At 42.5% G+C, this 288,358-nt stretch overlaps 2 protein-coding genes and 1 long non-coding RNA gene across 3 annotated transcripts; all 3 read right to left on the reverse strand.

The window, feature by feature from the left end:
• Positions 1-3,960: 3,960 nt before the first annotated feature.
• Positions 3,961-213,427, reverse strand: MAML2 (mastermind like transcriptional coactivator 2). The gene is made up of 5 exons (XM_066544729.1): positions 213,032-213,427; positions 67,446-68,897; positions 16,449-16,652; positions 14,350-14,461; positions 3,961-8,705 (listed from the first exon to the last, which is right to left on the reverse strand). Exons 1-5 carry the CDS (start codon positions 213,425-213,427, stop codon positions 7,723-7,725), a joined length of 3,147 nt encoding a protein of 1,048 aa, XP_066400826.1. The 3' UTR covers positions 3,961-7,722.
• Positions 213,428-213,863: 436 nt separating this feature from the next.
• LOC136553310 (uncharacterized) lies at positions 213,864-214,723 on the reverse strand. Its single transcript, XR_010783130.1, has 2 exons — positions 214,555-214,723; positions 213,864-214,368 (listed from the first exon to the last, which is right to left on the reverse strand). It is a non-coding gene; the product is annotated as an uncharacterized lncRNA (long non-coding RNA).
• A 4,598-nt stretch (positions 214,724-219,321) lies between these two features.
• On the reverse strand, positions 219,322-233,809 carry CCDC82 (coiled-coil domain containing 82). The gene is made up of 8 exons (XM_066570610.1): positions 233,641-233,809; positions 232,948-233,517; positions 232,234-232,468; positions 230,982-231,074; positions 228,863-228,987; positions 228,145-228,315; positions 223,032-223,217; positions 219,322-222,476 (listed from the first exon to the last, which is right to left on the reverse strand). The coding sequence occupies exons 2-8, from the start codon at positions 233,494-233,496 to the stop codon at positions 222,411-222,413; spliced, it is 1,425 nt and encodes a 474-aa protein (XP_066426707.1). The 5' UTR covers positions 233,497-233,517; positions 233,641-233,809; the 3' UTR covers positions 219,322-222,410.
• Positions 233,810-288,358: the final 54,549 nt, after the last annotated feature.

Here is a 288,358-nt window from a genome sequence, read left to right on the forward strand (position 1 = left end):
ATGCCATGTAACTATGGGCAAAATCTTTGGTTAGTGCATTTGCTACTTAAATGAAGGGAAAAGTTGCCTTTCAGGGCATGTTATGCATGAAATCCTGATTTTAGCTGTACTAATGCAGTTCACCTGTGGCTCACATGTGAGTGGGCACACCACAGGGCCCTGAAGCTTTAATCAGCCTTTTGGAAACACACATGGGGTTCCTGCCTCTGCTGTACACATCCTGTGAGCCTGGTTATCCTACAGGCCAAGGCTAACATCTTCACACTAAGGAAATCAGTGAGAGTACAACGGGTTTCTTTACACCGATTTTAATTTGCTGTAGAGTTAGGTTATTCATAGAGATACATGGATAACATTATGCTAGCTAGAAGTCTTGCTGAAGGACAAGTAACATGGAAAAAAAACACAATCCTTAAGAGAAGAACAAATCCTTAAGAGAAGAAGAAACTCAAAAACAGAATAAACATTCATTGACAAAGCTGTTGTGTAGATTCACAAAGGATTATATTGCCCAGCACATGCATTTTTAGACATTCAGTATGCTTACTGAATAGTAAAGACAATGCTAAATTTGAGGAATCAAATAATATGTCATGTGGGTTCTGACACATTTCTCTTTTTAAAAACTGCAATTTGGGAAAACTCATCAACTTCCTTCTCAAATAAATTTGAAGAGATGCAGCCAAATTACGGAGTCCCCCATACATTTTTCCTTGAAAAAGTTAGATGTCTTTCACTGATGGAAATTTCATTGGTGTACGAATTATATATTAACCTGACTGTTATTTGTGTCCACTTGTTCATGAAATCAGCTTATGGAACTAACCCCATAGGCCACATCTACAAGAGGAGCTTTCCATATCAGACCCTTAAACAATACTACAATAATTTATAATAAATATTTCTCAGCAGCTGGTATGCTAGGACCTCTTCAGAAACTAATTTAAAAAAAAATGTAGGCCTCTAGATTGGAACTTACCTGTTGTACTTAGAGGCCAGGTAAGCACAAAAGGTGATTTGAATACATTGCCTGGTTTAATTTCACCATGACACTCCAATATAATGGTATCAAGGATAAACCCTGCCCTTACATGATGTTCATAGAACTTCGCAACAACCAGGAACTTTACCTTTCATCTCAAATTGATATTGAGGGATAGGTTTTGCCATCAGAACTGTTAACTTCAACAGGAGTGCATGGATGCACCTATACTCAGCATTTCACCCAAACACTGACTAGCACCACAGGGTTTTCCCCATGTTCCCGGACAAGAAGGATAAAACAAAGCAACTGTGTCCTGTCAAACAAGGCAGACCAGTCAACCAGAGTGAAAACATGTCAGGCAGCCCTCCAAAATAAATGTAGATAGAGCATCTTTGTTGTCTGAAGCCATGTACAGGAATGCAGGAGAAGTCTGGGGAGAGCGAGCTGCTGCCCAGGCACGTGGCAGCGCAGCCAAGTGGGGCTCTATCCCTTCTGCCCTGGGAGCCTCAGGCTGCCTCTGCCACTGCTTGTCCTGAGGCTGCTGGAGCAGCTCATGCAGCCTTGGTACCCAGGCACACAGCCCACCAGCAACACACGTGTGTCCACCCACAAGGGCCATCGCTTGCTGGGTGCTCACTCCTCAGCACACAGGAGACTGGGTCACTACAGGGAAAACAATCATCTAAGCTTCGGCTCTTTTAAAGGAGCTTCTTGTAATGAAAATGCCAGTTTGCCAAATGCTGTTTCATGTTGAGTTTCTTTTGTTTGTTTTGGTTTTGACTTGGTTTTGTTTTGTTTTGCTTTCTTTTGTTTTGGTAGGTTTTTGTGTTTGTTGTGTTTGTTGTGTTTGTTTATTTGTTTTTTGTTCTATTTTGTTTGGCTTTGTTTTTGGTTTTTTAAAGATGAAATTTCTAAGTCTTAATCAACCTGCTTTTTTCAGCTTGCCTGACCTTTTCTGCACCCAGAATGCCTAATTTAAAAATTAGAATGAAGTAAGGTTTTACCATGGTTGAAACTTTTATTGTGGCAGGAGGAATCCTGTCCATGTCATCCCTGTCCCTGCAGCTGCCAGACCTCCCTGCTGCCGTGGGAGGGAGCAGCGCTCTTGGCTGTGCTGCCCGGGCGGGTAGTGGTTCCCACCAAGTGATTTGGATGCAGTGGGAAAGGTCAGCCCTTGCCTGGGCCTGGTGCAATTCCTGCTGTGCTGCATCTGGCCAGGCAGGGAAAATATTCACTGCCACTCATGTCTCACACCTCCTCCATGTGGCCTCACTGGCTACATCTCCCTGGGCACAGGAGACAGGCCTGGGGACATTTTCTGGCATGGAAACCATGTGGCACTGGGTGACTTGTATTTTATATTGTCTTATCCCTCTAGTCCTGCACCCACAGTGGGAATGGCTTTTGATTGTGAGACCTGCGTGGTCGTGGCCCCCAAGCACTGCCAGGGACTCAGAGCCTGGTGGCACAGACAACCATGCTCCAGAGACAGGCAGGGGTCCCAGGCTGTTTTTCAGCTCACTGGCAAAGATGAACCTTCTGCTGGTGGACGACAGCCCTGCCTGATGCTCCCACATCCTGCCTGCCTTGCCTTTTACCTTTACAGCTGAGATAGAAAATACACACTTTTAGGGAAAAGACACACTTTTAGGACATGTGTTTCTTGATTTGTTTCAGATTTACCTTTGGATGAGTGGGACTGTGCCTTATTTTCCCCCTTGAGTGCAAGGGAAGCACTTTCTATCACCCGTGCTGGAAATGCTGAAGTGAGGAGAGAGCCACACACCTCCTGGGCACCTCCTCACTTCAGCATGTCCACCCAGGATCAGGACTATGGGCACAGCCTTTACAGTGGGACACTGAGCATCTGCCAGCATCCTCCCCCATCCCTCCTGTGAAAGCACCAGGTTCCAGGGCAGGACAAAGGAGCCATTTGTGGGTAGGAGTCAGATACAATGCAGTCAGATACAATGGAGGGACCAAGCAACATAAGCAAAAAACCTGAGGGCAGCAGCCAGTAGAGCTGGTGTTGTGAGGGGCAGCCAAGGGAGGTGCCTTCCCACTTATCCTGTAGGGGAAGGTGAGCAGACAGGGACTAAAAGGGTGGATGTGCTGCATGGCAGTCCCTCATCGTCACCACCAGCAGTGAAGCAGTTAAAATGTGGGGAGCCTTTTTTTTTTCCCCTACATCTCAAAATAGCACAAGGCAGCCTTTGAGCACGGGCAGTGATGTGCTGACATTTGTCCCTTGGAAACATCCCCTCCACCACCCCTTCTGCTCAGTTCATGGGGCAGGAAGAGCCGCCCACTTGGAGATGGAGCCCGGAAAGCCTCTCGAGGAACAGGACACTTCCTCAGGGCTGACTTTCTAAAAATAGCCTGGTAGGGATGAATGCTTGTGTGAAACAGCCTGCAACCCAGTGTGATGTTGTACATGCTGGAATCTCTATAGGCTGGAATCTCTTTAGGCTAGAACGAGGTGTAATGTGAAGGAGGCAAGGAGGAAAGGAGAAGCCAGTTGTCTGATTTCAGCTTCTCATTAGGGGTCTCTGATAGTGAGGGGAGTGGGGCAAATATCTCCAGGGTATGATCCAGGGCAGGGCATGGGCTTGGGAACCTAGCTGGCCCTCTTGGGGTAACTGACTCTTGGGGGTACACAGTTCTCAGCTTCAATTTTTGCAGAATCCCAAGGCAAATTGCTCTGTTGCAAGATTCTATCAATCCATTCAACAGATAGCATTTTTATTAACCATTATTTGTTAACCTTTTCTGGTAGTGAAACCACATCTTTAGCCAGTAGGAAAATATCACAGCTCTCTGGCAAAGAGGCAGGCTGAGCTCCTGGAAGCTGCCAGATGTTCATTTTTCTCTCCCCCCTCCTAAAATATCAAAATTTTAATTTACTCAGATGAATGAGCAGTTGACTAAACAGACCTTCAATATAAAATTCATAGTAAGAAAAGAGACACTTGGGATAATTTTGATTGATTTACTTGGCAGAGTTTTGATAGCTACTGAAAAACATACTATTCATGTTTAGGTGAAAAATAAATGGAGTCAAATAAGTGTCACTGCATAGTACTAGGAGGTATATACAGCCACATGTAAAAATGCATAAACACAAACATTTCTGTACAGCAACTTTTCTTTTCAGTCTGTATAGAGAAACACTGGTTTATAATATGGGGAAAATATAAAGCAGACATACATGCAACAAGGACATGACAGTTACATAGGTCCCACCTGCCTCCCAACAGCTGAAATAACAATAATAACAATAATTATAATAATAAAAGCCTTTTTTGGGGAAAAAATTTGAAACCTGGAATGTTTTCATGTTGAGGTTTCCAGAGAGCTTCAGATGTGAAACATATCTGAAGGTGATTTAAAGGCTTGATTCAAAGCCCTGTGAAGGCAATGGAAAAACTCCATTGGTTTCAGTGAGCTTGGGGTCAGACCCAGCTATTTAACCATGATCCCATTCTGCCCTCCCCCAAAACCCAAAGTTGAAATCTGCAGATAAAAATAAACAATCATATCATACAAAACTTTGTATATAGAATACAAAAGGTAACAGTTGAGTTTTTGTATAAAATACAACTTTTTGATAGTATATTTATTTCACATATGTATAAATATAACCCAAATAATATGATTTTTATTATTCCTACCAAAATATTATTACTTTTTGTTGTTGTTTTTACAAAAGTTTACAAAACAAATAATTCTTTATATTTACAACCCAATACTGTGAAGAGTGCCCAGTCAATGATGAAAAATAGATTTTAAGGGTAGTGCACTTAGCCATTGCAAAGAAAGAAAAAAAAAAAGACACTAGCTCCATTCAGATGCAAGTGTTCTGAAGAAATGATACTAGATTCAAGTTTTGGTTGCTAGAGTCTTTCACAAGCTCTCATTTCAAATGCATCAGGCATATATATACAGGACTGGAAATGGCCTCTACCTTTTTTGAATTTACTTAAGACAGGATGTAATTTTGCTCCCAGGGATGGCACTCACAGCCCAGTGTCTTTTGCACTCCAGGCTGAGGCCAACAGGACAACACTCAGCACTGAGTCCACCACTGCATGATACCATAGAACCATGGAATCATAGAATATCCTGAGTTGGAAGGGACCCACGAGAATCATTGAGTCCAACTCCTGCCTCCTTGGGACCAGCTCCTCGGCTGAACAATTTTTTTTTTGCATTATTTGAGGACCTTGAAATCAGTCTGGCCCTAATACAGAAACCAGTGGTGGCTTTTTCAATGGCATGTGAGGGTAGTTGAAGTTACCAGACTGCAGTGCCCATTGCTGATGGTGATGCTAACTCAGCCTTGGCCTCAGTGGCATCCATGGCAGCTGTCTGTCCCTACCAGTGTGCTGGCAGTCACTGCTGACCTGCTCGTGGGCAGGCAGTGTGTGAGGCAGAGAAGTCAATCTTCCTTTCACTTCAAACTCATGCAGCTGCTGCTTCAGTCTAGTTTTGCACAATTTATACGGGACATGTTTGTTATATCGCATCTGTATCTCTCCAAGCTTAGGTGGGACCCCAGTGGCCTGAGCTGAAAAGCTCTTCAAAGGCTTGAAAAAACTTATACTGATATATCAGAGGGATCACATGCACCCTGACCAAACTTGGGGAGAAGAGGGAGCTTTCTGGGCAGCTGAGTCACCACGTTACACAATGCAGAGGTGTGCAATGATCACTGCTGGGCTGGCAGAAGGGACTCTTCAGCAGGCTTTCTTGTCCCTCTTATTTCTCTGGGAATGAACAGCCTCTACTGGCATATCTAACTAAATGCCCATGTTACACCTATTGTGGAGGTGCTGGTGCTCATTTGTGTGACGATGCTTCTTGAAACATCCTGAAAAAATGTGCCCATTTGAAATGACAGGGTGAAATAACTGGAAAAGCCTTATTAAAACCTCTCACAAGAAGTAGGTCACATAAGTGCAGAGGCTATTGTCAAATAGTCTACTCATCCCAGTGCCACTAACAAGGATGAATAAAGCACTTGCACGGGCTGAGCAATGCCTCTTGGTACCAAGGCATGGGAACGTAGGCATTGTATTCCTTTGCCACATCCAGTTTTAGCTAATTCAGAGGAGGCTGTGAAACACATTGCACCCCATCATTTGAAAGAACAGCACTTTCATTTGAATTGTGAGATCTGTTCCCATCCATGAATCCTGTCTGAATCACTGTGCAGCTGCTTTATAGTGACATAGCATATCCTTCTGATGCCATTACTGACCAAGCCTATAGCAAAGAATTTAATATAGTCAAGACTATTCCCTGGCAGGTGTGGGACAGCCTGCATCCTTACTGCTCTGCTCTGTTAGCCTTCAAGGCAAGGTGGCTGCAAACTGCTCATGGGAATGGTCCTTGCCCCAGTATATCTTCTTTCTATGCACAGAAACTGCTCAGGACAAAATTAGCTGGTCCATCCCCAAACCCAGAACAAATGATTGAGTCCAGTGCCCAGAATTAATCCCCAGAACTGTTTCGTGTACAAGCACAAATGTGGCTGATGGAGCCTCTTGCTGTGAGTTATAATTGAGGTGCATGCTAGTTTCAGGGGCAGAGCCTCTTGTACTCCAGAGAGAGGCTGTGGGGACCTGGGCCATCAGCAGGACTCTTTCAAGTCTCCCCATATGGCAAAGGAGAAAACAGGATGGAACCAAAATGCTGTGCAATCAAAATGGCAGCTTCCCCCCAGGCAGGTAGATGATGGCATTTCATCTGGGCTAAAACTGTTTGAGAGAAGAAGATCAGGCTGATTGATACCTGATTGATACTTGCCGTGATTTGAGATGAAAACAGGGACAGTGGCTTAGCTGAGCCACTTTAGGTATCTGCACTTCTCTAAGCTGGACTGGGAGAGTAGTCAGGGACAAATCATGAGCACCCTTCTCACTCAAGTTTCTATTAAGTCACTGGAGTCCTTGGGGAAGGGCAAGGTGGCAAAGTGAGGATCCTGAGCTTTGGAAGTAGTTCATCTTATGTTTCCCTCAATGCCCAGAATGACTGTGCTGCTGGCAGAACAGCAGCATCCTCTAATACTCACTGCAAACACTGGTGAAAGGGAGAACGCAAATGCTAGAGCACACCAAATAACACGCTGGATGATCTGTTTCCTTCCTCCCTTGGATGAGACCACTTACCCTGCTGTGTGCTACAAAAGGTTTATGACAAAGTCATTGGGAAGGCAAATGTAAGTTTGTACTGTGCAGAAGTAAACAGTTTTGTAATGCCATGAGATTTACACAGGGCTTGATGCTGTCAGGGCTGAGAAATCCCAAGGAAGTAAAGGGCTGTGAACAAGATGACTGAAGAGCTGTGGAGCACTTGGGGCCTTACTTGCACTCAGAGAACTGATGTTCCACAGCTCATACCACTGTCTGGTGCTTCCATGTGTGGGAAGCTGAACGCATTTTTTTCCCGGAGCTCCTCTGAGAAGAACCAATGAGTTTGCAATGGGCTGGGCACAGGTCTGGGGAACAGACCCTTCACATGTTTTCACTCCTTTGTGGCAGGCAGGAATATCACTTAGACTGTCACTTCAGTTTTGTTCCTAGAGCTACTCTTCAAACAGGGCAGTTGCTCTATGTTGTATTTTAAAGGACAGCCCAGTTACTGGAGTGTAAATTAATGAAGCAGGTTGTTGGCATCTAAAGAGAAAGCTAATGTCCTTGCTGCCTCTTCCTCTGGTTCCCTCTTGGTACTGTCACTTACGAGTGGTTCCCTAAAATTTCATCGAGGTTGATGTCTTTCATCCAGTCATCATTACCTGGTTCTGTTTTCAGTAAAGAATCTATAAAATCCGTGTCACTGTTGAGCGCAGGTCCTATACTGTCCCCTTGCTGGTTCAGAAAGTCAAATGCTAGGTCACTGCCATGCTCACTTCCTTGGTAAGCCCGGGAGGTTTGGTTGGTGGTTGTGAAACCAGTTGATGGCAGAGATGATGGCGGTGTCATACTTGTTCCTGGCTGATTCAAGGCAGGCACAGTTTGTCCTCTCAGCTGATTGGGTCTTATGCTGAGCCCTCGTAGCGAGCCAGCAGATTGTCCATTTAGAGTCTGGTGCATTTGGTTTAGAGGGGGCCTCATTTGGACTCCCGCCGGTAACTGGTTAGGAGGTGCCAATGCACGCTGAGGAAAATGCTGGTTGCCTACGCTGCGCTGCAAAGACTGGTTAGGATATGGAGTGCCCGTGGGGAAACGCACCCCTGCAGGTTTCAGTGCATCCTGCTGCTTCACTGCAGCCTCTTGCGGGGCCCAGTTCTGGGCATTGGCAGTGGCCGTGATCATCACATTGGTCGGCCGTTGAGCAGGGATAGCTGTCGCTCCATGGGTCAAGCCTGGCCTTATTTGCTGAGCGTTGACCACTGACCCCGTCCCAAAAGCTGCCCCGTTGTTCCCCTGGGTCATGGTTTGCTGTCGGGACACCATGGGGTTATTCTGACTGGGCAGAACTTGATTTTGGTTTCTGTGTGGCTGCATTTGGTTCATTCCTGAAGTCACATTGTATGTGCTTGGTTGGTTGCAAGGAAGGTTCCCGTAGCAGCCCAAACTCCGAGCAGCAGGAACAGAAGGCATTCGGGTTCCAGCAGGGGTGGACATGAGGCTGGAGCTCTGGGGCATGATGCTATGAGTTGAAATTGGGTTGGATAAGGACATGTTGTTGGAGCTCATGCTCACAGCTGGTGAACCACCTGGAAAGAAGAAAACAAAGTGTTACAACAAGCGTGGGTGCATCAATATGTGGTGTCATTCAAATACCAACAGCTCAAAAATCCAGTTTTCTATGAGCAGAGTTTCTTGAAGAAGACACTTGCTCTTAAGAGGACTTACATGAACTTGCTCAAGGCCTTGAAGATGCCTATCATCCAAAGGCTGGTTTGGTCTATACTAAGCCACCTGTGGTTTTTCCATACCTTCAGAGGAGAGCACATGAGCCAAAACTGATGCTCATTGTAAGAGAAATATTGGAGCAGGGAAGGACAGACAGAACCACTGGGCAGAAGAGAAGACTTTCCTGCCTTCCTTTACAGAAGCACTAGACATGTCAGGACAAAGCCTCTCTGATCAGAGATCAAGAACTTTTCCTTACAGGGCATAGCTCATCCTGGCTTCCTCTAGAGACAATGGGGAGTGAGAGGCACTTTAATCAGGCTTCTTTTCCACCTTTCTTAAACACTTACAGCAGCAGTATCCATCCTTTGTTTGGGAATGTCTGTCACAGATGACAGCAGGAGCCAAGAGTGCCTCTCACACATTTGCAGCCGTATGCTGGGGCAGGAGCTCAGTCCAGTCTGTGACGTACCTGTCCTCCCATGTGGTGGCTGAGCAGGCATGGGGACATGACCCAGTGCTGTGCCTGGTGAGCCCCACATCTGCCCTTTCTAAACTCTCTTCCCAGCTGGGCTTATGGCTATATAACTACAAGTTATGAGTTGGCAGGAATTGATCACTCCTGGCTGATTCGGCCCAATGGAGGATTTTCCTGTACTTAACAACTGCCAATGGATGACAAGAAGAGAGAATTTTCTTGCCTTCAGCTGCCAAACCTCAACACAAGCTCACTTCTTTGGCTACATTGCCATAGTTTGAGGCCACAGTAGGTCACTTATACCATGAAAGCTGAGTGCTTATGCAGTGCAGGACTGAATTAATCCCTGAGAGACTGGTTGAAAAAGTCCAACCACTTTTTAAACTCAGCCAGTGTAGATGGCACTGTGAAGAATCCTTTCTGCACACAACCAGCTGCTCCACATTGTAATTCCCTTTGCTACTGTTGCTTCCAGTACAAACCCTACAAGAAGCACAGCTCAAAAAGGTCAGGTTCAAGGCAAATGAAAGGAGATGTTTCTTCACACAATGTATGGGTCAGCCGAGGAAATCTGTGCCACATGGCACAGCACAAGCTAAATTCTCACACATCTTTGGGTGGCCCTCAAAGTGTGAGAAAAGCTGTCAAATGAGCTTGCTACCAAGGTACCACTGCATTTCAGGAATTCTCTGAGCCTTTCCCAGAGGAGGAACGAGGAGATTTGCTGTTTCATAGGGTGCAACTAATAGCAATTTTTGGGCATGAGACATTGCCTTGGTTAGATCCTTTGTACATATGGCAAAACCAGATGGAATTTGACTAACTTCAGCTTCATCACCAAATCTTATTATATATTGGTCTGTGTGACTAATTTTATTAGTTGGTCCATCATAAATTCCTTCCTACTACACAGTGCTTCGAGACTGTGTCATGCCTGCAGCATTCTCCAGATACTTCAGTCTCAGTGTGTGGCATGTTTTCCAGTCCCTTGATCCTTTGGAAGTCCCTTCAGAATGTGGCAGTTTTTGATGTTGATTTCAGAGCTGTACATCATAGCTGGTCACAGCAATAACTTTTGCACATCTCCATTGTGGATGTAAAGTAAGCTCTATTTTTCCAGTTCAGCATCATCTGGGACAATGTTTGCCTATCCAGTTTCAATCACAGAGCCTGCCCATGGTGATATCTGAAGACCTGTCAGCCATTTCCTTTTGAGCTAGGTTAATTCTGTGCCACTCAGGTTTCTTAACCAAAATAGGCAGTAAGAAGTCAGATGCTTTAAGGGACATAACCTGAACAACTATTGCCTTTAAGCTGTGGATTCATTGAAAGAGATACCATGCAAGTTTAAAAAGATTCTTCTAACATCAGCCCATGTTGCTTGAAATTAAATAAATCTTCCCCTTCCTTAATTCTTTATTATTTGGGCTGTACCTGCTCCCCAGTAGTTTTGCTGAACTCTGCATTAGGCTACTAGGGCTGCAATTACCTACTTAGTCTTTTAATTTTTATCATGGCATTAGCAGTCTCCCTTGGTGTTTCAAGACTACATAAAAGGTGACACTAAGAATTTGGAGAACCTGTCAGCCAGCTCTTTTAAAACTCTTTTAGACAAATCACGGGCATACATATTTAAAAAGTCTATGTTTAGGAACAGCTATTTAATATACTGTTCCTGTTGAAATTTCACCATAATGATGTTCAGCTCCCACAGTCTGGAACCAAAGAAAAAATTGTATATTTCTGCTTTTTCTGCATTATTTTTATACATATACTATTTCCATTTAGTAATGGATGTAAAGGATTCATTTCTTTCCTTAAGGACTTAAAAAATAACTCTTCCCAAATCATTATTAACACTGAGTGTGACTCCACAACCAGAGTGCTTGTTTCAAATCAATATAGACATAGATACCTAAATTAAGAAGCTGCCCCTAGTTTGGAAGGCAGCCTGTTCCACAAACAGGCTGCAAGTGGGACTATAGGGGATCTAATTATCCTAACAACTGTGTTGTCTTAACTTAAGCACCTAAATTCAGTCCCTGAGCTGGGCAGCCCCTGGGACAGGGTACGCTATGGGGAGTCCACCTGTTTTTAGCCCAACAGGGACGATCACATTCCCACAATCAGTGCTCAGCTGGCAACCACGTGATTAGCCCCATCTTTGGCTTTGCTGGTGGGTTGTGAATTTTTGGAACTACTGTAACATCTCCTATGAAGACAGGCTGAGACAGGTGGGGTTGTTAAGATGGGAGAAGAGAAGGTTCTGAGGTGATCTAGTAATTTCTAGTACCTAAAGGAGGCTATGAGAGAGAGAGAGAGAGATAGAGAGAGAGAGAGAGAGAGAGAGACGGGGACTTTTTACGAGGATATGCAGTGACAGGACAAGGGGGAATGACTTTAAATTGAGGTTTAGCTTAGACATAGGGAAGAAATTTACTCAGGGGTGGTGAAACACTGGACTAGTGAAAGGGTTGTTAATGTCCCATCCCTGAAAGTATGCAAGGCCAGGATGGATGGGGCTCTGACTACCCTGGTCTAGTGAAAGTTTGGAACTAGATGATCTTTAAAGTCTCTTCCAACCCAAAGCTTTCTGTGATTCTGTGATTATTTTTTTTTTTTAGGGATGATAGGGATGGGTCCCTGATTTTTTTTTTTTGCTCCTGTGAGCCCATATTAAAGAGAGAATTCAGTGGCATTTCAAGAGATGGTTCTCTCCCTCCAGCTGAACTGCAAGTTTGTAGAGTCACTTCATTGCCACTGGGATGAAGCCCCTCATGGGGTGACCCTGCCAGCTGTTGAGCAGACCTCAGGGCTACCATCACACTGCAAATGCTACACTTTTTGAAAAACACAAGTGTTTGGGAAGGGGTTGTACTTTTTGCCAAAAGACGAAGCTTCCTCTTTCTTTGTTTTGCTATTTTTATGCTTTTATTTTTAACGCAAGTATTTTCCATTCTTATTTCTTCCAGATGGGAAGAAATGCCTTCCCCAGAAGCACTCTGTACAGCAGCTGGGCACCCCAGGCTACAGCAATCTGGAGAAACAGCTTTTCTACCCAATTCACCTGCTCCTTTCTTGGGGGTCTCTTGCCATGGCATGGCACTGTGGGGAAAAGTATAGGGAAATAAAATACTCAACCAAGTTTCTCCAGCCTGTGCCATTTTATTTAGCTTTTTGTTTCTTCTTCCCTGATCTGAGCAAAGCTATTCCCAGAAAAAGGAAACAGTTTCCCTACTGTTACTCCCTTATGCAAGAGTTTCCTAATCACTCCCTCTGGTAGCTTTGCTGGAAGCTCCCAGCACAGCCCTTTCTCCCAGGCTTGCATGAAAGGCTGCTGTCCTCCCGGGGCTCACTCAGCAGGGACTTGAGATTTGAATGGACAAGTGCTGCCATCCCCACATGTTTCAAACCGAGGAGATGCGACTCCAAATATCACAAGACTGGCAGAAATTCCATCAGATTAACAGCAACAAGAGCTGCCACATAACAATGGTGATCTACTCACTTTGGAGCCTTTCACACATGTGGCTGCACTTGCTTCCATTTTCTGTCTCAGGCTAGAAATGGATTGTTTTTAAGTAAAAGCCAAGAGTCTCAGTTAATAATTTGATTCCAGGAACAAACCTTTAAACAACACACCAAATCACAAGATTCCTCAGCAAAATGCTGGGCTTGCCAAAGCATTTATTTTGGGAATACAGGAGATACCAAGCCAGCGAGCAGGGCCCTTACCATGGGATATTACACTGGGATGCTTGAGCCACTTTACTGGAGAAGATTAATCCCCAGGTCCATTAGAAAGCAGCAGTTTCCAGGCTGCAGCAAGGTTATCACTGCTAGAACTTGTAAGCAGAGGAAAGGAGTGCATGAATGCTACTTGAGTGGCCCAACCTGGCCCATCCCTACATAGTCAGCAGATTGGGCAGAGGGGTGGCATGTGAGTAAGCTGCACTTCAGAGCACATTAAAATTGTAATAGAAGCAGAAAATGTTGTGCTACGAAGGACAGGTAAGAAGGAAAGACTCAGATCACTGGCTGAATCTGCAGAGCCAATAATTATGGAAAAGCAACAAAAAAAAAAAAGTCTCCTTTTTCTTTAGCATGTTGCATACAAAAATATACTAGAAGGCAAAGAATTCTTTTTATACTTATATGCACAGACACTTTTGCAGTATAGAAAACATCCTTTGGTCCCATCTGCTGCATTTCCCCCACCTCCTCTCCCCTCAGCATTTTTTCCTTACTCTGCCTTTGCTCTCTGAGTCGCCCTCAGCCAATCAGCAAGGTGAAAGTATGAAAAGCCAAACAAACAATCCTGTGCTCCAACAACTAGACTCTCGACCTAGCAGGTCAGGGCACAAGAGTTGAAACAAAGGACTAGTCCTGAAGTGTTGGGCATTTCCTGCCCTGGGCAGCTCTGGCAGAAAGCAAGGGCTTTTACTCTACTGTTTGACTGATCTGTTGAAATGCTGCATGTAGAGCAGCTCTAAGGCCATGACCACAGCCTGTTAAACACACCAAAAGTACCACTCATGATGGTGCTGTGTGGGGTACTTAAAAACCTGTGTGAGGGTCCTCACACTGTACATGAACTGCTGTTTGAAGGGAGGGAGGGTTCTCATCTCAGTCTCTGAACCAAGTTGCACCACATATGTGAGAAAAGCATCTGAACACAGTGAGGTTGCATAGTCAAGAGGACCCCTCTGCATCAGGTATGTGGGTGCACATCTGCCCCAGATAGTGCTAATGGGAAGGGTACCAACTCCTCCTTCCCCATGTCTGAGAGAGACAGTATCAGCCTGGATGAAGCACCAGATCATACACCAGCACTTCTAGTGGTGCAGGACGATGAGGTAAATAGCACAGGAGGGCACAGCCACCACCCACTGCCTCTGCAGTGACTGAAGCAGATATCCTGAAAATCATGCCCCAGTCATCCCATGCATGCATGCCTCTTATGGGTGCTCTTCTAGCTGGAAGGAAGGAAGAAAGGAAGGAGTTGCTTTGAGGCCATGGGTACTTACCAGGATATTGGTTTGCTTGTTGCATGTTGACCACATTCCTTCTTTGGTCTTTATAATCTGGTGGTGGTCTTGTCAAGTGTCTGTTCAGCTGGTCTTGTGGAGTTATTTTCTCCTAGAGGATTAGAGTAGAAGTACATTAATTTGCTTTTCTTTTTGCTTTCCTGTCTCTGTGTTTTGCCAATCTCTTTCTTTTCTCAGTTATGCAAAAGGTGAAGTATTCCTTCCTTTCACCCTGTCTGGTCCACAGGACAGTCACATGTGAAACTGTGCCATCACCTACTGAAGTCTATATGGAAATATCTCTGCATTGTGTTTGAGTCTGGTTCAACTTTCCTCTCAGCCTCTGAGAACAATGTCCATGTCTGCACTGCAGTACAAAGTATATTTCTATTTCAGCTTGTCAAACCCATCCACAGCCATGCCCTCCCTCACTCTGTCATCCTACACTGTAGGGGTGACCACAAAACCCAGTAAAATCCTTGCTTTTTGCTCCCCCCAGCTCTCCTTACTAGGGATACCAGCAGTAGGGATATACACCTGGTTTAGGACAAGGACAAGGATGGTGCTGGGCTGGCTGTTTTCATGCCACTCAGCATTACCCTGTGCTTCCTTGTATGAGTTGCTGGTCTTTCCTCTTACATTGGGAGTACAAGAACTGGGGCAAGGACAGCAAGGAAAGATTGCAGGAAAAATATTAGCTAGGGAGATTTTTTTTTTTTGAGCTCGCAGGGACATGTCTCTGGTGAGATAGCCAAGTCCTTGAACTGAAATCTGACTAACTGGCCTGTGCTCATAAAGATCTCAAAAGAGCAGGCACCAGAGTCAATGCTAAATGTCTCATCAGCATCAGTGTGATCTGCTGCTCCTGCTCACCCATGAGACGTGGTTCCTTGGGATATGTGCCCCCATGGCAGGAAATTGTGAGTTTGGTGCACATGTGCCTTTACTGGACAGCTGCTGGGACAGCATCACACCTCTTGTGCAATGTGCACAGGTTTTGTCCTCAGCTGCCAGAATGGCAAATCAGCTTGTCAGTGTGAAAGAGTCAGGCCCTGGCTCATGATGTAAGTCCATCAGAGTAATTTGGGGATAATCTGCCTGAAAACAGCATGTATATGGACCTTCTAGTGAAAAATTTGTATTTTCTTCTCCCAGGAACACTTAAAACCACTGGGAGAAGAGCCAATCTTGTGTTATTTAGGGCATTTCCACAATTCATGATGGGAGGGAGGGGTCTGATTAAGATTTGTAAGGTTTGTTTTTATATCCTGCTCAACCTGAATCCTTGTGAAGAAGACAGACTCCCATGAAATCCCTGCAATTCATGTAAAAACTGTGGGCAAGCTTTATGTGCATTTCTATGTACACAATACAAAAGCAAATCCAAGCTGATTAAATTTCAATTTTATTTAAGATAAGTTATTAGAGCAGTTAAGTTTTTGCTCTGCTAAAAATTCTGACGAAAACTGCAGCACAGAGAGCTGACTTTGCACTTCTTTTTTCTTCTGCATGAATCAAAAAGTCAATAAATATTTCCTTTCTAGAATCTCCCATGTCTCCTAAAATGACCAGAAAATCCCAAGTAGTCTCTCAGATACCAAAGGACAGAGAACTGGCTACAGATACCTAGAAATGCAAAAATAAAACCACAGAAAATAGGACTCATACACAATCCCAGCCAAGCCCACAAACTTGTGTTGAACCCCAAAATCAAGGTACCTGATCCTTGTTCACACACAGGCATTTTACACTATGCTGCCTGGGTGACAGCTCCTGGAAGTAAACTTTCCCCTGAGGTGGAAGTAGCATAGCAGTGCACCTTGGTTTATTTTGCAAAGAAAACCACTGACAATATTCTTGTGTCTCAAAACCAAGCATATGCTTGGATTGTTCTTGTAATGAAACTGTAGGAGCTTGGAAACTTGTTCAGTATAGATTGAAGAAGGTTTCAAAAAGGCTTAGAAAAGTGCTGAAAAATACAAGGCGCACTCTTGAAGTTTTAGGCATTGCCAAAACAACCTTGAAGTTTTAGGGGGCTTTCTTTTCTATTGTTTTTATGACAATATTTTCCATGTAAAATAAGAAATTAGTAAACTTACAGCTTCTGCCAACATCTGCTGCTGTAGAAGGAGTTGTTTTTGCTCCATCATTTGCCGTTGCAGAGCCTGTTTCTTTTCCATCAGCTGCTGATTCAACAATGATTGCTGGGATGAGTTCATGTAACCACTTCCAGTGTTTGGATTTGAGCAAGAACTGGAGCTTGGAGTGGGGCCAGCTCCCTGGCCTACCACAGAGTGTTGTTCCTGAAACAGAAGAGAAGGTTCATGAAGGATGAAAATAATAACAAGCGTCAAGCAAAGGAAATAATCCTTTTTATGTAATTAGCTGAAGCTCAGGACACAGCCCACAGACTCTCAGGACAAGTGACCAATACAAAGGCTATGACAAAGTAAGAAGAGGATTGAGTAACTTCATCCCTCAGGAAAGACTGAAAATGTGCCAGGTGGCTCCAGTGGAAAGCCTCAATATTGTACCAGGAGCTTGGGAAATATTAACAGAAGTAACAGAGCTGTCCTGGGGATCTTTCAGGAAACGTGCATTGGGCTGTACAGCAGTTTGTTTGACCACAAGGGAACTAACTCAGTGTCTGCTGGTTCCTACCATCTGGTGAACAGCAGTGAGAAGCTGCAGACTTATTGGTAGAAGTGGCATCTATTCTTAGAAAATACAGAGGTGGGAAGTTAATACTTCACAGTGGGGTGAATGGTACTGCTTTCATTTGTCCCGTCATCTCCCTGACAAGAGCAGTCTCTGAGAGACTGCTAATTGAATCCCATTAGCACCACGATTAAATAGGCTTAGAGTGTATCAACTTCCTCAGTAAAATAAATGTGTTACTGGCAAGGACCTTGAAGACTCTCTCTGGTCTTTGTGAGGGACCTAGATCTGCTTCCTGCTCCCAGTGTGCAGCTCCATAATGAAGGGATGGCAAAAAGTCATCTTAGAGCGCAGTGGGGAAGGAACATGAGGACTCAAACCATGCTCATACAAGAAGAGAATGTACATGGGATGACAGTATGCTGCTCCTTTTCTCTTGGCCATTATTTCCCTTCGCACTAATGTGTTTTCTGCCTACTTGCTCCAGCAGTGTTTGGTATTTGGGCCTTTACCAAATGTAGCTTTCTCAGTACACACACAAAAATACTTAGCCTATGTTGGATCACTCAATACCCACGTATTTCTTAGCCACACAGCTACAAAGAAAATGGGATACACTGAAGAGGTCACAATAGTCAGGAGACACATCCATTCTCTGACCCCACTTGGCTGCAATTCACCATAAGAACCAACCACATAACTCTGTATAACCTAAGAGGCAGCAGCATTTTTGCCTTGCAACACAAGACCTCACAGCGGGAGTCTGATGCTCCCTGTTGTGCAGGGAGGCGTACACTCTCTCGAGTGGCCAGGATCTGGGCTGCTATCCTAGTAAAGCTCTGCTCCATGGCCATGTCCCCTGGGGCATTTGGGCAAGCATGGGCTGACATCGAAACAAAGATTGGTCATATGTAGCCTACCCATGCCCTGACGACCACAGAGCACTGATGTTTAGCACTTTGCAACCTCCAGGAAAGCTCATTCTTGTGCCTTAGCTTTTGCATCCCTCCCCTCCCCAGTAACACACTCCATACAGACTGATCCCACTTATCTTTCTACCATCTGGCATGGAAGAAGCACAATGATTGTATGGGTATTTCTATTTTAAAATAACTCCCTGGCTTCTAGATGGGGCTACATGAGTGTGTAGCTAGTTAGATAAAGTATTTGAAGACTGTTACTGAAATAAAAACCTTGACTTTCTTCTGGAGCCACCTGCAGCCCCCAAGGCAGTGTTACAAACCCACCCTTCAAATTTATTGGGCTCTTACACAATTATATCCTGCACACTTTCTTTCAGTTCCAGAAGGAATCTAGGATTGCTCGGCACTGCCACATTTTTCAGCCCTTATGCTAGCTGCAAGATAGAAAATACCTCCTCTCAACAGACCCGCTTGCCAAGTTGTTGCGCAAACTTTTTTGTCTTTCCTAAAATATTTTGAAAAGAAAAATATGTTACAATAAATTGGCTTTGACTTCTATATTCAAATGACAACTCTAGCTTGAACCCAGGCACATGTTCCATCCATTAATAGAATTCATCTGTTGTGTTTTTGCACAGATAGTGCAGGCTCCCCCGAATGTGCTTTCAGTCCTACGTAAAAAAACCAACAAAGCCTAAGTTTTTCTTTCCCTCATTCCCTACCAACCCATATAAGCAGTGGGGGGGATTTTGTCTTAAGATAAACTGTGTAGTGTTCATTCACAGTATCTATCAAAGAAAGCTCTTCTGTAATAGCCATTGGCACAAAGCACCAGCTGCTTGGCAAACAGACCCTGAGAAAACAGTGTAAATCATCAGCTTGGAGCCAGGTTGGGGGTTTTTTTGCATTTGGTCCTTTCTCTGCCGTTCATGAAATGTCAGTGCGAGCCTATGAATCTACGATGTGTTACTTCTCCTGCCTGCTGATCTTCCCCTTGCAATGGGAGAAGGAAGAACAGTTTCCTAATAAATCAGGAGACTAGCTGCACAGCAGTTTGACCCTTCATGGACCAGTGCTATCGGGCCCTGCTCTCACCCTGCGCTTCCATCCTGCAAATCAGACAGCAGAAGGGCTACACTGCTGTCATGGACATGGGGCTCTGCCCCTGAACAGGACAAAGTGTGCCTTCTGACATCCCTGAGAGGAAGGGCAGGTTTGGCTGGAGTTACCCTGCTTCTGTAAAACTGTTTCATCCTGCTCTAAGCCCAGCTTTACTGCAGCAGCTCTACTACAACTCCACACATCTAGAGCAGCTGGTTTTTAATGTCATTCCTGGGTTCCAATGCTGCAGTTCATGTGGTTTAACTTTAGAAAGCCCTGACCAGAGAAAATCTGGAGTGGGTCATACCTGTCCCCTTGCCCAGGGGCACCTCTACCGAGCAGGCTGCAGAGGCAGCCCAGCATCCCTCGAGCTGGGGAGCCCCGAGTGCTTGCCTGCATGGTGTCACCATCTGCATGAGGAAAGTAACCTGTCCCCTTTGCCCCCAAGGAGGTGACCTGATGGGGAGCACATCCCTGCAGCCAGCCAGCCAGGTGTCAGGGACAGGCTGGAAGCATCACACCCCAGCAGGTACAAATGTCCACCTGGGCTCACCCCCAGTTTCTGCCCTACTTGTTGGCGCTGCTCGTGCATGTTCCACATTCCTCCAGCCCTGCAAATGACCTACAGCCCTTTTAGGGCCATCCCTGGTGCCAGCTGGGGCTGGATTAGTGTTCACCAACCACCACAAAACTCCATCTGCCCTGCCAGAGCTGAAGCTTCAGCATAGTGATGCTCGACATACAAAGCAGATGTGTTGCACCACATTGTCTGATGTTACAGTGCCATATAAAACCTCTGAGATGCAGAAAGGCAGACAGTGAGAGTTCATCAGAGCTGGGAGCACAACTGCGGTTTTGTTCTTAAGCATCATAAAGAACATTACGTTCAAATGTTTAAATTAGCAGTAAAACAAAGCATTTAAGACCAAATTTGCCTTTCACTATCCCTGCTGCAGCTGATTTGTGTTCTTACAAATGAAGAGATGTCTTGGCTTCTAACACATATATATGAACTTTTAAAAATAGACTTTTCTTTTTCACCCTTTTTTCTCTTCCTCTCCTCTCCTCTCCTCTCCTCTCCTCTCCTCTCCTCTCCTCTCCTCTCCTCTCCTCTCCTCTCCTCTCCTCTCCTCTCCTCTCCTCTCCTCTCCTCTCCTCTCCTCTCCTCTCCTCTCCTCTCCTCTCCTCTCCTCTCCTCTCCTCTCCTTTCCCTACAGAGCTTGTCAGGAGCTCTGAAAGCCTTTTGCAAGCTTATGTCTCTACATTCTTAGTTCAGAAGTGGCCTAAGGACAGTTGGCTGGAAAAGGATGTGCAAACCTTTCCCCTCTTTCTCCTGGAAATGCTTTGAATTGATGAATAATTTTGATGGGACAGAAGGGAAACAATGGTCAATTTTGTATGAAACCACAATGCCCACAGAGACTGTTTGCTTCCCAGCCAGGAGCCCTGACATCTGTGCCACAAGATGAGCTTCTGCTTCTTGCAGATTTTTCCCTCAAAAGGAGATGGGGAATTTTTCCACCTTTCTGTTCCTCTGTGGGGCAACTCATTCTGTGCCCTGCATCAGATTGGGAGTGACAGCTCTGACTTTTGCTCTTCTCTTGCATCAATTATGGCTTAAAGAAACAAAGAATTAAAAGAAGAAAGGAAAAGTCTTCAGATCCATTTATGCAAGTCTGCTCAGTGACAGATGCCTGCCTTACAAAAAGCTGCTTCCAGGGGAAAGGATGTGCAAAGTCATGTTCATCTGGTGACTGAACCTATGCATGATGTCCTCACTCATAAGCAGTTTGTGTTAATTGGCATCATGGGCTTGTGCAGCTCTTCACTGCAGGCTTAGAGTGAGGATGGTGAAGGAAAAGGCTCTTCTGTGGAGTTCTTCAAGGGACCAGTGGCTGTCCCCACAGTGTGAGCTTCTCAGGGGCTTTCTGGTTTGACTGCAAACCATCTTGAACAACTGAGCGCTTGGAAAAGGAGGAGGAAGAGGGACAAGAGAAGGATGAGGAGGAGGAGGCGAAGGGGAATGGTTCAACCAAGTTTTGCAGTGTTTCAGAAAAGCCCTGTGAGCCCCTGATGTGAGCCTCCACAGCCCCAGCTGGCATGCTCCTTTCCACAGGCACAAACTGAGGCTCTCCTGCAGCTGCTGGGCCAAGCACTTTGGCTTATTGAGAAGAGCTGGCCTGACTCATGCAACTTTAGGAAGCCGAGCACAGGGTGCTTTGCTGAACAGCCAATCATAATACCTGTCAGCCCTCTTCTGAGCCCCCTCTTTTTTGCTGAAACAGATACACCCCTTTCTGCTAAATACTGGCCTTTTCATGGTTGTCTGAACTCCAAGCACTGCCTGCTTATGTCCTTGCCTCAGACAAGAAAACAAAACTTCAGCAGGACCACAGCAGAGCACTTGTCAAATAAGAACTCTTTCAGCTCTAGTGAAAAAGCTAGAGTTTTCATACTTTTAGGAATAACTCCCACTCTTGACTGGAGTGCAGAGGGCTGCTTTCTATGCCACTGTATACTGTGAGAGCACCAAGAATTTCCTGAGGTTAAACTCATCTGCAGCAGCTGAGGATATGATCTGTGTATAAGGAAATAAGACAGACTGGGGAGAAACACAGCCAAGCAGATTCTCCCTTGCCTTACTGCTTGTTCAGCTTGATGGGAGTGGAAAACAGTACCTTCCTGAGCAACTCAAACTCATTCAACCTTTTTTCATATCTGGAATACACAGCATAAAAGTGAGCCTCCTTGAAGTATAGGTCTCTAACAAAAACCTTAGAGCAGATTCTCTCCAAACTGCCTGCTGTAGCTCTCCCTTCACTATACAGGGAGATGGGGCTGTATAATTAGGCTTCAGATGTTTAATTTAGACAACTGACTTAGGAACCCAGATTAGATGATAAGGACATTCCCTTATACTCCTCATCTTGGATGCTTCTAGTCACACTGGAGTAAGATGCCTGGAAGAGTGAGTGTGAACACCCTATGATTTGTCAAGCAAAAGTGGATGAATTTCTAAGGGTGTTGCATAGAGTGATCTAAAAGCCTCCCAAATTAACCAGGTGAAAGATACTATCATAGGCTGAATTTCCCCTAATATCTGTCAGAGAATATTTTTATGCATTCCAGGAAGATTGCTTTTATATGTACAAACAGCATTTGAAAAACCTGAACATTGCAAGATCCTAAGAGCTGGTTTTTCTGTGTCTAATATCCAAAGATACAGCTGTGTGAAGGCTGCAAAATAGCTCCTTTCAGTAATTTTGTGGAGTGTTTATAAGAAGTTGGCTCAGCCTCATGGGACTATCTCCTATGTTTTTCTCCTGAGAACATCTGAGCTCTCAGGACAAAAATTTCAGGGCCAACCATGTTTCCAAGGCACATACACAAGGAAACATGGACACTAGCATTGCAATTTCACAAGCCCAGGCTGTCTGCCAGAAATACGTGTGCCTTCATCCAGCCAGGGAAAAGAAGCAAATGCTGTGTCACTCCTTCAACAGACTGAATTGTGGAGCCCAAACAGGAAATGTGGACTAATCCCTTCAGACACAAACTGGAACTGCTCCTGACTGTAGGGAGCACACACCTGATTTCTGCATCCTCATGGTGTAAGTCACCCATTGGAGTGGTATGTTTGGACATCAAGTGGTGCAGCAGGTATTCAGCATGCTGAGGGATAAGTATTTCAGCAAACCCAACTGCTGCAGCTCTCACTGGAAGATCCAGGGAGTTTGGGCTTTTCAAAAATACAGTTTTTTGCACACTGAAATTTCAGTGCACCCCAGAACCATTTCAGAAATAGGTAGAATTGAGCACAATCTCAAACATAAAAATGAGTGAACAAATCCCTGAAAGGAGCCAATCCTCACTTTGGCAGATAGTTAATTACTTGTACAATTCTTAATAGAAACCTGATATAGCACTTTGCCTGTTCAACACCAACAGGGAAGCTGCTTTTACCCAAGATCCTTGCGAACATATTTTCAGATTTATTTGCAGCCCTGCCATAATCCCTTGCCAGAGAGCTGCACAGCCCCATAGCCACTAGCAGGCACTCTTGGAACAATATTTCCAACCCCAACTCCTAAACTTGGGCAAAGTGGGAGCTTCATCTTGCAGGGTGTAAGGCTTAGATTCAGCCCTTGCACAATCACATAGCAACAGGCCCAAGAACAGCGCCTCATTACCAGCCTTATCTGACAATCAAGTCTTTAATGAGAACAAAGGTTGACAGTGATTAATCATTAAGACATTTCTTGTTCCTTGCTGCACGTGTTGAAGGCAGCCTCCTGCCGAGGCAGTCTGGCAGATTTCCTGTCTGCTCTATACCAGGGCCCATGGCCGGACACACAGGGATGTCTTTTCCCAAAGCCAAGGACACAGATGAATGTCTTGTCTCCATTTCTGAGCACGGCAAATTCGGAATGCGTGTGCATTCTGCAAAAATAATAAACCCTCAGCTGTAAATTTGATTGCTGTATATTCAGGCAAAATGACCTAAAGGAGATTTGTTCATGTCAGAATTTTTCCCAGAGACATCAAGGATGGATTATTAGTGTTTTACCATGTGCACCATGATGAACTTTTAATGTAATCTTCTGGCATACTGTATATATGAAGGTGTCCTTTTTAGAAATATTTTGTTTATTTGTAATGAAAATAACATGCATGTGTTGAAAGTTCAACAGAGGAGGTTATTGTGAAATGTCTGCATCAGAAGAGGAATGTTGGCTCCATCAAAGCCAATGGCAAAACTCCAGCTGACTTCAACGGGGCTAGAATTTCCTCCCAGATCTCCATCCAGCCACAGGGGCACAGTGGCACTCTTGGCTTGCAGTGACCTCATCTTACACTTTTTGGACAAAATACCTGGTTCAGAGAGACCACTAGAGAGCCTCCATTGCTGGACTTGTGCAAAGACTATCCCACGCTCTGTATGGAGCTCTGCTTTTTAATGCTTCTTGAGTTCTTATTCTGAAATAAGTTTGCCAATGAGCATGAATGATGAAGAGTCCTATCTGGTTTTGGACAAAATCAAACACATAATGATTTGTTCTACTTCAGCATTACAACTTGCAATGGCTGCAATATGCAATATCTACACTACAACAAGCCTAGCCCTTTAGTTTATCATCGCACAATTGCAGGAAACCAAATGAGGGAGGTTTAAGAAACTGCCCCTCCTCCAGCTGGAACAAGAGCTGCTGTGTGAAGGGACCTGTTTTGCCTAGTACTACAAGACAAGGTACGTGCATGCTTGCAGGCTCTGTGCTTCCACAAAAGAGTCGTAATTTCCAGCTGAGGCAGTGAAAACTTCCTGAACTGGTAGAATTAGACACTTGTGATTATCTGTCTGTATCTTTACTATATGTTATCTGTGTATATGTATACTTAATTCACCTAATAAATGTTCTTGTCTCACTGCCATATGTTTATTATCTTTCACAAAAATCATCTAGCCTGAGGTCGATACAGAAAATCTCAGCCCACTTAGAAAAGCCATAATCAATGGAAACGAGAGTCTTGCAAGGGGAAGTGCTGGGTAATTCATAACAGGTGACCCTCTCATAAATACAGGTTTATATTTCAACGTTTCGTTTACAAAGCAGCCCTAAGAAGGACACTGGTAGCAAGCTTAGGTATATGTATCTCTTCTGGCATCTCTGGCATCTTGCCTTATCCTCATGTGTCCTCCTGGCAGTGACTGTGACAGCCACAGTAAACCAAAGGGTATGTGGGCACCGTACAGGGAGGCGTGCTCCAGAGGTTGCTGTGGAGACCTGGACTGCTGGGATTCCATGGAGCCAAGTGAATAAGGTATACCATATATGATTCACCCTCCCTATTAATTGTCTGTAGTTTAAACAAATTTGTGTCACTTTTAATTAACAAGCACAAAAAAAAAATAAAAAGAGAAAAAAATGATGATCTATTATGGAAATTTTCCTCAAGCAATAAAAAAAGCAAAACAAATACCATAAATGCCAATTTTTCTGCAGGAGAAGGGAGCAGGCAACCTGAACAAAATATTTAATGAAGAAAGAAAAAATAATTAAACACACCGAATAATAATAACAACAGAAAAACCACATCACTGGAGCCAAACACTTAATTCAAATGAGCACAACATGGGTGACATGACTGTCAGACACATACTAAGATCAAAGCTCTCCTGCTGAGAAAACACAGCAAGAACATGAGCATCCTTAAACTGGAGCCTCCTGGGATCAGCCTTCTAACACCAACAGCTCTGAACTCTGATGGCAAACAATGGCCAACACTGAAAAGCAATGTGTGAAAAATGGCTCTGACCTGCATCTCCCTGCACTGAGTGCAGCTGCAGAAGGGAGGTGCCTCAGGTGGGACGGGATCTCTTTGTACCCCGTTACCTTTCCCAGGACAATGACTGGTGCTAACCAAAATCAGCATCTGGGGCTGGTAGCCAAGTGTCACTGGGCACAGAAGCAGGGAGTGGGACAAAACCAAATGGTTTCCAACTGGGACAGCCCATGGCACTGGTGCAAGTGCACAACGCACGGTTCAACAGAGCAGCTTTGCCTGCCCATCTATGCAGTTTTAAATGAGTCCTTATCACACAATGTCAACTGTGGTCTTCCCTCTCCTTCCTTTATAACAACCACTGTCTTTGTTATAAAACAACTTAATTTGATGGGAGTTAATTTGCAGGAATTGACATAAACCTAAGCTCCTGCCATCCCCTCACGCTGTCTTGATGAGTGTGATAAAATAGTGCCAGTGGCTGCAGCACCCTGAGGGTTTGACTAATCTACCTATCCCTCATCTCTCTGTGCCAACAGCAGTTTCATTAAAATCTGAAAATACTAGGTTTCCTAAAAAGCACTCCTGGGATTTGACTAATTTTTCATTATGATCTCAAGATGTAGGAAGCAGTGTCATTTTCCCAGGAATCCCAGCGGTTCCAAATACTTCTCTGGGTCAGGCAAAGAGTAAAGTTAGGACCCTGAATTTTAGGAAAGCAAAATTCCAGTCATTCAAAGGGTTGGTCAATAGGACCCCATGATAATCTGCCCTGAGGGACAAGGGAGCACAACAGAGCTGGCAGATCTTTAAGAAGGCTTTCCATAGAGTACAAGAGCTCTCAATCCTCAGATGTAAGAAATCAGGAAAGGGAGGCAGGAGACCAACATGGATGAATCAGGATCTGCTGGTCAAATTAAAGGGCAGGAAAGAATTGCACAGGTAGTGGAAGCAAGAACAGGGATCCCAGGAAAAGTACAGGAATGGTTCCCAGCTGTGCAGGGATGGGATGAGGAAGGCCAATGTGGCTGGAGCTGAACTTGGCAAGGGATGTAAAGAGTAACAAGAAGGGCTTGTGCAGCTATGTCAGCCAGAAAAGGAAAGATAAGGAAATCTTTACCCCCTCAATGAACATGACCAGCAAACTGCTAAGAATGGATTATGAAATACTCAACAACCTTTTGCCTCAGTCTTCACTGGCAATCTCCATTCCCACTTCTAGTTTTAAACTAAAAGAGTGCAGATTCAGTCTAGATATAATGAAGAGATTTTTTTATTAAATTGGTGAATCACTGGAACAGGTTCCCCCGGGAAGCTGTGAATGCCCCAGGCCTGGAAATGTTAACTGTCAGGTTGGGTGGGGCTCTGAGCAACGAGATCTAGTGGAAAGTGTCCCTGCCCATTGCAGGGGAGTTGCACTAGATGATCTTTAAAGGTACCTTCCAACTCAAACAATTTTATGGTACTAAGACTCTTTTTCTTGGAGGGGTAACAGAGACAGACAGAGCTCCTCCACTTCCGCTTTCAGTCCTGCAGAGTTTAGCCCTTTGCCTGGCCAGGATCTCCATCATGAGAATTGATCTGCTGCCTCTTTGCCCCTCTGGGAGAATTACCAGGCATGGTGGTTACCTGCTGCAGGAGTAAAAGGTTATTTCAAAGGTGACATAGGGCCACTAATGCTGTATAATGGCACAGGCCCTTCAAGGAGCACCTGGCATCTCACTGAGCTCACAGAAAAGTGCAACAGTGCTTGGATGTAGCAAGTTGTTTCTTCTGTTCTTTATCTCCAACCTTTAAAAAGCTGAAATGGAGCCAGCTAGAGAGGTCAAGGTAGCTCGATCCACCAGGGACCAGTCCTGCCTTGGACAGCATGCCTGGGAGGAATTATCTGAGGAAAGTCTTCCTTAAATCAGATGAAGTAGAAAGTGAATTATACTTCTGGCATTTATTTAAGCTATTTACTGCCCAAATCTTGCAGCGTGGGAAAGAATAACAGACTATCCAGAGCCTGCCGTATGCCAGCTATCAGATAACGCGCGACTCCGGAGAATGGGAAGGTTGGTGCCAACAAAAACTTTCTTGGACGACTTCTGCTCATTTTGTATTATTCTTGTGCAAGAGCAGTAAAAACCTGTTTTGCATCCCTGTTTTTAAATAGATTACTCTCTTATGAAAAAGAACAGGTGGACAGGGTATCACTGTCCTGTTTTCTTTCTCTGAGCAAGGGAAAGCACAAATGCAATTGCCTTTGCTAAATCACTCTCATATTTTGCTGTGGTATTTCCCACATTTGAGATATGGCAAAGGTAAATACCCCAGAGAGCAAGGGGTAGGGGGCTCTGGATAGCCTTTTATACTCACACTGTCTGCCCTGCCAGACAAGCCCTGGGCTTTGCTGAGGGGGGACACCGTGCTGTCTTCTGGCAATGCTTTGAAGAGACATTGGGGAGATGTAAGTTCTGCCCTCATCTTCACATGGTTAGTCACAGCCACACAGTTAAATAAACGCATAAACTAAGAAAAGACCCTGTGTATTGGTTTCAGGCTTTTTAGGGGCCAGGGTGTATCCTTCTCACTGTCTGGTGGCAGAGCTGAGGTGATAAAAAGTACAGTAAGGAGCTTTCACTGCCATCTGCAATGCCCATTGAGCTGTGTTGGACCAGACAGCTCAGACAAAACAGTGCAACAGAAGCACCCAGCTGACCACTTAATTGTGCTTACAAGGAGAGAAAGCAAAAGGAGAAACCAGCTGAACTAAATGAGCTACATAAGTTGTACTACATTCTGCAAATAGTTGGTTAGACACCACAGAGGTAAAAAAAAAAAAAAAAAAAAAAGGAATTGGCTTGGTTTGATTTGAATTCCCTGTAGAGGTCATCCCTTTGCAGTCCTGGCAGTTGGACAACAATAGAGGGCAAGGGAGAAGCGCTCATTTATTGTAAGCTTGGATTATTTTGGATTTTAGCTATTCTAAACCTGCATATTTGCTCTACAGCAAAACTATCTTAATCTGTGACATCCTTTTCCCATCCTAAAAAGCAAAAGTTGGATTCATTCTTGGACCATAGACAGCACATGTCTCCTTTAACTTAAAAATAAGGTTTAAATGGGATTTACTTGGCTCACTGGTTTGTACTATCTGGCACAGAAAAACATTTTGTCCAATGACTGCTTTGCAGGCTATTCCTGCAAGCGACCTTCCCTGTGGGCCACACAAAAGTTTCTGGTAAGTTTTTAGAACTCACAGGCAGGAGAAGCCTACCAGGACACTATGTGGATTCCAACAATAGAAGGAGACTCTGACACAGAAGACTTCACATACCTTTGTTAATTAGGGGAAGGTCAAAAATCTTTTGATGGGTCAAGCCATGGGTTCAGAATATTCAAAATATCATGACATAAGTTTCATACTGGATAGCAAGGAGTTGGGAGATGACGCTTGTGGGGCTTGACACCAAAACTCTTGATAAATTGTACGGAGGTTAGTAGGGGTCTTGATAAAACACCTCTAAAATACTGCGTTCCTCAAATCTAGAAGTGATGGAAAATAATGAGAATTTTAACCAATGACGTAAAGTACCTCAAATGAGTGTTGAAATATGTATGATTATGTAAATTAGATTGCTTGAGCTAGAAAGGGCAGGGTTGCACAGTAGTTGGTTGGTGGGTTAAAGAACTCTTTCCATGTACATCTTGTTCTCCAGACAAAAGAGGCGTCAAATTCAGGGAATAACCCCTTGCTAGCAAGGTCTTGCTCTATAAAAATGTTTCCTTGATTTTTAATAATGTTAGTTATGCCTCTTGATTTCTGCCCAGCTTCTCTGTAATATTTTTGTGTGACTAATCAGAGTTGAATCTTACAAAAATAAAGTGTTAATTAAGCTTTATCTAACTTCAATCTAATCTGACAGCAGCAACCCCCATCTGCTGCTCTGCTGTGTGCTCCTGTTTGGACCACCTACTATACATGGATAATTAGGTGTCGCAACTACTATGGCATCTGAATTCAGGAGAGTGCTGAGTGATTCCGACAGCCATCTTTACAGTGGGCCCACCAGTCCTTGCTTTCCCAGACATGCAGTGGACAGGACTTACTCTGTTATCCCATCTAGGAGCCAGAAAAAGGCTTGTTTCCGTCAGAAAGTTTGGTACCGAATCCAGTCAGCAGGGCTCTCCTGGCTGTTCTCGCAGTGAAGGCAAATTGTTATCTCCAGAGGGTTACTGGCCACGTCTGGCCTCTGAAATGAACGGGATGAGTCTGGAGGTGCCTCTCTTCTCCTGCTGACTGGAGGAGTGTGGGGGGCTAATTTTGGGCATACACTGAAATGAGACAATTCTCATCTGATGGTAAGAAATCTGACTAAGAAAGCACACGGGCACCAAGTCTGTAGTAACAGAGTTAGGAGCCAAATGCAAATGCATTGGAAAGATCCCACTGGGCTTTGGACCAGGCTCTGTCACACAGACATGTTAATAAGTGTGGGACATGGAGAGCAACGTGCAGAGAACTACAAATCCAAACACCCTCATGGTTAGACATATTTACTTCTGGCCTGCACCTCTCAAATCCTCTGGGGGAGTGACTGCAGCCAGTGCTCACCTTGTACACACAGTCCTTTTGCAAGGATAAGGGATGATTTAATGTATTCTCCCTTGCTCAAATCAGTTATCTAGTCTTTGTCCACACACACTGCATGACCTGATTTTCCTCTCTGAGATAAGTCTTCCTAAGCTGCTAAAAGCTTGTCTGAAAAGCCAGCTCAGAGGTCAAATGAGCAGGATTTCATCATTTCACTGGATATCTTAAAGGAAAAAAATGAAAACTTTGTGTTACACTGCTAGTCTGACAGCATTAGACATAATCTGGGTCCAAAGAAATCTTGCTCACCAGTGCTCACTCCACTGGTGGAAAACAGAACTTGAAATACCAGTGGTTCCCTAGCCAGGGCAGCTATCAGTTTAAATAAATGAAAACAAACAAAATGGAAAAGAAACATTAAATTAATCATAAGGGTCAGGCAGACACCTTGCAATCTAGTGTAAGTAAAGGTCCCAGATAGCCACCAAAAGGACTTTGCTTTTTCTTTGCTCCATGAACTTGGACAGAAATTCTCTGCTGAAATTAGGGGCAAAACTCCCAGCAGCTTAAGTGGGGCCATGGGCTCCCCAAGAGTTTGCACAGCTCTGCATACAGAGGGATATCTGGCTTCTGCAAGGAGCAGATGTTTAAAGGCACAGCACACTGAAAATCTGTGGCATAAATGGCACAATGGATACACAGATAAGCAGACAGCAGCTGATCTATTCCTTCCTAACAAAGAAGGACAGCCCTCTTTACAGCTGAGAGACCTATCAGCATCTTTGATATCATTGTTCTTGGGGGAACTGCTGAATAAAGGGTCTCTGTCTCTTTGAGCATAATTACAACTGATTTTTTTTTCCCTGATAAAGAATGTAGTCATTGAGCCATAATGGCATTATTTGATGACTTAAATTCATCCTCTAATCCCTCCAAAATGGTATAAATTATTGAACAAGTCACTCAACCCTATAAAAGCACTTTAAAAACATTTTGTTCAGCACGATAATGATCAGACAGAATGTAGCAAGAGTTACAGTAAATTAGAGTCATGCTCCAAGCTGGCTGCCACTCAATATACTCATAGCTAAATTCTCACCTACTGAGTAAGACACTCTGTCATGGATAAATTAAGACATAGTCAGTTCTAAAGTGTGTTGGCAAGGACCCTTAGTTCCTTCCCATTTTTTACAGAGAACATCCATGTGATTTCTCGAGGTACTATCAGAGAGCTACACAATGTTATGCCTTGGAGAGATGCTGTGGTACCTCTGAGCAGGCTCAGAAACAAGGAAAATTAGTTTGGGTAGAGATAATGTTCCCAGAACACAGTTTCCAGCATGTAGATTAGTTTCTCAGCTTCTGCCTGAGTTTCTTTGCTGCCAGCCTCAAGTGGTGCCACAAGTTAACCCTAAGGTGCCTGGAGGTGAACCTCCCTGCTAAGCAAACCACACCCACCAGAATCAGAGCCACTCTTGCAGTGTTACTGTGCTGTGAGTGAGCACATCTACCCCAAATCTGAGACCAACACCAATGAAAGCCTTGCTGTGCATACTGTGTCTCATCCTACCACTTGCCCTTACATGGCAACCATGATGCCCCAGTACAGTGAGGCCTCTCAATGTCATGGTACTGGGAAAAAACAGTGGGAGCCTCGCCTCCACTGATGTCCCTTCGGATCACCTATCATTGGTGATCACAGCAGCTGCGATTCAGACACCTGAAATACTCAGCTGAGGACATGGTTCAACAGTGCTTGTGATCATCCGAAATTTGTTAGCATTTATTAGTAATATTGGTGTGACAAAGCAGTTATTCATGATGCTCCTTAGCTCTGCCTGAGTGTTATCACTGACAGTGACAAATAAGGCGTACCAAAATGCTGTAAATTCTGCATTTCTCCGATTTACTGATAGGTAGCTGGCAATTTTACAAAACTGAATTGCCTTTACTAAGCATCAGAATGTGATTCCCTGTACTCCTGTCTAGGAGAGGTGCTACAATCCTTAGATGTGGCACAGTCGTGGACTAGCAGATACTTTAGAACCAGGTCCATTTTGAGGAATTTGACCCATCTTACGAAACACAGTCTAGGTTTGTTCCTTTGCTGGAATGGAGAGCCAGTATGCTTGAGAGCCAAGCCAAAGCACTGATTCTGCCCAGTTGCCAATGTATTCTGGGAAATTTCTGCCCACAAGCCAAACTTCATCTTGTTTCTCTTCATTGTAACTGGTGCCTCAGCAGAAACTGTGGTCTGACCTACTCTGCTGCCCTTAATTCTGTGCAAAAATCAGTGATCCATCCACAACACATCAAGATCTAGTACAAGTTTCCCCATATGAGTAATAGTGGGTTGCAACTGCTTTCTCCTATCCCAGATTCTATTCTATTCTATTCTATTCTATTCTATTCTATTCTATTCTATTCTATTCTATTCTATTCTATTCTATTCTATTCTATTCTATATAAATGAGCATAAGGGCTAGCAAACAGCTCCAAGTTACCTGAGTATCCTGTTTCCAACAGCAGCTGGTAATAAATAGCTGGAAACAGAGGGCAAATAGAGTGCTTCTCCCCCTCATATAACTTCTTCATGTCAATCATACCTGCATGCCTTCATCAGGCCCTCCCAGATTTCTCTTGATCGCCTTTGCTGCCTTTCTCTGAGCACTGCAGCAGTTAAAATGGGAGTGAATCGTGAATCACGGGTTGAAACATTGGGGTAATAATGTTTTGTAGTCTGCTTTCTAGTCCCTTGCCAATATTTTGTACCTGCTATTTGCCTTTCCACTAACTGTTGACCTGATATTTTCAGAGAATTACCCATAACAACCCAATATATCTCTGAGCGGTGGCAGTTAAGCCAGAGCTCAGGATTGTGTACATTGACACAGGATAGTTTCTTTTAACCATATCTGTTACTCTGTATTTCTAGACATTAGGCATTTTATAGTCATTTATTTGACAGGAACCATTTTTTTTTTTTACAGCTGGCTTTTAGTTTTACACTGAGTAATTTCTCCTATGAGCAAATTTTTCACTCTGTTACCACTTTTAATAGATGTATTTGTCTGTTACACATCAAAGATCTTGGCTTTAATCCAAATGATAAAACACTTTTATTAAGAACCTGACCATTTATTCACTCAGTTTTTTTCCTAACTTGATTTGACTGTCTCTTAGCCCATTGATAGTCTGAACTTTTTTAGATAAGAGTCTCCACATTTCCGTATTTACATAGCAGCCAAAAGGAAATGGAAGTTCTTTTTTAAGCAAGATGGGGAGAAGAAAACAGGTGTACGCTAAAACAGACCCAAAATCCACCTACACCGACTCTTCCAACTAACATTCCTGGCTGTACATTCTCTAACCAACCAGCAGACCACATCCAAAACACAGGGAAAAGACCCAAGGATCCCAACATCCTATGTTCTGTTACTTAGAAATGCCAAAACAATCCTACACCAGCAGGAATGGTCCTGCAGGGACCTACTGACTCTGTCCAAGCCCCTCCTTGAGTGACCCTTTCCCCGAACCAGCCCTGTGTGTACACATCACCATAAACCTGGTGATGCTGGCTTTCTGCCTACTTGGGGATGCCTGTGCTTGAAAATTCTCAGTTGCCCTTTGAGGACAAATGCCCATAGCTTTTGTATGATTGGAGCAAGACATTTAATACTCTCTCTCCTCATCTTCTACTTGGAAGCCAACATGTGAGGCACTGACACAATGGACACCACAATCCTAACGTTCATATCCTGGGGAAAAACAAAGCTATCACCCTTGAATTATTACCTTAAGGTTCCTTATTATCACAGGCACGTTTTGGGAAGAGAGGAAAAGAAAAGGATAATAGACAAATTCCTGTCATCATGACCTTTCCTGTAATCTTCTGGGGACCAAACCAAGCATACAGCTGGTATCTGTGCAGGGAAGACATGGACTGGAGACTGAAGCAGGGTCACTTTCATAATCTCTGAAAAGGTAAAGACTGACATAGGCTTTTTTCCCTCTGCGGATATATCAGGCTGGAGCACCATTACATCCAGAGGAAGAGGTGAAAAAAGAGATTACAGATTTATAGAAGAAATTGAAAGATTTGGAAAGCAAGCTTCTGCCTCTTGGAGAAATAATCTTTCAAAGAAACCATTCAGTGATAGTAATAGAAAGGAAAACTTGATTTGCTAAAACCTCCATGAGCTTTTCCTCAAAAGACAGAGTTCCGTATTTCAAGGCCATCACAAGACCCAGCATTGTTGTACCAGAGGGCAAGGTCAACCTAACAAACACCTGTGCCAGACATTCCCAGCATGGAAGAGTGCAGGACCTTTTTACTGGTTGCCAGACAGCTCATTTAGGAAGATTTACTAAATGGCCCTATCAAATTCTGTAATCAGGAATGCAAGGCACCAGAACTATACTTTTCTGTGGCTTTTCCTGGAGTTGTGCTGTCCATAGCTGATGTTTTGACCTGGCAAGGAAAAAGCTTTCTTTTCATCATTTCTCTGATATTTTGAGATTCCCATCAGTAATGCTGGGAGAGCAAAGTGTGAATCATATGAAGCAAGAATGGAAAACTGGCTGAGCATCCCCTGGAGAAGACAGAAGTCATCTGATCCACTGTGCTCACCCTTGCTTTCCATCACCCCCCTGCTATCCCCTCCCCAATTCTCTCTTGCTCGACCCTGTTGAGTTTTGAACATTCTCCACATTTAGATGGGAGAGGATTTGTTCAGTGGGATATTCCCTGAAAACTGGCCTTTGCTAAAGTCCTCTGTGTAACAGCAGCACTCCCCCTTTCTGTAATGACTCAAACGAGTAGGCCCAGTGACTCAGTGGCTTGGAGAGCTTAAATATCAAGGGACTATTGACAATAGCCTTCCCTAGCTTGAGTAAGGATTACAAATCTCAGTGCTTTGGGATTGAAAGATTCCCTCAGCACCCTTACGCTTCTTTAAGTTGTTTGTACCCTCTCTCCTTGTCTTGCAAAGCCATAATCAGGTAGTACACCAATAAAAACAGTGGAAGTAAAAACTTTCTAATTTCCTGTGGCTGCCTAGGTATCACTTTGGGATCTTCAGGGAACTAAATTAGCATGAAGACATTGATGTTATCCCACAGTTTCTGACCTCACAAAACTCAGAAGTGTTTTAGCATTTTCTAAAACTGCAACTCCTCAGTCTGTTCTCTCCAAGAAAAGAGAATATATGCTCCTAAAATTGTTGCCATACTTCTACTAAAATGCAAAGAACTGAAGTGCCAGAAAAGCCCTGGACTAACCAGCAATGGAAGTTTGAAAGCTGCAGACGAGAGCAGCATGCCCTTGTCTCCATGCCAGGTCCTCCCTCCTGCCCACCACAATGAATACACATGGCAGCATTAGGCTGCACTAACAGAGAGTAGGCAGCAGAAAAGCAGATATCCAGGAGGTGGAAAAGCACATAATGGGAGATGAGAGAATTAGCAAAAAGAGAGAGGTTGCTAAATGGACCAACACAAAAAAAATTGTAAAGAATTACTATTGATTTCCCTAATGTCCCTCTCCACATACACATGGGAAGCACCCAGAACTACAGTGACCAAAATAAAGATGCTATACAGATAAATACATGTGTACATGTTTGTTGTGATGTAGGTTAACAATAACAAGTAGAGGGGATCAAAACATTCTCAAATAATCACACTCTTAAAAGATTACATTAAGCTCTGATACACTGTTAATACATTCAGGCAGGAAGAAAAGATTATTTAAACTGAATGTGATTTTTACATATGTAAGTAATTTCATTTGTGCACATTTTTGTTCTGCTTTCTTGGGGAAGGAAAATGTGATGCACTTTGAGTGCCTAAAGACTTCAACTTGACATTTATCTCATTTGTTGAAAACAGATCCCTCTGAACTGATTTAATAAAAGGTTCTAGTGCCAAGTTTCCTGCTTGGAGCAATTGTTTTAAATAGTGAATGAAGGTATTTCAGTACCCTTCCCCCTTTTTTATTCCAGTCCCACAAAATCCCTTTTTTTTTTTACTTTCAGATGTTGACTCTTTGTTATTTTTAAAAACTATCAAGTTTGACAATGTGATTGTGACTACTTTGTTTTGTCCTAAATGCTGTCTATTCCATCTCCTGCAAAATTGACAAGCAATGAAATGAAGATGGGAAAGAATTAGCACCAAACTTTGTTGGAGCATTTTGGCAGTATATGTGCTCACAGTGAAAGTAAACAGAACATTATTTGTACATATTTGCAAAAAGCTATCAAGTTTTATGACAACAAGAAGGCAGCTGCTTAACTACTCCCCTGGCATTCCAGACAGGATTTCAGGGCTCTTGGACTGACTCACATGTCACTTAGCACATTTTGTAGAGGGTACCTTATTTTTCACTAGGAGGGTGATGAAGTGTTGCAGCACTGAAAACAGCAATATTGATCATGGACTCTGAGTACCCACAGAATTCTTCAAACAGTAGCATTTACAGCCTTACTTCTTCTTCTGGCTACTATTATTATTTGAGCTGTAATTAGTATTGTAATAGTTTAATTTAATTACATTAGCTGTATTATTACATTCTGACAAAGAAGTCCTTGGGTGTTTTTGTCTTCTATGGTGTTAAAGTGTGGGGACAAGCACAAAGAAAACGTTACAAATATGAAAACTAAATGCAGGAAGCTTGGAGAGCTTTGAATTTCAGTAGTAGTTAAATCTCAAGAGACACAAATTTGTCCTCCCTCTTCTTCCCAGAAATCCGCTTCCTTTCTCTGAAGTGGAACGATCCCTTAGTTTCCCAGAGTTCTGCTATCTGGAGCTCCTGTGAAATTTATGGTGGCAAGGACACTAAAAATGATCTTACTTTACCATCTTCATATTTTTGGAATAAATCATCCAAACAATGTTTCCTTGTTTTTGAGAGGAGCTGGCAATGATGCTTCTGATAGCAGAGATTTCCTCTGCAGGAGCAGGTGCACCCCCTCACCTCAAGCAGGGGAGTAGGTGTGCCCTTGCCCAAAGGTGAGGTGCTTCATGGAGTGACCCCTGATGGAGAGCAGCATAAAAGCCCCAGCAAGATGCAAATCCTTCAGTGGCCAGTTTCAGGACCCAGGTAAGAGGGAATAGATTTGAACTTTCAAGCAAATTAAACATAGGTCATCCAGAGGTCATATTCTTAAATCCCTGGTCAACTGGCTGCCTGGCTAGCCACATATGCACCCCTCTACCCAGCCACTCTGTGACTGCCTATTATTTTTCATCACCTTATCTCCCTTAGATCTTTGAGAAATGATCTTTGAAGAACTTGAACCATACAAGTCTCTAATGATTCTTGCAAGGGATTACTACGTCCCTGACTGACTTTCTTGTAGGTCCCCTTCAAATACTGGAAGGAATCCCCATCAATATGTGCATTCCTCCTTTCCTAGGACAAAATGATACAGATATCTTTGTTACTGTCAGCTCATCCAACACCACTTTACAGAGAACTTCTTTTTAATGACTGCAGCTCAATGACTCTTATTTAGATGGGCCCCCATGTGTGTTCTGCTTGTTTTCTTTTTCTTTTTTAATCATCTGGCATAGCCCCAGATACTTCCTGATAAATCATATCTAATGTCTGTCTTGTGGTTTTCTGATGTGAACAACAACAATAACAAAATAAAAAATCAAAGTGGTAAAAAGCAATATTAAAAACACATTTAGTGCAATCACGCACTGGGGAGAAATGAAAAACGCGCTAAACTCTACCTTCCTCTCTACAACCACCTTGAAAGTTTGAAAGTTACAGTGAAAACCCAGTAGGTTGTAGAGTGAAGCAGTAATGAGAATGAGAGGATTAAATCAAAAAACAATTAACAGTTTTATTCTTGACATGCTGTTTCCTGCTTTTGGTTTAAATTTATCTTTATCATTCAAGCATTTGCTTAACTGCTTAACTAAGGTGTTAGTAGCATCACTCAAGGAAGTTCAACATTTTGCTGGATTAGAGACATGCATTTTTCAGTCCCCAATGATGACAATTATTGTTGTTGTGGTTCCTGCTATTAAAAGCTTTCCCTTCCAGAGCTTCTTCAGACTTATTTATCTTTCCACTTACTTAAATTTCTAGATTTTTAACCTTCTCTTTTCCTTTACACCAACTCCTACTGATTGCCTTAAAACTTGCTGTTTGACCTCTTTCTCTCTTCCCCCCCACATGCTCCTTCCCAGCCTCATAGAGCCACGCACAGCAGTGGAGGCTGTGATTCAGCAGCTGCTTGGCCAACAAGGGCTGGACAGCCATCCCACTGGGAGGAAAGCAGCCGCCTCAGCACTCCAAGCTGCGGAGAAAGTGGGAGGTGGGATTCACCCCTAGCTAGTGGCTAGACACAGAGCATTAATTTAATCTTCCATATCATTTGCTCACAGCTGCTTCCAACGAGGCTTTTCCTTTTGACAATGTCCGCACTTCCCAGCAGATGGCATCTCCTCCCAACTTCTACCTGAGCTCACCATGTGCCCAAAGACACAGCCTGCACCCGCTTTCTTTTGGAACGATCAGTTTTACATTCTATCTGTGCAGGAAACATGACCAAGGAAAGTGCAAACAGAAATTAATCTGCATCATTACACATTTGTTTTGCAGCTCAAGCTACTTATGTTTCTCTCAATGTTCAGACAATTATGGATTTTTCACCACTGGAGAAGACCCAATGTTTATTTGTCGGCCAGCTCTGAAAAGCAACCAAAGAGTGCAAATAATTTGCATCTATTACAACAGGAACTCTAAAATGGAGTATGATCTTTTACTTGGCAAAGCCAAATGGAAGCTACAATTACAAGGCCAATGAGGCTGATTTACAAGACCTTCCCTTTTTAAGCAGATGCTGGAAAACTGGAATGGTTGCAACCCTCAACCCTCAGCCAGACACTGCATGAACACATGCAGTAGAAGAACACTTCCTTGTCCTTCCCTATACAGCAGCATAGTGAATTTCCATTTCACCTCTGAGGACAATGTGAGCATGACTGAGTGACACCAAGACCTTTGTCCTAATGGTTTGGTAAGTTTAGATAGGCAGGATTTGAATAAAGCTTTGACTGGTACAGCCATAGCAGCACGGTCACCTCTGCACATCTGCAGGTCCAGCTCCAAATGCTCCTCAGAGCCCAATTCCTTTGTAGGCTGTGAAATAAACAGGGAGGGACAGGTAACAGAAAGCTGAGGAGGAGAGGTTTGGATGAGGATGGTGGGAGAGGTTTCAGGAAAAATGTGAAGGATGTACTGATGGAATGCACTGCAAGAAGAATGTAGGGCAATACCTCTTCTTGGGACACCATGCTGGCTAAGTCCAGCTCTATTCTATCTCTTGGCATTGCTTTGCTGACCAGTGAAAACCTGAAATGGCTACCAAATGGACAAACAGAAATTATACTACTGGGCTCATGTGTCCACACATGAATTAACTCTCCCAACTTAGCTGTGAACTGCTAAGAATTCTACATTAATAGTCCAAAGTTCAAAAACATGCCTCCAGGTAAAATAAAGCAAGGCAATTATCTGTTATTGGGATTTGCATCTATGCCCTGCAAACAGAAAATGAGATAAGCATGTAGAGCAAATGAGCCACTTTCTCAGATCTAACTTTTGACAAGATGGTCCCCCTGAATGCAGTCTGCTGAGAATACCAGTGAGTCACATTCAGAAATGGATTTAAGAAGCAGATAAAACAACAAATACAGAAATGATAGTAAATGAGGAGCTGAATCAAAGACAATTTTTCCCCCTGCATTAAGGCTTAAGAAGCCTGCTCATATGAAATGTTATCGTATTTTTATATTTGTTATTGTTAGTAAACTACACCACTTGTGTTCACAATGCTGCAGAGATGGTGATCTTAGAGTGCTTTCAGCTGCAAGTTGACCTAAGGCTTTTATAATCAGAAGTCTCCTTCATGGAAAGACAGAGAGAGCCAAGACAGAAATTAAAGATGAAAACTGTATCATTTAGTTCAAAATCCTGCAAAAATAAAAGCTGGGTCTCTATAGCATGCTTGTTGGTTTTCTGTTCAGTCACTTAGGTAAAAAGTGAGACTTAGTAAAAGCTTGACGCAGCCAGAACCTGTTCCTGTTGCAATCACTGATCATTTTTTTAGTTGAAGGGGGGCAGATAAACTGAAGTTTGGTATTTTTGACACTACCACCTTGTCATTTAGCTGGAGTGGCAATTTCCTTTAACATTTTGGACATGAATTTCATTCTCAAAAAGAGAGCAGCCCAGCGGCAAGGGCTGCTAATGCAACACGTGCCAGTTTCAAAGCACCCTCATTTAAAGTACTCTAAAATCCCCTGCATTTCTGGGGAAACGGTCTCACTGGGGTATTTCAAAACATAACTTAAATTATTATTTTAGCTAAAACGTGGCTTTTTCTCTTTCTTAAATGCCCAGTTTGAATTCTAATTGGTCTCAAATTTCAAATTTCAAGCCAACAGTAAGTAGGCAGGACATTCATTTGCTGGGCAATTTTCCCCTCCATAGGCAGTTTTGTGCCTTAGGCAAAAGACAGAGGGGAAGATTAGAGCACCACAGGACCCTTTTTCATCCCCCAGCAGAACAGCAGGAGGTGGTGACCTGGTGCCTGGGTCTCTGAGAGAAAGGCAGGCTGCAGCAGGGACCTTTGGGAAGAGACATGTCTGGGAGGTTTAACACAGAAGGCTTCAGTCCCCTGGACGCTGGGAAACCACAGGTTTTCAACAGCCCTTGGTTTGGGCTTTTTTGAGACATTGAGAAGACTCCTGCCCTAGACTGGCACAAGGTGAGCGGTTCATGCAGGAGATGTGGTAACAGGAGACCCTAAATCCAAGGGATGCCAAGCTCAAGCCAGGGGCTCACATGAGAGCAGTTGCTGAGCAAGAGATGACAGCCCTGGCCACAGTGAAGTTCTATCTGCTATTTATGCAAATATGTGGGGCTCTCAGTTCCTAACTGAGGAAACAAATGAGAGCAGGGTAATCCAGAGCTGTGTGGGCTGTGCATGTGTGGGGGTGTGTGTGTGCTGCTACCAGCACAGGTTCAGCACCCAGCCCTCACCAAGACTGTTGGCAAGGTCTGGAGGGCTCAGGAAGGAAGAAAACCACCAGAATCTCAGTCTCTTTTCCCCCCAGGCATTGGCTAAAATCCAAAGACACAGGTTTGCCTTCATTCGCAGATGTGGTGGAGACCATGGGGGATTTCAGTCTTGGACAACTAAGATCCCCTTCTGCCTATTCACTAAGAGTACAGGCTGCTCTGAGAAATGCCTTTGTGCTGGGCTTTTAAGGGGCAGCCTTAATTATTCCCGTTCCTCTTAAATCGTCTCTTTGTGCTACAGGCTCAGTTGTGATGATTTTTCATTTGAGAGGATTGCATCACATCAGACTTGGGGCCATAAATCCCCCAGAACGGGCAAACTAGTGACAGCACTGGCCTGTTTACAGCAGGAAAGTGTAAAGTTTATTGTCATTTTTAGAAGTGAAATGATTTTAAAGTGACATAATCTTAAAGGGGAAAAAAGCCCCACACCACACTAAGATCAACACTGAAGAAACTTAATTTCTTCCCCAAACAAAGTGGCCAGGTTATGGGAAGGGGTGGGAGTGGATGGGTTGGTGGAAGTGGCCAGAGATTAATGAAAACAGGAAAGGAGAGTAAACTCTGATGTGGCTGTGATGGCCTGAACACCTTAACCCTTTGTTGTCCCTTTCTGACACTCCTGTGGCTTGGGCTGCCTTGCCTAACAAAATGGTCTGACCCATGAGTGCACCCCATCCATGAGAAGGATAGACACACTCAATCACCCCCCCCAGGAGCTACATCCTGGAGCAGATCCCTCCAAGGCTGTCCCTTTCTTGGGGACTGCCAGTCATGAACACAGGGGAGGCCCTGGGATCGTGCTTTATTTTGATGAAACATTTAGAAAGGACATAGCAAGATTTGGTGGGAGGGATAGCAAAGCACAGCCCAAAGATCTGACTTGGCACTGTGCCTGGGTGCAGTGTTTCAGATTTAGAGGGGAGGATTTTTCCCATGTGCTCTGTACTGGCTTTGCACTGCTCCTCTGGAGCCAACTGCCCCCACCCCACACTGAGAGCTTCAAAAGCCCCAACTTGGGCTTTTGGTTCTCTTGTTGCCCAGCCATGCTGGATGGGAGCACCTCCTCTGTCACATGGGATTTGCTGAGCTACTAAGGTGGAGAAAGAGGTGACCCCAGGAAAAGCAGGGCCATAGAGAGAGAGGAACCGGCCCCTGCTCTGCTTTCTGCAGTATCACCTAGGGAAGTAGTGTCCTTGGTTGAAAAAGAATTCAAAGGTTCACCTCTGCTGTGCCAAAAATTGTGTCTAACACCCAAAGGCCCTTTGTGATCATAACACCAGAGCGAAGCAGGACTGAAGACTTCCAAGGAACACGTTACCAATCCCAAAAACGCTGACAGCAGCCCTGGAGGACAGCACACCACTCAGTCTGAGTATGCAGAGCAAAGCTGTAGGGTCTTCAGGGAGTCTGTAGCTCTAAGCCTTCCAAGCAGTATTTGAAGCTAATGATGGTTATCAGAAAGGAATCTGTACTCTGTTTGTCCACAGAGATGGAACCCTGGCATAGAAATATTTCCAAAGCCTGCTCCTGGGGACAGCTGACCACATAACTCCACTGTGCTCCTGCAAATCCAGCTCCTTGCTCAGTGCCCGTTACCTCAGTTAGCAACATCCCAAGAGCCAGCTTTCCTCATACAGCCTGCCGCCGCTCCGGGAGAGTGGCATTGCATTGTCAATTGAAAAGGGCTCATGAACACAGGTCCCTTCTCCAAGCACACCACCCCAGTGTCTCCAGAGGCTCTGGCGTCTTGTGATCCTAACACAAGCGTGTCACTGTATATCCTCCCCAAAAGGCCCGACTTCCACGCTCAGAGCAAGGGTTTCAGTGAGTTACAAGGGACATTTCTGTTCAGACAAACGCGTTTCTGCAGCCAGCTGCAAATCCATCTCACAGTAATGTTTCTATTTCAGTAGGCAAGTCTATTATGTCAGAAACTGTCTAGCCACAATCGTTCAGAACACAAAAGCAATCGCATAATCCCCTTACTCTGTGCAAGATAAGCAAAGCTCCAATAAATGGAACACTTCTTCTCTTGTGGATTTAATCCCCATTTGAGGGTTTTTTTATTGTTATTATTATCCTTTCTAATCATCCAGGAGTAAGCAAGGATTTCAAATGAAAACTGCACCTAAGGATTTCTCTTTATATTCATGTACATATATGTAACAAATATGTACGAATAATGCGTACACATACACATATACTTTTGCCTGTATATATCACTACATTCACTGGTGAGATTCACAAGAACTTCTTTTATTCTGATTCCACAAGCAGGATTCCTTCCCAGCAGAAATATGAAGTGCTGCAGCTTCGTGCCAGTGGTTTCAAGTTGCAGGCTTTAAGCTTTCTCTGACCTTTGTACAGAATTTTAATTCTTTCTTTTCTTCCTTGCATTTCTAGCTCAAGGGTGATGAAGGAGATCTACTGACTCAATGGGGTCCCATCACCCCAAAAAGCAACTGAAAAAAAAAAGTTGTGAGCTTCATAAGAATTTTCTTACCCAGCCAGCAAACTAAGTAATAAAACAAACTTTATGGAAAATAATTCACCAGATTTCTCTTCTGTTTTGACAGTAAAAGGGGAGATCAGTTCTTCTTCTTAAGCAACAAGACATTTGCAGTCTGGGAAAGATTTCATCTCCTCAGTTCTTGTCATGGGCTTGAACACATCTGTCCCTGTTGGGACTCTGTGTCTGACACTCAGCAGTGAGTTTCTGGACTTGCTTGTCCTGGCTGCAGGCTGGGGAGAAGGAAAAGGCAGCTTCATACCATTTCCTTTGGCCTGGAAAGAACTGCTTTCAGGATAAGTAGCTGATTGCTACTTCAAATGAGGAGTGAGATAGAAGAATAAAAAGTCTGGAGATGAGAGGGTGAATCCAGTTTATAAGAAACCTCTTGATCATGAATGATTAAGTGAAAAGTTATTCCTTGCTGTACTAATGCCTTAGAATTAATGAAGCATTTAAAGGATACTTAAGACATGATATATATGAAACAGATCTTACTGGGAATGCTTTGTCTTTGGCTCAACCTTCAAAGCCCAAAATAGTTTTGCTTAGGCATACATGGCTGGCAGGTAGACCCTGCTCCCTCATCACAGCAAGAATATGAAAGAACAGAAGTAAAAAAAATGCAAAACACTGAGAACTGCAGAGTGCCTGGGACCACTTCTGCTACTAAAAGCAGGAGTGCAAAACAAGGGTAAGAAAAATCAAGTAGTTTAAGCTATTTCCCATAGCTTGGGAAACACACAGATACCAGAGAGGGCATTGCAATAGCAGAGCAGTGCCCAACAAGAGCATCTGGTCAGGCCACAGGCAGACAACAGATAGCAAGAGATCAACTTGCTGCTATTTAAGAAATTATTGTCCCCTCAACTTGATGTCACCTCAATGTTAGTTTTAATAAAGTGATTCTATTTGCCATTCCAAGCAGAGATCCTGGACTCCTGTGGTTACTAAATACAAGCCAAGAGGTCAGGCTGAAGATGTAAAAGTGCTGTTTCAAAATGGAAAAGCCTTGAAATCTGGTTGAAGAACAAATAAGTTAAAGTTGATGAAGAGCAATCTTTGGAACTGTTCTGACTTGTCTTGCAGATTTCTATAGATAAAAAGTAACATCAATTTTTTTTTGCCCCAAACAAGTGTTTTTGAGGCACTTTCCACTAAAGAAATATATGCATGAATAGTTCTAGTTATTACATACATATGAAATATCACAACAGCATGTCACAGTTTACAAATGAGAAAAGAACATGTACCATTTTTAGGCACAGACTGCCATTCACTTTGTCATTGAGTGCACTGAGGACAGCACATCTGCGATCTGGCTTGCCTTTATCTGTTTTTACAATGGAAGTGTGAAATAACTTGAAATAATTACTTCAAGTTATATGGTGAACCAAAAGATTCTGATAGTAGTTAGATTATTCTTAGGGGAAAGTTAGCTCTGTGTAAAAATACTAGCATGAAGATATTAATCACAAGCTTCCAGCCTATGTGCACTGATCCATGATTCAGTGATGTCAATGGGAGAGATAAGTGTCTTGCCAGATTTTGGGATGCTACAAAAATAAAAGCGTAGGAGTGAGGTTGCACATTTAGAGAGGGTCAAGCATATTGTTTTCAAATTATCAATGTTTTGTGGTGACACTGATATTTCAAAATGTTTTTTTTTTGTTGGGGGTTTTTCTTTAGTGGTTTTGGCAGGACTAGATTAAATGCTTGTTATTTAAATGCAGAAAAAAATGCAGAGGAAGACTTAAAATTCTAGTCCTGATAGAAAGGAATTTTTATTCCATTTCTATTGTTTATTCAAATTGCACCTACATTTGATAAGTATTAGAAGAGTTCAGACATCATGGATGCTTTATTTGGTTTGTTGATAGAATGAAGTCTTTCATTGAAATATAGCTTTTAGGAGTAGAGTGAGCATTAGATTTAAATTCAGAAATTATGAGATTTGTTTTTTCCTGTGCCAGAAATCTTTACTACAACTAAATAAATTAAATAAATATAATTAGAAAAGGTGTTTTATAGAACCAAAATAATTGAAGTCACTGTAAGGGTTCCAATTGACTCCAATGGGTCTGCAGGATTATAATGCAGATTTAAACACATTTATTTGAACGAATTAAAACCTTTTTGTTAAACTAAATTAAATAACTCACAAGTCAAATCCTATCTTGCAAGGGGACCTACCTAAAGAGTAGATTTGCCTGAGCTTCACTTCTAACTGATTCTTTAAGGAGCTACAGGAAGCCCCTTCCTTCAAACTGTTAATTCAATGGATGCACAGCATGAGCTCTCCCATCCCTCCCTGCTCCACTGCCAGAGGTCTGGCATTAGCTGAGGAGGAACCATGAGACAATAACAGTGACAGGAAATGATAAATGCTTTTTGTCTCCATCCCTGTTTTTGCCTCAAGGGCAAAACTTTTTATTGCAGCCTGGTGGTTTCACCTCTGCTATGTGCTGGCAGCACGCTCAGAGCAGCTCCACTGGGAGTGCTTCCTTGTGTGTGTGAGTAAGTGTACATAGCATGCATGTGAAAAGCTCTGCAGAAACTGGAGGGAAAAAAGACTGTTGGCACCAGTATCCATCTACATGTAATAAACTTACAGAAATCTGAAATTATAGAAGTAGGAAAATGAGTATAGGAGTATAAAAGGTTCATGCAAAATTGGCACCTACTATTCCAGCTTAATTCCCTGGTTAAATGAAATCTGTTTTGGTTAGCAACAAATACTAGAGATAGATACAATAGTGTGAAATGCATTGCCATAATCCCAGTTTAGCAAGCCTGTTGGGTTAAATCTTGTTTTCTGACACTGGAGACAGACTGGAGTATTTGGCCCTTAGGCTTTTAATGCAGAGTCATGGCACATGTAGGAGACTGAACAGGATTTCCTTGGCATGAACTTCCTCAACTGACAAATCAACCAACCAGTTATTTTATCATTAACAAAATCATTTACACAGCCCAAATTCAGCCAGGGAGATTTTCTTGGGAAGGGAGCATAGGGTACCCTCCCACAGCATGTCCCAGCTAGTGATGCCTGGTGTGGTGAATGAACACTTGGCCTTGGGGCAGTAAAACTCCCTGCTTTCTATATGGCCTCTTGGTGTGTCCCACTGCCTTCCCTTCCAGCTTTATTTCTGTCCCCCAAGACCACATCTCTGTTCTCAAAAAGGGCTTGGGCTGGTTTAGGGTTTACGAAGGGTCAGACTTGTTCCACAGTTTTCTTTTTCCAAATAGTCTGTTGATCTGTCCATGGGGTTTTTCAGAGCCATGCTTTTGTATAGCATTTGCTGTGAACATGGACACGCAGAGGGCTGGGCTCACATTTTCTTTCCATTGCAAGATCCCTCATTTGTTTCTTCCAGCTGCCAGGAATGTGAACACTACCTGCGGTCTGAAAGTGTTCTTCTAGTCTGTGCATCATTGCAGCAATAAAAACGTAGCTAAATCTGTTGTTAGTGACCTGAGAGCCAGAGTGTGAGCCATCCAGTCCTCCCTTAGCTTTCAGTGGTATGTGTTGCTAATAGGAAGGGGGAAAAAAAGAGTAAAAACTTGTTTCTGTCAGTGAAATAAGCAGCTATGACTCAATGCACACCAGGGACTGATCAGTTGAGTAAGAAGGTATCTTTTGCATTCCCTTCTTTTCTCTCCATAACCAGTGACACTTGGCCTCAAAATGAGTATCACAATAATGTTACATAGAGCCAAAGGCTTATCTTTGATGGTGTTCCCCAAAACCTTTAGAAGTTGGAAAAGAATGGAAATTCAGACAAAAGAGACATTCATTTTATTCTCCTGCTCCATTATTTTACCTACTTTTCTCCTCCTATGCTTCTGACAGATCTCAGTCTAACTAGAAGGGATAGAGTCACTCCTTCCAGAGGTGACTGTATCATGTTTTGATAGAGACCTGATGCCAAGGGCTGGGATTGATTTATGTTTCAACTTCAAGATTCCTGTCAGTTTGGATCACAGGACTTTTCTAGCTGAAGGAATCAGTCAATAGTCCAAACTTTTCTCTGAAGGGACTTCAGTGCAGTCCAAACTGGGTGCTTAGGCAGCAGCAAGCAGTCTGTAGCTAACGCCTCTGTGGCAGTTCTCAGTTACATGAACCAATCATTCATCCACCCCTTCAAACTGTAGCTACTGAACATCAAACCCAGGATGACAACCACCAGCAGCTCTGGAGCAGATTCTCAAAATCCCCCATTTTTGACATTTGGCACTGAAGTCTTTGGAAAAGGTGGAGATGGCAGGTGCATGCTGACTGCTAAAATCAATTTACATGCATCTGACAGACAGCTGTCAAGTGAAGAGCTCTAGAATACCTGACCTCCAGCTTGCCTAAGCAATTTCATGAAAAAAATGTACTGTCAGAGTTATCATTTTTGCAACCTTTTAACACACAACAGCTCTCATGTGGTGCCCCTTCCATCATTAGCAGCTCTGCTGAGCTGAATCATGCAGGACTCATCCAGTGTATTGGTCATGTGCCTGAGTCACATGGAGGGAGGAGGCTCAAAGCAGTGACCCAAGTCACAGAGATGGCTCCCAGCACCAACTCAGGCCATGACATGGCCTCTGCCCAGGCTGCTGGAGGAGGCAAGCACACAGGGTGGTGCATCCCTATTAGCACAGCTTCCCTGGGGCTTGTTTTCTGTCCCAGACCCTCTGGCCCACTGTGCAGACAGGCCCTGAAGGATTACAAATCCATCCAAGAAACTCTGCCAAGCATGGGTTCTTCTGAGATATGGCAGAGGCACCTCAGTCCCTGAAATGGAGGTCTGTGTCCAGGAAGGCATGACACAGAAGCTCATGAGACTGGTGAGGGCTACATCTGTGCATCTCTGTGACACTGATGAGATGCTGTAGGTGCTGGGACCCAGTGGCCTGCATTGTTCCAGTGAGGAGTCCTGTGGATCTGAGCAGGATTAGGTCCTAGACAGGCACTTGTCAGTTCCACTGCACAGCCTCAGAAGTTGCTAATCACTTCTGGAGATCTGGCTACCACCATGCATGCTGAGGGCTTGGGAAGACTACTTGCACTTTTGCTGACTTGGACACATGTTAAGATGCCTTTAAATCCCTCTGTTGTGTAAAGGAGAGGGTGATACAACCAGGGAATGCCCCAAAGCTCCTTCAGGATGGCAGAAGGACTCCCAGGTTTGCCCACAGCAGGATGTTTCTCTTGCAGCAGACACCCCAGCATTGTGTCCAGTGGAGACCCGCTGTATGCTGACAGGAGTCACTCTGATGGCAGCATTGCTGCTGCTGAATGACAGAAACTAAGCTGATAATAGTGCTTGTCTGACAGCAGAGATGTGTCCACCCCCGGGCTTTAGCCAGCTCTGTGACCAGCAAGAAGGAGAGGGAATGGCAGCAACCACCCACTCCTGCAGCTGGGACTGCTGTGCTGGCCCATGTGGAACTGTGGAGCAGGCCACTGTGTATCTGCATTTCATGGGTCTGGGTTCTTTATTGACCCTGTGGCACTCTCACATCATTTTGGGAGCATCACAAGCTTCAAAGGGAGGAGTGTCTGTGATTTCTACAACAAATTTAATGCCCTTGTACATGGTCACTGTAGCAGCATCAGTGAGGATACAGCTGGGTACATTTCTGAGTCATGGCTTTATGTCATGACACAACACATTTGGATCACCTATGTAAAGTTCTTGGGTTACAGCCACTAACAAGATGAACAAGAACAAATTCTCATCCTCCCTCTCTGGTTATAGTAAGGGAAATATGCCTTTTCCTCAGTAGAAAGTGAAATTTCCCACTAGGAGGAGAGGTTTTGTGTGTGAGTATTCCACACAGCTTTATTAGCTGTCAACTGTACAAGCTAATCAAACACACTTTCATAACAGAAATTATTTTTTAATTGCATGAAAATTATAAATTTGCATGATGAATGAGGAATCATGTTGCAAAAGAGACAGAACATTCAAAACATCATTTTAGATCTTATCCTGCTCTAGCATCTTTTTTCTTGCATCTTCCATGAACCTAAGCTCTTTGATTTCCCCCCAAACACATGGTCACTGGGCTGCAAATGGGACCTGGTGCAGCTCCAGCTGGCTTCCTGCCATCCACATCCATGGGACCAGAACCAGCCCTGTTCATGACTGTGTTTGAACACAAGAGATACACTATAGTATAATTAGGAAAGATTAACACATCACTCAATCCTACAGGGTCATATAATCATTTAGGACATGGGAATGGTGTCAGTTCCTGATTTAAGGGCCTCAGTTACAGATATGACAAGCTAGCTGTAAAGTAGCAGGAAAAAAGCCCACAGGGCAATCAATCTTTCTTTCTGAACCAAAGCTGCCAGTAGGTACCCAAAAAAATGTCCAACAGGACATGTAAAATTCATGTCTGCCAGATCACACTCAGGTCCAGTGCTTTGACTTGTGCAGTTTCATTTCAGTTCTGTGTAAGAACACAGCCCAAAGCCCACTCCAACGGCTGCTACAGCAGCACTAAACTAAAGGCAAAAAAGGATTTTTCCCATATCCTGTAAGCAAGGTAAGGACCCTTTTTTCCCTCTCCAAAGACAATGTGGTCAGAGAAATTGTTATAAGAGCTGTACTTTACTGGCAGATGTACCCTTTCTCCTTCAGATCTCCTAAATCCTGTTTTCCGCATAAGATCAGATGCCCAGGAGCCCACAGATTACTTCTGAGGGTCGAAAGGTAACTAAGGAAAACAAGGTTTCTATTTGCTGTACTGGGTCAGTGGATTTCCTTGAAATAATGTGGGCTCACCAGCTGGAAGACGTTGCAGAGCAGTGCGCTGAGCAGCCTGACAGAAAGCTATAAGAGAAAAGTATTTCAGTTTTTAAAATTTTATCCCCCCTGGGCAACATCTGCATCACCACTAAATGTTTGCAAATATACCTCTTCAGGATGTTCCTCTGCCATGAAATAGGAGAACAGAAATTTCCCTCATTCCTTACATCCAGTCCATAGAAACTGCTGGTGAATCATAAGCAAAGTGGGTGGTAAAGGAAAGAAGACGAGAGAAGAGAAGAGAAGAGAAGAGAAGAGAAGAGAAGAGAAGAGAAGAGAAGAGAAGAGAAGAGAAGAGAAGAGAAGAGAAGAGAAGAGAAGAGAAGAGAATGTAACAGTCCACACTGGATCTATTATCCATGAGTAATAAGGGCAGTTATGGAGAGAAAACTATTTATCCCTTGCAATTACTAAGTGTAGCTTTCATCTTCATCACAAAACTTTGGTAATGAGATTATGCCATTTGGCTGTGAAAAACATCATTTTAGCTCCACAGTATCCTTTCCCCAAGGATTTCTGCAAACATTGCCTCAAACATCAAACATGCATATTTTAATGAACTGTGTTAGTCTGCCTTCTATTAAACTACAGTTCAAAACACTAGTGTTAATGAGTTTTCCCCATTTCTGATAAAATAAAAATAGCTAGGGAAAAAAATTACTTTTTCCTGACAGGGGGGTTGAAATGAATTGTGTTTAACAAATCGAACAAAACTAGTTTTGTTTTTACATTCACTTTTACTGTGTAGCTTGGGGGATGAAGCTCAGTGCTGCCAACAGTGAAGCCTTCCTGGTTTTCCCCTGTAGGGACTGTCCAGTGTGCCATGCTGTGCTGGGCTGCCTTTGTGTGCAGGTTGAACTCTACTGTGTCACAGCAGCCTGCAAAGTGCAAGTGAGAGTGAGTTTCAGTGGGATTACTTTGGATCTGCACCCAGGTATAAGTGGGAGCAAAACCCGAGCTGTGGAAAGAGCAAGCAGTGGTTTGGGGAATATTTGCTGGCATGTGAGGGCAGGAATGCCAGGCAGATCTGTCAGCCTCACCTTGTGCCAGGCTTGCTGCATCTGCTGCCAAGGGTGGAGCTGCTCCTCCATCCTTACAAACAGGCTGCACAAACGCACACGATCATTCCTGCTATCTGCTCTGACCGCTCACAGCAGCTCCCTCCATTCCTTCCATACTAGGATGAAGTCCCATGGGGAGCTGAGGCATCTCATTTTTGGCAAAGAACCTCATTCCCATGAAAGTAAGCACAGTTTTTACACCGCCGTTTAATAACATGGCAACAATCTCATGCATTAGACTCATTTTCTTGCTGCCATGACTTGGGAAATATACACTGCTGCAAAGCAAGCTTCCAAAAAGTGGTTTGTCAAACTTGCCTTCTCCTCTGTGGCAATGGTTTCAAAAATACTCAAACATACATCTGCCTGCACTATTTAGTGCTATTGCAGACTTTGCACCTTTCTTCAATATACACTACACAATGTCAATCAGCTTAGCTGGAGGGGAAAAATTTCTGAGAAGCAGAAGTGTGTGTGTGCAAAGTTTTGTCCTGGCCAAAGCATACAGCCAGAAGTGGAAAGAACTCACACAGATAAAGACAAACTGCAGGAATCTAACTTGGGCTTAAAAGACTGTGCCCACTGACCCCAGGTTTGAAAGCAGTTTGAAAAGCAGCCTGTGAAATACCAGGCAGATGTGGTTGCACAGCCTATGCTGGCTGCCCAGGTCTAAATTTCTTCTCCACTTTAGCTAGGGACCAAACTCGCAATGCTCCTTTCTGGTTGCTCAGAGGCCAGGACTGTGCTCAGAGGCTGGCCCCATGGCTGAGCTCATGCCTCTCTGTTCACCTCCCTGATGGGCCATCCACCTCACCTTCCTCAGCTCTCCAGAGCAGGGTAAGCCTCTTGGCACCTCCTGGGGGACAGAGTCACTCATTCCCTGGAGATCCCTGTCTCTCCTATGACTGCTGAGGCAATGGGGATTATAAGCGTAAGTGAGAAGCATCATATTTAGGTAAGTATAGCTCAGTGAGGCTGCTGGGAACCTGAGTGATTAGTAGGTAAAATTCTTCCTCCAGGCCTTTTATATCATATTCCTGAAATGCAGGAAATACCAGAGACCTTCATTTGTGCAGATGAAAAAGCACTGCATAAAGGTTCTACAGCACCAAACCTTTCAGTCACCATCACAGTGTAGTGACAATTTTTAGTGATTTTTATATGTATGGAGTATAAAATTAACAAACATAATTTATTGCCCTCTCACACTGTAGCTGAATGTTTTACACAGAGGACCTATTCATCACTCTCTAACTAGTGCAAACAAACAGGCTTCCACAGTGTTGATTGATGGATATATTGGGTTTCTTTACTGCTGCTGCTGCTCATACTACTCTTGAATTAATAACTTGGAGTTTACTTTGCACATTGTTATGTTATTTTTAAAGAGCATTCGGAACACCTAAAGCCTGATTCTTATTAACACTAAGTCCTTGTTACACCAAAGTGGTCTGAAGATGTAATTAAAGCTTTCTTCTATTAAAAATTCTTTCCTATGGTCATAATGATATAAAGGGGATCTCCACCTGAATCAGAATCAGAGACAAAAGTTTTGCTTAAAAACTTGAGATGGCAGGGAGGAGTAAATAGCTTTGTTGTCACTATTTCTACAGACCACCCTAGTGACCAACAGAAATCTTTTGAACATAATGCAAAAAGCAGACATTAGTACTATGGTGGCTTTACATACTCTCCTTGAAGAGGATCCTGCAATAATTCATTTATAAATCTAATTTCCTTCATTTCTTGCAAGAAACATATGGAAGCAAGCAAGGCCTTGACACTATTGCTTTTGGCTTCTCCATGAAATGCCATTGCAGTTTGGATAAGGTATAAATGGCTGAAAATCACCATTTCCCTTCTGTTCCTTGTGCTCCTTAGGATATTTGTGTCATCCTGTGAAAACAGTCATTAAACCTGCCCTGAAGACAGCAGCAGAAAGAGCACATATGGCAGTGTGCACATACCTCTGGGACTGCTGAGCTCTTCTAGAGCTGCCATCTTTGGAAAAACTTTCCAAGACCTGCAGCTCCCGATCACATCGCTGTGCCTGCTCCACAGCTGAAAAGCAAACAGTACATCCACTTTCACAGGGTCTGGGGCTGCTGGGCCAAAATGGGCCAGGTCAATTTGAGACCAATCAAGTGAAAAAAAAATACTGCCACAGTGAGGGTCTATAGGTTAGGTGATTGTAAACTTCTTTGGGGGAGACATGGCTAAGAGGGATTTCCCCCAAACCAGGCAGCATTTCTGGTACACTTTTTGTCAGTAATCTTTTCTGCTGTGATCAAGCAGCCTTACTTCTGTGGCTCCAAACAGAACTCTGTGTTATAGTGATCACCCTCAGAGTCATCAAGAGATGTTCAAAGAGGGACTATAGGAACAGAGCCACTATATGCTGGGACTGTATCCAATATATCTTCCAGATTCTGCCATGTAGGCATTTTGAGTGTGGCTTTGCCTGTGCATCATACTGTCTGACTGCCCTCTACAAATATTTCTTCTGAATTTGCCCAACTCCAGGTTTCAATCCATGCTGACTTTTGGTATCCACAATGTTGTGTAGCAAAGATTCCTACAGGAAGTGCTCCCTGATATTAGGGATAAGATGCCTTCCTCCTGCTTGTTTTGCTGCCTGGTAATATCAATAGGTGCCTACAACTTTCCTGCTGGGAGACAGTGATTATTTCTTCCCATTTTGTTTTCCCCAAGTCACTCATGATCTTTGGCCACACGTCCTCTTTCATACTCATTGTCTGAAAAGTCTCAGATTAATTGCAGGAAGATGTTTCTTCCCTGCCAATGTTGCCTGAGATGGACCCACAGGTTGTTTGGGATGCAAACACCTAGAGGTGCAGGATGTCTACATATGTACATGTGTGTTTGTGTGCACACTTCCCACTTCTACCACACCGACTCCTGCCCTTTACAGCACTGTATTGAACAAAACTGGGGAGGGAATTTGAGGTGAGTACAGGCTTTGTTTCCTTCTCATTCACTGCAGGACATTTCTCACAGGAACTCAGTAACACCCTAAACCGATGGCAAAAAAAAAAAAGGCAGACCTGAGTCTGAACAAGGAATAAAAACCAGATTTCCTCCCAGTATTTGAGAGCATTGGCTAGGTAATCAAAATATTTAAACGTACCTTTTATTTTAAACTGTTGCTTATGGAATATAGCAATTATGAATAATATTTTTACTAATATTTCAATAAAGACAGAGTTGCCCTCTTCACCATCACACATGAAAATATATTTACTTTTGTGTAAACAGACATATATGAAGTAGTTGAGATGTAAATTCAGAAGCCTTGGTGTGAAATCAATTTTTGCTGTGCTCTACATTTGAAGTGTAGCTCTTACCTTGCATCTATTTGTCATTTGTGAAGTGCTAAGGTTCTACTGTAGTGTGCATGAGCTCATTTCTATCATAGACAAATATCAACAGATACAGCCTCCCTCAGCATAGAATGCAAACCTATGAATTTTTTAAATGGTTTAAGCCATACATATTTAAATATTAATGAAATTAAATTCTGACCACTTTGGCTGCTGAAACCTCTAAATCTTTAAAAGGAAGTTTCCTCAAAATATTTTGACATTTGTAGAAATCTTTGCCTGTCTGAAGTTTTAACAGGGGAGCACTTGGTCAAAACATTTTAATTTGAAAAATTTTTACAAAACCTGCAAAATTTATGCTAATTCTGAATCCAACCCTATTTTGAAGACTAAAATTAAAGCCATACTTATGCATTTAAATTGACGACCTGTTTTCACAAATACTGATCTACTTCATCTCTCCCCAACTCAGCCACCTTGTATGAAGACACCATTTTAGAAGCACCACACGTCTAGTAAATGCTTTCACTTCACCAGCTGTGTTAGAAAAGAAGTGTTGATCTCACCATCTCAATTTTTAACCTTTAAAGAACAGTTAATAGTTATTCACTTCACAGAAGCTTTATGGATGAATTAGTGTGTAGAAAACAATTAGTATATATTACATAATTTCATTACTTCTGCTATCACTATCTGTTCCTGTTCCTACTGTTCCTACTGATATTTGTGCATGAACTCAATTTGGTTTAGTTTTTGCTTGTAGCATTTGCATGGCTAAAATAACACAAAATCTGGGCATTCTGTCTTTTTTTTTTCTTTTTTTTTTTCTTTTTTTTTGGTTAAGTAATATTTATAGCATAATTCCAGCTTCTGCATTGTTTTGTTGCCACAAAAATACCAGAGATGTAAGAAAAATTTGGGAAAAGCACAATAATGACTATTCCAAATATTTACCCTGGGGGACAGAGAGAGCAAAAGGCACCTTGGAAACGTCATTCGAGAGGATATGGGGCAGCAGCCCTTTGTTTGCTTGTTGCCCTGAGAGTAATACACTATGTTGTCCAGATCCATAGGCTCAAATGCAAATATCAAGACAAAGTTATCTAATTAGCAGCCTCACAACCGCCTCTGGGTTTTATGTTGCTTTTGTCAGGGTTGGTTTTGTATAGTAGTCTCCTCTGTTTGAAAGAACATAATGAAGGTGATTAAAATGATTTATTAACATTGTGCCCATTTGAGCAAACAGTCCAAACATTTCTATATTCCCTGGTATCAAGCACAGTGATCTTCACACAAATATCCGAAGCTCTTTTAGCTTTTTAAATTTTTCCACAGCTTGACTTTAATTAATGTTTCATGTGCAAATTTATATACAGTTACTGTACCAACTGACTAGCTTTTGATTTTATTTGGATTCTTTTGGAAGAGGAGAGGGAAGATACCCTCACAACAGACCGTATATTTAAATGAATAAATAAATGCCTGTAAGTCTATATGGTGTCCCATGGGACATCTACTCCTCTTCACTTGGAGGTGGTCTCCACAGATCCCCACTTGGTTGCAACAAAGAAAGGGACATATGAGGTGCCAGTCAGAGGACTAGTCTGTATTTTGCTGTAAAAGCGGAGGAGTAGAAAAGAATCCCATTATTAAACTGAGTGCCTGGCTATGACATATCTAACATTTATTTTAAATTTTATCTTAAAAGCAGTAAGATTTTTGGCCACCAGCACTCTCCTCGGGAAAGCCAAACAATTGGGAATGTGCTGTTAATTTCCACCCTGAGTTTACTTATGGTCAATATCAAAAATGGTTACTAGGTGCACTGGTTGGAAAACTTGTCAGAAGAAAAACAGAGGTGGATATGTTAAAGCTATATGGTTTTTGGATGAACATTCTCTAGATCTGCATAAATAATTTGGCTATGGACACATAAGTCCTACTTTGCAGCTTTAAAAATATCAGGCTTTAATAGAGAGATGAATGTTTGTACCTCCAAAAACCCAATTTCCTTAGTATTTTCAGATGGTGAGTCCAGCACTCCAGGTAGCATTTCTGGAGGATTAAAAGCCTGGGGCCCTGGAGTTTGGCCCACCAAGAAGTGCTTCTGAAAAGGATGGGTGGCCTTGATAGAATTTCAAATACGAAACAAGATTTGGACAACACAGCTGTACTTAGCCCATGAACTAGCTTTCACGTTTACCAAGGAAGCCTGTAATTTGTGGACCAAGAGTTATTTACTTCTCTTAAAAATAAACTCAGCAGTCCAAGCCCTACATGAAGAAGAGAAGATGCCAAAATCAAGGACTGTGGCACACTTGGGTCTCCTGCATAGACCTGTAGGATAGTGCTGCTGCTTTCTCACTGTGTTCAGCAGCCCACATGGCTGTGAGATATTTCTCGATGCTGTTTCAGCTCCCAAGAGCTGGGTGCTGAAGAGGAAGAAGGGCTGAAAAGGGACAGTCAGTGGGCTGGAAAAACAGGATGAGAGCTGCAGGATTCACAGTAATGATAGGGCTGAGAGGAAGACAGCAAAAGAGGACTTTGCACGCTCCTTGTGCCATGAGGCTGGCATGGCACAACAGGCCAAAATGGAAGAGTACCTTTGGCTTTTTTTTTAGGAAGCCCTTGCCAAAGATAAAAAAAGCCAGTTTGCACGCCTTTGCTAGGAATATGTTAGTGAAACAAGTGAGCTGGTCATGCAAACAACTTGTTTGACAGAAAGCAAACCAAGTGTCAAAAGCCAGGCAGAGTTCAACAGCTAAGCCTGGAAATGAGACACCCAGATTGTTCTGGATTTGCTCTGGTTCAGTTGATGCAGCAGATAAACAGTTAATGCCATTAGTGAACAAATGGCAGCGATCAAAAACCAACAGGAAAAGGCCACCACTTGCCATAATGCGAGCGAAATGACTGCACTCAACGCCCTCCCTGCTGGGAGGTGGCAACACTAGATAAAAGCAAATGGAAAAAGAAATATTTTGGAAAAAGCCTCTCCCTGCCCCAAATAAATTTCTTCCTGCTGGAAATTTTTGAAGTCCAGTTATTACTGTTAAGCTGAGTTTGTTCACAGGAAAAACAGAGAATGATGGAGCTGAAGAAAGTCTCAATTCTCAGCCTGTGAAATACTCATAAGATCCACTTTAGTGTTCATGGATCCCATGCATAATGAGGCCCATGGAGTCTGTTGTAGGGAGAAAACAATGAAGAGAGACAGGTAGCATGCTTAGCATGCTGCAGAAAGGGTTAAAAGTGGTCAGTTCATCACTCTCCTGTGTGGTGCCTTGGAAGTTTTCACAACACCAGATGTGTGAAAAAAAAAAGAAGAAAGCAAGCCCAGTGAGCACCAGTAGACATCCTGGTGCCCTGGAAGCAGTTAAATTAACACCCAGCAGGGACAAATTTGCAGCTTTGGGAACAAGCTTAAAGTTAGTCTGTTTTCATTCCTGGAGTGAATTTGCAAGTGTATGACAGTGAAGTACAGCCTGGGAAGGAGCAGGCGGCTTTGGATTAAGGATGGATAGCCAGAATCTGCTCCCACCCTCCCTCCTCCCACTCTGTTTTGCACTTAGGCTGTGAAGCTCCCAATACTTCTTCTAATCCCTCTGTCTTTCCATGTCTTTTACCAGTTCCAGTAGGAAAGAAAAAAGTAATTCTTTTTTTTTCCCCCATTCTAGCTGAAACCAGACAAGACTGGAGTCACCCCAGCAAAACCTGCTTTAGCTGGGATTGCAGTTAACAGTCCTTCGGAGAAATCTAGTTCTGCAATGGATAAAGTTGGATGCTTTTCTAACTAGAACCAAAGCACTAAATCCTTTAGTAATTCATCACTCAGTTGGAGCCGGGCTGTGGCCCGGCTTGCAACCACTGCAAATTATAGAAAAGACTGGAAAAAGAAAAGTCTGTGAGAGTACATCTAAACCATCTTCACAGAATTACAGAAAGCCCTCACAGTCCCTCTCCCTCATACAAGTTACATAACAAATTGGATCCACAAAAATACCATCTTTCCTCATTTTCACACCTTAGTTATTGCAAATATTTTGGCATCAGTCAATCACAGGGAACTTTTCAACCAAGGTGGATTACACCGCTTCTTATGAAGGCCTGAGAAGGCCAATCTCCCTCATTCCTCCTCGTGTATATCTTTGGCAAGGTAGGAAGAAACTTCAAACCCTGAAACAGCCTTCTCAGAGAGGTGGTTGATGGCCCAAGCCTGTCAGTGTTTAAGAGGTATTTAAACCTTATAAAGATGTTGGTCAGCCCTGGTTTGCTGAGGCAATTGGACTACATGATCATTGTAGCTCCCTTCCAACTGAACTGTTCTATATATTCTATTCTGTTCTGTTCCATAAGTTGGTTATGCAATGGCTACACTTGCAGCTGAACATGGTGGAGGAGCTGTAGGGTCCCCTGAAGGAAGAAAATCAGAGAAAGAGTTGCATTAGTTGCTTCCCAGTGGGGCAAATACACTGCTTATTCTGTCTCCCTGACTGACAGGACGAACAGCACAGCCTGAAATGTGTACTGTGTGCTTTCAATTTGGCAATTTGAAAGGCTCAGGGCTGGATTTCCTGCCCTGTTCTGAAGACTCCCTGCAAACACTTTGGGAACTACTGGACACGAAGGCCTTACGCTCCTTCACTTATTGCTGACATAGGATACAGAAACAGTTCTTAAGTGTTACCAATCTTCCACTTCCCCATTGCAAAGACTGTAGGTTCTTGTCCCATGTGTATCAGTAGCTCCTAATCTGCTCCATTTTCTCCCACACTATTTCCCTTGGATGTCCTGTCTTCCTCCACCTGCACCCAGACTCATTCTCAGCCTTCTCCTCCTGAGCTCCCAATCCTTCTCACTCATTCCCTCTCACCCAAGCCCAATTTGCACTCTGTATTACTGCCTTCCAGGCTTCTTCCTACCCTCAGACCCTCACTCTTTCTGGGCTTCACTCCTTTACCACCTGCTCTTACAGCTCTGTCCATCCCATCCAATTGCCCTACTCTGGATTCAGTCCATCTGGCTGTTTCTTTCCCTTGCACTGAACTTTCTGCTCTGTGACTCTCTCTGTCCTGTCCCTCCACACCCAGTCTCCCTCTTGCAGTCAGCTGTTCACCTTCCACTCCTTCTCCAGACACCTCCTTAGGTGAGGTTCCCCATCACCAGCCACCTGAGGTGAGTTTAGCAGCTCACTGCTCCTGGCAGAAGCAATCCCATCTCTGCTTCTGGCCTCCACCTGGGTACTCCTGCCTCTTCCCTTGTGCAGGTGTTGGCTTTGCCTGACCCCCACAAGCTGAAGAAAACCTACATGGAGAGAAAAAGGATAGCTCTCTGCTGGCCTTGTGAGAGCTTGGACAAGTGCCAGAGGAAGAAGTACTCACAAGGCTAGGGTGGGGAAGGATTTCTTGCCCCTTTCTGAAGCTTCTAGTCTTTAGATCAGCTCTTCCACCCTGTGAAACCTCACATAAGAGAGTCCAAAGCCTCTGTGCTCCCCTTCTTTTGACATATTGACACATAACTCAATGTCAGAAAGCAAGTTTCAGTCTGCACATGTCTTTCAGGCAGAGCAGCAGAGCTGGGATCACGGGTGTTGAGAGTTTTCTGCAGAGAGGTTATTCCCCACCACGTGCCTCGCCTGGGTACTCTGAGAGCACCCTCCTCACTGGTTACATAGGAGGCTTAGGGGATTCGCATGAAATACAGATATCTGGTATGAAAGAGAGGGATAAATATCCCTCCTTTTACTCAATTCCTATGCTTTCTATTGATTCACTGGGTCTGGTTCAACTCCAGTGGATTGATTGTAACGGCTTTGAATGACATCTTCCTTCTTTATTTCTTTCCCCAAATACACAAGAATATATAAAATATACAGTAAGATTTCCTTCATCTCGAGGTTTGGCTGGCTTGCTTATTTAGATTATAAATTCTTCAGGGCAAAACCTGTCTCTTACACTGTGTGTGTACATTACCAGAAACAGGCATGCAGCAAATGAAGCAGGCAGATGGTTCTGGAATAGTTCTGTTGGAGCATCTGGCTGATTTTCTGGAACAGCATCACATTCAAATGGTAAACTCACCCGTGAAAACTCACATTAAAGGAACATTACTAGGTCTGTTGCTGTCTTAACAACAGTCATCTGTGGCCTGGGGCAGGTCTCCACCATAAAAACACCAGCAGTAAAAGTGGCTGAGTGGAGGAATAAATATTTGCCATTAAAATATTCCTTCATTTTGAACCCCGGGAGAGAGAAATTACTGGGACTAAGCACTCTTGAGCACTTCGGGGAATTAAAATAATAGGAAGACTCTAGGGAGAACTGGGGCTTGTTAATTTTTTTTTTGTTCCTTGACTTCTTGAGGTATTCCTAAATTGTCTGCAAACAAGTAAAAACTTACAGGAAAGGGTTTTTCACCATGCCAGCTCCAAATGGTTGTGGAATTATATTGTTTTTCCAGGCTGCCTTTCCAAAATCCCTGCAGGAAGTTGACTCAGGGCTTGACTCTGGCCTCAGATGCATGCACAGCAACAGCAGGAATCCTCACTTCAACCAGGTAAGAAGCCCTGGTGGACACCATAACTTTATGGACAAGTTCACAGATCAAGATAGGCTAACTAGGTTCCTAGCAGAGAATCAGACCTGAAGCATCCTTGGCCCCTTTTCTTCTGGTCAGCATGCCATCTTCACAGTTCCTTATCTCAGACTTGTCCTGTTACACTTCCTTTCCAGTTAATCTAATAAGCACAAACTCACGTCCTGTTTTTGATGATGATTCCTCACTTTACGCTACCACCCCAGGCCTGTAAACTATAATCTCAGCCACCAGCACTTGTCAATCTTCTCAGTTGCCATTTGTTCCTTGCAGCCATCCTCATCTTCTGAGTACACACTCAGTACCTTGGCCCATGCCTCCCAGGTGGTGGTGGAGTACAATCAGAGGGCTGAAGTGCTAACAACCTTATTGTACCCTCTGTCTCTAACAGCAGGTTTTTCCCTCCTTCATCCAAGACAACTGACTGAGTTATGAAGGGTCTCTTGGATCACTGCAGTTCTCAAACCAACATCTTAAGACCCGCAGGTATGGAAAAGTTCATACCTATCAAGTTCTTTCCATAATACCCATCTTATCTTTGATCTTATAGAAGTCAGGTCAATGTTATCCCTTTGAAACAGGTGACATTTTTAGTTTGAGTTTATACAGTTCTTCACAGAATTTCATTTTGCCCTTTCAGTGGACCTCCCAGGCACTTTCACAATGTTAATAGATAATGAATGAGACTTCAAGTGTGCTGACATTAGCAAAGAACTCATCCAGAGAAGCTCAATGATGTTTTTCATTGCTACCTTCATGGAAGTACCTTCAAAAAGCAGCTCAACAGAGATGTCAGGAACTGTCTCATCTACCTCCCAAATCCCCCAACCAAGAAGCCTTTGACCATGGATAATAACTACTATTCTTCCAGTGTAAATGCTTTATGCAAAGAGTTCAAGAAACCTTATGGAACTTGGGGTGTCTCTGAGACTTTGAATTACCATATCCTCAGGGACTGACTGTCCACAGTGGGACTGTGTATGTATTTTGTTCAGCAAACTGAGCATGAATGATATAAGGCACCACCAAGAAAACTGTCCATAATGACAATACAGGAACGTACAACATTTCTCTCTGGTTTCATGCTCATAAATCAGTTATGACCCTGCAATTGATGGTGGTTATTGGGACATACTCAAGTTTTTGTCCAGAATATTTAATTCAGAAGTCCTTGTATGAGGGAATGTGACCAAAATGGAGATATCAAGAAAAGCTGTCATCCAAATATTATTTTTATAGAGAGCTTTGAGAGAAAGGTCACATTGTTATTTTCTTACACTATGGAACAGTTTCTATTATTACAGATTCCAAAAGCCTGGAATCGTTGTCATTTATGATCTAAGTAAAATTCAAGTCCTGGTTTGTACCCATTACCAAAAGCTACTCTAGGTTTTCTCTCTTCATTTCACAAACATTTGTAAAATACTTCCTTCACACTTGAAAAGAGAGAAGTTGCCTCACCAAAACGTGTTCTTGTTTTCTTCCATAGCGGTAAATAGAGAGGTTTAGCAAAATACTCTTTTAATAAAGAAGACAAATTTTCTTTGAGAAATTTCAGGGACTAAATTAGATATGTGAGTTACTACTCAGCAGTGAATGGTAATAAGAGTTTTTTATAACTAATGTCAAAAAAGACATTAGTTATAAAATGTCTTTTTGGTCCCGGTGCTTCTTCCTCACATAGTACTCTATCTGAAAGTTTAACACATACTTTTTATTGAATCCAAATGGTGTCCATGCTTTAAAAAAAAAAAAAAAAGGTAGAAGGTCATATCCTGCTTCTAACTATGCTGCTGTGAGTTCAGTTATACTCTCCTGAAAATACATGAAATTTCTCTGGGCTTACACTGGAGAAAATGAGAGGAGAAACTGTTTCAGGATCTCTGCATGCAGAGCTGCCAGATTAGTTGAAATACCACCTCTGTCCCTTGGAGATATTTCAGATGATGAATGCATATTAAGCTCTGGGCATTGGAAGGGCTGGTGTAATGGAATGGTTTGCAAGGGGGCAGTCACATCAGCACCTGGAGCTCCTCTGTGGTGGCACATCCCTTAGTGCAGTGCTGATCAGTAATCCTACAGGGAAAACATGCTAGGAGCTGGTACTGGAGAAGGGACTGTTCAGTATTCAGTAGGGAGGAAGACTGGTTGGATGTAAAAGGAGCCTGTTAAGTTCCAGTAAAAAAATGATCTAAGGTGTGCTCCAATTCGGACAAGTAAGGGCAAATACCACCACCACCCCTTAAACTGTGACTAATCACAATTCTTGGGTTATTGAAAAAGAGTGTAGAGACAGGAAAAAGGAGAAGGTGATCCCATCCTCAAAGCAATTCTTAAAGAACAAGGACTAACAAGGCCCTGAGTTTTCCACAAGCAAACACTGTTGTGGGTTGTATCTACACTGATGTACCCAGAGCCTTAAAAATATGGACTACTGGTTGTTCATGTAAAGTGGAGGGTGAAGCTCTCACGATCCCTTGTGTTATCCTTGCCTCCAAAGCCAAGACTAAATAGGACACATGCCCACATGCAGCAGATGAAGTGGCCTTGCTCTCTTAGGGCTCCTGTTCTCATGAGCTCAGCCTTCTATTCTCCCCTCCCTTGAGCAAATGAAGTTGAATGAAAACAATTGGAGAAAAATTCAACTTGAAATCCTTGAGTTTAATTTGGCTTTAGGTCAAAACCAGAAGGGGATGAATAATATTTTATTTAGTAGATACAAGCTTTTTTTGTTGTTGTTGTGGGGTTTTTTTTTGTTGGGTTTTTTTGTTTTGTTTTTATTTTTTTACTTCTTCACGGAAAAGTAATAGATCTTATTCAACAAATAAAATGGCTGATCAAAAACTTGGAAAATGTGTGAGGAATTTCTTGGACTAGTTAAAAACACCAAGTCTTCAGTTCAAAAATCTTAAGTCTTACTTCAGAAGCATCTCTCATTGACTGGACTACATTCCTTCAAAAGGGTAAAGTTAGACTTTTACCCAGGCCCAGTTACAGATTTTCAGCTGAGGCTCTGTAGAAGTATCACGGACCTGATTAAACTTGTATAGAATTTGGAGCTTCTAAGACTTCCTAAGCAAAGAGAGTGTTGAATTTCTATGAGTTTTTTCATTAGTATGTGTATGTTGCATTCAGATAGACAATAGAAAGGAATCTTTCCCAGAACAATGGAGAATAAAAGAGAGAGGCAAACAAACCCTTCATTCAGATCAACCTTCCAGGAAACCAAGATGATTTCCATCATTTTTATGACTTTTCCCTAGAGGCAAAAGACATCTAATTAGCAAATCCCTCTGTAAGTTTGTTTCAATTGACACAAAGGGAATGTGACAAGCAGAGAAATTATAAGCCTTACATTTCCAGTTAACCAGTTTGAACTGATAAAACCAAGCTCAGATGGGTTTTGGGGATCTTAAAGCTTGGGGAGCAAATAATCCAGAGGGTGAGTTAGTTCTGCTAAAAATGTGAACTTACGGTGTTGCAGTCAGTGATTTCTGACAGCAGTGTCACAGCAGTCCTTTGTGAATGTGCCCTCACATCACCAGCTACAAAGCATTGCAGTGAGTTGTGACATGGTCCTATAATGATCTGGGGAGGAGCTGAATGATACCAAGCAGAATCAAATCTTGATTCCTCAAGCAGAAATAGAGCATGAGTAAAATAAATATTAATCATGAAGTTAATTAGTAAATGCTGGTAATTAATCATGCATTACTTTTAATGATGGGTAGAAATACTCAGAGGTGGGAGACGATCCTTCAGGAAGGCAGGCTGTGCAGCCTAAATGAGGTAATGTCCCTATTGCTAAAATCAGCAGCAGTCGATCCACAAGGTCGTTTTGACCTTTGTTGTCTTTACTGGAAGATAATACTAGCAGCATCTCCTCCCCCTCGATTTAATATCTAAATTTATGTGGCAAGCAGGCCCTGTCCAAGGGGTTGGTGGGCTCTTGCAGCAGTGCAGGCAGGTGCTAAAGGGTCCACAGGACTCATAAATACTGCCAGGTAAATGGTTACATTCAAACCTTTTAAAAACTCTGTAATTCATGGACCAATTATATTTTTAAGTATTGTTCCAGCAACTACAAAATACTCTAATTGAGAGAGACATAATTGATATCCTGAACTTCATCAGCACTTTGGAACAACTGCTAGGGATCTTTAAAAAAAAGCCAGTTATCTCTCTAGAGCATGGAAAAACAGCATCTTTATTGCAAAAGCCCTATAATCTGTGTCTAAAAAGCTTCCAAGCTTCTCAGCTGTGCTGTGGGTCAGGTAGCCACATCTTGCAGAAACAGCTGTGGGAAGCGGTCAGATGACAAGAAATATTGGAAAATTAGTTGGCAGAAAGAAATCTGTGATGATAGGCAAAACCCCTTCCTTGGTGTAATATCTCAAGTTACACTATCACTTAGGACAAGTTTCCTAAAGCAAAGATCTTGAGGCCACACAGGTGAGAAATCCTTCTACACTCATGGTAAATCTTGTAAGTACTACTGGGGCTGAGGTGCCCAGTTCCATCTTGTTGGCTGACCCCCCTAAGCAGCAGCCCAAGAGGGCACAGAGCAAGTAGTTAACATTACTTCAAGCAGAGCTGCTCTCGTGTTTTTATGCCTCATCAGAATGTGACCTTGCAAATTTTTTCAGAAAAACAGTAGTGTTTGCAGAAGTCTTGCCTGTTTCCCCTGTGATGACAGATTGCTGGAAGGTTCATGATGGCTGAATGAAGGAACAGTTAAAATTCATCTGTCTGCCAGTCTATTAAGAGAATGGGGAAATGCACCTTAGAAGAGAGCACACAGTGGCTCAAGAAGAAGAACAGCTTGCAGACACCTCCCATAAAACAGCAAAACTGTGCTTGCATCCTGCAAATGCTCATTCTACAGCATCTTTCCACAAAGCAGTTTCTCACACCTACCCATAGGTTTCACCTGGTACCTCTTGCTAAGGGACTTATTGGAGTAAGTCATGGTTAGTTGTTCAGGAAATTTAAAAGGAGAAAGGTGTGCAGGCATACAACTGTATTTACTCTTTTTAAAGCATCAGCCTATTCATCCAGTTTGGTGAAGAAACTCCAGCTTAGAAGGATTTGTTCACAGTGCTGCCTTATGGGAGTCCATGGAAAACAGGCTTTCATTTTTAAGCAGCTTCTTATAGCTTTTTTCCCATCTCCACACCTATACTGCAATTCCATATCTTCAAATATGCTGAGATGAAATCCCACCTAAACTACTCAGAGTTGCCTAAACATTCCAAGGTCAAATATGTTTTACTTGTTTTGCACCTGGTTTCCAGACTCTGGGGTACAGCAAGTTTGCACATTCTCACTTTGATTGGCAGGTCTGAAACTTGGGATCTGAGATCTGGGTGCACAGGGACTTGGCATAGCACAACTAAGCTAAAACAGCAGATATTGTCAGGGTACTGTCTCATGATAACACAGTGGGAGCTGGCTACATGGAATATAGTTGTAGACATATCTGTGGCAACCTTCTCCTTCATCTCTCAGCATGTATTTTATCCACAGAATATTCCCAGAAGTGTGATGGGTGTTTAGAAAGCTCACAGATAAACCTTGGTTTTTCTTTGCCAAAGCAATAGCAAATGTGCAAACAGTATTTTTTGTCATATCAGTCAAAAGATATCTAAAAACAGAATTTCCTAACCCTGCCTCCCTGAGAAAAATGATGGCATAAAAATTAACATTGTAAAACACATTATCTAAGATAACATAGAAATTCATTAAAATTCTGACTTTCAAAAGAGCCTAAAATTTTGTAAGCTAGAAAACTTAGATGGGAGTCCAAAATACACTTGCATCTGCCCTACTATCTCACCTTTCTGACAAGTATCTACATAATATATAGCAGATATATAATATATAGCATTCATTCCATTGAATGAAGAGAAAAGTGTTATGAGCATGTGCTTCTTGAAATTCTTCTAAATGTGCATCCATAATACACCTGAATAGGTTCTAAATGTGCCATCACCAGCTCTGCAGAAGGGCATGCTGAGAGGATCATTAAGTGCCACTAGGACACATCTCCTGCAGGAATGAGGCCAGGCTTGGAAAAGCCTTTTTATTACTTGGACCAGAACAATTCTGTAGCAAATAAGGAGGAATTTGTCTTACCTGTCTGTGCTGCTGAGAGACTGGATACTGCAAACCTGAGATTTGCTGGCTTTGCTGCATTTTCTGAAGCATCATTTTTTGCTGCATTGCTAGGGTTACATTAGGTGGCCTCTGGAGAGACTGGTTTGGGAGAGGCTGAGCAGTTTGTGGCTGTGGCTGTTGTTGCTGCTGTTGCTGTGGCTGCTGCTGCACGGGAGCTGAACCCTGTGCCTGCTGGGTGTAGTGCAGAAGAGCAGGCTTGTTTTGGGAACCCAAAACCGAAGGCATCTGCTGGTTTGTTTGCTCTGAGTTAAAGTGAAACAAAGGCTTTGTGTTGCCATGATGCTGCTCTAGAGGTGGCTGAGCACTGTTGATAAAGTTTCTGTTGAGGTCCTGAGGCTTCTGTTGCATGATTATGTCCATGGGATTGCTCTGGGGAGTGGTTGGTTTATAAACATAGTTGTTCATCCCTTTTGTCTGGTTTCCATTCACTGGCACCCCGAGCATTGCTGAGCTTTGTGGGCTGAACTGCTGCTGGCGAAAAGAGGGACTGGGGATTTTCTCTTGCACAAAGGGTCCAGGGGAAGGTCCTGATGGAGACAGAGTGGACCAGTTGGCTGTCTGGTTCTGCTGCTGCTGTTGCTGCTGAATCAAGGCATGCTGCTGCCGGTTGGCTGCGATCTGTTTGAGCTGCTGTGCATGAGACAACTCCTGCCAGTTAGGCAATGGCCGAGTGGACGCAGAAGAAACCTGTGACACCTGTGTTTGAGGCACCGAGGGGATGGGTGAAGAGGCAGACATGGCAGTGGAAGCCATCGTGAAGGCCGGACCTGTAGAAGAAGGCCTCATCTGTGGGGAGCCCACAGGAGCCTGATTCATGCCTGCTGCATACTCACTTTTTATCACCATCTTATCCATCTGCAGAGATCTCACAGGGCCCCTCTGGCTCTGCTGCCCAAGGTCAATGTTGAATGGCTCATCTTGTTTTATCGTGGCATTTATCATATTCTCTAGCTCAACATCACTCATTGGTGGCACCGATATGTTAGTCAGTTCATTAAACAGTTCCTGAAGCTCAAGATCCATCATTTGGTCCCATGAGTCTTCCCCATATCTGTTAGGGAACACGTTCTCATGGGATGTCTGGCCATCTAAGTGTTTGCTGCAGGACATTGTTTCTCCTGGTTCTTTCTTTACCTCTTTCAAAGTCATATTAAACATGTCATTCCCACTAGCATGGGTATTGTTTGCTAGGCTGCTGGCCTTTCTTTGTGATCCTTGCCCCACAGTCATAGTTCCTGACATTGACTGGCTTTGGCAATTGTTAACATGTTGTCCACCTTGTCCCACTGGGATATTGTCACCCACTCTTATCCTCTTAATGTCAAGGAAAGAGTTCTCTGAAACACCATTGGGCCTTTTGTTGACAGGTGACAGATTTACCACCAACTTTCTCTTCAAGGAGCCTTGAAGCTGAAAGAAACAGAGACAAAAAAAACCAATCATTAGATGATACCAAAGAAATAATTTAATTGCTTGAAAGGCAAGGCAACAGGCAAGTAAGCATTGCTTAGTTCAGAAAGCTCCTCTGGGCTTTTTTTGGTCAATGAAGCTGTGCAGAACTGTAGGCAAATAGGCTTTAAGTGGTGACTCTCCCTGCCACCATCACCCTTGCCATCAGCATTTTTTGAGCACTGCTGCCTCCTGTTTGTCACAGACCCCCTTCCCCCTCACAGGTGTGATGAGGGAGGGAGGTAGCCAGAGCTGTAGTTGGTAAAGCCCCTTTGCTCCAGATCTACTCCAATCCAGCTATGCCAGACAGATCTAAAGTATTTTAGACAGCAGAGACAAATGCAGTCATGAAATCTGCCCTTGTGCCTACCCGGTGGTGCAGTTTTCATATTCCCAATTTTGGTATATGATCCAAAAAAACATTTTTGACACTTGTAGAGTCCAAAAGTCCTTGAAAACATTATAATGGCACACACAAGATCAAGGCATACTTAGCTTATGTAGGTTTATACTGGCCAGAGATGTGTATGATTAAAAATGTTAGATATTAACCTGTTGCAAACTGAGAATGAGTTCACTGGAGCCATGTCCAGTTATGTCAGCCAAGGGTCTGGCCCATGATGTACTTAATGCCAGATTATTTCCCAAAGATGTACATTAATACATTAAGCCCTTGTTGTTTAGGTCCTGAAACATCTCTTGTAAAACATACAGTCCACTCAACACTGCTCTGAGAATTGTAACTCTGTTTTCTTTCCCTTGACTATTTACAGTGATACTTCCATTTGCTTGCCAGCCCTGTAGGTCTACTGAAGGAAAAGAGGTTCATGGCTCTGTCTGCCTGATACACTCATCTGCTGTGGCTGTGCACACAAATTCCCACCCCATGCACAGAAAACAGAGATGTCAGTCCCATGAGCTGAAAAGCCTGGACTTGGTACATATGCCCTCAAGTAAGATGCAGATGCCCTCAAGAAGAGTTGCTTTGAACACAGTTCATAAAATAACAGATCACTGTAAAACAAGGGCAGCTGTCCTATATTTAGCCCTGTACATTTCATCTTAGAGGTCCAAAGGGGCACCCAGTGAGAAGCGTGCACATGCAGCCCTTGCAGAGCCAGCACACATGGTCCCTGTTTCAGCCAGGAAAATAAGCAGTGAAACACAGCTCACCTTCTGCCTTTCTGCATTTGGGCAGAAGTACAATGGCCCCAGAGGCATCAAGACAACACCATCTGAGAAATACCTGTGAGTGCCAGTGAGAAAATAATAAATAATGCCTGTACACACTGTGATACCTTAGGAAGCTGCGAAGGGCAGAGAGAACTGGGAACTCTAATTCTCCAGTTAAGTGAGGAAGAATGATTTATGAGATCTTCCAGTCACGTTATTTGCATCATGCTGTTTCATGTACAGAAGCCCATGGGTACGTAATACTCTATTGTGGCCTCTATGCCCTTCAGTTTCAGGCTTACCTATAGGTAAAAGCTCTTCCCAGTTAACTCTAGATGTGAAAAATTTTATTCTGAATATAATTTAATTGCTTGAAAAGAGTTTAACTGAGAAATACATATTTCCTCCAAACCCACATATGCTTCCATTGCATCATCAGGTCACTGAGTTTAGCTCTTAAAAATAAAGTTTGTAATTTCTCTCTCTGACCAATTTCATATTTCAAGTTAACTTTCCAGCATAGCTTTTAAATCACAGATTCATGTTTTCATAAGGACGAACATGTTGATCCCTCTTGTATAAGTCTACAGACTGCGTGCATGCAAGAGTAATTAATTGTCACTAGGTGTCCCTCACTGGGGAGAGGTTTTGGTGGTCACTGCAAAAAGCACAGACTGTCTTGGATTAGTATGTTCCTTCTGACACATGAGTCACTGTACTTTCCTTTGGAACAAAAAAAGGTAAGTTGCACTTCCTTTTACCATCATCTTTGCTGTCAGTGTGTTTATTAGAAACCATGCTCGTACACTCAAATTCATCTTCCTGGGAAATGGGGAAGTCCACAGGTCATTAGAATACATGACTTGGCAGCACATTTTGCTTTCAGATATGTTGCTGACAGAAAGGCTGAACAGAGTACATCCCCTGCATATGTATATGTTTTATGTGGTTAATATGACTTTCTGAGTTAATTTGGGTTTGCTTGACATTTTGAAGCAGAGGGAGCTGTTTAAAAAACTCCACATTTTCAGGGCACCTGCACCAAGCTTTCTGACACGTAAAAATGCAGGTGTTACATTGTGCTCTGTGTAGTATCTGCTTTTCACCTGCATTTGAAGTAGCTTCTAGCAGATAGCAGGGTGAGGTGGGTGAGCTGGGAAGTGGTTTGTCACACACAAGTCAGCAGCAGAGCCAGGCAGAGCACCTTGATCTCCAGACACATCACTTAATCAAGCACCCCTCCCTTAGCATGGCCTGGAGGACTCCTGGTTTCATGACATCCTCCCACCAAAAAGGGGACTGTACATTTCTAAAGAATAACAAGTAGTAACTTATTACACCTCCCCAAAACCTTGCACACATAACCCTTGGAATGCTGACAACACCATCAGTCAATAGATGTCCACACCTTAAAGCAGGAATGAGAGCAAGTGAGGCTGCAAAGGTGCAGGGAAATCAGGGGACTTCACTAAGGCTGCTACAAATGTCCTGATTTCACATCCCCCATGAGTTCAGGATATGGAGGGAGAGGGCACGGGAGTGAGCAGCCCACAGGGATGAAGCCCCCTCTACCTCCCTGCACTGAGCTGTTACCAGTTATATGTCGGGGGGAGCTTCAGGGGACTGGTCTGTGTTTGTTCAGGAAGATGAGCAGCGTCCATCACAAGCCTCTCTGAACGCTGCCTTTTGTAGGGCACTGCTGCCCCAGCATTATCCCTGTTTTGTTTTCAAAAGGGAAAGGACCAGGGTTCCATCACTGAAATCTTTGCATTTTTCTAGCAATCACATTTTTCGATTACTGACTAAAAGTCAGTACTCAAGCCCTTTTTACCCAAGCAAAACACAGACTCTTCAGAAGGAAATAAAAAACAACCAACTTGCCAGATTTCAGGCTCCATCTCTTTCAATTTGCAAGCTAGGATTGATTTGGGTCAGTAAACATAAAGCAAAAGTTCCTATAACATACACAGGCACATTCCTCAGATCAAAGAGGCTTGTGGTTACACATCTCAAACTGCTTGAACTGTGTAATATTGAAAGGCCCTGTGATGGGAAACGAGTGACATGACAGTAAGTGGGAGAGGAGGAAGCCCTCCATGCCCAGCTCCATCCCACAGGCAGGTGGGCAGCACTGGATGAACCATCACGGAGCACAGGCATTTCCTGGCAGCATGTGTTACTGTGAGACCTTTTGCTGAGCAGGCTCTGGTGAGTCAGTGTGAGGTCATGCACTTACAGCAAGGCAGTGCTGGATGATTGATCTTCTGAAGTCAGAACTGAGCCTCTGGAGATCATTTCTATGAGACAGCCCAGTGCTGTTCCTGGACAAAATGCTTGGGGACAGCAGAGGGCAAACTCTAGAGATGACTTGATCTAAACGACCCGGTGTGATACCATGTCCTGTGCAGAGGGACATATATAATATTTATAAGTTTTATATTTAAAACTTATTCAGAGTCCTAAAGGAATTTAAGAGAGGCAGTTTTTTCTCTAATGCTCTCTGACACCAGGCCAAATCAGCAGGAAATCCACTGAACTAATAATGAGGGCTCATCAAGTCCTGGTACCAAATAACTTCTCTTTTGCAAAAACAGAAAGGTTTTTGCTTCACCTTTTCTTTTGATTGAATTTTTTTACTAAATATAAAACTAGAGGTTTTTGCTGATTTTTTTTTCTGGCTCATTTTATTTTTCCAGAAAATGGAAACAAAAAAATGTTTTGGTGCAAAGGCACAGCTTGTCAATGAGAAATTTTAGAGATTGTTTTCTCCAAAATATCCATATCAAACAATATTTTTATCACATTATTGATGCATTTCTGATATTACTCATGTGTATTCACCTTGTATTTCTTTCCACAGGGTCTATCCGATATAGTCAAGAAAAGAATTGTCTGTGTCAGCGGGAAATAATAGTCTATCAGGTTTCTCTTTCAATAAAAATCTTATTTTTTGTGCATTTCATACAGCTTCAGCAGTTGGACTTCCTTTAGAAATTGCTCTTTATGTCATTTAACACTTTGTAAGAAGGAGCACAGTGCTCGACAGAGCTCCTAGACTAACCATCCAGCACCTTGAGTTTCACAGCTCTCAGGACAAGTAAAACACAAGCTGTCCCTCCAACTTGCCTGAGTAACTCCATAGTGCCTGCAGATCAAGCCTTTGTACAGAGATTTTAGTACTGTATCAGACTCATTTTGAAATGTTTATAGCTGGACACTTAAGACTGGGCCAAAACACCAAAAATACCCCAAGAAAACTACAGAGAAAATACCACAGTTTGATAGTCTTAAGTCCTCACTAAGCCTTTTAGTGGAAGACATAAAAGGAAGAATCCTCCCACCTTTGTTCTCCCAACTCCCACAATTTCCTACAAAGGTTTGCAGTGTTCTTTCATTGTGTGGTGGAACAACAGGGATGGAACTCCCAAGGTGCTACTGATGAAAGCCCACACTGTGAAGCAGGCAGTGTGGCAGTGTCAGCAGTTCCTGTGGAACGGGATCTCTGATGATAGAAAAAGCACAAACAGATCCACTTTAAAAGGTCCATTTTGGATTACCTAGATTTTCTCACAATATGCGTTGACTACACTGGAAACAATGGCTACACTGTAAACAAAATACTCCATGTAGCCGGGGAAGCAAAAGGGTAAAGAATTACAGGGAAAATATGAAAAATATTCAAACAGTGAAAATTGGAAAAAAAATCCTTTCAAAGGAGGAAAAGATGCTGAATGATACTTATTTATGCTGTGAAAGCACCTTTACATTGCCAGGCTGGACCTAGCAAGCCACCCTTGAGGTTTAGAGCCTGATTCTGAATGACAGCAACTCTCAATTTAAAAATAGTGGTTGGCAGTGTTTGCTGCCAGCAGTATCACCTCCTGTGGTGTTCAGAGCTGTGCCAAGCTGGGGAGCACCTTTCCAGGCAGGGACCAGGGCATACCAGTGCAGAGCCTCCCTGTTGCAGGAATCTCCCAGCATGCAGGGGGACCAGATGACTCTCTCCTTTCCTTCTTACCCCTTCAGCCAGGCAGGGTGGTGGTGGTGACTCACACTATGGCCAGCTCCGAAGCCACAGAGGCACCCTGGGGCTGACACAGGGATAACGAGGGGCCATTCTGGGGCCACCACAGCAACTAATGCCACAATCACACAGGCACCCTCAAGGCCCATTTCTGACTACAGACAGTTTTGAAGGTTCCCATCACCACTATTTCTACACATCTGAAATCCTTTGGCACTGATTGTTCCCCTTCCTTCCCACACCCAGGAGAATCAGGTTCACCCTGATGTCTCTCCTGAAAATCTCAGTAGTGTGATCCTCTTCTGAGGACCTCCCCCCAGCCCTTCTGCTCCTCACTTTCTCTGCACTGCTCAAGTACATTTATTTTTAATCTTTTGTCTTCACTGCAGTATCTACCTGACATGGCTGAGGATGCACGCATGACAGTAGTCTTCAGAGAGATTTTAGCACTCTGAGTTGACAAAGTCCAATCTGCTGATGATGCTGATCTGGTAAGCACCATTAATTTTTCATGCAGCACTGAGTGACAGAGTGGAGGCCTGGACACTGTGCACAATGGAGAGCAGACCTAGGAGCTGGCATGTCCTCAGAGCACCCTGGCTAGGACAAGGTGGCTCCTCCATGGGTGCAAAGAGCTGTGCAGGGGTAGCAGAAGCTCTTTCTTGCTCCAGTCAGGTTGCAGATGCTCAGCTCCAGGTGTCCTCTGCCACCCACCCTGTGTTCATAAGGAGGGGATCAACTGCTCTCTCTGAGCCTGAGGAGGAGGAGGCACAGGTGCCTTCAGCCTCACACTGTTGGTGAGCACAGCAGTGTGAGACAGCACTCCTGCACTCTGCCTCACTCCCCTCCTATTTAGCTAACCAGCTCCAGGGACCACTTGGATGAGCAGGGTTTACTGCTGTGACAAGTTTGCTCTACCCATCCCAGAGCTCCCCACTGCCCATGCCTGTCCTCCTGATCCAGGTGTCCATACAGACCTCTTGCAGTGGTCTCCTGACTCTGCCTGGTCCTTCGATGTAAGCACCACGGGCAATAATAAAGCTGACTGAGAGGCAACACAATTTTCCTCCCTGATTACTGTAATGTTTAGTGCCACTAAAACCGAATTTATAGTAACAAATAAGGATGTTTCTTGGCTGACAAGTATCCACTTAATTTTCATTAGCTGAGACAAGGCTGGAATAGCAATCAGTATGTTAGAAATCCCACAATTTACCTTTGCTTATGGAAAAATTATGTCTCTTGCCAACTGAACATACCAACCTAAAAATGCATCTATATTATTCACAGTGTACTGCCTAGAAACATAATGTCAGGGCTTTGGTCCAGGTTGCTGAAGCACAATAATTATATTTTTTATGCAGATTTTACATCTGATGGATTATAAAATATCATGTCTAGTCACAGTCTTTTAAAAAAATAGGAACACAGAAAAACAATAGCATTTTAACTAGGTCAAGATTGCTAATCAGAGTGTAGCAGTCATTACTGTGTGCAAAACAAATAGGCATACAAGATCTGTATTTTTTTATCTTGCAAGCTGTGTATCTGTCTTCTGGAGGAGTCTTTTCTGCTTGCTCTTTCTTTCTTTCTTTCTTTCTTTCTTTTCCTTTTCAACCATGAATAAATTAACAATCACTTTGTGTGAAATCTACAGAAATTTATGTCAACATTTATTACCATGAAATGTGGAACAAAGCATAATGCAACCTGAGCTTTGGGAAATAGGACTGCTTAACTGATCCTATCCTGATGAGAAGGAAATATCAAATGCATTATAAATGCTGACAGGATGATCAGGCATGTAAAAGAGGTCATCCAATACCACCTCCACACTGTTTACCAGTTTCATAAGTCAGCTTAAGGTATTAAAAACACATACTGTCTTGCACAGGAAGCTCCTAATCCTTAAAAATGTGGCTCCTGTTATTTGATTTGCCTCTTAGAGATCAATAGCACAGCAGATTTCACCTAAAGAAAGAAGCTGAGAGCTATTTGGTCCTGGTATTCTGCTCAGCGCTGCTTCCAAATTGTCACTCTGTGGGCTCATTAAAGCACATATCCATGCCCACACATGGGCTTTTATTACCTGTCTAAGCACCCATCCCCTCTGCAACACTGTTATCAAAAGTTCAGTCCTTGGAGGAAGACAGTAGCCCTCCATCCAGACTTGGAAGATAAGGAAATATCTCGACTGTTTCTCTCTTCCCGCAAATCAATGTGTCACACAGGACACTCAAGTCAACTGTTTGGCCTTGAGGTCTTCTTCAGGGTACGTTACAGTTCACAGGAGATACAGTCACCACTTGTCAATTGGAAAAGAAAGATCCCTTCAGCTTATTACCCAGTCATGCTTCCGGCATCAGACTCCATCAGCCATGACAAGGAGGGCCCATGTCAATGAGAGCTGCCTTCCATCATGCATCAACTAATACACTTAACGAGCAACTGGCAAAATGGCTTCTTGTTAGAAGGAAGGAGTCCTGACCCTTTGCCAAAACTTTATTGGAGAAGTGATGTTTAGGATCAAATCCAGGCCTGCAGTAAGAGGTCTCCTACAAGATTGCTGCATTTACTTGATGGTTGGGTTTGACCTGTATTAGCCTCTTCCCCCTGGCTCTCACCCGTCATGCACAGTCACCCCATCAAGAACATGAAGTAAGATCAGTACTTAAGAGCCTTTTTCAAAATCTTCAGCTTAAACGTGCAGTGTCAGGACAGGCCAAGTGCACCCCACTGAGATTTGGACCTATTTGAGCAAAACAGGCAAAAATTTTGAGGGCTTTGGAGGGTTTTGAAACAACAATTAAAGAGCTTTTGAGATACTCCTATGAAGAGAACGGATAATGGAAAGGACAAATAAAAGAGAAATTGAAAGTTTATATATTAAGACTCTAACTGATTAACTGCAGATCAAGAGATTATTTAGCAAATTTGAGCAGCAATAAATTCAATCCCAGTGAAATGATACACTTTCTCATCCAAAGTGGATAGAGTCTGAGGAACTGCACGAGATAGCTCATCAAGGTCTAAAGAGGGACTGATAATTATTTAGGAAATGGGAAGATGCTAAATTATAAAAGGTGATGATGACATATTTAGAAGGGGATGAAAAATATTAAACATCAAGGCTAAAACTAGTCTGTGGTCGCTGAGGATTGGTGGTGCAGGGGAAAAAGTAATGGGGTGGAGTGGTGATTTTTGTAGGCATGTCAAGGTGATTGTGTGTCTTCCCCCAATATATTTGTCATTGATATGGATGAGATGCCTCCAGGTTTAGTAAGAATACAAGTTCACAGCTCTTTTATTTCTAATACTTTAGGAGTCTGGAGGAAAACTAAAATCAGTAGTTTTTAAATGACCTAAACAATCAAAAGGTTGACTGAGCAAAGTGATGCTCCATCAGATGAATCTGAGTTGCTAAATAATGCTTTTGCTCAAGCCTGATCCAAATTTCATTTAGATATACAGGTCTTTAAATGGACTTTGCTGGACTTTGTTTTTCTGTTCTTGATTATAAGATTCCATGACAAGGACTTTATATATTTTTTTGAAATATATTAAAAAAAAAAGAGAGAGATTAATTTGACCAGTATCTACGTCATTCTGGAATATAAAGATCAATATGGAATTGTGATCATTGTGGAAGGTCATTAGCAGGTTACAGGATGCCCAAATAATTTGTTGTCTTGGACTGGCATGTGTTCATGTGAGTTTTTGTTATTTGGTCTTTCTTTAAGTATCATCTTGATGAGAAGGTTGAAATGGTCCAAACCCACGAAAATGGCCAGAGAGACTGAATGGAAAGGTTTGGAACCAAGGAATCACTCAGGAAGGAATGCTTCAGGAGCTGGAAAAGGTCAGTGTGAATAGAGGGGACCAGAGCAGTCCAGGGTAAGAAAAAGACACCTATAAGGTAAAAGGAAACCCCAGCAATTCAGGTACTGAAAAGCTTACAAGATCATGCTTAAAAGGAATGTGAGAAATGACAAGCAGAGCGGAGAGGGTGAATTTGCACAGGAGGATGAGAGGATGGTTGCACAAGTAGACAAGTCAAATACATGGAGACATCTCTGAAGAAAGTGAAAATAAGTTTTCTAGTTTTCTCTCTGGTTAACAATGAGAATATTTTGTAGTACAGATCATCTAGCAAAAGTCTGTCTTTTGCAAAAAGATTTGCTTTGGCAAAAGGGATTCAAGGAGATTGCATCTAGGCACAACTTTTAAACCTTCTCAGGGATGGGGAAATGCTGTTTGCACACTGAAGCCCTCAGGTCCTTTGTCCTGCCCCCTGAGGCAAAGCCCAGCTGCTGAGAATCCACTATGGTTTGTGCTTGGAGCAGCAATGCCAGTGACCATCGGTGCTTGGGATAGCTGCAGTCAGCAGCCCATCCCCACCAGCTGTGGCAGTAAGTGACAAAGGGTCACCACACATTCGGGTATTTTTGGCTGCTATGGTAGTTTTTTGTGAAAGAGGCATAAGTGGATTCATTATAACTGATGCTTTCTATATGGCTTATTTTCCTACGTGCACTGATCACTCTTTGAGTGAACTCATGCAAACAGAAACAGCATTGAAAAGTTAGTAGTTCAAGGCCTCTCAAATAAAACAGCCTATCTCAAAGTCATATTTTCCTCCACAGCAGCCTTGAATCTTTTTCTAGCGTCAATTGTAATTGTTGACTTTGAAAATTCAAAATGAGAATAATTCCTTGTTTGGAAATGACTGAGTGGAATAGCATCTCCTTCCTGACACAACACACTGTGACAAGGGCACACATGCCTACAAGAATGGACACAGGTACCACAATCATCCCAAGAAACAGCATTCCTTTGGCTATGCAGTAAAAATCTCTCAGCTAAGGACTCTTGGGGATCTCTAAAGTACAACCAAGATTTGTTGCATCAGAGTCGCATCACTTTTGAAGCCTACACATCAGGTGTGCACTGCTCTGCTGGCTTGGATAAGGGACTCCTGGCACCTGGAGTAAGTCCCCGAGAGTCAGGCAGTAGAAACCCTCTGCAGCTGTACAGCTCCAATGCTGTGTCCCTTAAACTTCATTTCTGCAGGCTGCTAACACAGGAAAGAGTTCACTAGCTACTGTTTCATTTACCATGTTACTCACAGAAAGAAAACAGAAGTATTGTGGCAGAGGCCTTAGTGGAGAGTTTCCTAGAAGACCTTTGGGATCCTTATGGTGGACCTTTGGGATCCACCATAAAATGATGGAGCTGCGAAGGGACCTGAACCAGAGAATCATAGAATGGCTTGGGTTGTAAGGGACCTTAGAGATCATCTAATTTCAACTCCCCTGCCATGGCCAAGGACACCTTTCACTAGATCATGTTGTTCAGAGCTCTACCCAACCTGCCCTTAAAAACTTTCAGGAATGGGGCACCCACAGCTTCTCTCAGCAACCTGTTCCAGTGCCTCACCGCCCTCGCAGTCAGGAATTTTTTCCTAATTTCTAATGTGAATCCACTCTTTTTCAACTTGAAGCCATTCCCCCTTGTCCTGTCACTGCATGCTCTGCTTTCAGCAGAGCTACCAACAAAGTTACATCAGGTTGCTCGGGACATTGTCCAGGCAAGTGTTGACTGCTTCCAAGGATGAAGACTGCACAACCTACCTGGGCCCCCTTCCAGCTCCCCTGTTTTTCTTTACCTCTAGTCAGCAATTTGTGTTCCTTCCTTCTCATCCTTTTGTCATTCACTTCTAGGATAGATCTGGTATGTAACTGGAAAATTTTGAATGTAGAGCAAATGGAGGGAATGTATAAATTTGACTTGTCTCCAAGTTAATGACATATATGATGAGGGAGGAGGAGGAGGAGATGAAAGCAATAAATGACAATGTACATGAGAAATGTCAGTCTCTGTTTCTGCAGAGATTCCTTCAGGGAAGGCATCAGATCAGTAGTTTTTAAATGACATAAACAATCAAAGGGTTGACTGAGCAAAGTGATGCTCCATCAGATGAATCTGAGTTGCTAAATAATGCTTTTGCTTAAGCCTGATCCAAAGTTCATTGAGATATACAGGTCTTTAAATGGACTTTGCTGGACTTTGTTTCTCTGTTCATGATTATAAGATTCCATGACAAGGACTTTATATATTTTTTTTGAAAAATACTCTTCATGCATTTAGACACTGTCAAACACATTAATAACGAGCCCTATTTTCCAGCTAAATTTCAAAAGACACCGATGCACATTCAGCACCTCTGAAAAGCAGACATCTCTTTAGGTGTCAAAATATGGATCCCAGCATACTTTTGAAAATACTAGCCAGGATAAATAAAATTTTCTATTTTATAACTAATGTGAAAGCTTTCACCTTTATGGTACCATTTAATGGGGACTACAAATCATTACAGATGAAAGGCTGTACAGCAAGCTACTATATTTGAAACTCTAGAGGTAGCAGACTGGTTCCTAGTGGACAAATGGCCTATCAATCTTGAAGCTAATTAATTTCTTTTGCTCTTTGTATGCTTTTCTTTCCTGCATAATCCTTAGCTAGGAAGCTCTGGGTCAAATGTGGTCAGAGGGCACTCACCAACTTTCCACTGTCAGAAAGAGCAATGAAAAGCTCAGGGCTGTCAAAGCACTTCAGTGAAACTTTTCTTGCATATTACTTAGACTAGGCTGGCTTTGGTAGATGCATGTTTATTCTCATTTATGGTGTGGAAATAAGCATTTTATAGCCTATTAAAATATCTTAAAAAAAATCAAAGTTATTTCTGTCTAGGAATAAAGTCTTTGTTCTCATAGACTCTTCTTTCTATGGTGGTCAGTACTTGGGAGAAGCCTTTGGGAAGGCTTTCTTGGGATATGGACAAAATCGGAGCAGCCTCCAGGGCAGCTCTTGCTGTGGCAGGCACAGATGAATTCAGTCTTTAAGTCATCCATCAGGTACATTTCACACACACTGTAAAATAGAGAGGTACATTCCCCAAGCAAAATTCACATTCGAGGGACCCCCTCAATGCTGATATTTGTCTGCATATATGGCCTTGTTTGTGAATCTGTGCTGAAGCCCAATACAACAGTGAGTCAAATCTTCTGTTGCTGCAAACAGATGCAGCTACACTGACCTGTACCAGTGTTCTATTAAAAGCCAGCCCTGAAGCCTGAAATCTGGATTACGAACCAGCATTTACTGGAAGCACGGATTGCAGCAGGAACTTTTGTTGGATGCCTATTGCAACAGATTCCTCACTCCTTTTTAAAGTGCCTCTAGTGTTGCAGGCTTTTACTGAGGCAATACAATGGAGCTGGCAGGAAAGCCATAGTTCTTCAGTATCTCAGAAAAGGGAAAAAAAAAAGGGGAAAAAAAAAGGGAAAAAAAAGGGAAAAAAAAAGTGCAGCAGTCCTTAAGGATAAAGCACTGCTAGGTAACTGGGACAATGAATTAACAAGGACTGACTTTTCCCTCCCTCTGTTTTCAAGGATAGTAAGTAACAAAATCTGGCAGGCTGAAAAGCCCCTGCTCAGAGGAGAGAGACAAAGAGGCTGGGCTGAAATTCATCGTGTCAGTTTAAAAAGGCAGAGTTTTGCATTTACACAATATGCCCATTCTTGTTCTCTTTGACTCATGGAAAAATATTGAACATTGGACAAGAATGTAGGAATGTGTCTGGTGTCTGATCTCCACAAAAATCTAAATGCCGTTTGCATTCACGTAAGAAATTAAGGCTGGCTGTCCAGGCTTCATTGATGTGTAAAGAAAATAACAGTAGTGATAGCAATATCATTATAATAACAGCAGTAACACAATTTTTAAAACTGGCTGTGTAACTAGTACAAATAGAGTATGAACCCAGGAGCTCCTGGCCCTCAGTCCCAAACACAGCTCAGGAGAGATTTCTAGACCATTTGCCTGTCACAAGCATCACAAAGGCTCCTCTCCACCCACAGCATCTGAAACCACTGCTAGTTTTCCTGGTTAGCAGAGGTTAAAGTTTTTTATTGCTTTTTTTGCCTTTAGATGCTGCAATAGTTGCAGTGTCTATATTACCATCTATGGCAGACAGGCTGCATGTCTGCCAGCTGTCAGGCAGCCTATTCATCTCCAGTTGCCTTTTGCCTACTTTCTGCAGCAGAAGAATTTCTCTTCACTGGATTTCATGCGCTGGAGTCCTGTTCCTGCCGACGTTCCTGCTGCTTGTTTTTAAACCCAGGCTGGCTACAAGCCTGGGGAGCATGGGAGCCCGCAGCCCTGAAGAACCTGGGGCTCCTGTGTCACGTGCAGCTTGCCAGCCAGCCAGCTATGGCTCTGGGCCAGGGCAACATCATAAAACTGGCCTTGTGTGAGTGGGGCTTGCTGGCTAATCCCAGTCATTTGCCTCTCTCATTGGCTCAAGGGAGAAGCAACCAATGGGGTCACCATGGCCTCCTCTAGGATACACCAAAACACCCTCCTTCTCCTTGTCCCATGGCAGAGATGTGGAATCTGGCTACTTATCCTCTGCCTATAACCCCTTCTTCTTTCCTCTTCTCATCTATCCAAATTATGAGGTCTGTGTGGAAGGAATATTGTACATGTAATGTCTGGCTGCTCCTGACCCAGGTGTTCCTGGAAATTCCCTCAGGTACCTGCCAGCATCATTAGGCACCAGTATATCTCTGCTACTGTGGTATTTTACAATTACACCAGGACCTGATTTTTAAGTAGAGCTGTGCAGGAAGACAGGATGGCCAGACCCTATAATCACAGCCCTATGCTATATCATCTTTTGCCTAAACAAATCATGTTCCTATTAAAGAGAGGCCCTGAAATCATGAGAGGCAATGCTTGTATCTAGTGGTTGCCTCTTTTTTCTCCCAGAAGGTTAGTGATCTGAAAATCTGCAGACCTGCATATTTCCTGACCCACAGTATGAGCTTAGTGACTCACTCATAGGAGGTGGAGAGAGGATTACCAGCTCTGCCAGACCTTGAGACAGGGGTAAAATAGATCATTCAGTTGCATGATGTTTGTGAAATTGGTGTGCTTATTTTAAATTTTCCTAGGTGTGACCCAAATCATCACCTCCTTACCCAAGCTTGTGAGAAACCACTTGAAATTTTGCTTAAAACTCTAAGGCACAGTCTCATAGCTCACAATTATCAAACCCTGAGTAAACGCGTTGCTCTTCCTGCCTTTACTGCTATATGAAATTGCCTACAGAAGAGAAATGACACCTTAAAACCCCTCCCTCACACAGGCCAGCCAGGAAGCCCACAGCCAGAGGCATTTGCCCACCTCCTCGCTCCCCAAGGAGCCAAGGTTTTGAGCTTCTGAATTTAACAGAAAGACTGCTGTAGACATCAGTGTGTCTTGGATCAGGCTCCAGCTACCCATGAGAAAAGATGGGCTTTGCAGCCCATCCAGATGGTTAACAGCTTTACATACAACCACTGCCTTATTAAATCGACAGTAAATTAAATGAACACTTAAGACACTCAACTGAAAGTGCTATTGACTGCAGTAATTAAATTGAAATACCTAATTAACCACACCAGAATAGGAAATGATTATATCATGAGGCACCACTCTGTAGTGACTGAGCCAATCAGGTGCTGTCTATACCTTAATTTGTGCTGAAATAATTTTTAAAGGGCGTTTATGATTACTTAAAGATGTGTTTATATAGCACATGCATATATATGTCTATATATATGTGTGTGTGTGTGTATATACATACACACATACAGACACATATTATATTATTATATTTAAGTCTTCTGTCTGAGCTTTTAGCCTTACATTGGCAGAGACATTAATTCCAGGTCAGCCACCATCCTCCAAGATAAACTCGCACATTATTAAAATATCTAAATCAGAAGGATTACAAATGTCCTGCAGCAGACTTTTTTTTCTTTATTAAGAACATTTACATGAAGGTGTCTGCAGTTTCAAAGCCATTTCAGACTGAGGCCAAAGTGAATGTTTGGGAAAAAAAGAAAAAATAAGAAAAAAAGAAAGAGTCTTTTTTTCTCTCTATTTAGCCTGTGCTGTCAGGTCTCTCTGCCTGCTGCTCTAACCACAGCCGCCCTAAAGGAAAAGCTTACTTTTAATTAAGACATCTAAGTGTTGGGATTCTTAGGCTCTGAGCGTCTCTCCCTTTCCTCCCTTTTTTCAGTCAGGAGTGGAAACTTTATCTCACCTACAAAGGCACACTTTGTGCAAATTTTGATAGAATGCAGTGATAAACCTTCACTCCAGAGGAGTATGGAAGGTTCTCAGCCATACCCTGTGACAGGCCCTCCCCAGAAATGTGGTGATTTTGGGGCTGCCTCAGCTCAGAGAGAACTTAGGCATGGCCAATCCACTCTGCTCTCCCAGAGATGTGCACAACACCCTGGCTCTGGTTTTGCCTTTGTTTGGACGGGAATTTGCTCCCCACAAATCATGAAACTGCAGCCTCACAATAGCAGTACTTGGAATGACAAAAGGTCAAACTGGGTTACAGTCACTCAACCCTACTTATTGCATATTGAGTTATTTGGGTAGTGGCAAGAGGAGTTATTTTTAATGACTTCACGTCTTGGTCTCATAGACAATAACCAGAGCGTGTCTATGAGCCTGCAAGTCTTAATCTTCAGCTCAGGAACCAACAAATCCCGGGAAAACAGCAATATGACAGGGCAGAAGGCATCTTCCAAATTTGGAGGTTTCAGCAGGGAACACATTTCCTTTCATTTCCTCAGTCATCCCACTCATCCTGGCATTGTCCATGGCATTTCCCCTGCCTTGTCCGGGGGTGGTGACGAGGTCCTGGTTCCTGCCTGTTGCTGCTAATGGCTTCATTATCTTGGCACCCAATGGACAAAGCTGAGGCACATGCCTCTCCTCGATGACACTGGACCCTGCATCCTTGTGGGACCACATTCAAAGGGTCTGAACTGCTGTCCTCCCACCAGGCTATGCAGCTGGGGAATACAGAGGTGACCCTACCATGGTTCTGCAGTATTTTGGAGAGGTCATAGAGGTACCATTTTTGTAGATCCTCTCTTTGCTTTTGTCATGCCTCCATTTTGTCCACTTCCATATGTTTTCTGGACCAAACTGATCTCTTATTGTTCCTCTCCTCATAAGTGGAATTGCAGCCCCTGTGGCCCTCTGCCACTGTTTATGCTGGCAGAGACTAGTAGAATTGGCAGGCAAACTTGGATGGGATTCACACAGTGAGAGGGCAGGGAGAGAGGAAAGGGCACACTATGGCCCTCAGTGCCTTTGCTTTCCTTGCAGAGAGCATGCCCATGGACAGAGGGAAGGGAGGTCACCAGGTGGGGTGAGAGCTCTCCTAGCTGCTCAGGAGACTGGACAGGTTTTAAAATGCTTAGATCTGAAAGGTACCTTAGATCCTGTCATGTATCTGTAAGGCCTGTAAAACCCTCTCTGTGGAAGTCACTCAGCTGGCCCCAGAAGCTTTCGTCTATTTATCTGACAACACTTCTGAATACATCGTGCTGCCCAACCCATCTCGTGAAGAAGAGGTCATACAGCCAAGTACAAAATGTGTGCTGGAACAGAGACACCTCAGGCTTCAAAATACATGGACATGCCTGAGCAGCAGGGCAAAGCTGGGCTGCTTTGGCCATTCCTCCTTCCCTCTGCTGCAGGGAGAAGCAGGAGAAGCGAGCCTGCTGCTCACCAAGGTGTCCCACCTTTACGCCCCTGAGATGCCCAACTGACCCAGCCCTGACTGAAGCCAACAGAAAACTTGTAACAGGCCCTAAGGCCTGTCCTTGCTGCATCAGAGCCTAAAAGAAGAACCTGGCCTGGACTGCCTGGCTACTATTCAAAACGGCTCTTAGTTATAAAGAACAAATTGTAAGTTCTCATGTAATGTGCCTGGCAAAATCCAAACTTGTAAAAGAAAAGCCTGTAAACATCATTCCCACTCAGGAACTGTGCAGTGTTATTTTTTGACCCTGATGCACATTGATATATCGCAGAAGTACACAGGTTGAATCTCCCCCTGATGGTCTTGAATGAAAAAATTTCAAAAGACTCCTCTCCTTTTCTTTCCCTCACTGCCTAATACAAAAAACCATCTCATTTTTCCCATGTAGATCTAAAATGATGACATATAGCTTAGAAATTACTTCAAGTACAGCAGGGAGATTACGAGCAAAAGCAGTTCACAAGCTCTAATTCTGCATTTACCTGCTGTGAGAAGCAGGTCCCAAAGCCTGTACCTCTCCAACGAACCCTGGGAGTGCATGAGGAATTTGTTTATATGCCCAGGGAACAAAGTCATGTCATGAAAATTCTGAAAAAGGCTTTGCTGAATTTTACTTTTCTATTTTCCAGCCTAGCTGAAAGGAAGCACAGCTTCTCTGAACCTGAATCCTCCTCCACTGGCAGATTATTTATTAAACAGCAATGGTAGGTTGGAGCTGTTTTCACTTAAGGACAATTCTTTCAAAGCCTAACAGAGAAGCAGAGTTGCCATAGTTACCTGAGCAAGCCCTCAGCACAGCACAGTTCCTTCCTACAACCCAAGACTTTAGGTCAACTTGCAAGTTTGTCAGACAAAGCTTAATGGTTTGCTATTTCATGCAAGTGAATTGCATTTATCAAGCAAGAAGGTAACGTGCAAACCACGGATAGGATTGCCCCCCCACCCTTTCTTTCTGTGCTGATCCAGAAGCCCATGGGGTTCACACCGGCTGGAAATTCTGCAGGGTATCTGGACAGCTGGGGAGGAGTTTGGAGTAAAAACACATTTAGATCTTGGCACTGGTTTCAGCCATCCAATCCAGCCCATCATTAACAGCTTCTGTACAGCACTACTCTCCTCTAGGGGCTGTAAAAATGAACAAAACCTTTGTTCAACCTAAACTTCCTTTCCTTGTCTGCTGTTCCTGCAGACTTTCCATTCTAGTGGTCCTATTGTTTCATTTGGAAATGTCAGAGAGCTGCACAGTGTGCCCATTTTATAGGGAATATGTTCCATTTTAGGATGCCAAAATCATACATTGTGTTGTTCCACAATTAATTTACTTGAAATTTGCATGAGTTCCCTGTGGCTTGTCTGAAATTGTCTTCTTTCTTTCTTTCTTTCTTTCTCTTTCTTTCTTTCTTTCTTTCTTTCTTTCTTTCTTTCTTTCTTTCTTTCTTTCTTTCTTTCTTTCTTTCTTTCTTTCTTTCTTTCTTTCTTTCTTTCTTTCTTTCTTTCTTTCTTTCTTTCTTTCTTTCTTTCTTTCTTTCTTTCTTTCTTTCTTTCTTTCTTTCTTTCTTTCTTTCTTTCTTTCTTTCTTTCTTTCTTTCTTTCTTTTTCTCTCTTTCCTTTCTTTCTTTCTTTCTTTTCTTCATTTTTTTTCTTTTATTTCCTTTTTTTTTTTAAGGCCCCCGTATCTGTATATAGATTGGTAGCTACTGCAGATACTTGTTTTGCACCTGAACAAATAGGATTGCTGAGGACAAGATTAGCTCCTTTGTGCAAGCCAATTTGGACACTGGGCATCCCAATGAATGGGCATTTTGCTTTTGAACATCCCTTACTGGAAGCAGCAAAAAAGAGCAAATAGCCTGATTGTATCTGTTAAGTGGGTCATTCCTACAAAGGGAACTGGAAAATCTGCCTGCCTACTCACAGTTTCCTTCAGTTCTCCTTGTTGTAGTGCTGGAGAAAGCAAAAGGGAGAAGAATGTGCATAGAGACAGAATTGTCCTGAGAACCTGGATGAAAATCAGGCAATCCACAAACTGGCAGTCTTACATCCCCACAGTGCCCAGGTTTCCATATTTCTCTGACCTTTTCCCCTCTCAGCTTCTTCCCCCAGGAGTTTTTTCATGGTTTCAGGCACAAGTACATCCCCACCAATCAGCACAACTGCAATTTAATTAGGAAGCAGGCGAGATGGTGTAAGCACAGCAAAAAGTGGTCACATATATTGGCCACTTCTGTCACTTACAGCAAAAGTTTTGTGAGGGTCTTGCTAAGGTGCTGCAATGAGGGGATGGATAATGTTGCTGACCTGGGACCAGAGGCTCAGAGGGATTTAGACCCCTTAATCCTACTCAAAATTAATGGGGATTAAGTGTCAAAGCTGAGCAGCTGTTTAAACTCCACTGGAAAACTTGAGCCTGAGTTAATATGGTGCCCACTCAAGCAGTCCTGCTGGCCTCAACTCCCCTTTCTGACCAAAATGGATGAAATGCATCTTAGAAGGCATGAGGAGTTCATGTAGGCATAGTGCAATTCAAGTAGAAGATAGCAAAGAGGATCAGAGGACAGAGAATAAAAGAGTAAATTATGAGGCAGGGAGATAAGGATGAGAAGGAAATGTGACAGGGGTAGAAGAGCAGAGAGAAAAGAGGAGATGATGGCCAAGTTGGACATGGAAGGAAAAGAGGGAATGACCCATCTCAGAAAATGAGGAGGGAAGATCGACAGTCTATGGATTTAGTCTGAAGAATAATGGAGGACTTAAGCTGTCATTCATCAGCAAGATGCTGGTGAACTAAAGAATAAAGAGAAAATGAAGCAAAGGAGTAAGGATATTTTTTCTCTCTATTGTGGAGCTTTAAGGGGCAGCTTATATGTGAAGTAGCTTGTCATTAGTGAACTCTTGCAGGATGCACCCATATTACAATCTACTTTTAAATAGAAGGTTATATTCAAATACCATGTTCTTGGCTGGGTGATTGACACAGGGGACATTTGATTTCCAGAGACAATAAACATAAAAGAGCACCATGCCATTGGAATTTTGGTCACTGAAGGTCTTTGCATTTTCCTCCTCTCCCTGCCAACACTGAGTGCATTCCAGCCAGATTTGACAGACTGGCAGGAGTCTCAGCAAAGCAAAACTCTTACAGTTTTCATGAAAATTAGTGGCTGGGAAGAGAACATCCAGTAGATAAGGGAGGTGCTGGTTGAACCCACACATTTTTTTTCACCAGAGGCTGGCACAGGTACAAAGTGACCCAGCTGGCATCTAATGTCTTTTGCCTGGTGGGGGTGTTTTAGAACACAGGAGAAGGCTCTGGGTGTGTTGTGTTTGGTAAAAAGAAGGAATGCAAAGGGACAATAATTCAAATCCGTAAAATCTTTTTTTTTTTCTGTTTCTTTACCATCTCAATTTTCAGAGGTAAATTACCCTGGATGATTTAGGCCATAAAAGCTTTTGAGTCATCTTCAGTATTTAGCTGTGAAAGATGAGACAGTTCAGTTCAAATCACTCATCTGAAGACATGTTAAATAATTAACAGTATATAGTTTGCAATGCCATTTACCATCCCATGGGGTTGCTAGTCCTCTGACCTTGTAACGGCCTTATTTCATAAGCAACGCTGCGCGGGACTGCACATTGACAAAACTTCTTAAAATAAGGAACTGTAATTCAATATCAGCCTGATCAATATGTGTGGTGGAGCAGGTAGTTTGTGCCGGTTCTTTTGGGCCCCAAGTAAATAGAGTGAGCTGAACAATAGGGAAAACTGCAAAAGAAAGAAAGAAAGGGAATGTGGTATACACCAGTGCCAAAGCTCGAACACACATTCATACTATGTAGTAAACTAAGGTCACTGCCTTTGTTAAGAAAATCTTGGCAAATTGCATCTGCTGTAGAGGTCAGGCAATTATGTTCACAAGGAAACACAAACTTGCACGTTATTTAATGTTTCCAGCCTCTGTAGCACAGTCCTACGTCAGTTTAAATATACAACATCCCTGATGAGTAACAGATACTGCTGAACAAGCTGCTTTCCTCCAAGCTCAGTTCTAACAGGGGTAGAAACATTTACAGCAAAGTTGGTTTTTCACTGAGAACAGCAACCACTTTGAAATGGAAAAATATTGAGAACAACTCAAAATAAAATTGACTATTTTGCCTCTTTCAAGTTTTCTATTGTATGTGAGTTTTATTTCGCTTTGTTTCCAGATTACTGTTAGTTTTTTGTCTTTGTCATTTCATTTTTGGTTTCCCAGTGCTTGCAGCACAGGTCAGCTACTCTCCTCTGTGACTGGCCGAGTGTCCTTTATCACAATATTTGTCAAATAGGGAAAAGATAAACTAGCAGATAATCACTAAATGTTACAGGTTGACATTAGCAGCAAACTAAAATGCCAGGTCATTCAGAAACTTGCAAAACTAAACCCTTTTCCAAGAAACTAAAAATAAATTTTAAAAAATCACTATTTTTTCTGCTTCCATCTTTCTTTAGCTAAACTGCTAACTTTAACGTGCAGCTGTTGGCTGAAAATGATCTTGGCATCAGAACACTGGAAAGTGGCAAATATGGCATCATTTTAAAAAAGATTCAAGGGAAAATGCTTATACCAGGCAAAACGTATATATAAAAATTATTTTAAAGAATAGCTTTAGGTGACACTGGGATAAGTAGGATATACTGGAGAGGTCCAGCTCAGCTTTTGCAAAGGAAAATTGTACTTCACAACTCTAGTAAGAATTTTGAAGTAGATAACAAGCATGTGAACAAGAGGTATCCATTTGACATAGCTTAACTGGAAAGCTTGTGCCCAAAGGCACTCAACAAGATCACTTGCTAGAGATGCTTAAAGAAATTAGGCTGTTGTGGGTAAGAGGGAAGCTCTTCACATTGCTTAAAAGGCAGAACAGAAGGGTAAGAGCAAATTATGAGTGAAAACTCGCAAGAAAAGAAGATTGCCAGCATCTAGGTGATAGAAGAGCAGATGAAACTCAGTATAGACTAATATAAAATCCAGCATATACAAAACAGTCCTTACACTATCTACAGTGATGAGACCTAAACTCAGTCCTTGGGAATGAGATCCCAAGGTCAGAAAAGACTGCACTATAACAGCATCTCAGTGCTCAGAAATGCAAGTGCTCAGACAGCAAGCTGAATGCCAGCAAAGGAACAGAGAGCAAAGCAAAGACACGTCATGCTGGCAGTGTCTAAAACCACCCCCATCACAGAAAAAAAAATAATACTAGAAAGAAAAATATACAGAGAAGGGCAAAAAAGAACTCTCAAAGGAAAAAAAACCAAAACCCACCATCCATAGAGGAACAAGTTAAATAGACTAAGATTTTTGCTCGCCAGGAAAGGAAAATTTGAGAGAGAAATATGAACAGAAATCGATGAATCTTCCAGTTCAGGAGTTGGAGGACATCATGTGAAATTGGCACATAGCAAGGTAAAAGCAGACAAAGGAGGTCCTGATGTGAGACACAGCTACAGAACTATTTTTAGCAGGATGTCATTCATGCTGTAAGTTTAAATGGGTTCAGAAAGCAACTGGATGAAATAATTGACAAAAAATTCACTCAAGTTATTGAATGCAAATACTCCATTTACTGATGCTTAGCCCCAGATGGTTGGAGGCTGGGACAGCATTGTGGAGAAGGCTAGTGTTTGCTTATTTGCTCATAATAATGACCACTAGGAGTGATCACATACAGAATCAGACAAACTTTTGATCTCAGCCAGTCCAGACTTGAAATCTGTGTTGTTTATGTAATTAAATGAAAAATTGTGCTTTTTTTTCACTCCCTCTGTTCATCTCAAGCTGCTCTTTGTTTGGGGGTGAGCACTTAAGAAATACATTGGGCAGGAATACAAAAAGTTTTTTAAGATCTCATGTCTTCTGGTCTGCAAATGTCATTTGTTATAGTTATGTTCATATAACAGCCACGAAAATGGAGCTTTCATGTGGTAGGTATCATCGGCTGCTGGTGTAATAAAACAAACACTAATGAATGCTGATGGGATCTGTTTTTGGGTATTTCTGTCCCATACTGTTTCAAATGAAGCTTCCAAACTCCTCTCTCATCATTATCCCAAATTAATCCACACAGGAAACAAACCACTAGAAAATGTAAGCACTCATCTGTCAGAAGCATTCCCCTACACAGTTCTGAGGCTGAGTCTACAGTGTTGCAGTCTTCACCTTCTAGAGATCAACTCAGCCAAGACTTTTAGAATAAGCTGGAATGTTATTTCCCTTGGGTGAAATCTGTTGAAACTGATGGATATGTTCTTATGGAAATCCAGTGGGGCTGAGATTTTACTTCCAGTGCTAAAGTCTTGAGAACACCAAATTACTTAGTTGTAGTTGTGCAATTCTGAACTGGAGGCAGGGAATGGATGAACTAAGAACGGGATTGTCATCTCCAGGCACTAACTACTGTCAGGTTAAAACTTTCCTTTAAGCACAAAGCATGGAGAAAAAAGTATTATTGTTCTGCACTAAAAATGAGCAGGTAGATTGAGCTGGGGGGAGAGGGTGGTCCAGACTAACACAGTCCTTGGTCTCTCCTCTTGCCTCATGTTTTCATCCTTCATGCTCCCTGTTTCTCCAGATAAAGCTAACAATGCCAAACACTTGTTTTGCTCTCTGCCACTGCTGAGGGCTCTATTTTTAATCACAATTAACATGGAGACCAAAACAAAGCAGAACTTATCTCTCAACCCCCCCATTGTTTGTAAAGGGGCTGTTTAGTCTGAGGTCACAGGGCCTGCCTCTGGCCAGGCACCTTCCCAGCCTCCCCCAAAGTCAAGCCATGCTCAGGCCCTGCATGACTCTGCCAACCAAAACTGCCTTACAGCTTTACTTTATACACTACAATTATTTTTTTATTTTGTCACTTGAAGTCTTCCAGATACTCCCTGCAGCTGTCTGTGCAGGTGTGTGGCAGGGCATGGGTGGATGCTGGGGAGACAGCACTGCTTCTTGGGCTGTCTGTCCCTACCATGACCACCTCGGACCTTTTGGGCAAGAGTCCATTTTTAAGTAAAGATGCCTTACATAGGCATTGGCAACTCCTCCCCTGACCATGAGTTACTTTGGCAGGAATCAGGTCACCTTGACCACCATGGGCTTAATGTACCTGACAAAGAGGGATGCAGATGGGTTAACTCAAGTGACATCTGACTCGTGATGATGCCTAAGAGCTGAAGCTTCTGAGAATGCATTTTCTTGTGTACCAAAGGCTCAATGAATATGCCCCAAGAATCCTAGTGCACACACAAAAGCAGAGATCTCAGCACCATTGTGATTTCAGAGAGAGTTCAGCTTTCTGTAATTCACTACAGAGTTCTCTTCAGTTCATGTGTCCCAGCCTACCTCACCTACCTGGTCAGTTCTGAATGCAATAGAAGACATAGCAAACAGCCTTCAGAGTTCACCATGCAGGCAGGCCGCTTTGGTACTGCACCACCCTGCAGGGAGTCCTACAGCAATCTCAGAGGAATAATATTGTTTTCTTTGAATCTTTTTTAATGATTAATTCCTAAACTGCTTATTTATCTAATTTACAAGAACTGGTTGTATTCCAATTTTGTACACAAAGAAATAATAAAACCATCTTAATTTCAAAAGACCTTGCTTATCAAATGCATTTTTCATAGATTTGTTGAGCATTAGTGTATCAGACAGTTTTCTGTGCCTGTGCCAACAACCACTTCTCCCTCAAGAACTGAATGTATTTGAAATGTTTTGAACCCCCACTTTCTGCTTCATTTGCTAAATAATTTCACATTTTTTCCAAAAGCTGATATTCTTTCATCAGATAGCAATCCATATTATTGCAACTTCCTGGAACAGTGGAATGCTACTGACAGAATGAATATTTGGGTACAGAAGTAATTTTATTTTTTGCTTCTTTCACTGCAGTAAAAGGCTAAATTTGCACATTTCTAACTAGCATATGTGTAGATATGTACTTCTTGCTTAAGCTGCCCAAACCAGGTTATGTCCTAACTACTCCTCAGGGTTCTTTTCTTCTACTTGCTTTTAGCATACCAACAGACAAAAATACAACTGAAGGTCAGCTTTAACAGACTTCCATGCATTTGACTTTCCTTATATTCAGGCAACCCTATGTGCAGATTCTAAAGGCATGCAAAACTGCACAAGGGAAGTTTTATTAAAAGATGCCTATACTATTAACTGCTTGCAGCTGCCCTATTAAGAAACAACATTATCAGCTTCAGAAATTCTGAAGCCAGTTACTAAAACAGTTACAGACTAAGCTCTCTACTTAGTTGGAGTACATATTTTATTTGAGCAAATGAAGTGAATAAGCTTGTGTGCAAATGATCAGACATGCTGATTTGTGTGTGATTACTCAAGTCAAATGTTTAATTTGCATAACTGAATGCAAATTAGGTACAGAACTGCAGGCTAATGTGAAGCATGCCATTTGGCGCCTGAGAGTTCTAAAAATCAGACTCAAAACCTCCATGCTTAGTGTAACTAAATCAAAACAGTGGAATTCAGCACAGCAGATACCTATCATTTGATTCTGCTTATAATTATTTACCATTAAGGGAGGTGACACATAAACAAGCACCAGAACCAGAAGTCTGCTTCATTTTCTATATCTCTCCAAGAGAAACCACTGTTCTGAGCTTCTAGCCTATTCTTTCTTATCTTATATTTTAAACAAAAATATCTGACAAAGGAAAACCTACGACTATACAAAGATTTGAAAGGGCTTCCTCAGAGTAGCCTTTTGGTAGTTTTTTTTGAAAGTGGAAGTTTTCCACTGTACATGGTCCTGAAATTATTTTTAGCTTTGTTTGTTTACAATCTGAAATGACATATTCAATGTGATTTGATGTTTCCTAGTATTCTTGATCCAATTTTTTCCAAGGGAAGCAGTGGAAAGTCTACAGTGTAGTAAACTGAATGCAAGATCTATGAGGAAAATATTTGTAGTGAACAATCTGACAGGGATTGGGAGCTGAACTGGATGATCTAATGGGCATTACATTGCTGCAGCCTAATGATTCATAGTAGTAGAATGGCAAAATGGCAATTCTAATGCTATTTCAGACCACAGTGAATAGGATTTTCTGGTGTATTTGAAATTCTGGCTTACTGTAATATACAAGGGACCACATAAACTCTCCTCAGGATGTCTTTCTATAATGTTTATAGGTTTCTTATAAACACAAACATTTCAAAGGCCAGACTTGGGAGCTGAAATATAGTCAAGAGATCAAACAGTGGCTGAGGAAACCTCATAGTCCAGCCTACCGCAGTTTGTTGCCTTATATTTGAAGATGCAGTTTGGCTGAGACTGCTGCTGGACATGGAACTGCTACCTGCTTAAACTGGGAACTACAAAGGAAGGTTTTAAAAGAAGACACTCTAAGCTCCTGCAACCTAGGAGGCAAAAGACACAGAGTTAAAAAACACAAGAGCCCTAAAAGCCCCAAATGGCATGATTTTGCATGCCCAATTAACGATTTATGAGTGATGGAAGTTGGCAACACTAGGGAACTGACTCATGAATGCTCTGCTTTCTCCATCAAGGAAAAAAGAGGCAGAGGGAAATGTCAGAGCTGCCCTTTGGCTGTCTTCCCCACAGTGGGAAGAGCCCCCTGCCACCCTGCTGTGTGGTGTATAGGGGAGCAGGAGTGAGCAGCCCTGGGAGGTCGCCGGTGCCATAGCGCACACGTGGCCTTAAAGAACGGGCAATTCACTGCCTGGGTGGAAACTGAAGTTTGTGCACGTGCCTCGACCAGATGACAACTCCAGCTGTACAACCACTGGAGAAGCAAACTAGGAGGAACTCTGGAGAAAGGAATTCTCACTTATCTGCTGGACAATCTCAAGTCTCATGCACAAGTCTTCTGAGATAAAACCCAAACCATGAAAACAGAAACAAGCTCCAGTTATTCAAACATGCTAAAAATATCTCTTACTACCACTCTGCATAATGCGAAAACCTAGAGGAGAGGCATGTATTGATCATGTGAGATTCAGTGGTAGAAGTTTTTTGAGAGAGCTGTGTGAGCCTTAAACACACATATTCACTGTGCACATGCATTTCTGGGAACACACTGTATACTAGCCAGGAAATCCCATGGCTTCAGACTAGGTGAAATAGAGCTAACATAAAGGACAAGGATTGTTTTTTAATGCCAATAGAGTAAGCAAGTCTGTTCCTGAAGGACCAAGACATTAACAACTGTGAGAGAAATGCAGATATGCCAGGGAGTAGCTGAAATTAATGGAATCACACTTCACTATAAATCAACTAAGAATTTGACCCTCTGTCAATACAAGTTCAACGGTAGATTCATAAAGATCAATATATACGTACATATACATCACACTCAGCCTGGAGATGGATCTGTCTCAATACAGCTTCCATCCTTTACAGACCATTCTAATTCTGCCTCTGTGGCTGCAGAGCTTTCTACCCATCTGTGGTACCTCATGCAGCAACACACAGGACTAACGAAGCCAGTGCTCACCCATCTCTGTTATAATAGAGACAGAATGAGACACCAAAATTCAATTCAGGAACAGTTCAGTTTTCTCAGACCCAGCATGGATATACTGGTTCTCCTCCAGTAGAACATATCCATAGGAGTTCATATAACAGCTCTTGCAGCATGACAGGTTGGCATGTGTTGCCTCAGTCACGGCCACTCCGCACGTGTGTGTTTGCATGTGTGCACGTGTTCACAGTCCCTCACAAACGGGGTATAACTCAAGTCACCATACACTAACTTATACTTCAGTGGCAGTGGGTTATGCTAAGTCACATTTCCATGTATCTGTCAGGAGCTGGGAGTGTGTGCACATGGACTGTTACCACTGGCAACCAGAAGAGCACAATTACTGAAGTTGTGCTGCTTGAGAGCCTAAATTCTCAATAGGTACAGGCCACAGAAAAAGTGTTTGATGATATAAGTCAAATTTCCCTGTCTTGATAACTACTTTATTCTTTTTTTGATGATACTACACAGGTCTTCAGCAGTTGCCAAATTTCAAGCACTGATCGTATCCTCACTTACAGAAAAAAAAAACCTACCAGAATTCTTTTGGCCAGGAACTGCTAACTGAAATAGCTCAATGATTTCAGTGTACTTTGTTAGGATTTATAATCCCCAGAGTAAAACACAATCAGCATTTGCAATGCAATGTAAGTATACAAAAAATCAAGTAGAAATAGGAATATTCCCACAGCCAAGAATTATTCTAGACTGGATCTGCTGATGTGCCAGCAGCTGCAGAGGCTTGCAGGCAAGGGGCCTGCAGAAGAGCATGTAGGATGTCTGAACTCCTGGAGCAGGAAGAGACAGACAGCCTGGGAGACTTAATAGAGTCAGGGTACCCATTCTGGCATTTTCAAATCTTGGGTTGTGGTTCTGTAGGGAAACTATTCTGATTTAAACAATAACCACCACCGAAAATGGTCCCTCCTCCTCTCCTCCCACTTTTCCTTGCGCACTGGCATTTTTCTGGCCTCAGATGATCTGGGTTGGAGATCTGAGCCAGCTGACAGCTCTTGGCTCCTTTCTGTAGGGCTACTTTTCTGCTGATCGAGCTTTCTGAACATGCTTGCTGCTGGGGGCAGAACACTCAGTGCCAGCAGAAGGGGAGTGGTGGGGGGACAGGCAGGGGAAGGGAGAGAAGCAGAGCCCTCCTTGGCTGCAGCAGTTGAGCACTAAGTCCATTTACTGGCATCTAAGTATGACACCATTAGCATTCCTGTCCCATAAAGGAAGAACAATCAATTCAACTGCACTTCTTAGGGCTTCAAATCTGATTTTTCTAGCAAATAGTTTGCTTGATTGTAAGCTACTTCCCATTTCTTACTGCAAGTAGAGCTGGCAAATGATGCTGCAATAGGACAGCATTTTAAACCTTTCTTTTCCCCAAATCCTCACAAATGTAAACTGTTCCTCATTGTATTTGTGCAAGCTCTCTGGGAACAGTGTTATAGGGAAGAGACCAGCCATGGATGCACATGTGGATCCATGTGGGTGCCTTGGTCCTGGGCAGGTGGGCCCAGGCTTTGTTGACCCTCTGAGATAATCAGCAGAGCCCACACCACTACAGAGAAGGACAAGGAAGGGAGGAAGGACACAGGGAAGGGGAAGCATGAGGTCACAGGGCTGAGATGGGAACTCAGGCATCCTGACTGCAGGCAACATGGCCTGGCCAAGGTGTCCAATGGCTTCAGCACACACTGTGCATTTCCTTGACTGCAGAGGATCTGTGCTGTGGACCTGTCATCTCATGGCCACAGTGAGCTGTTTGTATGGGGCCTGCCCCCCTCGGTTCAAATACTGCTTTACACAGGTCCAAACAGCAGAGAAAGTGGGCCAAAATTAACCAAACCCAACCATGCCGTAACCATCATTCACCCCTTCCTCAATCTAACACAATGGAAAGGCTTTCTAATTGAATTTCCATATGTCTAATACAAAATAAATACAAACTCCAGCTTCAGAAACACAGAGGCTGTAAGTGATGTAAGGCATCTGGAGCTGAGGTTTAATGCTGCTCTCTTCCCCACTCTACCACGCTGCCCTGGTCTCACCCAACGTGCACACAGTCACTTTGGGGGTGCCAAGACTATTCCATTAGTGCTGCCTGGTGCATGTAGAGTGGTTTCAACAGGGCAAACTAAGACAACATAAATCATCCCTAACACAGCAGCTAATTAGGCCAGAGAGAGCCAAACAACCTCAGTGAAGAACCACATAAACAACTTTGTCTTATTGTGACACTCCAAGCTTGTGAGGTCTCCTCAGCTTCTGTTGAGCTTTCTTAGCTCAACAGACTTTACATGGAGCAAGCAGCACATCAGTGTCTACATAGCCAACAAATATAAAACCAGAGAATTAAAAGGTCCCAAGTCTCCACTCTGCACCTTTATTCTCCTTCTCTCCGACTGTAATACTATTTTTTGTTATCAACTGGTAATTTGCTGACCTCTCAATTCTTCCCAACAGCTGCAGCTTACAGACTTCTTCTAATGTTATTCCAATGAAAGTTTAATAAGATCTTTGCTTTAAATAACCTAATGAAATAAGGGCACCAATTAATCCCTTTGGGCTAAAGTCAGTTCCCCTTTATTTTTGTTCTCTAAAAGAGGCTGTAAAAGTCCCTCCTGCAGACGGTGGTCCTCTGGAACTTCATGGAGATTAACCCATGAGTTTCAACTCCAGTGTGGTGGGGAGTTTGAAATTTTTCAGTCAGAAAGGATTTACCATTGTAGAAATGGTTTGTTAAAAGCAATATATTTTGTGGAAAGTAAAAGAAAAAATAATTAGAGAATTTCAGAACTATAAGAAACCAAAAAAATCTTCCAAAGTAAAATGAAACCAAATGACAAAATATAAAAATTTACCATGACATGGAAATTCCAATTTTCAGCTGGTGTGGCAGAAATTTTCAACAATGCAAATAGCATGACCTCCAGCTGTTGAGTACCTTCTCAACAGGTGCTCAACATCCATTCTATGCAACCATGCAGAATTCCCAAAACCAGAAAGGGCTCTTCACGTAAAATCTGTCTACATCTTATGTCCAAAGCAAGACACAACATGCCACTCACTAATTTCAGCATTCCTTGATAAGATGTTGCAATATTTGCTACCCTTGCTCCTGACAAGGCCAGGTTGGACAGAGGTCTGAGCAACCTGGACTAGGGGACAGTGTCCCCACCCATGACAGGGAGATTGGAACTAGATGATCTTTGAGGTGCTTTTCACCCCAAACCTTTCTGTGATTCTGTGACATAGGCTGCACCTCCAGTACAGATCACGGGCCAAGGTCTGGGGTACTTGGTGAGGCTAAATGCTCACTGGATAGCTGGGAATGGCTGGGCTGCAGTAGCACAGACCTCTGAGCAGGCCCTTTTATTCCCTTGAGCAATATCAATCTGGGATCTCCCTGCCACTGCTGTTGGATGGCTTTTGCTCTCTGAATTAGCTCACTTAATGTTATGTATCTCAACACTGCACTGTAATCTGCAGTGTAGACAGAGCATTATTTCTCATCTAAATTTATCCAGCTTCAATTTTCAGCCACTGGCTCCTGTTATGCCTCTGTCTATCCATTCTAAAAACCTTCTATTAATAGAAATATGCTACAGAGTTGAACAGATCACATCCATCATTGCTTTGTGATCCTCCCACTGTTTTCCTCACTTTTAAACCACAGTCTCCTGTCTCTGCATAGGGGTGTTCTTTTTTCAGCCTCTGTTTTACAGTGGGGAAGTAAGTGCAAGGCTGTGAGCATGGCACAGGCTGTGGATGCAGCTCATACTGGAAGAGGACGATCAGAGGGTAGAAAATACTGGTAAGTGCATCTGCTGTGTTGCTGTGTCCAGCATCACTGCGGGCACATTTGCATTATGTCAGTGTTTCACATGGTTGGTGGTGCCTGAAAGATTATTCTGGCTCTGGCTTGATCTCTCACCTGATAGGTACTTAGCTTCTGTCCTGCCCTGCTTTGTTCTCCCTGTTTATTGTTATACACCAATAAAACACCTTCTCTTCTCCTCTAAACTGCCCTCCAAACCTTTAAGTAAACCAGCTACAGAAAACAGGCTCTGTCATTCACGTGGCTGTCAAATCATGGCTGGTTTTGGAAAGAGCTCAGATATGGATCTCATCATGCGAGATCACACAGGGATGAGGAGAATCCTTTGTCTGCAAAAAGCAGCTTGCAAAGTTCAGTGCAAGTTTCCTGCTTAGTCCTGACGTTTGTGTGCTGCCCACACAGCCGAAGTGAACAATGAACTGTGGGAAACATTCCTCTGCTGCTCTCGCCGAGATGCCAGAGCGGGATGCAGAGCTAGGATTTATAGAGTTAAGAATTACACAAGGTTATACTGCTATATAAAATGCAATTAAGATGCAAAGAATATTTTATAGCCTGACTGCATCAGTGTCATAGAATTTCATAGCTGACTGTGTGTTTTTCCATTTCCTAGAGCACTCTTTAAAAGCTGAAGGAAATGTATTAAAAGCCAACAAGATTAAATTATACATAGTTCCTATTACTTTGCTCTTATAAAAGGACCTCACATGGACACCTCAACCTAAAACACAGGAATGATGAGGTTATTTTTGCCATAAGCCAAACATATGTCCTTTAGATTATGTAAGAAATATTTGTGGTCCCTGCTGGTGTTGTCAGAATGTACATCATATATTAGATTCCCAAATACACAGAAATACCCTGCTATTAAAGCTAAACAAAAGGGATTTAACTGGTTGGACTAATGAATTTCAGGAACTGATTATCCATGGCAGTATGATACTGGCTGACGTGTTAAAAACAGTGAAATAATGTAGGACCTTGCCTAAATAAGATTTATACACAGTGCCAGCTAGCTGGTAAAAAATAGCAATAACCTTTTAAAACATTAATTTAGGCTTTTATTAGAATACAAAGAACCTCCAGTTTTTGAAAGCAGGCATTGTCTCCCCTTTTAATTTCAACAGCACCATGGCTTGAATACAACACAGCAGGGTGTGTGTTTTCTAAAGTTGGGTTATTATCAGAGCGCTCAACGCAGTTTGCCAATAAGCCTTTATTTGGCAAAGCTTAAAACTGCTGACAAATGAGATTCTTCCTCCAGCAGTAAAACAAGGCACAGTTAAATATGCCTAATTACAAAAACACACCGAGAACCACTGTGAAGTATGCACATTGCTAAAAAATCAAATGATCTCTACATCACAACTGAGGGGCTGGCATCCCAATGCCATCTAATCTCATGGAATAAAAATATATCAACACTAAAGACCTAGAGCCAAGATCCCACCTGGTTTATTCCTTATGCCATCCCACCACACCCAAAAGACCCCATCAAGCCCTTCCTGAGAGTGCAGAGATCCACTGCCATAAGACAGCCTGCTCCTGCTCCTGCAGTCACACTGGCCCCTAGAAGCCATCTAACCATGCCAAGATGAGCATCCTGTAAGATCAGAAGCAAGTTTAAGCACACAGAGGAAGAAATCGGAAAATAAATTTCTCATCTTGAACCACAAATTCAGTTAACTGATTGTTTGCCTACAAAAGTATGACAGTGCTTTTTCTTCAGTATCTCTGCTACTTTCTCTTCATTGGTGTGAATTGATGGAGAGCTGAGGGTGCAATAAAAACCTTGAAACTAAATGAAAAGATAAATCTGTTTAAAGTGAAGTAGCTGTTTTTTTCTTTCTCCAGTGTAAGACTGGATCACTAACAGACTTGTTTCTTTTCTCTAAGAGTGTAGGATAGTATGCACTTCGAGTTCAGATGTGAATCTCATTCCATGACAACTATAAGCAGACATCGGTAGCACTGATGAACTCTGTAATGGAATTAGTACTGTTCGGTGGGAGATTAATTTGCCCACTTGGGCTAAAGGTTGTTTCTAATGCACCTTTCATCTATCAGCATTTCAGTAGCTATTTGTGAGCAACATTGTCTGACAAGAGAATATAAGCAATGAAGAACCACAGTGAGCAAGACAGAGAAGCAGAAAATTATTTAAAAATTGCATTTGGATTGAGGGATATAGTCCATTTAGTTGACATACTATAAAACTTTTGAGCAGAAAAATTCTCTTGACCTCAATTTCAGGACATTAATAATATTTCCAGGCAAAACTCAGACAAACAGGAGTAAATTGGTGCAACCATAAGCAATATTGCTGTTTCGTGTCTATGGTGCATTTTCTTGCATATTTTTAATATTTTTAAATATGTGCCTATTTTAAATGTTTCATATTTACCAGAAATAGTTATAAAACATTAAGAAACACAAAGAGAAGTAGCCCATTACAGCGAAGGCAAGTACAGAGTAAAAATGCCAGAGCCTCAAATAAAATGTTCTCTAATATAATGGAGTGTCTTATTTGTTGCTGTGTCTTGTCACTTCCTTCAGCTGCACTGAGTGTCCCTGAATGGGGATTTACAGCAGCCACTACAGTGTGTCTAGTTGCTTAGTCTGTGACTACATTTATTCTCACTACTTTCAGGATTGAATTGTCTTAGTTTCCAGTGTAAGTTTTCTGGCCATTAGAGCCCTAAACTCGAATTTTAGTTTGAAAATTAAACTTGGTACTTCCCAGCTTTTCTGTGCTAGCTGAGGTCTGATACACTTGCACCTAAATAACATTAGGAATCTTGTCAGAAATGCCTGAAATGCCAAAGGAACTCTAAATTCCCTTTTCAAAAGCATTTAAATTATAAGAGAGGACCAGTTTAATAGAGAACTAATTCACTTAGGCTTCTGAGTGCACCAAGTCACTTTTGAAAATAAGCCCCAGCCTCTAAGGTCATGTAAGCCCTTTTGAAAACTTTACACGGCAGCTCAAATTCACCTTAATTGTATTGATAATAGAGCTCAGGCTCAGGCTGAAACAGGATTCCTGGGAATCATGTATAACCAAAGAAAGATCCTAGTTTCATTGTGAGATCCCAGGTTAGGCTTGCAGAGCAGGCAGGGCAAAGAGAAGAGCCTTTCATTGATCATATGTGATCTGTAGATAACTGAGACACAACAACAGAGCTTTAGATGTGTATCTTTCTGAAAAGGACAGTTGTTAAAAGGATAAGAGGAAACCTTAGGAGAACAATACACAATACATTGGTCTAGAAATTAACAACTGACCATAGCAGAACTGGTATGAGGCCTACGGAAAGTGCACTGTTCAGGTTGTGAACATACCTAATGTTGTGAACAAAGGTGTGCTCATACCTAAAACTAAACTGCTGCTCTTGATGTGCTCAGAAAGGGCTGTGATGTGAGCATGTGAAACAATGTGCTGTGCTCCCCAGAGCCAGAGGAGCAGGGAAACTGCAGGGAATTCAGAAGACAGCTGCAAATGAGATGAGGAAGACACAAGGACCAAGGTATGAGAAAAGATTAAGAGTTAACTGCACATAGCCTGCCTGAGCACTGAAGTAAAGTGCTCAGCTAATATAAATGCCTTGGGAACAGAGTTATTATTTACAGGGGTGTTTTATTCATAATATCACAGAAAATGATGAGTTACAAAGGACCAAAAAGGATCATCAAATCTTGCAAAAGGCCTGAAGGAAACCATCCCCAAGAATCACACCATGTGCCTGAGAGCATTGTCCAAATGCTCCTTAAACTCTGTCAGGCTGGTGCTGTGGCCACTTCCCTGGGGAGCCTGTTCCAGTGCCTGACCATCCTCTGAGTGAAAAAACTTTTCCTGCTATCCAACCTAAACCTCCCCTGACTCAACTTCATGCTGTTTCCTCAAGATCTGTCACTGGTCACCACAGAGCAGAGATCAGTGTCTGTCCCTCCTCTTACCCTCATAAGGAAGCTGTAACTACAGTGAGGTCTCCCCTCAGTCTCTTCCAGGCTGAAAAGAGCAAGTGACCTCAGCCACTCCTCATAAGGCTTCCCCTTAAGGCCCTTCACATCCTTGTTGCCCTCCTTTGGACCCTCTCCCATAGTTTAATATTGTGGCACCCAGAACTGCCCCCAGCACTGGAGGTGAGGCTGCCCCAGAGCAGAGCAGAGCAGGACAATCCCCTCCCTTGCCCAGCTGGCCCTGCTGTGCCTGCTGCCCCCAGCTCAGGATTGGCCCTCCTGGCTGCCAGGGCACTGCTGGCTCATGTTCAACTTGTCATTAGCCAGGACCCCCAAGTCTCTTTCTGTGGCACTGGTTTGCAGGATTTCATTCCCCAGTCTGTGCACCCAACTAGGATTGCCCCGTCCCGGGTGCAGACTCCAGCACCTGCCCTTGTTAAACTTAATATGGTTAGTGATTGCCCAGGCCTCTGATATTTTGAGGTCCTCTCAGCAGGGTCTCTCTGCCCTCAAGAGAGTCAACAGTTCCTCCCAATTTATTATTGCCAGCAAACTTAAGTGTTCCCTTGAGTTCTACATCAAGTCCTTAATGAAGATGTTGAAGAGAACTGGGCCAACCAGTTAAACCAGGGAACATCAGGAATGGATTTAAAAACTTGGACACATGTAAGGCATACATCAACTTGACAAGTTACTGTGTGTAAGCAGAGTCATGGTAACTCTTTACCTGCACACTTTTAGCCCAAAAGCTCATTTTCACTAAACTGCCCTGAAATAGGTTAGAGCAGGCTGAAATTTTTGAGTGATGCAAGGGAGAACAAAGCAACCACCAGAGCTGATCTCAGCTGGGATAACTCATTCATGAGGCCAAGTGCTAAGGAAAAAAGAAAAAATAAATATTCTGGATATCAGGAAAAAAAATCCTTAACTCTGACTTAATCTACTGACTTTATTGTTGTGTCTTCAGGAAGAAGGGGAAGACTTATTACTTGGGTTGCCTAAAAGTAGACTGACAAAATAAAAGTCAGTGTACTACAAGTGTACAATAACTGAACCAGCAAGAAGAATAGTTAGATGTCCCAAAGTCTGGGCAGCTTTCTTCACCTTTTATTTCTGCAACTGTCAGATTTCTTTCTGTGGAGTATTGAGGGAAAGAGTCTAAATAGAATCAAAGCCCCTCAACTTCCCTTTTGTTCCAGGATTCAGTTTACCAGACCATTTTTTCAACCTCTCTGATGTTAGAATAAATGTTTTCCCACTTGCTATCTGAAATTGAGAGTGACAAAATACCCCAAGAAAAAATGTTCTCATAGCATTTCCAGCTGGGACAAGACACAAAGGTTTCTAAAAATCTCATGAGAAAGTTTATTATCAAGATATTTCCAACCTCATCTTTCAATGTTCTGCTCAATGCTACACTGCTGCCAAAACTGACTCTAAGGCTTGCTTCTCCTGAAAGCTGTCAGTAACCACTGCAATTTTAGATATAGCTACCAAGAACACAGGTATATTGCAATTAGGTGTAACTGCAAGAATTGAGGCTGATGGGCAGTGTCAGTGTGGATATGAGATGCAGGAGCTCTTCCCTGGAAGGCAGTGGGGAGCTCAGTGCAGGGAACAGGTGGGTTGGAAGCCCCCTCAGTCCTGGTCTGCCTTCCCAGCATGGAAGGCCATGGTTTAACCCATACAATTGCACAAGATTTCACAGCATCACAGGACCGGTCAGGTTAGAGGGGATCCCTGAGGGTCCTCTGGTCCAACCTCCCTGCTCAAGCAGGGTCATACCAGAGTGCATGGCACAGGATTGAGCAGTTGCAAGAATAGCAAGGTCCAAAGCAAAACCACACATAACACATACAGGTGAAGGCTGGGGTCCTTTGCACCCACAGAAGCCTCTGTCCCACCACATCTCTTGCTAATCCTTGCTAAGAACATGATCACTTGCATTTCTACTCGTGCAAGCATCTTGCTAATGCCACTCCTCTCTGCCTTACTTCATGGACTTCACTGAGTGTGGTGCCCACCAGACAGAGTCTTAAAGATCACCTCCCTGGAAAGTGCCTTGAGTTCTTCAAACAAAAGACATCTTGCAAAATATTACAGAAAGGCTTCAATCGGTACTAAAGTGCCTCAGTGCTTGGGCCTTGTCTCATGATCTTTCTTTATATATATATATATAATTTCAAAAGGAAACTGTGATCTCCCAAATATTCTTATGTTCAGTAAAATAACAAAGCTCTTTTTTTGTTCAACATGAAATAGAAAGGCTTTTGGTCTTCACAGTATTTTTTCTCACATCCTTTTCATTGAGATGACATGAGGAAAAAAAAGAACAAAGCGGGGGGGAAGGGGGAAAAATAAAAGACGAAGAAATTTCATTTATCAGCTTCAGATTTTTCACTTTTTTCTTTTCATCCCAATCTGAAAATGTAAACATAACTTTCTGATAAGATTCTTACATTTGCAAGAGACCCTCTTCCCTAAAAAATTAGCATATACATTAAAAAAAAATCAGCTATGAACAACATTCAGCCAAAGCCTTGGCTTTGGGGCTTGTACAGGTTTTAGTTTACAAGCATGAGAAGTTTAAATACAAGACTGTAAGTGTTTGATACTGGACTGATTGGAAAAATTCCAAAAGCCTTGAAGTGAAGAGAAAGGGTGTATATTTAGGAAAAGAGCAATTAAATAAAGTAAACAATAATTAAAATATTGCAATATAAAGACTAGGATGTTGAAAACTTGCATTGACTAAAGAATATATGACAAGAGTGCTTTATTTGGCTCAAACCACAATGCCCAAGATATCATTAAACTTTAAACAACGGGGAAGAAAATTGCTTTACATCCATGTTACTAATTGCATGACAGTGTTGTAATTTAGTTACAAGTGATTCCAGTGTAATTACTGGTTTAAAGCTAGGGGAATGGGAAATAAGGTTTTATTTTAGGTTTTACTTCCTGACTTTTTAGAAATATGATGGGACTGATCTGTTCCTTGTCTCTATGGGTTTATCCTGATGCAGACCACCTGCAAATCCTGCCCAATAAACATTGCCTCATTTGAATTTTATTAGCGGATGAAAAAGTCAGGATCTGACTGAGTCAGTCTTGAGACTAAGATGAACGGAAAAGTTATCAATAGAAAAATCTGAGAAAAACCAAAACCCCTCAGTTCTAATTGAACTTGTAAGTTTGACAACAAAAAGTAGACACTCTCAGCTCGAGGCCATGCAGCCTTTGATTGCCAGCTCTGGGAATGTGCAGGTGTTGGATCACCCACGGCAGTGCTGCCCTATGGCTCCCCTCAGGCAAAACCCCTGCTCTTTGATCCCTCCCCAGATCTCAATGGGAGTTCCCCCCTCCCTGGTCCAGGTGGACTGGGGAAACTGGGAAAGCTCTCTCCGAAAATGAAGTCCACTTTGCAGATCCTGTACCTCAGCCCCTCCTCTCCACATGAGTGAACTGGAGAGTGGAGAACAAGAGTTCCACCCATTTTTCCAGAGGTGAAACAGGGCATCTGTCCAAACGCCTGAAGAGTGATGCACCATGGACAGGCAGTGGGAAGGACAGGTCTAGATTACCTGTGCAGCACAGACCAGGACAGACAGTGACAAATCGGCGTGTTCCCACTGTGGAAGAGCAGATACACCTTTCATCACTGCTCTTCCCTGAGACAATACCCACATGTCAAAGGTTTGGGCATAAACTCCTGATGGATTCTCCTGATGTGTTCATATACAAACAGCAGTATTTGCCAGGAAAGCATCTGGCAATGTTGTATGACAACTTTACCTCAGTCTTTGAAAGAGCCCAGATCCATTCTCCCAGGTCAGACTTGTGCAAATCACTACAGGGGTCAGGCTCACACTCTCTTTGTAGATGCAGCACCCATCTACGCTGCACTGCCAGTCAGATTCAGATGACCTTTATGCTATCTGAAAAAATTTAGAGGACTGACTACATTTGGTGCAGCAACAAGTTGTCAGAGATGTCATGTGGGCACACACAGGGGGAGCCAGGAATGAGAAAGAAATAGAAAGAAAGAGGAAGGAAGGAAGGAAGGAAGGAAGGAAGGAAGGAAGGAAGGAAGGAAGGAAGGAAGGAAGGAAGGAAGGAAGGAAGGAAGGAAGGAAGGAAGGAAGGAAGGAAGGAAGGAAGGAAGGAAGGAAGGAAGGAAGGAAGGAAGGAAGGAAGGAAGGAAGGAAGGAAGGAAGGAAGGAAGGAAGGAAGGAAGGAAGGAAGGAAGGAAGGAAGGAAGGAAGGAACATTTCAAGCTTTTAGAGACAAGCAAGTCAACACCACAGTCTCACACAGTCTCAACAGGTGCCCATGGCAAAGGTAAGGCCTGTCTAAGCCAGATCAGGTGCAGGACATGATGTGAGACAGACCATGTCTATAGGCTTGGCTCTCTGGAATGGCTCTGGAGTCCAAGGCTTTGTCATATTACTCTTTCACACAATAAGGGTGCAACACAAGCTGTGAAACCATACCTCCAAAAATGCAGAACAGCTGGAATAACTAATTGCTCAAGGAGGAAAAGAGGCACCTCTGCCACGGGCTAATGCCATGGCTTATGGTGCTCAGAGTACCACAAAGACAGTAGAGCATAAAAACCTGAGATGGAGAAAGGAAAGACTGAAGGAGAGAGGTAAGAAATGCCAAAACTTGGCTATTTTTATATACTTTGGAGATTTTAAAATTATACCCATTTTTGTGCTGATAATCTTGAAACGAATGCAGGCATGCAATTGCAGCCCACAAGAGGGAAAAGAAATCAGTAATATCAGCATCAGTTTTCATTTGTGGTCTTCAATCAAGTCTGATGCCTGTCACAAGAACAAGAACACCAAATGCTGACCTGAATCCCCTCTCCACCAGCTTTTATTTTTTATCTTTTAATTCTTCCTCCTCTGAATTCTAAAGAAGAAGAGAATCAGAGTCTTGTATCTCTGAATGTGGCATCTTCTATAGCTACTGATTCAGTGATTTAATTCTGCTGTGGCACTACAATGTGAATAAATGTGGGTATGTGTTTAAGCATTCAACACAAGGATGTTTCGCAGGCTCACTCATAACTGTCTGCCCTGAAGGTTATTCAGTTTGTTTGTTTGCACCTTTTCCTGTAATACCTCCAATAGTCACTGTCATGGAGAGGATGTTTTGGTAAATGTGTGTTCCCCTGAATTAGCAAGTTAATTTCTAGGCAGTAGGAAATGTTCTGATGAGCATTCAGTCATCACCACACTAACAAATGACAGTAGCAAAAAAAGCCAGGTCAACTGCATGGCCAAAGACCCTGGAGTATTTTAGAAGAGAGTTGAAAGTCTACAGGGCCAGATCCTCCTCTCTCCTTTACATTTACACAGCAAACCACATCCTGTCATTGAGAACCTGCTGAAAGCGAAAGTTTGCTGAGCAGAAGAGCCCCAGTGCACCCATTAACAGCTCTGAGCAGGAATCTGACCCAGCTCCTGCCTGAGAGGCAGCAGGAAAAAATACAGTCCTCTCAGGAGCATGAGGCAGGTTACAAGTTGCTACCTTGACAGCAAATCTGCCCTCAACTTCCCTTGAATGTGGGAGAAGACAAGAAATGCTTCATACTTAGCACAACAGAAATGCTTTTCTGATGCTTGGAACCTATCCCCAGGAGGGAATAATGCAAAACCAGCACTATAAACCACAGGCAAAGGGATTGATCTTCAAGTGGTATAAATTGATAGGGTTGAGAGAACCCAGCTGTCTGATGCTTTGAGGCTACCTGGGGCTTATACTTCCTTTTACTGAAAAATTCATAAGTAATTTTCACATAGCTTAGTGAGAATATTTTTCTGCATACCTCTTCCAAGAAACCTGAACTGGATGACACACAAAGGGTTTGCATACACTGGAAACAAAGCCAAATTACAGACATGGATTTCAAGTAGATCAGTTAAAGGACATTAAATACTAATATGGAAGGTTTAATTCTGAAATAAAGTAACTGTAACTTGTTTTAACACTGAATTAAGCAAACTGAAAGCTCCTTTATGTATGAACAAAAGCATGTACCCATGGAATTAATAGGTTTTACTTCAAACACTTTAAATTCACCTATTAGTTATTTCACTCTATCTTCCATGCAGATAAGCCAAAGAAGTACCACTTTAACTGAGGTCTCAGGTGCCAGCTTACCCTCTGTAGCCAGTCTTAAACCAAAAAGTGGGTATCTCTACAGGGGTTTACACTAGTTTTCCTAAACTAGTTTACAAAATAAACCTAATTCAGATAAAATCTAAACAGCTGAAAGAATGGGATTTATCTATAAATGAGGAGGGATGGCATAAAAGCTTCATTGAATTCTGGCTGTGCTTCTGTTCTAAATCCCATTCTCTCCTAGTCTGCTGCCTCTGTTGAAGACTGTAGGATCTTTCTTTTTTGATTTAAAACTTCAGCTGAGTTTCAACTTACTTCACTAGACTGACAATGAAGACTTAATCCCTCTTGGAATCTGCAAGATGTAAAAGGCTGTGAGTTAGCCAGGCTTGGTAGGACTTTGACTGGGAAATTGCCAGTGCTTTTTGCTGTTACAGGTTGTTCCCATTCATCAGAGCCATCCCCATCTTCAGCCAGGACTCTGCAGAGCTGAGAAGCCACTAAAAATGGGGTGGTAGTGCATGGGGCAAAAGAATCCCCCTATTTTGCATATGAATACAATCTAATTTCATCTTCTGGTTAGATGCAGACTTCTATATGGCAACAATATCATTCCATGGTCAAAAAATACCAAAATTGCAACTGCAAAATGTGCAAAATACTCCAGATTGACACCACAGGTTTGATGGGACTAGTGGAAGGTGTTGCTGCCCATAGCAGTGGGATTGATCTAGATGATCTTTAAGGACCTTTCTAACCCAAACTATTATATGATTAAAAGATAATCAATAAAATAAAAACACATAGAAAAACTAATCTCATCCCATCCAGACACTTTGGTCATGCTTGGTAGAGATGGAGTCCTCATTATGCAGGACCCAACAGCTGGTAAAGCATTTAGAAAATGCTAATGACTAACGACAGTGACAAACATCTTTTAGGAGGATATAATTTGCAATCAACTAAGGCAAATATTTATACATGCCATTATCACTTCCTGGTGGGATTACTGTAATCCATTATTTGAAGGTCTTCATGCTACCGTACTTCCTTTGGGGATTTGAATTTTTGCAGAACTGTGGCTCCAAAATGCTCATCCCAGCCAAGATTCATTACTCACGTTACAAGCAAAGGCTCCACCGACTTCCTCTGCAGCACAGAACTGACTTAAAAGACTTTTTGCTTATATGCAGAACCAAATGGTGATTAATCCATCATGCCTGTAGTGCAAAACTGGTTTGGGTCTTAATTCCAAAGGTTTTCCATAAATTGCTGTCATTTTGCATAGCATCTAAGGGTTTACTCACAATCTAAACATGTTAAAGACCAAAATAAATGTTGTTAACACAAAAATCACTTAACTAGCTTTGCCTGTAAAAAGCATCCAGAGCCTTTTCAAGGGCCATGATTAGCTGAGAAGTAATTGCATTCTGAAACTGGTGAGTAATTTCACATTTGTGGCGCTCGGAGACTGGCCTCTGTTCCCTTTTGCTTTAGTGCAGATAAATGCTAACCCCACAAGTTTCCACCGATGTCAGGGGTTGCTGCTCAGCACTCTGAGAGATCATGCTGCTTCCCAAGGTGCAGTTAAGAGCAATTCTAGAGCCAACAGTCTTTGAGTCACAGCCACTGAGCACACAGTGGCAGGAGTATCAAGATTTTGCCACTAGCTTTTCTTATTCCTCAGCAATAAACCCCTGTCTCTGCCCCAAAGCTGCAGACAGGACCACAGGAGGAGTGTTCAGCCTAAAGGACAGAACAAAGATGGTCTTAAGCAGCTGCTGAACAGTGCATGGCAGAAGCTGAGCCAGAGGCTCCAGAGCTGGCTCCTGTCAGTGCTGAGCCAAGGCTGGTTGGTAATCCTGAGACAGGAGTCAGCAGAGAGCTGCAAGAGGGAGATGCTTTCATTTTTGCAGTGAATTTTGTCAGGACTTTTTCTGTCAGCACCTTGATTTTTGCAAATGTCAGCCCACAGAAAAAGCTGATGTTGGGCAAGACAGCCCTGATGTTTCATCCTCCCCAGCAGAGGCCCACCAAGCACCACTCCATCACCTGACCACCTCCCCAGGAGGCTCTGACAAGGCCCACGACAAGCTAAACAGGGAGGGGTTAATTTCCAGGCAACCTCCAGCGACTAATACAAGGCTGTCATCAGCTCAGTGCTAAGCAGATGACTCTGAACTCCTTAAAAAGAAGACACTATTTCTGCAACAGTGGCAGGGGGATAATAGCTTAAAGAGATCACCTTTAAACTGTAAAACATAGATGACAAACAACAATTTTTGGAACATCCTCCCTAGTATTATCTGAAGCAGGATAAAAACAACATCACTTATTATAAATTTTGACTGACAGTCCCAAACCCCATCACTCCTGAAGAACACATAATTTTGAGGCTGAGTAATCAATAAGAGCACAACAATGTGATAAACAAAGATCTTCAGTGCAGTTGCTGCTGCCAGCTCTGCACTGCAGAGCAGTTTTACACAGAGTGTGTGTCTTAGGGTGAAACTGAGTCCTTCTGATTACTTTATTTGTCTGCAAGACGTGGCTCCTTAGACATGAAAGCAGGAGACAGCATGTACTCCAGGTCCAGTCCATAGGGTGGTACAAACCTCCCCAACAATCACTGAATATCAAAGACCTCACCACTGTCTGCTCCCCAGGCAGAATGCCACTCTTCAACCCTATCTTGAAAGGATGTTTAAGGTACGTGTTGGCATGTTCATTTAACAAACATGTAATTAAACTCCCTTCTAAGCTCTCTATAACTGGTGTTTCTCTCCTGGAAGAGGCTGACAGAACAAACAGCATGTGTCCAAGGAGCGATCCCTGTTGCACAACACATACTCAAAGGTGGTTAGATGTAACAGCAGTGAGCAGGCAACTGGTAAGAAGTGAGCAGAGGCAAAGATGAAGCTTAACTAATTTGTGAGCAGTAGTGATGTTCCGAAGTTTTTCCAAGTCTAGCTCAGGTCTGAGTCTTTCTTCAAAAGAAAAAGGGAGACAGACCAAAACACCCAAGGGCTCATGGTGCTTGGAAAGAAAGATGGACCTGTAATCAAGCTGACTTTAGCAGCATGGAGAGCTGCATCACTGCCTCTGTTTTCTGCACAGACAGAAAAGGTCAGATTTCTAGCTACTAATCAGTAGCTAGAAAGCAGCCTCAGGATTTTGTCTTGGCATCATTTCTGGAAAAGGTTAAGAAGTCAAAGTTTATTATTGTGACATTCTCAAATAATTAACTTATGGATGAGACATGATTTTTTTAATCAAGTGTAAACTGAAAAAGCATCTTCTTGTACACTCAGCAATCCACAGTCATAGAAAAGTGTGGGAAATGGTTTCCACTGCTTTGGTGTGTCAATCCAAGACCATGAGAAAATGAGGAAACAGAAAAAGGCAAGATCTCTCCTGGTACCTGAAGAAATAACAGAGCACTGATAGCTGCAAAAGAGAAATCTATCTCCAGAAGATGGAGATAGCTTGCAGATGCCCTTTTCCTTGAAAAAGGAAATGTAACAGGCTCTGGGAAGAAATTATTCCACTTTAAAGGCCAAAACTGATGAAGAACACTTCAAACCTCTCACTCTAAGGAAGTGCAACTTTGGTTCATAATTAGGTGAGCTCAAGAAGTCTGCAATGAAGCAAGGACATCCGACATGGTGGTAGGTCTTAGCTCAGACAGCAGCAAAAAAAGCAGTGGATGTTAGAGAGATTTGATATGAGATAGGGTGCATTGCTTATATGTTGCTGCTTTGAGGCCTTTTTGGAACCCTAAAAGCTCCCTCTGCATTTCTAGGAGCAGTTTGGAAGCAAAACCCCAACCATGCTGATATCTAGCATTTCACCAGAGCTAGTATTTCCTCCTTGTTTTAATAGCGTAGCATGAGATTCAGGCTATGTTAGCAACTTCTGTGTGCAGTCCTGCTGCATACTGCATGCATCTTATCTAAGGCAGAATTCAGCTGCTAGGCTTGGGGTAAATAAGGTTTGAATGTGTCTTCATAAGCCCCTTTCACCCACAACTATCTGGCACAATGATGACAAGGAGGTCTTTAATCATTACTTCTGGTTGCTGTCATTGCTGTAGTCAGTGACTCAAATTTTCTCCTAGGTGAAACCTGACAGCAAAGCAAGTTGGAGAATGATTTTGTGTAGAAAACAGTAGGGGGGCATAGAGTAAGGTTGTGTATCACATAACATTAAATCATCTCCTGGTGGCAGACAGTGACTCTGTCTCATGTAATAACAGTCTGTTTGGTCTTAAATCTCAATGAAGCAGTCAGCTGTGCTGACAGAAAAAACAAAAAACCAAGAGGGCAGGTGGGGCAAAGCATGAGTTCTTCTGACAGCCTGTGTTTCATGAAGGCTACATGAACAGTTAACACACAAGCATCGTTTCCTTGTCCCTGTTGCTCTTGACCTGGTAGCCAAAAAACACAGAGCACATGTGGCAAATTTGATCTGTAGATAACTGCACTCAGTAGAATTTTAACAGTGCATTAACATGAAAAATAACATACTGCACAGCTGCATGAAAGTGGATCTGGTGCTTGTCACATATATTTTAATAGAAGATGCCTAGAAGGTGATCTCAGAACAAACATGCCACAAAGCAAAAGACAGAAAGGAGAAAAAACACCCTCAAATCTCCGCATGTTCTTAAAGGGGTATTGATATACAAAGTGTAGGTTTACAAGGGTTGAAATGAAATTGTTTTAAGGTAGAAATCTCTAATCCTTTTTATACAGTAAACCTCAGGCACCAAGGGCTTTGGCAGATGGGCTCTGGAGAATCTTGCTGGGGTGGTGCAAGAGAAGCATCTTGCCGGCACCCCATCCTTTCCCTCTAGCAGCTGATGGAGGGGAGTGTGGGTCAGTGCCTTGGCCAGCTACCTCACTGTCTGCAGTTGTGGGCTGAGCTCACCTTCATCAGGCTGTTGAGGGCAGGAGTGGGAGAAGACCCTCTTTTCTGCAAACTCATCTCCCAGGAAGGGCAATCTCCCTAGGGCAGTGGGGTAGAGGGCTGAGGCAGCCCAACAAGGTTCACTGAAGATCAGTACCCTCAGAGAAACAAACACACTGGACTGTCTCGGTTTGGACCAGATTTTGGCTGTAACCTTAAATGTGCAGCATTTTCTGTAAGTCCCTAATCAGAACCATCTATGCATGAGCTTTTTATTTCAAATTCTTGCAAAATGATTCCTCCCTTGTAAAAGACAGAATGATGATAGTTACATGTAAACAATAAATATTGCTATGGCTTCTTATCTTTGGAAGGTTCCAAAGCTAACCTCCTCCAGTGTCTTTCCAGCAAATATTTTAGAGCTGTATCTTCCCAACAAAACCTTGCATTCCTCAACTGTTTATTGTCGGTGAGCTGATAACCTTGACAGTCCATTTTTACAAGGTCTCAGCTAAAACTTTGAGGGAGGTTGGCAATCTGTGTGAGCTTTCCAAAACTGTTGTTTTCCACACTCATGCATTTTCCAGCATAACAAATCACTGACTCTTTAAAAATCCCTTGTCATTAGCATTTTGGCATGTTTCACTTCAAGAAGACAAGCCAAGAAAACTCAGTGATGATGTTATTAAGCTAGACAGGGAGCACCTGAGGATTTCAGCTCCTCTGCAGTATTAGGAGAGATTTTATTTTATTGAATGCCATGAGTGTATTAGGATGAATACCACTGTTTGCATCGTAGAAAGCTCCCTTAACTACCAGACAAAGGCTTCATCTGGCAACTTTAACTCAAGCCCCAATAAATATTTTTCATGGATAGAAAACTAAGCGTAAATGACAGATTTAGCTCAGGGGAGCTATGGTCAGGCCTGAACTGCACTGACAGAGCTCTGCTGGGAAGCCTGCATGCTGCCTGCATATAGCCAATATAATAAGCCCTGTGACCTTCTCAGCTCTGAGCATTTGACAAGGGGATGAAAGTACTGCATGAAAAGCAAATCTCTAAAAGCAAAATCCAGTACTTTCTTCCCGGGGTGCACATGACCAGGTACTTCTGTTTGGTGGGATAGCAGGCACCCCAGATGGTTTCTCTCAAGGATGCACAGACACTGGGGTGATGGGTGATCTCCTTAAAAGAAAAAAAGGGGGGGGGGGGCAATAGCCATGAAACTGAGGTCATTTAGGCCACTTTACTGCTCCTGAAAGATAATGAATGTCTCCCCTTGCTCAGGGAGACGGTGGGGAGAGGAACTTCCAAGATTCAGGGCTCCCTTGCAGAGGACAGGAAGGGCACATGCTTCCAACCCCAAACTTTTCTTATTTCCAACAGGGAGAGACTGCAGCCACCGTAATTTTCATAAGGAGAGGAAAAAGACCTCTGGAGCAGTGTTTGCAAAGGTAGCTGAGGAATCAGCAAGAGAAGAGGTTGGGGAAGGGAGGAGCCAGCATCCCCTGGTTGTACCTAGAGCTGCCCCCCTCAGGGGAGGTCTGGGCCCCTGTCAGGCTCTCAGTGTGATTCCAGCTGTCACATGGGCTGTGTGAGAGCTGCAGGCACCGAGCGAGCAGCGGGGAGGTCCTGCCAAACCTCGGCCTCCCCAGGGCACAAAGCCCCTGAAAGCTGGGCTGAGCCCAGAGCCCACATGAAGGGGGGAAAGGCCCCATCCTGCACAGCATGGAGAGGAGCTGGGCAGCCTCAGGCAGGATTTTGCTCTTTGGACTTTCATAAGGGATTTAGAAGGAAAGTCTACACTTTTCAAAATGCTCCAGGAGGTAAAGCTGGGCTGTGGGTCCAGCTGGGATTCATGGCCTCAGATAGCCCAGGAGAGCTGGTTCTGTCAGTCCTGCTGGTGAAGTAGGGGAATGAAACAGGAAAAGGCAGTGAGTCCACCAAATTCCAGCAGAACCATGTCGAAATCAAAGCTTCTCCTTTAGGCTGCTCAGCTTTGCTGAGTCAGCAAATTCCAACAGAAAAGCACCATTTCCTGTGTTTTCTTCTGACCCGGCCTGGTGCTGAGCTCCCTCACCCAAGATGAATGTCCCACATGGATCTTAGAGCCAGGAATGTAGTACAGCAAACCCAACCAGTAGTGAATGTGAAAAGAAGAGGGCATGGGCATTGTGCAAAGAGTTGTCATGGGAGTAAAGCTAAAGAGAACAGATGAGTGATACTGCTGAAAAATCAGATTACTGTAGCATTGCTCCTGCTTCATTTCTTCAACCTTTCCCTGCACATGGAACACAACTGATGCCAATGACCACCACAAGTTGCCCAAGTGAGCAAAACTCATAATTAAACAAACAGCAAAGTGTTATTCCATGCACAGCCATGAGTGTGGCCATGCAGAGAGACCCCACATTGTGCTGAACAGGCATGGGAACCTCTGTGGAAGCAGAAGGACCAATTCCCCCAGCCTCTGAGGAAACTCAGAGCCATACAACACCAGAGCACATATCTGTGGGGCAGATACTCACAACTTGGGCCTTAACTGCAATCACAGTTTTCAGAAATGATCCTCAACTACTGCAAAGAAATAGTTTTGTAAGTTAAAGCCTTTGTGTCATTGCCTTGTCTCCCCTTCATTTAAGTGCATTTATTTTCCGAAGGCAGTAGGGAATCCTTGCTGGATGTGTGTGTGATGGTCAGCATGCTGGGACTGAGCTCATTTGGAAGTCAGGGCTCATTTCAAAATCAGGCTTCACAATATGCAATAGCATTGATGAAGGACAAGGTGTGGGAGAAGGGGTCAGATCTGTGTTTGCTGAACATGCCAAATAAAGCTATGTTTAAGGAAGAGATCCAGGGCTCAAAGCCTGAACTCAGCTTTGCTAAAGTTCATTCCTGCTTCAGTAAGTAGAGGAAGGGGTTGAGAGCCCAGCAAAAGCAGATCTAGCTGCCTACACCAAGTGGGACAAGTCCCTCTCTTGTACATGCACTTTTGGGAATGTGCCATCCCACCAAAAAAACACCTGAAGCCCAGCCCTGCAGACTTTACTCAGACACAGAATTTCTCACAGCTCAGCAGCCAGCAAATTCATGGGCAAAACATTGCAGAAGCACCTCATGCAGTATTAAGTGGCATCTACATTTACACAGCTATCATGTAGCTGAGTAACAAATCATTTAATTTCAGAATGGATGCAAAAACTATTTGCTCCTGGAGAACCCAGACTCATATGCAGGTGCAGGATATCACACTGTCTTCAAGAGGAGAAGGATCATGCCTTTTTGACCATTTATCCCCTATCACAAACTGTGTGAGCAGGCAGGCCCAGCCCCAAGGACATGCTGTTTTTTCTGGTTTTTTCTCCCATCAGGGACAACTGCCCCATCTCTACATGTAGGGGTTGCCTGCCCAGTTGCATCAGCCCTCCCTGCTGTGGTCTAAATGTTACTGCATCCAATGCAGAGCTCACCAAAGTCATCACACAAAATCTCATTAAGCTCAGCTCAGTTTATTTCACAAACAAAGAAATGGCTGTGGAGATGTTCAGATCCCTCAGATAGCATAAATTAGCCCCTGACTCAAGCTGGAGGTCTGGCTCCCAGATTTTTATAAGGCTAAATATAAAAGGCAGTGGAGCCAGGACAGGAATTGGGTGAAGGATGCCCTGGTACCATTGCCTCTCCAATGCTGGGACTGGCAAGCTGCTGCTGACCACCAGGCTGCTCACCAGTGTGACCATGCAGGTGGACATGTCTGCTGGGACCAACAGCAGGTCTGCTCAGCCCAAGGAATCAGCATGGACGTTGTTCTTCAGTGGCTTCATCACCCCACAGGCTATCAGAGGGCTTCCCCAGCCACCTGCATGGTCCCTGCTCATCTGTTGCCCAGATATCACTTTCCTGCCACAGCAGAAACAGTTTTCATTTAACTGATATGGGATTGCAAAAACTTCTGAGACAAAATAGAGAAAAAGCACAAGACACTCAACTCCACAGTTAAGTGTCATTCCAGCTGCTTCTCACTCATGGTTGTTTAAATTAGGGCTGCATTTTAAAGCTATTCTGTAATTAGTTATAAATTTGAAAGTGACCTGGAAAAATGAAGAAATTAATCTCTTCTCTTAGAATGTGGGAAAGGGGTATCAAGTTCTGGGATTTTCACATATTCTTTTTTTTCTTGTCACCTTATTTCATTCAAAAGTGATAGCTTTAAAACACCATGATGAAAAAGTTACACTGTTCTGGTGTCTTCTAAAATAAATTTCACATGAAATACAGTATGTGTTAAAGGCATTTGGATTCCCAGGGAATGTGGGTATACATTTCACTTGTCCTGTTACAACTTCCTATGAATTTACTCATCTGGCTTCAATAAAAAAAAAAAAAAAAGGAAAAAGAAAGGAAAAATCTGTGGGAATCTTTCTGTGTGTACATTACGAAGCTACTAGGTCTTTACACTGATAATTTAAAACCAGCTAAGCACATGTGCACAGATGGGAAAATCTGAGTAATTTGGTTTCATGTGCTTTCCAGCTTGCTGTAGATTTGGATGCTGAGCCCTGGCTGAGTGCTGAACTCCCAAGTACCTCTTCAGAGACTTAGCATGGCTCTTGCAGAAGATAAAGCCAGGCTATGGGATAGTCTTGTGGCAGAACCTTTCTAGGTAAGGAACCCATAAGTTGAATGCTGCTGCTAACATTTATTTCCTTGAAAGGGTCCAGCTAATGCCCAGTAGAGGTGCACAATTGAGCCATTTCTCCAGCAGTGCCTGCCAGCAGCATTTTGCTCTTGCTTTCAGATGAGTTTTCCAGTGAGGGAGCTGTCGGTGCTTGCTGTGATGGGAGCATCCCTGATCACTCTGCTCCAGGAGGAAGCCAGCTCATGTGCAAGGGGAGCAAGGCCCCTTTTGTGAGACCCAGCCAAGCAGCCTGAGTTTGACATTACAAAAGCTACTGAGTGCTGTAGGAGCTGGGGTTCTGTTTGCAAGAGGACCTTTCAGCTTTGACTGATAACTCTGATAATTTGTGCAGGGGTAAGAGATTCAATAGATTCATGTGTGTGCAGAGCCCCAGAGTCAAGGACTGTGGCACTGGAGCAGCACTGGTGTGCCTGCCCTACAACCAGACCCTGCTCCCTGCTCAGCACAGGGTGTTCAGCTACCTGGACTTCATTTGGCACTTAATGTAAGGGCAGGGAGCTGGTGGTGCTGGTGCACAGTCCAGGCTGGGTTTAACCTGAATGGCTCAACAGGTGACCATGCCCAGCTTTGCTGCTCTCCAACCATTTCTGGTAGGTCAGTGCCATGAATGATATCCCTCAGGTACATAGGGTCAGTCTTCCAAAAGTTCTGGGAATCTGCAATGTAAATAGGCAACTGCAGCCTAAGAGGTGCTTTACACTTCTAGTCTGGAGTGCACTAGCTCCTTCAGACTGGGTCTTGACAAAAGCTCTGTGCCAGCTGGCACCTAGAACCCCTTGGCATCAACAACATTTGACTAAAGACCTCTTAAATCCTAGCAGCTCTCTACACCTTTAGGAAATTAAAGCTCATTGCAGATGCAGACTGGAGGAGGTTAAATCTTGTGGAAGGGGGCTCCAATTGGCTGTGGAGCTGATGTGGCCAGGACACACCAAATTCCCTGGCTGGTGGCAGGCGGGATGCTGTGGTTAGCATCACGTTGACTGGCAGCTGGCTCTTTGCTCCTAATAAGGAAGTGCAGCTGGGCTAATTGGAGGCAGCTTTCAGCACCGAACAATGCTGGAACGCGCTCCACGGTAGCGGCTGTGGGACAGCACCACTGCTCTGCCCCACATCATGCGCTGGGTGGGAGAGAGGCACATGAACATTAATGTTAGGAAAAGTGGTCAGCCTGTTACCTGACTGGGTGACAGGCGTTTCTGTGGCAGCTGCCACCTTGCCAGCGCACTGAGGAGCACAGACCTCCGTGGATGAACTTGGGAGGTAGTTATGCTGTAAGACAGCAGACTGAGTGTCTTGTCTTGGCAGCAGCCTCTCATGGAAACCTACAACACACAGGATACTGGCAGTATGCTGGCAACATTCTTCAATGACCTCTAGTAGTGTGTTTGCAAAGGGTGAAAGCACATCTGTAAAATGCACTGCCTTTGGTTCTGTGCTGTAGTCCAAAACAAGCTATTGAGCAGCTGGAGCTCTTGAAGGAGCACATATCCAGGTATAAATTCTCATTTAATAATTCTTAGGCCTTAAAAAACTATTTATAGATCTCCCATTTACCAAATGTATGATTTCATTAAATGGCATGGCTTCCATTTGGTTGCATTACCATTCTCAGCCAGACATATACAGCTGTTTTATAGTTCTAAACCCTCATGGAGAAACTCATCTAAGCTTGAACAGTGGGGAAGGTCATTCCACTTCATCTGATATTTTTGCAACATTCATGAATTCTGTATTCTTTTCAGCATTGCCCTCCTTTTTGGGAACGTAGGAATCTGAGATCCTCTCCGCTGTGCTTTTGGAGGTGGCACCATTGCCCCTTGTAAAAACTAAAAATTAACTTGTGAGCCTCAATTACATTTTCTAACATCTTACTGAATTATGTGCAAAGCTTATGCTGGATTTTTAAATTAAGCAACACGTACACTAGGAAGACAACTTCATATACCACAAAACCAATTATTTCCAAATCCTTAGATCTGCTAATTTCCACAAGGACGCTTCTTCTCCTTTTGTAAACATTGGAACTACTCAACACCATAGCAAAAGCTTTCTCTCAAAGAAACATATAATAATTTATAATTAGTGTAAAATTTCTTTATAATGTAAAGAAATCCCAAAGAATATTTAATGTCCATAAAACATCTTTCCGGAAAAAAGAAAAAATGCATTTTTCAGCCCTGTTTAACATTTTATGGAAATAATAGGAATTGGTCTTTCATTTGTTTCTGTCTTTCTGAGGTCTTTACAGTGTTTTAGCTGTTATTTGCTGAATTGAAAACATTGCTTTGACCAGAGGCTGGCTGGTGTCACTTGTCTAGCTGCAGATGTCACAGCAGGAGCCGTATTTTCACTACATTACCACAAACAACACAGTTCAAACTGCATTTAATTAGTGGGTACCAAATACTGCTGCCCGCCTTCTCTTAAAGCCCAGGAAACAGCCACGGGTAAACGTTTCACAAAACAGCACAGGATAAATTTAGGTTTTCATAAGCTACCTCATCTGGCCCCTCTCAACCCCCTGCACCAACAGACGTGGATATATACAAAGGGCAATGAAGTGGATAGAAAGGAAGAAGACTGGTGTTCTTCAGCTTGGGAAGAGAGGACTGGGGGATCTGTCTACCAACAATGATAGCAAATGGAGCTGGGGAAGGCAGGACAGGTCATCATTTCTAGACAGATGATAGAAATCATCTGTCTAGAAAAAAACCATCATCTATCTGGGATTGGATATCATAGACAGTGCTACAGCATAAAGGCTGTACATCTTTAAGATATATATTCATTTAAGTAAAATCTAAAAGCAGCAGAAAGCATTCTTTCTGGAGTTTGACAACTGCTGAAGCCTCATCCAATCTCACTACAAGCTGAAATTTCTGGAGTTATTTCTGAATGCCCAAGTGAGCACCTCCTTCTGCAGGAGCTTCCCTGGCACCTTTCTCTTTGGGAAGTGCAGCCTTCCTAATTTCCTCCTCCAGCCACCTCTACTGGTTCTCACAAACAAATGACAAGTTGTTCCCTAAAGACAAGCTGTCCCCTCAAGCTGTCCCTTCTTCCCAATGCCAGACTTCCGCTTTGGATCATTAAAATCTTCCCCCATGATAAGTAGGAGGCCTTAAGATAACTATCACAGAACTCACATAAACCAAAACCAATTTTCATGGGATCCTATTGAAGAACAGCCACAACTGAGGATGTGTCCTCAATTTCCTGAGCACATTGCTGGTGGTTTCCGGAAAAGCAGACTGCAATCCCAAGTTTACTGCCATAGCAGAGCTGGGGGTGAGTCTGAGAACTATAACATAAAGAACTGTAGAAGCTGGCAGAGGATGCTGCAGGGGTTTTGGGTAAATCTGAAATCTCATTGTAACCACAAGAACACTGAGCACCTCTGTACACCTTCTTATCAAAAGATATTTCAAATACATCCATGAAGCAAAATTAAGTAACTTTATAGATTCCTACTCAGTACCTGCTTTCATGATAGTGCTAAACAAAAAAGGTGTGAGGTTTCCAGATGACAACACCACCATGGTAACTTGGCTGCATGTACAGCCCTACACTAATGTACGTACCATGACAGTGAACAGCTACCTGCCCGTGGTATAATATCGACATGTGTTTCATAAAAATCAATGATTTGAGAATCAGCCTTCCAGACAGTTGCAAGCCTTAATATAACCCTTGAAAAGCCTCAGAGGACAGAGACTTCAGTGCTTTTAAGCTATTTGGCATAAAAGTGGTGGAAAAGCCCAAAAACCACCAATTGTGCAAATCAACCAAATAATAGTCAGGTCACCACCTAAGATTTTCATTTGGAGGTGAAACTGTTTGGATTTTTATCTGTCATGCATGTGCAAGACAAATAACACTATGCATGCATGCTGCCCCTTCAGGGAATTATTAAATCTCAAAACACCTTACAGTGTTTATGGAGAGTCCTGCAGAAATGGTATTACAAACTGTCAGGCAAAGGGATGTGTCAGCCACCTTCGTGAAAAACAATAGTAAGTAACAATGCACAATGTGGATTTGGTTATTCAGTTAATCTGGCTGCAATTCACCAATTTTCTGCCCCTGAATGAGAAACATATAACTACTTTTAGGTCAAGCATTAACACTTGGGGCTACCTTATATTAGGGAAGACAACAGATCCATTTTTAAACAGAGAAAATAAGAAACTCATGTCTCAGTCACTTTGTGACTCAAAGCCAAGAGAAGCCAAAAAATTCAAAGATATTGGCTAACACCCACAGAACTGCTTGCAAAGCCAACTTTTAGCCCCAAGTGAATTTCTTCAGCGAGTTATAAGTCCCTAAACTTGGCTTTTAAATGTTACTTGCTGACACAACCTTCATCACCATGCTGCAAAGGACATATGTACCTCATAACAAGAACAACAACAATAATAATAATGATGATGGTGATGATGATGTTTCTAGTGTTCAGAACTTTTCAGAACTCCCACAGACACCAGTATCTGAAATACAATATTTAGGGAAGAGCAATTTAACTGTGGTAACTAAAGGTAGTATATGCAGCAATGGTTCTGCGTATCTGCTTGAATTAAAAAAATACACGTTTAAATTAAAAAAAAAAAAAAAACACAAAAAACCCCCAAAACCAAACCAAACCAAACAAACAAAAAAACCCACAAAAACCCCAAAGGTCAAAATACACAGACTAAGGAGTCAATTCTGATGAGATGAGAATAAATATTTGTCCATTTGCAATGCTGTCAGTTAAATGTTAGTGCTCACAGCAAGGACCGCGTACCATAACTCTTGGGGTCTTTGTCTCACGTAAGTCTGTTCTTAGTGCTGGAAATTATTATAGCATTCTTTTAAACACCTCCTTGAAGGGTCCTAGGTGCAAAGCATTTACTGAGGTAGACTGATATTTTAAAAAAGCTTAAGAGATTTTTCCCAAACAAGGAAATCATCAGGCCAAGATTTTCTCCTTATCTGAATATAACTAAAAAACTCACTACCTCAGTACTCTTGTACTCTGGGATTTGCATGGTCATACAACCAGGGAGAGACTTTGCACCCCAGAGCTGACAAATTACTGAGTGATCTCAGAACCCTGGGACTTCAATGGAGTCTTGCTTCCCAAGTACTTCTGAAAACGAAACTTCTTTTTAATTGTCCTACAGCATTTCTCATGCCAAAAACATCTGCGAAAGGCAAGAGCTGACAAAAATGCACCAACATTTTTTTTGCTTTTTTTTCACTCTTGCACATTGTTTGAAAGAGGTTTAAAGCTAAAATAAACTTCTCTGAAGCAACATGCAGTTCACAGACAATGGCAGCAGCTGCAGATAGCAGAAGTTCATTCCTGTTTATTATATTCATTAAAACTGAAGGGAGAACTGTGGCAGCACCAACTTAATGGTCATCTGAGCATAATTATTGAGAAAGCATTGTTCTTTGGAAAGATGCAAAGTGTCAGACGGAACTTCACACCCTTGTCATAAAACCCCCACTTATTTCCTACCATTAATTGGATAAAATGGGCATTGTAGGATCAGAGGTGGAGGGAAATGGGTTAATGAGCATGTGTAGGAGGCAAATGACACTGGAAACTCAGTGTCTACAGAGAGTGGGCAGAAGAAACAAAATCAGATGTGAGCAAATTTCTGGAAGGGAATCGGGTTGACAAAACTCATGAGACAGCACTTTGTGTTCCTATCATGCTTGAACAGTATGAAAAGCAAAACTCTGGCCAGTTTGCACATGTGTTTCAAACAACAAGTCAAGAGAGAAACAAAACCAAATTGTGAATCAAGGGACTGCATTGACAGCTGCAAAGAAAACTCCTTTTGGACTCCAGACACATCCTTTCATCCTACAGCATGCACCATGCAGGGGTTCCCATGGTGCCTTTTGGTACCATGAAATTCCCTCCATCTCTCTAGAAGCTGGGGCAATTCCTCTCCATAAGTCCTGTGAGCCTCCTCAGTGTTCACTGTGAGTCTCTCTTTAGTTTCCTTCCTTCTTTCCAAATCAATGTTCACAGCCTTTTATTGGTTGTCTGATGCTAAAGGGGGAGGGAGTTCTCATTGCTCCCTAGAAGCAGGCTTGATGCCAGGAGCAGCACGTGGGTTGGACTCCATTCCCTCCTCAAGCAGGCAGTGGGTGAATTTGCTCTTCAGGCTCTTTTGGGTCAGTTTGCAAACACCTGTGCCTGAAATCTGTGTGTCCCTCCATTGGCAGGCATGGATGGTAAATAATTTTTGAGTCTATAGGCCACCTCTCAGCTCTTCCATCAGCCAGTGCTCTTCAGTGGTCAGATCTATGGGGCAGCAGTGTAGGAACACGTGTCCAGACCAAGTGCAACAGCATTAGTCTGTACAGCCCACCACATCCCATGGTTCAGGATCTGTATGTGAGCCATGAAGTCCATCCATGGCCTTGCCTGCCCAGCTGCAGATCTGCAGCATGTTACACGCCAGTGTTGCATGGGGCTGCAACCTCAACCATGAATTCCACTCCCTTCTCAGCCAGGACCCCCACTGATTCCTGTGAATGTTTTATGCTTCAGAGAAGGAACTGATGAGCTGTTCCTGGACTATAAAACTTATTTTCCTTAGCTGCTAAAAAAATGTGGCCTTCAGACTTTAGCTGGCCAACACCAACTCTCATTCCATAGCTATTCCCGATGTTCACTGCTATATAACAGCAAAAGCAATTTTTGGACCCTTTGGAAAAATACGTTCTACCTTTCAACAGAAAGAACAGTTATTATTTTAACAAAATGTACTCCCTTTTTCTGAGGCTGATCTTTATGCTATGTATTTTCCTGTGAGTACCTGGGACTTTTTGGTACAAGGATAATTAGTCTCACTTTTCACTCTTATATTAGCTGGTAATTGTTTGTTTGTTTGTTTAAATTTACTCCTGCTAGTCCTCATGCATATGTAGTTGGTGCATCTAAGTCAAGGACATCCAAAACCCACTTTTTGAGCTGGTCTTCCAGTGCAATGCAATGATGTTTATATGATTGTGTGCTCACCTGCCTGACAAATTGCCTTCTCATCCCTTCCAGGAGTTTTAGAACACTTGGAAAATTTCTTTAGTGGGAGGCTGGAGTCTCAGAGGTCACAGCTGAGGCTCCAGGAAGGCTTCCAAGCCGTAAATGACCATCATGGCCCCTCCTGACCCTGCACAAAGATAAAGCCCAGGCACACACTACTTCCCACTCTACTGCCAATTCCCTGATTTCATTGCAAGGGCCATAGGCTGTCCCCAGAGAGGTTCCCCATCAGATGGCTGGAGAGCCAGGACTGCAGGTTGCCTCCTCAGGTGCTTTAGAAAATGTGATCAAATATAACTTTTGCACCTCCAGTGGCTTTGGTTTTATCTTGTCCATCAGTTCAGACAAAATTCTGCTTGCTCCAGCAATCCTAGGGAGACGAATGCATTCCTCCACTCAAACGGATTTACAGGGAGCCTAGCCGTCGTCACTGCTCTTGGCCTTCTCACTAGATCTCAGGAAGTCATTACATGTTATACAAGTAATTAACTGTGCTACAAACACTGGGTGATTCCTAATTCCTTGCTGCCTTTGCTCACTGGGTTGGGTGTTGACAGTACTTGGAGCAAGAGACCCACACTTTGAGTGTAAAACTAAACCAAAGCTCTGGTTAAGGTTCAGATTTTAGGAAATTACAGACTGCCGTCCAAAACTTTGTGCTTTTAGCTGCTCTATAGTCTGTGTGTTTCACAGCACTGGGAAATAAGAGTTGGTTCACCATAATTCTTTCATAGATGACAAAGTGGGAAATTCAACCTTCAGTCCTTCTGAAAGCGCACTCTGTGCTCCACATGCCAATTAGTGCTTCTGAAGGCTGTTATAATGCTGGAAAATTGCCAGCCAGACTCAGAGAAGGGCATCACCTATGCAACAATCTCAAAGTGACCAAAGCTTACTGAAGTCATTACATACTTGTCTTCCCAGTCAAATGCCCTTCTCAGATTGTGTATTATGATTTCCATCAAAATTAATGCAAGATATTCAGTGGCATCCAAAAATCTCTCAGTGACATTGTGAAAAGCAGAAATGTATAGTGTTTCTTTTATGCCATTTAAACCATCTTGCTCACAGGCTGGATGGGAACTTACCACCAAAAGAAGTGAGTTCAAAAAGCAAACAGACAGGTTCACACAGGACTGACCTGGTGGTGTCCACAGACGGTCTCGATACCTTGGTGACTACTGCAAACTGGCAGTGTTTATCAAGGGAATGATCATCTGATTTCCTGCACTCTGCTCTAAATATTCACTCCTGCTCATTACTCGACATGAGGACCAGGTTAGATACACTTTGCCTGTACCTCCCATGGTAACAAGCAGGATGTTGTTGTAGTCAGATGAGTTCACGACTTCTTACAAGGAAAAAAGACTCAAAGAAAAATCTGAAATTAGGGCTTACTTTCAGCACATGTAGCGAGGGGAATGTTTTTAAAACTATCATCTGAATTCCCTCAATATATTTCCTCAAAATAAGAGTATTTTGAATTTTTATTTTTTTTTATCTATAAATCATAGTCAAGAGGCCTCTGAGTACTTCAAAAACTTACTTAAAATTATAATACTGTATTAATAAACTAAGTAAAGGAGACACAAAATTATTCAGTAATTCACACATTCCTTTCATTGACTTAAGCTACATTTTAAAAAATACTTTCAAGAAAAATGTTATTTCATTCTCTTCTTTAAAAGAACTGTGTGAGTTATTGGGAATTTTGGTACCTTATCACTCACTTTATTCAGATAGCATTGCTTTTTTTAATCCAATTTAAATACAGTGTGCATTTCATTAAGAATAAACAAGTTTATGTTAAATTTAAAAGCTTGAAATCTTGAAATCTTTTATGTGAGACCGAACCAACCTATTTCTATAATTTAATTTAAACACAAATATCTTTCAGGCAGTGCATGCTGTTACTGAAGTTTTAAGAAAGTACAACAATAGGCTTCAGGGAAGTCACTTGCTTAGCACCTGGAACAAGAGTTTGCTGAAGTGATAAACTAGCACTTGACAGCTGCAACTTGTTCTGCAGGTGCAGAAAGCACTTCTTCCTCTCAGTTCCTTTAGCTTAGTTCAGTTCAGTAACTACTTCACTCAATGCTAAGACACTACTTGAGAAATACAAAAAACCAGCAAACCAAATTTCTCTCTCTAGTCTAGGAATAAAAACTATATACAAGATATTTTCACCCATGAGTTCCAAACTGAAGGATAGGACAGCCTGGAATAATGTGTCCAATCCCATCCCTAAAGAAATGTTTTCTATTATTTAATACATTAAGCAGTTTTTAAAAAATAGATTAATTTTGACATACTTATTTTTTAATTACCTATCATATTCCCTTAATAACAGGTAACTTATTATGGCTTTCTAAATGTATTTTTGTATTCCAACTCTGTGCATGTGCCATTTGATACAAATCACCAGAAATATATCAATAATAAAAATGGTTTTACTTCATAGTGTTAAGTAGTAGTATTGAAATCTGAATATATATGTGGTAAACTATTCTATGGCTTCAATTTGTATGCATTATACATCCTCCAAATTGTTAAAACCCTTTCAGTTTTAATGCAAAACCCATTTTTAGCTTTAATGTATTTTAGCTGTTGTGAAACAAAAACTTCAATTTTTCATTTGGAAAATCTAAATTAGACAAAGCAAAACAAGACTTAAAAAAAAATTAAAAAAAAAAAATTAAAAGTTTTTACTTGTTGATTTCAATAACAATTGTGACCAGTACTTTAACTCATTCTGCCTTAAATATATACATTAATATTGGCAAACCTTTAGCTTATAAAAGAGGCAAAATTTCTAGGGCAGCCAGCAGATACATAAGACAGAATTTATAAAAAACCCCAATAACATGAGCTCAAAATTGATGTGTCTTTCTTTCTACCACTGGCTGTGAAGGAAATTCTTGAAGGAATGAATTTATGTTAATACTGGAGCATATATGAAGAATAAAAATGTTATAGTTAATTCTATATTAAAGATTAAAAAATGAAAATGGTGAAGAGGGGAAAATAATGTTTCCACATGCATTTGGGAAAGGCAGAGATGATGAGGTAAGGAGAAAAAAGGGTTTACATGACCTTTGCTTCTTTTGCATGGTATAGAGAGCCAGCTCACAAAGGAAGAATAAAAGGTAGGGATTTTAAAAACTATTTCCTCCACCAAAAAGCTTTATCATCTAGAAATGTATGCCTGAGAATTTCAAGCTGCTACATCTTTTCCTTTCACTGTTCCATAAATCACTCTGCTCTGATCTCACAAATACTTCATGCTTCCTTACAACAAGAAGCACTTTTTTTTACACTGCAGCTGCAAAATCTATAACTCCAAAATCATTGAGGTGCTGCCCTTTAAGGGGTGAGGGGGAAAAGGGAGGGGGAAGCCATTTGCTTTGAAGCCTTGTGCTCCAGAGGCAGTCATCCTGGTTCCTTGCTGGCCTATCTCTTAAGCCTGTTAATGGGCACTAAAAGAACTGTCAAAACTTCCAGTGCAGTGCAGCAGCACATTCTCCAAATCCCATGAACGTAGCTGGCTTGGTGTGATGAAACAAGCTGGAAACAGAAATGCTCTTAGTTAAATTGAGCTGAGGTTGATGATGCTTCACATTGTCCCCTTCCCACTACCACACCACCCTTTCCTGCAAGCACGAGTGATTATAAAGATGACTCTTGAATCACCTAATTGGATCTTCTGGTTTATCATTGCCCAAATCCTCCTACACTGACCCCAAAGATTCAGTTTATGGATGTCCTCAGGGGAGACCAGTGGGTGCCCCAGGTGGAGGACAGAAGAATGCTGCTGGTGGTGACTCATGAAATGACACCTTGCCTCATGACTGCATGATTCAAAAAGCCACTTACACTTCCTCAAGTGTGAGCATCAAGTCTTACTTTCATTCATCTCCTTATCTCTGCTATAATGTCACATACACTTTATGGTCACCAGTTTGCAAGGTGGTTCCTATAGCACTCAGGAACACGCCCACCAAGAAGACAGGTAAACACAGGGTTAGAAATAAAACACATAATCAAGAACAAGCAGTGCCTAGAAGGAAAATGAGAGAATCCATCATAAGGGAAGATATCCACTGCACAGGTTAAAAGTGGGAAAATATTCTCTCTTCCAAACACAGTAGTCAGAACTGCCCAGCAAGGATGTCATAGAGGAAATGAAGGGGTAATGCAAGTATTCACAAGGCAAAGAATTAAGTCCCCAAAGTTAGAATGATACAGAGAAAACCAAAGACCAAAGATAGCTGCAGTACAACCAATTTGGGATTTTTTTTACTGGCCCCCTGGGATATATTTGCACAGAGAACAACTTTGCATCATATTTGGCCTCCTTTTTTTCTGCTCAAAACATAAAACTACAATGACAGGCATAAATCAAATGCTTCATGGCACACTTTTAAATACAAGATTTGACTCTGGTTTACAGAGTCAGGATTTAGTGGGTTTCCTTCTCTCCTCACACCTACCAAATTAGATAACAGCAGACTATGCCTGATTTTACAGGTAGGGTGAAAATGCAGCACTGCCCATGTTATAGCAACCAGCACAGCATGATAACAAGTTCAGTGCACTTTGGGAATTCAAAGCCTCAATTTCTCATGGAATCAGCATGGGTACTGGAGCAAAATGCTGTGGGCTTTTGGAATAAATACTAACTGCTGACAACATCAGCATCCAGCCTCATTCAGGAGTGTTCAGCAGAGAAGTATGCAGATCCTCTGAAAGCAAAGGATCATCACTGCTCTCCTCTAGCAGCACTTAGGCTGCTTTCAGCATCCATTAAAAAAGTAAATGCTATCATAGGCTCTCCATAGTATAGTGCCATGTTGTTCTTCCTCCTCTTAAACAACATTTTAAGCAATAAACCTGAGGTGCTTACTGAGCTAAAGCCAGCCAGCACACTTCCACCTAGATGAGCAGGCAGCAAGGCATGCTTGGAGATGTAGCAGGCCAGACCTCAGCACAATGGGCTCGGGTCATAAAGAGAAATCAAACTAGCTAATTAAGGAGGTTCTTTGTTTCGTTTCATGGAAGTTTAGGAGGCACCTCATCTTTCTCCAAAGCTGGAAATACATTCATAAAAGCGACAGTGCCAATATCCCTAGATTAGATTGTGTCCTGGCCACAAAACAAAGAAATCCATGCATCCTCCACCCTTTTATAGGGGAAGCAGAAGTCTCTCAAAAGTGTAGTTAGAGTCCTTGTGGGGAGGGAAGAAAGGTGGTTTTACCACTGATGTCACAGCCAGCATAAGCCTTTTATGGTCATGACTTAGTAGTTGTCTCTGTGCTTCAAAATCAACAAAGAGCAGAGAAAAAAGGCTTGCTTCCTCCTTGGGAAATGGTGTACATTCAGGGAGGAAGCTGCCTTCCTGTTTTCTCCATAATTGCAGCTTTGCATGGTTTTAGCAAGTTCCACAATTTTAAGCCTCTTCCATATGGAACATGTTCCTCTAAACATCTGGCTTCTTTTTTATTGTAGTGATAAAACAGATTTATTTTCTACAAACCATGTAAAATATTACTTTCTCAGTGTACGATCTACTGTTCTTTTAAAAGTAAAAAATATGCAAAGAGATCAATAGTCTTGCTTTTTTTTTCCTTTTACTAGTACCAAATCCTTTTCTAAAGCAGACTTAAGGATTAATTCTGAATCTGTAAAGAAAGAAAGAAAGCCTGAACACCTACATTTATTATATCCAAGTTTCTTCATGCAGACCAATGATACAAACTCAAATTAAAAAAAAGAACTATAAATCCAGACAAGGCAAATTTCTTAGGTCCAGGTCAGATTAGAATGTGTATCCCTTACACTGGTCCTTAGCCTATATACATCATCTTGTAACTATCACTGGAAGATAATTAAATGCTTTGATTAGTTTAGAAGTCATCTGTCTAATTTGCCTGAATGATATTAGAAAATAATGTCTCTTGAAAAGAGAATTCAGAGGCCTGTATAGCAAGAAAGAGAAGACTATTTATTCTTTGATTTTCTAATGGCAGTTGGGCTGCAATGTCAAATTTCAGTGGGCAAGGCACTCAAGCAATAAACCAAGGAAAAACCCCATTATAAATCAACAGATTGTCTTGGCTTCCATTAGCTGTTATTTTTAGCTGTACCACATGCACGGCTGAGCAACAATGCAGCAGAGTGCTTCTCCAGAAGTTTTAATCCTTTCCTCTCTTCTCTACTTCACCTGCTGCTGTCTGAAATAACACAAGGATTCACTGCATGAAACAAGCCTAAAAATGAGCTGTAAACAATATTGTGAAAGATCTGGCCAATACTTGATACAGGGATGTAGTCCAACAGTGGCTTCTGTAGAGAGCTGGAAAAAAATGAGTCATTTTCTAGATGCTTTGACACATACTAAAGTGAGCAAAGTCTGGCTTCATGCATCAAAAAATGGTGATGCTTTATTCCTCAGCTGGCAGCTTGGTACCATTTCCAGATTTATGCTGCCTGCAAAGCTCATCTGCCCCTGTGGGATGCAACCAAGAAGGGGAAAAATGACGAGGGCTGGGTGATTTACGTGGGAGAAGAACAAGGATGAGAAACAGTGATAAAGAGGAGGGTCAAGAAACAGGAAAAGGCTTCATAAGGCATGCAAGCTGTGTGAGCAATGCTGTCTGGAGGTCCCTGTGGTGCATTCCTGTGCTCACCACAGACTAAATGAAGTCAATAAACCCAGCCAGCTGTGCTTGCTACACCTCACATGCCAGACCTGCTCCTCTGGTCAGAAGGACCAGGACTGGGGTGGTCCTCACCAGCAAGACAACACCCATGTGGGACAGTATCCTGGTACCACCCTGTCAGTGTCCTTTCCAAGTCCTTCTGCACTGGCATCCATCACCTCACAACAGAAAGTTTGCTCCAAAATGTTAAGGAAAGAGAGCTCAGCTCTTCATTTCAATAAACACTGCATTCTTGAACGTGCAAGGGTTAAATTTCCCTCTTTTGAGTCTACAATCAAAGCTAAATCCTAGCCATCCAGGCTAGAGAGTGATTTGAAGCTGAAGTGAAATCAATTGCTTGGTATCCTTGCTCAGCCTGAGAGAGGGGGAATGTAACCCTAAACCATTTCAGGACGGGCTAAATCCCATAAAAAGGCACTGGTCCCATCACCTGTGATGGCACCAAGGGTCTGCCACCTCATCTTCACAGATGAGAATTTGTGCATTTTTAGATGGCACAGCCATAGGTCATCCATGCTCCTCAGGCTCGCTGTCCTACTGAAAGGAGGAGACAGGACAGAGACTTGGCTTTGGTTCTCCACCATCACATGCCAGAGACGATCCCTGGTGACAGACACAGATCTGAAGATGCAGATCTGCCTGGAGGGGTCACAGGCTTCCTCCTGTTATTTCCAATCAATAATTAACTCACAATCTAACTCAGTGTGAAGATGTTTTCTTGCAAATACTTGCTATTTTTTGGGTGCCTAAGAGTAACTGTGTAATGCAGCAGAATAACATGAAAAGTATTTCACTTGAAGTAAGTAACACCCCTTTCTCCTTAAATGGCATTTGCTATCTTCTCCACATAACTGCTTCATATCAAAATTAATATATATATATATATTACATGAAAGACTTATTAAAAGCCACTAATTACTTACTAAATGCACCCATTTTTTAAATTACTTCATATTTACTTAAGTCCACAGTACTGACAAGGAAGCTGCTGGTAGAAAATTACCAGACATGGAGAGACCTCATCACAAAGTTTACACCTATATTTATCATAATCACTTTGGATATCAATGCAAATTTTTCTAATGTTCTGACAAAGGTAAATGCATACACCCAGAAAAAAAACACCCTTATGCCTTAGCAGTTTGTTTTAGTGAGCCTTGTTTTCGTGTGAATGCACCCATTTTGTGAAGTATGTGAATGAGTAAAACCACACGTAAACCTACTCTCTGTAATGTAATAGCCTATAATTTCTTTTAATCTGGTCCCAAGGCACCAGAGGAAACTGAAACACAGTCAAGTACCACAGGACAGGTTGCCTTCAGAAGATTAGGAATCTTGTTGGAGGTTTGCAGGAGCAGGCTATACAAGTATCTGATACAGAAGTTGATGATCTTGCCTTGAGATAAGACAGGGCTTTCCCTTGCAGGAGAGGCAATGAAAAGAGAGGTTTATATCTATTGTATGGGCTTTCTCTCAGTCTGAGTTGGAAACCCTTGCTGCGACCAGAAGGAAATCACCTGCGCTCATGAGTGGTTTTGTTTAGACTGTACAGTTTTAACCATCAGTTGCACTAGAGAGGTAACATCCATGTTCCTGACCCTCTCACAAAGCCAAATGTGCACACTCCATTTAATTAACAAAAAGTACAGATTTAACTCCTGAACCTCTCTCACTTTCTTAAACTGGGGCATTTCCTGAAGTCATACAAATGGTTTCCTAACTGACACAAAGCTTACATCCCAAGGGAAAGCCCAAGTCCTCTCTCTCCTTTCTTTTAATTTCAAAACCCAGCACTCCCTTGAGTCCCAGGTTGGTTTACACATTTCAGGAGCGAAACTACTTGTCTCATCCTGAGAAGAAACCTAAGAAGAAATGACTCAGCTTGGTGTTCCAGGGTGCCAACTCCTTCCTAGCTACAACTGCAAAAGACCTAGTAGCTGAAAAGCGATTTTTCTAAACACTAGCAGCACTCCCATAAAAACAAACAAACAAACAAAATGAACTACATCCCCAAAAAGCAAACAACAAAACAAATGCAAAGGAACAAAAAACCCCAAGAGCTATACTTTTGTGTGTAGCTGTGTTACTTTAGGTGAGGCAGTTCCTAACAACCAGGGACAAGGTAGGTGGCATTTCCAGTTCAACCCCAGTTTGCACAGGGTGAATGTGGGTAGATTGTATTTCTTGGATAAAATGACTGGGGAAGTGGGAACATGCCATTATTGTGTTTAGGTAATGAAGTAAAGAGTCCTCAGCTGGTGTCAATGGCAGAGATTAGCAGCTATATGTAGAGCAATTTTTATATAAACTGGCTCTCAGAAGCCTGTAGAGTCAGAAGCCATGGATCACTTCATTCTATTAGAGATGTGTATTTTAATTCATGTAGAATGAAATGCAGTTAGGAAATGCAATTTAAAAGGCTGGATCCTCAGTCTTTGCTGCAAGTGCAAAAGGAAAACCAAGTGCCTGTAAAACGCAGCCCTGCACTTTGCTAGTGTTTCATGTTTCCTTAGTATCAGCAACAGTGAGTGAGCTGGGTTCTAAAGCCCAGTGAAGCACTGCCCAAGACTCACATTTCTTAACACACAGGAGATTTTGGATGGATCATATGAGCAGAAACCTGGCTGGTGAGACAACATCAAGTTGACCAAGTCACTGAAATGTTTCTGTGTGCAAGAGGTCCCTGAGACCTGTCACAGTCTCTCCCTGCCTGAGGACCAGTGCTGCCCAAGCTCTTTTTGCAAAGCAGATTATGGAGGAATCCATTACTTCAATCAAGCCAGACATATTCTATGCTGTTGCAGGCAAAGATTGATTACATTTTTACCCATTTCCTTCCTTAGAAGACCAAGGATTTTTATTCAAAGTGCTAAACCCTTCCTCAAATTAACTGTTTTGGTGAGAAAAATACCCCTTTTTTTAGATACTCCAAGATTTTATGAATGGAGGCAAATTAAAGTACCTTAAAAATAAAGGCTACTGAGTCTAAGGGAAGTCTGGAGGGCAATCAAAAGTGCAACATGCTGAAAAGTTGTTTGTTGTGTTGGTTTTTCTCTTTCTCCTCAATCATTTTACTGGTTAATCTTCCTGGGAACAGACTGATATTTACTCATCCCATGAGAGAGTGGAGTTGTCAAACAGCCAACTGATACTAAGGGATAAGGTTTAAGGAACTCTATTCATAGTCATCAAACATGAGGGAGCAACACAGTTCTTTGGCGATGTACATACTACATATTAGCTGAATTTCTCCAGGTTTTTAGGGAAATGATCTATATTGTCTGTGAGTAACAAATGAACTCAGAGAATGATCCTCCAGAGAGTTCTAGGGGAAAAGTCTGTAGCCATCAAGGCTGCATGACAGCAAAAAAATTATAATGTTCAATTAGAAAATAATGTATGGAAAGATTCAACCACCACATTTTCCATACTAGCTTCCCCTGACACTCTCATGGCTCCCAGATGGCTCCCAGCATTGTTCCATGCTGTGCTGTGCAGACTCACCAGCAGAGATCACCACCAGCCTGGGCACCACCACTGCAATCTTCTCCAAGAGGAGAAAGTGCTGTAGCTTTTTGCATCTCCTTACAAGCCATGCTTTGCTTTCTTCTCATCTGGTTGCCAGGTATGTTAAACCGCTGTTAAATCAAGGGTTTAGAAGGCACAAGATCCGAGTTCATTTTTTTGCTCTGCGCTTATTCACGTGCAACTTTATGGAGAACCAATATACTTGTGTTCCTGCTAGGAAATTGAATACCACCAGGGTCATCCTCCATTGTTCACCACCACCAACACACCACAAACCACATTCAAATCCTTACACTCTTCTAACTTCCAAAGTAGGATTTGAATATGTGTTCAAATTGTCTGTTGGGGATGGTGATCTGTGTGAGTGAAACATTTGAGAATTTGATTTGAGAAAGAAATCAACCACAGGCTATTTAAACAGGTGATCCCATTTGTACAGGCAATCATGTCCCACTAGCTTGCCTCACTTTTTGTGGTGCTTGGTCTATGGCTCTCTGCACTCTATCTATCAATGAACAATCACATCAGTTCTGTCCCTATGACATGGAGTTAAGTTGCAATAATACATCATCTCACAGTAACAGAAATGATCACAGGTAGGAAGGATCAATGTGAGTATAATCTTATAAAAAGATGTTTTTTCCAATATGCCTCTGATTTATTTTATCCAGTGAGTCAACAAAGGCTGCTTTCAGTTTTGTCCCCAATGATGCAAAGCACTGATAATGCAGCCCTTAGGAAACAGATCCAAGATGAATGCACCTTATAAGAGTATTTCACATCTCACTATTTCAGTGCATTTCATACCCTAACCCAGGATCTATAGAGCCTTTTTCCAAAATGGTCCCAATGGCAGTTAAGTGATATGAACTGACATCTCAGAGATTGGACAGGCTCTAACATGCACAACGTGCTAACATGGATGAACACAGGCCTATTCATACTTAGGAAAAGGCAATGTCACATCAGGTGAAATGCTCCTGACTACTAATTGCATTACCTAGGTCTCCATCGAATAAAAAAGGGGTTTAGACACTGCAACAATGTGTTTACAATCTGGAGCTGGATCCTACACCATGGGTCAGTTGAGCCATGGTAATTCACCTTGCACTTACTGGAAGATGGAAGCAAAGTAATTTGTCATATTTTAGCCTGTAATTAGATGGGGTTGAGATTAGTCTTTTACTCTGGCCCCAGGCTAAGAGCTTGTATGCACATGGAAAACTCCACAGCTCAGCTAAGGTGTTGTGGCTTCAAACACGCTAATTTGGGCCTACATCTGACCATAGCATCTTTTGAACTAGATCCAAGCAGAAACTGCAAGGAGTAAAGTTTTTGCCTAAGTGCTGTGAAATATAAAATGGACCTTGCAATCATATGCTTCTTAACTCACCAAGATTTATCGTACTTATTACCACTTCATTGCCTTCCACAGAATTATTTCTAATTCACCACAGCATATGTCAGAGAAAAATCAGGAGCACTATTCCCCCTGATAGTTCTCAGCTACTAATTCATTGGTATTAGACTCAGAAAGGCAAGAGACAGAGAAAATAACCCCTCTGTGAAAAATAATCCACTTGACGATACCTGTATTTCATAATCATATTGTTTTTGTAAATGAACCTCCAGTAAATCAAGGTAAAGGATCCATGTAAGTGGTGAATGTAGTTCCTCCTGAGAGACAGAGGTCTGTACAAAGCCTGTGACAACTCTGACAACTCAGTCAGTCTTATTGCTACTCTTATTGCATGTATATATTTTTGCTCTTCTTCCATATGTCTTTGCTGAAGTCGAAGAATATTTTTGGACATGTGTATATGGCTGTGTGAAGAGAGGCCAGTCCAACCCAGTGGATGGGAGCCAGCTCTAGTCCAGAATTATGCTTCAGTTAATGTGTCCTGCTGATCTGCTGACAGCAAAAAGGAAATAAACAAGAGGTGACAAAGAGAAGACCCACAGAGCAAGAAGGCCTTGGAGAAGGACTTCAACCTCTGAGACTGGTTACACACAAATGGAGAACTGAGCCTCTCCTCAAGCCACAAAAATATCTGGACAGAGCTTGTCTGTTCCTACACATTCAGGTTTGTCCAGTGCTGTCAGATTGGCTGATAACAGATGAGGGTAAAGTAGCCACACGTCAAGTGTTTGTGCAGAAAAAGCAGCACACTGCTTTTCCACAGCACAGCCATGGAGATCCAGCTATCTGAGGCATGGAGCTCGCCACCAGCCCTCCAGGCTGCTACCACCCGAAGGCAACCAGGATGTGCAATGTCTCCTCAAATGTTTGACTGCTTTTTAAAAAGCCCTGTGCTCACCATCACTTCCAAGAATCACTTCAGCAGCTCCCAAGAGGGCTGACCTGGGGACAGAAGCTGCACTGCTTCAGCTAGGAGGGAGCACAGATAACCATTCCGAATGGGCATTGCAGCAAGGGCTATACCATGGCAAGTCGCCTAAGCCAGGATGTATGTGCAAGCTAACATCGATGACGAACAAGAAGCTGAACACTGGAGAAAGCCCCCTCAGAGCCAAAGCAGTTTAATGGACCCTGGGAAATGTCTCACTGTCACTGCAACCAGGATAAGCTCTGCACACAAAATCAGGACAAGCTTCCCTTGGGAGACAGAGGGGACAGCACACTGACAAACACAAAGTCCACAATGCAATCAACAGCTGCCACATCAATACTAAGATCCTTCGGCAGGAGGGTGGACAGAAAGCCCACACCAAATTCTGCAGTACTGTGGGGAATCCAACATAGGGGCACAGTGGGGTTGTAACCATGTTAATTTCAAACAGGAAAGTAAAATAACTAAGTGTGGCTGCCAAAACTGTATAATTGCAGATTTGGCTCATGAAACCACACCATGGTTTCACCATCTTTCCCTTAACACCCTTGACATCACTGCAGGTTGGGTGGATTAAATCCATTCTCTCCACTCCACAGATCTATTCAGCGAATAACCTCACACCAACATGGCATGGTAGACAGCAAAGGGTTACTAAGCACAGTGTGGTGAAGCTTGGCATTGTCTTTCCCAACTCCTTATCTTCATTTCATCTACTTAAGGCAACCAGCTCTACCTCATGGTGATGACAGCATCACACTGATAGCAAGGAGTTGTCATTGCAGCCTTCTGTCATGGTCACTGCTTGTCCCATCACACACAACGTGGAGCCTGCATGAACATCAACAAGTGCTTGGAACAGGTTTTCCCTGCACAGCTTGGCTTTCACACAGCTGTGGAGAATGAATTTCTGTGGTCCCTTGTAAGGAAGCAGTGTTCTTCCAAAACAAACAAAAACCTCAAACCAGATGAAACCAAAAAGATGGTTTTTCCCCCTAAATAAACCCTGAACTGGAAACTTGCATTGTCATAAGAGAAGTGCTGACTGGTTCCCAAGAAGGTAACAAAAATGTTTACCCTCTGGTAAAGCAAATCGTTTTGATCATAGAGAAATACAGCACAGCATGAACTTGTTCTCAAGGTCAGAGCCTTCCCTCCAGCATATTTCTGCTGAGGGCAGGAACAGCATTGCCTTAGACTCCTCAAGACTTTCCTGATGGGCCCCTAATATTTCAGTTATCTGAATGTAATGCAAAGGCAAACACTTCCCCACACTGGTGTCTGGCATGATAAACAAAGCAGCCACTGAGCTGAGGGGCACAGTCCTGCAGAACACAGCCCCACCTCCAGAGAAGGGATATCCCCTGGCAGCTTCCCACACTGGCCACATGGGAAGATTGGACTCAGCTTTCCAGCTTGCAGATGGCACCCCTTGGAGCAGGCTGCTGGGGACTTGTGGGGACTCTCAGTGCCATGTTCCAATCACCCCAAATACGGCCCTGACGCTGGTCTGCATCGGCACGGGTGCCACTGCAGCCGGTCACTGCGAGCAGTTGGAGGCAGCATGCATTGTAAGGGCTGTCAGCGCTGCAACCAGTTCCAGGGACACTCTTTTTGATTTACATTTTCTACATCCTTTCTGAGAAACCTCAATTGTCTATTTAATCCCTTAGCACTGGGGCAAAAGCATTCAGCTGTGCAACCCAGTACAGCAGGCGCAAATTTGATACCCATTGAAACTGAGAATTTACCAGGCATAAAAACCCATATGGGGACAATATAATCTCTGGTGTAATTCCATTTCATTTTCATGTACCAGTGATGAATCTGACTCAGCAATCAGTATTTCCATCTCACACCAGCTTCCCATATCCCTCTAGTGTGTTCAGTAGAAGTGATTCCATCTTGCATTTACATGTGTGTGAGCAGAATTAGGTTTACTTTGCTGATGTTCACTGATGTTAGTCTGCATGCTCTGGTCACAAGCAGGGACCACAGCTTTGCTGTCTCTGTACACAGTTTTCCATACCAAATAGATCTCTTTTCAACCACACAATTTTCAACTCTGCTTACTTTCAGAATGTGATGAGAGCAAGGTTGGGAGTAGGCATAAAGACAATGACATGAAATACTATGCTGCAGCAAGATTCAATTAGGGCAACCTCGGTGCCTGAGTCGAGCAGTGCTCTCTTCAAAGGGCAGAGATGTGCTTCAAAAGACTGTCACACAGAAAGTCCAAAGGTGACAACATGGGCCTGATGGTTTGTAATATACTTACCAGTGGGTGAAGCTGAACATGTGTGTCTCTTGTGAAGTTTTATTGTCCAGATAACAAATTACACATCAGGATATATGAAAGTCACAAGCATTATACCCTGACTTTATAGGTCTGGCACTAATGTATGCATTTGTATTTAAAGCACTTTCTTGCAAGTTAAAACCCAGCTCTACTAAGAATTGGTGTAATTCAATACTTCCTTTGAAAAACCTCCCATAGGAAGATTAGAACAATCTTAGTGATTACAGTCTATCTGGGATCCACAGATGCCACTAATCTATGGAAATTGTGAACTCAAAGGATTTATGTCTAAATGTGATTTAAAAACCACTACCAAATCTCCATCATGGTGGGTTTTTTTTAATGATTTCTTTCTTTCTGCTCTCTCTCCCTTCTTTCCCCCTGCCCTCAGACTGGATTTCTGTAGTGGCTGCAATGTCTGTCTGGAGGACAAACAGGCAGAAGCTGAACAAGCGCCTGCCTCCTCTGTGGCCCATGGTGTGTGTGCACCATCCTCTGCAGCAGTAGCAGCAATTGCCCCAGACGAAGGCTGGACCCTGGAGCCTGTCTGCAGCCCTTGCCCTGATGAGAGGCAGCTGTGGGCAGATTTTGGTTTATCCTGTGTAAGGAACTATCATGGACTCCCACGTGAATGGGAATGTAAAGAGAAGTCACAAATCAAACCTGAACTGTGCAGGCCACTTAGGCAAACTCTATTTGGGCCATATGTTTTGCAGGTTCATTTCATCGGAACAGTAAATTGGTCTGAAATTGGAGCCAGATTTCAGAAGGCAGCACCGAAGATGTGTCCCTTCAGCATGCATGCATGTGAACTCAAATAAAGGGACAGATCACTCCAAACCTGCAAAGAGCCTGGGTAAATGGACACACACATGTAGGTCAGAGGGATGGGCATATCCCGTGGGCTTTGGGTTTGGTGTGCTCATTTACAGCCCTTCCAGGTGACTCCTCAGGGTCTGTCTCCAGAACTCTGACTTTGGCACCATCTCTTCTCTGTATGGACACAGCTTTTACTTCCCAACATTGGATATTCCACACATGGACCCTTACATATTTCAGTGGGCATACATCCACAAATCATTAGTACAAACTTTTAAATTACAGGGCTTTCAAACTACAGCAATGACCTTGTCTTCCCAGCCTGTGCAAATAAACTATTGCAGATTATGGTCCTGAGTTTTTGTCAATTCTAAACAAACACGTGGAGCACCAGAACTCTGCAGTATTGCATTACCATGGCAGCCAGCTCCCGGCAGCTCTCTGAGGCAGAGCAACACACTCATGGGATTCCTTGCCCTCTGGACCAGCTTAGAAGAAGCAGATCCAGCAGGTCCTTAATCCAAACCAGGGTTTTTGTTTTACAGCTCTGTAATAAGGAGGTTTTGCTTACCCCAAACCTGGCTTCAATTTTATCTCATTTCCATAAATAGCACTAGGAAACTTTGGCAATGTTTTGCCACATTTTTCCAGTGGAGGACAGGCAAACTCAAGGCCAGTGCTATATAAGGGTATCTGAACAGTGTTTCTTCTGCCTCTTTGCACCTAAGAGCCTTTCAAGCCTCCTGCCCAAATGCTTTATCCTCTTCTGCTTTTCAGTCCATATTTTCGAACTGTCATTCCATTGTGTTTCACCTCATGTCCTCTGAGTTTCCACCTCTGTTTTGTCACTTAATCATGTGGGCCTCTATAACCTCTCATTTGCTTATGGTAAATCTGGCATCTTTAGTAAATCCAGACTGTTTCACTCAGGGGGCACATTCGCAGGTAAATCTCCTTACAGGCAGCCACCTCTGACTCAATAGTACATTTAATCCTGCAGCTGTCAAACAGAAGGTGATAAATCATCCACCTCTGATCAAATAAATCCTGACTCTTTTCATTCACCCATTACACTTCTCCCACATTACTGAGGATGGAGTGTTGGATTGGGTTCTGATAGCTATGGACTGAACTTTTCAACTTAAAAATCGTCTCTCTCATCAGCAGCATCTAAACACTGTTTGCTTAATCTGTGCTGAATAAGGGCCTGAAGAAAGTGAGATTTGCTTTGCTTGGTTTCTCTGCGGTTTTTGGAGGGTGTTTTGTGAGGGTTTTTGAGTGGTTTTGAAGTTCTTGGTTGGGTTTCTTGTTCTAGTTTTTGTTGTTTTCATACGCTTCGAAGAAGGAAAAGAATCCTAAAATACATTCTTGGATTAAAATCCTGCCACAGAGCTAGGAAAGGGTTAAAAGCAGCCTGTTTACATCTCAGAGAGGGAAAAAGGAGGCTGCTCTGCCGGGCAGCCCCTACCTCTACACAAAGCCCCATTGAGCCGGGGCAGGATGGGGCAGGAGGGGTGTGCAGAGCAGTTGTAACTCCACAAGCTCCTTCTTTTCACTGCAAAGACCCAGCAAGCCCCATTGGCAGCTCCCGCCGAGTTTGCAGGCTCTGCCAGCCAACTGCTCCCTGTTTGTTCCTTTTTCTTAAAACAACAAGGCACACAGGGAAAATAAATACAAAAAGCCCCCAGTATGTGTGTACATTAAGCTTCAAGAGCTGCTGCTCCAGTCCAAGGATTTTAAAAACCTATGGTTTCTTCTACCATGCTAATTTGGCTGTGTTGCACCTGCAAAGTATTTTTTACTCCACCATCTTTCTTAAACACAGATGTGCATGCTGAGCCAGGAGCCTTCAGAACTGCTCTGTGTTGATTTAACTCTTTCCCTCTGGCCTCCAGCGATTTCAATAAGACCACTCATGCCAAGGCTGAATGCTTTGAAAACCCCCGCTCTCAGGTGCAGGGTCCATGTGCACCAATTTGTGTGCCTAAACTTCAGCTATCTATATCTACTTCTTGACTTCCAAATATAGGCTGAACTATATAGCCCATAAGTTCTGATTTCAGTAAGGCTGTTCAGTACCTATTAAAGAATCAGGCCACTTGTTTTGAAGTGCTCAGACATAGATTTAGGCCCCAGATGCTCAAAAACTGCAGCTTAAATTTAGACATCTGCATCTGTACCACTGGCAAAGTGTTTTTATTTTTGGAAGCACTGAGCCCCGGCAGCTCCCATTAATTTCAGTAAGAGCTGCTGGGAGCAGAGAGTCTTGGAAAACTCTTCTAGGGAAGCTGTGCTAACATTAGACTCTTGTTTTCAAAAGCGTTGGCTTGAAAAGAAATGACACACAATCAGGAGGAAGGAAAGTGTTTGTTTAGCCTTCCTATTTAATAAAGCCATTCCATGAGCATTGGTTCTGGTAAACTCCAGTTTCTTGGGGAATGATGCCCAGTGTCCTCAAAACCCCACCACCAAAAAGCAGTCTGCACAATTCCCTCTAATAGTGCCAGCCCGTTTAGTGGGACAAACTCCCGTGGCCAGATCCTGATGGCTGGCTGTGCAGTTGGCTGCTGCCACTGACAACTGAGTGACAGCTGCCTCTCCTCCAGTGCCAGCTTAATTTCTTCCTCCTTCTTCTAAGCAGGCTAATTTTCATGGAAACTGCAGGAACTTATGTGTTGCAGACCTTTAACCTTCTATCAAATTTGGTTGAAAAATTACCCAGAACTTATTACAGACAAGAAACATGACTGGATGAGGTTTGTTTCCTTAGGAATGTAGACTAAAAGGAAAAATTAATCAGATACTTGTGGATATCTGAAAAATTCAGGCTGGAAAAATGAGTTATAGAAAAAGAAAACAAAATCTACAAAAGACAGAGCCAAAAATTTTTATAAGGCTGTGAGACCTAATGGCAATTAGAAGTCTAAATGCAAGCATAAACCTGAAGAAAAGGCATAGAATAGACAATATGTAGCATTTTATTTCATTTTAACCTGTCCCTGTGTGAGATAAGTGAGAGTGGTGGTCTTTGTGGTTCCTCTAGGTGGAAACCATGTGGCTCACATGAAGTGTACAATTGAAGAAAGCATCACCTGCAGGTAAATCTCTGAGCAACATGCAGAAATAGCTACAAAAGCAGCTTGAGGATCCCTGCCTTGGGTGCCACAGCAGTTGTGAAGTGCGGGGTGCCTGGGGAAGAAACAGCCTAACAGGAGTCTTTGTAGATGGCATTTGCTATGCTTTTAAAAACAGTTATAAATACAGCCCCAAAAGCCATAACTTCCATCTGTGTTCACAGCTGAAGGAGACACCAGTAACTCCCCTTCAATGAGATAGGAGATGTCACAGAAGAACACTGTGATTTTCTAGAAAGCAATGAAACGAGGAAGAGAAATACATGGCAGGAGTGTATTTCAAGTATTTAAAAAAAAATGATGCTTGGGAAATGAAGCTTGTCAGGGTAGTGGAACTTCATTGAAAAATATAGGAAATGCCCCATCTCAGGAAGGGAGGAAGACCTGCAAGGCTAAATCCATGGCCTTGTGTTGCTCTTTAAACTGTGACAACTCTGGATGTCGTCTCCAGGACCAGCAAGTTGCAATATGGGAGAAATTTCACTCTCCTTCCCCTTTTATCTTTCACATAAGAAGAAATTGGTTGTAAAATTTTGCTACTACATCAAGACACAAACAGAAGTTGCATACACCAGACATAAGGGCTCAGCTGCCCTTGCTGGCAGCAAACATCATTAACCCCTTTGACTGCAGATAGTGATGCAGTAGGCAGGTTCACACAGCTAGGGGGATGGCAGTGCTGAGAGGTTCAGGAGAGGAACACAAGGCAAGTCCTAGGATGGGCTAGAATAACACGCAGGGATTTAATCAACTTCCAGTCACTTTTCTACAAGAATTGTGAAGGAAATTCACCAAAGAACACATTTTCATAAATCTTGCAGCATTTCCTTTTGACAGCTGTCAAATGCAATGCCTCCAAAGCACACGGTGTGGCTGCTGGGGATGGGTGTCCCGGGTGCCCTGGCTGAGAGGTGTCATGCATGCTGTTACAGGGAGGCTGCTGGAGCTTCCCTCATTTCTGCCCACCTGCTCACTGCATCGGAGAGAGAAGCTGGGAAAGCTTGTGGACAGCTTCCCAAGCTTTAACGTTCCCTGAAATCTTTCATTCTGCCCAACAGACTGGAAGGATGCAGCAAAAGGCAGCCTTGTGGCTCCCAGTGGCCAAGGCTCTGTAGTCAGGCAAGAGGCATCCCCATCTGCAGGAAGCCAGCAAATCCGTCACCAGTGAAGCACTGACACCTTTGCTGCTATTCTCCCATGAGAATTTCTTCTGATCAAGAAATCTAGTGCTAAATCTGTCAATAAGCCCAGAGGAGACCTCTAGTCTCCAGTTTCAGTAGCTGGACACATTTTAATTCCTCTCTAGGTTTTAGGTTAGAAAATTTCACATGAAAGCTGTCATGAACATATTTTTTCCCCATCTTCTCTCAGAGCAGTGAGGTGATAGGGAACATGACTCTGAGGGAGTCCTGCCTCACAAAGTTTTCCTACCTGCCTGCATTTGTTCAGTTTCATGGCAACATAAAAGAAGCTTTGGCCAGTCTCAGATCACTCTAACTAGATTGCTGAGAGCTGTTCAAAGAAGGCAACTGAATGAACAGACAACATGAAAATTTTCTAACTATGGCAACAGACTAAGATTCTGAAATGGGTGCTGAAATACCATAACATGAATAAAGGGCTACACAGCAATAAAATATGACAGTAAATTCAGAGTGTGAACCCAAGATTTTGTCTCATTCAGGTTTTGTACACTGTCCTCAGAAATGCATAGCACAGAGTTAACAAAAAGCACCAAAATACAGACCAATCCTTTCTCTTACTGAGGCCTGCACCCTGCCATCCTGATTTATTTCTTATTCATAGGGTGAAAAATACCCATTGGTTTCAGAAGATGTTTCAGATCAAAGACTGAAGCATTTGTGCCTAGATTTTCAGTCCACGTATTTTACACACTTCTGAATGCTAACAACAATGCTGTGACTCTGTCGGGATACACGCATTTAAACCAGCATCAAAACTCCTTTATGAGCAGGATTTAAAATGTTGAATGCATTAGAGAAGAGAAACGTTTGCACTGTGTTTCTTATTGTTGGTTGCTTTTCTGTAAGTGCTTTCAACACCACCAAATTAGTCCAGAAGTGGTTAAAAGCAGCTAAAGGCAGCTTTGGAGGACTCAGTGTCAGCTGGCATTCTAATGAGAATTAGACAATTGGAAATAGACAGCTCTGAGGCCAAACAATTAGCCAGACAATTAAAAGGCTCTACTGTACAGGGTTTTATGTGGGATAGGATAATGCAGCTGCAATATTTGTGCTAATAAGCTAGACGGATAAGAATGAAGTTAATTTCCCTTCTCAGCAGCTAAATGAACAGATTGCTCCATTTTAGCCTAGCCCAAAAGGACACGATTTTTCCCTGATTGGAGAAAAAGGATAAGAGAAAGAAATAAAAATGTTCTATCCAGTCTCTGTCTGGATAGCCAACTGGTGCGGAGTTTGCAGTGGTCCAGCAGCAAAGCCACCCTGCTCTTCGCTGTCTTCTGTTGTCTGCAAATGCCACTTTCACCTGGGTCACACCTGGCTCTACCCTAGAGCTGGATTTTTCTGGAAATTCTGAATTTTTTCCATATGTACAGGATAAGATTAACCACATCCATTTTGACATTTTTGATAATATTTTGCTCAATACAGATGAGAGGTATGACAATTTAATGTGAGAAATGAAAACAGGAAAGATTATAAACACAAGCTGTCACTGCCCCAAAATATGCATGTAAGTTTTTTATATTTGGAGAAATTGCAGTGTGTTAGCACCCCATGGGGTGCAGAGAATGAGCCTCCCTATGGAAAAACTCCCTTCATGGTGGTATGCCTCTGTGAAGGCTGTACACTGAACTATGGAAATGTCACATGTGGGAGGTCAGAGTGATGCAGAAATATGCCTGACTCCATAAGGCTTATCTTTCCCTATATTCTGAAATCCTATACCTCTCTAAACCCATAGCATACCAATGACATGCCAAGAGTGCCAAAGATCCAAATCATTACCTGTCCAGTTTTGCATGGTGCTAGCTCAGCTACTGCAGCAGCATCTCACACTGGTATCTCCCTCAAGGCAAAACCCTCTGAACTTTAACTTCTACCCGGGCTATGCAGAACTGTACCCAAACACCAAGGCCCAAAGCAGACGATACCAGCTTGGTGCGCAATGGGACATGGTCCATTCCCCTGGACATTATCCTGGGCAGCTGGCTCCAGATGGCTCTGCTTGAGCAGGAGGGTTGGACCAGGTGACCTCCAGAGATCCCTGCTGACCTCAGCTACTCTGATTATATGGCTCTGTGGTGTGCCATGAACCAATGGTGTAAAACACCACTGAGACTTCCATCACTTTCTCCTGCACTGAAAGGGTCACATGTGGGAAGGAGTGCTGGGAGTTTGTGGAGATGTGTCTAGGATCCCTTCTAAAAGCACAGACACAGACAGGACCATTGGAGGTTTCTGGTTCCCTGTCCTTCAGGCAGAGCAGGCTGCTGCCAGAGCCTGTTGTCCCACTTTGCATTAGATTACTGGCTTCTGTGGTGGAGCAGCAGTCATGTGTTGCTATTTAGCAGAAAGCATCAAGCATCCCCAAAACAGTGAAAATAAGCTATTTTGGTTTGGTGGCTCCTTGCAGTTACAGAAAGCCAGAAGCGTCATGCACGGGATAATTGATTCCCCAGGAAAACAAGCCACTTGGATCACAAGCCACAGGTCCATTTTACAGTGGTCACACTGCTGTTTTTCTGCTGTGATGGCAGTGGTTTTGTATCCTTGAGGTTTACCGCACTTGCACAAGATACATCAGACGTGGTCAGCTTTCCACACTGCCCCTCTCTTCTCCCTCTTCTCTCAAAAAGCCATCTATGTGAAAGGACACATGACAGTATGACACACTCAGAGGCAAATGCATTTACAATGCATTGGCATGGCTCAGTTCAGTCTGTAATTACTACATTATGGCTTCAGCCAAGCCGTTTCTCCAATAACACCCAGATGCACCAATTACTGCTCCTCTATAATGAAAATAGATGGGAAACGGGTGTCAAGCCCTGTTTGTAGCAGAGGGAGGGAAAGAAAGTTTTTGCTAATGAAAAAATGGCTCTGGTAAGAATCCTGTATCAGAAGAGCATGGTGAAGCTGCCCTGAAGTCTTTGCCCTCTGCAGATCTGACATGGAAGATCACAGAGCTAACTATCACTTTAATACAAGCATCTTCATTCTTAACCAAAATCTCTTTTTGGCCACTGGAAACTGGAAGCATGTGTTTGAGGCTGTGCTCCCATCTTGCCAGACCTGGAACCATGAACTCTGGCCAAGTTCTACTCTACCAAGCGCCTCACTTTCCAGACCGACCCTGAGCACGAGGACCCTTTGGAGGGTCAGGTGTGCATTGGAGTCCTTAGCCCTTCCCTACCCAGTTTTTAATAAGACCTTTTTTTATGACTGCTCCCTGGTTCTTGCTCTTTTTCTGAGCAGGCACACATGGAGTTGAGGATCTTACAAAGATCACCGACCAGTAAAAGCTGCAGGCCTCAGTTGCCTCTTCCCTGGGCAACCTGACACCAGAGACCAGGGCAGGGATGCAAGATACGAACAGCATCCCTCTGGATGACTGGAAATGGCATTTTTTACCAAAAAGTCTTTCTCAATAACCACTGCATCACAACATTCTAGGTAAGTAATCTTGTCCAAAAATTCCAGAACATATCAAAGCTCCTGGGAAACAGGCAGTGGCTTCCTCCACTTGGGATCATTCTACATTTGCAAGCAGCAATAGGGGAAGTTTTGCCAGGCTGGTGTCACAGACAACTTTTATGGAAAATCCTTTCCTTAGGATTTTTCCTCCTGAGAAGCTGAGAGGCCTCAGGAGCTAAATGTAAACAATGGTTATCTGCTGCTGTGGAATGCAACAGGTGCATCTGTGATTGGCTCATGTTGGTTGTTTGTAATTAATGGCCAATCAGTCAGCTGGCTCGGACTCTGTCCAAGACAGAAGCTTTTGTTATCATTCTTTCCTATTCTATTCTTAGCTGGCCTTCTGATGAAATCCTTTCTTCTATTCTTTTAGTATAGTTTTAATGTAATATATATCATAAAATAATAAATCAAGCCTTCTGAAACATGGAGTCAGATCCTAGTCTCTTCCCTCAACCAAAAACCCCTGTGAACACTGTCACAGGCTGGTGTGTAGAACATTTGTATTGATACTAGCACTCCTGCCTACAAACCACAGCACTGGAAAAACAGTAGTTGCACACAGCTTCATCAAAGGCTTCAAGGATGCATTTGCTCTCTCTGGGATATACAACTGAAAGCTACTTAATTCTAATTTTGTGTTTCACGTACATAACACCCTCCCTAATCACAGTGAGGTACAGTGATGTAGCACTGGTGGAGGGGCTAACAGACTTACACTAGTCTGTAAAAGAACAAATTCTTTAGAACTAAACAACAGCCATTGCCTCCCAGCAAAGAGTGAGGGCTTTTTCTGCTATGACTTCATTAAGATTACAAATGATGCTGTTGCACTTTTACTAGTATGTGGGGAAGTGTCAATCACATATGACTAATAGACAGTTGTTAATCATTTACATGATTAACGTGTTAGTGCTTCCCCCCACACTGATTCAGTCACATTTGTCAACTTGCTTTTGTTTATTTTATTTTAAGCAGCTCTAGCAACAAGATGTGCAAAGCAGCACAGTTATCTGAAGGACTGAATCACAAGTCCTCTGTGAGCATCGCTGAAGGATTTCACTGGAGATGTGGGAGCAGAGCTCAGGCAATCAGCAGTGGTTTCTAGATGAGTTTTGACATACTGCCCATAACCAGCTGAGACCCAAGTCCTCCTGAAATCATTGGAAGGTCCTGCACAGCTACAATTTCACCCAGTAGGATCCAGGAATGTCTGTTACTCCAGGGTATTTACTACAAGGAGGGCCAAGCTGCCCAGCTTTTGTTTTCTATTGAATTTAGCTATGATTTTCTAGGTTTCCCCATTGTGTGGCTTTGGCTTCTGAGCCCATCTGCTACACTTCAGGGTATGTTTTCATTGTGGTGCGTGGGCTCTTGGCTCATTAACATGGTGTTAATGGAGTATGGCAGCTAAAGCCTTCCTCCACTCACTGATAAGATGCTCCTTCCGGAAGGAGGTTTGCTCACAGCACATTCAGCAGCTGAAGCATTTATCTGCCATGGAGTGTTAATAACTGTCGGGTTATAATTACCAAATCTCAATATTTACAGAAAACCAGCCTCTCCATTGTGCAGTTAATAGCACAATCCTGAATGTACAAAATGCCAATTTGCTATGAATGAGGAGCTGCTTGCTAAAATTCAAAAGCAATTAAACTGTAAGCAGTAGCTGACATTTAACGATTGTACTGCTTGCCAAGGAGTCACCACTTACTGGGTGTAATTTTGGCAGTGAAGATGTTTTATGGGACAGAAGGACCTGGGGACCCTCCTCCCCAACTACACCACAGAGAGGATTAGTGCATGCTGTGCCTCTGCTGGGAGACTGGAAAACTCAAACCATTCTCAAACCTCTAGCTATAAAGAATAATTTTTTTATGATGAGAGTAGTGAAACATTGGCGCAGGCTCCCCAGAGTTCTGCATGCCCCATCCCTGGAAATCTTCAAGACCATGTTGGACAGGGCTCTGAGCAACCTGGTCAAGTGAAAGATGTCCTCACTTTTTGCCATTGATTTGGAGCTATATGACCTTCAAAGGTCCCTTCCAAGCAAAATAATTCTACGCTTCTATGATTTGAGTGGCTTCAAACTGGCTGGCAGCAGATCCCACCACATCTTCGTTAGCTCTTCTGATGTGGGATCAGGTTGTGCCCTGAGAGATAACGCAGCTCCTCTGTTTTCTGCTACTGGAAGAGGGGAAAGTTAATTTAGTTTCCCTGTCTTTATTCTTTAGCTCAACTGGTTTAGTGTGTAAATCCAGAAATGTGTGTTGTGTCTTCTCTGCATGAGTAAGGGAGCTGGTCTTCCCCATCTGATCTGCTTTCTCCTATCTGTAATTATGCTGCACATTGAATTAGACAGAAATAGGGAAATATTTTTAAAATTATTATTATTATTGGTAGTAGTAGTAGTAGTAGTAGTAGTAGTAGTAGTATTGTTGTTGTTGTTGTTATATAATTATTACTTTCCACTACTTGGGCAGTGGAAAAATCCACTTTTGTTAATATTCAAAGAAATTAAAAGATCTATTCAGCTTGGATTGAACAGAAAAATATACATTCAACTTAAACTAAAATTTTGAAGTTGAATTTAATTTCTCTGGAATGATTTTTGTCTCTTACTGTACTCTATTATTACAAAACTGAGACAAACTGCAAAACAAAACTTTGTTTCCCAGAAAAAAAAAAAAAAACCAACAAAAACCAGTTATTTCAAAAATGTCAAGATATGCTGTTCTGCCGTCACTAAAACCACTTGCTAAATTTCACAAGTATTTTTAAGAAGTTTTGGTTCATCAAAGCACTTTTTTTTTCCAGCAAAGAAAATCTGTGCTGTGTAATTTCTTCCCAAGGTCCAGAAAGCAGCCTTTATCCACATTGTCCAAGAGCAGCCTGGAAGTCATGACTGCAGGGCTTCCCCCAATACATTGGTATAATGAGAGAGTCATCTGCAGTAACTTTACAGAGGATTAAATGGGGCAGAGAAAGCCTGCCTGGTAATCACAGCAGATCTATGGATATTGTGCTTATCAGCCAAAGACTAAGGCCAGCACAGGACACGCACGGTGCAGGAAGAGGCCCTGAGCCACCCAGCAGCCAAGCGGTGCTGACTGCAGCCCCGCAGGGGAGGGAGCCTGGCAGAGGCTGCTCTGTGTCCTCACCCCTCCTCCGAGAGCCTGGCCAAGGGGGATGGAGGGCAGCTGGTATCTGTGCATGGGGCACATCTCGGTTATCATTTCTTAGCTTCAGCCGGGTCCTGTGTTTGCCCTGAGAAATGTACATCTATTTTGTGACCCTAAGCCTTACACAGCTTTTGCAACCCCTCTTTTCCATTTTCCTTGCTCTCCTACAGCCCAGTGCTGTGTCCCAGAAGTACATCCCAGCATCTGACCCTTTCTGACAAGCAGTGGTGTAAGGATAAGCAGTTCCTGTGCCTACTCTAATTTTTTGGATAGGAAAAAAATCCACTTTTGCTAATATTCATTATGGCTAGGGATAAAGTTCTCTATCTCTCAGCACATTTGGTAACTATTTACTTAACTAAATGGTGAAAAAGAAAGGCCTCAATTCTCCAGAGTTGCCTCCCTCAGCTTGTTTATCACTGTGTTGCAATGGTTCTGTGGTTGTGAAATCTTGAGCTGAAAACTCAAAAGGAAATTTCTAGTGACAAGCTTTCCTTGAGGCTGTAAACAAATAGAATTCATTAGGAGGATGGGAGAGAAGCAGGAAACATCAAAATTAACACTTGCAGCGTGCATATACACACACACACACTCACCAGCTTGATCTAATGCTCCTGCAATTGGTAGGAAACTGAGTTTTCTCTGACTGCAGTGCAAGTGGAATTGTGTTTTCAGGCAGCCTATTTCATCTGCCATGCCCTGAGAGTGCTTTACCCTTTCTACACCTGCTCGTGCATACTACAAAGCACGGCCCTCTAAGAGCTCTCAGGTGTTTGCTTGCTTAAAAGAAAAAGAATGAATAATGTTTTAAAAAGAAGCTTCTGAGCCAAACGTACTAATGGCTTTTTACCTGTAGCACCAAGAACTTGTATATCCTGGCTTCATGTTAAAAAGCGTGCTGATTAAACCATAATATTATGTTTTGATCTAGCCTACAGCTGAATGAATTACTGGCAGGAAACACAGCTCATGAATTCAATCAAAAATCCTTTCATTTGTCACAGCCGCTTCCTGTCCGTCTTTTAAACATCTGCTTCTCTTGTTCACGACAGAAGAAGTCTTTGTTAAAATAATAAGCATTTACCGATCCTTCTCTTGAATAAAGTGCACAGCTCCTCAATGAAACACGCTTTCCTCCCCGCTCCAAGTTTATTTTATATACCTTTAATAGCTTCCTCACACCAGTCTCTTTCTCTCTGCTTGGAAATTCTGGAAAATCTCAAGCTGACAAAAGACGGCACTTCCAAAGCATGAGCTCAAGCTGTCCCTGGCCTTTCTGCCAACGGGATCCAGAGTTTGGGATGCTTTTCTGCAATCGGTGCCAAGAACCTCTCCAGCTCCTCAAATGGAAGCTACTTCCTCCCTGAGAAGGACAAGCAGCCATCTAGTGTCCCAGGGAGAGGTGTGTCTCCAAGGCGCTTGCTGTCCTGTGCATGTGAAGCTGCAGCGGGGAGGAGCATACACTCGTGGAAAGTGTCACCAGTTCCTTCTCATCAGCACCTGAGTACCACAGCTCCTCCTGGCCAGAGGGTCAGGCAAGAAGAGAAACACAAAGCAACTCCTCCTTTAACTTTCCATTTCCAGTCATTGCAGTGACTGCTTGGACCATGGCTCTTTAGTGAGCTATTTGTGCAAGTGATAGTATCAGTTGTGCAGCCCCCTCCAGCTGTCCTTAAGTGTCTCAGAAATCCATAATCTACACACTGGGGTTTATGTGCATGTTTAGCACTATCAGCAGCTTCACATTTCCTTACAAGCATCTACAAGGAGGAACACTAGTCTTACAGATAAGTTTTAAGTCCCTACTTTGATGCAAACCTCTTTCTGTGCTAATTACTTCTTAATAATTACTTACCTACTTCCTGCAGTTCTTCTGAAAGCACTCTGGGTGTTCACTTCTAAACTTGATGATCTATTGACCAGCACCAAAATGAAGCTAAATGTGTGGTAAAGCCTAAGAGTTGTCTAACAAACCTTAATAGCAGCCAGGATACCTGTCAGTGCAGGCATCAGGCTAGAAAGTTTAGGGTTGGAGAAGAGGCAGCAGTTTTTTTCTCTATTAGAAAAAAAGAATCTACAAGGGTCAGCCTGCAAGATGGCTCACCCTATGTGCCAACCCTGTGCCTCTTCCTAAAGCTATCCAAGGAAGGAAGCCCTGAGTGACTGCAGCGGTGAGAGTAGGGACAGATGGCTGTCCATGGGAAGTGGAATTAAAGTGTTCTTCCCCATTCTCAGGACCTGGAAAAACCAAGCCAGTCGAATCAACATATTTTCATTGTTTTTTGCATCATGTGAACTTTCAAAATGTGAAAGATGACTGAAAGCTAAGATCATATGTGAAATAAATTGATGACAGACAGGAGCAGAAAATTATTAGGGAGACTTGCATTTGAGCTTTTCCAATGCTCAAATGACTGCTTTTTAAATTTCAATTTTCTCACTGGATTCTTCTTCCAAAAAAAATATTTTAATGTAATCCTTCTGAAACATAGGTTACTTTTCTTGCAAGAGAATCTCACTTTCACTCTGATTCTTTACGACTCATCTCATGATCTGAATAAAATTGGTGTAAATAAGTTATGACAAACTTAAGAACTTTAGTCATGAGTCAGCCCAAAGGTCTCAATGTCCTATCTCCATCTCGGACTGACAGAAGGTGCATGGGGAAGAGGATGGGAATGAAGTAAACACATAGGAATAAATCCTTTGTATTTTCCATCCATTGCCAGATGTTTCTAGTTTAGGGATCTCCTGAGACAGAGCTGGGGTGTTTACACATCATGGCTGTCAATTTTTTTCTTCTTCCTGAGATACGTTTAATTGCTTTTTACCTTGTAAATTGTTAGCAACACAGACTCATGTGGGAGTGAGTTCTACAGTTTAACTGCAACTGTTCCTTCTGTTCATCCAAAGCCCGGCACCACCATCGCTACACTGGATGTCCCATAGGTCTTGTGTGAAAAGAAACAGCCCAAATAATTTCCAGCAGACTCGCTGGAGGGCATTCATGGTTGTCAGCACCTCTACACTATTCTTTCACTCCCTTTTCTGACAAGGGAGCCCCAGATACTTAGAAATTGTCCTATACTTCAGGTTATCCTCACAAATTTTCTGCCTTTTTATTTCTAATACATCCTTTCTGAGATGGAAAGTTAGAACTAGCAAATTTGTATAGCTCTGTTTTTTCTCTTTTTCCTGATAACTCCTGATGTTTGATTTGTTTTGCGCTTCTGTCGAGGAAAAAGAGGCTGTTTTCACAGAGCTATTACAACTGAGGGATCTCATTCCTGAACAGACACAGCAAACTCAAAGTCTATCACAACTGGCATCTACAGTTAGGAGTTTTTCCCATGCACAACACTAAATTTATCTAAAAGTTTTAGCTTAAGTTTATCTAAATTATCTGCTTTTTTATTGCCTCGCTACAGTGAGTGCCTTCTCCAAGTCTTTGCAGTCAACTCTCATTTTTATTACCCGTAATAAGTTACTATCAATAGCAAACATTGCCACCTCACTATCCACCCTCTTTTCCCGATCGTGGGAGATAAGATCTTCAGTCCTGCCTGGAGCCATTTCTCCCCTCATCTCAGTTACAATGACAAACCCACAGTTGTACTTGTAGAACTTGTTTTGCTTGTGAAAAGAGGTTTTCCACTACCAGTACAGCTTTGCCAGATGTGTCCACACTAGGAGAACTTTGCCAGATTAAGCTGATGGTATTTTGGTACCAATGAAAAGAAAAAACAATTCCTCTCATATAGTTTACAAGCATCCTTCAGACACAGTAAATGAAACTTGTGGATGAAGTGCATCCCTCCCAAAGGAGGGGGGCAGTTTAAACAGGGTGATATCATGGTACAGCATAACTCATGATATTTAACCTTGGCTTGGGATTTAAATCAGGATGGCAGTTCCTACTAGTCAATGAGAAAAGAGCTTCTCCAGAGATATAAATTAAGAAAGAAAAAAATGAAGCCGACAGTGAGCTTTAGAGCATTAATTATTCTCTGTAAATAAATAAGCAGACAGTTGGTGTCAGAGCTTCTGGTGCACATCCCCACATGGCCACACTAAGATTTCTGTGATGGTCCTTAGATGACACCTGAAAATGGCTACTTCAGATCTGCATAATCTTTTTGTTCCAATTGACCCAAGCTGGGGCACTTGAGCATCCCATTTTCCTGCCCTGTGCATTATTTGGCAACCAAGGGGTGTGGGATAGCTAACTGAGTGCAAAACTTGCATATGAAGAAATCCTGGGCAATATCAACTTGACTTTGAGCTAGAAATGATAAAAGACATAATGGAGCAAGAGGGGAGCCCAGGTCACTGTCCATTCACCTGCTGAACTGCAGCAAGCAGGCCTGCACAAGGGCTTTGCCTGCTGGAAGCTGCTGGTGAGAAGATCACAGTTCACCAGACAGTGCCAGGGCAGGAGGCTGAGCCATGCAGTGACTGCATGAGGTAAAGCATGAGCCAGATGGGGCACCTGTCACCTGGAGAGTTTGGAGCCTCCCATCCCTCCTTTTTTTTCCAAAGGAGGGCATTAAATGCAATTAGCAGGCATCAGGTTTATCGAGCAAACCAAAGTAGGCAGGTTTCCATCCAATGCAAATTAAACTGTGGGACTCATTGCCATCAGCTGTTGCTGAGTCCAGAAATTAAAACAAACTTGTGGAGAGAAAGAAAGTCCATTGGAATTATTAAACAGAAAGATACTGTCTGTGACTGAGGAACTCCCAGACATACAACTGCATCAGGAAAAGGACTGTGCTATGTTTGCCTGTTTTCATACATTTTTCCTCCAGCATGCACTTCTGGCCAGAGCTAGGACAGGATCCTGGAGTTGACATACTCATTTCAGATCCAGTATAGTTATTCTTCAGCCACGTGCAAAAGTCCTCATTTTACAGCTGTGTGTGCTGCTCATTTTACAATTGTGTGTGCTCCAAAGAATGCCTCTTGCTTTTAATTTTGAAGGTTTGACTAACAAACACAGGCAAAGCAAGCCCTCCAAAATATGATTTGTCTAGTGCACAAGGTCCTAGATATATAAGTGATGCCAGTGTTTCTCCTCCCATATTGTTCCTGTGTTGTGTATCATGTGATTGAAAAAGGCAATGCTATCCACTGAAATGAGAGCTGTGCAGTGCCAAACATGGCAGATTCAGAGCAAGCAAGAGTCTGGCTTTTTGTACCAGATGTAAGTATGTCAGCCTGGAGTTCAGAGGTTACTATTCAGACTAAAGAATTACTCTCTCTCTCTATTAACCATCTATTTTGCCTCACTAATTGTTAAATGCCAGAAACTAATTTTGTTTTAAATTATCTTTAATACCATGCATTTTTAAAAAGGCTATAAAGCTCCTACGCTTCAGAATCGCAACTTGACACCCAATTCCCATCTGTCTCTTATTAACAAAAACAATCTAGATAATCTACAGTCTCATGTGGAAAAAGATATGAAAAACTGATGAAGGTGATACAGTGTAGACCACCAAGCAGTCAACAGCATCTTAACCGTACCCATCTGACCTGGTGGCTAATTTAAGGAATAATTGAATGAAGAAGAGATAAAATGAATAGATGAGGCCAACTATGTATACATCGACAAACTGAGACTTATTTCACAAGGTGTATAGGGTGATTTGTTTGAGTTTCAGACCATTCCAAAACTCTATGTCCAGGCATCAATTACATGGGCAATCTTGGCTTCAGATGCTCATCCTAAGTGCCTAACTGAAAAGAGACAAGACCATGCCAGGAATAGTTTGGATGGGACAGGACACACATGCACGATGAAATGCAGACTGGACCAGCAGCTGCACGGCTGCCTCCCATGCATGCACTTCAGCAGGGATTTCAGGTGAGCTTTATCAATGACCAGCTGCAGGGATTTCCTACAGAGTTTGTGTGGTCTGGGTAAAGCAGACGCAGGTAGACTGCTATGGAGTGGCTGGATGCTGCAGCAAAAATCCTTCAAGTTGGAAGCTTTGGGCTTGAACAACAGCCATGGATGTAGCAGAAGAATGTTGGAGTCAAGTGGCTCAATGACTTTCAGCTCAGCCCGTATTGCTCAAACGCCCCAGTGGCCTGGTGCTGGCCCACTTCAGGCCACCAGAGAAACCTTTTCCACTCCAAGAAAGGTTCCACCTCCATGTGGCCCCACAAGCTCTCACTTTCCTGGACACACTACACTATGCTGACTGCTGAGGGGTAGAAAAAACAGTTCAGTGGAGGAAGAAAAGGCTGATTTCTGATTTGCAGCTCCTAGAAGAGATGGGACAGGTACAAAAGTGGGAGACCATGAGCAAAATCTGCTGCTGAAGCACAGCACCTTGCAGTATTTCCCATCAGGACCTGAAGAGCTCACTTTGCTGTTGCTAGGGCCCAGGGTGCTGGTTGCTGCTGTTGCTTCTATAAATAAAGTTTCTATTCCAGGATAAACTAAGCAAGCAGTAGTTGATTTTTAGGAAAATATCCCCTTCATCCCCTGAATACACAAAGAAACAAAGGACCTCCACATCCCCCTGCGACTTGGGCAGCCCAAAAGCAGGGAGTAAGCTTACACAGTGGAAGGCAGCTGAGGAAGAGCTCTGTGGTGGCAGGCAGGGACAGTCCCTGGCTGCAACCTGGGACTGCCTGTCTGCGGAGCAAATGGGAGCTTTCTGCAGACACGCAGCCGGTTCCTCATGCCGGGCAGATCACACGCGATTGTTGTGTTTGGAGAATTCCACTGCATATAATTATTCCTTTGATCATGTTGAAAGAGCAGTCACCGTGCACTTGAATCGCGGCTTTGCTGGGAATTACCAATTTGAACAGGGAAAGGAGGCTGTGAGAACAACCAGTCCAAGGAGAGGCCTGTCTTACAAATTCCTCTTTTATTCTTTTTTTTTTTTTAATTTGTGCATATTTCAACCAAACTGTGCTGCTGTCAGGACAAGCAAATCATTCCAGGAACTGCTTTCATTATTGTTAGCAAAGTGGAACTCCTGTGCAGTGTTTGCTTTTGGCCCAGGCAACTGCCCAAAGACTGCACTTCAAAGGTCCCTCCTCAACTCACATCACAGCAGCATGACCTCCGTTTCCTAGCCACAGTCTCCTCTAGCTCAGGACCTGCTTCTCCTTGAAAATCTCCATATGGTTTGGGCTCACCAAACATCAGTGACCTCAGTCATGTGCAAGTATCTTGCAGCAGAAAATGAAGTGTCTAAGGCAGCTGACTTTCATTACCTCACCGGGTTGCTAATCCACGAGGACAGCCTGTAGCTAGCAAGTGTCAAGAACTGGACTTTATAGTAAAAAAAAAAAAAAAACTAATAGGATTTTCCTGGAGGATAAGGAAAGCTCCCTTCTGGGGAATTCTCCAATGTCCAAAGGACTCAGAGTCAACAGAAGGTCAAATGCTATCAAGTCCCTGGCAACAAAGCCAGGAGTCCCTAAGTCCCATCAGCACCGCACATTATGGTCTAGTCCAGGTAAACACTGAGACAGAAAAAACTGAGCCTGGCTTTGGAGCACAATGCTTCATTCCTCACTGAACCAGACTATCCAGCTATGAGAAAGAGAAATCAGTGGTTCTGGCTCTCAGGGCTTGCCCACTAACCTCCAAGGCTTGCCTCTGACACACTGGCACTTGCTGTGCACAGCCACTGGAGAACAGTAAACTAGACAGGCAAGCATTTCAGCTTGAGTTGCCCAAATCTGAGCCAGGCTGGGTTTGACAAAGTAGCACTGACTCCATTAAGCTCTTTAGGGGATTCAGAGGCTGCCTTCTGTGTTTTTGCTGCCTACCAACCCTCCTGCTTTCGGGCATGGCTCTGTTTTGTGCCTGTGTTTGAGCAGCTTTGCATTCCGAATGCTGGCGTGTCCCCCTGGGCTGACGGGCGCATGAGCTCTAAAGCCACTGTGGCCTCTGCTACAGTCAGATCACTGCAGACACTGCTCTGCTACTCTGCCAGCTCCTGGCTTATATTGACTCCAATAATTAATTGCTTTTTCTATTTTTAAATATGAAAGGGTCTCTGTTTGGCTGTCAAGTGTAGTTATCGCGGGCATGAAAGAGCCAGTTTTCAGCTGAAATTTATCCAGAGGTTGTTTGGTATTTGTAGAGTAGATCTAGGGGCTGCAGTTCTCTCCTGCAGTTCCTCCATGGCTTCATGAAGATCTGCCAAGTCTCACACAGTTTCACCCTCCCTTTCTCTGCAGCAATAGGGCTGGGATGGAGCACCACAGCCCCTGGTGCTGTCTTGGCTGAGCTTGCTGGAGCTCTTTCCTCCAGCGCTTGCCCACCTTGAAAGGTGGATCCTTCCTGATCATAAATCACATTTTCTGGAAAAGGCAACATAGGTGTATTTCATCTCTTTGTGCCAGACTACTCTTGAGGGCCATGGAAGCATCACCATCCTGATTTGGGAAATGTCCCAGTGGTGGAGAAACAGCACAGGCATCACCTGGTGTCACAGCAACACCTGCTTGTCTTTACTGAAGCAGGATCACAGTTGCCTCTAGGGACAGTGGTTTAAACTGTAGCTTTATATTTTTTTTCTAATGGGATCCAAACAAATGTAAGCTAGCAACTTTAAAGTAATAGGAAAAAACAAGACCAGTGTGACCTGGGTTGACTGGAGGCTGCAACAGGCATGAGTAGGACAGTGTAGGAACAAGATAAAGCCTTCACAGCACCTTCCCTCCTGTTGCTGTTTATTGAAAGTGTTACTTGGGCAAGTAGTTAAGGGTATTCCTGCTGTATAAATTAAAAAAAAAAACTGCTGAACTTGATTAATTTTTTTTTTTATTTATCTTGACTTGCAAAGTGAGTTGACCATAGACTAGCAGGCTGTTTACCCAGGCTACAATGACAATGCTGTTTCTCTGTTTGGAGGAACACTGACTTTGCTGCATGCAAGCACACTGGCTACAGCCACAGGGTACCACCTGCTCCCACTGAAGTGTGGGGCTGGCATAAGCCATGGTGCTTGCTGGGTTAGAAACCATCAGCTTGGAGATCTGTTTGGGTCACAGAAAAGCCAGACAGGATTTTTCACAGGGCTGTTATGGCATGTCCCACTGCAGTGAGAAAACCAGCTTCTCCTGGCAAGGTGTCATAGTGCCAGCCAGGTCTTGCCATGGACAGCCATATGACACAATCTTTCACCAGTGATAGCCTTACCCAGCCATTTACAGAAAATGCCTCTCCAGAAGCAGCTGCAAGTTGCTGTGTCTACCCTGAATAAAAGGCTGAGGTCAAATCAGGTTTGCTAGCTGATGTTAGCCAAACCCAATGGAAGACAGACTCACTTTTGGTAAACAGATGTGTTTGTTTAAGATTTTTACCACCCTGGGTGTTGGACTCTGTCAGAATCACTGCCCTTATCCAAACGGGTGGATAAAACAAGCAAACATGCCTCGGGCATCTCAGTCCACTCCCTGGTGTGAAGCAGCCTCCATGTGTCTGTCTCGGCCTTGGGACACTGGGATGCCTGTGGCTCAGGTATGTGCTGCTTTCTGGAAGGCTGGGGAGAAATAACCTAGCAGAAAAGTGGGGATTTATGGCACCAGAGCACAAGTTCCTAGAGCTAGACTTTCAGAGTGAGGGTGGTACTCAAGGAGCAACTCAAACCACTCAGACCTGACATTTCTCCCTCCATTCAGCCTAGTGTTAGGGGAGAAGACAAGGAATAGAGCCATAGCTGAGCTATCAGGAAGTCACAGGGACATCCATGGTCTGCACAGGTTCTCCCCCTTTTGTACACATGGCATTATGACTCCCCAGCACATGCCCAATGGTTCACACCAATCAAAGCAGGCTCCAAGATTATTGCAAGGCTTTGACAATATAACAGGGGAAAATTCTTCCTTCCACTCTGGAAAACTTGGCAGCAGGCATAGGAAGCCAGACATGCCACAAAAGCAGCAATCAAATAGCTTTCTTAATCAGGGCTCACTTTGTAAGAGCTCCAGCAGGTTCCTGCATTTTACTGACTGTTTTGGAGAGCTGGTATTGGTATGTCTCAGGAATCTGGAGAAAACATCCAGCAAGTAACAGGGGTATGGGTATTTCTTGATTTATGTGCAGCACAAAGGATGTCCACAATGGCAGTGTGTGGTACCTCTCTCCAGCCCCATCTGCACAACCCAGGAGCAATTCCCACACCAGGCAGTGGAGACTCACAGCCTCTCATTTTCTCTTTCCTTCACCCTGGCTATCAAGATGAAGTAGGCACTGAGGTAGCAGTCCTTATGTTTTTCCACTGAACACTTCCTTTCTGAGACACTTATGCACCAAGTCCCACAGAAGCCAAAGCCAACAGTGTAATAACACGTGTGCAGCACTGCTGAGCAAAAGGTTAAAATCAGGTTCACTGTATCACTCATGCTCCCTGTCTGAGGAACTGAAGGTAGTCTTAAAGATTATGTTAGGGCTTTTGCAGATTTATGATATAATTCTAGGCTGTCTATGGGCTTTCTCCCTACCTTGTCTGCTTGCCTACAAATTATAATAAATTGGAAAGACTGAATGCCTGAATATCCAATATCCAGGGTCCCTGACACACTGATGACTGATGTTTAGAGTTTTACTTCTCAAAGTGAATAATGTCAACGTGTGTGACCACGGTGAATTTATCACTGTGACAAGGACCCAGCTGTAGTGACTGGGGACAAGAATGTAACAAACCCCAAAGATGTAATCCTGGATGCATAGCTCAACTCTTATTTCATGATGTTACACTATTGTAAAATGGGAGAGCTGACTCTACAGGCTGGAGACTGTGATTCCATTATTGACCTGCTCCTCCTTGTCTCCTCACTGGAATTTTTACTGGCAACAAAACAAGACCTTTATGGATTTTGTAAGCTATGCATTTTCTGAATCAATTTAGGCATCATGCTCTTCTCTCATCTGCACCATGGTAATTCTGGAGTGATTGCATTTCTTATTCATTAACAGGGCAGAGAAATCACTGCAATATCACTGACTCTCCAATATCATTCTACCTTTAGGGTTACAGCATGGTGGTTTTCACAAGTAAATATAAGGTTGCAGGAAAACACAAATGTTGATCCTGGTGGGAGAATTTTAACTACTAAACAAGTCCTCAGCAATTGACCATATCTGTAAAGTACCAGAGGGAAAAATATTTTGCTTCCACACAAACAAGAGTGATATTTTCAAACATGTATCTAAAGTAAAAAAAAAAAAAAAAAGAAACCAACAACCTCAGGAGCCGCACAAAACATCCTTTGTTGCCGGACGTGAGAAAAACACTACAGTTCTAAAAAAAGCCAAAGGAAGGAAGTGGAAGAACCTCAGAGGCGAGTGGGAGTGCGAAAGGAATGTGACTGCATTTTTCCCCCTCCCTGCATGTAAGCTTGCTGTTTGCAGGCAAAGGGAGAGCTGTTGGGAGAGTTTTACTATTTGGGAACTTTGCTGTTCAGAAGTGCAGCGCATATTAAAGCAACTGACTCTTCTGTGTTCTCTTTCTGAACTTTGTAGTTAGAAAACCCAACATCCCAAATGACTACCAGGTTTAGCATCCAAGTTCTGCTCTTGGTTCTTACTTCTGTAAGCTCAAAAGGATCTAATTTCTTCTGATTACTATATTCTCGCATTTTAATTTTACCACTCTGATGCCCCCATTCTTTACAGTTTCCTTGCTACATCCAAACCCAATAAAATACAGAGTGGGGAGCAAGCACTGACAACTTTGTCTGTGAAACATTTGGAGACACTCTGAATTATATTTTGTGTAGCTCCCAAGCCACTGAGATTGCCAAAAACCAAGCAGAAGAAAACAGAAGAGTCATTTGAAAACAATGTCATGAAAAGGAAATCAATTTCGTATGCATTTCTGAGAGTAATGACCAGCATAAAAGAAAAAGAACTCATGGACCACAATCTTAGGAGGACTTTATGTCATACTATGGCAGATACCTTTGGGCAGAGTTACAGGTACTGCATCTTTAAAGCATCTATCTGGACCACTGTGCCAGAAAGTAGCGTGATGGCCCTGGATAATGAATGACCTGCTAAGCCACAGTCCCTGCTGGCAGGATGTCTCCAAGAGACATGCATTTGCTGAGCAGTGCTATCTGGGCCTTATTTGCTTTACCAGAGAAAAGGGCTTGTCATTTCAGCATGAATTTGAATTCTCTGGAGAGCCAGCAGTAAGAAAGAAAATTTGAGATGTTGAACTGAAATAGAAAAAAAAACCCAAAAAACAAAAGAATCTGAGATAGCAAAAATCTTGATATAAAATTATTTTTTTGTTTATTTTTAAGTGATGTTTGTCATCCCACTGCCTGGCTAAATGTTGCAGTAACTGTGAAATAGCCTGAAGTTTGTTTTATGGAGAGTGATGTAAACTCTGAAAGCCTTCACCTTTCACATTCCCTCTTTGCAGCATGTTCTCTCTCTTTCCAACAAGAAATATCTTGTTTTTTGTACCATTTCTCTTCACTAGCTCTCCATTATTAATGAGGTTTGCATGAGAACACACTTTCTGTTTTGTTCTAGAGTTTGTTTTCTCCTCCTCTGCCCACAGCCACTCCGTGTATGTCTGTACGCTGCTGCAGAGAGCAAAAGCAGCCAAAGGGCACAGGGAGGACAAGAAGTAGTAGCAACAACACTCCTGACAAGTCAAGCTAACCATCTGTCTCCTCTTTCCCAGGAAGGTGAAAGGAAAAGCAATTTTGCTTCTCCACAAAAAATGTGACAGAGCCCTCACATACCCCATGGCTATGGTGGCTGCCATGCTTCACATTCCTACTTGCTAAAGATTTGCTGTTATCCCAGCATTAACTTGGATGAGCTTATCTCTGTGGCCGGCATTTCCTGTGGAAAAGCATGAACCCAACTGCTGCCTTGCATTCAGCAGGACTTTTTATGCTGGTGCAAAACAGGTGGGAAACCACATCCCACTAAAAGACTTCTCAGCCATGTCTGTGCAGCAGTAGGGAACAGGAACCTCATGTCTCTTTTTTACTGTGGGTCCTCCCAAGTACTGAGACCAAGAAGAGCTCCCAAAGATGGTTTGCTTTAAGCTGAACTTTTTAAAGTTACTTGGGTAAGTGACTATGAGAGCCCCTTGCAGCTTTCTGGTGAGACAGAGTAAGGCAACACCTTCCATCTTACACAGGCAGCCAAAGAGAGCTGAAGGTTGTGATTAAAGCACATGTGGGAAGTCTGTGGCAGAGCAGAAGGAGTCATGACTTCCAAACCAGCAGGATAAGTCCTTTCTGACACAGGCCCTTCTTTCTACCCTTCTTAACAAAAGCCTGACTCAGGCCCATGGCTCTGGGGCCTCTGCAGCAACCCACTCTTCACCCAGACCCTTCTCCAGGGGTGGTCAGAGCTCCTGGGTTTTGGTGTGAACTTCTCAGTGCCGGTAGTTGAGAGCAGCTCAGGGTACACCAGATGCCAGGGTGATGAGTTCCTTCTAAACCTACTGACAGTTCCTGTGGTTCTGCTTTTTTGTTAATGTGTGCAAAACCAGCCTTGATTATTCTTCGGCTACTTCTGCACTGAGGGACATATGGAACCCTGATGGCCAGGGAGAGCTATGGAAGGACAGTTCTGGTGGAATGTGTGGTAACAACACCGAGCAGTGATTGAGGAGCTCAGTGACCATTTCTGGGTTGTCCTGAATAAACCTCAAAGGACTTAATCCACAGCTCCTCTGTTTTCTGGTTTTGCCTTCAAAGTCTACCAGGTTCGAATTCAGGTTTTTCTCTGGCTGTGGGCCCCTGTCATCATGACCATTACATCCTTTCACCAAGCCCAAGAAGAGATCCAAGCTGTCTGCAGATAGACCACTGGTCCCTGCACCACTAATGAAGACGGACAGGTTTGACATCTCACGAGCCTTGCTAGAAGGCAACATGAATGCTGCCTTCCGTTCTCAGCTCGCTTGCTCAGTGGGGCAGCTTCCTTCCATCTTAGTTCTGCAGCTCTTCAAGGTAGCACCTCTCCCCTCCAGCCTGTGGTACAGCAGGGACTCCCTGTGGCCTGGGGCCCACCATTCCTGCTGTAATGCTGAGACTCATAACAGGACGCTGCCCGTGGTGGGAGGCAACACCCACACACGCAGGGACCGACGCTGGGAAAATTCCTCAGTGCTCCTCCCGTGGCCCATGTGTCCCAGCTCTGCCGGCAGATATCTGCGGGGGGCCCTGGCCTGCCTGTGCATGCAGCCCCTGTGCTCCCACCCCTCCCTCCACCAGACAGCAAGACCAGTGCAGTGTGCTGGTGAGGATGCACGTGTGGTGGTGCAGGGCTGCCCCGCATCGCTGGCTCCTGTAGGATCAGCAGCAGCCACTCAGAATATGGCTGTTCCCAGAAATCACCCTGCTCTCATGTTAATGAGACCACTTTTTAGGAAACAGCATGAAAAGTTAGATCAGATGTGTTTTTCACCGTGGGAAATGCACTGCTATTTGTCATTCACAGGATGACAGTGCAAAGAGCTACGTGCACTCTTCCCCTTCACTTTCCATCCCCATTTGGGTGAATGGGGTGTCTTCCCTGTGCCTTCCACCATAACCAGAGTTTATTTTTAACTCATTGGCTGTCACTGTGCCTGTTTGGTGACTTGAAGTGCTAACAACAGCTCGAAATTGGCTGTTACAAAGCTGATACTCGAGTTATTACCAACCAATTCAGTTTTTGATTCCTGCTCAGCAGTGCTGAGCGAGGTGAAAGTGCTGTAACCCATTACCCAACCCCTCAGTTAGCCCAGGCAATTTTTTTTGTTTGTTTTCTTTACAGCAATCTCTTGAGTGGTTGCAGAAATGCAAACAGAAAGCGCTCCTGACAGATTGAAAACAATTAGGAACGTCTCAGAGTCACTGGAGCAGAGATTTTGTTATGATAATAAAGAATGTTCTTAGCTGGTGTATTATTTTAAAAGGAGAAAATTAAAAAGAAATATATCATGAAGGAGCTGACAGTGCTCAAAACCCACATCCTGTTGTTATCCATGGGCCTGGTACTATATACTGCTGGCAGCTGTGAGATGAACTTTCCCATTAGGCCCCTTCCAAGCCCTTAACCCTGACCCAAAGGGACCTTCTTTCCCTCTTTTAAAGGGAAAGAGAGAAATCAATCTCCCTGCTGATTCAGCTCTGGGCCTCTTATGTCCAAAGAATATCAGCACTGCAAAAAGAAGAAGGGAAAAAAAAGTGCAGATTGAAGGTTTTTTAATGATGTGGATCAGTGATATTTATGGACTAAGGTTCCTATCCCTGGGATCCATTTGATGCAATCAAATTACTTTCCTAAAGCATCAAAGACTCAGATTCTAAACTCAAACCCCTTGTTTGGTCTTAATTCCTTCCAGCATGCTTAGAACTAGTAATTTCCAAGACCAGATTAAAGTCACGGATACTACTACTCCTAGATCTTGTAAACTTCCTCCTGCAGGACTGCCTTGCTTGAGAATCACAGACACTTTTCTCAGGCTTTTTAACAGCTACACACATGTCTTTTTAATTTCCTAAGACAAGGCTAGTTCCTTTCAAGATATTCCACTGGCTCACTGCTATTACTGTCAAAGCTTGCTTGCTCTCCCTCTTTTGCCTATTTTTTCTCTATTTACAGGCTTCTAGGAATATATCAAGCTGCATTTTTTTAACAGCAGTGTTTCCCTCTTCTTACCTGCTTTGTTTTGCACAAAAGAAAAAAAAAGAGAGAGAAAGGAGGAAAATTTAAAATACTCAGAAATAAAGAGAGAGAAGGAGGGAAAGATGGAAGGAGAGAGAAGAAAGAAAGAAAGAAAGAAAGAAAGAAAAGAAAGAAAGAAAGAAAGAAAGAAAGAAAGAAAGAAAGAAAGAAAGAAAGAAAGAAAGAAAGAAAGAAAGAAAGAAAGAAAGAAAGAAAGAAAGAAAGAAAGAAAGAAAGAAAGAAAGAGAAAAAAAGAAAAAGAAAAAGAAAAAGAAAAAGAAAAAGAAAAAGAAAAAGAAAAAGAAAAAGAAAAAGAAAAAGAAAAAGAAAAAGTTGCACCACACTTTACCTAAGGCTCAAATCTTCGATCTTTGTAAAAGCTAACAGTGCCTCATTTAGAGGCAGAAGTAAAAAGTTCACCAGAAATGCCCCCATCTGGAAACATTTACTGGCTTAAGGTATCTCTGTCTTTTGCCATGTTTCTGTGAAGTCACATTTACAAGCTAAGCCAGCCTTTCTGCTCAGACAGTCAGGATACAGAGGCAAAATAAACTTTAGCCCAGAGCCTTGAGGACACTCACAGTGCCTTGCAATATTCCACTGTCACAAAAGTCCCCTTAAAGCAGCACTGCCTGCAAGACACACTCTTGAAGAAGAGAAGCCAGATATCTCAGCAGGTCTTGTACTCTGCCAAAGGTCTCTGCCTGGTCCTGTGTACCCCAGAGTGACAACTCAGAAGCTACTGAGCACAGATTTCGATGGAGGTACCTTAGCTTGTGCCAGGACAAGCTGGGGCAGGTCCAGGCAAGGAAGCTGGAGGTAGATAAAAGGAGGTAGCTCTCTGGAGAACTCCAGCCCAGGTGAGCAGCCCCACTGAGACAGTTCAGTGAAGATCAGTTGGTTGGCAGACCCCAGCCTTGCCACACAGGCAGCTCAAGGAGTGCTCCAGGTCCCTGAAGTCTCACTCAAGGCTCAGGCCCAGAACGGTTCCAAGGTAACTCACTTTGGCTGGTTTCCCATAGATTTCCCCTGACTTAACCGAGTCCAAAGCCATTGTTTTGTTGTGCAAATTCATGGCAATCTTCTTGTCCTCTGTGTGCAGATGGTGACTGGACAGGGCTGGCTTCTTCAATGCAAGAGCTCTGAGAAGCACGAGGAGTGAGAACCTGATGGGAGGCATCTCTGGAGCTGAAGGTGCTAAAGGCTCCAATACTCTAACGCTTTTACCATGAACCTGGACACAGAAAACCAGATGGAGGGAAGATGAGAGGGAAGAAGGGAGGATGCTACTACTTTGTAGAGTGAGAAATCCTCTCTTCAGCAAAAAATAGCAAATGTGCCTCCTCTTCAGCCTTTCATAGATAATTCTGGTGGAGGCAGAGGAGGTACTTGGTGTTACCAGATCAGAAGTAGGCTACTGAATCCCACAGTCTGATTAAATCAAAAATAAATCCAGATACTTCTTTGTTACTGTGGCAGTAGAAGCATGGATAAATGCACTTTAAACCCACTACATTTTGAAGTTATTTCTAGCTTTGGTATCTAACATGAAGTATCCAGGTTGGAAAACTCTGACCTAAAGACTTGCTCCATTTCATCTGTGAATGAGCTCAGCAAAGGTTTTCCTGGCCTGACTAGGAAATTTAACTCATTCATATGTCAAAACCACTTTAAAATCCTTGGTGATGAAGCATTGTGGAAGAGCTGAGTGCTCAGAAATTGTGATTCAGCCTTTCCTCTCTCCTGTCCCACCCCAAAAAACTACAATCAGGAACTGGCTCAAATAGTGAAAGAGTGCCTTTTTTTTTTTTTTTTTTTTTATGAGTAGTAATGGAGAAGGGAAGTATTTTATTGGACTCCTAGGTTTAAAGTGATTGATCATCTTTCCCAGCTCTTCTCTGCTCCTGATTTTTTTTTCCTCTTAATGCAGATCTAGAAGTAAGGTATAGGATGTGACCTAGGAGGATCCACAGTACCTCCAGTGATGGGGAAGGGCTGGCAGTCTGTGTGTCTCCTAAAGCACTCCCTCTTACAGCAATGCAACTTCACAGTTTCTCTTCTTGCTTGTGAACCCTGAGAGTACCATGGAACAGTGGTGAGCTGGACTTGATGTTAGGATCTCAGAGAGGGAGGGAGGCCGCAGCACCCCAGTTGTGGGGGTGGAAAGGACCATGGTGGAGTAATCACAGCACTCAAAGACCTGGAGATTGAAATGAGACCGAACTCCAAGACAATACCACTGCTGCAGTCAGGTGAGCTGGCAAGTTGCCAAGGATAAGGTGTTGTCATCATTCTAATTAGCTGCTGAGTTATGATCCCTGATTTCATCATTTTGAGAAGTGCACAGAGAAGACTCTGGAGGAAGAGCCTTAGCACAAAGCACACTTTAAACACAAAAACTGGGCTGCCAGGACCACATCATCCTTTGGCTTGTGGACTTACACAGTGAAATGTGCTGAAGAAGGAAAGCCCTCTCTATGTCTGAGTACCCCTAAGGTTAGAGATGTGACTGAGGCTTTAAGGGGAATGAAAATAAAAAAATAAAAGAAAAAATTAGTATAACCACATATAATCAACTAATTTTGTGAACACTTTTCTGTTGCCATCAGATGGAAGTTGCAAAGTAGACACTACTGCACATCACAAACATGATAAAAATTGTTACAGAAAATAGGAAGAATGAGTTTCTGTAGGCTTCACATTTGGAGAGTGGAAACATAGAAACCAGAGAGAGGAGCTAGCAATAGAAAGGACAGTCTGGGAGCTGGAAGTTATAACTATGCGACGTTGTGACCTTTCAGCCTTAGACTTCAAGTGAACCCTGGCAAAACAAGACTTGTCCAGAGGGCCAGGCACAATGGCAACAGGGTCATGTCACATGAGATGTAAGAAAATTCTGTATTGGACAAATGAGAATCAGTGAGCTCTGCAGCTGGCCTCGTCAGCACAGCTTTCTACCCCAGGGCAAGCTCTGGCATCTGCCATCGCCTCCTTAGACCTGCACTCCTGTTAATTGGTACCCACAGCTCTGGCAAGCACTGAGAGACCTTTGCTCTCATTTTCAGTACATTCTTGCCTTTCCTAACTATGTATGAAGTGTATTAGAAAAGAAAAGGTGAATGTAATTAGTCTTCCCTAGAGCCTGTCTGAAAGAAAATTAGTTTTCCTCAAGTATGCAGATATGACATCCTATGGCATCTGTCATTCTGTAAATGGTGGAGCCTTTGAAGCCTTTGTGTTTGCCCTGCAAAAATCCCAGTGAACATGGGGCCGTGGTGGTTTCATGGAGACACAGGCACCTACACCAGAGTCCTCTGCAGCTCTGTCTCACAGTCAGCAGTGGCTGAAAGGGGGTCTCACAAGAAGCTGTTGCTATCACACATAGTCAGCTACTGTAACCACCAGGTTTCAACCAGGTGTTCAACAGCAAAGGTACAAGAAGCTCTAATAAAATGCTTACAATTGCCTTGGGAATAATAACCCTTCCTGCTATTATCAGTGGGGAAACTGAGGTACAGAGAAGCAAGGAATTGCTCATGGCCACACAGATAGTGAGTGGCCAGACTCCAATCTCTTCCACTGACACTCTCAGCTGCAATCACCCCTTTAGGCCATGCTGGCTGCCACCAGGAAAAAACAAGAAGCAGGGTGCAACTTGGCAGCTTACAAGACTATAAATATAGTTCAAGGTTGTGCTGATACAATAATAATCCACAGGAGTGAAATTTGAGCCATTTATGTGTGTGTGCATAACCAGAGCTGGAAGATATGTTTATAATGTTGCTCAGAGATTTCCTTTCCATTATACTCTGAGCAAATGCATACTCTGCTAAAGACAAAATATTCTCTTCACATGACTGTGCTTTTCTGGATCTTTCCCACCTTCCAGATGCAGTTTTCTGTTCCACCCTCCCTTTCGCTTGCTCTCCTTGCCATCAAAATCCTTCTTGCTCATCTGGATGGGATAACAGGAGCAGGGAGCCACCATATTTTCCCAGCTGGGAATAATGCACTCAGAGTCTTTCTTCCTTGCAGAATCAGTACCAGGATACAGAGGGATAGGAGGCAAGTGTAAGAGAAGGGAAAAAATAAAGATAGTAAAAGGATAATTTGGTCTTCTGAACACTGCCTGGGAAGTCTCTAGTTTGCACAGTTGGTGTATAGCTGTACACCAAACTGTAATTTAGAATATGGAGTAATAATGGCTATCCCTGCCTTCCCACGAGCACAGTTTGTGAGACAACTGAGATGAAAGGTCACTACCTCCTTTTGCTTGTACATCCCTCCAGAAACGTCCTTCTTGCAACTTTCTTTTCCTCTCTCCCCGGCTGCCTTGCTTTGTTCAATTTGTTCAAGTCACAAGGCACAAATAGACTCAGGGACAGGCAACTGGGCCAACATTTCTCCCCCTTTTTTGGTTGATTTTACTCACATCTTCATGTGTTTTCAACATACCCATCAACTCTGCTTTCTGTAAATAAGGCAAGGCTTCACTTCCACCCATTCACAGTTTTTGTTTTGTGAGATTCTCCTGTGAATTCACCCCATGTATTACAATGCTGGATCATGTTTAATTTATGCCATTCAGTCTTTCCTTCAGACCAACCTCACTGGCCATTAGCCCCAGACTTTTCATACCACTGTCCCAGTGGAAGTACTTGGAAACTGGACCCTTCCCTGTAGAGCTCTCTTGGCTTTTCCATTCTGGCTGGCTCAGCTCCTTTCCTTCCCAGCCTACCAGCTGTTCTGGGAGCAGCAGCTACTTCAGAGCACCACAGGCAATGGCCCAAACTGCTTTGTGCCCTTAAGATAATCAAAGTATGCTCTAGTTTAGGGTGCTTTCATGTATTAAATCCCTGTGGGGCCTGACTTCTCAGAGCGCTGGAAACTCATGTCAAAGTCAGTAGGTAACAAGAGATTCAGCATCCCTAGGCAGCACAGACAGGCATGTGGGAAACAGTAGCACCCCAAACAAGGGGACTGATTAGACCATAGGGCCTCATTCAATTCCCAGGGGAATGAGCTGAAATCTTTAGGTGAAGGTCATCACTAGTCCTAGTCATGTCAAATAAGTAACTCCCACAAGCACAGTTTGCACCAACTGGCTCAAATGCATCACATTCCAACTCTAATCACTGATTAAAGAGGAGGAAACTGCACATAAATTCTTTTATTGCAGAGGCTGGACTTAAACCCCTATCAGCTCATATCTTGTTGCAACTATAAATCTTTTTCAGTGATAGCCAGGTTTTATCAAGAAGACCCATATATTCCTAATTTCTGTAAGGCAGCCTAAGATCCATAGTTTATAAAACTTGTTTTAAAATAAGCCATAAAATTCATTACATATATTAGTGTAAATATGAGTTTAAAATGCAAGTTTTGGACCACAAAATCATAAGACTGGGTTAAAAACCCCAAACAATCCAAGAGATTTAAGAAAGAAAATAATGAAAAGAATTGAACATTCATTCACTATCACATTTCTGAAGCTAACAAATTGACTAAACGTTCACAATATTTTTTCCCCACAGATAATATGGGGTCAAATATTTTTTAACAAACTTGAGATTTCTACTTTCTCACTTTCTTTCAGGGCTGCTGGCTTAACAGATAAATAGTATTATTAGAACTTGCCATGATAAATGTATGAATTCACTGCAAAAAACAAATGAAGTTGGTTATTATGGAGTAAATCTTTTTCCTAATAATAACACTAACTATGATGGAACCCTGCCAGAAGTCTGATGCCATTTTGGTTAAGATTGGAACTTTATATTGTCCCAGAGATACTAGCAGACATTTGAATTAGCTGTCATAGTTGGCAGTAAACCCAGACCTGCCCAATCCAATACATTCTTTAGCTTACGAAATGGACCAAAATGATACAATGGGATCTTCATGGGCATTAGAAGGAGTTGGAAAGGGTGAGGCGATTTGGCAGGTGTAGAAATGAGATTGGGAAAAACAAGATAAATATTTTCCCTGTGAATAATTGTCCACAAAATCTGTAAGTGAGACAATAAAACCCAGATTTACTGGAATAACTTTGGTCTGTGAAAGAAAGGTCTTTGTGAAGAGGATTCAGAATGATAAAGGAGAGCTAAGGAGCATCCCATACAAATGCAGCTGTGAGGCAGAACTGTGTGAGGGCAGGGTGGCTTTGGGAACACCAGTGTCTGCTGGGGACTGTGCTGACCAAATCCTATTCACTTCTGGAAGTGGAATAGCACAGTTAGGAGCTTCCAGTGGTTCCTCTGGGAAAGGCAAGCAACTTCAGGTGTTTTTACATGGCATTCCCATTACAAAGGCTACTAATTTTTCATAAATATTTTGGACTATAGTCAGAATATCTAACTATAGTCCAAAATATTTATGAAAAAATAACTTACTAATTTTTCATAAATATTGAAAAAATTTTATTTTTCAATATTTATGAAAATACTCCCTCTAAGTATCTAACGTATCACTCTACCACTTTGATACCTAAGATCAAAAAAGGGGCTTATGTTGTTTACTACTTGCATTGCCTAGCTCTTGGCAAAATCAACACACAATCTGTTCCTATGGTACTTACCACTCTCCCTGCAGAGTGGTAAGGATTTGGCCAGGTAGTGTTTGGATTGCCCAAGGATATGAGTGGAGAAAGCTTAATGCTGCCCACAAGTCATTAGAACATTTAAATAAGGCACAAACCACAACTGGCCTTCTGCTATCCTACTCTTTCTGCAGACTGTAGAAGGAGCTGGAGAAAGTCAACCCTACCTTGTCACAACCCCAAAACAGGCATAATGTTTGCTATAAATTCTCATTGGGCTCAACAAAAACATCAGTCCACACGTCAGAGAGCTCTTATCCTCTACACACCTAAAAGATGCCTGTTGCAGAAAGACTTAAGATGACCATTTTATTATTGATTCTGATTATTTTAATGTCAAAATTGATCTTCAAGCCTCCACAGATTTCTGGTACAATTTGTATTCAAAGATGGATAAAGAGGGAAAAGATTTGTACTTGCTGAGAGAAACACTGACTGGAATACTTGCAGTTATGCCTGCATAAACTTCTGAGCAGCATTTGGCCCTAAATGTCTAGCTGGGACTCAAAATGTTTCTAGAACAATACAGCTAAATAACCTTTTTTTCTAGGCCATGAGATGATGTTTGTGTAGCTCCCTGAGGGTGGTGTAGCCCTGAAACAACAGGGCTTTGTAAGCCTTTCTGGAAAGGTTGAAGACCAAGCAGAAAGCAAGTCTGGCCCAGGTCTGTCTGGAGCAAATGTGCTCAGTCCAGAGCAAGCAGGAGGTCTGGTCTCAAAGAAGGGATGCTACCCTGCAAGGGCAGCTTGCAGAGGACTGTTCATCCTCCCCTTCCACTGTATAAGACGAGAACACAAAGTCATACAAACAAAAGGAAGGATTTTGCCCATACAGTAATCCTTGAGATCTGTATTAGAAATATTTCCTGTAGATGACTCATTTACAAACAAGCAGAAAGCACACAAAGGGAATATCAATAGATAGTCAGCTATGAAGGATCTGAGGCTCCCTTGATTTCATAAAGTACAGAAATTTTTATTTTATCCATTGCATGGTGTCAGGGGTTTTGGATACTTGGCCATACGTAAACTGTTTTACTTTTGACAGGGCAGAGGAAAACAAATGCTTCCAAATGGTTCTGGTAGACACCAATGGTCCCTCCTGAACACTCAAACAACATGAAAGTTACAACACAAACTGACAAAAGAAAGAAAATTTATAGATGTTGCTGCACTCTAAAGCCAACCCAAACATGTCCTCTGTGACACACAGCTGAAGGAGGTCACTTGCATATTTTGATTCCCAAAACAACAAAACAACCCAAACTCCCTGCCCTCAGACTCCCAGTGCCTGCTGATGAGTAAACCATGGAGTGCCTGCATGTACACAGACAGGGCAGGTTTTCCATCCAAGTGTGTGGTCCAGCTGTTCCTTGTGGTGGGAAGAATAGCCTGGCCATCTTCTACCATTCAGGACTTGGGAGCAGGATGGGTAAGTGCCGCATGGGCTCTCACTGCACAATGGAACCTGTGAGATTCTCCCAGGCTTGAGGCCAGGATTTTCACACAGAGCAGAGGTAGCAGGGTAAGCTGCTCTGAAAATCACCCCACCTGATGGCTAAAATTCTGTCTTAAGCTATATCCCTTTGGTAAGGGCTCCTGGATATGCAGGTTTTGAGTCAGATGGTTTATCAAAGTTTACCCCATTCCCTTCTCACAGGAAGGCTGTTAAGTAGAAATTGTAGGGATAGAAAGTGATAATGCAGCCACGTCTTTCCTCATTCTTCCTTACTCCCTTTTCTCAGCCCCTCTTCCAGAACTTTGTTTTGGTGGATGTACCTTGTTCTCAGAATTGCTTGCATTTCTTGTGGCTTTAAAAAAAAAAACCAAAACAAAACAAAAAACTCAAACTGAACCAAAAAACAAACAAACAAAAAAAACCCGGAAACAAACAAAAAACCCCAAAACTAAAAAAAAAAAATCAAGCCCAAGAAAAACCAAGAAAACTCTCTAGCACTTTCAGGAGTATGCAGAGAGAAAGAGCAAAGCCTGTTTTTAACAAAGAGCCCAGAGCTTTTGCTCATCTGTGACCTGTAGAGACATATTCTCTCTTCAGACCAACCTAAACACATAAGAAACTCCAATGCTTGTCACCAGCATAACTGGAACAACTGGACTATGTGACATTTAACAGGCACTCTCTCAGACATGCAGGTATAACCTGTATGTGGTATTTGTGCCAATGTACAATCCTCCTTGTCTCTGGGGATTTTGCTACATAAATTAAAACACATCAGCATTTCTGTTACCTAAACCTTTCCTCACTAGGGTCATGCATCTGTTGCAAACCTTCATTCTGAAATTAGCTGTGAGTTTATTCTTCTGTATGTGCTTTTAATAATTGAAAACCAGCTATGATCTCCTCAGCTGAGTGGCATTTTGCAGCACATTTGTCCATATTGAAAACTATGTCTGCTTCATATTTGCAAACCAAGATAAACAGAAACAAAAGAAAGGCAAAACAATTTGCAGCTTTCCCATGCACACACGTCCAGCGACATTTTTCTCTACCAGCAAATACATCACAAACGCATTAGGCCAAGAGTGGCAGATGTGAGGAGTGCCAGTTCTTTGAAACAGTTTATTTTACAACCAATTAGACCAATAATCCACAACCTAAAAATTCTCAAAGTTGGCAGTCACACCAGGAAAGTAGAGACCTCTGCTAAAATGGCCTCCAAAGATGTGGAGGTAAACATAATGGCTAAGTCTGTTTCTTTTACATAGAAAAGGATAATTTACACACAAAACTCTGCTACTTTCTCTTTTTTACCCCTTAAGTATGCTCATACAGACTTTTAGAGCCCATAGCCATCTGATTACTGTATTTGTATTTGAAAGGTTTGGGGAGGAAACTATGATCAATATAGTCTGTTTGGCCTCTGCAGTTTTTTACTTTCTTTCTCTGTAGCTCAGGGACATGGGAACGGAGCTGCTTGTCTCAAAGGCACTTCTAAGAAGTGGTCACTGGAGCTCCACTTTCTGCAGTGTTTTGATCAGACCCCAGAATTCACAGTTCTTACTGATCCTGCAAACATGGCCAACCCTCATAACTCTTGCCTTTCTTTATGTAATTTTTTTTTTTTATGTTACTGTACCATATGAGAAAGATGATGGCAAAGCAGCAGCCTCCCAAAAATTGTTCCTGTCTGTAAAAGGTGGACTGTCTACAATGGACAGCAGAGGAAACCACCAGATAAGGAGACCACCATGGCCGGAAAAATGAAAAGCTGTCTTGGCTCCTTCATGGTTGTTGAACTGTGTTTAAGGATCTCCCCATGACAGTTTTACAGAGAGCTTGAACATAAAGAGAGAAAATTTGCCTGATGTTTGGTTCATTTGAAAAATTCCTCCTCAAATGTGCAGACAGACTTTCTCAAAAATTCTACTAGTGGCCAAGGGGCCTCTACAAAAATCAATTAGTGGCAGCAGAACCAGAGCACATAGGGAGTGACCAGAGAGTCCACAAAGCAAAGGCAGGTAGCTTGTGTCTGGAGTAGGTGAGAAGGGGAAATCAGTCGTGAGGCAGAAAGACAGCGGTCTAGTCAAAGAAATCCTTAGGAAAATTCTCCTTTTGACACAATTTTGAATAAATTAATTTGTCTTTCTATTCTCACTGCCTTAACATTTGGAGGCTTTCTAGAAAAGAGTTTTCAGAGTGCACTCTCAGCATTCTCAAATTATAGTAATTATGAATTACTCCTTTTAGACAGAACTGAGGTTTTACACGAGATTTTTAACTCACACTTTTGCCAAGTGGTGTGTCACATTTTTAACTCACACCTTTGCCAAGTGGTATGTCCACATTTCAGGCATGGATATGAAGGCTGGGTCAGAAAAGTTGCTCCTATTTTGATTGCCTACACCAAAAAATTCTCATCAGCAGGACCAGGCTATATAATGAAGGTCAGAACTGTGAAGAAGCATTAAAAAATGCAAGTAATCCCCAAATGCTGAAGGTGATACTTACAAGGATTTTACCAGAAGTTCTGACTTGCACTCAAGACCAGAATCATTCCCAGGAGTACACATCCAGGGTACATTAGTCACTATTGGACTAAACAGCAAAACACGCTGTGTATTTAATGAGTTATCCTCAATTTAAGGCCTATAAAGAGCCTACTTTTCCAATAGACCTTTTTTAATTTAGCCCCATTTGCTGAAGATTGCCCATTTAATGCAACACATCATTATGTTTTTATTGTTAGCTTTTTATGAACTGTACCAGATTAGCTGCAGAGAATTTACACTAGATGCTCTAATTAGACCTTTATAGGTAGCCATAATTTTCTTTTCATGTGCCCATAAAGACTGATAAATTAATCTGCAGGAACATGAACTCCGTCATCTTTTCTCCCCTTCACCACTCACTCCTTGTTATGATAAAGCCCTAATGAACTCACTTGCACAATTCCCTCCTGTTTTGTTTTCCTTTAAAGGCTAATTTCAACTAGACAATTCAACCAGCTGCAATATTTTTCCATATATGATGCCAGAGAATAAGCAGCAAGCATGATCCTTTCTTATATGGTTTAATCATTTCCATTCTGAGTGGAAAATGATCCATCAACAATGGCAAACAAAGAGGTGTGATCCATAAAACTTTGGATCATTTGTTTAACAAAGGGGAAAATAAGGCAAAAAGATAAACAATAAACTCTAGGGCTGCTAATTGTCAGTTAATTAGCAAAAAATGTCAGAATAGGACAAAAAGCCAGTAGCAAGGGAAAGAGTTTTCTCATTTACAGTTTTGAATATGCTCCTCACACAAAAGACAGCAAAAGGATCCAGTCTCTGATTCAGCAAAAACCATTCTTAAGCAGCAAAATCTTTAAAAATTACTTAAATATATACAAAAAACTTTGTTAACTAGAAGGGATGTTCTGCTTTGGATGGGATGCCAATCTACTCTACCTATCCCTGATCCTATTGCAGGATCTCTATTCAATATTTTTTGTCTTTCTCAAGACAGAAATCAGTGAAGACAAATAACATGGTCTTTTCATTAGTGCTAGCACTCGCAAACTGAAGACCATAGTTTTTGCTGCATTAAATCCTTTACAGTAGCTTGTCTTCTTAAATATTGGCTCAGATTCAGAAATTGAAGAAGAGGCTTTGCATTGATACCTACAAAAAAGGCTAACTGCACTCCCAAACACATGTACAATTTCCTTCTTGGGTACTAAAATGAAAGAAATTATACTACCAATATCAGCCATCAGCAATAACATGGAAGCAGAAAGCTTGCTAAAGAACTATTCAAGCTGTATCAGGTAAAAATGTGACTTTGTGTTATTAAATGAATGAAAACTGTATTAGTGAGGGAATGTGGTGGAGGTCTTGGGCATATTTCAAAATGGACACTATACCAAAGTGCCTGCTGTACTCCTTTATACCAAATACTAAGGAAGAAAAATGTAATTTAAAAAAGCCTGGGTGGGGAGGATTCACCACAGGTAGTACCCACAGCAAGTGGTAAAGGAGCTGAGTCACTGCTGGTCCTCTGTGGGATTATGTTATGTGCAGGAAGTCAGGATGAAGTCAGGGTCTTCATGCACCCTGGAACCAGAAGGACCTACCACAAAGCTCTCCTTAACACAGGGCATTGTAGTTTTCCTTGGCCTTCTCTTTTACTAGGGTGGTTTTTTCTTGCTTGGTTTTCTAAGGAAAAGAAGTACATGTGGTCCTATGTGTACTCATATCAGAATTACAGAATCACAGAATTGTAGAATTGTTTAGGTTGGAAAAATCCTCCAAGATCATCAACCTACCATTAACCTACCCCGCCAAGTTCACCACTTAAATCATGTCATTAAGTGCCACATCTACATGTCTTTTAAATACCTCCAGGGACGATGACTCCACCACTTCCCTGGGCAGCCTATTCCAATGCCTGATGATCCTTTCAGGGAAGAAATGTTTTCTAATGTATGGTCTAAGCCTCCCCTGGTGCATTTTGAGGCAGTTTCTTCTTGTCCTTTACCCTTGTTCTTTGGGTGAAGAGACCAAAACTCACCTGGCTACACCCTCCTTTCAGGCAGTTGTAGAGAGTGATAAGGTTTCCCCAAAGCCTCTTTTTCTGAGGCTAAACAACTTCAGCTCTCCAAGATGCTAATCAGACTTGTGCTCCAGACCCTTCCCCAGCTCTGGTGCCCTTCTCTGGACACGCTGCAGCACCTCCAGCACTGTCTTGTAGTGAGGGGCCCAGAACTGAGCACAGGATTGGCGCTGTGGCCTCAGCAGTGCTGCATACAGGGGGACGGTCACTGCCCTGCTCCTGCTGGCCACACCTGGCTGATCCAGGCCAGGATGCCATCGGCCTTCTTGGCTACCTGGGTATACCCTGGCTCATGTTCAGCTGCTATAGACCAGCACTCCCAGGGCCTTTTCCACCAGGCAGTTTTAGTTTTCTAGCCCCTTCCCCCAGCCTGTAGCACTGCCTGGGGTTGTTGTGACCCAAGTGCAGGACCCAGCCAGCACCTGGCATCACTGAACCTCATACAAATGGCCTTTGCTCACTGATCCAGTCTGTCCAATCCCTCTGCAGAGCCTTTCTACCCTCCAGTAGATTGCCACTCCTGCCCAAATCAGTATTGTCTGCAAACTGATGGAGGCTGCACTCAATCCCCTCTTCCAGATTATGGATAAAGATATTAAAGAAAACTGCACTAAGCCCTGGGGAACACCATGTATGATTAGCCACGAGCTGGAGTTCACTCCAGCTCACCACTCTATTCAGTACCATTATCAGGGCCCAGCCATCCACCCTGTTTTTCATGCAGTGCACACTGCATGCATCCAAGTATGAGCAGCCAGTTTCTCCAGCAGAATATTGTGGGAAATGGTGTCAAAGGCTTTGCTAAGTCCAGGTAGATAACATCCACAGCATTTCCCTCATCAACTAAGTGGGTCTCCTTATCTTAAAAGGAGATCAGGTTAGTCAAAAATACTTGCATTTGCCTGGCGTTAACCACTAATTCTTATATTTGCTGGCCAATTCTACCAAACATTGAGATATTAAAGAACATATAAAAGAATTTGAAAACATTTTAGGTAACTACATGACTATTAACAATAGACAGAAAACAGAAGTATATTCATGACCTCACTGAGGTAAAGGTGAGAGATTACTTACTCCTTATGAGACATCAGTGAATCCACTCAAGGCAGCCAGGACTCACTTGTTCCCATTGCACAGAACAACTCGATGTGTTTCAAGGGGATGCTTCCCCTGCATCTATTGTTTCAGTGTTAATCTGGCCCTAATCTGCCTTCACAGTGACACCTGTTAGCCTACTACATCAATTGAGGGCAGGGGCTTCTTGCCTTGGCCCCTCTCACACCTCTCTTCTGATTTTCCTGTGGAGGAGGAAAAGGTACCTTGCACCATGCTGGAACCCTCATCCATCTCGTGCTGTCTTCAGGCACTCATTTCCTGCAGATCTCAGCATATCTGCTTCCGCTGTGTGCTAAGCAACCAGCACCTCTACTGTTAGCAACACAGCAAAATTTAAACATCCCAAATCTCACAATCTTGGATTATGCAATCTTGCTCCTAATTTGTGGCTTTTATTAATTTCTGATAATTTTGATCCAAAACAATGAAGTTAAAAAGGGGTAACAAAAAAGTACATGAAGAAGGGAGTGAGACTGCAAAACATAGTTCAAACTCCCCCTAGATATACTTGTTCCAACAGTGCAATGAATTTTATACCAAACACCAGTCTTGGCAGTTTCATTTAATTATGAGACCCTATACACACCCCCATCAAATAAGCAATCAGGGACATAGTTTGGTTCATGGACTCAGGCATGGGGGAAAGAACATTAGGCCTTTGGAACAGCTAAAGCCTGTGTGTGATTTTTCACCTTATTACTGGCAAGCATGCAGGATGTGTTTTTGCAAATGCATGGTTCATCAAAAAAATCTGAAAGGACTGTGGAGGCCTCAGCAAGAAAAATGCTCCTTAATCCCATTTTACAGGTAATTCTGAAGGGAGTTTGCTCAAGTAAAAATATGCTAACAATGAATAAAAAACAGAAGATATTTTAGTACTGCTTGCATGCATGGCAGCAATGCCAGACCGACCATGTGTTCTGGACAAACACTGGCATCACAGTGAATGGCATCATCTACCAGGTGCTGACACTGTGTGTTACAGGGCTCCCAGAGGGAGCAGGTTCATTAGCCATGTCTCCTATTGCTATCATCTGCCTTTGTTTAAACCCAGAAACTGAAAAATTATTCCCTAACAAAGAATAGTTACTACTGCCCTCAAAGGCACCAGCTTTTGCTTTCTAACACCCGACCCACCACAACATGCTCAGCCCTACCCAGGTCCTACACAAAGGGTGTGCTCACAGAGCCTCCTCTGGGCTGGCCACAGACGTTTAGAGGCAGGGGTCCAAGGGGAAAGGCTTGGCTCAGAGCCTTGGTTAGAACTAAGCTATGGACACGTGAGCCGGTGCATCCTATCAAGGCAATTCACACCAAAGCTGCTTCCCCAGGCAGCACTGCTGCCTAACCAAGACAGCAGTGAATTATGCTGCCCAAAAGGAGCATTTACACAGTCTTTATGAGGTGCTCTAACTCTGAAAGGGGCAGAAGGGGCTTTTTAGGAAGTAGAAAAGTCCCACAAGCTCAGTATCCCTAAAGGAACTGAATATACACAGGACTGGGCCTTTTGGTTAAGTCTATGTTGTGGTGAACTCAGATACTCTCTGTGCATACCAAAAGGCATTACAATTCATCTTTAGGGATTTGCGTGGGATCTGCTCAATGTTTCTGCTGCTCAGCAAAAACAAAACAAAAGCATGTTCCATATATTTTTAAAGCAGGATCTGTCCTATACATCTTACCAAATAAAAACATTTCTTTGCTTTAAGGAGCTAAAGCAGTTTGTGTAAGAAATCATTCAACAGATTTGGAAACACCAGTGGTATCCCCAATGTAATAGCACCACTCCCCAAGCATTTAGAAATCATGAGTCAGATGTCTCACTCCAAAAGAAAAATCATACAATTGACTTCAAACGATGCACATAAAAAGTGTAATCAATTCCAAACATGTTTTTGGATTTCTTAGTATATAATTGGGGTCATGTTTCAATCATTTTTCTGACAAAAAAAGCACTAGAAATTTTCTTTGCTTTTCAAACAGAGCTGACATATTCTCACATAATCCATTGTTTCTAGGAGCTGGGGTTTTAAGCAAAATAGAAAACACTGTCTCATGACAAAATCATAAAGCTGGCAGTGTTGCTCGTGTGATACTTTTCTCCTATCATTAAAAGCCTGGCAAGGAAGGAAAAAACACTGAGATGTTCAAAAGGCTCTAAACAAACTCTGCTTTCGCATATCAAAAAATATCTTTTTTTTTTCAATTTCTGCTCTGTGCATTAAATTCAGTAGGGATCAAATTCTTTTTATCAAGCCATCACTGCTGACTAGCATAGTCATCTACAGCAAGAGCTGCACTGGAGACCTCTATTTGCGACATCATCAGCGTCCTTATAGAAGTGTCAGTGGGATGTGAGGGCATTCAAGTCCCAAGACCAAGGCACTGGGATAAATCCCAAGTGCAAGACATGCCACATTGCCACAGGAAAAGGCAGATATGTATCCTTGCACCAGGCAAATCAGTCCCTACAGTGGTCTCCTCTCCCTGTGGCCAACAGCAGTTCAGACTGGTGGAAGCTCCAGGCTGTGCTTCCACGCAGTCCCAGATGTTGGCACCACCCTTTGTAGTGCCAAGAGCTCTGTGCTGTGCCCCACAACCACCTCCTGACCCTTCATCTGGCACACAGCTTTGTCTGGCCATGCATGGTGGCATGCTGAGCCATAGGGTAAGCGCAGGCAGGGGACAGCCCAGAAGCTTTGAAAGCTGGCCTTACATGTCAGCCCTCAAGGGCTGCCTCCAGGGCCAGTTTGACTTATATTATAGAAGTGCTCTGAAAGCCTTCCTCTATCTTAAATGGTCATGTTTACCTTTCTCCTCCTGTGGCAAACACTAACAGGCAGGCCATATTTCATCTATTTGTAGAGCTCTAAGAGTCATTCATTCTAACAATTTTGGTTTTATTCAATGGAAAAGAGTAAGCACTTTTTAAGGTATAATTTTTCTGAACTATTTTGATGTTCATAGATCAAATAAGTATTCTTATTTTACTCCACGGACACAACAGGATCCAGGAAGATCAGTTCTGCTATAGAAGTCTAAGATTTGTTTTGGAGGAGGGCACTGGAGAACTCAATAGGTGCATGTAAAACAGGATTTCCTTACTAAAGCCACAGCTCCTGCAAGGTTTTATGACAGGTCAGGCATCTGCCTTATTAAGAAACAAGAAGGGATGACCATTCCCCAGATCACCGTTCGAACCCTATGGTCCCCCCCAAACACAGGGAAAACCAAGCCTGTAACCACTAATAAAGCATGTTTTGCATCCAGCTCAGATATAGACTGTTTCTGTGCTCAAAAACCCAACACTATACCTAAAATGTCAATGGCATCATATGTTTCTTATTGGACTCTTTGGACAACACGAAAACCACTGTCACCAGTCAGCTTTTAGCCAGATTTGACTAAAGCCAGTGAGAATTTGGCCACAGCTGTGTGAATTATGGGTCCATAGTTTGTTTCCTACTGAAAAGACAAAAACCTGTTTGGTCATAGCCTCTGCTTTTTGTAGAGACTTTGTAAAGGTCTATAGGAGTTCCTTACAGAAATAAACAACATGTGTCTTACATGGGAGGACATTTCTCACTATACTTCCCAAAAGGAACTCCTGTCCAATTTGGTCACATGTAACAGCAATGAGCTCAGTTAAAGGTTGTTGATACTCACTAGGAATAGTGTTTTTGAAGATGCACTTGAAACTTAGTGAACACATTTCACCTCAGAATATAACCTTGCCTTCCTCTGCACCTCAGTCCCCTTCTAGTCTAGGAATAAACACAACAATTAACACTGACACAAAGAGTAAGTAATTATTCTCATGGGGCCAAAGTGGGAATCTGTATCACCAGGAAGATCAAAATACGGATACTCCTGTTTTCCTGAGAGAGGGAGCTAACACAATTCTCATGGAGAATGTTAAGCCAGGAGCATTAAGCCTTTGAATGAAAGGCAGTTGTTCTGAATCCCCTAACACTGGGCTCGACCGCAGAGCCGACTGCCCTGCTTGGTGGGAAGGAAGTGAAAGACCAAAGAAAAGCAAGCATAGTAGTGCTTTTTGATCCTGGAGTGATTGTAGTAATTGTAATCTTTTACATCAAGCCGCCCTTCACAGTAAAATAATGAAAACTATATCAAGATGTAATAATTTGCTAAACATCCAGAGGGAAAAGAAAACCCAAATAATAAGCAGCATAGATTTAAAATTAGTGTTTCCTTTTATTTTAAAACACACACTATTACCAATGGATAAAATCTTAAAAGAGAAATAATTCAGTATGCCAGAATAGGGCCACTGTGATGTGGTTTGAGAACTGACGGAAGGTTCATAACCAAAGGCTAATTCGCATGTAAATGTAATGAGTTCTGCCCTGTGAGGCAATGCATGAATCAGTGTATTAAAGTGGAATTTTTTTTAGTACTTACAAATCATCTGAAAGAAGAAATAAACAGTTCAGAAATGAAATCACCAACTGCTCACAGAACTGGAGAAAGATCAAGAAACAATGAAAACAGCAGAATATTGCAAATGGAAAGAAACCTGCAATTAAAAAGTGCAAGAAGCTGATGTTTAATTCAGGCACAAAAATGGCAACTTGTGGAAAACACTTGGCTTACACACATTCAGCAAGGTGGAGTCCAAGTCCAGATGAGAATACAGAGGAAGAGCAGATGAATGCCATAAACATGCATAACCAGAGCCTCACTGGTATCCACGCTCTCATTTCACACTTTCACAGGTACCTCTGTCCTCCCGAGAAATCAGTCCAACAGCACAGCATCACCAGCCAGAGGGTGGGAGTTTGCAGGCGTGTAAGCCCAACACATGGACCACAGGCTCCCACCTCCTGGCATTGCTGTGCTGGGAGGAGAAGGCACAAGGGGACTGAGCATGGACACACAGTAGTCATGGCCAAGTGGCTGAGTGCCCCTGATGTCAGGTGTCTCGGAGGGCATTCTCAGCTGACAGAGAGCCAATAGGGCTGCCCTGCCCAGAGCTGGTGTCACTGAGTTTGCTAGGGCTCTGCATGTGTGGCTGTAGCCCTTAGGGCTTTGGGTGGCCCATAAGGTGATGCTGTCTTGGACAGAAGACAGGGTGAGAGAGATGGGGGTGGTTTGTTCCCTGGCAAGAACGGGATGGACAGAAGCAATTGAGTCCAGGAGGCAAGACAGCATGATTTATGAGGAAAAGTCATGCACTGTATGGAGAATCTGGTAAGAAATAATCAGGAGAAGCAAACACAGATGACAACAAACTCAAAATGCTTAAAGGATGCAAAAATTTGAAAACTAAGAGTTTATGGTCCATTTTCCACAAAGGATTCAGACTTTTGCTATTTACATCTGTCCATGGCTAGTACTTGCACAGAAATGAGAGCTGAGGCTTTCTGAAAATCTATTACATAAACATAATAAGAAATTGAAATAGGAATTAAATCCATGCTGAATCTCAGAAAGACACCCTGATGCTGTGAAGCTGTGGAATGGTATCCCGAGGCATGCTTCCTCACTTGGGCCTTTCCAAACTGGACTGAAGAAAGATTTAGCACTAGTCCTGCAAAGAATCTGTGCTTCTGTGGGTAAAGATGCAAGCTACTTGCACCAGCAGGTGTTTTCCTCGTCAGTGTCAAACTTAATTACATAGCACAGGTTCACTTTTGAGCACGTTACAGGAAAAGAACATTTTGAGCCGAAACCCATAGTTTCCCAGCCTCCCAGAGCTCTCACCCATTTGCAAACAATTGCGAAGGTGGAAGAATTCAGGGAACAGATGTAGCCTGCCCCCCTAGTCCCATCTGTTCACATCAGAGAACCACCACGCAATCTGGCAGGGAGATCTCTCTCTGCTCAAGATAAACGCTGGCCTGGGCTGAGAGGGGAGAGGGAAGGGGGGTCAGGGAGGGGCGGTGGTCGCGGGTCAGATCCGAGAGGCACTGCCAGTGCTGCGTGGGAAGCTTGCACGGCATCTGCCAGTACCATGTCTGGCTCAAGTCAGAGCAAAATCCTTCAGCAGAGTCTGTCAAAACACAAAGAACTTGCCTGAAGCTTTTAGCATCCCCCTGAGCACACATCTTCCCACGAACACCACTGCGGCAAGGAAATGTCTCTCGCTCCCCAGTCAGCCAGAGGAGGCTTGTGAATTTGGGGATGTAGGCATGAGAGGATGTGCCAAATACACAGTGTGGAAGGGAAGACTGAAGTAAATGGGTGCTCAGAGGTGTAGACATGAAAGGCAGGGGAGTATGGCCTGCAAAGCATTTGTATATTTTCTTTCCTGCACTGCAAATCATTAACAGCAGCGCTGGACACCCTTGACTGGGATAAAATCCCTGTGATTTGGGAGCGTCAGGGATACAGGCTTAAATCCTGTGTATTTAGCAGTCCCTGATTCTTCTCTTGAAGCCTGACTTAAGGCATGGCCTGCTCACCCTTCCCTTCTTCATCACCAGCTCATCCTGCAGCTTTTCTGCTGATCTGGAGCTGCTCCAGATCTCTGGGGAGCACACAAGGCAGTGGCGAGGTGATGGAGCTGTGGTATGACAGCCACCAGTCTGTATTTTTTTTTTTTTTTAATAGATGCACTTGTGGTGGTGTTTGGGGGTGCTTAATATCCTCTGGGAAAGATAAACATCAGTGATTATTTTAGGCCTGTATGACCTTGCTGAGAAGTAACATGACTCCTTGCAGGGCTAAGAGCAGACTTGGCAGAGCCCGGTTGTAAGGAAGTCTTCTATTGTGCAGACTTGCTTCGCCTGTGAAGCAATATGTTTTTTTGTCTTGCAGAGCGGAGCTCAGAGAAAAGGCTCAGCACCAAATTCTAGCAGAAAATGACTGACTCATTTTCAGAAAATCAAACAGGATCACAGGAGGAAGTAATAAGTGGCCTTCAGAGCTGAACACTTTAAAATCCTGATCTTGATTCACTCACAATGGCAAAGGAAGAAGATAGGAAGTGACAGTGGAAAGCAACACACATTCTGTTCAGTTTCAATCAATCTTTTCTTTATGACAAATTTCACTAAATGTAAAAAAAAAATGCCCACCCTAACATGTCCAGCAATGTTTTCATTTAAACTAACAAAGCAGTGTTTCAAATTTCTGACCACGTCTTGGTTGGCCAACAGCAGAGCCTCTTTCCTGAACAAAATGATTTGTTGTAGCAGAGTGGAGTAAGCCACAACAGCTGTAAATCTGTGTTTGCTTCCCTGCACAGCTCTGCTGCACCTGCAGATGAACTTTCAGTTCTGAATTTGACACAAACAGCCCTCGCAATAAATGAATTTATTGGCTGTCACATGTCCAGACTTCTGCAGGGCACTTGAGTCACGAATGGAGTTATGAACAAGGGACACATTATAACCAAAGCAGCAGAATGCAATTATTTTTAATGCTGCTTCCACCTAGTCTCTCACTCCTTATAAGAACTCTACAGTTTTGCCAAGGAAGCCCGGGGTACAGTAGGGGTCTGATCTTTTCTCCTTCCCCTCTCTCCTCCCATTCATGTACAGCTGTGTGTGCCATGCACACTTGCACTATGTGGCATGTGTCTGCAGTCCTCCGCAGTACCTCTTGCCCCTTCCCCCTCAGCCAGCTGCTGCACCCAGCCCCTAACAAAAAGTAACCCATTTGGGGTTAATGAGTGTGGTTGTGAGCTATCCTAACTGAGCTGACCTTTCAGCACAGCTCAAAATCCTTTCTAGATTAAATTTAAGATTATGCTTTTGGGTTGATGTCCTATTTAAAAATGGCATAAAGAAATGCAGGACTGCTGTTGCTATCCCTGAATTCAGCAGTCTCTGCAATATCCTGAGTGATGAATTTGGCAGGATCCAAAGAGCTTTGGTTTACATATGAGTTAACCTCTAAGAAATAGCACTTCCATATAGCACAATGAAGTTCCCAGGCATCCACAGACTTTATAATATCCACTTGACAAGCTTATCTTTGCTATCTCCTCCCCATTAGAATGATTTAGGTATTATCAATAGGCTGAAAATTAGCCTTGGTCAGCTTGATGAGACACGTGGGAGAAGGAAGGTGCCCTCTTGCAGCTGTATTGATGTGTAGCATGAGCTATTCTGCCTCTACATAGCTTCCACCTGGCTGAGACAGAGGTAAAGAAACACCACAGGAATTCACAGCCACATGAAGAAGTGCGGCTCTGTTAGCGGGAGGCTGGGGAACCACAGGTACCTCCTCATCCTCTTTTTACCAGACTGTCCACACAATTGCCAGCAACCTTGATTAGTCCCTCTAATTAGTCTCTGCCTAACCATAGCCTTTCCTTGTCATTTGGGTAGCCTGAAATGCTGATAGCTGGTAAAAATTATGACTTTAGCAAGAAGACACCACTAAGCCAAGTGGAGGGTACTTCACTGTATACAGGGAAGCTTTGCACACCACTGCCTAATAAAAAAGAGGCATCGGGATGAGGATGCAGTCAAGTTTGAGGTGAGTTTACAGCTTCACTCCAACTTACTCTCTGCCCACTGCCCTGAAGCTCAGACAAGCCAAATGCAAACAGAGCAAAACCCCTGAGGGCCGCAGGAAGGAGTGTGCAGAGGTTTCCTTCCCTTTTCTTCCCACCTCACCCCAGTTCTGCCAGTTTAACTTCCCTGATATTTGTAGAAGAACATAAGCACGATTGACACCCGTATCTGGGGGCCTGAAAATATATACACTAACATAGCTGTAGGATAGACCTGCTGTAGGATACATCCTTAGCTGGGTCTCCCTCAATACTATTAAGACCATCTTTGCCTCAGGGGAGGAAAATAAAACAGGAATTCTGGAAGCTGACTTCCCAGATTTCTCTCACACCACAGTATGCATGACCCTAGAAACTTGCTGCTACAGTTTATATCAGCCAGCTCCTCTCTGGCTAGTGGAGAAAAAGCTGAGAAATATTAGGATCCTTAAGGAAGGAATCTTCAGTAGCTCCTCAGATGGAGCAGCATTCAAAAAAACATCCATTTTCAAGACATGGTTCAGTTTAAGGATGACTCCCTGAATGATAAACAACTTTGTGGATACTTTTGCTGTGCACTCAGCAGTAGCTTTTCCTTTGGAAAAACAGTGGTAGAACTGGGTTCAAGTGTCATTAAGAAGCCCAGCCTTCACGCACACCAACTATTAAAAACAATCCCTTCATTTCATAAGACCTTGCTGGCCTTGGATGCATCCACAGCTGTTGTCCTCTTGGTTTTGTTGCTGAAAAGACTTGGAACAAGTTATCTCCTGGAGTAAACTGGTGTGTTGTCAGCTGATGTCAGTAGTGCTGCACCAGTTTGCACCAGTGGCAAATCTGGCCCCAGCCACACGAGAATCAGGAAACTGAGGTTACAGAAAGGGTTTTTTGTACTACAGGAATGAATGACAGGGCAGTTTCAGTTTCCTGTGTGACTACATTTCTTGCATCCCTCACTTTTGGTCTTTCTCACACACTGCATCCCGAGCACAGCATGCTGCGAGGAAAGATTAAAGATGTTGCAGATCTCATTAATCTGGAGTGTCCCTGAACGTGTAGCTACTACAATTCTGTGGGTAGGACAGAAATTTCTGTACTGAACCAGTAATGTCACAGAAATAAGTAAGAAAAAGAATTTGCAGGATAAAAGCAACTCTTTTGAGCAGACATTTAGCTTTAAAGCAGCAACCTTTCATCTCCCTGGCTAAGTCCTCTGCTGGTGTAAGCTGTCACATCATCATCAAGCCACATTATTTACACTAGTTCATGGGTCCTGCTGTATTAGGAACACCAAGTTAATCTACTTTGTGTTGTAACTTCTTGAGATATCACAGTCACCAAGTAACTAGACAATCATCTCCAAAGACAAATCCTGTTAAATGCAATGAGATAGATAAAAGAGGCAATGGCTTCACTGACAAACTGTAGGTGGATCCTGTGGTAGTACCTAACCTTTAGACCTTACCTAGATCACAGTGAAACCAAAAGAAGTTTCTGTCACCTCTCATGTTGTCAAGATCTGTCCCCAGCTCCTCAGCTGGAGCTCCCAACTCAATCATAGAACACTGCAAGCCAGCATAACATCAGAGACTGTGATGGTACCCAGGCAGCTTTTTCCCTTTGGACGTAAACAGGTGGTGATGCTGTTGGCTGCAGTTCATGGAAGACTTACATGGTCAAAGGTTTTGCACGATTCACCTTCTGAGTATGATCACAAGGGGGCTGCAAGCCCCAGAAGTTTGTCATTGACTCATACAGAGTCAAGATTTCCCTGTGTGTTCCCTGGCCAACCCCTATAGGAAGTAATTTTGCTTTCTTCTGTTCTTTTAGAAATCAGAGCTTTGTTAGATGACAATTTATGATGAACATTTATAACACCTTTCCCTGAGAAGTGTATGTTAAAATAGGACACCTAGGTCCATCTATTCTACCACTGAACCGTCTGGTAGGAAATTCAAATTCAAAAAAGAAAATCAGAAAATTACCCCTGCAACAGTTCTTTCCTATAAAAATTGATTTTTTTGAAACATCCAGAAGTCCTGAAAGCAAGAAGAGTCCATAACAAAATCCTATTATTTCCCACCTTCTCAAATACATTTCAGGAAGAGACAGTTGCCTCTATTTCAGTTAAATAAAATACAAGAACATGACATGGCAGACAGGGTTGTAGAAAAATAGTCAGTTACAACAAATTATACTATGCAGTGGTGTTTTAATGCTTTAGAATAATCCTGACAGCTCACAGCTAGTTTCTGTACACCCAGAGGGAGCGTGGTGAGAAGGCAGGGGCTAGCCAGGGATTCAGGCAGGACCTGCTCTCCTGGATGAGTCCTGTGGCCCCAGTGATTCACTCTCTAATGTGGGAGTAATGGAACTGGCCGGTTTTGTAAATTGCTTTGAGATCTGCCCATAGAAAGTGATTTGTAGAAAGCATGCATTGCTTTTAATTCCACCTCCAGGGAATAATGATACTACTCAGAGTATGGGAAGCTCAGTATGAAGACAGCTTTTTGCTGGACCTAGGCCTTGAATAATTTTTTTCCCTGTTTACATTGTGTATTTACTTTTTGCACTTCATTCAGAATAGATAATGAAAACAGTATAGTCTGCTTCCACTTTTGTTTCTGGCATAGATCAAAGACTTTAATAGACTCAGACTCAGCAGAACTCCAAATGCTTCTTTCAGTACAGATACAGCCAATTAAATGGCTCTGTTCGCTTTCAGGAGGATTACTTGAGATTTTATTATTTGCACTGCTCTAAATTCAGTCCTTAGAAGAGAGTGGACATATTCTGCCAAAAAAAAAAAGAAGAAGAGGAAAAAAAAAGTGGAAAATAGCAAAGGATTTTTTTCTGCATCTCTGTATTTCATGCAATCAGCCTTAGAAAAGTGAACTGCACTCCTCCTTATTAAAGCAGTCCTGTCCTTTTCTTTTTCTCCCAGCCTTGGAATTGCTACAGAGGGATAAAGTTCTGCATGGCTCACTCACTCACACAGTTGTAATAAGTCAGAGCAGGCTGGCTCCCTGCCCAACAAAACACAAACTCCCCTGAAGTCTCCAGCTTTTCCATGGCAACACCACAGTCATCAACACAGCAAACAATCACTCCAACCCCTTTTACCTCTCCCCTTGTAGCACAGGGAAGGATAGCATTGCACCCAGCCCATGGACCTGTGCTAATTACTGGGCATGAAAGGAGATAGTGATGGAGATCATGTAACCCTCTACATGGAGCTTTATGTGAGATCAAAGGAAAGAAGAAGCACTGAAACACTTAACACTTCTCACTGTATTTGCTTAAATGAAAAGATTGCTGCTCCATGCTCAAGACATGAAACACCAAAAAGAGTAAACACACTGAGACTGAATGGGGGTGCAAACAGCACTACAAAGCAAGAGTCTAACCCTGAGTAAAGCCCCTTGTCACCTGTCACTCCAAGGTGTGTAATAGCCTGATCCTTGCCATGGTTATTGATGTGCCAGGCCAGTGCCTGGCTTTCAGGGAGTAACAGCAGAATGATGGATCTGCAAATAGAATTGTTCCCCAGCTCTGCTCTGAGTGGTGCTGCTCAAGATCTTCATGGAGGAGGGAGCAGTTACTGGTGCTCCAGAAGTTACAGTGCTGGGGCCCTGATCTGTCACTGCTTTGCAATGGCATCCTTCACACCTGTCCAAATAAAAGCTAACACCAGAGCTGAACACCACCCTCCTCATCTGGTACCATTTTACTCACAATTTGCATAGGTATATAAGACCTCACAAGCTGCAAGGCTATAGAAAATTAGGCCCAAAAGGCCCCAAAGTATCTTGTTTAAACTAAGAGCTAGTGGTTTTCAAGCTGTGGTCTGCAGACCCATGAGGGTCTGAGGACTACTTCTGAAGGGTCTGTGAAAGCTAAGTAAGAAAAGCAAGTCAATTGCCACGAGGCTTAAATAAGTTGTAAATGAACCTTCATATGTATTGGAAAACTTTTAGAGGATTTGTAGTTTATAAAAGATTGACAGGTATGTCCACAGACTTTATACTCCCCTGTAGACATGGTAAGAACCTGCTCTGTTCAAGAAAAGCTACCTTGTTTTTGGATAATTTGAGGGTACATGTGACAGCATGGATAAGCATATGGGCAGTTCTCTGCCACTAAACCTCAGCAGTATAAACTCAAGAATGGATATAGTTTTCCTGGCATATGCAATATTGGAATTTCTTTGGACTGAGATTTTTTTGTTGAGCTTTTAGGCCCTCGTTAAAGTAAAAAAAGATTTGTAGGCTGGAAATACCATAGGCCAACTAGTTCCTTGTGGACAAAGTAGTTTTTAAAGTAAATTGGCCCCCAAACAGCCATTTCCAATTCAAATCCTGATACAAAAGAATGTTCTTCAGGCTTTACAAAATTACTTAACTATTTTTGTAACATTTGAAAAAATTATTTATTTGGAAAAAATTCAAAATGGAAATAATACTCCCAGTATTCAAGCTTAAATGTAGGCTAAGATAGTCCCATGCTTTCAATGTACCTGGCCTTGGAGTAAGTCTGTGGAAAGGTGTGAACCTCTGCTCCAGGACAAATGACCTTGGGGTGTCAGTCCCCATTGCAAAATCCTGCCAGCACTAGTCATTCTTCATTGACACACGTGTGACTGAGGCAGTGTGGGGCCACAGTCCCTTGTACAGAGCCCTGCAGTTTGTCTTGGTCCAGTACAACCTGTGGGAGAATTCATCCTTCTTTTGGGGTGAATGGTACAAATAAGGATTCTGGAGGACTAACAGCACTTCAGTTACATGTATTTCAGTCGAAGTTAGTGCAGAACCACTCTGAACCATAATCCCAGCCAGAATATTTCGTTCAAACTTACATTAGAGACATTTTGGTGTGGATAGCTTAAGAAAGAGGGTGAGTTTTCTACATGATAGACATACACATAGCTCAGGCAGGATTTGTTGCAACTAACGCAAATCTTGACACCCTAACACTGAGCTGAACTCTCATTGGCAAGAGAAGCACTTAATTTGATACCCACAGTGTGATGAGCTCCTAATGATGGTATGTTCCATGTCATTTTAAGATTGCTTCACCCTGGCTGCTGGGTTACATCTGCAGTGCAGGCCAAAATGTAACCCACTGGTCAGTGTGTGTTATGCATCCATTTCTGTGGCTCATCCACAGAGGAAATGAGTCTCTCAGCTACTACCCTGAAAGAGGTTTGTCCACCCACACTATGATAGCTTGTAAGTTTAATTCTAGAGGTCCCTGACCTCTAGAATTTGGTAGTGGTGAAAACAGTGGTTAGCATGCAAGTTTCTGTGTGTTAACATGAACTAGGACACAAAAACAGAAGCAACCCTTTGATTATGTACTGATGACCTGAACAAAGCCAGTCAACCCAAACTGAATTCTTCTATGAAAATGATTTTTAATTTGATTTTTCCTTATCTTAAGAAAATAGCATTACACTTTAAGGCTGGGGCCGTCCTTTTTTCTTCAGTGGCAACGTGAACACTTGTCTTCTGTATGAACAGGCTCACTAGTAAAATCCCGGTGGCTCCTACTGAGACACAACAATAAAACTTCCTCCTGGGACTCTGTGATGCACTGCCACAGCAGTCTCAGAACCTACAGACCCAGAAAAGCAATCTAGAGCTTTGCACTATTCTGTCTCAGCTGTGATAAGATTCCTTTCAGTAGGCTGGGAAGCCTTAGGATGAACGTGACGTTCCCTCTGTCTCTCCCTCACATGCCACTGTTGATGGCTGCAGATGTGTGTTAGGATGTCAGCCCCATGGGGCAGCCTCAGCTTGAGGAGGTCAGATTGGTTTCCAGCAGGACCAGTAAAGCAAAGATCAAATGGCTTATTAACCAGAGGTGAAATTAGAGCCTTGTTGCTATCGGTACAGATTCTCTTCTTTCTCTCATTGGTGTTAATCAGAAGAAATTAATGAGATTGGGTATAAAACTGAACGGTCCTGCCCTAGCCAAGGGTCTACATGTTCATTTTCTGCTTTGTATCCAGTTGCAAAGCCACTGTCTGTCAGTAGCTCAGACCTTTTCATTCTGCCATGCCAGGTACTCCTTCCCATCATAGACAGATGGGTGGCAGTTCCCAACCATCTGCCTAGTGCTCCTTGCAAGCAGAGGAATCACACCAGGAAAGCAAATATGAAGCCCTTCATACCACCATCCTACATTATGGTTCATCCCTGCCCAGTCAGAAGTCCCTTGCCATTAGCCAGAGCAGCCCCAGGTACGAGTTGCTGTGGTTTGCATGCCTGCACCCCCCATCACATGGGTGGGCTATCTTTGCTGGCCGACAGCCTTCAGACACACCAGTGGGCATCATCATCAGTGCAAGCTGCAAGTGTTCCAATCAGAACCAAACACTCCAGCTTAACTTTGCTTTCTCTTTTTCAGGACTGTTTTCATAAATAAGCAGACTTTCTTCTGCCTGCTGTGAGTGGGAAAGGCACTCACTGTGTCTCCTGCTAAGCAGCCCATCCTGGCTAAAACTAAGGGCCTTAAGGGGCCCTCATAAGCACCGCTGGGTGCCTCCCTGTCATGCTTGGTTTGGGAATAACTTGTATGAAGGGTGAGTCTTTCTTATCAGTCAAGTTCCTCATTGGAACAGGTAGCCTGGAGAGGTTGTGGAGTCTGTCTCACTGGAGATATTCAAGAACCATCTGGATGCAATCCTGCGCCATAGGACACACAATCCTGCATCTAGAACAGTCCTGCTTGAACAGGGGGTTGGATCAGATGACCCACTGTAGCCCCTTTCAACCTTATCTATTTTGGGATGCTGAGTTTCTGCATAACTAGACAGCCCTTTGCCTCAGTAACTGTTATGTAAAGTGAATTGCTGGAAATGTTTCTGTGATGCAAGAGCAGACAAAAAAATTAAAGGGGGAGGCAGCGAGGAGGAGGATTGATTAACTGGACTATCCTAACCATGTGTTACCGAGCAGTGCCACCAATAAAACTAACTGAAAATAAACACTGACAGTAGCTGTAGCTCATTTCCATCAAGGAAACCAAATGAAATCTGATGGTGTAGAAACTACAGGACCTCTTCAGAAAAATGGTCTCATTAATAATGTTTCAGGGCAGTTATCAGAGGTATCCACGGCCTTGCATTTGAATTTCGCTGGAGAAACTCTCTAAGGCATAGGAAACCTTTGAACAATCCATTTCTGTGCTATAGCATCTCAGTTATCAACACCAAGTATCTGCCACCAGGTCCTCACCACCTCAAAGTCAGTGGGATGGGAGAAGGACAAGAAGGTCTGCTGTTTGCAATGTTCATTGCCTAACAGAAGAGCTTGTATAGCTCTTTTAACCTTTGCTCAACATTATGTCTCATGCCTCTCTGCCTCATGCTTTTACCAAGGCCCCAATCTCCTTCCTGCCATTCCTTGATAAAAGGATAATAAATGCAGTAAAGATACTAATGTGTTAGGTTAGATTACATTAGATAAGAGATAGTTACAAAAGACCAGCAGAGTTGTTCATGCAGGACTTAAATGTCTCTGGCTCTAAGCAGCTTTGTTTTGCTTTCAGATCCATTGTTCCTGTAATATTGTACCTTTAAATACCATTTCAGAAGAAGCCAGGTCCTAATATGTAGTTCATTACCCCTGTGAGAGGCAAGGACTCTGGCCTCCCCAGCAAAGCACTCACATTAAGTTGGTGCCCACACAACCTTCAAAGTGCACACACAGAGTGTGGTTTGTCAAGCAGAAAAAGGTGATGGCTAAAGAGGGATTAAATGCTGAGGGAGAAAACCTGTTCTGAGGATACAAAGCATACCAAGAGACAGAAAAGCACAAGTTTTAGGTGTGCAATTGTCTTATAATAGGCCTGATAAATCAGGAGGTCTGGCCACTGGCTCCTGTTGCACAGCTAGAGTGGAGTCAGTCAAATTGGATCAGTTTCTTCCTTGGAAAATGACAAAAAATAATTCTACTGCTTCTTGAAGGAATGGCTATCCTGCTCTACATCAATTTGCTTTCCTAGTCCCAGGGTAATTTTTTCAAGCTTCCTTTGCTTACTTGTCATAGGATTGTACGGAGCTAGACACTCGAGCACTGACAGCAAAATTTCGCTCTCTTCCTCTGCCCTTCAGCTCTTCTTCTGCCTTGGGCTCCTAGCACTGGCCTCTTAACACCACTCTGAGATCAATGGTTACCATGTGTGCTGGGAAGTTCAGGCATCCCACCACCCTGCAAGGACTGTGAGAAACAGGGAGTCTGAGAGACAGAGTTTTCAGCCTTAATATTGCATTTCCCAGCTGGGACCTGCCTGTGTGTGGTATGCCTAGAGTCCTTTACAGGTAAAGCCCTTTTCAAGAAATTATTGCCTTTAATTTTTTAAAATACATTTTCAGTAATATATCTATAGAATGAAAAGCCAAAACAGAGGGAAAGCAGAAACAGTGAAAGATCAGAAGGAAATTATAATAACTCAGCCTTCTCTAAAGGCCCAACACTCACAACACTGGCAAGAAAAGAGACTGGACTGTCTCCTACTAGCAAAATTCAGGATTTTTCCTAGACCACACTTACAAGCAAGGAAGGAAATGGGCCTTTTACATTTGTTCTCTAGTATTTCTAACTGTTCAAGAAACAAGAAAGCCTGTCTTTATACAAGGCATTTAAAATAGTGTTTTCACTGTACAGCAAACCAAAATGTCAAGTTAGTACTACTATTTCAGAAAGTAAATAGGTAACTACTTAGGTAAATACAAAGAATACTTTGTCCTCTGGCACTGATGGATGACTCATTGACTGATGCACTGATGTCACATGTCGGTTTGGGTTTTTTTTTCAGCCATGGCTCCAACCTGTATTCTTGACTCCAGCAAAATCTCCTAGGGATAAATGTTCCAAAAGTCTCCAGAGATTTTAGGCTAAGATTCAAAAATACAATTAGATGTCCAGTTCTCCTTGCTTTCAGTTCAGTACAGAGAAGATTTGATGCCTACATGTTTTAAGTCAAAAAGATTTGGACTCCTGAGTGTTACCAGACTGGTCATTGGGATGCAGGAGAGGAATCCAAGAGTCCAAGGGTCCAACTCCCTGTCAAACAGAGTCATGGAAATAATGCTAACTCTGTATGAAGAGTTACCTTTCTAAGATATAATTGCCCTTCATTTAATGGCAGTTGCTTTAAATATACTGCACCTAGGTATGCACCACAGTTACGTTATTGAACATTCAAACAGCAAATAGGTGGTAGCACTTCCAAAATGTGTTTACAGTTCAGAGACACTCAGATTCCAGAGTGAGTGAAAACGTAAAAGGTGACCAGGAGATCCTCCACATTTTCTGCCTTGCCTGCACCACACAGCCCTATTTAAGAGTCACTAAAATACAAGATAGTGGATGAACTACTATTCTTAAAACTTTGGTATACTCTTAAGCATTTTCTGAATCAGACCAATAAAGATGCCTCCTCCAGAATGGGGTCCACTTCCACAATGAAGCAGCACTCAAACAGAAAAGTATTTAATCATATGTTTATTGTCACACATACTTTTTTGGTATTTTTCTGAACTGGAGCATAAGCATTCACAACTGTATGCCCAGTCTGTGAGTGCTCATGGCCTGTGGTGAAGGGTCAAAGAACCTACAAGTGCCTTGTCAACTCACAGAAGTTTTTGCTCTAAGTTTCATATGACAGTGACACAGGAACTTTGAGCTCATCCTTTATAAAACTAGTAAGAGAAGAGAATACACTCAAGGTCATTAGATGTCCATTGTAGCAAAAAAGCTAAAGACAGCTAGAGAAGCAGTATGAGTGAAGATGAGGAGAACATGTGGAAAACATGTGTTCAGAATGTCCCTCCCAGCCTGGCCCTCTGGCCTTTCCAAACTAGAAAAACAACATTATGAAGCAGCAGTGTCAGAAGCATGAAAGGAGAGATGGGAGGGCAATAACCCAGGTGAGAGGGGGTGTATGTGGAGGAGGAGACATGGCTTATAGCTTAAGGAAGTGGAGGAGGGGGGCAGCAGAGAAGAACTTTACCAGGGGAAGGGGGTGAGTGTGACTTCAGTGACCAAAAGTGGCAATGCAAGGCTGGGGTGAGGAGTCCTTCTGACCCGTGTCAAAGAGCCTGTGCTTTGATGGCAGCCTGGGAGACCCAAGCACAGACAGTACGTCCTGGGAGAGGGCTGCAAGAACCACATAATAAAGTGTTGCAGTAAATAGCCCTTTTGGTACAGCTGTCATCCAAAGGCTGTTATCCTTCAGAGGCATGACAGAATGAACACACATTCAGTACACTGGCAAGGGGGTTGTCAAAGTCACTAGCCATCCTGGCTCTAGCAGGGTCCCTCAGATGTATTGTTGTGTGTGGTACAAATGTATGCCAAAGGCCTTACATATGGTTGGTTTATACAGAAAGTTTTAGGAGTACATACTGTTTACTCAAGGGACTGGATTAACTTCTGCAGAGCTATTCTGGTCCACCTGTAAACACATGGACTAAAGGGCCTTATGAAAAGTAGTTACTGTGTATTTCCAAGTGGCACCTTTTAAAACCTGGATATCTTGTGTTATGAATGCTGGGAGTTTGTTTTGGTTTCTAAGTACCAAAAATGACAGGATCATGCTATACAACTACTGAATACAGTTATTTTTTCCCCCAGTTCAAAGCTTTTTTTTTCCCACCAGTCCCCTAGGGCTGAAAAGGTTGTGTGTTAAACTTGCAGTATAGACTGCTGCTGGCAATTGCCCTCATCCCAATGCCCTTGCTTGGATGAATAGCAAGGTCTGTATGGGATTGACCAAGGGGACGAGAGGGGAGAGGGCTGTGGTGCTCCCAGGCCTGCTTACACAGGAGCCTCACAGACATCAGCCCAGGCACATCTATAGCTTCCTTAGCTGCTGAGAGTGGCACTGATGTCATTCTAGGAGCTCCTACATGAAGGATGTTTGTGCCTAGTTTGAGGATAGCCTTCACACTGCACCTGAGCTGTGCTCTCAGATTCACCATCCACACACAGACTGCAGATTATGCCTTCAGGTTGCCTCAGGGCACCCCTTGAAGGACAGTCTTGACTTACCCAAAGGGACAGAATTAACTGAGCCTGGAATTAGCTCTGTTTTCTAAACTATGACTTTGATGGAAAGCAAGAAGATTTTGTAGTAAAGGGGGGAAAAAAGCAGGAAGCTGGGGAGTGGGGGGAGGAGGGGGAATGGAGGCAGAGTGTGTTTGCAGCTGCTGGCCATCAAATTTCAATTCAATCAACATGACTGAGTTCCAGCTCCTGAAAAAGAGACCTTTTGACAACATATTGACGTAGCCTGAACTACAGTAGTCCAAGTGGCAGTGCTATAATTATAAGGATTATATTTAATATTGCACTTAGAAATGAAGGCCTGAAACACTGTGACACTCTCTCTCTCCCTAAAAGCTGGCCAAAATATGTCCTAGGAATATGGTAATACACAAAGTTGGTAGGAAAAAAGAAACACCAGAACTCAAATAGTTATAAAAGAGGATCATGTGGCTGGCAGCTCAGGTCCTTTGGGAGTTGAGCAGTGAGGAGGAAAAATGAGTGTGAAAGGAAGGGCAGTTGGATTTGCAGGAAAAATGGCAAGTAGTTTTTAAAAGTACAGAATTAACTGGTTTAAGAAAATAAGTCAATCGATAATTAATACACTACTTACTTGTGAATTTGGATTCTTTTTGTAGCATGTCGTGGACTTCAGCCAGGCTGAGGCCTGTTTGTTGAACAAAGACCAAACCCTGCAAATATTTCTTGACTTGCTTAATTCGACACATCTTGATTTCAGTGCGATTTCCCATGTGTGCACAATTAAGCACACGCATAAGTGTTTCCGGGAACCGGGCCATGGAGGTAAGCGGCTGCCTGTTGAACACCAAGTCTATCTAGCTTGGAAGGATGGCGAACCAAAAGCTTTCAGAGAAGCAGAGAGAATGCATTTCTTTGGAAAACAAAATAATTGTCTATAAACTAGCATAATGATCAGAAATAAAAGGCCTGATCCTACATTAGGCTGGTATTCCACAGTGCCACGTCCGCAGTATTTCTCATAGGCAGTTTCAGGAAGGGCAAATCAGATCATAATCAGGACTGAAAATGCAGATGTTGAGATGCCATAACAATGAGGAAAAGGGAAAAAAAGGAAAAAAGCGGGAAGGGAAGGGAAGGGAAGGGAAGGGAAGGGAAGGGAAGGGAAGGGAAGGGAAGGGAAGGGAAGGCAAGGCAAGGCAAGGCAAGGCAAGGCAAGGCAAGGCAAGGCAAGGCAAGGCAAGGCAAGGCAAGGCAAGGCAAGGCAAGGCACCTGAAGATGGTTTCTAAAGTAACAGAACCCTAAATAAATGGTCTGATTTTCCAAAGTGAAAAACATAAACTGAACAGCCCATGCAGCATTTTTGCCAACTGTCACTGAGGCGGTATTTCTAAAATCTGGTGGAATGACTCATTCCAGAACAACAACTGTTGCCAACAAGGTCTTTCCTTCAAGTCTAGATATTTGAATAAGGGAGATACAAAAACAAAATAAACAGAAAAATCAGGGATAGCTTCTTGTCTTGAGGTTCACCTCTGAAGCTGCCCATGAAGTCACCCACTCTCCAAAGTGCCTCCCCAATCTACTGAGTAGGAATCCAGGTGATCCTCTGAGCCAGGGAAGGGATTGAGTAAACCTCCTGTTTGTTAAACCAAATTCTTCCTTCTGCACCTAGTCGCCACCTCTCACACCATGGATAGGTGCAGGATGCATCCTCCTGATCCATTCTGCCCTCCACAGCAGCAAACATAACCAGGAGAAGCACAACCCTGCCAACAGGTAGCACAGTCCTCAAGTGGTTTGAGACAGACACCCTTAAACTCCGTGGGAGCAAGGCTGTACCAAAGACTCCACTGTTGTGCAGTAACTAAACACAGCCCTGTCAGCACCAATGAATGCCCTTCTTTGGCTAGTACAGAATGCAATGATTTCAGAGATGCTTTCTGAAGCAGTGTTATTTTGCTGAATAATTTATGTCTCTGAGTCTTCTGAAAATGAGCAGCATACACTTCAGTGCTGCAATAATACTATTCAGTGGAGACAGTGCACATTATGTTCAGTAAGCTCATTGCTTAAACACTGTTGCCATGACTATAAGAAAGTGATTATACTATTGTTTACAAGAGACTCTCAGTAAGTCATTACCACAGTAGCCAGAGTTTTGCCTCAAGTGAAAATTTTTCAGAAGGAAAAAAATAATCTCACAGGTATAATTAACTTTGTGATCAAGATAAACAATTGAAAGGCTTTGGAAACTGAATACATCCTACAGTGAGGAATGAAAATAAGTAAGGATCACCAGTGTCTCAGGACTGTTGACTTACTGGCTTTCTGACTGTTTCATGGGTAAGTTCCATTGAGAAGAAAAGCCCTGCTAATTAAATAACTGTTACAACTGATTTATAGGGCAAGCACCAATATAGGAGTTCAACTGTGATGGGTAATGCTATAAAAACAAACCACTTTGTACATAATGTAAGGGGAAAAAAAAAAGACTTTAAAATTTTGACTTAGAAGAAACATTTGGGATTATGAAATATAGCTTTTCAGTGTCCTGGATTGAAATCAATACCCAGAACACTCAGTTCTGAATCCTCTAGAGCATATACATGTACAAGAGTCCAGTACACGACCTCTTTATCTCAATAACATGGTGATGATCAATAGTTTCCAAAAGTAAGAAGCAATTCTGAAGCTGTTGGAAAGTCATCCTCACATTTCCTATGATCAGTAACAGGCCAGGAACACAAAGCAAAGAGATGATTAATAGAGCGCTGGACTAGGAGTCAGGAAATCTGGGCTCCGTTCCCAGCTCTGCCACTGACCTGCTGTTTGGCCTTGGGCAAGACACTTGACCTTTCTGTGCTTCTGTTCCTCCTTCCATTCTTTGTCTATCTTGTCTCTTGAGGCACTGAGCTAGGCAGGGAAGGGCACAGTTCTCACTGGGTGTTTGTATAACACCTACTCTAGGGAGGTGGCTGCAGAGATCTACAATAAAGCCAGGGTACCACCAGGATGACTCTTACACAATAGCATGCTTTGTTTCAAAACAGAATGGCCATGATGAATGCTCTTGGGGTTTCATCTGCTAGTCCAGGATCTTACCAAGTCTTTTAGCCAGCTTCAGGCTCAGGCAGCAGGTAAATGGGTTTGCAAGATCTACATCCTCACTTTTTAGAAGCACTTTCACATTGATTCCTAATTGGTACTAATTTCTCTCCACCTTGATTCAGCTGGGTTTGCAAGCACATCAGAATTATAACTGAGTGACATAGATAAAAATAGCTACAGGAGGCATTTCTGAATACAAGGAATTTCTTTAGGGAAATGCCAACACCTGTAGGTGAAACCACAGGCATGAGGGTGTTTTCAAATTAAAACTAAAATAAATTATAATTTTTATGTAAGTGCATTGGAATTTTGCATAAATTATTCAATTAAGCAGTATTTCTTAGTGTTTTTCTCACCCTGAGCCCTAAATGTGAACCATCCTCCATTACTACCAGATGGGAGACAACACATGCAGGGCAAGGTGGCTCTCACCTGCTTTCACTGGGGAGCAGCTGCAGCCTCAGAGAGACCTGATGACTTGCATATATACTCTCAGTTCCAGTCCCACTCTGCTCCCAGTTAGCTGAAGCATCAAGTACATGAAACTTGGACACGGAAGACTTAATTGGAGATTAATTTGAGCACATACTGATGCAGAATCAGGAACAAGTAAATCAAGAAAATATAAAGCATACATATTCATGATTATGAAAAAAAGGTAAAAAGATGCTTTTCTCTGCTAAAAACAAAGGTCACTGCCACATCTTGCGCTTTTATTGTGAATATTGGCAACATGGTGCCATGAAAACCTAGGTCTGGAGTCATGTGATTATGTAAAAGACCCATTCAGGTTTGTATTTCCAATACTCAGATCTGTGGGTCAAAGGCTGAAAAAGTGATTTGAAGCTTCTCCAAGGCTTTGTCAAAGCAAACATTCAAAATTCCTGTTTTAGGCTCCATCCATAATGAATTTGGCTTCTGAGCAATAAAACTCACCATCACATCTCAATTCACTTTACAGAAGTGATAAATAGTATCTTTCATAGAAGAAACTGCCGTTTATGGAAGTGAAATAACAGGAGTAATCTGTTGAATAGATCCTAGAGTCAAAGTGGAAACACTTAGATTTCAGTTTACAGCATGCTCACCTAAAAGCAGTTGCTAGAGAGTTGCAGGTATTTTGGTTTAGGTATTAGTGTTGGAACTACAGTACAAATATGGACTGATTACCTGCATCTAAAAATACTTTGGAAGAACCGGACAAGGTATAGCAAATTTACAAGTTGGCTTTATAGTGGCTATAGGAAGCTTTCTAATGGTAATCTAGGGCATAAATAGTTTATGTCTTTATTTAAAAGAAAAAAAAGCACAGAAAAAATCTGTATCTTAGTACTGCTAAGTTGAAACTTGGATCCAAATCTCACTCAGCACCAGCTCCTTCTTTTCTGCAGCCAAGACTACTGCCTCTTTCACTGCTCAAAGTTGTTCCAAACTGAAGCAGCATGACATAGGTAAGACTTTTTTCAGGTTTACAGACTGTGATTAAGATTTGTGGAAAATACAGACCTGTCAAGAATCCCATCAGCCTCATCTTACTCCTGCTGGGAGTACCACCACTGGGAATTCATATAGGGGAATACTGACATGCAGACACCAGAGAGAGGTCAAAGAGCAAAGACCTGATTCTTCTCTTCAGAGCAGCCAGGTGGCCAAAGCTCTTCTAGGCACCATGCAGCTGATTTCATGCCCTCTAAGGTGTTACATAAGTGGTTGCTTTAATCACCTGCTTGAATTCCAGGATATATTCATGTCAGGTCATTGAGAGTTGAGCCTTCAGCAAAACCCAAGGTCCCGTGTGCTGGTGAGGCCGCACCACCAGAAAAGCTAAAGCATAGAAGGGAAATAGTGGCACAACAGGAGACATTTGCAAGACCACAGAGACACTTTCTGGCAGACCTAGCACCTCTATGCCAGTGCTTTGTTAGCTGGAGCAGCTTGCCAGCTTCCAGCTCCTCCTACACCACACAGGGAGTGCAATATAAACACAGCAGTGGAGATACTGCCCTTTCCATAGTTGTCAAAAGGATCTGCATTCTTTTCCATTAATGAGACAGTGGTGAAGTTTCAGTTTTATAAGGCAGCAGACTTAATAAGAAAAGCAGACCACAAATGGCCTCTGAAGACAATATCTTGGTTGAAGGGACTGCTGACAGCAGTTAGGAGAAGGAAGAGAGGCACTGTGGCCTTTCTTAACCTGCTGACTAACCTAAACTGCTGGGGCTTTTTTTTGGTCACTGCAACCTAACTGAACCCCACATACTCCTTCTGCAGGAAGTGCTCTTTGCGAGGGGAGAAGTACCAATAGTGATGTGAGTCAAAGTTACAGCAAAACAGCTTCTCTGACTCAGACATACCTGTCTAACGTTCAGATTTCCCCACAGAACAGCTCACATTTTTGCTGGAGTCCCACTTTTCAAAGTAGAACAAACAGAAGCTGAATATCACTTTCCTTTGTTGTGGTGCTACAGAAAAGGGACTCAAATTGAGTACTGCAGGGGATGCAAGAACTCTGTCAGAGGACATGCCATAACAGCCACAGATGTGAATAAGCCCACAGGTTGGCCTTGGAGAGCACATCAAGTCCAGGCAGAGACATTGCTCCTCTGCTCACTGCCTACAGAAACTTTGGTGGTGGAAACAGTCTCTTAAACAGTTTCAGAATGGAGGAGACTTTCATTAAATGTATTCAAAGCTGAAAAAGCTTTAAAGGGTGCAAGTGATTTGATGGGAGAGGTAGGCCTGAAAAGGATCCTACAAATTAGCATAAATTTAACAAATTCATTTGTTGAAATCCTCATTAAAAACAGCTTCTATGCAGCTTGGTCTGGAAAATATTTTCACAGTTAAGGGGAAAAAAGATTTTAAAATGGCACCCATGTCCATCCAAAGCAAATGGCTCTCAGCAGGCCAGAGGGCCCATTACAGCAGATCAATGTTTTCCACCCACACAAGCAATGTGACTTACTCTTTTTACCTGACTCAGCTACATAAATTGTGATTGTCAGAACACAGCTTTGCTCCTGCAGAAGCCCAAGGAGCAGAGAACAGTCCTTTATCTCACAAACAGAACATTTCCATTGCTTTGGCACCAAACTTTGTGTCAGTGAAAAGACTGCACTCTAGCTTTGCAGAATGGTTTGTGCTTTAATCCACCTGTCTTCACCACACCATAATGTCACTTCACCCCACAGCTGGTCACCTTATCCTGCTTGCTTCAGAGCACTTCCAAATGTTATGTGCATTCACAAAAAATGCAGGTATTTCTGCAGGGTGTCCTGGCAGCCAAGCGGCAAACAAAACAAAGAACTTGGGAGATGGGGATAAGTGTCAGCTTGGGCGAAGATACCAGACCACAATCGTTCTTTTTACAATACTCAAGGATCTTTAACACTAGCACAGAGGAGGCCAAACCTCAGCAAACACAGTGTGGATCATTAAAAAAAAAAAAATCCTAAGGAAATTAATTCAGGATCTCCACATAAAATAAGTGCCTAAATTGAGGTTTTACAAGTCAGTCTTGGCTCTTGGTACCAGTCAGGCAACCCTGGTTTTCACTGAGGTCCTCTGGGAACTGGGACAAACCCACTGACTCTTCTAGATTTGTACAGCTGTTGATGAAAATTTAGGAAGCACAAGGAATTAACACATTCCCCTCTTCCTTGGATATATCACTTTTATGGGATGGTTTTCCCTTTTCTTTTTTCACCTGCTTCCAGACTATATCTGGGGAGCAGGCCACTTTTACAGTCACTTTTCAAGTACAGAAAATATTAATGTATTTAATTGCTATTTAAAATGAATTCTTCTAATGATAAATTTAGCACAACCATGAGATGGGTGAATGTAGAACAAGTCACCTGTGACTGATGACAAACATTGCTTAACACAGTCAGAGCCACCGGGGTGATGGCTGCAATGAAAGAACCTGGCCAGAATAATCCACTAATGCCTATGAGACAGAGTTCCCAGCTGTCACAGAGCAAAATGAGCAGTGCTCAGCCTGTGTCAGAAGGATGATGGAATGAATTGGCTGCCAGAGACTTGAAACTGCAATGCAAGAAGTTTAGTATTACCAGTTCAGTGCTTAAGGCACTGAGGAATGCCCTCCAGAGCTAACTGTTTACATATAACATAAACAGTATAAACAGCTAAGTGCTGAAGGGCATATACATACATATAGATGTATGTATAAAAGCAAGACAGAATATTTTTTTATCTGTTCCACTCTGCACCATGGAAAGTAACAACACCATATAAATAAACAAATGTCAGCTCTTGGGAAATGCACGAAGGCAGAAAGTACAAAAGCTTCCCTAGCTGCGTCCCGAAGAATAAATCTCTCATTCACACACGCCCACATTCATTGGTCCAGCTAAAAAAAAATCTGATCTCCACTCAGCAATTAGAAAATGCTGTTGCTAAAGATACTTTCTCAAAAATCAAAGTAACAATGTTAAATTGAGGCCAAACCAAACTCCTCTAAAAATTCTCTCTTCTGCCAGTTCTAAACTGCCCACTGGGAAAAGATAATTATCAAATAATAGTACCAACAATGTCAGATAATCACTTCAAGCTCTTTGATACATTCAAGGAAACATTGTTTCAAATGTTACCAAGTGTCAAATATTTACTTTTGAGTCCAACTGTGGAAATGACCCATCCAATGCCACTAAACACTGCAGGCACATGTGTAACAAGAGCAGTGGGACCTGCAAAGCAGAGGAAACAACCCAGCTGGGTTTTGCAGACAAAAGAGTGTCCTGGTAGCCAGAGCTCCCCAGTGAGAGTTATGACTGCCTTTGCACTTATCTGTGCGGAGCTGTGGGGTTTTTTTTTAAACTGGTGGACCTACAGCAAGGCATATGGAGCTTTACATTCCCCTTGGAGTTGGCTGTGTCCAGTCTCACATGCTCAGAGTGAGACTCGAAGCCGTGCTCCTGTCTTGTACTTCCCTGTGCTAGAGCTGTACCTGCCACAACTGAAACTCAGAGCTGCCCCTTGTTCCAGGACCCTGTGCACCCTGTCTGCTGCAAGGAATAAATCTGGAATTAGAGGAATAGCACATATAAGGCTTGCACTGGATTTCCTCTTGAGAATCACTCCAGAGAGGTTGAATTCTGCTTAGGGATTGTTCTCTTCCCATCCATTTATAATGCACAGGACAACAGGCTTAGTCTACCTCGTCCTTCCTCTTCTAGTACCCTTGGAATAACTGGCAGGGATAACTTCTCTTCCAGCTATGGCTGAAGGAAAAGCAAGACTCTGTTCTTTCCTGGTCCAGCCCTGCCCTCTGGATTTTCAAGAACAGGAACACAAAGCTGTACTACCTCAAAGCCCCATGACCCTCAGCCACTTGAATTCACCCCGCTCAGACACCGCGTGTTTAGCTATTCCTTGTTAATATTTGCAACACTGTTGTAAGGAGCTCTTGGTAAGGAGAAGGTGTACCTCCACAATGCAGAGGTGTGACTTTGAACCAATGCCTTTCTCTGTTTCCTAATCAGAGCAGCAAATGAGGAATGTCAGTGTCAAGCATAGAGTGGGAGGATGTGCAGTGACACCTTACAACAATGCTGTTCCATGAGCCAGCATTTACTCGGTGTCAAAACACAGTTCAGGGCCCCAAACGTCATGCTCACTGAAGTCACACACCTTGTCAGCATGATTACCGAAGGCTGGTGTGCAAAAATGATGGGAACTTTGTCAGACCTTTTGCTTCTCAAGGTCACGTGTGTGTGGAGTTTTCTGGGAGGTAATGCAACATGCAACATAGAGCGAGGGCTGTGCATAGAATCTCCAGCAAGCAGCACGCTAATAGCCATTAGTGATATCTCAGAAACAAGAACAACCTCTCCGCACTTAAAAGATGAAAATCTTTCAGTATTTTCTTGGGAGTTGTTTCATTTAGCATTTCCAAGCAGCTGTCTCCAGCTATTTCATAATAATAGTAACAACTAGCAAAAAAAAAAAATTCAAAACAAACAAACAAAACAAAACAAAAAACCAACCCCACATAGGCCTGTTGCCTGATTTCTGAAAGTGAATTTTTCTGGGACATACACTATTAGGTAAAAGCCCTTTTTTTTTTTTCCCATAAGGCAAGTGCAAAGCATTACATTAATACACACTGGAAAAATAAGATAATGGCTTTCTTAATTGTGACGAGGAATGTGGGGAGATTTAATCTGAACACTGAGTCAGGTGGAAGCGCCTAAACTCCCCTCGGACACAATGTTATCGCATTTAACGCTTACATCATCACCCTCACGAATGATGCTGAGTAACGCAGCCCCAAACGTCGATCCACGCACCGCACGGGTAAGAAGGGAGAAACGACCACAAAGGTCCCGTTTTAGCATACGTCAGGCACTAAGAAAGATAAGTTTGATGTCTGGAGCAGAGGGAGCGATCTATTTTCAGCTGTTCGAATAGCAGCCGCGGGCCTATCAGGATGCAGTCACTCCTCTCAGTGTTTCGCATGTGTGCCGAGAATTAAGAGTTGGGAGGCAGCACAGCGGAGCAAATGCCTTCAAAAGCGTGGTGCACTGACTGCTCGTAATAAAGTAACAGGAGACAAGGCTTCGCCTCCTTGACATGTTCAGAGCAATTTCCAGTTGAAAAAGGTCAGCGTATCATTTACAGAGCGGCAGTGCCTGGAAAACTCTCGTAACTCTGCTCCGCGAAACCCTCTGGGTGACAATAACAACCTGGGCATCGCTGCCGAGGCCGGCGCTCGGAGCTGCCCCTCGGGCGCTCCGCTCCGCTCCGGACAGTGCCCGCTGCCCCGGGCTTAGGCAGTGCCTCAGTTCCAGGGGCACGGCTGAGAAACGACCTAAAATAGGTGCCTGGAGCCCTGGCGAACGGGATGGAGCGGGGCACGGGGAGCAATCCTGAAGGCGGGTGATACTCGAGCGCTACTTTTGACCCTTGCTCGGGGACGCGCTGACAGCGTCGGCTGCCGGTGCCCTCCTCAGGGATGCCGATGTCACAGCCTCGGCAAGGCGCGACGGCAGAGGCGCGCGACGCGTTTGTAGGTGCACAGCACGATGTAAAAACACCCCAAAGCAACACCCCAAGCAGTCCCAAAATCCCTTCGAAGAGCACACACACACACACACACGCCCTCAGCCCCCCGAGCTCGGAGCCCGCCCACCGCCCCTCACACACTCGACGCCGTCGGGGGCCCGGCGCCTGGCAGGGCCCGCCCCGCGGCGCAGCGGGCCGAGCCCACGGACACCGCCGGGCCCGCGGGACGGCGCGGACAGGGCGGGCGCCCCGCGGGGCGAGCGGGGGCTCGGCGCGGCGCCTCCCCGCCGGCAGCGGGCGCTGTGACTCACCGCCAGGAGCGCCGAGGCGCGCTGCTCCCCCGCCGGCTGCTCCCCGTTGATGCCGCCGTTGCCGAGGAGGTGCTGGTGGTAGTCCGGGGGCGCCGCGCCGGCGGCAGCGGCGGCGGCGGGGGCGGCGGCCGCCTTGGGGTGCTTGCCGGCCTTGCGGGCGCCCTGCCCCTGCTGCACGAGGTGGAGGAGCTGCAAGGTGCTCTCCCGCTCGCGGTCGGAGCTCTCGGCGCGGCCCCGCTCGTAGCGCCCCTCGCAGCTGAGGTGGTGCTGGCGGCAGACGGCGATGCGGGCCCGCAGCCGCTCCACGATGGCGCTGTGCACCCGGGGCGCCGCCGGGCCCCCCCCCAGCAGCCCGGCCCCCAGCCCCGCGGCCTGGGGGGGAGCCGTGTCGCCCATCGTTGGCTGCCGGTCCTGGCCCTCCGGATGGGTCGGTCCTCACTGCCGCATGGAGGAGGGCGGGGGGGATGGGGGGGGAGGCGGGGGCAGCGGCGGGAGCCCGAGCCCGGGGGCTGGCGGCGGGGCGGAGGGCGGTCAGCCCCGCGCCCCCAGCCCACCCCCGCCCGGCCCCCGGGCGGTGACGGCCCCGCGGGGGGTTGACAGATCGGGGGGCGGGAGGGGGTCGCTAGGGCTGCGCCAGCATCGGCCAGCGGGAGGGGCGGGGGTCGGGGCCGGGCAGCCCCGGCCGAGGGGCGCCCGGTGAGGGGGGGACGGCGGGGCTCCGCCGGGGGAGGAGAACGGGGGGGGAAAAAAAAAAGCCAAATAAAGCGAGCCGCTGCCTTCAAAATGAATCCCTGGACGAAGGAGCTCTCCGTCGGGAATGAGTGAGACTTGGCAGGTTTATTGGGTTTATTTTATTTCGGGGGAGCGGGGGGTGTTATTCCTTGAAGTGAAAATTTAAGGCATTGCCGTGGTCGGCGGCGCGGAGAAACCCCCGGCGGACCGAAAATCTCGTAGGTTAGCTGGAGGGGGTTTGTTGGGGTGTCTCTCTCTCTCTCTCTCTTTTTTTTTTTTTTTTTTCCTTTTAAGTCTTTAGTAAATGTGCAAATAAAGAGCCGGGGAAGGAGGAGAAAGAGGAGGAGGGTCGGGTTAGTTCAGTCTTTGTGCTTTCTCGCTTCTCTCGCCCGCTCGTTGCTGGCCACTCTGCGGCGTGGTGACTGTGTCCGGCTGGCTGCCACTAAACTGTAGTTCCTCTAAAAATCAGAGAGACAGATCCCCCGGTCCGGAACAATGTCAGTCAGTGGACTTCCAAACCACGATTCGCCTTCACTTAATTCAGCCACTGGATAAATCCGTATTGCTTTCAGTGCTCATCTCCCCGCTTAGTATTAAGCAGCAAGCTACGGACACAGGCAAAGAACTCCTCTCGCGTACTTTCCCTTTTACTCCCAGATATCGAACAGTTTCAAGTACAGTTTCAAGAAAAGCACGGAGGAGGGGGGAGAAGGGGAAGAGGGGGGAAAAACCCCAAACAAGCAACCCAGCCCCTCTTCAGACAGTAATTACAAACGGAGAGTTGCACTTACAAACTTCCAGCATTTTGCCCCCAGAACAGTCCAGCAGCCACTTTTCCTTTGTGTTTTTGTATATTCCATGCCCGCGCCGGCGGGCGGGTGTTTGCCGGTGGGCTGTCGGCGCTGCCGGTGCCGGAGCTGCCCGCGGCCCCTCCGTGCGGCGCGGCGCGGAGCAGCGCGGAGCGGGGGCGGGAGGCGGGTGTCACCGACACAGAGCGCGGCCGGGGACGCGGCGCCCGGGAGGGGAGCGGAGCCTCCCAGCGGCCGCCGAGGGGAGTCGGGCTGCCGCTGCCGCTCCCCGGGAGGTATGTGCATGGGAAGAAGCCAAGGAAATCCCCGCTCCCCTCCTCGCCTTCTACCTGGGTGCCGGGCCGGGCGCGGAGCAGCTGCCCAGGAGCGCAGCCTCCCGCGCTCTCCTTCCTCCCCCGGCGGCGAGACCTTCAGGCGAGTACGAGGGAGTTCTCAAATAAATCACGGCGCTGCGCTCCTCTACCAGCTGGATTTCTCTGGAACAGACGGTATAAAAACAAGCAGTGCGTTCTAGGGCGCTCGCATGCACGGGACGAGTGCACGACACGAGGTCAGGCTCGGGATGTGGGAGCTCCGCGCGCTGACAGGAGCTTCTTGGGTGTCCGGGGCAAGTCACGTAGCGCCTACACTGTGGTTCCTCCCCGGGAAAGCCGCAGGCTTAGTGCTTCTCTCGCCCGGCTCCTCTATTTAGAGCAGGGCAATTTTAGACTGCGAGATGTGGCCTCTGGAACTGGCCTTGCTGCAACTGGCAGCCGTCAGGTTCTGCGTGTTGGTGTAGGTGAGCTGTAAAGGAGGATGCAGAAATAGCTGGGAGCTGGCCGGCTTTATTAAAGCAATATGCTGTTGTACTACTGTGGCTGCATTAGCCAAATTCCCAAATACCTCTGGGAATAAAAATGGCCCCCAAGCACGCAGAGACACATCCCTGATGGAAAACCTCCAAGGTCTGTTGGGACTGTACAGCCTTTAGTAGATGGGTGCATTATCTCTTTCAGTTCTGCAACGGGTCCAGTCAGAAAAATACACAAATTTCATCTCAGCATACTGAGACCATTAAGCTGAGGATGAAGAGGAGCTGACAATAACCCTCTCAGGTGTTTTTATCCCCTTCCAAGGTCATGCAAATAAATACTTTGAATGCCAGTGATAAAGTGACACATTCCTGGAAAATCCCCCAGAATATAAAAGATATGCAGCATTAGACATACAGGAAATATAAAACCCCCCACTTTCATAACCCCCATCTCCTTCATGCGGCAACAAACACGAGGGTTTATTGCATGATGTGAGTTTCCAGGTTCTGGCTTGGTGAGCACCAGCCAGAGCCTCCAGCCCCATGTTTGTCTCAGCAAATGCTTTGAGACTTTGCTGAGGGATAAGGTCTGTGAGACAGGGTTTGGGGCCACGCTGCCTTCAGAGGAAGGCATTATTGCTAACAGGAAAAGAGTTTTTTGTTGTTGTTTAACCTTGAACAACTGAGGAAGAGTGGGTTATTATTTGATATGTAACAGTAGCTTGAATCTGTTGAGAACAGTGGGTTGGCACAGCTGGAAAATTAAATGAAATGATAATGTTTCTAAGAGAGTAGACAATGTTACCTTTGCTTCAGGCCTTGCTTGGGCTTTTATTTGTTCTGTAGTGCTCAGATGTCATTACTGTGCTTAAGGGGGGTCAGTCACAGAACACACGTGCAACAGTAACACATGAATCTCATGGAGAGTAAGTGGGAGTGTTTTAAATGATGTCTTAGCCGTTTTTCAAAGTGGCTGTGGGAATATGAAATCCATGGTGCTGCTCCAGAAGCAACCAAGACAGCTGGAGGAATTCTCTCTCTCACTCTTACAAGACTTCGTAGAACTCAGAGAGTGATCTTTCCAAGCAAAGATTTTTTTTTTAAAATTTTAACTTGAGACTTTCAAGATGCGCTTTTTGCCAAGCAGCATCTCGAGAGTTCGGTTTGCGTGTGATCTCTCCCTTCCGAGGCGAGAGGCAGCGGCTGCGGGGCTGCGCTGCGAGCCCCGCTCGCTCAATCCGCAGCAAATGCTGCCCCTGGTGTTTCCGAGCAGGAAATACCCCACAGCCGTCCCTCGGCTTTCCAAGTTTTGTTCAGAAGACCCTGGCGAATGTCACCATCCCCTGGATACTGCCATCAGTTTTGGACTGGTCGGTTGTCAATTTTCTTAAAAGCAAACGGTTCTTAACACATTGCAACATCCATTGCGATTAGTGGCATTCTCATAAGCACACTCAGGATAAAACAACCTAAGAGGTCCTTGAACAATTAATTACTTTATTCCTTCTGTTGACAGTAATTTGTGACCTTTTTACCTGACATTGTAATCTCACCTGAACTGTCATGCTTGAGCATTTTTTTCTGTTTGAATTCCCTACTGCTGTTGAAGCTCTGAGTTTCCCAAAGCAGCAGCCCCCTCCAGATGAGAAAAGCACTTATTTCTGCTGAGTTCACAGCCAGGAATTCTCACCCTAGACATCCCATCGTGCTAATAACTTTCCAAAATGGAACAAAAAGATTTTGCTGAACCCGTGTCACCTAAAATCTTGAGTGCATGCTTCAGTCTCAGCACATGCCTTGTTCATCTGTGCTTAGAAATCACATATCAAATTGCTTCAAAGTTACATTAACTCCACTGGAACGGCATATACTTAAAATCAATCCTACATTGGACTTTCTGAACTTGGAGCTTTGAATTTTCAGCTGTTTCCATTATTTACTTTTCAGTGAGAGTTCTTTGCCCTTTGCCATTTTGATTTCCTGGGGTATTCTCTGCTAGGCTCATGTATGATGCTGCTCACCTGGCAAATTGTTTAACTTTGAAGCAGAGTCTGACTGCACCTGAGTCAGTTTTCTCGTCTTTAAATTTTGGGCACAAGCTGCTTGCAATTACTGCTTTATTTAAACTGTGAAGTAAGAAATCTTGAACAGAGCATTTATGTTTGTTTGTTGGGTTTTTGTTAGTTGTTTTTTGGTTTTTTTAAACTAATAATAATTAAGCCAAGGAAACTGTGTTTATGTCTTATTTAATAAAAAATAGGGGAAGAAACCACTTACTACCTAGACAATTACCAAAATTCACATCAACTATTCAGGAAAGTGGAGCCACTGATGGGGTTATTATCAGGTTCTTTTAATACAATTTCATATATTTCTCATATTACGCTTTGGCTGGTAGATCATACTTTTTTACATTCTTTTGTCTAATCTCTGAATTCAGATTAGAAATTGGTATTTTTCTTCTCAAAGCAGAATCAGAAAGGCAACTTTTTAAAGACTACTTTGTGTGTGCTGGATATTTCTCTTGGAATGGTATTGTATTTACAAGTGTTTGTGTAGCACACATGCACACTAGCACACTCTGTTTATCCAGACAGACTTAAAAAAGGATAAAACTAGAAGCCTTTATTTATCCAAATAAATGTAAACTAGAGGAGTTAAGCATGGGAATCGCCTGTAATTGCCTACTGAAGTGCTAAAAATAGCTGCTTTTTGGAAACAGGAGAAGCCTTCACTGTCGAAAAAGTGGCAGTAACAGCTATCAACTATTAGCAAACAACTTTCTTTCCAAAAACTGAAGGACAGAGAGGGAGAAAAATCGTTTCTTTTCATACTTCACTGCAAGAACTGGACAAAATATAGACCAAAAAGAACCTCCTGTCCCAGAAGTACATCATGTTAGTCAGCCTGATCCTGTGCATAAATACCTTGTGTGAACTTCATCGTTATCACCATCTCTAGTTACAGAACTTAAACTGGAGCAGATTATCAAAACATTACAGGATCTAAAGTAATTTCCAAGTATGATCATTAATCACCCGTGCAAAGTCTAATCGCATACTGAGCTCTCTTCATTGTTCCATTAAGACAGGTACTTTATCTTAATTAGAGCTACTGCTTCAAAAATTAACACTAAAAACAATTTAAAATGTCCTATTGGAACAAACATTTTATTCTCTCACCTCCTAACTCCATTCAGCTTCTCTAATGTGGAAAAAAAAAAGCATGAAAGACTGGTGAGATTTCTAACTTCTCCCACCATTAGGTATTTGCTAATACACACATTTTTTTTTCTGCTAGAAATATTCTTACTGATTGATTCTATATATAGAAAGTCTCAGGGGTAAGAGTCTTTGTGCTTCATGCTGTACTAGCATTTGCAGAGAGACCTGGAAAATTTGATCTAAATTTTTACATATTTACTCTACTAAAGAATTTTTTAACTTCCTGTGGTGAAGACAAATGTAAAAGTGATGTAATGACACTTCATATTTGCTGTCTTTTAGAAACACTTCAGATAGAACAACAGCCACAAAAGTATTATCACTTCCTCCCATCTCAGTGAGGCGAATATCAGAATTTAAGAGACACAAAACACACAAAAACATCAGCTCCTGCCAAATCAAATATCTGTTTCTTACTGAAACAGAAATGAATGCTTTCAATTTACAGCATTTTTTTAGTCCCACTGGTGATACCACAGCCAAGACTAGTAAACCTATGGAAGCACTTTCTACCTAGAAGTTCCATCAGAATACTTCTGTATACCTGCTAGCAACAGAAAAAAACAATGATCTGGAAAAAAAAATGCTGTAGATAGCACATGCTTTTTAGGGGAATAAAGAGGAGGTGAGAAACAAGTCTGGGATATCAAAAAACAAGCAGAATGGACCAATTCAATTTCCAATCAAACTGTATGTATTCTTGAAATATTACCTGTAATCAGCAAGCCAGAGTTTCACAAACTTATTCTTTATTTCAGTAGTGAATTGTTTAAATGTAGCAAAATGAGAGATCAACCATTCATTTAGACAACAAAATTTTAAAGCAAATTCATAGTCTTGAGAGTTTTCAGAAAATTCATACAGTAGCAAAAATTAGGACCAGTCAGGAAGGCTCTAAGAGGATATATTCCATTACATGGTACAGAACTCATTTCATAATGCTTTCCTTTGTAAGAATTAAGGTACACCAAATGTATGTAATGTTCTAGAGAAGTGAACCAGACTTTACAGAGATTTTATTAACAGAAAGAAGTGAGGTTTCAATAACTAAAACGGATATATTGAAGATGGATTCCCAAGTACTTTTAAGTTGATGGGTGTGTTCCCACCAATATTCCCAGAAGAATAGAGATGAGGGAGGAGAAGGAACAGAGAAGGAAACCTTCAGCTTTGGTAACCAGGGAGAGAGATATAAGACATACCAAACCTCAGAATTTAATGTGTCTAACTTACAGATAAGGTATGGAAATAATATCTTCAACATAAGTTTACTTGATGGCAAGTCTCAATCTGTTTACTGGGAAATTTCAGTACCACATACAGAAACAAGATATAAAAAACCAAAATCTTGGTTTTTTATATCTTGTTTCTGTATGTGGTACAAATGAGTACTGATGCTACCACCTTAGCCTAATAGCATTTAAAATATTGCTGAATTTCATGTCTTTAAAAAAGTAAAAGCAGTTAATTTCTCACAACGAATGCCAGAAAAAGAGTAGTGAATGATAAATCTAAGGTAGAATCTCTGTGTAAAAAGGCAGCAGATGTTCATTGTTAAGCAATACATCTGGCAGCAGTCGCCTACCCAATCTGGATATCTGTTCCCAGTAAAGTGGCAAAATAAATGTGGTGACTTCTTATGGACAAATCTATGAGAAATCAGGTTCCATTAGTTTGGCTGCTGAGAGAGTAACACATTAAAAAGATTCAGAGTATTAACAGTATCTTTCACTAAGTTGTTCAGCCACAAAAGACTAATAGAGTATGTGCATACAGCAAGATGTAGGTTTCAAAACACTGTGCCCTTAATTTTCTTAGGCAATATCTGATTCTTTTTATATGCAGCCCAAAATAGAGACAGAAACACTAAATAGTTTGGGTTGGAAGGGACCTTTAAGGATCATAATGGCCAGGAATATCTTCCAATATACCAGGTTTCTCAAAGCCCCATCCTGACCTAACCTTAACAGCCTTCCAGGGGTGGGGCATCCACACCTTCTCTGGGCAACCTGTGCCAGTGCCTCACAGTGATGGTGTTCACAGGGGTTCTTGGATGAGGGAAGAGACTAGGATCTGACTCCATGTTTCAGAAGGCTTGATTTATTATTTTATAATATATATTACATTAAAACTATACTAAAAGAACAGGATCTCATCAACAGGATCTCATCAGAAGGCCAGCTAAGAATAGAATCAGAAAGAATGATAATAAAGCTTCTGTCTCAGACAGAGAGTCCGAGCTAGCTGACTGTGATTGGCCATTAATTACAAACAACCAACATGAGCCAATCACAGATGCACCTGTTGCATTCCACAGCAGCAGATAACCATTGTTTACATTTTGTTCCTGAGGCCTCCCAGCTTCTCAGGAGGAAAAATTCTAAGGAAAGGATTTTTCATGAAAAGATGTCTGCGACATCTCACCAACTTCACAGTAAAAAATTTCTTCCCCTATGTATCTATACCTACCTTCTTTGAGTTCAAAACCTGTTGTCCTATCACTACAGGCCTTGGTAAATAGTCTTTCTTCATCTTCCTTGTAGGCCCCCTTTAAATACTTAAAGGTTGCAATATGGTCCCCCAGAGCCTTCCCTTCTCCAGACTGAACAACTCCAACTCTTTCAGCCAATCTACAGCCAGCCCTCTTATCAATTTAGTGACTCTCCTCTGGACTTGCTCCAGCAAGGAGGATGTCCTGTCTTTCCTGTGCCAGGACCCTAGAACTGGATGCAGCATTCCAGGTAGGGTTTCATAAGAGCAGAGAGGCAGAATCACCTCTCTCAGCCTGCTGGCCATGCTGTTTTGGATGCAACCCAGGACCCAGTGGGCTTTCTGGGCTGTGAGTACACATTTACAGCTCTTGTCCAATTTTTCAGAATGGGCAGTACCATACTTAAACCCTTCCAAAATCCTTGAAAATCTACTCTGATTTGGGTATCATGCAATTCTGGTAAGCCATGCATCCTGTTTCTGACTAACTCCTACTTTCTCTTAAGTTACACTGGAAGAATTCTTCCTTATCTTCCTTGGGCATATTAACCCATTCTCTTAGGACTGCAGTTACTCCAAGTGCTGCCATTATGTTTGCACAATGTAACCCGATGTTTAAAATCTCAGTAAATTGCCCCAGCTACTTATCAGAGACAGCAATGTGGGCCCATGTGCTCATTTAAATGGCTAAGCCAGACTCGGTCTGTATGACGCCCATACTGTGACTCATCACCTACTTTCTCAAGAGAGGAATGACTACTGTGCTGCAAATGCAGTCAGGACTGCAGAATATTTCCTCTGTTGCCTTGCAACTGTCTATACTGATTCGTCAGAGGAGAAATAGATCTTTGCATTTGGGTCCTGTTTGTTGTAACTATCATTCTAACTGACTGGACTTGTACATAATGAGCAATAAGGAAGGTAAGATGCAAGTCCTAAGTTCTGGTATAACAAAGCCTTACCTCTCCAAATATACCCACTTCAAAAGATCTCAGCATCTCCTGTGTTCTCTACAATGCAGCTCAATCTGACTAGGTGGAAGTTTTATTCCACAAGTAAATAGACATTCAACTGATATTTCTAACAGTAGGAAACTTAAAGTGATTAATGCAGTAAGACTGGAAGGACTGATGTGGTAAAACTTTGGATTTGTATTGACACAGCTGAGAAAAAAAGATACAGCACATTATCAAACAGTAATTTAAAGGCATATGAATTTACGTGTAACAGCCTACATAGAAATCTTGAAGTCCAGGCAGAGATAAAGTGCATGCAGATGAAGTAGGCCATTCACATTTTTAAAGATGTCTTTCAAAGAGCTGTGTGACCTCTTAATCAATTTTCTCTTCTTGGAAATTGTCTGCATCTTCCAGGTAATCTTCAAGATCATTGTATCTCTGTGAATGAAATAAAATTTGTACAATGTATCAATATTTAATAACTGTATTATGTAGACACTGCTTTTCTTGTTCAACACATGACCAAGCATGCCAATAACAATTTAGAGGCTATATCTAAAAGCATACTAAATGCACTTGTACTACAAATTGTCTTAAAATAGTTCATGAAGTGGTTCTGAACAGTTAAAAGTTCTTCAGTGTAAACAGAATTCTAAAATACTCTTGCTGTGCCTCATGTACATCTTTCCCATCTTTCCAAGTTACAGCTCAAGTTTGTTATGTTGCTGCTCTTAAGTGAAACAGGAGCCAGCCCACCACAGCCCAGAGATCACGCAGCTGTCAAAAAGCTTCAAGTCAAAAGCTGATACAAACTCTGTGTGAGCACAGCAGCAGACCACCGCTTTAAACACTGGTTCAGGAGAAATGGGGGAATGGTTGAACTGAGTTGTATTATTGATAAAAAGTAACTCAGAACTGATCCATTAAATCAGACATTTTATCTGAACTTACTTTCATCTGCTTGGAAAAGAATACAGGGAATAACAGTCATACCTTCTGAATCCACTCAGTCTCTTCCAAGTGGCTGAAAAGCCGCTCTACAGTGTCTTTGACTGGTTCATCCTCAACACCATCCAATTCAACAACGGAGCTGCAATCCATGTATAACTTGTACTTGAAGTGTTTCAAGTTGTGATAAACTCTTGTACGATTTGCACACACCGTACCAACCTTCAAAACCTAGGCCAGAGCAAACAAAACATTCCCTTGGATAGAACCATATTTATCTTTACAATATTCAGAATTGGTGGGCTAATCTAGTAAGATTTAACCAGTCAGCCCAGGAAATTGTTTGGAATAATGAAATAAACAGAATGACACTACATGCATAAAATTAGCACAAACCCATGTAGTTTTCACAGCCACAGCAGAAAGATTTTTGAGCAAGCAGACAGCCAGCAAATTCAAGCAATGGCAGCTTATCAGTGCTGTCTTCTTGCAAACACAATCATGTTTGTAATTGGTTGTATCTTTCCGATCTCCTGCTGGAACTTTGTTACAAAATCACCAACACTTTAGACAACCATCATATTGTGAAAGCAGAGGAAGAGGAATTATTTGCTTACTGAGGATTATTTGCTTACTTTTGCTTAATATGTAAGTACTTCCTAGGGAGAAGAAATACCAGTTTTAACATTTTGTAGACTGAATAATATTCAATATTTCTTCAAGAAATACATATAAACATATATAGGCATACACCTCACAGCACTTAATAAATGGAGAGGCTGAACTTCAAAAAAATGAAATCTGAACTTGAAGCTTTATACAATACAAACATTAATCTGCAACTGTCTGGCAGAAATAGCTAAGCTATGATGGTGCAGAAAATAAAACCTCTGCATCTCCCAGTTATTACCAGTTTTACCTCTACGATTTTCATGCAGAAAAGATGGAACTGACTTATTTCACAGTTTTTTCACAGCAGTATTTATAGGTAACCAAATGGTAAAATGTGCCTGCTTTGAGCCGATGTCTTGTGACACCTTTCCATAACAAGTATGTAAATGGTTAAAGTTCTCTGCATTAGTAATGCAAGCTACCTACAATTGCATTGTTGTTTTACATCACATGCAGATATATATAGATATATAAGAATCAACTAAATTTTAAGCAAGACTATTTCTTCTGAGCCACAAAAGTGATACCTTTTATTGCTAATAATCCAAATACTCTCAAATTACAAGCAGGTTAAGCTTTATTTAATACTTACAATTCACATTTTCAGGGAGCTTTTCTGAATGCATGACCAAATGTTTGCATCTGTGAGCAGTTCCCCAGACCACCTGACCTACCTGTGCAACCTAGCACTAGCTCTATCTGCCAACAATGAAAGTGACAGAAAAGTGCATTTTTAAAGATTGTGTAAATGGAATTTATATGTGTTTGTTATAGATTCTCCTAACTATATGATTATATCTTAATTTCTTAAACATATTAATGAGCAGCTCAGTGGATATCATCAGGCATAGTATCAGTTAAGTCAAAAGAGACACACTCGCTTGATCTGACCTACACTAAATTGTTATTAACTGAAATTTTAAACATTTTGAGATAAAAATGCCTATTACTATATTTTAAGTCTCTATGGATCATGTAAATGTTGTACCTATATAGAGCTCCATTTTCTAATATCCCCAAAACTGAAAAACTAAGGCTTGTATTTGGTGCTGCAGGTGCTTCTTAAGTGCAAGACCTACCAACTAATGCTGAGCCTTGATTAATTCAAATTTCCAGAAGCACCATTTCAAATACTGCAGCAATGAAGAACTGAGCTGCAGTGCTTCGTAGAGCATTACATGACTTTTCAAGTATCCCAAGCAATGAGGTGTGGCATTTGGAACATTATGTGATATAAAATAGGAGATACCATCTTACATCAAACTGGTGGCCCAGTTTTCTCCCTTGTGACAACAGCTAGCAGGAGATATGTAGGAAGTTTGTACAAGATCCAGCACAAACATTAGAATGATCGTAAGACTACTGTACATTTTCTAGCAGTCAAGAGTTAAGATTGTCTGTATCATCCCAAATACCATGTTCCATAGTGTGAAAGAACCTTCCCCAAGAACCTGTCTAAATTGTTTTGGGACCCAATAGTATTGTTCTCTTCCAAAATATCCTGTGGCAGTGAGTTTCACAGCTTATTTATGTGAGACTTGGAGAAATGCCAAAGGCAAATAGCTAAATATCGTATAAATATAACTATGTATTGTGTTTTTAAGCAAGAAAGATAGTCTAAAAATACAATGCTATTTCAGAATGCAGCTTTGGAAAGAATCTCAGTACTGTACTCTAATTTTTTCCCCTCACAGTTCTCAGTCCCTCTGTGTTAATGCTTAACTTATCTACTCAAGCTGGCCCTATCAGCCAAAGTTGTGTTAAATCACTTTGTATGGAATGTAGGAGCATGGCTGGACAATAGCACAACATGTAGTGACTGAATCCATGTCCTCTAAAGCCTGTTTATAAACAGAACACCAAGACTGAGAGTAGAAAACAGTTTATAATCCAGGTGACATAAGGAGCAAGGAAGTGTGGGGGACACTTATATCTCTAAACCTTGTGATTCTCCCTGATCAGGGGGAAATGAGAATTGGCACCTAAACAGTGAACAATCACTGCAAGCCTAAGCAAAATTGGAACAGCTGTTTCTCTTCTCTGTCTACTGGCAAAGCAGAATACTTCAGAGATGAGAGAAAAGGAAAGTTTTATGCAGAAGAAAGAGGTTGGAGGTCTGTTTTTGTTCTCTTCACATCCACTTTTCTCAGGTATTTTCAAACAAATCTATAGAAAATAGTCCAACTACGTGTTTCCGTTCAATCTGATCTGTCAGTGCTGAACTGCCTTCTCTATCAGTCAATTAGGCTTGTGAAATGGCAGTTTTATGCAGCTCCATGAGCCTCTTTTTCTTTCATATTTTTTTCTAAATTGGCAGGACAAGTTGCTCAATGCATTGCCAGCAGAGCTTTAAAGACAACTTGAGAAAAGTACTTTTAGCAGTCTAAACTGCAGGTCACCATAAGAACACAAATGTTGCATTACAAGACACTATCAAAAATGACTGGAAAGTGCTCAATTACTATCTCTCCTGAGCCTCCTTAACAGCCACTGAGCTATACTGAGCAGGCACATAGCAGACGTCCGCAGATGCTGGTGTACACAGGGTAAAAAGCTCTCATTTTGTACTGCTAAGCCGAAGAGGACAAAAATGAACTAGCAATTTAGTTCAGTATTCCATAGGATATTTCAAGTTTTTTCCAAAGTGAAAAATAGCCAACACTTTATGCAGGACAACATTTGGTCAGCAGTGAGGGAACTGCTACTGTTATTTCCACAGTTAAGCTGAAAGTTAGGTAAAGATTAAATTCTTGTGCTAGTTCACAAATTATTTCTGTTAGGTTAGGTAAGGCACATACTTCCCATGAAAATCTGAGTATTTTTAAATTAGTGATCTGTATGTAAGGAAGAATGCCTATGACAGACTGCAGTATCAGTGCTGAGATGATTGCAAAGGACTTACTGTTTTCCTCCAATAAACAGGATTAAAAAGGGGAAAAGCATTGCTGGAAAAGCCTAGCTTTCTTGACTATCATGCACATACACACTTTTCAAAACAGAATACCAGCAACTGCTGCTCAGAAGGGTCTGTAATATAAGAAAAACTCTGTCAAATATTTACAAGCTCCTGCATTACATGTACAGCCTGTATGATGACAAAATGATAATCATGGTGACAGCTCTCAATCTGTAAATTGAAGAATTTGCAAACACCCAAACAATACAGGTTTGAGCTTCAGTAAGTTATACTTCCTGTTTGGCAAGGGCTTCACTTTATTTTTACTTAAGAAATCCTATTATACCTCATTACCAAATATACTTAAAAAACCCCTGCTTCTGAAACTTTTTTATTTTCAACAAATACTGTGAGGAACTTCAGCTGTGTTCAAAAATTCTTTTACACTCGCAAATAAAATACCATCTGTGTCTCCTGAAAGGGAAGAAAGGCAGAACTTGGATATCAGCTTGGTAAAACAACTGTAGTGATATTTTATTCTTGACAAATCAAGTGCTTTGAATTTATCATAAGAGGTCGTGAATTGCATTACTGAAGGTCATATGCATACCTAAAAATCATAACAATTATGTGTAGCTGTAATTTTGAAGGGAAGATCTCTAAATATTAGAAATACCCAGGTTCTTGAGAGTCAAGGTTTTCAAAAGGCTCAACTGTGAAAAAAACTGTATTAGGCTATTATTAAATTATTTTAGGTGACTTATTAAATCACCTAAAATGACTGCCTAATGGAACATTATGTAACAACATGAAAGATACCTTTTAGTTAAAAAAATCTAATCCAATATGTTCTAGAAATGACAACTGAGGGAGAAATAGATGGAAGACTACCTAAATGGAAGTGTTCTCTAGTTTGGGCAAGTAATTCTGATAATGCAGTAATGGGGAAAAGGCTCTAATAAAATGTATTGATGTAGCTAGGAACAAGTTTTCTTGAAAGGAGATCAGCAAGTGTAAATGCATCTGAGATGCCAAGATAATTTGTCCTGACTGAATAGCTACATGGGAAATAGCAGATGTGGGAAAAACATCTGAAGAATGAAGCAATAAATTTTGACAAGGTCACACTTGGACTGCTAGAATGACCATTGCACTGTTTCACTCAGTGTTTGACCCTAGAGCAAACAAGAACTGCTGGCGTGCATGTGGACCCTCCAAGTGCTAGAGGCAGAGCAGGCACAGAATTAGTAAACCTAGCAACCCAATGCTGAACAAACCTTACCTGCACCAAAATAGAAAACACAATCAATCATACAATGGCAATGATTGTCTCTCATACAGAAAGCTACTTTTACAGCATTCTGACCACCAATCAATGCAAGATTCCTGCTGGGAAAGTCTTAGGGGCATTATAGGCACACACAAAAGTAAAGGAAGGGCTTTTTCATTAAGGGGTAGATGTGGGGAGGAAACAGCACAAGGGTCATTGTGATGCAGGCAAAACCAAAGGTCATAGAAAAACATCTGATTTATTTTGCTGATAAAAGAAAAACTTAAAAATAAAACTGAAAAATATAGTGCTGAAATTACCTGTTTATCACCTGACATGAAGTCATCCACTTCCAAAGTTTTACTATTATAAAGCCTTCCAGAGAGCAACACATTGAACTTACACCACCGCTTCAGCTCACAGGCCTGACAAGACATATTTTTTGCACTTTGCAAGCTTATGCGAACATCTGGGTAACAATCCACACGCTCCTGAAAAACAGATTCCAAATAACATTAAAGAACCTCTGTAAACTGAACGATGCCTCTAAGAGGCTGCTGAGTACTCTGTACTCACACAAAATCAGTCCAAGAGAAATGAAACAAAATTTCATTATTACAGTGATCATTAAATCATCACACCCATGACACTAATTCTCTTCTGATAATATACATACAACAACTAATTGCTCTATACTGACATATTTTTTGTAGTAGTAGAAAGTTCATGATGAACATACTGTTTACCTTTTTGTGGGAGGAGGAAAAAATCTTATTAGAACATCTAGCAAGTGACAAAAAAATCCTCAAATGACAGCTGCTGAAGTTAGCAGGAGACACATTCAGGTAGCTGAGAACAGATTCTGTTCTGCTACCTGAATGTTTGTCTGGTTATCAACGTGTAAAATATTTCTGATATTTACATAAGCACCAAAACAAATTATTTAAGTTAAAGAACAATAGTTGCTATTAAAAAGGAAATATAGTGATTGTTGCACCTTTACAGAGAATTTCAGCATTTAAAGTAGAATCTACATACCTTGTATCGATCCTTCCAGCGACTTCTACAGATTAAGTTCTCAAGACGAGGCTGAATGAAGCGGTCATCCAAATAATGAAGTGAGAGCAGCATCTCTTGTGCATACTTCTTTTGTCTTGTTCCATCTGTTCAGTGAGAATCATCACTAATATGTTGACCACCCTACGTTGTACAAGCTCTTTAGATAAAATTTTCAAGGACATTATGCTTCTGCATACTAAGAATTATGAATGATTTTACTAAACTGTTATTGAATACATTTGCTACCATTACCCATAAAAGTGATCCATGCAATCCATGCATCTTGCTAAAGGGATATATTTAATTATTTAAAAGGGGTAACAGAATAAACTCTACAATCAAGCCAAAAGCTCTCATCCCAAATGGAGATCCATTCACTCAGTCCTATTTAAAACAACAGAAAAGGAGGAAGCATGTGGGGGAATGTCATGCTTTTCAACCAACCTGTTTAAGTTGTTTGAAATGTATAATTAAAGTGGTTGGAATCCATGATAACAAACTGCTCTGAGCTACTCCAGAGCAGAAATTTTGACAACTGTCTTTGTCACTTATAAAGATCACAGAGAAACTGACCTTTACTTCACTAGCACAGTCAGATGCCTTGAGTTAGCCTAAGTACTTCCAAATACTCAAGCAAAATAAATAAAAAAGCATGAGGGTGAGTAAAACTACCACTATTACTGTTTCCCAAATACATGCTGGACTCCAGGAATTAAACAGGACTTCCCTAGATGGAGGCCAATGCACACTGCCCTGGAACCTCAGTGTGTACAGACATAAAACTTAGTTCAGCTACCCTCCCATACCTTCTAGCAAAACTGTTATCCAAAAAAAGGCAGACCTGAGAAGGACCACTGGCCATCCAGCTTTCTATATAAACATAGTTAATTATCATTATAGCCACCATAATTGGAATTAACTGCTTTTCCATATTCACTTTACACACATATTTGCAGTATGACCTTGAAGAGGCTGTGCTAGACAAAATCGCTCTCAATAAAAAGTGTGAACTCCAATACTATAGTACCTGTTCTTGAGAAAACTAATGAAGAGATTCACTTCCATTAACTCAGAACAATCCATTCTACATTACAAAAATATATTTTTGTAATGCTAGGCTATGTTCATACAGTGTTCATGTACAACCTCCAGCTCACCCACAGAGCTCATTTACTTCCAGCAACTTGGCAGTAAATTGTTACATTTTATTGAGCAGATATCATTTGAATTAGAAGGAAGCTATTACAACATTAATCTGGCAGTGTTTACTTATGACTTTTCAAAGGCTTGTTTTTACTCGTTGAAACAAAACAAACCAAACACCTGAAAGAACTAGCAGTGGTAGATGAAAGACATTTTTTAGCTCCAAGAGTATACAGCCTTTATTCTGAGGTCTGTGGTGTACTTCAGTTTCTGCATTCCCTCTAAATTCTTGATGACACCAAAACCTCCACTCTTGGCATTTCACTAATTCCTTCCATAATCTGACACTGAAGTCCTCTCCTTAATCCCATCTTTATAGGGCTTATGAAACTATGTATGAGGTTGTTATTCAGCCCCACTAGGCCAAATGCCAAGAAGCACTTCCTCAGAAAGAATAAGACAAGTACTGACTGCAGCTGAAGCTTATTTATCTGATGTGTTAAAAAAAAGGGGGAAAAATTATATAGAGTCATCTCCATAACTAAAAGCCTTTATTATCTATCAAATTCCTAAGAAAAAAAGCTGTGAAGTATAAGAGATGTTGACAAACCAGCTGTCCTTACAATGTTTTCATTGAGGTATCTGCTTTGAAATTAATTTGCTTTTCATGCTGGACAGGCTACTACTGATTAAGAACACAGAAACACATTCCTACATCTCAAGAAGGCATTTCAAGCCTTCTGTGCTCAACAATTAAGTCTACACATTTTTCCAAGATTACTGTATCATTTTCAGATAGAGATCCCTCTGCTCTCCCCTACCAAAGTTATATAGCAGGAAAATCACAGATTTCAGGACCCTCAGTTCTATAATCAGGAAAAACAACATTCCCTAGAACAAATGGCTTTGTATAACTTCGAATGCACTAATATATTATTTAAAGAAATTTACTTACCATATAATGACCTCAGAAAAGTGTCATCAATTGCATTTATGAGGAAAGCCTTCACTATTCTTTTGAAGTGTACATAATGATCACAGCGAGATACTGGGAAGAAAGCAATACAACCAAAATTTACCAAAAGAAGGAAAAAAAAAGTCATGTTAGAAGTCCTGTAAGAAGAATTCTTCTCCAGTATTGTAAGTTTATAGTTTTAAAATTATTTAACTATAGATTTAGAAATAATTTCAATGCACAACATACACACCCACAGGATTTTGCCTTAAAATTGTGTTTCTTATCCCAATGTTCCTACAGAATTCTAGCATTCTAGTCACATTTCTTCCAGCAAGAAGAGTCCACAGTAAGACCTACAAACACTAAGAGAAGTGAAGAATTTGTTCTACAAATAGCAGAAAATAATATAAGTCAGAGAAGACCAAGCTTATGTTGTGGTCATGGGTTTTTTGCTTGTGCTTTGCTTGTTGTGTTATTTTTTTCTTTCAAATATAATTCTGCTGAGGTCTTCTCTGGGGAAGAAATACCACAAATGCTTGTGACTACCTACAACTATCACTGACTGTCCAGTCACTACATACCTACTTCTGAACAACAAAATATGGAAGAAAATAACTTGCATAAGGTTTTGCTTCAAATCTCTCTGCTCCATCCAGAAACTGGTTTTCCTAAAAGAACAACTTGCAGAGTTTTCTTGCTCTGTATAATTCAGCAGAGATTGGCCAGTGAAGTCAGAAACCCCTCTAGAGCTCTGGTCCCAAGTCTTACCACCACAGAATAAAAATACATAAAAAACCCCAAAACAAAACAGAAAAACAATGAAACAAAAAAAAAAAAAATCCAAAGCCCCAAACCCATAGCAAGAACAGAATTTGGACAGATTAACATAGCTGCTGTTAGCATAAACCACAAGATTGTAGGATGAAGAATGATGCCTTCAGGTCTCCACAGGAATTAATGCATCATAGGCAGTCTACTTCATCCTAAATCAGACCAACTGAAAAAAAAATTGTGCAATAAGGTATCACTTTCTTCCTTCCAACTTATACCCTCTCTTTAATTAAATATTTAAAGACTGCAAAAGTTTACTGTGGAAATCAGAATCCTTTCATAATAAATTGAAAGCTTTCAGGTATCTGCTTTTAAATGTCATATCCTATTCCTTAGCATTTGTATTTAGCACATTAATTTTTATTACAGTACTATGAGCTAGTTATACATGAAAAATTATCACTAATTTTGATCTTACACTGTGGGATGTAGTGTGCCAGCAGCTTGCTGCTTGATGGATTTGGTTGCTTTTGATGTGGCTGATTTTCATTCTTCACATGCTCTGTGTTGTCAAAGTCATCACCATCATCGTTTTCCTCTTCCTCTATTATAAAATCTTTCATGCTGTCACTATCAGTTTCACTGCCTTCTGATGGTGTGAGGGGCAACTGACAGAATGGTTCCTCTTCTATTGCTGCTTCACCATTAGAATCCTAATTAAATTTTTAAAAGTACTTCAAACACAAGAATTTTCAGACAAAATGCTACATACACCAGCTAAGATTTTTGACCATCTAAAAACACCATTTGTTCAATTAACAAGAAAGCACACATTTCCAAAAAATACATAATTCTGTACTAGACAACAATTACGTTCAGCTTTAAATTAGCCATTTCCATGTATCTCCCTTCAGTCCACTTCTAGGAATTAAGCTAACAGATCTATAAGACTGACCCTAAGACTCTAATACTTCAGCAAGTATTCTGCTTCCTGATAAAAATAACGTGATAGATTATCAGCAGTTAATAGTTATTCAGTTAATGTGACTGTTAAAATATTACAGAACTACTAATTTGTCATGCATTCAAACACAAAAAATCCAACTGATTTGTACCTCTTTAACCTTTCCTGAGATTTTTTTTTGGGGGGGGGGGATTTCCTCCAATTAAATTTCAAAGGTAAAACCCTGACCTCACAATTTGCACTGCTGCAGGATCTCCGCGCTGTGCTTTTTCTTACAAGTTCCTTCAATTTTGTAAGCACTTTCTGTTTCCTGCTAGTAGAAACATTTTCTGTAGGGCATGTTTTATCAGGCTGCTGTTCTTCACAACTCTCATCGTCATCCATTATACAGCGGCGTTTGGCAGAAACCTTTCTAACAAGTATGTCACTGCCCTCGCTTTCATCGCTGTCGTACATGACAGAGGTGCTCAACCTCTTGCGCTTCCCAGGCACGACGCACTCATCGTCACCATCTTCTGCTACTTCCCCACAGCGGTCTTTCCCCTCCGGATCCGAAGGACTGCGCTGCACAGCGGCCGGACCGTTCTCATCTATTTCACTTTCGGATGTGGCAGACTCCTCCTCCTCCTCATCCTCAGAGGTGGCTGAGGATTCGTCATTGCTGTCCAGCAGTATGAGCGCCCTTCTAGTGCGTCTCCAATCGACTCGGGATCTGGGTGATGCCAGTTCTGTCTTATTTCTTGTTTCGTACCTTTTGACAGCTGTTTTTACCCCCATCAGAAAGCTGTAGCAACACACCTAAATATAAACCGGCAGAACAAAGCACTTGTTACACTGTGCTATTCAAAGGGGGGAAAATAAAAAAGGAAGTACATTTTGCTCCGCATGCTCATAACTTAGCAGCACCATTATGAGACTCACCGGGAAACCGGCACCGAACAGCACTCAGCGCGCACAGCAACTTCTCCAGAGGCTACACCTCGCTCAGGACGCGCAGAAGCGCCCGCGGCCGGCGTGGCTGCAGGGAGAAAGGATTTGGGTCTGGGGGGCCGCTCCCAGGGCCGGCTCCCGCTCCGGGACCGTTCGGGGCCGCTCCCAGGGCCGGCTCCCGCTCCGGGACCGTTCGGGGCCGCTCCCGCTCCCAGGGCCGGCTCCCGCTCCGGGACCGTTCGGGGCGCTCCCGAGCCTCGAGACACCCCAGCTCGCGCGCCGCCGTTTCCCGCCGCGCGCCGCCTCAGCCGCCCAGCGCGGGCTCCCGCCCCCTCCACTGCTTTACGCGCCGCGATTGGCCGCCGCGCCTGTCACTCATCCGGCCGCGATGTTTACGGAAGTGCGGTCACCCCGCGGAGGGGGTCGGGAGGAGGGTTTGTTTGCTTTCGCGCGCAGTGGCTGGTGATGTAGAGGTAGCGAGTTCGAGTCCTGCCTCGGCGCTCTCCCTGTGCCTTACCCGGAGGCCTGAGGCATTGCTGTCGTGTGGTGGTTTAATTGTTTGTGCCCGTCCTCGGTGCATCCCCGAGAAAAGTCTGCGTGGGCTTGTGGGGTACGGCAGCTCCGCAGCGGGGCTGGCAGGGGCCGGCCTGGTCTGAGGTGCTCCCCACCACAGGAGCTTCCCTCAGCAGCCGTGGGAGCAAACCCGGTGGGTTTGTGAGGGGTGCCTGAGGGAGCTGGGGGTGTTTGACCTGTCTTATGAATAAGAAGCTTGACTAGGCCAATATTCAAGCAGCAATCAATTTATTATTTAATATGGTAAAGTATGAGCAATAAAGTGCTGGGTACAGTGGGGGAAGTTTTCCCTCCAACTGCACACCGATAATTGATGGTTACAGGCATTTATAGGGGTACTCATCAGTTTTTTTCAACAGTTTCTATTTCCAATTTTTACTTATCAGCAATTTTTATTCCAAATTATTACATCACAATTCTATACACTATTATGATTTTAATTTCTCAAGATGTATTTTCAACGGAGTATCCCCAGATGGTGATGGTCCAGTTTCCGAAAGAGGAAAGACGAATCCCATCTGGTGGAGTCCAGCTCCCCAGATGTGGGTCCACCTTTTAATTGCAGAGACTATAAATCTCATAACAGTGATGTCTAGCTTCCCTTTGGTCGAAACCATAAATCCTTGAGGTGATGTTCATCTTCCTTTCTCAAACTGTTTTTCTCTGCTTCAATAAAGTGTGAGATAAGCATATTTCCTATATATATATTCCAAAGCTATAGTTTCAAGGATACAAGTAATATTCTAAAATTATACTTCAAAAGGTTATTATTGCAGAGCTTTTTTATGGATTAAATGCAAGCAAAAAGCAACATCCTTAACACCTTAATTCCAATGGTCTTAAATCAACCAGTGTTAATTGCAAACAAAAGATAGGTTCAAAGGCCTTTTTCCATGCTTTATTTTCAGCAGTTATTATTAGAATTTGCAACTATCCCATTGTCGATGTCCACACATTTCGCATTTGCAAGTACACACTTCGCCTGTTTGTACCTGACACGAAACACAGCTTTGCATCTCTCACCTGGAGAAAAGCGGGCTCGGGATGGTCTTATCGTTCTCTACCACTGCCTGAAAGGAGGGCGTAGCAAGGATGGGACAAGAAGAAATGGCCTCAAGTTGTGCCAGGGGAGGTTTAGGTTGTACATTGCGCAAAAATTCTTCTCTGAAAGGAGCAGGCTGCCCAGGGAAGTGGTGGAGTTGCTATCCCTGGAAACGTTCAAAAGGCGTGTAGATACAGCACTTGAGGACAGGTTTTCATGGTGAACATGGTGGTAGTGCTAGGCCAGTGGTCAGGCTTGATTATCCTAAAGGTCTTTTCCAGCCTTAACGATTCTACGGCTCTGTGAATAATGAGCTTCTGCTGGTTTTCTGCATAATGCATCTTTGAATAGGATGCTGGATGCTGTTCAGAACTAATAAGCTTAGAGATGCATTTTAATAACAAGATTCATGTCTTAAATTTTCTCTGCTTTGCTTGGTCTGTGGCAGAAAACTGCTGTTACCTTGGAACTCATTCTGCTGATATACTTTGGTACTCTTTTAACAAGGTTTTGTAATTGCTTCCACATATTTATTTAAAAATAGCTGCTAACAAAACCATAAGGAGAGAAAATCCTAGAAAGGAAAGACAGTTATTTCTCATCTTATTTACATAATGAATTTGATATGGTGAAAAGTGTGTACAGGTGTGTTGAATTCCCACCAAAATGTTTATATTGAAAGGATTATAATGGTTATAATTCAAGGATTATATTGCATTAGGGGATTTATAGCCTGGGCTGACATTTCTTTTAATTGCTTTACATGTAAAGCCAGTACGTGGATTTTCACATAAATATATGGATCAGAGTTTACCCATGATTTATTATTTTCTCCAAAGTGTGGTGAAAGTCAGCATTTTAGGGCGCTACTCTGTCCCTGGTCTCCATCATATTTCTTGCTTCCAACGTCGCCACCTTGTGACAAAAGGCATAAAGGAATCCTAGTGGTTTTATTCCTGTAGTACAGTGGACAGAAATAATGTAATTCCAATGAAAATATTGTATGTAACTAAAGAAAATATCTAGTAAATATGGGATTTTTTCCTACTTCAATGACATGAAGAGTTTCATTTATGAATACGGACGTCTGAAGGACAGCAAGAAGTTTTTACTATTCACAATACTTATATCCTGATGATTTTTCAGGTGAGCCCCAGTCCCAGGGGAGTTGACAGCATGGGGTCATGTGCGACCTTAGATTTTAGTAGCAGAATTCAGTCAAAAGACAGAAGTTTTCCATACAGACAAATTTTTATCAAAACTCCTCTCTAAGTATCTTAATATGTTCTGTACACATTAAGCAAACTCATTTGTCTCATAGAAAATAAATGCAGTTGATTTTCTTGTGTACCATAGTATTTTTCCTGACTTTGTGCAGTTACTATGCCATGTGATGGCAGCAGCATTTCCCCAGTACAGAGTTTTATATTTTACCAGGGTATTCCAGTCCCCTATAATTTTAGATAATAGCGAAATTATTATATTGAAACCTTTATTTTAAGTGGCAGCCCCCAGTAACCCCTTCTGTTGTTGGCTGCTTTAGCCACTGAGTATTTGCTTTGCTGCTTCTTAGCTGGTCTGTTAGTTGTCTGGCTGTTGCTGTGTTCACATTGCAGTTTCTGTGGAGCTTTAGCTCTTCTGGAGTTCAGTGATGTCCAGGGTTATATGAACATTCCTCCCACAAAACAGACCCTTCCTGCTTGGGGTATTTTCCTTTCCCTAAGGTAAGCAATGGGAAGCTCAGAGCCTGCAGTTCCCAGGGACTGTTTCCTGCAGCAGGGCAGCATTTGCAAACACCCCATGACTCCCAGGCATACTGAGCATTAGGCTGGCTCATGCCCAACTGGAAAAAAGAAAAAAACCAAAACAAATAAAACATCTTAAAAAGCTCTTTCTGACTTTTAAGCTTATGAAGAGGTTCAGTCTGGCTGGGACTGGCATAGGCAGTTCCTGGCAAAGTTGCTCTTGCTCTCTGACAGATTGCAATAGCTCAACAGTATGCTGAATCAGAAGTGGCAAACCACCTCTGAGTTTGACAAGAGGCTTAGGCAGTGGCACCCAGGACGCTGAGCTTTAATGTTTTTGAAATAAATTTTCAGCATTGCAGTTCCTTAGAAGGGATTTTTTACTGGTCACCAGCTTACATCACCAGGGACTCCCTGTCCCTTCACCAAATGCACTGTTCAGTCCATTTATGTAATGCATTAAATAGAGACATAAATTAACCACACAGTAACAGTTTCATCACCAGAAAGAGCTGCTAGCACTCATTGGGAGGTCCCCAAGTAAGACTATGCCTGAAGTGTAGAAATTGAATGTAAGGTTTTCTTCTTTTCATTTTTAAAATTCTTTTATTCTTTCTCTCTGTCTTCCTTGAACTCAACCTCATGCAGAGTACATGAAGAGCATATTACAGGGGACTCTCTATCTTGCGTTTCTCTGCCTCCTATTTCTTGTCAATGGAAGACCATCTCCCTAATTTTAGGGAGAATCCCTGCAAATGGTAGGCCTCCCCAAAAGCCCTTTTAGATGCTGGCTGACTTTGACCTGATTCTTGTCATTTTTTGTTATCACTCTGTAGTCAGTAGCAATAGATAAATTGACTTCAATTATTACAAATTTTTAAGTGAAAACGTTTTAAGATTCAATTTTCAAGAACATACTATTTGAAAGAACATACATCTCCATTTAGAAGAAGTATGTTTCCAAAAAAAGTTTTAAAAGTTTCCTGGAGCACAGTTTTCATAGTAATTCTAAAGCACCCCCGTCCCTCCCGCTTTTGTGAATAGTACAACTTTTCTCAGAGACTGGAATTAATTTCTGGACAGAAGCCTTTTTAAGGAATTAAATGGGGTTTATGAGATCCTTAATCCTGATTCTGGCTTTTTGTGTGGTGTTGAATTTCACAGAAAGTGAATTTCAGACAAAAGAGACCAACAGAGTTAACATTTAATCTCTTTTTGAAACACTGAGAGCTTTCTGGTCTTGTGAGATTTTGAAATGATGTTTCATACACAAAAGTTTTCTTTGTGAGTCTTGTAGGCTGGATCATGATTACTAGATGACTTGCATGATGTGGTCAGCAGTGCTTTTGGGAACTCTCATCCCTGCTATTTAAAAGACCTAATAGTTGATAACATGTGTAGTTTATCTTGCCCTTTGTATATGTAAGGTAAAATCTTTTATCTTCAGTGCCTGAAGTATATACAGTCTAATGGTAGGAGGGTACAAGGCTCCATGTAGTTAAGGTTTGTTATTACTATTTGAAGATCACCTCTCTTTTGATCAGTTTCACTCAAGTAAAACTCAGTTTATTCTATTTTCACTGCCTTAAGATTTCAGAAATACCTAGGTCTTTCAAAGACACATAGAGTATGAATTACATCCTTCTGTGTTGAAGTAAGAGACTGGGGAATAAATAGGATTTGATGTTTAACTGGTGCTGATATAAGGGTGAGGCATTCCTACAAAATCCTGGAGAGATTGTTTGAATGATCTCAACATTTAGATAATGCTGGCTGTAACTCAATCACGTTGATGTGCTGAATTTTGAGCAAGAGCAAACCAAGGCATAACTTACTTGCATCCCCAAGAACTATGTAATGAAGCTCAGCAGTTTTGTACATTGAGGGGCGGGGTATTTCATCCTACTTTCAGAGTTTTTCACCTTCATTTTAATATTTCCTGGAGAATTTACTTTGACTTTTGTGTGGCTTCTTTTCTCTTGGTCACAAGTCAAACATAAACTCTTGGCAGCATTTCTCTAGCAGGAGGTAGGGTCTTTTGCCAGGAGGAATGTGATGAGTCATGGTGCGTGACCGGAATAGCCGGGCTGTTAAAACTGAGAGTTGATGGAGTTCCACCCACAGAACTGTGCTTAGGTACTTGAATATGTTTGATCTGTGGCAGCAGAAACAAGAGACTCTGAGAATGAACTGTAGTGGCAAAAGCATTCATTTGCTTGTTAGTGCATGTGCACTAACTTCTTACCATGCTATATACCAGAGTCTCTGCACCTGCAAAAGCCTTTCAGCTTTAACTTAGCCTTCATTTTTGGCCTGGGTTGATGAATGGCTATTAAAAGCCTTCCTTTGTGTTTGCATTGCATTATAGATATAAAAAGTAAGTATTTAAGCTCTAATGAAGAGAACACCTGCCTGGTTAACCCAAGCTGCATGTACTGCAAAGAGCATACCAAAATATACACAAACAAACTGACATCCCTACGTTTCTTACTGTGTACATTTCTAACTTAATTGAGGGAATGAAGGTGACATAACCCTGCTTGTAAGGAGATGCAGTTTACATATTCTATCTGTAAAGGTTAGAAATCTGTTAAATCATTTGCGTAACAGCAAAGTCAGAATAAAGGATTGTTTCATCCCAGGGCTGATGGTGGTTCTCCCAGATTTACTGTCTGAGTAAAGCACCTTTCATGTGTAGGTGTTATTTCTGCTCAGATCGTTGGCAAAAGAAAGAGGTACAGGTGTCAGGACAATTGCAGACAGCTAGAGTTTAGAGTCTTAACCTGCTCCAGTGGAGCCAACAACAGAAGTTCAGCTGACTTCAGCCATGCAGATTCAGACCCTGAAAGATCAACACAGGAAAATGATGTGTGAAAAGGTATACAAGAGAAAAAGAGAAAGCAGGTTTCCATGGGTGTTTTTCAAAATAGATACATATTTTAAAATGTAATTTTAATTCTAGATTTACATGTTTCAACCATATGAAAAATGTAGATCACATGGACAGTTCTTTAATTGTTAAAATAATTAAAAGAGAAGATGGATTTTCACTTTACATATTCATCTCTGAAATTCTTTAATTTTTCTTACTATTGTGAAATTTGCACATCTGCTTTGGTTCAGTATTCTCCCAGCCTTCCCTGATACTCTTTTGTATCTGCTTACCACTGGCCTGTTGCACAGCAATACTGAATTTAGAGGGCTTATTTTTCATTGTTAAAATCTGTGACTCTTTCAGCATAATTGGAGGTATATATACAAAATAACAGTATTAACAACATGTAGGAGGTATCAAAAGTACCCAAAAGAAAACAGTAGACAGACAAGACAGACACAAATGCTAGTACCTGGTAAGTAATCAAATGTGTTCCTAAGCACAAGTCCTTTGTAAGTAAAAGAACTTCTTGTTTTCTTAAGAAGCTATGTTCATCCAATGTCCTTAGCATAGATATGGTCTTTGTCGACGCCAGATGGAGCAGTGGGGTTCTTCCTCACCCTAACTCTGTATTTAAAATTTACCATTCTCTCTACTCTGTGCTTGTTCTGTCCCTCCAGAAATAGCCTCTGAGTTCACACAAGCCCAGTTTACATGACGCTGAGGTTGGGATGTGGTCTCTGGTAAGCCAAAAGGAAAAGCCAAATGAAAGAGTGTTACACAAACCTCCTGTCTTGAAATTCTGCCTAGAAATTATCAAAACCACAGACAAGTAGACAGAGCACAGGATCTCAGCTGCTGAGGTCATCCACTTCCTTTGAGATTATTATAGATCAGAAATATTCAAACCTCTACCACCTTTCTCCACACATTCAAGGAGTATGTAGTCCCGAAAAGCAGCATTTGCAGCAAGGTGAAATGGGCCTGAAAGAAAGAAAGCCATTTACTAAGTAAGCAGTCCCAGACTGAATTGCCCCTGAACACTGTGAATGATGAAATAATTTGGTCATGTGAAAGACCTCAAAGACCTGTGCCCTTAGAGGTCTGGGCTAGATTTTTATCTTAGATTTCTTAGGCTAATGTAGTTTCTCAGTTCCTTTCCCATGACTTTTCTATTTCTGATGTTATCTAAGCATATGTGACATACTTTCCCATTCAGATCTAGGGGTACATAGTTCATTAACTGGTGTCTTATACTTTAGCCATACAACATGCTTAGGGATTGCCATGGCAACTTTTTAATCACATGAGGATATTGGGGGAGGGAAAGAAAGTTCTTGGTAGGGAGTGTTGGTAAAGTTGCTTTTATTAGATATGGATGTTTGCCAGTAGCTTAACTTTAAAACTAGTGCTGACTGTAATTTTCATTTGTTATAAGACTTTGGCATTCCCCTCCCCCTCTTGACTTTTGTGTAATTTGTCTTATTAAAAAAACATGATTATTATTCTTTATATTTTTCTTTTAAACATGATTATTTTTCTTTATATTCAAATAAAAGGTTTAAACAACTTATTTCTGTCTGAAATCTCTCTATCCTGCCAATGTATTGGTTATATAACCAATTGTGAGCAAAACTGGTCACAATGAAAAATTTACTTGAGCTTTCTGTGATTGGTTATACCAAACACTTTGGAATTTCTTATATTTGGATGTAATAAGATGCAATGACAGAGATTTTTGCCTTCACATAAGGTACCTCCTTCAGTAATAGCACATAACATATTTTGAGATGATGCTTTTCTTACAGTATTAATTTTTTAAATTTCCATTAAACTAAAGTACCCCCACACTTGAAGCTGGTAAAATGGTGGTTAAAATGGCATGTTAAATTCCAAGCATCACATTTACAAACTGCTTAATATTGTTTAAAAACAGAAGAGTGCAGAGCAGAACTCTAGAATACAATTGTACGACTGCGTGTTCTCTGTTTTGCCCACATACCTTGTGCAGCTCAAACCACAGTGGCCTGATGTTAGCTGCTCTCAGGGGAGGCACAGAAGGGGTGTTTCAGTTTCCACTCACTGTTGCTGTTCTGAGTAGTCATTACTTGTGTTAGAGAAGAACCTATCAGCTCAGATGTAGTCCTGCACTGTTGATTATTGTGAAAAGATGGTTTCTGTTCCTTTGAACGTATGATTTAAGGATGAAGAGACAGAGAGTGGATAATGGGAAACAAAGAAAGAACAGAGGGAGACAGCCAGTTATTTATGATTGCAATGACAAGTGGAGGTCACAGAACCACAGTTTTGTAAACAACATAAATCAAATCTCAGAGAACTTTGGAATTTGATTGTTGTTTTGGCTGAAAACATATCTGTGGCCTTAAGTTATTAAATAATTCCCTTCTTCCTCTGACAGTGCCAGGCAAGTAGGACCATGGGCAGTTATCTCAGCATTTTAGCTGGGAAGCTGAAGAAAGTAAAAGAAGTCAGAGAAGCACCTAAAAACTTAATACAGACAGGAGACCACTACTGTGCTTATTAAAAAAAAATCAGGCAAAACAAGCTTTGTTCACATATGCATTCAGGCAAACACAGGGTGACCACTTTCTCCATCTGAGCATGATTAAATGATTAGTGCTGAGAAATGTTTTGCAGCTGGAGAGATTTGCACTCTAAACTGGCTGTAGTTGCTGCCCTCCTTTAGACCCCCTAGGGTATTTTGCTTAGTCAAAATTGACAGCACTGTTGCAGTCCAAGGATATTTTTAAGCAAACAGCAAAATTCTGTGGAGCACCCTCCAGAAGGATCGTGGTGAGCAATGATGGGTATTTTATAGAAACACAGCATAGTAAGATTGCTGTGTGCTGCAGGGCATCCAGCCTGCTCTGGGTGCAAGGTTCACAGGCCTCACTTGCTCGCACCTAAACCAGGGTGCAAAAGGAAGAAGTGGAGGAGGAAAAAAAGAAGAAATCATGGAGAATGGTAAGGAGGAATGTGCAATGATTCCCTTGTACATTTATCTAAGATTGAGGGTGTGTGGTCAAGGGTAGAGGACGATGCTGCCTGACTTGAAAGCAAAGTTGCAAAATAGATAGGTGTGCTTGCAGTAAACACCTGACCCATGGACTGGGGCCAGACCTCTAGTGAACTTCAACATTTGGGAATGTGTTCTCCTCTCCTGTGACAGTGGTTCAGAAGCATCTGGCAGACCTTTGCTTATGCTGCCTCTGCTGTGTCAACAGAAACAGAATAACTGACCCAGAACAAGCCCTTTTCTTAACTGCCAAAGTAAAGTATTTTTATCTTTCATAAAGTATGCAGTTTTACTGCTTTCTTGTTAGAATGTGGTTCTAGAGAAAGAATCTTATGAGATTTTTTAGCATGGGGATTTATATTTTGTAACAGCAGTCTTTTCAAATAGGCATTTTAAGCAGGTTTTTAAAAGTGATTTTTGAGGAAAGGAAAAGAGCTGTTACTATGGAATAATGTAATGATAACCTTTCCTCATTAGTTGACAGGTGCTGATTTATCTTTTTCTGGTGACTGTAGATTATGTAACACTGATTATATTCTGGGACACAGATAGATTTCTGGATTTATCCAGTATGGTCTCAGGAAATTGCTTTCTTTCTGGGTTTGCTTTTATTCTGATCTGATGAAAAATCACTAGATGCTGAAAAGCTGTAGTCATTTAGTAACTATTTGAGAAACTGGTTTATTAAAAATGAATTTTTTTTTGGTACAAAACATGTCACAGAAATGGGTTAGTTGAAATTACCCACTGAAGTTAAAGATTGCTTGGAGCATTTTTCAAAATTGTGAATATATTAATATTTTCAAAATTGAGAAATCGCTGTCTCATATTACAAAATAATTCTGTTTTAAACTATAAATTAATAACAACTTTTTGTAAGTTATACATATGTCCATACTAGTAATCACACACTTAAATTTACTCAAATAAAATGGTTGGTACCTTGCATTAGTGTGCCATTTTGGTTAACCTTTTTGTTCAGATTTAAGGGAGTTTGTAATTTTTTTTCCCAGTTCTACCTATTCCTCACAGTTTAGAATAAGATTTATTTAAACAAAAAGTTTCAAGGCTTTTCTCATTAAGTAGGCCAATTCCCACTGGTCCTATTAAAATGAAACAACATTTCAATAGGAAAGAAACCAACAACAACAAAAAAAAAAAGTCTGATTGTTTGTCTGTGTATCTATGGCCTTGGGAAATGTGTGTGGGGGAGAGAGGGATGGAGAAGGGGAAGGATAGAGGAAATTACCATATGTGTACTCTTAATCTGATGTGATGGAAGATTAATTTAAACTGCATGGTAGCTTTGCTTTGTAGCTTATCAAAGAAACTTAGAAGGGGCCTGAAAGCCAGAACTGTAGCTCGCAAAAGACTGCTTAATTTGCAGAATAATCTGAAGTTTTATTAATCCAGGACCCAAAAAGATCCTGTTCTACTGACACTGTCCTAAAGGGACCGGCTTCCTTGAATTCAGGCTGTGAGCTCCCCAGGCAGGGACTCTATTTAAGGGGTTCATCCCTTCTGATTCCTGTGCAATGCTGAAACAAAGTAATTAAAAAAGAGACTCCAAGTCATCACTCATGAAGGATGCTTACTCAGAAAAGCCAGGTAGTACTGCCAGACTGACTCCAGCCCAAAACCTGAAGTGCACAGAAAGCCCTGCTGACTGCAGTGAACTTGCCTTGCACGGCTCACACTGTGAGCCAAAGTTGTGATGCATTCGTGTTCCCTTTAGGCTTCTTTTTGTTTGTACTTTTGGGCTTGGGAGGCAGGAGGGGTGGGGTAATGTTGATGTTTTCTGTTTGTATGTTTTTTATAGTCCCAAGTAATTATTTGGCTTTGCTGCACATATATCCTTTTTCAAGGCGACCTATGGTTTTTAGGTGCTTGGGAGTGATGTTCCTGATGTGAATCATGCTTGTGCCCTATTGTGCCGTACTTATGTGCCAAAACACCTGTCTCTCTTTAGTGTCTACAGAGAGCTTTGTAAGATTGTGTGTGTTTTTACATTAAACCTTTAATACATTGTAATGGGCAACTCTGTCCCTTTCCAGCATGGGATATGCCCAGTAGATGGCGCCTGGAACCCACACACTGACAACTGCTTGCCCTGAATTCCAATGTATCTCAATTTGCTATGCTGAAGGGATTTTTAGTTAACACACACCCTATGTTTTCATTAAGACTGGCCAAAGGAGGTTACTTTAACCTCAATTAATAAAATGTATAATCATTTTGGAAATATTTGGAGCCGGAGACCTGCCAACTGCTTTTTTCCTTCTCTTTTTTTTTCACCCCCTGGCTCTTGCAGTAATCAATACAAGAAACTAAAATGCAAATCACGGAAAGTCTCGCATTTCACATCTCCTCTCAGCCTCCCTTTCTGCCTCTCCCTGCGTAATTTAACCCATCCTGGAAATCACGGTTGTCAGTGCACTGGTGAGGGAGCCATCAGCCAAATTTGCTCTTTCTTGGTATTTTTCAAGGAGAGTAAGTGGGGCAAATGCACAGAAAAGCACCGCTGCCACCACTCGCGGCATTTCTGGGGGGGACCCAGGAAGGGCCGGACCCTGGCACAGTCCCGGCCTACCTGGAGGCTCCTACCGACAAAATGTTTGTGACCCCCGGACGAGGACGGGAGTCGGGGCCAGCAGAGGCCGCTGCTGCCCAGCGGGAGCCGCTGGCCCGAGCCTCCGCATCGCCCGCATCCTCCGCATCCCCCTCCCCGCGATGGGCAGGGGAGTCTGAGAGTGTCCTCAGCACCGCGGGCAGAACCCCAGCATGGGTTCCTGCCCATACTTCACAGGAAAATAAACACAAACCAAACCTAGATTTGATTTTATTAATTTTTTTTTTTTTTCACGACTGGCCCCTTCCCTTACAAAGTTTTCAATACTCTGTAATTAACTACCAGCATCTGTTTAATTTCATTAGTTTATTTATTTTACAGTTATTCTGTGGGAAGCAGGGACATCTTGGAAGCAGGTTAAGCATATTCCTGTTTTGCATGTGGAGTCCATTGTGGTCTTCTATAATAGTCAAACATCCTCTCGGCTTAATGTTGAAATATGTACTTTAAAGCTGCATCTAAAGCCCAGATTTGCTATTACTGCTCCAGGAGATGTATTCTGCAGTACACCTGTGGTTGTGTCATCTCCACGTTGCTATGTTGCAGGTATTTAATGATAATTAACTGAACTGTGAAGCACCTGAGTCCATTTTAACTCCAAGTATACAAGCAGCTCTCCTGAACTCAGCAATTCCCTTCAAGTACTTGAGGTTAATCATGTGCTTAAATGCTTGTCTTCATTCACCACATCACAGCCTGCAGAAGAGCTGTGAAAAGTATTATGATTAAATATGAGGTAGGGGAGTCCAGGCTGAGATCAAGGCCTGGAAAAAGCTTATTCCGTCACGGTCCTGCTGGGCACAGGATCCTGGATTTGGGGATCTGAACATGAAATCAGTGCTGATCTCAGTAGTCTGCTTGAAGATTAGAGGCACTGTCCTGCTGGAGGGGCTGTCACAGCATGTTGTAAATCCACTGTCATGTCGTATATGTAGACACTAAAGAAGCTGCAAAATGCTTTAACAGAGCCTGGATCTACACTAATGGCCAACTTTCAGCATGAAATTCCCTGCTTACACACATTCCTCCTGCAACTTCAAATACCATCAGACTTTGTGTAAGCTGATCTGAGTTTAAGTCAGCTGACATTGATTTAAAAGGATAATCTCTACAAAAGTATTGACCTCTGCATAGGAAAGAACTAAAAAAATGCCAGCAGGGAATACACTGTGAAACTAACTCCTGAGGCACTCACAGGCTTTGTCTTGCCTAAATCTAAACCCAGCTATGCACTCAGCCCACTTGGGATAAACAACCACTGCCTACATGAAGGCTGCATCATCAGTTCTACAAAGCAGTGGCTTGAAATATGCTGTTCATGTGCTGAAATCCTGATGGGATGTCAGGACTAGCAAAACTTGGGGGAAGGTTGAAAAGAAAGGGGAAGAGAGGAGAGGAAAGGAATCATTAATAAGGCTACACAATATGCAGGGAATAACAGTGAATTTTACATATGGTTTTAAACATCACAGTAATGAATACAGTGCAGAGGCAGAAGTTGGGAAAGAGCAAGCAGTGCCTGCTTCCCCCTGATTTAGATGTGGACAGGATGTGAAGGTCCTCAGCTAGACAGCTGGAGCAGTAAGTAATGACTGAAGTTTGGGCTGAAGTTCCTTCTCAGTCACTTGAAGTTATTATTTGGACTTTAGCAGTTTCAGTAATAACTGAAAATATGTTCATTATGTATGTAAGATAATGCCTATCTCAGTCTAACTCAATCCAGTCAAATGGCTGGTCTGTCAAACAGAGGCTAAATGAAATAGAATTAATTGGCTCGGTAGTGGAGTCAGTCCTATTTAATATGTGTACCAAGGATTGGACAAGGGGATCAAGTGCACCCTTGGTCAGTTTGCAGATGACACCAAGTTGGGAAGGAGTGTTGATCTGCTGGAGGACAGAAAGGCTCTGCAGAAGGATCTGGGCATGCAGGATTGATGGACTGAGGCCATTTTTATGAGGTTCAACAAGGCCAAGGCCACCTGGGTCACAGCAACCCCAGGCTGTGCTACAGGCTGGGGGCAGGGCATGGAAAGCTGTCAGGCAGAAAAGGACCTGGGGGTGCTGGTGACAAAAGCTGAACATGAGCCAGCACAGTGCCCAGGTGGCCAAGAAGGCCAGTAGGATCCTGGCCTGGATCAGCACTGGTGTGGCCAGCAGGAGCAGGGCAGTGACCGTCCCCCTTTTCTGGGCACTGGGTGAAGCTTCACCTGGAATCCTGTGTGCTGTTTTGTGCCCCTCACACTAGAAAGAGAAGAGGTGTGGCAACACCCATCTGGAGACCTGAGGAACTCTACTTAGAGAGGTGTGCTGCTTACTGGTGGCTCACATCAGGGATGTCATTGAGACTACCAAGCCTTGTACAGGACACTGACTATTTACCTGTTGTTTCATGTGGCACAGACAGGAGCAGTCTGAGGAGTATCAAGAAGGATAACACAACCCTAGGAGTGCTGATAAGGGATTCTGGACCACAAGTACTACACTCTATGATATATTGAATTCTCTTGAATTTAGTCAGAGACAGGCATCTGGTAAACATCAGTAAACTCGTTTTATTATTGGAAAGCAATTTATTAAGTATTGTTTTCTACTCCTTTAAAGGTTTTCTACTCCTTTAAAGTTAGCTCAAAAGGTAAATTAGAAACAGTCTTGAAATATTTCGCTTTGTAGATAAACACTTCAAAAATAACAAAAATGCTAAATAGATTTAATGAATATATTTTTAGCAAACCCATTGAGTACAGTCTTGTGAGTCAAATGGATAGCTCTGAACTCACAAACCTCACCTTCTTCTGCCTCTACTTCTATTTTTGTTGTAATATTTTGTTTAGAAAGTGAAAACAGATTTCACAGTGCTGAAAAGCCAAGCCAAACTCCTAAGGGAGTTTATTTCAATGATGTGTGAAGTTACCAGAGCCTTTTTTTCCCCTTAATTTCAGGTAGTACAATATGTAAATTGGCCAGAATACTCTGGAGAGTTTCTTTTGGGAGTTCTCCTGAAACGTGTGATATCTCACACTTTTGATTCCCTCCTGCTTGCAAGTGCATGTGCAGCACAATGCCACAGCCTCTCTCCCAGTCCCTGACTGTAGGGGGATAGAACATAAGTAAATAAAGGTAGTATAGAAAGTAATTTTACCCCCTAAAGAGTTGCAGCTGAACCAATTACTAAAGATTAGGAGCAGGCCTGATGTTAGCAGGTCACACCTGTAGCCAATAAGAACAAGTGTTATAAAAGAGTGGATTGGTGGGAACTGGAGTCAGTTGGCTGCTGTGAGGATAAGGAAGAGTCAGGGTCTAGAGGAGCTGTCTACAGGAAACATCAAGGAGATACAAGACTCTAGCAATATGGAACCCTTGCAATATATATGACAACACCTCACTGGTATTTTTTTAACTGAACTTCAAGCATCTACCCTGCAGAGATAATTTTTTTTTTCTCCTCTGAGCTGTCCAGGCTTTCATACTTGATGCGAACAAGAGAAAGGCATTTCTAAGGCATGAGTCACCTTACTGTAATGTACACAACTAAAATCAGGTAGAGTGCTTTTGATTTAAGAGGAAATGTGAAATGTTCCAGGTTCAAGGCATTAAGAATCAGTGAAATTAGGATTTCAGCATTATAGTTTGATTTCTTTCTGCAAAGGGAATATATTTGAATACTGCTTCCTTATAGCTCTATGTTGAAAGTGTAATTCATTAATTTTTCTGAAGTGTTTGGATAGTAGGGTCACACTGAGTAGGTAACTATAGGGATATCTAGGCAGCATAAACATTGAGAATGAATCATGAGTCTTTGTATCAAAAATGAGGTTCATTAATCTCAGAACTGAAATTAAACTGATGTACTCAGTGAATAGACAAATTAATTTTAACAATGTCATTGCTACTCTGTGTTTCTTCCTTGAGGACAGGTAGAAACCCAAGGCAAATCATTTTCCCAAGCTATGAGCCATTAGGGAGAGAAAATGCTGCTCTCAGATCCCTGGACTGTCCATTGTGCACACCGTGCTGCCAGGGTGTTAGCAAGCCAGCATTCCCATGCTATATTAGAAAAAAAAAAGTTTCACTCATATCATTGAGGCTTAAGATGAAACATAGTCTTTTGGCAAAGATATGTGACTAAGTGTTCTGACTAAGGGATCTGTGCTCCCTTCCCAGCTCCCCCTCAAGTCTCTACAGCTCACTTTTTCAGATATAAGTGACTTAAGTACCTAAAGCTTAGGCAGAGAACACAGACAAATGATGGTTTTTTTAGGACTGCTGAGTCACTGAAGCTGAATTTGAAAATTAAAATCTAGCTTGTTAATTCTTTGAACTTGCTATGAAAGCAAATGGAAGTACTAAGAATAATTATTCTGTAAGTGTAACTATCACAGTGTCAGAGAAAAAATATTCTGAAAGATCCTTAGCCTATTTTTTTTTAAGTATGGAAAGGCAGCAGTAATCACAAAATGCCTCCAAAATCTCCTTGAAGTGTTATAAAGCCAAAAAAGACAGTTTCGGCTAAACCTGGAGTGGTTCAGCCACTAAGATATACAAAGACTGACTTCCAGCAGATTTAGGTTTATTACAGCCTCAGTTAACTCATCCACTGAGAATCTCACTTTTCTGGCCCAGCTGGTAAAGCTGCTGTATGTGGACAACAAAATGTCCCAGATCACATCTCAGTTGTTCTAAATGTGCATTTTGGCTGGTGCAGGGGACAGCTCTAATTGGTTAAGTATGTTCTAGTGTCTGGCCACCAGCTGCCAGCCACAACATCGCACAGTGTTGCCTTAATGCTGTTTATTCCAATCAGTTAATTTGTCTAGATTATGAACTCTTCTGTCATCTGGAAGAGAAAAGGACTTTGAGGCTATTTCAACCCGTCTGCTCTGCCTTCCCCTGTCAAAAGTCTAATTTGCAATTAGGAATTTCAGCAGCACTTTCATGTGCTCAGAAAGCAGCAGAGCAAAGCTTCCAGGGAGATTTGTTTCCCACAGAAATAGAGGTATCAGCAATTCCCAAGAAGCTGGTCTTCATCAGAAGTTAGTAAATTGTCAGTATAGTCGTTTTTGGGGCTATAAAAGTGCACAGAGCTGAATTCTCTCCTCCAGAGGCCGGTGTGGTAACGTGCGCCTCACATGGTTGGTTCCTCTCAGGCAGCCACGCTGCTGAGGGATTGGGAAAGAACTCTCTGTTGGGAAGCCTCAAGCTCAGAGTGGGCCTGTCCTTTATGATGTCCTAATAATGTGCTGGTTAGCGTAAAATAGGGATGAGATGCATGAAATCCTTCTCGTTTCCTATGGGACTTGCTGCCAAAGTTCTCCTTCTACTTATGTAGCTGTGCCTTAACCTTTGCTTGTAGCTGAGCTTCCTCAGCCCCTAATTTAAATATTATTTTCCTAATGAGACCCTAATTCCGAAAGGTGTTGAATTACCTCCTGGAAAGACAATGATTTTTCTATAGTTCCTATCTATTTCTTCCAGCAATACCTTTGAAATTATGGCCTTTGTTTATTAGTTCTGTTGTTGTTATTATTGGTACAATGCAAGATTCTTCCAAATGAGTGATTCATATTTCCGACGGTGTTGTTTTATAATTAAATCCTGGGGCCATGGTTTCTAAGGGATTTCAGTCCAATGAGTAATTGCTCAGTGAAATAATCTGTAAATGAAGAAGACAGGGATGAACAGACTGGCATGAATACAGAAAGTAGGAATCATATTCTTACAGGTAGAAGTCCTGGTAACTCTCCCTCTCTGAATTAGCTGCCTTGAACCATTTTATAGTCAATGTAGGAAGATGAATTATTCTGGGGTGCAATTCCTGTCAGTGCACAGCAGATTAGATAAATACCTGGTTTACTCAAATGACTAGAAAATGAGCCCAGAATGGCTAGATCAAATGTAGATGTCTACACAGTAAAATATCTAAAGTGAAGTTAAGTTAAATGAATCTTAGGGTGAATATGTTTCAAGGAAAAAAGCCATTGTCCTTCTTCTCAGGTTGTGGGGCAGTTGCAAAGAAGTCCCATGCTAAGCCCGAATCTTATTACCTTCAAAATTATTTTCCTGTTTTCTCTGGTGTTGCTCCATCCTTCCTATGTCCTTCTCAGTCCTGGGGCTGACAGCAGTGGGGCTGGTGGAAATGTCAGCAGCCACCAATGTCCTCAGTTCTTAACCAGCAGGGTTTGATGGCTGGAGATCCCTTCTTCATCTATTTTAGGGTCACTTTGGGTTTATGTTTCACTATTTACTTAATACACCCTGCATTACATGGACTTTATTTTCTTTAGTCCTCAGTTATTCAATTTTGCAGTCTCTTTCTTATAACTAAAGTGTTTTAGACAGTTGTCTGCCTGTAGGAACCACTGACTGACCACTGGGATTTGTGTTTACAGTCTGGGACCTCCAGTACTCCCTGTGTTTGCATTCTTGCAAGCTGTATTTTATTCTAGGATCACAGGTAGTATAATCTACACAGAAAATCTAGTTGTTATCACTATAAACTAGAGCTAACTCAAAGCAAACCCAACTGCTGAACATTTCCTCCCCCAGTTAAATAAAACAGCCTCATTATCAGATTAGGCCAGGACAAGCCCAAACAAACCCTGACACCCTTTTCTGTCAGGTCAATAAAAAAACATGTGGCCTTTTAGTAGGAATGGCAAAAAAAGTAATATTTACTGGGCTACACCAAACACCATCCAGGAGCTGTTTGGCTGTGTTTGCACAGTGCTGTGCCTCATCTGTTGTGCTCCAGAAGTCGTGTAGCTGTGTTGACACTGCTGTGCTAATACAGCTACACAACTGCTGAGCAGTGTTTAGCTTGTGTGTGCCCAGCTCAGCACACGGACAGAGAGAGCTTCCATCTGTCTCCAGCCGTCTTTAGAGGCAGGTCCACACTCTGTCTGCCTCCTGTAAAAATGCAAGCAAGTAAGAGGACAAAGATCCTGGAACTGTTTCTTACAGTGATGGCTTAGTGTTTAGGAAAGCCATCTGAGTAATTCTAAATGCCTGGGTATTTGGAACACCTTTTTGGAACACGTTTGGAACATCTGATGTCCTGATCATTGACCACCTTGAAAGTGGTTTCAGCAGGCATTGGCTGACTGATGAAACATAGATCACTAGTCCCCTAAAAAAGCTTATTTGTGCCTCTAGTTATTCAGTAGTAAAAATCAAGGATCTGTTCAAAAAATTAGGCATCTTCTTTAATAATTATAATTTCCAATGTCCTGGCATGACATTTTTTAAGTGTAATTGTGGGATTACTGTACTGACAAACCAGAATCTTTCTAATTGTTTAAATTACTCCCCACTACCAATCAGAACAGAATATATACTCTATTAAGTTGACAATTACCATATATTTGAGCATTTTACAGTCCACTTAGTCTCCTGATAGAGTTCCCTGAATGATCTCCCCCTCTCATTTCTTCCTGTCTAGCAGATTGTTTTAAGAAGTGTTTAAACACCAGAGCAGGTGATAAAATATTTCTGGTAATCCTTTAAGGTGAATTATAAGCTTCTGGGAAGAAGGGTTGACTTTCATTTAAGGGATAAAATATGGCCAAGTTCAACAACCATGGAAAAATAGCAGCCACCTGACAGCAAACAGCCAGAGACATGCTAAAGGGACTGGTGGATTTTTTCTAATTTTGTGGGATTCACTTGACTATATAAATATCATAGAGATGACTACATTTCAGCTTGTTCCCTTTTAAATGAATGTAAAGAATGGTGGCTCCCAGGGCTGGAGTAATCGCGTTGTGAAAAAGGGCTTCTGAACCAAACCTGGCGAGTCTTGTTCCACGTGTTTATTTATTTTTTTTCCTTTTTGCTAACCATGTTAGGCTCTGGTGGCTACTTTGATGTAGATGCCTACTTCATTGACATCTAAAGTTAGATGACATAAATTCCATCTGCATCCTAAAGGAATACCTCCTGGCTAGAGTTTCCAGTGATGAATAAGGACTTTTATAAAATTCTGGACACACATGACACTGAAGTTGTATTATGCAGCTTTATTTTAAGAGGCTAAATCAGATGAAAACAACACAGACACATGAGACAGGAACATAACTGATGCAAGCTGATCCTGCTAATTCAAATGGAATGCTTTTCCCTTTTGAAAGGATGACTTTGTGCCAGTGGACTCTGTTCCAGGGCAGAAACTGTCTCATGTCACTCTCCTTTTACAGTGGACTGGGCATTGACTATCTTTTCCAAGTGGCAAGGAGTTGATGAAAATACCTTATCTTTTTTTTTTTCTAACATGACTTAAGTACACGTGCTCTTGTCACATGCTCTTGTCTGACCCAGATCAAATTTCTACTGTTTGGTAATGCCATGATACCAATGAAGGTGGAACCAAGGTTGCTCTGTAAGGGCTTTTATGTCTCAGCAATGACATCTGCCATCTGGCTTGTCTCCTCTGATCTGTGCTGGCAGACCCCATTTTGAGCAGTGAATAAACCTTATCAGGCGCAGACATATTTCTGTTCATTGATCCCAGTCACCTGTTTAAGTCTTTTTTGTGCTGTCTGACATGTCTTTCAGCCCAAGGAGAGCTCCCTTCACATGATACATGAGGAATGGGGCTAACATGTTTTGGCATCTCCCAGTGCTGAGACTGGCTCCATAATAAGCTTCATACTCTGAGATGGCTGCTACTTTGAAAGCTTTATTGACCTGATAAATGTTCCTAGCTCATGTTAAATGGGCTGTGAGTCTGATCCAGATGGCTTGTTGGATACGGCTTTGAGGTCAGAAGCTGCTGACACTTGAGCCAGCAATGTGCATAAGCTACAGCATCTGGGATCAAAAGCGTAATTCTCTTGCTAATCAAACCAATTGTTCTCTTGCTAATCAAACCATCAGTTGCTGGTGGTTTTGCAACATGATTTTCTCACTTGATACGCTAACAAAAAGAGAAATATTTGTGTCTAATAACTTTGGATAATTGATGCAGGGAAGATAAACTATCAGAAGATGTTCTGCCTCTCTTTTTCATTTTCCTTTGCACTCAGAAAAGTGTCCGTGTCAACACTGAGCATCCTATAAATGGATGGTTCCATTTCTCATCAATGCTGAAACAGATTTCCCAGAGTTATACACATTTTTAAATCAACTGGAAGATTCGTGTTCAGACAAAAGAAGACATCACACTTAAAAATAAAAGAAAGAATTTAAAATTGGGCCAGCACACCCAATGTTTTTGCTGACAGACATAATTTGTTTTGCTAGAAGAAGATATGTCAAAGCTTTGGTGAGGACAGCACAAATGTATTCAGTCAATAGGGTAGAAATTCTTAGCAAGTTCACTTTGATTTTGATCACACCTTTCTTCCAGTACTCTAACGAAAAATCCATAGCTAGTAAGTGGTGCAAGACAAAACAATATTTAAATCAAATAACGAACAACTTTTGAAAAGTACAGTTCTTATTCATAATTCTATGTTTGCACAACAGTTCCTTGTCTGAGAGAATCAGCTTTCCATGTGACTAGTGTGTCTACTCAGAACGCTTCATGTTTTAAGTATGAAAAAACTGACTAAACTGATTTGGTTGGGATGAGAGGGGTGGGGTGGTGGGGTGGTGGTCAAATTTCTTGGGAAAATTAGACGGCTGCCAAGACCAGTGTTTTTTTGGAAGTGCTGCTGAACAGCCTTTTTTTTAAAAAAAAGATCTTTACCACAGCTAAAGTGTCACTTTTGACTCTGTACTGTCCACCTATATACCAAATTTTCCAAGAGCCATGAGCCTTCCAAATGGTGATTCTAAACCTTGGGCTTGGGGGGGAAATCAGTACCTACTCAAGATACTTGACTCTTGAGTAAAAATTGATACAAGTTCCATAGAGATCATGGCACTTTTGCTGTGGGGAGGCAGAAGGCAAAACCCCCCATGTAAGTGAGGACTAGTGTGACCATGTTTGACTGCGGATCGGGTGTGACCAGGGAGAAAGTAGAGCCGGGGCGGGGTGCGTGTCTGCGTCTGTGTACGCTACTCTCCCCGCGGACTGAAGGCGCTTCCCTTGGGTGGAGACACCGCGCAAGGGAACTCCTGGAGGCTGAAAGCCTTCGAGGGACCGGCATCCCGGGCTACCCTGCTGGCACCTTCAGGATTCTGAAGCCGGTCGGGTCGTACCGATTTCCTCGGAGCTAAATCCAGTTCCGTAATGAGGCAGAAATGGAGGAGAGGCCCGCGAGCCCCCGCCCCGCCGCCGCCGCCGCAGGTGCCGCACGCGCCGCGGCCGCTGGGTGGCGCCGTCAGGAAGGAGAAGCGCGCGCGCGGTGGCGGCGGGGCCGGGGCCGGGCCCGCCTGTGGCGCCTCGGGCGGAGAGCGGCGGGCGCTGCTCCCGGCAGAGGAGCACCGGGCTCTGCGTGGCTCCTGCCCGGCGCCCCGGCGTTCGCACGGGCTGGGGGGCTGAGAGCACGCCGCCCTGCAGACGAGATGGGGGTGGGGGCGGGCGCGCCACCGCTAGTCCTGCCCGCCCCGCTGGTTCTGATACAAGGCGGCGCTGCCGCGGGTTGGGCAGTGCCCAGCGGGGTATGAAGGTCATCGTCCTCCTCCTCTTGCCTGCCGTCTGTAGCACCGCCAGAGTCTCCCCGTCCCACAGAGACCATCCGGGGAAGACCCCGTCCCGCAGGCTTCCATCAGCTGGCAGCCCTGGTTCCCGTGGTGATGTTGCAGCCCCTCCTGAGCCCCTCGCCTCTGTGCCCCCGACAGTGGGGACGGGCTGGCACCAGGCACCGCTGGTGCCCCCAGACCCGGGGCAGCCTCTGGTATCCCAGCGGTGTGCTGGCGCCAGGGAGCTGCCAAGGGAATGAGCCCGCCTGCTGCCAGTGATGCCCGGTGCCGGGGTGCCCAGGGGGGTGGAGGTGAGCTGTGTAGTGGTGCAGGATCGCTTTCCCTTCCGTGCCTGCTTTCATGCAGGGCTCCTGTCCAAGCACATCCGAAAGTGGGGCACTGCTCCTCCGGGCCAGCAGGGACAGGTGCCAGGCACTCTGGAGTAGTGGCAGCAGTTCGGGGCACTGCTGGTTTCATAGCTGGGCTTCGGAGAACATGAGAAGGGGTAATTTCAATTGGAATTGCAGAGTAATCAGTGGCTGAGGGAGGATCTGGCATGGAGGATAGTTTGGTCTAATAGTAGGGATGGGTTGACGTGGCTGGAAGACTCCTGTTTGGGAAGTGGCCCTGGGTGCTGAGATAAGGAGCAGTCTCAGCACTGTCTTTGTAGCCATCCTGGAGGGGCAGCTCTCTGGGCTCTGTGCTCTGGGGCCACCATTGAGCAGCAGCTGGTCAGCGGGATGGACCAAGGGCTGAGATGAGGTGCTGTGTACCTCAGCCTCCCCTTTTGTCCCTTGACCCAGCATCTCCTTCCCTCCCTTTGACCTGCACAGGCCTCAGCTTCATCCTCCCTTGCCTTTGTATGACCCTTTGTGTGCCTTTGTGTCCTCTCGTCTCCAGGACAACCAAGCTGAACCTTCTTCCATTCCTGACCCTCCTTCCCTGTCCCTTTGCTAAACCTCCCCTTCCTGTCCTTTGCTGAACCTTCCCTAACATCTGATCTGCAAGTGGGGTCTCAGCAGAGCTGAGTAGAAGGGGAGAATCACCCCCATCCTTGACCTGCTCTCCAGGCTGCTGGGGATGCAGCCCCAGACAAAGCTGGCATTGATCTATAGTGAGGACGATTCTAGATTGTAGGTAGAGGTTTTTATTTGTCCTATCCTTTTGCAAGCGTGACACTTCTTTGACTGACGTTTGAGAACCTCTGGTAGACATTAAGGACATTTGCTGAAACAGTAAGAAGGAGGTCTCGTCACTGTTTTATTCTGTTGCCCAATGAGTCTGGATCCTCTACCACTTTAGCAATTTTAGGATTCTGAGGCATGCTCTAATGTCATCTGATTTGAATATTTACAAGTCCTGTGGATCTCCTCTCTTTAAGGAAAAGGCAGAGGAAAGTCCATCTTAGAGCATTATTGCAGTGTAGCCTGGTTCAAGCTAAAGTAGGTATGTGCACAGCATCAACATCTCAGCTGGTATAAACAGACTTGGCCTGTTCAGTCATTAGGATGATACCAGTCTGTGCAAAATGTATGGGATAATTCAGTTCTGTGGCACGGGAAAGATTTTATGTTCTTCATGCTCCCAATGTGCTTTCAGCAACAAAGGACATTCCTTCATTAACTTTTGCTGTGTTTTAATACTCAGCTTTGCTGTTGGAGTGTGTGCCCTGAGGAGAGTATGGCTAGCAGAAGGAACCATCCAGCTGAAAAAAGTAAGTATTTTGTGAAAACTGGAACCAGTTTTCCTTACCTGATAGGAAATTCAAAAGTTGTGGGATGTCCTTTCATTTCCAAACTGGAAAAATAATCGTGGTTGAAAATGGAAATTTAATGTGAGTAAAGCTACCGCATTGGCTTGTTTGTTTCATATTTACAGTTTAGACAATATTTTTTGTGATGTGAAAATGTTTTTAAGCAATATTTGCAAACAATACTTGTCCATATTATAAATGATTTTCCATTCTTTTTCTTCCAAGCAAGATTTTAGACTTTTTAGGGAGTTGTCCCAAGAGATTCTGGCTTAAAAAAGCCCAAGCATTTTCAAAGGGGTGAAATGCTCCATTAGTTTTGTAACCAAGTTACAAAAAAACCCCACTATTTAGTAAAAACTAACATTTTTACTTCTTATGATCTGCATTTCACTAATTTTGACCTCCTATGTATCTTATTCAGACGATATTTTCAGCATTAGCTGTTTTAGTGAGGATTTTTATCTAGGTCTCTTAGATAGGAAGTAAATGTAAAAGGTACTTCAGATGTAAAATAAACATTCATTTAAATCCTATGGTAGGAACACATTTATATTTCATGTTTCTAAATTCAGAGTACTCTAATACCTAGATCTGGATGTCTGCTTTTGAAGGGAAATGATGAAAAACATTGTCCCTTGCAGTTAGATAGCAATATTGAGAACAGTCCATTCAGCAACAAATCAAAAGATTTATATTAAAAAGAAAAGTCATATTAATCTTGCCTCAGTTGCACCAATGTATGAAACTTATTTGAAATAGAAGGTAGAAACAGTAACCTCCAAAAGATGGTGATTACACTTCAGCATAGAGAAGCGATGATAACATGGAGATAGAAGAGGAACTGTCTGTAACTTGGAACTATTTTTCCTTCTGCATTGAAACAGAAAAATCAGTATCTGCAGTCACTGACTGAAAGGATGGTCTTGTCTGATATTACGTGTGTACGCTGCTTCACAGAATACATGGGGAGAGGTGCATGGCAGTATGCAAAAAGTCTTTGTCAGATATAGAGTGCTTTTCATCTTGGTTTTTTATCTTCTGTGGATTTTTGTGCAGTGGGCCTTTCATATATACGGCATGGAATGGTGTGTTTTACTGATAGTGCAGGCAAAGTAAATATCTAATGCAGTGTGCTAAATGATGTGGATATGTGGATATAAGCTATTTGTGAGTTTTGTGCTTTTATTTAGGTATTCCTGAGTGCAGAAGAGCAAATAAAAATTGTAACTGGTAGCTAGATTTATTTGAACTCACTGTTTCATAGTAGCAGGTACAGATAATAGGTTTAGGGTTGTTTTCCTTAGACACTCCCAAATTCAGGTAAGATAAAATATTTTCATGGTCTCTGTCGACCAGGACTTGGGAACTTTAGGCTAAACTTTGACTTAAATGCTGCAACCAGGCAATAGGCTTTATGGGCATGACACAATCTTTTTTTTTCCATTTGTAAAATGGATGAAACCACTGAGACCAATGGCTGATCAGCCATAAGTGAGTCTGCCACGCATCCCCAAATGGATCAGATGACCTCTTGAGGTCTTTGGCAGCTTTATTTTCTGCTTTTTTTTCCCTGCCTTTTTCCATTTAAAATGCAGTGCATCTGATTGGTCATATCAATGGGCGTATCTTATCCTGTATATACTCAATTTCAACAGTGACATCTAGTGCCAGCAAGAGGCTGCCAGCATTATTACAGTACAAATAAACAAAAAATACAGCCTTAGTGTGAGTTGGTTATTACTGCTCAAAAGCAATACAGCAGGTATTTTATATCTCCCAGGAAAAAGTTTTCACTGAGACAAAGAGAGAATTATCACTTCATGAATAAACAACTGTATAGAATTTTCAGACAAAAAAAGCAGAGATTGCAAAGGGCTTTCCAGGAATAGTATAATTCCTTTTGTTAAGTTGCTCTAAAGGACACTGTGTTCCTTGCCATTTTACCTCAAAAATATATTTCTCCATCTGTGGGGAAATTTGTTTTCCAACTTGGTGAAGTATGGTCGGGTTTTAGAGCTGTTATGAATCTTGTGCAGGAAACATGGGAACGGTTCTGATATATGACAGATGTAGTGCAGCTACTGTGATGAAAACCGTTTGAGGAACTCATATTTTTTCTTTCTCCTCTGCTGTGTTCAGAGAACCCTTCACTTTGTATCATCAGTCTGGAGTTACAGAGCTCCAAAGCTGAATGTCAGAAAACTCAGAAAACATCACTGGTTCCAGCTCATCCCTCATGTAACTCCATGGATTTGGATGAGATTATACCAGGAGTAAACTGAGCCCAGTGATCTTCACTGAGCCTGCTTGACTTCATGAGATTCAGTATGAGGATTTGTAATGCTAAACTCTCAGTAGAGGCCAAAGAATTGTGTAAGTGGAGTGAAGGAGTTAGGAAGTGGGGAGGGGGAGGGAGGAAGAAAAAGTAAAAGAGGGAAGATAAAGCTGATTTTGGATGACTGTCAGCTCTGACTATATCCTCGCTCTTTATATTTCCTCTGCTTTTATTTGGTTTTCTTTCTGAGGTTCTTTTATTAATTTAATTTTCATGGTTTGGTGATTTTAGCCAGGCTTTTCTCTGTGGTGCTTGTTCAGTTTTTTAGCACTGTCATTTGAACATCTTTTAACAGCTACACATATTAATCAAGTGTCAGAGACCCCCTGGGGGAAGCGATTCAGCCTTTTAACAGCACTTGGGAAATATCCTTCACTCTGATTCCAAGGAGCTCTGCATATGCTTAGTAGCAGAAAGAAGCTGTGAAAAAGGGAACTTCGGTAGGTCTAATGCAGAGCAGGTGGAGACCTTGGGCTATGGATCTACTTGAAAAGAATAAACTCTCTCATTTAAAGGAGAAAATCTGGAATGGGTGCAGAATTTACTAATGTTTGTGAATATTGTGCTGCTGTGGTTGTTATTTCCCTGTTAAGTACATTACTGCAGTGCCCATATATAACAGTCATGGACTATGATTTGTACTTGATACACAGACCAGTCGTAAAGCTGAGCACCTATTTTGGGAAAGGCTCTCCTGGATGAAGATTATGTTCTTGAAGTGAAGAAGAGGGGAAAAAAAGAAAAGTAGGTTGGCAGTTCTTCTCTGAGTTTCTTTTATCATCAGCTCTTGGTGAAATTATCAGGAGCCAATAGGAAAAGTCAAATTAGAAATCAATTTGAGCTTCTCACTCTGCACAGATACTGCATTTAAGCTCTTGTTTGACTCAGAGTCAAGAATCTTGTGAAAGTATTTTCTAGGAAACACCTACAAAATCTGGGGAAAAAATCAAGAATGAAGACAGAAAATTGAGGGGAAGATATGAATGAAATGGCATGGATACTGGAAAAAAAAATCTTCGCAAAAGTGAAAGCCATCAAAAGGCATCGGATATGATGAAGTGTATGCCGGGATATGGACCAAAACTTGCCAAAATTGATCCCCATGAAAATCCTGGAAACAAAAAAGAAGGACTTAAAAACACTCTGGAATGGAGATAAAATCAAAGGAAATCCAATTGAAGGGAAAAAAAAAGGAAAATTGAGAAATACAGTGACTACAATAAAGTGGTCTGGGAAGAAATGTGGTGCAGTACAAAGGTCCAAACCAGGCCAAAACTGCCCTCTGTTTTCAGGAAGGGAAATGAAATCTTGCGATTTAAATGGGGATAAGCTGGGCAAGCTTTGGTGCATGTCCCTGCACTTGATGGCATGCCATTGCTTTTGATGGCTTTCATTTTAACCCAGATTTTTCTTTGTTTTTTTTGTTGGTTTCTTTTTCTTTATTTTTAAAGTATCCATGCCATATCGCTCATCTCTTCCCCTCCAAGTTGTCTCTTTGCAACACCTCTGAGATTAGTTTTGGCCTCTTTTGGTCCTTTTCACTGCACCTCACCCCATTTCCTCCCAGACCACTTTCTTGTAGTCACAAAATCTCCAGATTTTCTGTTTTTTTTTGTTTTTTTTTCAATCACATTTCATTTGATCATATCTCCTTTCCAGTGTCTTTCTATTGTGTTTCACAAGATGCCGTGTCCCTTTCCGAAAGGAAATGAAATTTCCTTTTGGGAAGGGAATTGAAATCTTGCAATTTCAATGGGGATCAATTGGGCAAGCTTTTGTGCATGTCCCTGCACTTAATGGCATGCCGTGCCTTTTGATGGCTTTCATATCACCTACTATTTTTCTGGTTTTTTTTTAAGTATCCATGCCATGTCCCTCATATCTTCCTCTCCAAGTTGTGTCTTCCTCCCAGATTTTTTCCCCTGCTTTTGCAACATCTGTGAAGTTAGTTTTGGCCTCTTTTGGTCCTTTGCACTGCACCTCATTTCCTCCCAGGCCACTTTCTTGTAGTCACTAAATCTCCAGATTTTCTGGGTTTTTTTCGTTTTTTTTCAATTGCATTTCATTTGATCATATCTCCTTTCCAGAGTCTTTCTTTTCTGTTTCACAAGATGCCCTGTCCCTTCCCAAAAGGGAATGAAATTTCCTTTCGGGAAGGGAAATGAAATCTTGCGATTTCAATGGGGAAAAATCAAGGAGGAAGACAGAACTTTGAGGGGAAGATATGAGGGACGTGGCATGGATACTTAAAAAAAAAAAATTCGCTCTATTGAAAGGTATCAAAAGGCATGAGATGCTGTGGTGCATGCAGGGACGTGGACCAAAGATTGCCAAAATTTATCCCCATTGAAATTGTGGGAACAGTAAGGAAGGACTTGCAAACACTCTGGAATGGAGATACAGTCAAAGGATATGCAATTGGCAGAATAAAGAAAGAAAATTTGGCAATTTAGTGACTACCAGAAAACAGATTAAGATTACATGCGGTGCAGTGCAAAGGGCCAGAACATGCCAAAAGTAATCTTACAGATGCTGCAAATTCAGGACAAAAAATCAAGGAGGGAGACAGAACTTGGAGGGGAAGATATGAGGGACATGGCATGGATACTTAAAAAAACATAAAAAGAAATATCACTGCCAAATTGAAAGGCATGGGATGCCATCAAGTTCAGGGACGTGGACCAAAGCTTGCCTAATTGATCCCCATTGACATCGCAAGGTTTCATTTCCCTTTCTGGTTTTAATATCCTGGCCATATCCTGTCAATATTTTGTGTTCCTTCTTGATTTTTGCCCCTGATTTTGCAACATCTGTGAGGTTCATTTTGGCTTCTTTTGGTCTTGTTCCTTCAATTCATGTTATCCAGGTAATTTTCATTTTAGTCACTTGATTTTCAAATTTTCTTTTTTTTTTTTTTTCAAGGGTATTTCTTTTGCTCATATCTCTTTTCCAGAGTTTTTGTAACACCTTCTTTTCTGTATTCTGGATTTGAATGGGGATCAATTTTGGCAAGCTTTGGTCTATGTTTTAATTTCGTGAATGCTTTTTTTTTTTTTTTTTGCCTAGTATCTATTTTACATCTCTCGTACCTTCCTCTCAATGTTCTGTCTTCCTGCTTGATTTTTTCCCTTACTTTTCCAGCATCTGTGAGGTAAGTTTTGGCATGTTTTGGTCCTTTTCACTGTAGCTCATTTCTTCCTAGACCATTTTCTTGTAGCCACTAAATTTGCCTTTTTTTTTTACATTTTTTTTTAAATTTTGTTTTGGTCATATCTCTTTTTCTGAGTGTTTCCAAGTCTTTCTTTTTTGTTTTCAAGATTTCCTTTCCTTTACTGAAGGAAGGAATGATCACTTTACCTCTTGAAATCATTATTTGGAAGAGAAATGTTTTACAAGATGAAATGTTCATGTTTTCTTTTCTACTACGAACTTTCAGTATATCAGGACAAAATACGAATATTTTTTTCATTATGTATTGCTTTCTGTAACTTTAGGGAGATTGTAGTGGTAGTTAAAGCTGTGCTCTCAGTAAGGTTAAAAGGCAAGCAGAGTGAAAGATTCTCTTTCTGTTTTGAAGTCCAGAGGCTAAACACATTTGTGGAAATAGTAGTTAACACTGTGCAGGGAGATTTGACGTGCAGTTCCCAGTGCAGCAAAGTTTCCATGTTTAAACAGGTTTCCTCCAGGTTTAAGAATCTATTTCCTCCCAGAGGAGGCAGTTTCTGTAACAAAACAAAGGTAGTTTTTCTCCTAACAAAACAAATTATTATGATGGTGAGTGTAGATAGGAAGTGGTGAATATGTCATTTTTGACAGTACAGGCATTACCTGAATGGTTGTTTTATAAGCAGGTTCAGCGATGCTAAAAGTAAAATAAAAAATCTTGCTAGCATTGCTGTATTGATTGAAGACACAAAATATTCTGGTTTAGCTGATGCTTGGATTCATCCTATGTTTAGTCTTTATTCTCTCTGGCTCTATATATGTGAAAATGCATTCTTGTTAAAATTAAAACCAAGTTATTGATCTGTCAAGCTGCTTCTAAAGACTCATCCTCTGTCAAGAGCTGTGCTGTGCAACATGTAGCCCAAAGTAGCCAATTTACAAAAGATTGATACTTTAGGAGCAAAGATGTCATGACAACTTTAACTCCATATCCACCTTTTCCATGCACACATTATGAATGAAGGCATGAAAGGATTGTCAAGGGAACTTGAACTGAGCATCCTAATTTCTGGGATTCACAGTTTAGTCTAAGCATTGGTTTTGCTGGGTTTTAATTACTGCTTTGTATTCAGAATTCTAGTTCTGTATTTGGACTTTTAGATTATTTTGGGATCTTACTGATGAAGGGCATGCATATTATACAAGAAGAAAAAAAGAAAATATTCCTAAGACTTCTGTTGAAATTTTCATAGAACTCCAGATACAGCATTGTGTTAAATCTCACTTTCAGCAGTACTTCCTGTGAAGAGAGGGATCTTCGATACCTTTATTCTAGATACTGTCTGTGGTTTCAATTTCATGGCAGTTTTACCTTGGGATAGCACCACAGAGCTAAATGGCACTATTTCTAATGCACAGCAGCTTAAGTAAAGCAAATCCAGATAAGCCTGTTCTTTAAGAAATGTAACAGACTTTCCTTCCTTTTTTCTTGTGTAAACAAAGTGAAATAAATACAAGGATCATTTACTCAGGTCAGTCACTGGAGCGCTTATGGCTACCTTAGTCCAACAAGGAACCATCTTCCTTAGATCTCACTTATGGGTACAGCTAATGTGGAAGAAGAAGTGATGTTGGATGTCTGACTTGTTTTGTCAGAGCAGAAACCACTCCCTAATGATTTACAATAATATCTTCAGTGAGGAAGCATTGGGTAGATGAATGTTTCTTTCCTGTGTTAGCATCAGTAAAGCATTTTCACCAAGACTGTTGTGGAGAAAGTTTGTGCTGCCTGCCATCCCCAGGGACCTGCAAGCCCACCTTCCCTCCATGCATTCAGCTGACTTTCCCAGTCTGTTCCTGACTGTGCAATTTCAGCAGAGCCTCCCTGTCAGGATGCAGCACTGCTGCAAGTACGCAGGAAATTTGGTATAATGTCCAAATACACACTGTTACATGCTGGAAGCAAATTGATGAAATGTTTCATTTTAGTCCAGTGTTCAAGGCTCCAGTGTGTAGGAGAGAAATTGCCATAGTCTGCACTGATTCATCTGGATCTGAGCTTTGAACTTCAGGCCAGATGTTGGTACTAGCTGATACAAGTGATATGGAGCAAAAGCTGCTGGAATGCAAGAGTCTGAGCATGAATTGCAAATTGAAGACATACCAATGAATGGTTTCAGCAATAACTTTTGACTACAGATTCATGGGGTCCATCTGTGCTAGAAAGTGATCAGCTGCTGACTGCTGTTTTTAACAAGAGTGCAACAACATCAGGAAACTCTCCAGGGCAGGATTAAAATTGAGGCAATAGGAGGAAGCTTTCTCTGCTGTTGCCCTGAATCACCTTTTCCGTGGATAAGGGCCTTTACTGCTGTGGTGCCTTGCCAAAGGCATCTATTGTGAAAAAGAAGGATACTCAGGGTAAAGCAGATGAGAGCTTGCACAAAGGACGAAGAATCACCAACCAGAAGCAGGGCTGTGTTCTGAAATGACCCCTTGGGGGAAACTGGTCAAAGCCAGATTCCTGAGCAAATCTGAAAAGCTGCTGCCTCTCTCTGCAGGGATGAATGTTTGGGACAATCTGTGGAGTAAACAGGTGTGATAGGAGGAGAGGAAGAAGCACAAGCTGGAGAATATAGGGGCAGCAGTTGTCAGTTGAGTGGATGATTCTGATAAACTGAGTCTTATAAACATTTTGAGCATAATTCTGTACCTGCTTCTGGTCTGTGAATCTTCCATCCCTGTGGCAAATCTCTTCCATACATCCTGTGCAGTTCCTACTGACTTTGAGAATGAGTTTGGAATAATCAATCAGATCCTAAAATGTACCAAATTCACAGTGCAGGTAGCACACCTGTATTAAGAAAGGTCCATGCAGTGTTGCTGGCTGTGTGTTATTGTTGGGAGATGCATAAATGAATTTTAAGTGGTAACAAAGTTATTCATAGCCTGATAACTAAAAGAGATGAGAAAGACCTATTAGTATGAATTTTACTGTCTTAAGCACAGAAGGTTTCCCACCACCTTGAGGAAAACATTTGAATTGATTTAAAATAATTAAATTACTTATCCAAGTATGGGGAGGAGTGGGAGCAAAGCCAAGAAAGCTTCACTGGCTAGTTTTGAAGCATATGGCACAATTAATAATGGCCTGAAACTGCAAAATTAGAGCTGGATATTGGGAATTTTGGATATTGTGCATTGATTCAAAATGAACAGCACTTGAACACCACAGTGACGGGTACATAGAAGGATCTAATAATGCATACGTTCAGGAGATATAAAAGTGTAGAAGTCTGCTGATGCATAGGGAAATAAGTGAAATTCAGCTATTACTTTTATTGAATATGAGCACTTCACTAGAAAGGCTTCATTACCTAGCAAGAACTGACATGGAGACCCCATATATTCTTAGTGGCTGTGAGCATTTTCCATATGATTGAGACATGTAATTTTAGACCAACAGATCTGTTTGGACTCTTGACTGAAGAACTGTGGCCTCCAGGTCATAAATTTTATAATCTCATAGCTTATTTAAAAATTTCCATTCCTCTCTTCCTCCAGCAGAGTTTGCTAGGGGTTGAAGTGGGCCATTTACGCTCTTTGATAAAAGGGATCTTGAATGATCAGTTTTTCTTGGCATGCATGTTTTATGTTGTTCATATTGGGATTCTGGACAGAGCACATGCAAAAGAACTCTGTTCCCTTAGTCTTAATGGACCATCCTTTCAAGATCACTGTACACTCCTTTTTGGTGTCACTTAGCATCTTTTCTGACCTCATTCTGCAAATTGTTACCTGTGAGTGCTCTTGCTAACTTCGGGGGAAGCAGTTTCATCAGTATGACTATGTATGCTTGAATAAAAATTTGAGGGAGGGGAGCTTTCCTTTGTTCTCTTTTATAAATACCACTATAAAGTTAAAGCTCTTGCTTTAACCAAAGAATGAAATGTGAGTTAATATATGACATTAAAAGATCACAAAATTGGGTGGCTGTGTGGGAAAATGCCATGTTTGAGGTTGATATACATTATGCCCAAATTCTCCCTCTCTTGTAGTGTCTTGTAAGGTTTATGGTCAGAGAAAGCACAGGAATTGGAGCTAATCTGGTCCCATTATACAGGGTTCATGAGCTTGCACAGACAATCTGAAGTCAAATCAGAGGGGCAAGAGCTGGCTATTCTGTCTGGTTTGCTTTGACAACATCTTTTGCAGATAACCCACTACTAGCATCCTGTACCATTTTTATTTTCAGTGTGATCAGGCATACCTTTACCCAGAAGAAGATTGCTATATAGCTTTTTAAAAGCAGTTTGATGTTTTTATTTGCTAGACCTACTGTTTCCCTGGTTTGTTTTAGTGGCTCAGGTACAGGCTATGGTACCTGCTCTAGGATGGTTCCTGCATCTAGGAAATGCATTTATTGGTTTTATTTTCATAGCAGAAATGGAAAGTCTGGAAATAATTTTCTATCTATAAAGGGTATCTCGAGGTTCCTGACACAAGTTAATCCTTGTTGTGATGGGGGAATGAACATTTCTTTGAAGTGCTTAACTGTCTGACATTGGACACAACTGGAGTGGAGAAGTGGAATAAGCAAGAGAGTGGAGAAGAAAGCAATAAGCAAGTGTTTTTTCAATCATGCAGTGAAATGCTTTCCCCTCTGAACAAGACAAAATAGGAACCTGTGATTGCCTCCCTTCTTCCTGATGTGGCATAGCTAAAAGTCACCCTCTATTGAGAGCTGTGTCTGAGTGTCACTGTCAAGCCCCAAGGAAACAAATTCAGAGAAAACAATCGGCCTTCATGCCTCTGGATTGTAATGTTAATTGCCTGATTTAATGCAACTTAAGTTAAGAATTTCAACTAGAGACAGTTCAGCTACCCTCAGTCTCTGTCTTAGATTCCTATTTATTTCCTGAAATAAAGTGTCATCTATAACTTTGAAAGTTTTGGATTTGTCACTTTGTAGTAGATCAAACAAAGTAAGATTTAAATGCAGAATTTTTAATATATGTGTCTTCTTATGCCTTATTAATGCAATCAGTCAGCTTAGGAAAAATATGCCAAAGATAACAAACTTGCTGAGTGCACTCTTTCTTCCTCCTTCAAAAAATATAGGTTATGCTTATGAAGATTAACTGCTTACTTTGGAAAGTGGAGTGATCTATTTTTATGCAGGTGATGTAAAATTTGGACAGCAACTGTTTGTGCCTTTTATGTCCTTCAGGACCTAATTCTGTCAGGTTCAGAGCAATATGGCCCACAAAGCTGTAGCCTGGTACAGGCAGAGCCCAGGATGTCAGGGCGCAAATCTAGGTAGGAGCAGGCTCAGAACGAGCTTTGGCAGGTCTGTAGCTTCAGGGCACATTGCACAGTGGGCACGTGGCCTTCACAAACCTCTTCTTGCCCAACACACAGGCAGGAGGGTTGCAAGGACAGCTCACAAATCCCACAAGCAGCACAAAATTCCCACTTGGGGGTGATACCTGGTGATGAGGAGGAGAACACATCTCCAACTCTACCCTGGCTCTCTTCTCTCCTGCTGCTGTTTTGTCAGGTGAGTCAGATCAGCCATATGGTAAATAATAAATAACTAGATTTCTTTTTTATTCTATTAGATATTTTTAACCTTTGCACAGAAGATAAGGAAGCCTTGATTATGCATCTTCATAACTGTGTGTGTTGAGGATTTTCAGAATGGAGCCCACACTAAAATATTTCCTCTCTCTGGTTGCATTGCTGCATGATATGGTTCTTACCAGCACAAAGTTATTGTGGTTAATAGGCTGATAGGTAAGAGGGGTAAATACAAATACTGCTTCAGTTCATTTGGTTACTTCTACAACTAGTCCTTGCTGGAGTGGTATTTTCAATGTCTGCTAACCCAGACCTACATTACAAGCACAGAAGAAATGAGGACCTGATTTAATGTATTTGCCATGTAGTAGCTTAAAACTCATGCATCCTAAAATTATTTATTAATTGGATTTACATGCTGAATATCTAAGCCTTGTTTGCAGTAGGAGGTGTGAGGATTTGCAATTTGCAAAACTTGTAGGTGGTGATTAGTCTGTTAAATCCTATTCAAAAGTGGCCTGGCTTATTTCTCAGCTGTGAGAGTGATCTTTAGGCAAATGTTCATATGTTCACCATATGAACACTTTGCAGGTCAGTGACTGTACATTCAAAAGTATTTTACTTAGCAATAAAATCTTCATCACAGTTTCATTATCATAAACACGTGGTGACAAAAGTAGTTCAGAGCTTTGCACACCATGTGTTGGCTTTATATTAATTTTTAGTTACAATTCTTCTGGGGTTACCTACAATGACTCAAGGTCTTGCACTAATTGAACAGGAGGAAAGAATAAAACTAATGGACCACAAAGGTCAGTAATGTGGCTTATGACTCATATAATAATTTATTGTAAATACATGAGAGTGGCTGTACATGTGTAGTCAGATGGCAGCCTATAAAGGTCTGGCACCTGGAGTCTGCTGCTTATTTTCATCTAGAAAACCCCCCTCTTAGCAGTGCTTTGGTCATTCATGATACATTTAATTTCATCTGCTTTGCTCATATATTGCATCTTTTGTTATTTTTGGTCTTTTTGCTTCTGGTATTGCTAAAGAAAATGAGCAAAAGTTCTTCTAAAACAGTGCTGTGTTCCTAGTAGTGAATGCTTAAATTAGAAGAAACTGAGCAATAGTGGTGCATTTTTTCCTCAGAAGTCTGTCCTGACTTCCAATTCTAATTTGCTGGATGCTTTTGGAAGTGTTATGTGTCTGGAAATACTTGTGTTGGACTGGTGTGGATTTCAAGGGTCTGACCTCTGTGGCATACAAGAATCTTTGTAGCCCTTGGGTCCCATCATCACAGGCTTGCTGCAGGTTGCATGAGGCTTGCTGTAAATATTCTGTAGAGTGGTTTGGCGTATTAGCAGAACCACTGTGATTTCCAGATTTTGATGAAGCAGAGAAATACACACAGGGGAGAGAGAGACATTATAAAATGTCCCAGCTGTGGAAAATGCATTTCTTGTTGTTTTCCATTTTTTCAGACAGTGATTTTTTTCACAGTGGTCGAGTTATAAGACAGAAATCTCTAGAAAAGTAGACGCAAACATTAAAAGATGCTTTGTGGTTTGGGTTTTTTTAATACTGTTCCATAATTTCCCAACAAATGTTCTAAGGGCTTCTCTTGAAAACACAGGAAAAAAAATTAGTTTCAAAGCTTAATAATTTGAACTGGCAGGGATATCAGATTGGCAGAAGAGAAATCTGGACCTGGTACCTTTCCTAGGTCTGTAAGCAATAATTGACTAATGCCAGCTGTGGCAGCAATTTTTGTCCACTGGAATGAGACCAGTCATTAGATACTAATGCCTTCTAGTCACTAATGAACTCTTCAAGATTTGAACCGATGATTTACAGGTTAATGATCTCAAATCTTATTACCAGTGTGCATGGAAATAATTGAGAATTGTGGAGCAAGAGGGACTGAACTGCTTAGTAACACTCCTTAAAACAATAAGAAACATTTTTCTTATAAATGGCTTGCTTTTGAAATGTTCTAAAGTGATTGTACAAACTTCATATCAAAATTATACCCTTGATTTCCTGAGTACCAGAAGAATTGTTATTTACCAAGTCCCCAAAAGTGTAATCTGGGGTCAATAAATGAACAGAACCAAAATCAACTAAGCCATGCTTATTTTTGAGTCCCTAACCAGGCATCCTGAAAGTTCCTTTTCAACATCCAGTGTACCCGTGGAACCAATAATTCCAGTGTGTCTTGTCCTCCTATGAAATTCTGTCTGGTAGAAAATTTAGGCTCATATCTCTGATTTAACCCCTATTCACAGTGTGAGCCATGGCTGAATAAAATTTTTTCCTTTGAGGTGATGGATAGAGCAATATATCTCAAACTCATTCCACTGTACCTGTATGGCTTTGCTTGTTCTTACAATGAATGGCTTCCATATCCTGGGTCTCTAGTTCCTGTACCTGAAAGCTATGAAAGATGGCATTTGGGTGAGATGGGGCTCTAGCCTTACATGTTAAGGTAAGACCCTTACTGCCACTAGGACGTTCTGAGTTGTATAAATTTTTAAATCATATCTACAGAATGTGAATGAGAGCATGTGTGTGTAAGGCATTGGAATTAGAAGTAAAGTAGTATTTAAAGTAACGGTGTATACATGGTAGGTCAAAAAGACTGAGAAAAGGAAGATAAAGTAGAGGAATGATGTAAATAAAATTACAAGTGTTGGAAGTAGTGATAATTGTTCCATGACCTCAGACCTCATCACAGATACAAAGCTGGTGCAAAACAGCTCACACTGGATACGAGCTTTTTTCATCAAGAGATGCTGCAAAGGCTTCAATGTTCATGCGTTTCATCACTACTCATGATGAAACCAGAAGACTGGATAAGAACTTTCCAGCTGGTATCCCTCACCCTCTATGTCATCATAAGGCATCCAGGACAAGGTACTAGAATACACAAACATCTCAGTTCTTATAACCATAGAGGAATGAGAGAATTTTGAGAGAATGGGTGTGTGTGAGGCAAATCTGTTTCTTCAAAAATAAAAGTCTACTTCCCTATCTGGGTGGTCTTGCCTTGAGTTTTGCTTCTTTGACTGCTGTATAGGAACACTTCTGAGCTATCTGAGCCTGCTCCAGTCCTTGCTATAGCTGTCTTTACAAACCCCATGTTGTTATCCCACTCCTGGAGATACCTGGTAATTTGCTGGACTTTATAAAAAGAATCTGCATCAGAACAGACAATTCTGGCATAGCCATAATCATGAGGTTTTTCTCTCCTAAAATGCTGTGAAATAGTTTGGCACTGGATAACGGAGGATAATACAGGACAAGATTATTGACCTACTCTGAGGAAAGTTACATGGTGAAGTGAACTAATTTCAAACCCAAGCTAATCCTGCACTGCTGCCAGTTGTGGAATGACCTTGTCAAGGTATTTTATTAGCTTAATTCTTGCCTCGTAACACACCACTTTGACCAGTTTTTTGACACTTTGTATAGACAAGAAATAAATTAAAGCTTTAGAGATAAACCATATATACAGCCTTTTTGTATTTTGTACAAACGCAGACCTAACATTAGGAAAGGGACTGCTAAATTATGGTACTGAAGTTTTATGAAATGTAATTATAGGTCCAAAGATATTTTGTATGGAAGGAAAAAGCTTACTGTACACTATTAAAGTGTTTTATGTCCAGAGATGACTGACACAATGCATTATGGGGCTAGAATAAGCATAATTGTCCAGGAAGAAATAATTGAAAATAGTCCTTTAGATGTCAAAATAAAGCTATACATCATGTGAGACTGTCAGCAGTTATTACATATCTTTGGTTGTAGAGACAGGCTTCCTTGTGGGCTCATAATTTATGCTTCAAACAAAAATAACGTTATTTAGGGCTTCTGCTTCAGCATGTCCCTGTGGGCACTGCTGGACTGGTTGAGTTTCAAGTGGCCAGACATTTTGCCATTACCCTGCTGGAGTAACTGGGGTCTGTGAACCATAGGGAGGCAGGACACCCCATAAGTCCCCTCATCTACTGACCTTGGTTGTTCCCAGTGCCTCAGCAGGGTGGGAGCATGGGGAAGACGTGCTAGTGCCTACAGCAGTGTGAGCTCCTCTGTGCTGGCTGCAGCCCCAGCAGAGCTGGAGGGCACGGCCTTCACGATCCACAAAGATCATGTGCCGCTGCTCTGCAGTGTTGCAGCCTGAGTAGCTGCTAGTAAAGTCCAGGGTAAGGAAGAAAAAAGGGCCTTTGCATGGTATCCACAGATGTTTTATTCAGCCGCCTGGGAAGATGTTCAGGTCCCAGGCACACACACATGGGAGGTCCAGGTTTCTGTCTTCCTGAGTTGCAGGGAGCGAGCCTGGTCTTGGAGCAGCACAAAGATGAGGGCCAATCAGGGAATAGGGAGGGAGTACCTCAGGGACGTAGGAACACATATAGGAACAGGGGAAAGAGTCAATGGGGTCTTAAACAGCTTTTTGGGGGAAGCTTCTTCTGTCCCCCTAAACTAGGGGATGCCCCCCAGGGTCTCCACATTGCAGGATGGGAAAAATACTCTTTGAACATGAGAAATCACAGCTCTGGCTTTGGTATTGGGATGGAGGGGCAGGGTCATCAGCAAACATTTTTAATTAATATTGTCTCTTAACTAAAATCCATAAATATGTGACTATCTTGAATTTTTTTGAAAGCTGAGAGTCTTTGAATGAGTGTTTTCATGCATTTTACATACAGGTGATGTTAATTAGTTCAGTCAGCTTATTGTAAACTAGCAAAGTTTATTTTGTTTGTGAATAACAGCAATGTATCACACAGAAACGCCCTGAGAGTTAATTAACTTTGGGTAACCAATTTGATATTCCTTAGATAAAAGCTCTGTACAAGCTAAATACTCTTGCTGTTCAGGAAAGGCTGTAGAACCTTTGTTCATGTGCAGCAGTAACTTCATAAGAAAGCCCAGGAGAGCTCATTGAACTTACTTCAGCAGCAGTGGCATGCACTAAACACGAGCCAGCCCTCCCTTCTTCTGTGTTACCAGTGATTAATACGTATTTAGCACCATTGCAGTGAAGAAAAATCACAATAATTTTGTTTGTAAGTGTATGACTGTATAGTTAAAATACAAAAAAAAGTTTATTGAAACTATATTCTATATCTGTATATGAAGGCTGCTGTGAAAAGTGTATTCCACTCTAAAATGCAAACCACGTATAGACTGTAAGATGAATATTGCTGGGCTGTAGTTTTTCATTCAGAATAATAATTATTCTTTCAGTGAGGATCTTGAATAGACAGGGAGGAGAAGGAGATGGAGGCTAGCACTGGAAGAGGGCTGTAGTTTGCTGGAAATGATTTTTAAGAACTGGTTCATCATCTGCTGAGGATTTTCATAGCTCGTTCCGCTGAGTGAGGTAGAGTCACACAAACCTTTCTGTATATGTGTGTTTACTTACATAAATACAAACATAAGATGCAGTCTCTAACATCCGTGCTTTACATCAGAACGATACCAATTAAACAGAAGGGAGGCTTGTCCATGCTTACTTAAATGTCCAGGAAGTAATGATAGGAATTTTGAAAACATCTGGATGAAGGGAATAATAATGTAAGCATGAACACATGAAGTGGTTTATTGGAAATGACTTGATCGGGTCGTGAAGTGTGAGAAGCGTGTTAATAACCTGAGGAGCACTCCAAGGGCAAGACTGGTAATGGTGACAACCAGGGAATAAATGTCCTCTGGATAAAGCAACCTAGCGGGACACACACTACCCAACTGTGAGTCTGGAAATCTGCTGGAACAGATTTTCATGCATTTGTTTTGATTGAAATGGGTAGAATAATTAATATAACATGAATCAAAATCAGAAGGTATCTGGGGAAAGTTATTCCAAAACCTTGCAATTCCTAATCCTAAAAGAAAGAAGATAAAGAAGCCGCTCACCAATCAATTTTGTATCTGGGAAGAAAAACAGCTCTGTATTAGAACTTCTTAAAGATCCAAGAGTCAAAGAACCTCACATAAATTTGCAACAAATATTTCTGATTATAAATACTGCCATTGTTATGGTCAAAATAAGAGAACGGAGTGAAATACAATGCAGATAGAAAGGAGTATAAGAAAAATGTCTATATAGCTATTAGAACAACAATCTGACAGGGACCTCAAGCATTTTGGAAGAAGGGCTTTAAACTGGAATGAATCTGCTTCAGACAACAGATGTAGCTTAAAATCACAAAAAGGGAATTTTATGAAGACCAATCTGAAGAATATGTTTTAGGGAATAAAGCTCCAGTACGGTTTAGGGGAAAGTAGTAATTCCACAATACTGTGCAAAAATTTGGTGGCAGTACCCAATGATAAAGTGGAGATGGGTCAACAATGTAATGTTAACTTAGAAAGCACTTATATCTCTCCTGAATGCATTGGCAGCCATGTCCTAGGTGAAACATGATGTTAGCTAATTCAGTTTACCTCACATTTACAAAATCTGTCTTGGAGGAATGTTTTGGATGTTATATTTTAAGAAAATGCAGAATAACTTAAAAGATGCTCAACAGGGGGAAATGTGGCCTGTGAAAAAAAGCTGGAGGAATAATTTTTTCTATAAAAGAGAGGAAAAAGTGGATAACAGGACTGGAGTTTTCAATCATAATGGAGGTGTAAGGGCACTGATGATCAATGGTTCTCCATGTCTGTGGAGAGAAGGATGAGAAGTAATCAGGTTAATTTGTAGCAAGGGAGATTTAGGTTAGATATCAGGAGAAACTTTCTAACTATAAAGATATTTAAGCTCTGGAACAGATTGCCTCCGGAGTCTGTGTGGTCCCACTTCCAGTTTTAAAGAAAGACCTAGTTTCTCAGAGGTGGTCTAAGGCTGGCTGAACTTGTCTGAAAGCTCCTCATCAGGAGGAGCTGATGACCACTTACACCTCCCCCCTTTCCCCTAGGACTGCCATATATATTATGCCAAAAATGTAATACAGAATGAGTAAACTCTTCCATAACAGTTGATGGGTTTAAATGTTATTAGTTACTATGTTCAAAAGAGCCTGTGAAAAACCTTACACTTGTGGCCTTCACAGAATGGGGAAAGACTCATGCAGTAGTCCTGGGAGTTTGGGAAGTCTGGATCTGAACAGCTCCCTGCATATAGATAGTTATGTTACACCAAGTTGGGTCTCTTCATGCAACCTTTGTAGAAATTAAAATGCACTGATGCTTCATCCATGTGGCTTTCTACCTATCAGTGGGCTCTTTACAACAGAGCTGTGCGTCCCTGTAGAAGTGACTAGAAAGCGTCATGCACCATTGCTGGGTAACAACTTTTATTTTTCTTAAAGTAACTGCACACTCTCTGTGAAGTAAGGCAAAAATAGCCAAAGTAAATAAATAATAATAATAAAAAAGCATGCATAGTCATAAATGAAGGCTTGATTCTGAAAGCTGCTGTTTGAAAGCCAACTGTAGAGCCAAGATTTTTTCAGATGCACAGATAGGAAAAGGAGCATGTAACTGAAATATCTTCTTCTTAGATGAAATGGTGCAAGGAATCTGAAAGGATGAAAAAAATCTGGTTTTATCTGTAAGTCACTAAATACTTAATGAAAGATGATTTAGTTGTACTTAGATTTAAAGCAGTTTCCTTCATAGTAGTTTTAGGAATGTTTGTCACAGAATTGTGGACTAGCAGAAGGATGCAGGCTGGGAGGTAGCTGCTCTAGTTCAAGTCCCTCCAAACAGCAGGTCCAGGATCTAATCAAGTTGTGAGTATCTGCAAACACGAAGATTCCACAACCTCTCTGTACAGCCTGTGCTGATGATTGACCAGTTTTGTCTTCAAGATGTTTTCCTGATGTCTAATTGTAATTCCCTATGTTGTGTCTCATGACTGTTACCTGTAGCCCTTTTGCTGTCAGCCTCATCCTCTGAGAAGTGCCTGCCTCTGGCTTCCTCACATCCTCTTATTAGGTATTATATCTTTTAAGGGCAACAACAAGATCCCCTCTGAGCCTTCTCCAGCCTGAATTAATCTAATTCTCTCACAAGACAAGAGCTGCATCCCTTCATTGGACATCCTCCAGTTTATTATTTCTTGTACAAATCTGGTCATAATACTCTAGATGTGATCTCATGAGTGCTGCTAGAGAAGGATCACCCTTGTCAATCTGACCAGGGGAATTTTTACCTTTGTTGCTGCAATGACTTATTGCTGATTCATGCTATTGTCTACTGGGACCCTCAAGTACTTTTCTGCAAAACTACTTTCCAGCCAGTTCTCACTGTGCCTGATTTGTTATATAGGATTCTTGTGTCCCAGGTGCAATTTTAAAGGCAGATTTGAGATGCCATGTCAAGGAGCTCTGAGGCTATGTTTACACTAGTAAAAATAAATTTAAGCGTGCCAGAGGTCTAAACATCAAAACCTTGTCATGCTCTAGCTGAATGTTAATGGTAATTTTGTAACTCAGCATTCCTAAGTGTATGATATTAGGAACATATCTAAAGGTACAAATGAATGTCTTCTCAGGTTTAATTGTAGGAAAAGGTGTGTGCATAGTGTCCAAATCAGTAAATGTGAATCACTAGGAGTTGCAGGGTGTCATGCTTAGTAAACACTGTGTAAAAATGCAAAGCCCAAAGAAATGGTTCATGCATGTTTAGTACTGTTTGGGAGAGTTTAGGATCATTTTAATAATGGGTTTTGCTTAGTCTAGATAAACTTCGTTGAAAATAGGCAAGGATCAGAAGTTATTGTCTTTGTTGCTCTTCACCTGCTGGGGCTGAAGAGCTGAAGACAGGTGAAACAAGAGGGTGCTTTTCCTGGCTCTGTGCTGTGCAGAGAAGTCATCTTTCTGCATGGGGTTGGTGAGTCATTGGACAGCTGGGGCTACCACAGTTTAGACATTTTGTTCACTGCAGGCAGATGCCAGACACAGTGATCTGTGCATGCCTCTGTTAGATAAACCTCCAAATGCAGCACTTTTTTATATTGTGTCAGCCTCTGTGGTCATCAGCATAAGAAGGATGTAGGCCTCTTAAGTGTGTCCAGAGGAGGGCTGCATTCAGTGTGGTAGGTATAACATGGAGCATGTCTGGCATTGTTGGTTGCTTCTTTGTCATCCATGTTAACCCAAGTGGCTGGAAAAGAAATACAGACATTATTGGGTGAAGTCTACTCCTATGCTGAGGCATCCACAAGAAAGAGTCAAGATATACTTTATGTAAGGTTTTGCCTTATAAGCCTTATAATTTTGCCTTATAAGCCTTACTGCAAGTTGTTTATTTTTAGAAATATTAGGGTCTGACAATATGCAATATGGATGTTCAGCGATTGCTGAGAGAGGAGTAGAAGTAAGTAATCCTCTGGCTCCTTTTCTGGCTTTCATCCAGTCAGTAGAGTGGTTCTTATAAGAAACAAGCAATGGGAACCTGATGTGGGCCCTCACAACATTTCAGGATTGCTCTGCCTGCAGTAAACAGATGTTTCCATACAGTCCACTCACAATGCCCCAGTGACATCTAGAAGGATTCTTCTCATCAGTTCTGATCATTGGGAATGGCAGGAGGGACCTGCCGCTGGAACAGCCTGGAGTCACTGGAGTTCTCTCCAGTGTGTATCCTCAAGCAGCCTGGTTAGCCTTGCTCTTGGAGCACACTTTCCACCCTGCCCTTATAATTTCAGTGGATAGCAGCATCTGTCATGGAATCATACAGTCATACAGTTACAGAGTGCTTTGGATTGGAAGGAACCTCCAAGATCATCCAGTTCCAACCCCCCTGCAGTGGGCAGGGACACATTCCAGTAGACCAGGTCACTCAAAGCCCCGTCCACCCTGGCCTTGAACACTCCCAGGAATGATGCATCCACCACTTCTCTGAGCAACCTGTGCCAGTCTGACTGTCCTCACGGTAACATCTAATCTAAACCTGCTCTCTATTCAGTTTAAAGCCATTCCCTCTTGTCCTGTTACTACTACATGCCTTGTAAAAAGTCACCTTGTAAAAAGTCAGCTCTCTTGTAGCCCCTTCAGGTGCTGTAAGGGCTAAAAGGTGTCCCTGGAGCCTTTCCTTCTCTGGGCTGAACTACCTCAACTCTCTCAGCCTCTCTTCATAGACAGCTCTTTGATCATATTAATGACCTTCCTCTGGAGCCACTTAAGAGGTCCACATCCTTATTATGTTGGTGACCCTAGGGGTGGACACAATATCAAAAAGTGCTTCATTTGGTTATCTAACACAGTAACAGGCAGGATTAAGTCCTGAATGTGCCAGCATACATCTACAAAACAGCAGACAGCGTGGACTGGGTGGTGTGTACAGCTCTGTTTGTAGAATGGTCAGAGTCCTGATGGACAAATTGAACAAGGGCCAGCAACATGCCCTTGTGGTGAAGAACAATTCAGAACCATATCCTGGACTGCCTTAATGAAAACACAGGCAGCAGGTTGAGGACCATTATTCTTTTCCTCTATTTGGGATTTACGAGAGGCGCTTGGAGCGCTGTGTCTGGTTTTGGGCTCCCCAGTAACCTGGAATGTACCCATTTATTCCTTAGGTGACTCTTATTTTGGCCTGTACACCTGGTTACCTCAACTGAGAGAGCTAGTCACAGCTGAGGCTGGGCCAGTGCCCACATAACAGAAGGTTCAAAACACATTGCGATTTTTAACGGGAAGGTTGTGCTGCAGATTCCTGTGAGCCTGTTTGATGATCACATCCATGCTAAGGAATGCTTAAGGCAGCCCTTGGGCAGAGACAAAGGTCTGTGTGTGCAGGCTCTGCAGGCAGAGGGGATAAAGGCAGAGGGAGACTGTGCCTCATCTTCACAATTATTATCTCCATTAACAATTGTGTTCAGCTTGTCATCCACCCTGGGATTATTGGAAGAGCCTCCCTGGTGTGCTTTGAGCCTTTAATTCGCCATCACTTTCTGCACCACCAGGCCTCAAGTGTAAGTTATGAGAGAATAAAGCATATAACAAACTCCTACACAAGCCATAGGTTTTGGGCTATTTAAATTACAGCTGGGAGAGGGGAAATTGTGCAAAATCTTTGGGGGGTACTTGCTCAAAGAGCTGGAAAGATTCAGCACAGTTTCTCTCTCTCAGTTTTATGGCTTCTTCACTCAGATGCAACAATAAAAATGTTCCACTGGATTAGCTAGGTGGCTGAACTGTGATTTCTCTGCAACATTTTTTCACACTCTAAAAGCCTAATGACAAGCAATCAAGAACATGTTAATTGGGACGATTGCTCCTAGGGGACCCCAGGGTCCTGGGAAGTTGAAGGTTTTCTTTAATTCTGTAGAGCTGGTTGCAAAAAATAATGTTTCTTATCCCCAGGAAATGTCTTAGAAATGTGGTAAAATATGAATTTCCAAGTAAAGGTAAAGCACTTCAGGTCCTAGAGGGTCTTTTAAAACTTTTGTCACCAGAGCTTCCTTCCCTCTTGATGGCTCCTCACAGACTTGACCTGGGTAGGGTTAGGAGGACAATACCCATTAGTTCAGGCACGCTGAAGGGAAGCTGGTGACCAGCTTTCTTCTTTGCAGACCTGCAGCCACCACACAGTCTGTGACTCCATAGACCAGAGGTAGCTCCTCCTTTAACCACTTGGTCATCTCAGCCATCCCAGACAGCCTGGCCAGCTAGAAGGCATGCTGTGGCTTGTTTCCCCATGCCATGCATGAGTCTTGGTCTCATGAAAATAACATTGAATGTTAGGCTGGATTTTCCTTTTATTTATTTTTATTTTAAATAAAATTGAAAATAATTGAAGAGCTTGTCATTTAAACTGCCATCAGTAAGCTTGTGGCAGCAGCATGTTGAATGGATAGCCTGCTTCACACATCCTGAAGTCAGTGCCTTGGCTTGCCTGCCTTCCAGCCTCGGGGGCTTTGTCTGGATGAGAGCCAGGGTGGCTGCCTGCCCTGGGGGTGTTTTGTGGCAGTGTCTAGAGGAGCTGCAAAGGTCTGCAGAAATGGGGCCATGCTGTGTGTCTGAGGCAGCAGTAGTTGCCTCTCTACTGTCCTGCACATTTGTAAGATTAATGTGAATTTCCTAAGAGATGGGACAGTTATTTGCTCTCTGTAAAGTTAACATACCAGGGGAATTCATGGGAAAAATGCTCCAAGAGTCATCACTCAATGTAAGTGAATTCTGGCAACAGAAGCTTTATTACTGCCATGGCTCAGACAGATGATGATGTTTTTCTAAGTAAATGCTTTCTTTCTGAGTGTCTCATTACCATTAGGAGAGGATCCATCTCCAGAAAGGGGAGGAATTTGTTACTCTCCCAGTGGCGGCTGGTACCATGGAGCTGGTGAGCCTGAACTGACCTCTGTGGTCACTTCAGCAGCCCTCCTGCACCAAGCCTCAGTGGTCCACTCTCAGGGGCATCTCACTGGCCTGCGACAAGCCATGCTCCCTATCAACTGCACACTGAGGACCACTGATAACCTTTTGCTCCATTAAACAATATTATTTTCTGTATCTGGATGATGGTTTTTATGAGTCTTCTAGGAAGCCCAGACACTGCAGTAGATTCCCTGAAACATGTGTGACCTTGCTTGGCTACTGCAGTGGCTTTTGCTTTTCCAGCAAATGCACCTCGTGAAAATGGGGCTCATTTGGCTCAAGCTCATGGTTAATAGGATAAGCATCCCTCAGGCTGTGCTATATATGTTGCTGAGTCTTGCCCCATGTTCTACCTCTCCTCTAGGCGTGGAAGAGCTCATCTCTGAAAAACAGTGCAAAGCTGAGGGATGAACCCCTGTGAACCCTGCAGGGTTTAATTTGGGATTTATTGTTATGTTGTGCTCTTCTTGTCTGCAGATATTTAACAGTAAATACTGCAGCAAGCTTGCCCAGCTGAAGATTAGCAAATCAACGCTTCACTAGGGTCACCCAAGAGTGGCAGAGCAGGGATAAGAGCTCCTGTCTAGACTTCAAAAGCTCTTCCCTGATCCCTGGGCTGCTGTGTCTCTTAGCTGTACAGGAATCAGCCTTTTTATCTTTTAACACAATCTGTCATGAGGACTGCACTTCTGATTCCTGATTTCTACTCTGTAACGAGCCTTGGTATCCTGATGAGATGCTAGGTCCCCAGGAGTTGCCACTTGCAACCATTTCTGCACCATCCCACCTTTCCCTTTCTTCCTTGCACTCCTCTCCTGGCCTGAAAATGAAAAGCATAACAGGAACAAGTAAGTATGAACTTATGTGTAAGTTACTCTTTAAATAAAGTACTATAAAAGGATATTTCAAAAGAAGGAATATTTCAAAATCTTGACATACACCTTTCTGCAGTCTGCTTGGTAAAGGCAAACCAATCAAGTACAAGAAAAACACAGCTCTGAAGGAGAATATGGGTATTTTTGATCCTGTATGAAACATTAAAAAAAAAAGGTGACGTTTTATATCTGTGTTTGAGAGTACTGACCATGAGCTGTGTTGAGAGGATAGGGTTAGATGGTAGATTGCTCAGGTGACCTTGCAGCTAGGAATGCCAAGACCCCAAGGAAAACAATGTGGAAACCTGACAGTACCTGTATCCCTGTGTTGCCTATCTCTGCAGCCCGATGGTTTGGGCTCCTTCAGCCAGCAAGGCAATGGAATGAATTTACTCTTTGCATTTCAGCTGTGTTTTTTTTGGTTGCCCTCAATCACCTGTCTGTGTTGATTCACACAAGCTGTGATTTATTTTTGCATTTGTATGTAATTATCATGGAGTTACAGTCCCTAAGATGATTAATTCCTCCACTTGTTATCTGTGCTAACAGTCAGTCAAGGTGGCTTCTGCTATTACCAAAGTGCAGGTTCATATCAAGATCCAGATCAACAACTTGCCTATCCAGGGTTCCCATCAGGGCCTCAGGAAAGTCAGATAAAGGGTAAGGTGCCTCTGGGCTCTTTGTGTAGACACTGGTGTGTTTTCTGAGTTATGCCACACCTGAGTGCCTTCACAGATAACTCTGTTGCTCAGCAATAGTACAGGAGACCTAATCCAGGTGAAGGCTTTGCACTTTGGTTCTTCTCTGTACTCTTCTCTGTACCTCTGTTGAGGAAATGTTTTCACAAATATTTTACCCTTGTATTTTGTCTTTGAGGATCTTAAAAAAAAATAAAAAATGAAGGTGAATTCAGAAAAAGCAGGGTTAAAAGCAACAGTGAAGATGTGCTTTCTGTTAAGAGAATTTCCTTCTCCCCTGTAGGTTTTGTCCCCGCAGATTTTCTCTATCCCCCTGTTCTTCCTCTTTCCAAGCTTATTACAGTCCCCTGCCTAGGGAGGGGCTTGACCTGTGGTGAGTAGCTCAAGGTATCTCACTGGCTGGGCTCATATCTTGGCTTGATCAGGGTCGTGCAAGTTACTGTGAGAGAATTGGGAACCTCTCACTGTGCTGGGGTGGCCTGAGGCTCACCGTCCTCCAGGGGAGGATGCTGCAGTGTGCCTGGCTGCTGCAGGTGCCTTATTCCCTCTACCTGCATTTCAAAGAAACTCATTAACATCCTCTGTGACTCAGAAACACTTCACAGATGGGGCTGCAGCCAAGAAATTGTGCAAGCTCAGCACCCTACTTCATGTGCTGTACATGTGTATGAGGGGATCATATTGGTGCAGGGCTGTGCGTACAGCAGAGCTGTAGTCAGGAAGAATCTTCAAAGTTTTGCCTCTTCCTAAACTACAGTTTTTATTGCTCTGTTTAAACTTCACTGCTATTTTTTTTACAATGCTCTGACACATATATTAGTGGGGATGTGCTGTATCAGAGCTGCAGAACAGCCTGCAATTCCCCAGCTTCCTCTGTAGATTTTTATGCCAGTGCATCCATAAAGGAACTCCAGATCTTCCAAGTTTTCCCCATGAGAACAGAGTAACACCTTTCCTCTGGAAATACTGTAATAAAACAAAGGGAATACAACACTCCCATTATGAAGATCCCATGGATGGCCTTTATCATTTATCAAAAAGAAAAGGTGTTCTTGTAATATCTGCTAGAACTGTACACAGGGGAGGCTGCTTGGTGGAGCACATTAATAAAAAGTCAGAAACCTGAAAGATATGTCTTTGCAGATTCACAATTGTGCATTAATTTATTTTTGTAGCTTTTTCTCAATAGTCCAGTGGCTTCTGTCATGAAGCAATTTCATTAAGGCTTGGAGTGTAGTGGTAATATAAAGCCAAGCTTCCTGCAAAGGCTTCATTGCCCTAAAGAGTGTGTAATTGGCCAAATGCCTTAGAAAGTTTTGCTTGGTTTCTCCAGAGCACAAGTAAAAATTAATTGCCCCAGCAGTAGCTGCAGTGCTATCATATAAGGGTGTCAAAACCAGTCTTTCCAAATGGCATATTCTAACTGAGCAATAGATATGAGACTTGCCATAAATGTGATTTGTGAACATCGTTAATGAAGTACTAGACCTAATTGACTTCTCCTGGCTTTATGACAGCATAAAAAAAGTTCTGCACCACCAATGATATTTCTTTTAAACTTCTCCAGCTGAATCTCTAACACTGCAGAGCTCTCTTAAAAGCAAGCTAAAGCAAGCTCTCACTGATATTTATTTGGGAAAAAAAGAAACTGACTGTTAGACAGCACTTCCAGTTCTTTAGAAGTAATAAGAACAGTCCTTCCGTTGCAGAATGAAATTAAGATGCTCTGCAATTATCCCTGAAAGCTCAAGCACATTAGTGAAGATCAGCTGAGGGTAGTTGCTAGCCTGATCATTTGAGAGTTTGAGAATGGACTGCCAGATTCAGGCTCAAATCCCTGTTGTGATTTGTTTCAGGGATTTACATTTCTTATGTGATCACGTGTTCTTGATCTGAAATCATAGCCATTATATTTTTGTCAATAATTATCATTTTAGCAAGATATTTTATTTTTAAACTATCTTTTGTTCAGAGGTACTGAGGTCTGTGACAGCAAATGTCACCATTCATACTGGTATTTGCAGAAAAATAGTATAGCACTTTATATTCCTTCTGTAAGTCTAAAACAGCCCAGATACAACTTTACCTGTATTTTTAAGGAATATTTTACTATTTTGCTGTATATGAAGCTTATGCTTAGCCCTAGAATATGAAAATAATTTCCATGTCCTGAAATTGATTTTTTTTGCCTCCCTCCAAAATTTAAACATTTTATGCGTTAAATTGTATGTTTTGGCTGCAATTTTGCTCCTCACTACTCAGAGTAACTTTTTGTGGGGTACAAATACAAGTGAAAATAATCTGAAGGGTAAAATCAAGATGGAATGAAATGAGTGACCTCTAAGTATTTGCTTGAAACATTTGTAGATTACTATTTCAGACATTAAATCTTCACTTATGATGAAGGTTGCTGTAATGTCAGACATGGTAAACACCCCCAGCCACTGCTGAGTTAATGAACATTGAAAGAGGACCTTTGAGTTGATGGTAAATGATAAATCCTGTTGACTTAAACAGTTCATGTAATCCTGTGTTGATTAGTATTGCTCCATTTTCCTTGGCAGTTTGGGTAGAGGTAGAAAAGACTTTTTGCAGGTCAGCTGGGTCAGCTGGCCCAGGCTTTGCTTTGGGCTTCTTCTGATTACTCTAGGGAGTCCCCAAATCTGAGTGCCCCCAGGAATGTGCAAATGGGTCTTACTTCCCTGACTGTCCTCCTCCCTTTCTGCTTTCCTCTGTCAGATCTCCAGTGCTATCAGAGTTTACTGGATCTGTTGTACTTTGTTTTGTGGAGTTTGATAAATACAGTCAGCTGTAGAAGTGATTGGAGATTGAAAGGTGCAGAATTTCCCAAACATTCAGCATCTTCAATTTACTGATTTGAGTGAAACTCATAGTGATTGTATTAATATTAATCACAGGTCTTCTCTTTCTTCACTTCATTCCCTCAAGCAGTGCATTTATATATATGTATGAGGAAGCTAACAAAGGACAATTATAGGGTGGCTTCTGGGATGTGCCCTGAATCGTGAGCAAGCCCCTCATAAAGAGGAGTTGGCTGCAAGCTACTGGCAGAGAAGGATCCTGCTAGTGGGGTTTGTTGTCACTGGTCACAATGCAGAGATTTGCAGCAGGGTGAGGAGCATGGGCATCAGTGGGGTAGTTCCCAGACTACTGGTAATCAGCAAGCAGCCTAAAGGGGAATTCTTCAAGTTCCCCAGATTTTTGAGGACCCAAAAAAGACTAATCCCTGGATCCCATTTGGGGAATCGTGTTTCCTTCTGAGATTTGATTTTAACTGTTCATCACCTCTGGCTGTGTTTGTATCAGCCACACTGTAGAGCAGTAGCATGAAGCAGTAGGGGTCAGCCTGTGGAGTTGTTGCAGAGGTACTGATGTCCACACCGTGTGCATCTCAGAAGTTTTACACTGGACCACCCCAGGAGCCTCGTGGTCACCTATGGTCAGTGTGCAGGAGGTGCATCCCCTCCTTGGCTTGGTTGGCAAGGAATCCAGCTGCTCTCCTATGCCTGCTGGAGCCCGGAGGTGAAGGTGGTTGCTTCAAACATGAATTCTCATCTCATTCTCAGATGAAAACACTGAATAGTTGGAACCTTTGAAACTGTTAAATTGGAATGCTCTTAAACATTTTTGAGAGTATTTTCTATTCTTGTACTCCTGCACTGAAGAGATGAATTTAGTTGCAGCTGTAAACTTACATTTAACATTTTGAAATCTTTGTGAGTTTGCTGGCATTGAGGCGGCAGTTAGTCTTTTGATTACCTCCCTGCTGTATAGTATGATTTGTGATGTGAACTTTCTTCTATCTTTCTAATAATCTGCAGCTTGAGTATTCTAAAAGCATTATTTGTGCAGCACGCTTGACACTGAACTATGCTGTGCTGCTTCCATGGAAACCTCTGACAACATATTACTGCCTGGTCTGACAGGTAAACAGTGCCTTGTTTTCCCTTATGTCAGCCATCTCAAAAGACCTGCTGTGTCAGACCAAAGGTCCATCTGTCCAGTGTCTTGTTTCTAACCATGACAAATGACAAATGACTAAGGAAAACTGCTGAAATGGGCCAAGAATTTATCAGTACTGATATAAATGCAAACCTGCATAATTTTGGAACCTTGGGAGTAAAATATTGAACTCAAAGGTTATATATATATATATATATATATATATATTTCTTTCTGAGTATTGTCATTTTTGAACCTATGTAATAATACAGAATAGGAACACAGGTTATTTTTTTTAAGAGACTGCAGAGGTCTCTAGTATGACCTCCTGTTCCAAGCTGGGTCAGATGTGAAATCAGACCACATTTCTGAGGTCTTTATTTGGTTGTGTCTTCACAGACTCCAAGGATGGAGACTTCAAACTGTTTCTGGGTAACCATTCTTTTTTTTCCCACCTAGGAGATTATAAATAAGAAGTCAAGTAAACTTGCTAGTGCTAGTAAACTCTGTACTTTGTGATTTAAAAGTAATCTATCTGAAATCTCTTTGCTTTATGTTGTAGACTCAAAGAATTTGCAGAAGGGAATTTTTTAGGTATCTTTTGGAAATCTCTGTAAACTGCTGAAGATGGGAAAATCCCCAGACACATTGTTTCAGGAATCAGGAGCTGTGAAGAGGATTATTATTGTAGTTTTAGGTGTGGAAATATATAGGAGGACACTGAAGTAGCTGATTGTAGGAAATGAACAAGTCACGCAGCCAGCAAGTTTGTTCTGATCTGTGCTGGAGATTTGATGGGGCCCTATCTTTTGCCTTCAGTAAATCCCCAAAACAGAGATCAAAAACTTGGGTATAAAGCATTCATGGGATATGGTGGGCTTGAGGGAAATTGAGATCGTTCAGTGCTGAAGGTGCCATATATGAGATACCCTCTCCTTTTTCTGGACCCTGTTTGAGTTGTTTCTGTGTAACTCCAAGGGTTCTGCTGCCAGGCCCAGATACTTCAGTTGGGGAAGGAGGAAATAACAGAAAGTTATTTCTTTCTGTTAAGAAAGAAGATATCGTCTTCTTTCCCACTTAGGAGCCACCTAACAGAGAAAGCTCTTATTTTTACATAACCTGGAAGCTTCACCAGGTGTTTTGTTTATATAGCTTTACCTTCAGCTGAATTCTGTCTACTTTTCTGGTCTTTTCAGGCTCTTTACAATTTCCAGACGTCACTTGTGCTGGGAGAATAAGTGTATGTCCAGTAAATTCTTGTTCTCTGCTTATCAGGCTGGTGTGCATTTCAATATTAGAAGAATAATTTCTTTTTTCTTTTTCCTGATGCTGGATATAATTTATTGAATTTATCTTGTCTAAGCTAGAAGGATTTTCTAAGGAGAGTAATACACACATTTGGTTTTACTTGCTTGATTTCAATAAAGATCAAAGATAATATTCATATACTTCATCCTCCCTAGATGTGTTATTTATAGGTGGCAAAAAGCTTCTTTATGGAAACTTTAATTAAGCCTAATTTGAGACCACTTCTTGGA

This window comes from Molothrus aeneus, chromosome 2, assembly GCF_037042795.1.
Source record: "Molothrus aeneus isolate 106 chromosome 2, BPBGC_Maene_1.0, whole genome shotgun sequence".
Lineage (NCBI taxonomy): Eukaryota > Metazoa > Chordata > Aves > Passeriformes > Icteridae > Molothrus > Molothrus aeneus.

Excerpts from the sequence above, each read along its gene's own strand:
- CCDC82 (XM_066570610.1), bottom strand. The coding sequence starts at position 233,496 with ATGGGGGTAAAAACAGCTGTCAAAAGGTACGAAACAAGAAATAAGACA. Across the intron at positions 228,316-228,862 it reads GCTGGAAGGATCGATACAAG|GAGCGTGTGGATTGTTACCC; the intron begins GTATGTAGATTC and ends TCTGTTTTTCAG. Across the intron at positions 222,477-223,031 it reads AGACTGAGTGGATTCAGAAG|AGATACAATGATCTTGAAGA; the intron begins GTATGACTGTTA and ends TTTCATTCACAG.
- MAML2 (XM_066544729.1), bottom strand. The coding sequence starts at position 213,427 with ATGGGCGACACGGCTCCCCCCCAGGCCGCGGGGCTGGGGGCCGGGCTG. Across the intron at positions 68,898-213,031 it reads GCGCCTCGGCGCTCCTGGCG|CTTCAAGGCTCCTTGAAGAG; the intron begins GTGAGTCACAGC and ends TGTTTCTTTCAG. Across the intron at positions 16,653-67,445 it reads TCTCTCAGCAGCACAGACAG|GAACAACACTCTGTGGTAGG; the intron begins GTAAGACAAATT and ends CTTCTGTTTCAG.